Source organism: Lactuca virosa, chromosome 7 (genome assembly GCF_052849685.1).
Source record: "Lactuca virosa cultivar CGN04683 chromosome 7, Lactuca_virosa_CGN04683_v6, whole genome shotgun sequence".
Taxonomy (NCBI): Eukaryota; Viridiplantae; Streptophyta; class Magnoliopsida; order Asterales; family Asteraceae; genus Lactuca; species Lactuca virosa.
In genome coordinates, this window is record NC_136432.1 from 279,416,028 (window position 1) to 279,704,385 (window position 288,358).

A 288,358-nucleotide genomic window follows, 5' to 3' on the forward strand; every position below is an offset into this window, starting at 1 on the left:
AACAGTTCTGACTTCTATTGAAGTGAATGGTTGTACAAAATAGAAATTTCGGGTTGTCACATCATCCCCCCGTTAGAAGGAATTTCATCCCGAAATTAGAGTTTAAGCAAATATGTAGTTACAATTAACTAGGTAAAAAGACGAGGATATTTCAGTTTCATCTGATCCTCTCGTTCCCAAGTGAATTCAGGTCCTCGCTTGGCGTTCCAGCGAACCTTCACTATCAGGATACGGCTTTGTTTCGTTTGCTTGGCCTCTCGGTCCATGATCTCTACAGGTTCTTCCACGAAGTTGAGGCTCTCGTTTATCTCGATCTCGTCGAGTGGGATTACAAGAGTCTCATCGGACAGACACTTTTTCAAGTTCGAGACGTGGAAAGTAGAATGTACGTTACTGAGTTCGCGTGGTAAGTTATGTTTGTAAGCTACAGGGCCGATTCTAGCAAGAATCTCGAAAGGCCCTATTTATCTTGGATTTATCTTTCCACGATTTCCAAAGCGTATTAAGCCCTTCCAGGGTGAGACCTTCAATAGAACACGGTCGCCCACCTGGAATTCCAACGGTTTCCTTCGTTTATCAGCGTAGCTTTTCTATCGGTCTCTAGAGGCTTTCAATCATTCGCGAATTTGAACGATCTTCTCTGTCGTTTCCCGAATGATCTCCGGACCCGTGAGAGTGCTTTCAGGAACTCATCCTTTAGCTAACTGGGTATCACCCACCTCAGCCCAGCACAGAGGGGATCTGCACTTTCGGCCATAGAGGGCCTCGAATGGAGCAGCCTTTATGCTCGTGTGATAACTGTTGTTGTAGGAACATTCGACAAGGGGTAGATGAGTATTCCATGCTTTCCCAAAGTCGATCACACAGGCTCGCAACATATCTTCCAAGGTTTGGATCGTTCTCTCACTTTGTCCGTCGGTCTGTGGATGGTAGGCTGTACTCATGTCCAGCCTAGTTACTAGGGAACTTTGTAGCGATTGCTAGAACCTCGAAGTGAACCTACTATCTCTGTCCGAGATAATGGATATGGGAACACCGTGCAGTCGTACAAACTGCCGAATGTATGTTCTTGTAAGTTTCTCCATATTGTCTGTTTCTTTGATAGGCAGGAAGTGTGCGGACTTGGTCAATCTGTCGACGATGACCAATATGGTATCAAGTCCACCCGTTGTCTTGGGTAACTTGGTTATGAAGTCCATAGTGATCCGCTCCCACTTCAATTCCGGTATTTCCGGCTGTTGTAGAAGGCCGGAGGGTTTCTGGTATTCGACCTTGACCTTGGCGCAAGTAAGGCATTTACTCACGAAGGTAGCAATCTCTGCCTTCATGTTAGGCCACCAGTATAGCTTTTTAAGATCCAGATACATCTTATCTGAACCTGGGTGGACGGAATAACGAGTGTTGTGTGCCTCGTTCATGACCAAGTCTCTGAAACCATCGAGTTTCGGGGTCCAGATCCGATCCATGAGATAATAAGCTCCGCCACCCTTGAGCTCCAAGTTTTTATCCATCCCTCTCAGGGATTCACTCGCCACATTTTCAGGTTTCAAAGCATCGAGCTGAGCCTCCTTAATTTGTGCGGACAAGTGTGAATGGATAGTCATAGTCAATGATTTGACTCTACGACCAAAATATTCTTTCCGACTTAGGGCGTCAGCTACTACGTTGGCTTTACCCAGATGAAAACGAATTTCGCATTCGTAGTCACTGAGTAGCTCGACCCACCGTCGTTGTCTCATGTTGAGCTCCTTCTGGTCGAATATATGTTGTAGGCTTTTGTGGTTTGTAAAGATAGTGCTTTTTGTACCGTACAGGTAGTGTCTCCAGATCTTCAGAGCAAACACAACTGCTCCTAGTTCAAGATCGTGGGTAGTGTAGTTAACCTCATGTGTCTTCGTAGGTGATGACCTTACCTCGCTGCATCAGAACACATCCGAGCCCTTGATTAGACGCATCACAATAGACAACAAAGTCTTCTATCCCTTCGGGGAGGGATAGTATTGGTGCGGTGCACAAGGCTCGTTTGAGCGTTTGGAACGCTCTCTCCTGCTTCTCTTCCCAGTCAAAGGCCACGCCCTTCTGGGTCAGTGTTGTAAGAGGTTTCGTAATGCGGGAGAAGTTATGAATGAACCTGCGATAGTAGCCAGCGAGTCCTAGAAATTGGCGAATTTCTGTAGGCGTCTTCGGTGCTGACCAACTCTCAATGGCTTTAATTTTGGAAGGGTCCACGTGTATTCCCTCTTCGCTAACCACGTGCCCTAAGAATTCGACTCGTCGGATCGAAAATTCACATTTTGAGAACTTCGCATAGAGCTTCTCCGAACGCAGTGTTTCCAAGACGTGTTGTAGATGTTGACTATGCTCTTCCTTACTACGAGAGTAGATAACTATGTCATCGATGAAGACGATGACGAACTGATCCAAGTAAGGACCACACACCCTATTCATTAAATCCATGAATACTGTAGGTGCGTTTGTTAATCCGAACGGCATCACTACGAATTCGTAGTGCCCCTAACGAGTTCGGAAGACTGTCTTCGGAACATCCTCCCCTAGCACTCATAGTTGGTGATATCCGGATCTTAAGTCGATTTTTGAAAAGAAGTTCGCCCCTTGAAGTTGGTCAAATAAATCGTCAATACGAGGCAGAGGGTAACGATTTTTGACGGTCAGTTTGTTGAGCTCCCTGTAGTCGATGCATATACGAAACGATCTGTCTTTCTTCTTGACGAACAAGACTGGAGCTCCCCAGGGTGAGAAGCTTTGTCTTATAAAGCCCTTGCTGAGCAGTTCGTTAAGTTGACAGGATAGTTCTTGCATCTCTCCAGGTGCTAGACGATAGGGCGATTTGGCTACGGGGGTAGCCCCTGGAACTAAGTCGATTCTGAACTCGACTTGACGTTTCGGAGGTAATCCTGGGAGTTCTTCTGGGAAGATGTCGTGAAAGTCGCGTACTACTGGAATGTTCTGAATGTCTTTCGTTTCTTGGCTCACATCGACCACATGAGCAAGGAATGCGCGACATTCCTTTCGCAAGAATTTCTAAGCTTGAATGCTCGAGATGATACGAAGGTTCGTGCCGGGTTTGTCGCCATAAACTACTAGAGTTTCGCCAGACGGCAGATTAAGGCGAACTGCCTTTTCGTAACACATGATGTCGGCACGATGTAGACTCAACCAGTCCATGCCGATAATGACGTGGAAACTTTTAATTGAGACCGGCATGAGATCGATCGAAAATGAATGGCTATCTAGTGTTAGGGTACACCCTATGAATATACTGCTAGTGCTTTCTGTCTTTCCATTAGCCATTTCTACAGTGAACGGTTCTTTAAGTGCTCGTGATTTTTGCTTAAGTAAATGAGCAAATTTTTGGTTCACGAAGCTCCTCTCCGCTCCACTATCAAACATTATGCATGCATAAGAGTTATCGAGGAGAAACGTACCAGTGACCACTGTGGGGTCGGCAACCGCTTCCTCGTGGCCTATGGCCAGAACCCTTCCCACTCCACCGGCATTCCCTGCCTTCGGGCAGTTCCTCTTGTAGTGGCCCACCTCGCGACAACCGTAGCAAGCTTGGCCCACACCAGCGCTGGGGACTTGGGTGATTGGTTTTGTTGGAGCCTTGCAGAAGCGGGCAGTGTGCCCCTTCCTGCTGCAGTTAGAGCACTGCATTTCACGACAGGCTCCAATGTGGTGGAAGTTGCACTGGTTGCACTTAGGCAAACTTCCAGCGTACTGCTTTACCGGAGCAGCAGGAGTGGCAGGTGCTATCGCATTAGGAACTGCCACGATCTGCTGCTTTTTGGCAGCCTTCTTCTTCTTTTTGTCATCCCAGAACTTCCGCTTGGAATCAGCGGTTCTGGCGGGTTCTGAGATGGCCAGGGTTGTTGTTGCGGCCGGGGTATGAACCCCATGGTCTATAAGCCGCTGTGCCAATCGCTTGGCACTATCGAATGTAGTGGGGTTTGAAGCCAAAACATTTCGCTGGAATGGAGGCACCAGCCCCCATATGTACCTTTCAATCTTCTTCCCCTATGTATGAACCATGTTAGGATAGAGGGCCACCAGCTCACAGAACCTGGCGGTATAGGAGACTATGTTGGAGCCCTTCATGGTTACGCTCCACAGTTCCTGTTCCAGTTTTTAGATCTCGCCCCTCGGTCAGTATTCTTCTATCATCAGCTCCCTCAGAGCTTCACAGCCCATATCATTAGCCATTATGAGAGATAGTGACTTGACATGGCTATTCCACCATGTCAGGGCCTTTGTCTCGAAGGTGCATGCAGCAAATTTGACTTTGCTTCCCTCCGAGCATGAGCAGATCTCGAAGATCGACTCTGTCTTTTCGAACTATTGCGAGAGGGCAATGACTCCGCCAGTCCCTTTAAAGGACAGTGGCTTGCAACTGGTGAAGTCCTTCTAGGAGCACTCTCTCAAGCGCACAGGGATTTCACCATGAGTAGATTGAACAGGCGTTTCCATACCATTGGCATTGGTGGAATGATATTGAGCCATGGCTGTAGCCACAGCCGCAGCTACAGCAGCATTCAGAGCTGCCGTATCGATTTGAGGAGCAGGTGGTGTTGTAGTTATCGGAGGATTGCGTCTTGTTGATCGACGTGGAGGCATCTTTTAACTATAAGTTTAGAAAGATGAAGACATTGATAAGAATTTAATAGGAAAATTGATGAGAATGACTCATGGACTAACTACTAGTTGTATTGTGTGTTCTCTCTCTGTCTAGTATGTATGTATGTTCTCTCTGTATGGTATTGTATGTTCTCTCTCTGTCTAGCATATATGTTTTCTTGTAAAATATATAGTATGTACTAGCTGTATTGTAATGTATAGACTCATGTATGAACTGACTCATTGTATGTTCCATTGTTCTAGTAATAGTAATAGTAACTTCCTAAACTACGCCTATTGTAGCTTACTACTAATGTGATTTTTATGTATGAACATATCTGTATATCTTTGCTACCCAAAGGTATTGAATAGAAAGAAGGAACTTTTATATCTATATACATATACATTATATATAACTTGGATTCAAACGACCTTCGGATGAATAACCGATACCCTAAGTCCACAACCAAACGAGGAACAGGAGGTTAAGGTGAGTTATCAGTCCTAACTCCTTTCAATCCTACTTATATAACTATATCTATAAAGATATACATTTAACAGAATATAAGTTAAAAAGAGTTTAAGTAAAAGTATTTGACATGTAAAAGATTTTGGTATGTAAAAGAGTTTACAAAAAGTAATTGACATGTAAAAGAGTTTGATAAAAGTATTTGATATGTAAAAGAGTTTGTAAAACAGTTTGAAAAGTAAGAAATCCACTTGTTTGGTAGTTCTTAATCACATGTGATTGATATAAAAACTATAAAAGATCAACTTGTATCCCCCCCATAAAAGCATTTAAAATCATTTAAAAGATTGATTAAGTGGTATGAACTCACCTGTAGTGAGTGGTTTGGATGAACGGATAGTATAGGATGCTAGGTGTCAAGTGAAGACTTGAACACACACAAGGATCCTAGTTAACATATAATAACACATATATGTATCCAGGTAGTCATAAAACAACTAATTAACCAACTTAAGACATCCTAGGACATGTAAAACATTTGATTTAAATGTTATAAGTACTAAGGATTGCATCTAAGGGTTGTAGGACTTGGCTAATTAGTTTGGGGTCCAAGGGTAAACTCTTTTGGAGTTTACGGTTTTGGGACCAACTCTCATTGAGTTTACGGTCGTAAACCCATGAGTTTACGTCCGTAAACTCATGGTACTTTTACCATTTTGTGTTTTGAAGCTTTAAAGGTCATAAGAAGCATTCCTACTTCATGTTTAATCCTTAGGAAGTGATTAGGGCACCATTTCACCCCTTTGTGGAGTTTACGGTCCTTGGACCATTTCTCCTTGGGTTTACGGCCGTAAACCCAAATGGTTTATGGTCTTTTTGATGGTTAAGGTCCTAAGCACTTTAAGCATATGTTCTAGACTAGTATTCATGGCTTGGTAAGGGACTAGGGCACACTTTGGACCCTACTTTAGGGTTTACGGTCCAAGAACATCTTGGACCGTAAACACCTTTGATCTTGTGTTTCTTTGTGTTTCCTAGATGATTTAGAAGTGTAGTAAGCCTTATAACAAGCCAAGGTAAGAGTACTTACTATGTAGAAGCTTGAAAGGGTGTTAGAAGTCCAAGAACACTAGTGTGTGTTCTTGGTGTTCTTGGTGAAACTAAGAACACTTGAAGATCTACACAAACAGAATGATTTCACGGATGGAATCACGTAAGATCACTAGATTAAGTAAGATATTAACTTTTTAGGGCAAGAAACACTTACATAGTTGAAGATCAAGAAGAAAAGTCGGATGCTACTTGAGAGGATTTGAGCTTTGGATCTTGAAATGTGAAAAAGTGATAAAAATGGCTAAGTGCCATATTTATACCCTTGGGGTTTACGGACGTAAACACCTTGTTTAGGCCGTAAACTCCAAACTCTTGGAGTTTTGGGACATTATTGTTGCACAATAAACCCTAGGGCATCCTATCTCCTGTTATCTCCTGAAGTACTAGGCTTTAGAATACTCAAACCGACTCTACACAGCTCAAAAGTTAGCAAAAATAGATCTGACTTCTATTGAAGTGAATGGTTGTACAAAATAGAAATTTCGGGTTGTCACAGAATGGAAATTTCGGGTTGTCACATTACGGCCCATGGTCATTACCCCCATGAGTTTACGGCCGTAAACTCATGGTAATTTGTACCATTGTGTGATTTAAGGTCTTATACCCCTCAAGGAAGTGTTCTATGTTTGCCTCCAAGGCTTAGGAAAGGACTAGGGCTCAAAATGGCCCTTTATTGGAGTTTACGGTTCTTGGACCACTCCCTTGGAGTTTACGGTCGTAAAACCATGAGTTTACGACCGTAAACTCATGGTCACTCCTGCCATTTCGTGTTTTGGGGTCTTTAATGCATGCAAGGTTCTAGTCCAATATCCAAGCCCTAGAAGGTGTTGGTGGCACTTATGCAACACTTGATGGTGTTTACGGTTCAAGGAGATCCCTTGACCGTAAACCCATGTGTTATTGGGGGTTTTTGATGTTTTTCAATGGATTAAAAAGTAATCTAAGCACATAACTAGTTAAGAGGGGTGTACTTACTTATAGGAAGCTTGCAAGAGTGTTTAAGGTCCAAAAACACTAGTATGTGTTCTTGGTGTTCTTGGTGAAATGAAGAACACTTGAAGATCTATGAAAAAGACAAGATTTCATGGATGAAATCATGTATAACTACTAGATGAAGTGTTATAACAACAAATCAAGATAAGAAACACTTACATTTTTGGAAGATTTGGAAGAAGTTCTTATGATACTTGAGAGAGAATATTGATGTTCTTGAGCTTGGAAGTGAGAAATGAGCCAAAAATGACTAAGTGTCATATTTATACTCTTTAGAGTTTACGGCCTTAAACTCCATGTTTGGGGCCATAAACTCCAAACTCTTGGAGTTTTGAGACTTAAGTGATGCACGACAACCTCTAAAGTATACTTCCTATAATTACTTCTTGAAGTACTGGGCTTTAGAATACTCAAAATGACTCCAAACAGCTTACAATTTAGCAGAAACAAATCTGACTTCTAATGAGGTGAATAGTTGTACCAGATAGAAATTCCGAGTTGTCACATCTTATTATGGAAACATTTCCATATACCTATCTCCCGTTATGGAATCATTTCCATATTCCCATATGACCATCAATTCTGACCGAGAATAATCTCAATCCAAAACATGTCACTATGGTCCTTCCAAAACAGTATCATACACCCAACTATGCACAAGAAACGAATGTTCAGTAAACCTCTGTAACATCCGGATTTTCAGGGACATTGTTGTGTATGTTAATCTTGGGATTGAAGGAGAGACTCCACGAGTTGAGGGATCAACTCGTCGAGTCGAGTCGAGTTGCTCGCTTGGAGTTAATAAGTGGACTCGACGAGTCAGAGGAGGGACTCGCCGAGTAGGTGCTGGGCAGAGAAACCCTAATTGTTCGGATTTGTGACCTATTTAAAGGCCCTTATGGCCTTCATTTGCGGCCACACTTTCCCTTGAGAGACCCTAATCGATCCAGAGAGCATAGAGAGAAAGAGGGAACTAATTTTCTTCATCTTGGTGCATTCTAGCAAGGAAGAAGGAGAGGGTTCAAGCTAAGCTGACTTGAGGGTCTCAGATCTTCTGCTATTTCATTCAAGGCTGCTGTTTAAGGTATGAATCCATACCTATTTTTGTATGAATAGTAGATCTCATGAATTTAGGGTTTCTTTACCCTCTTTAAGTTGAGTTATGGAATATGTAAAGTCCCTTTGAGGCTTAGACATCAGATCTGCACCTTGAGAGGTCCAGAGAGTCCCAAGAAGCCAACTTTATGCAGTCACATAAGAATATTGAGCCTAAGACACCATTATGAGGGTTATTTTGTCAAATAGAGCTAGATGTGTGAGGCATGGACATAAAGATCGAACCTTTACGTGAATAATGAGCCTTGTGAGCATAGATCTGAAGTTTAGGAAAGTATCTTGCACTAAAGTGGTCTGAATGCAAAAGAGTCTGAATAGACTCGCTGAGTTGAGCTGCTGACTCGGCGAGTAGCCATGGTTTTGTCCCGATGAACTGAGTTAGGTGGTGACCCGACGAGTTAGGGGTTAGCTCGTCGAGTTGGAGCTTGCTGGGGTTGCCATAAACCGACTGGACTCGACGAGTCTCCCGAGTGCACTCGACGAGTCTGGTCAAAGCTAGAGTTGACTTTTGTTGACCTTAGGGTTTGGTCAATGTCACACCCCAAAACCGGAACGGCGGAAACGTTCTGGGTTGGAGGACGTCATGTACAGTATCATAACAATGCATAATAGTAAAGACAAGCAAAAACATTCATTGCATTAATATAATAATTTTAGTACAAGCGTGTTCTATATAGTTTGTAAGACACCAAAAGAATGATCAAAATCAAAGATGAGTCTTGTATGTGCTCCATCTTCTCAAAAGCTTCATCGGTACCTGTCTACTGATGACCTGAGAATACAAGTTATTTTGAAAGAGTTTATCAGCATAACGCTGGAGAATTCATAAGTATTTAGTGTCCTTGATTGTATGAAAATATATGTAACAACGTGGTGCAAATGTTAGTAACTGATTTCAAATGTTTGTAAATAGTTATACTCCCTAGAAAATCCTATATTTTCTAGTGAAATGTAGTCTTCTACCAAGACCCGACTGTTTGTATGTTTGTTCTTTTGTAAATGTAAGAGTTTTCCCCAGTGAAACTATCCTTATGAAAATATAGTTTAAGACCTCACTTATGCGAGATGATTTCAAAATAACTGTAATAGGGGAAAATAATGTTTTACCTCAGCAGTGGCACTGCTGGCTGAAAATGATAAAAATGCAGACTCCAGGTAGTATTAAATGTACAATACACCTCGGGGAGTCTGTTTGCCTTTAATTCTTAGATAGTTAATTAAAGGTTTGAATGTGAACTCGTATGTAACCATGCTGATCGACGACTGAATAACTGATGACCCTACGGTGTCATATGTAGTGAGGTAACATTCTTTCACCCCTTGGCCTTATCGGCTGGGACTGTAGCTGGCAGTCGGGATGTGGGAGTGTCTGTCCCGTATAGATCTATACACACAATGCCCGCTCTCCCTCCAGGAGACTCTGGTTACAAGGTGATACGACAATGCAGTGTCGTATCGAGAAGTAGTATGTCACATTCTATTTTATAGTATTCAAAAGTTTTGTATAGTAGGTCATAGTATAGTAATGTTTTCTCTGTACTAGTGTATAGTATATTCTCTTGTGTAGTGTATAGTATGTTCTCTTGTATAATGTATAGTATGTTCTCTTGTATAGTGTATAGTATGTTCTCTTGTATAGTGTATAGTATGTTCTCTTGTATAGTGTATAGTATGTTCTCTTGTATAGTGTATAGTATGTATTGTTTCTCAATGCAGTACTTATGTAGTGACTCGTAAATGTACTGACTCTTGTATGTATCGTTGTAGTAGTAATAGTGAGTAGTAATCCCTTGACTATACCTATTATAGTTAAATAGTAATGTTGTTTGTATGCCTTCGTTACACGAAGGTACTGAACTGAAGTGAAAACTTTTATCTCCAACACACACACACACACACACACACACACACACATATATATATATATATATATATATATATATATATATATATATATATATATATATAACTAAGAGTTCAACGACATTCGGACAAATAACAGGATACCCTAAGTCCACAACCAAACAAGGAACATGAAATAAGGTGAGTTATCAGTCCTAAGTCCTTCAAGTCTTACTTATATAAATATATTAGTGTAGATATGAGTTTGAAAATAATGTAAGTTTAAGAAGGTTTGAAAACAGTTTTAGCATCTAAAATAATTTGATAAAGGGTTTTGAAGTGCTTGAAATCCATAAGTTTGATAGTAATTTGAAAGGAATAGAAAATCCTTCTGTTTGTTCTAGACATTAATCAATGTGATTAAAGCAATATCTAGAATGTTTCCAACTTGTATCCCCCCATAAAAGCATTTAAAATCATTTCAAAGGTTGATTAAGGGGTATGAACTCACCTGAAATGAGTGATGCGAATATAAGATCGGAAAAAGGATGCTAAGTGTCAAGTGAAGACTTGAGCACACACGGATCCTATTTAGCATATAAAGACACATATATGCATGCAATTAGTTCTTATACAACTAATTAAGAAGGGTAACACTCTCATAGACTAGGAAACACTCTTATAGAAGTGTTACTATCATAAATGATTACATAAAATGACTGTATGGTTACCAAATGGGGCTTTTTGTCTAAGTCGTATGTTCCTAGGAGCTTTCGGTCCTAATGGTATTTTCGGTCCAAATGGTTCTCGGTCCAAATGGTTCTCGGTTTTTAGGGTTTTCGGTCCATGAGGTTAAGACCGAAAACTCATGATATTTGATGCATAAGGTGATTTTCAAGGGCTTTCAGGTATGTATAGGGGTTCTAAGTTTCATCCAAAGCCTTATGTGAGTTTAAGGTCTTAAAGGCACCTTTCTTTAGGGTTTTCGGTCAAGGGAGATGCACTTGACCGAAAACACCTATTATTCTTGAGAAATGGATGTTTTCAAGGCCCTAAATCAAGTATCCTGACTAGATAACAAGTATAGGAGATAGATACTTACAATATGGAAGCAAAGAAGGGTGTTTTCGGCCCAAAACACTGGTGTGTGTTCTTGGTGTTCTTGGTGAAATGAAGAACACTTGAAGATCTATGAAAAAGAGAAGATTTCATGGATGAAATCATGTATAACTACTAGATGAAGTGTTGTATCAACAAATCAAGAGAAGAAACACTTACATTTTTGGAAGATTTGGAAGAAGCTCTTATGATACTTAAGAGAGAATGTGGGTGTTCTTGATTTTGGAAGTAAGAAATGAGGAAGGAAGGAGTAAACTCATGCCTTAAGCATGAGTTCTCGGTCAAAGGGGGGTTTACGGCCCAAACCCCTCATGTTTGACCGTAAACACCTCATTAAGGTATTATTTGTTTTATTTGTTCCCCAATAATCCTAGAAAATACTTCCTTTCGTTTGTTCTCTCGAAGAATTAATATTAAAAACACCCAAACAGACTTTAAACTGACCTAAAAATTAGCAGAAATGAATTTGACTTTTAATTGAAGTGTTTGACTGTAGAGTTCGTATAAATGAAAATTTTGGGTTGTCACATCATCCCCCCGTTAGAGGGAATTTCGTCCCTAAATTAGAGCTCAAGCAACGAAGTTATTACAAATAACTAAGTAAAAAGATGAGGATATTTAAGTTTCATTTGATCCTCGCGCTCCCAAGTGAACTCCGGTCCTCGCTTGGCATTCCAGCGAACCTTCACGATTGGGATGCGGCTTTGTTTCATTCGCTTGACCTCTCGGTCCATGATCTCTACAGGTTCTTCCACGAAGTTGATGCTCTCGTTGATTTCGATCTCGTCTAGTGGGATTACAAGAGTCTCGTCGGATAGGCACTTTTTCAAGTTCGAGACGTGGAAGGTAGGATGTACGTTACTAAGCTCGCGGGGTAAGTTGAGTTTGTAAGCTACGGGGCCGATTCTAGAAAGAATCTCGAAAGGCCCTATGTATCTTGGATTTAGCTTTCCACGCTTTCCGAAGCGTATCAAGCCCTTCTAGGGTGAGACTTTCAAAAGGACTCGGTCTCCCACCTGGAATTCCAAAGGTTTCCTCCGTTTTTCTGCGTAGCTTTTCTGTCGGTCTCTAGAGGCTTTCAATCGTTCACGAATCTGAACGATCTACTTTGTCGTTTCCCGAATGATCTCCGGACCCTGGAGAGTGGTGTCAGGAACTCGTCCTTTAGATAACTGAGTGTCACCCACCTCAGCCCAACACAGAGGGGATCTGCACTTCCGGCCATAGAGGGCTTCAAATGTAGCAGCCTTGATGCTCGTGTGATAACTGTTGTTGTAGGAGAATTCAACAAGGGGTAAGTGAGTATCCCATGCCTTCCCAAAGTTGATCACACAGGCTCGCAACATATCCTCCAAGGTTTGGATAGTTCTCTCACTTTGTCCGTCGGTCTGTGGATGGTAGGCTGTACTTATGTCTAGCGTCGTTCCTAAGGAGCTTTGTAGTGACTGCCAGAACCTCGAAGTGAATCTACTATCTCTATCGGAGATAATAGATATAGGAATACCATGCAGTCGTACGATCTCCCTAATGTATGTTCTTGTGAGTTTCTCCATTTTATCTGTTTTCTTGATGGGAAGGAAGCATGCGGATTTGGTCAATCTGTCGACGATGACCCAAATGGTATCAAGTCCACCCGTTGTCTTTGGCAACTTGGTTATGAAGTCCACAGTGATCCGCTCCCACTTCCACTCAGGTATCTCCGGTTGCTGAAGTAGACCTGATGGTTTCTAGTATTCGACCTTAACCTTTGCGCAAGTAAGGCATTTACTCACGAAGGTGGCAATCTCTGCTTTCATGTTAGGCCACCAGTATAGCTTTTTAAGATCCAGATACATCTTATCTGAACCCGGGTGGACGGAATATCGAGTGTTGTGCGCTTCCTTCATGACCAATTCTCTGAAGCCACCGTGTCTCGGTGTCCAGATCCGGTCCATGAGATATAAGTCTCCGTCACCCTTGACTTCCAAGTTCTTAGCCATTCCACGTAGGGATTCTCCCGCCACATTTTCAGGTTTTAAGGCTTCGAACTGAGCCTCCTTAATTTGTGCGGATAGATGCGAATGGATAGTCATAGTTAATGACTTGACTCTTCGTCCGAAATATTCTTTTCGACTTAGGGCGTCTGCTACCGCGTTGGCTTTACCCGGATGATAACGAATTTCGCATTCGTAGTCGTTGAGTAGCTCGACCCACTATCGTTGTCTCATATTAAGCTCCTTCTGGTTTAATATTTGTTGTAGGCTTTTGTGGTCTGTAAAGATAGTGCTCTTCGTACCATACAGGTAGTGTCTCCAGATCTTCAGGGAAAACACAACCGCTCCTCATTCAAGATCGTGTGTGGTGTAGTTGACCTCGTGTGTCTTCAGTTGCCTTGAGGCGTAGGCGATGACCTTACCTCGTTGCATCAGAACACAGCCGAGCCCCTGGTTGGATGCATCGCAGTATACCACGAAGCCGTCTATCCCTTCGAGGAGGGATAGTATCGGTGCGGTGCATAAGGCTCGCTTCAGCGTTTGGAATTCCTTCTCTTGTTTCTCTTCCCAGTCAAAGGCCACGCCTTTCTAGGTCAATGTCGTAAGGGGTTTAGCAATTCGAGAGAAGTTCTGTATAAACCTGCGGTAGTACCCAGCGAGACCTAGAAATTGACGATTTTCCATAGGCGTCTTTGGTGCTGACCAGTTCTCAATAGCTTTAATTTTGGATGGATCCACGTGGATTCCTTCTTTGCTAACCACGTGTCCTTAGAATTCGACTCTTCGAATCCAAAATTCGCATTTAGAGAACTTCGCATAGAGCTTCTCTGATCGTAAGGTTCCTAGGACTTGTCGTAAATGATCGCTATGTTCTTCCTTACTTCGAGAGTAGATAACTATGTCATCGATGAAAACGATGACGAACTGATCCAAGTAAGGACGGCATACCCTATTCATCAAGTCCATGAATACTGCGGGCGCATTAGTCAATCCAAACGGCATCACTACGAACTCGTAGTGTCCGTAACAAGTTCGGAAGGCTGTCTTCGGAACATCCTCCTCCAGCATTCGTAACTGGTGATACCCGGACCTTAGATCAATCTTGGAAAAGTAACTCGCCCCTTGCAGCTGGTCGAATAAATTGTCTATGCGAGGAAGAGGGTAACGATTTTTGATCGTAAGTTTGTTGAGTTCCCTATAATCGATGCACATACGGAACAATCCGTCTTTCTTCATCACGAACAAGACTGGTGCTCCCCAGGGTGAGAAGCTTGGTCTTATAAATCCCTTGTTGAGCAGTTCGTTAAGTTGACCGGATAGTTCTTGCATCTCAGCAGGTGCTAGATGATAGGGCGATTTGGCTACGGGGGTAGCCCCTGGAACTAAGTCGATCCTGAATTCGACTTGACGTTGGGGAGGTAAACCCGGTAGCTCTTCCGGAAAGACGTCGGGGAAGTCGCGTATAACGGGGAGGTCTTTCAGGTCTTTTGTTTTCTGGCTCGTATCGACAACGTGCGCCAAGAATGTGCGATATTCCTTGTGCAAGTACTTCTGGGCTTGAATACTCTAGATGATACGAAGGCTCATACTGGGTTTGTCTCCGTAGATCAACAAGGTTTCGTTATTTGGTAGGTTTAGGCGGACTGCCTTCTCGAAGCACATAATATCGGTACGATGGAGACTCAACCAGTCCATGCCCACAATGACATCGAAACTCTTGATTGCTACTGGTATGAGGTCGATTGGAAATGAATGATTGTCTAGTGTGAGGGTACAACCTATGTAAATCTCGTTAGAACTCTCTGTCTTTCCGTTAGCCATTTCTACGACGAAGGTTTCTTTTAGTGCTTGCGGTGCTTGATTAAGTAAGTGTTTAAGTTTTTGGTTTACGAAGCTCCTCTCTGCCCCACTATCAAATAGGATACAAGCATAAGAGTTATCGAGAAGGAACGTACCCGTGAATACTGTGGGGTCTGCCACGGCTTCATTGTGGCCAATAGCAAGTAGTCTTCCTGCTCCTCCCGCATTCCTAACTTTCGGACAGTTTCTTTTGAAGTGCCCTGTCTCGCCGCACCCGTAGCAGGCCTGGCTCACTCCTGCACCGAGAACCTGGGTGATGGGTTTGGGTGGTGTTCTGCAAAACCGGGTGGTATGGCCCTTCCGACCGCAATTAGTGCAGTGCATTTCCCGGCAGGGGCCGTTATGATGGAAGGAGCACTTGGTGCACTTGGGTAGGCTCCCTGCATATGGTTTGGCTGGTACAGGGGCAGCAGGAGTAGTGGCAGCATGGACAGCCACCGTCTGTTGGTTCTTGGAAGAGGGTTGAGCTGATTTGCCCTTCTTTCGGTCCCAACGCTTCCTCTTGTTGTCAGCTGTTTTGGTTGGTGCGGGGGCAGTCATTGTAGTTGTTGTTGGAGTAGAAGGAACCTCGTGATCGTTGAGCCTTTGGGCCAATTCCTTGGCACTATCAAAGGTCGTAGGATGTGATGCTAGAACGTTCCCTCGATATGGGGGTACCAGACCCCAAATGTATCTTTCGATTTTCTTGCTTTCGGTGGGGACCATGTTGGGACATAGAGTCACCAGGTCGCAGAACCTGGCTGTATAAGCCACTATGTCGGAACCCTTCATTTTGAGGTTCCACAGTTCCTCCTCGAGCTTCTGAATTTCACCCCTCGGGCAGTACTCCCTTGTCATTAGGTCCTTCAGTGTATCCCAGCCCATGGCGTTAGCTGCTACCAGTGAGAGTGATTTGACATGGCCATTCCACCACGTCAGGGCCCTTTCGGTGAAGGTGCAAGCAGCGAACTTTATCTTACTTCCTTCAGGGCATGAGCACATCTCGAAGATTGCTTCTGTTCTCTCGATTCATTGGGACAGTGCAATGATCCCTCCAGTTCCGTTGAAGTACGTTGGTTTGCAGCTGACGAAATATTTATAGGTCACTCCCGTGTACGTGGGTGGATTTCACCATGGCTAGAGTTTGTGCCCGTTCCAGCTCCACTTGCACCACCGGAGTTTACTTGGGCCATGGCTGTGGTCACAGCTGCGGTCACCGCTGCTTGAAAAATCACCGCATCAAACTACGGAGGGGGTGATGGTGGTGGAGTTTGATTCACAGGCATGTTTCTGGTCGGACGCTTTCTAGGCGGCATCTTTTACTGAAAGTTTATAAAGATGATGATAATACTAAGAATCAATTGCAAGTATGATGAGAGTGTTTCATGGACTAAATCGCCATAGTCCAACTATTAGATAGAGGCATAACAATAGAGTAGGGAAACACAAGAGTAAGGACTTTCCAATAGATTAGATAACTGCCAATATTACTGGTATTAATGATGTAAAATGAGTTCGGGATAAGTGACCTAACAGTAGGTCTTACATCAAACCATAAGGGAAAATGCTGGCAGCTTAGGAGTCTAGTTAGAGTACTTTTAAAAGTTAGGGATATTTTACAGACAAGTGCTCCATAGAGCACAGAAAAGAAAAGGCTACTCCTTATCTCAAAAGTAAAAATGAGTCGACATCTTCTACCGGCGACGGGTATCCCTCGGGCGAACCCTCAGGTCTGCCAGATGGCGTACAACTTCTTGAAGATGTCGCTCATGCGCCCTCTGACGCACTCGGAGTTCCATGACTTCGGCTCGGGATGCAGCTAATTGACTCTGCAGAGCCTCATTGGTTCTCCTGGTCCTTTCCATAGCCTCTTCGAGTTGACGCATACGGACTGTGTTAATGCCAGAGTTGGCGTCAACTTCCATTACTCGGTCGATAGTTGCACGACCTTGCTCGTCATTCCGAGCAATCCTACGGACCATAATGGGTAGGATTCGGTCAGCTGATCCTCCCTCTCTTAGATTGTAAAATCTCTGGTCCCCATTGTAAGGTAAGGGCTGACCCTGCTCATCACTCCAACGTTTCGAGGTTGTTGCCCACAAGGGAGTGGGACCTTGAAATGCCAGACGGGGGTTGAGGTTTGGGACTTGACCTTCTTGGGGTAGGTTGTTGACCTCTGGTTTGAAGTGGGAGCCATCCGAAAAGCCTTCCGCGAGGTGATCATCCAAAGGGATTGGGTGATCATCTTCTGGCTCATCATCAAGCCATCCACCAATGCCTTGGTTGGGGTAATACGGATCGCCGGGGAGATGGAAGCCAGCCATGTTATATACGCGAGAGTGGTGAAAAGAATAGTTAATAGACGTACTAATTAAGGTCCTTTTTAGTTTGCACATAAGTAATTATAGTAACACAAAATACTCCTATAGTATTTTAGGTTTAAGTTTTGTTCTAACGTTCTTGTTGTAGTAGTGTTGGTAAGTTTTTAGACTTGTTGCAACACTACAATCATTCTTAGGCACATGCTAGTCACTCCTCGGAAAATATAGTTGATCAGGCTATATCCCCCTAGGTTTGACTATATGTCTCTAAGCCTAATTGCGTTGTTCAACAATCGTAATACTTTCGTTTTGATCTAGTATGATACTAAACTTGGTATGAATAGATGTATATATACTTAATTAAATATTTTATTATTTAAAAGTATAAATTCTTGGTCAGAGTATTTTAATCCCGTTGCGTTTATAGTTTGTATATCTTTTATGGGTTGATATACTTGATTCACTATAAACAGTGCTCTGATACCAATCTGTCACACCCCAAAACCGGAACGGCGGAAACGTTCTGGGGTGGAGGACGTCATGTACAGTATCATAACAATGCATAATAGTAAAGACAAGCAACAACATCCATTGCATTAATATAATAATTTTAATTCAAGCGTGTTCTGTATAGTTTGTAAGACACCAAAATAATGATCAAAATCAAAGATGAGTCTTGTATATGCTCCATCTTCTCAAAAGCTTCATCAGTACCTGTCTACTGATGACCTGAGAATACAAGTTATTTTGAAAGAGTTTATCAGCATAACGCTGGTGAGTTCATAAGTATTTAGTGTCCTTGCTTGTATGAAAATATGTGTAACAACGTGGTGCAAATGTTAGTAACTGATTTCAAATGTTTGTAAATAGTTATACTCCCTAGAAAATCCTATATTTTCTAGTGAAATGTAGTCTTCTACCAATACCCGACTGTTTGTATGTTTGTTCTTTTGTAAATGTAAGAGTTTTCCCCAGTGAAACTATCCTTATGAAAATATAGTTTAAGACCTCACTTATGCGAGATGATTTCAAAATAACTGTAATAGGGGAAAATAATGTTTTACCTCAGCAGTGGCACTGCTGGCTGAAAATGATAAAAATGCAGACTCCAGGTAGTATTAAATTTACAATACACCTCGGGGAGTCCGTTTGCCTTTAATTCTTAGATAGTTAATTAAATGTTTGAATGTGAACTCGTATGTAACCATGCTGATCGACGGCTGAATAACTGATGACCCTCCGGTGTCATATGTAGTGAGGTAACATTCTGTCACCCCTTGGCCTTATCGGCTGGGACTGTAGCTAGCAGTCGGGATGTGGGAGTGTCTGTCCCGTATAGATATATACACACAATGCCCGCTCTCCCTCCAGGAGACTCTGGTTACAAGGTGATACGACAATTCAGTGTCGTATCGAGAAGTAGTATGTCACATTCTGTTTTATAGTATTCAAAAGTTTTGTATAGTAGGTCATAGTATAGTAATGTTTTCTCTGTACTAGTGTATAGTATATCCTCTTGTGTAGTGTATAGTATGTTCTCTTGTATAGTGTATAGTATGTTCTCTTGTATAGTGTATAGTATGTTCTCTTGTATAGTGTATAGTATGTATTGTTTCTCAATGTAGTACTTATGTAGTGACTCGTAAATGTTCTGACTCTTGTATGTATCGTTGTAGTAGTAATAGTGAGTAGTAATCCCTTAACTATACCTATTATAGTTAAATAGTAATGTTGTTGGTATGCCTTCGTTACACAAAGGTACTGAACTGAAGTGAAAACTTTTATATCCAACACACACACATACACACACACACACATATATATATATATATATATATATATATATATATATATATATATATATATATATATATATATATATATGATATATAACTAAGAGTTCAACGATATTCGGACAAATAACAGGATACCCTAAGTCCACAACCAAACAAGGAACAGGAAATAAGGTGAGCAATCAGTCCTAAGTCCTTCAAGTATTACTTATATAAATATATTAGTGTAGATATGAGTTTGAAAATAATGTAAGTTTAAGAAGGTTTGAAAACAGTTTTAGAATCTAAAATAGTTTGATAAAGGGTTTTGAAGTGCTTGAAATCCATAAGTTTGATAGTAATTTGAAAGGAATAGAAAATCCTTCTGTTTGTTCTAGACATTAATCAATGTCATTAAAGCAATATCTAGAATGTTTCCAACTTGTATCCCCCCCATAAAAGCATTTAAAATCATTTCAAAGGTTGATTAAGGGGTATGAACTCACCTGAATTGAGTGATGCGAATGTAAGATCGGAAAAAGGATGCTAAGTGTCAAGTGAAGACTTAAGCACACACGAATCCTATTTAGCATATAAAGACACATATATGCATGCAATTAGTGCTTATATAACTAATTAAGAAGGGTAACACTCTCATAGACTTGAAAACACTCTTATGGAAGTGTTCCTAGGAGCTTTCGGTCCTAATGGTATTTTCGGTCCAAATGGTTCTCGGTCCAAATGGTTCTCGGTTTTTAGGGTTTTCATTCCATGAGGTTAAGACCGAAAACTCATGATATTTTGTGCATAAGGTGATTTTCAAGGGCTTTCAAGTATGTATAGGGGTTCTAAGTTTCATCCAAAGCCTTATGTGATTTTAAGGTCTTAAAGGCACCTTTCTTTAGGGTTTTCGGTCAAGGGAGATACACTTGACCGAAAACACCTATTGTTCTTGAGAAATGGATGTTTTCAAGGCCCTAAATCAAGTATCCTTACTAGATAACAAGTATAGGAGATAGATACTTACAATATGGAAGCAAAGAAGGGTGTTTTCGGCCCAAAACACTGGTGTGTGTTCTTGGTGTTCTTGGTGAAATGAAGAACACTTGAAGATCTATGAAAAAGAGAAGATTTCATGGATGAAATCATGTATAACTACTAGATGAAGTGTTGTATCAACAAATCAAGAGAAGAAACACTTACATTTTTGGAAGATTTGGAAGAAGCTCTTATGATACTTGAGAGAGAATGTGGGTGTTCTTGAGTTTGGAAGTAAGAAATGAGGAAGGAAGGAGTAAACTCATGCCTTAAGCATGAGTTCTCGGTCAAAGGGGGGTTTACGGCCCAAACCCCTCATGTTTGGCCGTAAACACCTCATTAAGGTGTTATTTGTTTAATTTGTTCCCCAATAATCCTAGAAAATACTTCCTTTCGTTTGTTCTCTCGAAGAATTAATATTAAAAACACCCAAACGGACTTTAAACCGAGCTAAAATTTAGCAGAAATGAATTTCACTTTTAATTGAAGTGGTTGACTGTAGAGTTCGTACAAATGAAAATTTCAGGTTGTCACAGTCAAGATGAGTGAAAGAGGACAGGAAGGGTAGAATGGTCTTTTACCCATCTGAGAGAGCATAGGAAGGGAATAGTCTAGTCTTTGAGATCCATTGTTAATTAGAGGTAAGTTCTGTATGTGATTAGGCGGAGGCTAGATCAGTATTTCGAGTTCGAGATCATCCGAGTTTACCCGAGGTAAGTTTTCTCACTATACGTTACCTAGAGTGGTATTTATATGTGACCGGAAGGTCTTATGTGCTTACTTGAGTTATACATCTTTTCTATGTGATATTATGCTATGAGTTATTTAGACCGGACCAGAAGGTCCAACGATATATGAGGCCGGAAGGCTCAACCAGACCGGACCAGAGGGTCGAACGTGCTATGGGACTAGAGAGTTCCGCTGAGACACAGTGACCAGAGGGTCGTACAGAGTATAGCCTCGAGTGGCGAATTGTTGTATGTGGTATTTTGGGGAACTCACTAAGCTTTGTGCTTACCGTGTTACGTGTTATGTGTTTCAGGTTTCTCAGGATCGCGGGACGACACCGACTTGATTGTACACACCAAAGAAAGATTTATGTTTTGAGGATCCTGGATTATTAATGGAGTTGTGTTATGTAATTTGAATAAACGAGATTTTTATACAATATGTTATGAAAAGTATGCAATTTTAAAATGAAAATTTTGTTTGAAAATTTACGTCGTTACAAGTTGGTATCAGAGCCTTGGTTTGAGGGATTCGGATGCACCTTCGGGTAAATCTGGACTCAAACTGAGGATTTGAGAAAAATTCTCAAATAAATGATTTTTCTAAAACGAGCAAGAGTTTCTGAGAGAAAACGAGGAGGAGCAGTGTGTACAATCAGCCAGAGCCCGAACGGTGATTTCCCAAAATACCCTATTTTTGTGTTATGATATATTTTATGATATTCTGCATGCTAGAGGATAGGCTAGGTATTTCATATTTTAGGACTAGAGTGGCCTGATTTGTGATGCCTTAGCCTAGGAATTGTTGTTATCTGTGATGTGCTTTCGAGCATGTGTTGAGTAAGGGTATCCAGCAGGAATATTTCAGAGATGGAGCTTCGAGTAGAGGAGTAATCTAGGAGAGATACCTAGATGAGCATTAGAGGAGCCTGCTGAGAGAGTAGTTAGATGCCTGTGTGGGGAGAGTTGCTTGAGTCGGTGACACCTGTGGAGGCGAGTAGAGAAAATAGAGTTGTAACCTAGAGTGGTTTTACGTGCTGGGAGAGATTATTCGATGCCCGAATGCTGCTTGCTTCGTGCTTTGTGGAACTCTCGATGATGGGAGTCAGCTACCAAGTGAATGTGACGATATTCAGGAGGTAGATGGTTGGCATCATAAGGAGTTCTTCAGCAGCTGATGGAGGAAAAGAGTGAGAACCTAGGAAGAGCCTCGGGAGTGACCATGGTCAGATGAGTGCGCTGACAGAGTAGAGCATTTCGCTTGAAAGCGATCACGCGCGACGGGATTGGTGATTGAAAAGGTTGAGTAGCTACTTAGGAACTCTGTGATGGTCCGTGTAGAAAGTATGGGTAGATGTGGCAGGTAGTATGTTTTGGATTAGTGTCTAAGCCCGTAACTATATTTGGTATGTACTTGACCCGGTTATGTATGGTCCTTTTGGGTTGTCTTCACCAAAGCAACTTGACAAGGTAATTTAAAGAAAGAGAGAGGATATTATGGTTTATTAATATATTATAAGAATAATATATTAAAGGAGAAATCATATTTATTTAATTAGTATTAGTCATAAATTAATTAGCAATTAATTTGGTGACTAAAAGAGATTAATTAAATAAAGGGGCATAAACTGTCAAATGTGTGATAGTTGAGTTTTGGGCTGGGAAACCTAATGGACTAAGGGGGAACGAAATTATGATGAAGGATCATCATATTTTCATCCAAGGCCTTGTTCCAGAAGTTTCCTTGGGCTGCTTGGTGACTAAGCTGTCCATTAGGGTTTAGACTGAAACCCTAGCAGCCTACAGTATAAATAGGACCCCTAGCCTTCAATTTTCGGCCACTTGCTTCCCAAGAGAAACCCTAGGCCGAAATTAAGCATCCTCCTTCCTCTCTTATAGTTACCTTCTTTCTTGTGGTGTTTGTAAGCCATTAGAGGAGTTACAATTGTGACTCTAAGCTCCAAGAAAGAAGATTCAAGCTTCCATTGAAGAGGTAAACATCTAGATCTGATGTTATATGTTAATTTCGAAATTATGTATGCTAGATTAGGGTTTGTAAATCTTGGATTCATTGCATGTACAATAGAGAAATCTAGATCCAAGCATTAGGGTTTGTATGAGCACATAGGATTGTTCTTATGTATAAAACCCTTCAGTGGTATCAGAGCCAGGTTGGTTTCTGTTGTATGGATGCTTTGTGTGTTTAACATGCTGAAAATCGTTTTTTTGGCTTCTGTTCGACTGGACTCGGCGAGTCAGCCCAACTCAGCCAGTCCATCAGTGACTCGGCGAGTCGGATCGTCAGACAAAGGCAATATCGGGATTTATTGTTGTTTTTGCTATGGAATAGTTACCTAATCTGTTTTTACTGATAAAATTCGAATTTTAATGATTTTGTGAGACTATCCTTGCCAAAAACGAAAGATATTTACCAATTGATTAGATAATAAATTCCTTATATGATTAAAATTGATTATTTGAATTAATTGGATAACTTATCTTGCAAGAAATTGAATTAGGTCAAATATAGATAATCACTAAATTAATTGTTTGATTTATGTTATTTGTTATTTGATCCCTTGTGTTTTTGAAAAGTTCAAAAACTTGCCCTCAAGTTTTGAAATTTAATTTTGAAAATAATTTTAATTTCAACCCTTAGAATTTTACAAGTTTAAAATTCAATCTTATACTTTATCTATTACAAGATTAATTATTATATATGTATAAGAATAAGCTAGTCTTATCGCTAGTAGGCCTCATACACGAAGCCGGTCTATAAGGTGGGTATAAGGTTACTGCCTATAAAATGGCGCTTAATGGGTGTACACTCACACCCACCGCTTGCTTGACTGATGGAGGGTCGTTAGCCGAACGGATAGGATAGGGCACTTAATTCCTCATTATAAGTATAATGAATATTGCAAAGTAACTACAATGTTTTTCAAATTCCCAATCTTAGTTACTTTAGGGTAAAATGTGAAAATTGATGCTATTTCATGGAATTACACTTTGTACCCTTGTCAAACGTTAGTGGAGCGTGAGTGGCTAACCGACACACTAATTTGGGATTGACATTGGTGGCGAAGGGTGGCTCGATGTTTATCATAGATCAATGGAGCGTGCGTGGCTAACCGGCACATTGATTAGGTGATAGAGACATTGAGTGCACCATGTTGATTCGCATGGTTATTCACAACTTGTTTGCGATCCTCGGCATCCCAGTCGCAAATTTGACGTGCATATCGAGATTTAAACATGCCATTGAAATGTTCAATGAATCTCAAAAGAAATCTAGGAATTTTCAAATACATTTAAAACTTAATCTCTTTTCGTTTTTCATGGTGAAAATTAGTGAATCGTCATTCACTTACCTTCAAATTATTTACTTTTAGATTACGACATCCCTTTTCTAAGATGTAAATAATGTTGTTGGATCCTAGCCCTAATTTCTCATTTGGGTGTTTAATTGGGGATTCAATTCTAATCAAACCTTGTTCCTTTCTATTTCAGATGTCTAACGCAAACGCAAACAACAACGCTTCTGGGTCATTCTCGCTGATGAACCTGTGTCAAAAGGTGACATTTGATGGGTCGAATTTCAACGAGTGGATGAGATACATTCGCATGATAACTCGCTACGAGGACAAAGAATATGTCCTCGATGAGAAACTAGAAAAGCTCAACCCAGAAGTTGCTACTCCTGAAGAGATGGTCGCCTTTGAGGCCCACGAGCGTGATGCTACGAAAGTTCATTGCATCATGCTGGCCACCATGAACTTCGAACTCCAAAAGTCCTATGAGGACATGTATCCATATGAGATGCACCAAGATTTGCTGGACAGGTACCACCAAAGCGCGAGGCAAGAGCGCTATGAGATCATTACCAACATGATCACCGCTAGGATGGGGAGTGGAGAATCCCTAACCGCTCATTTGCAAAGGATGCAAAGGTATGTTGATCGTCTTCTCAAACTTAATGTTAACTTTGATGAGGATTTGGCTATCGACATCATCCTCCACTCCTTGCCTTCCTGCTACAACCAGTTCAGAATGACCTACCACATGAACAAGGAAGAGGTCACCCTGAGTAAACTTCAAGGGCTCCTGAGGACTGCTGAGAGCAACCTCAAGGACAAATCTATTGCATCATCCTCTACTGTAGCTGCTTCTGTGTTGGCAATTGGCCAAGGAAAGGGTAAAAAGAGGAAGGCTCCTTCTAAGAGCCACCAAAAGGGTAAGACCCAAGATGGTTCCTCTTCTAGTGGGACCAAAGCAGGTTCTGTTGAGCCCTCTTCTGACCCCAAGGAAAAAAAGTGCTTCTACTGTCACCAGAAGGGCCACTGGAAACGAAGCTGCCCTAAATATCTGCAAGATATTAAGGATGGGAAGATAAAGACCACCTTTGCAGGTATGCATTCAATTAAATCTAACAACTCATCACTTGCTAATTCATGGGTCCTTGATACTGGATGTGGTTTCCACATTTGTTCTGATTTGCAGGGGCTAAGAAAAAGTAGGGAAGTGGAGCATGGGAGAATAAACTTGGTCATGGGAAACAAGAAGTCGTCACTAGTAACCAAGATCGGAGTTTATTCTTTAGTATTGAGTAATGGGTTAGGACTACATTTAAATAATTTTTGCTATTCGCCAGATATGGCAAGGAACATCATTTCTTTTCATGGATTATATAGACAAGGTTTCAGATATTCATTTGATAATAGCAATGGTTCTATTAATGTTTATTTGAATGGTGTTTTTTATTTCAATGCAATACCTTGTAATGGGATTTATGAATCTGTGTTGATTGTAGATAATTTAGGAAATGATGTCTTGAATATTGTGTTGGATATAGTGTCTAAGTCCATAACTATATTTGGTATGTACTTGACCCGACCCGGCATGGTCCATTTGGGTTGCACTTCACCCGAACAATTTGTGGATAATCGTTTGAGAATAGTATAAGTTATGATTTATTAATATATTATAAGTCCTAATACATTAATATAAAATCATATTATTTAATTAGTATTGATCTATAATTAATTTAGAATTAATTTAGAGATCAAAAGTATGACTAATTAAATATGGGCTCTTGTATTTATATAGTGTGGGCTAATGCTTATTTGGAATGGGCTAGGCTTGCATGGAAAGTCCATGGATACTCCATGGAGCTTTAACCCATGGATCTCATGGAAATGAAAAGACATGGGTATTAGGGTTTACGATGTAACCCTAATCCACCACACTATATAAAGGAGGCTTTGGTTCTTGAAATTGCACTAGTTGATGTGTGTAAACTAAGAGGGCCGATTTCAAGAAGTTTGTGACTATTCTCTCAAGTTTCCAAGTTTGTGGTGATTTGTAACTTCCATTTGAGGCATCCACATTATTGGTGCTAGGCTCTCAAACTCCAAGCAATCAACTACTACTACAAGGTAAGTAATTCTACTAGTTTTATTTGATTCAAGTACCCCATGCCATGCTAGTTAGAATAAGAACCTTGGAAAAATAATTATTTGCATGTATCTTAGTCAAACATAGATCCAATGTTTCTAGGGTTACATGTACACCATAGGAGTGTTAGAATGCTGGAAACCCATCAGTGGTATCAGAGTCTGGTTTGTTTATTTGATACATGATGCAAAAAAAAAAAAAAAAAAAAAAAACCTTGAAAATCGAAGTTTTGTTCAAAAGCTCGTATCAAAATTTCAAGTTTTGTATATGTTCTTACGATTCTTGAAATTTTTGATATGAACATTCATAAACATATGAGTTTAGAAGATCATAGAAATTATGTGCTAATAATTGATTAGATTAATTCTTGATCTTTATGTGTTTTAATGGAGTCCATAACTAGTTCTTAAGTTATGGATAACCAAAAGTCACATTTATAAATAACCATTAAAAGAACACATAGGTTACATAAAAATGAAGAGTCTTCATTTTTAATAACCATTAACTCATAAGTTATGAGAAATGAAAAGTCTTGAAAGTTTACAAAACTTGCCCTCAAGTTTTGGAACATGTAAAGTCATATTAAAAACTTTAGTTCCAACCCCTAGAATTTTAAAAGTTAAAATTCAACCCTTATACTTTATAATATTATAAGTGTAATAATATTTATATATGTATAAGATCAAGTTGTCTTACCGCTAGTACGCCTCATTCACGAAGCCGGTCTATAAGGAGGGTATAAGGTTGTTGCCTATAAAATGGCAACTTAATGGGTGTCTACTCTCACCCACCGCTTCCTTGATCGGTGGAGGGTCGTTAGCCGAACGGGTAGGATAAGGACTTATAAATTCTCATTAAAAGTATAATGATAATACTAAAGTAACTAAACTTTATTGAATTCCCAATCTTAGTTATTTTAGGAAAATGTGAATAAGGTGCTAATCCATGAAATTACACTTTACACTTTTTTTAAGTCGTTAGTGGAGCGTGTGTGGTTAACCGGCACACTAACTTGAACTTAACAAGGTAGGTAAAGGGTGACTTAATGTTTATCATAGTATCGATGGAGCGTGTGTGGTTAACCGGCACATCGATTGAGGGGTAATACATTAAGGGTACCAAGTAATTTGCATGGTTACTTCACACCTTGTTTTGTGATCCTCGGCATCCCAGTCACAAAACTTGAAGGGCACACTCGAGATTGAAACATGCCATTGAAGAAAGTTCAATGAATCTCAAAGAATCTAGGAGTTTCTAAACTAATTAAAACCTAATTAAATATTTCGTTTTTCATGGTGGAAATTGGTGAATCGTCATTCACCTACCTTCAAATATCTTATAGCTTGGATTACGGCATCCCTCTTCTAAGTTATAAAATATTGTGTTGGGTCCTAGCCTTAATATTACATTTGGGTGTTTTGTTAAGGACTATCTCTATATCTAATCTAATCTATTCCCTCTTCTTTTCAGATGTCTTCCAATAACAATGCTTCTGGCTCAAACCCTACTAGCTCCTTCTCTCTCATGAATCTTTGTGGGAGAGTCATCTTTGATGGGTCCAACATTACAGATTGGATCAGAAACATCAGGATGGTCACTCGGTATGAGAACAAAGAATATATTCTCGACAAGGAGCTAAAGGTACCCGAGCCAACTGCTACTCCTGAAGAGCTTGCTGAATATGAGGTACATGAAAGAGATGCTACAAAAGTGGTATGCATCATGATGGCCACCATGACAGCCGAGTCTCCAAAAGTCCTATGAGGACTATTATCCTTTTGAGATGCACCAGGACTTGATGGACCGCTACCATCAAAGTGCTCGTCAAGAGCGATATGAAATAATCTCCTCCATGATAACAACCCGAATGAAGGATGGTGAACCCATCACGGGCCACATGCAGAAAATGCAAAGGTATGTGGACCGTTTACTGAAGCTGAATGTGAACTTCCCTGAGGAGTTAGCAATAGACATCATTTTACACTCCTTGCCATCGTGTTATGATCAGTTCCGCATGACATATCACATGAACAAGGAAGAAGTCACCCTCATCAAACTTCAAGGACTCTTGAAGACCGGCGAAAGTGGTCTAAAGGGTAAGTCGGTTGTTACTACTCCTACTCCTACTCCAACTGCGGCCAATGTCTTGGCAATCGGGCATGGCAAAGGGAAGAAGAGAAAGAACCCTTCTAAGGGTACCAAGGGTAAGACCCTTGAAGGCTCCTCTTCAAGCAAAACCAAGAAAGGTTTTGTCACTCCTTCTGCTAACCCTAATGAGGCTGAATGCTTCTATTTCCATGAAAAGTCGCACTGGAAGCGAAACTGCCCAAAGTACCAGGAAGATTTGAAGGATGGGAAAGTAAAACCCAACCATGCAGGTATATACACTATATTGTCCAATAACTCACCTCATTCTAAGTCTTGGTTCCTTGATACAGGTTGTGGTATTCACATATGTTGTGATTTGCAGGGACTAAAAAGAAGTGAGAATGTGGAGCAGGGAAAGATAAACTTGATCATGGGAAACAGGAAAGCTTCACCTGTCACCAAGATAGGAGTTTATTCCATAGTGCTAAATAGTGGGTTTACATTAGATTTAAATAAATGTTATTATTCGCCATAAATGGCAAGAAATGTTATTTCCTTTCATGCATTGTATAAACAAGGTTTTACCTTTTATTTTGATAATAATAATGGTAGTATTGATGCTTTCTTTAATAATGTTCTTTATTTTAAAGCATTACCTTGTGATGGCGTGTATGAAACTGTATCTGTTGTAGATAATCTAGGAAATAATGTACTGTGTATTAACTCTTCCACTAGCTTAGATAAAGCATCCTTATGGCATTGTCGTCTTGGACATGTAAGCAAGAAACGCATAGGCCAACTCCAAAAGGATGGAGTCTTGGAGTCATTTGACCTAAAGTCAGATGATAGTTGTGAATCTTGTTTTCTTGGTAAAATAACAAAGTCACCTTTTACTGGCACTTGTGCTAGGGGTGAAGGTTTGTTGGACCTCATACACACGGATGTGTGTGGACCCTTCAGAACCGCCACAAGAGATGCTAATCGGTTCTATGTGTCTTTTACTGATGATTTTAGTAGATATGGATATGTCTACCTAATCAAGCATAAGTCAGAAACCTTTGAGAAATTCAAAGAGTTTAAGCAAGAAGTGGAGAATCACTTGGGCAGGAACATTAAGATGCTTCGATCTGATCGTGGTGGTGAGTATCTTAGTACTGATTTCCTTGACTATCTTAAGGAATGTGGGATTGTCTCACAATTGACACCTCCTAGGACAACACAGTTAAATGGTGTAGCTAAGAGGCGCAATCGGACCTTGTTGGACATGGTTCGTTCCATGATGAGTCGAGCTTCGCTACCAATCTCATTTTGGGGGTATGCCTTAGAGACTGCCGCCCATATCCTTAATCTAGTCCCTACAAAGAAGGTTGCCAAAACACCTCACGAGGTGTGGACTGGAAAAGTTCCCAATCTAGACCACATGAAGATTTGGGGTTGCGAGGCTTTCGTGAGACGCGAGACTCACGATAAGCTCGAAACCCAAAGCGAAAGGTGTATTTTCATCGGCTACCCACAGAAATCCTTTGGTTACATCTTCTACAGACCCAGTAATAATGTGGTCTTTATAGCAAGAAGAGGATTCTTTCGAGAGAGAGAATTCATGACCCAAGGAGACAGTGGGAGGCAAATTGACCTTGAGGAAATTCAAGAGTCAAGTGGTGAAGGAACCTCAAACCCTAGCCCTCAACCTGAGGAGGAAACTCCTGTTGAGCCAACTGAAGAATCTATACCTCTGAGGCGTTCCACCAGAGTTAGGAATGCACCTGAGAATTATTATGGTTTTCATATTACTGCAGAAGGTGAGACACTTATCAGTGATAACACACTAGTAAATCTGGATGAGCCTAACAGCTACACGGAAGCCATGGCAGGCCCTGAGGCTGCTAAATGGAAAGAGGCTATGGATAGCGAGATACAGTCCATGTATGACAATCAAGTTTGGAACTTGGTTGACAATGTACCTGATCGTAAGATAGTTGGGTGCAAATGGATCTTTAAGAAGAAGACCGACATGGATGGTAATGTACACACTTATAAGGCACGACTGGTTGCAAAGGGTTATTCTCAAACTCCGGGAGTTGATTATGATGAGACCTTTTCACCAGTGGCCAAGATTAAGTCTATTAGGGTTTTGTTAGCCATTGCTGCATTTCATGATTATGAAATATGGAAAATGGATGTCAAAACCACTTTCCTTAATGGAAAGTTGGCTGAAGATGTTTACATGGTTCAGCCAGAGGGTTTTGTCAGTACAGAGTACCCCAGTAGAGTGTGTAAGCTCGAGAAATCCATTTATGGATTAAAACAGGCACCTCGCAGATGGAATCTTTGCTTTGATGAGAAAGTCAAAGAATTTGGCTTTTCAAGGAGTGAAGATGAATCTTGTGTCTATATCAAGGCTAGTGGGAGTATAGTCAGCTTTTTGGTACTGTATGTGGATGACATACTACTCATAGGAAATGACATTCCAACCCTACAGGAAGTAAAGTCCTGGCTTGGGAAGTGTTTCGCTATGAAGGACCTTGGAGAAGCTGCCTATATCCTAGGGATAAGGATTTTGAGAAACAGGAGTAAAAGACTAATTGGACTTAGTCAAAGCACCTATGTGGACAAAGTGTTGAAAAGGTTCAACATGCATAACTCCAAGAAAGGAGAGTTACCCATCCAGAGTAACGCCAGATTGAGTAAGACACAAATCCCTAGTACTGAGGCTGAGATAGCAGAAATGAGTCGAATACCTTATGCTTCAGCTGTAGGATCGATCATGTATGCTATGACGTGTACTCGACCTGATGTAGCCTTTGCTTTGAGCATGGTTAGCAGGTATAAGGGGAACCCTGGCAAGGCACACTGGACTGCGGTAAAGAATATCCTCAAGTACCGACGAAGGACTAAGGACTGGGTCCTTACCCTCGGTGGCAGTGAGGACTTGAGAGTTGTTGGGTATAGTGATGCTAGCTTTCAGACTGACAGGGATAATTTCCCCTCTCAGTCGGGCTAGGTCTTTACTCTAAACGGAGGGGCAATTACTTGGAAAAGTTCCAAGCAGGAGACAGTGGCTGATTCCGCTTGTGAATCAGAGTATATAGCAGCAAGCGAGGCAGCAAAGGAGGCTATATGGCTAAAGAACTTCATCGGAGACCTTGGAGTTGTACCAGCTATAAAGGAGCCAATGGATATTTTTTGTGACAGCAATAGTGCGGTTGCCTTAGCCAAGGAACCAAGAGATCATGGGAGATCCAGACACATTGATATAAAATATCACTTTATCAAACATCGAATAGAAGAAGGAATCCTCGTGGCAAAGAGGGTATCATCAGATGAGAACCCAGCAGATCCCCTCACGAAGGGACTGACTCGGGCTAAGCATCTCCAGCATGCTCGGAGCATAGGGCTGAAGGATGATATTAGTTTTAGTAGTTAGATAATCTTGAAATTTGTAAAATGGAATTGACATTTGATGATAAATAAAAGCTGTTATTTATGAGTAAAGTGTTGCTATCTGTTGTCAATCGTTTACTATTATTTCTTTTTGCATGTTTTGACTTCCAGAATAATTATGTTATGGTTTATATCATATTATTCAAACTCTCCACAGTCGGTCATATGTTGGAAGTAGATATGAATCAAGACTGTCATGGGTTGGCTTGTAGAGGTTTAAGATGTTAGACAAAGCGGGGGTACAACACTCATGAGTGCTCATAAGTTCTGAGTATTGGATTCAACCCACGCTCACTTGTATCACTTCATGGAATTTATCTCGAGTGATCGTGAGACGGTAATATCATATAAGTCTTCAAACCTAGAGATATGATTTGTTGCCTATGAGTTGGTTATGCATTGATTGCACGAAAACGCATTGGTAACTCGATGTTATAAACCGTGCTTTTGTGTGTAATTCAACAAGTAGTAGAGCACACATATGAGTCAAAGTTTATCTATTCCTTCTAGGATTAGAATCGATATTTAGGCCCCTTGATGATTTTGTTTTGACCTATGTACCGGGCCCGGTCAGAACTAAATTGATGTGTTCAGTTAAGTTCTATGTCAAACAAATCGGAAATCGGGAAACAAATGTTGGACAATAAGCAAGACCATGTTCCATGTATTTGTCCGGCTGATATCTAGAACAGAGGATTATATGATCACTTATCTAAAATGGCGCTTCATAGTTCAACAGAGTTTAAAGAGCTACGATTGCTGATCGGTTCCTGAAGTCATACTTGCAACTATAGTTATTAGACTTATCCAAGTGGGAGACTATTGGATATAGTGTCTAAGTCCATAACTATATTTGGTATGTACTTGACCCGACCCGGCATGGTCCATTTGGGTTGCACTTCACCCGAACAATTTATGGATAATCGTTTGAGAATAGTATAAGTTTTGATTTATTAATATATTATAAGTCCTAATATATTAATATAAAATCATATTATTTAATTAGTATTGATCTATAATTAATTTAGAATTAATTTAGAGATCAAAAGTATGACTAATTAAATACGGGCTCTTGTATTTATATAGTGTGGGCTAATGCTTATTTGGAATGGGCTAGGCTTGCATGGAAAGTCCATGGAGCTTTAACCCATGGATCGCATGGAAATGAAAAGACATGGGTATTAGGGTTTACATTGATGTAACCCTAATCCACCACACTATATAAAGGAGGCTTTGGTTCTTGAAATTGCACTAGTTGATGTGTGTAAACTAAGAGGGCCGATTTCAAGAAGTTTGTGACTATTCTCTCAAGTTTCCAAGTTTGTGGTGATTTGTGACTTCCATTTGAGGCATCCACATTATTGGTGCTAGGCTCTCAAACTCCAAGCAATCAACTACTACTACAAGGTAAGTAATTCTACTAGTTTTATTTGATTCAAGTACCCCATGCCATGCTAGTTAGGATAAGAACCTTGGAAAAATAATTATTTGCATGTATCTTAGTCAAACATAGATCCAAGGTTTCTAGGGTTGCATGTACACCATAGGAGTGTTAGAATGCTGGAAACCCATCATATTGATTCGTCTAATAGTTTGGACAAAGCATGCTTGTGGCATTGTCGCCTTGGCCATGTTAACAAGAAACGCATAGCCCAACTCCAAAAGGATGGAGTCTTGGAGTCATTCGACCTTAGGGACGATGACGTGTGTGAATCTTGTTTACTTGGGAAGATGACCAAGTCACCCTTTACTGGTACATGTGAAAGGGGTGAGGGTGTATTGGATCTCATACATACTGATGTATGTGGACCCTTTAGATCCACCACAAGGTACGCTTGTCGCTTCTACATGACTTTTACAGATGATTATAGCAGATATGGATATATCTACTTGATCAAGCAAAAGTCAGAAACCTTTGAAAAGTTCAAAGAGTTTAAGAATGAAGTAGAGAATCAGTTGGGCAGGAAAATCAAGATGCTTCGATCTGATTGAGGGGGAGAGTACCTAAGTCTTGAGTTTCACCACTATGTAAAAGAATGCAGAATAGTTTCGCAATTGACGCCTCCTAGAACGCCACAATTGAATGGTGTGGCTGAGAGACGTTATCGAACCTTGTTGGACATGGTTCGTTCTATGATGAGTCGTGCTTCGTTATCAATCTCATTCTGGGGGTATGCCTTAGAGACTGCCGCCCATATCCTTAACTTAGTTCCCACCAAGAAGGTTGCCAAAACACCTCACGAGATGTGGACAGGGAAAGCTCCCTCGTTAGCACATATCAAGGTTTGGGGTTGTGAAGCTTTCGTAAGATGAGAAACTCACGACAAGTTAGAACCTCGTAGTGAGAAGTGTTATTTCATCGGCTATCCACAGAAGTCTTTTGGCTATCTCTTCTATAGACCAAGTGACAATGTTGTCTTTGTTGCTAGGAGAGGGGTGTTCAGACAGAGAGAACTCATAAGTCAAGGAGACAGTGGGAGTCAGATTGACCTTGAAGAGCTTCAAGAGTCAGGAGATGAAGGAGCCTCTGATACTGGCGTTCAACCTGAGGAGGAAACTCCTGTTGAACCAATTGACCAGTGCTTACCTCTTAGACGTTCAAGTAGAGTTACTGTTCCACCCCAGTTTTATGGTTTCCATATTACTACTGAAGGGGATACGTTTATTAGTGATAATACACTAATAAATCTGGATGAACCTAATAGCTACAAGGAAGCCATGGCAGGCTCGAAATCTGCTAAATGGAAAGAGGCAATGGATAGCGAGATTCAGTCCATGTATGACGACCAAGTTTGGAATTTGGTTGACAATGTACCAGGTCGTAAGACAGTCGGGTGCAAGTGGATCTTCAAGAAGAAGACGGACATGGATGGGAAAGTGCACACTTATAAAGCGCGATTGGTCGTGAAGGGCTTTACTCGAACTCCTAGAGTTGACTACGATGAGACCTTTTCGCCAGTTGCTAAGATAAAGTCTATTAGGGTAATGCTCGCAATAGTTGCGTTTCATGACTATGAAATACGGCAGATGGACGTTAAAACTGCTTTCCTTAATGGGAAGTTTGTCACACCCCAAAACCGGAACGGCGGAAACGTTCTGGGCTGTAGGACGTCATGTACAGTATCACAACAATGCATAATAGTAAAGACAAGCAGCAACATCCATTGCATTAATATAATAATTGTAATACAAGCGTGTTATGTATAGTTTGTAAGACACCAAAAGTATAATCAATATAAAAGATGAGTCTTGTATGTGCTCCATCTTCTCAAAAGCTTCATCTGTACCTGTCTATTGATGACCTGAGAATACAAGTTATTTTGAAAGATTTTATCAGCATAAAGCTGGTGAGTTCATAAGTATTTAGTGTCGTTGCTTGTATAACAATGTTTACAACAATGTAGTGTAATAACTGATTTCGATGTTTGTAAATAGTATACTCCCTAGAAAAATCCTATATTTTCCAGTAAAAAGTAGTCTTCTACCAAGACCCGATTATTTGTATATTTGTTCTTTCATAAATGTAAGGGTTTCCCCAGTGAAACTATCAGTATGAAAATATAGTTTTTGGCTTCACTCATATAAGGTGATTACAAAATAATTGTAATAGGGAAAATAAATGTTTTACCCTTAGCAGTGACACTGCTGGGTATAAAGTGATAATAATACGGACTCCTATGTACAGTACACCTCGGAGAGCCTAAAGTAATGAAAATGTAGACTCCAGGTGGTATTAAACGAACAATACGCGTCCAAAAGTCTAAAGTAATGAAAATGCAGACTCCAGGTGGTATTAAATGAACAATACGCCTCGAAAAGTCTAAAGTAATGAAGATGTAGACTCCAGGTGGTATTAAATAAACAATACGCCTCGAAAAGTCTAAAGTAATGAAAATGTAGACTCCATGTGGTATTAAATGAACAATACGCCTCGGAGAGTCTAATTTTCCTTTAAATCTTAAATGGGTTAATTAAAGGTATGAATGTGAACTCGTATGTAACCATGCTGATCGACGGCTGAATAACTGATGACCCTCCAGGTCATATATAGTGAGGTAACATTCTGTCACCCCTTGGCCTTTCAGCTGGGACTGTAGCTAGCAGTCAGGATGTGGGAGTGTCTGTCCCGTATAGATCTATACACACAATGCCCGCTCTCCCTCCAGGAGACTCTGGTTACACGGTGATACCACTCTGAAGTGTCGTATCGGGAAGTAGTATGTCACATTCTAATTATAGTATATTCTCTTGTATATTGTATACCATATTTTCTGGTATAATGTATAGAGTGTTCTCTTGTATAGTATATAGTATATTGACTCATAACTGAACTAACTCTGGTAAGTGTCATAGTAATAGTAGTAATGAGTAGTAATCCTTAACTATACCTATTATAGTTAAATAGTAATGTTATTTGCATGCCTTTGTTACACAAAGGTACTGAGCTGAAGTGAAAACTATAATATCCAACACACACACACACACACATATATATATATATATATATATATATATATATATATATATATGATATATAACTAAGAATTAAACAACAGTCGGACAAATAACAGAATACCCAAAGCCCACAACCAAACAAGGAACAGGAAATAAGGTGAGCTATCAGTCCTAAGCCCTTCAAGTCCTACTTATATAAATATATTGGTGTAGATATGGGTTTGAAAATAATGTAAGTTTAAAACAATTTGAAAACAGTTTTAGCATTTAAATATTTTAATAAAATGTTTGAAACACTTGAAAATCCATAAGTTTGATAGCAATTTGGAAGCAATATAAAATCTTTCTGTTTGTTCTAGTTATTAATCACATGTGATTAAAGCAATAAGTAGAAATGTTCAACTTGTATTCCCCCCCCCCCCATAAAAGCATTTAAAATCATTTCAAAGGTTAATTAAGAGGTATGAACTCACCTGCAGTGAGTGGTTTGGATGGAAGTGCCGGATAGGATGCTAAGTGTCAAGTGAGGACTTGAACACACACCCAGATCCTATGTAACATGTAGTGATACATAAATGTATCTAATTAGTCATTTAACCACTAATTAATCAAGTAAAGACGTTTTAATACATGGAAACACTTTGTTTCAAGTGCTAGGAGTACTCAAGGGTTGCATCTAAAGAGAGTATGGCCTCACATTGGAGTTTACTTCCCAATTGGCCGTAAACTCATGGTAAATTGTACCATTATGTGAATTAAGGTCTTATACCCCTCAAGGAAATGTTCTAGGTTTGATTTCAAGGCTTAGGAAGGGACTAGGGCTCAAAATGGACCTTCTTTGGAGTTTACGGTCCTTGGACCACTCCTTGGGAGTTTACGGTCGTAAACCCATGAGTTTACGGCCGTAAACTCATGGTCACTCCTACCATTTCGTGATTTGGGGTTTCTAGATCATGCATGCAAGGTTCTAGTCCAATATCCAAGCCTTAGAAGGTGTTAGGGGCACTTAAACACCACTTGATGGTGTTTACGGTTCAAGGAGATCCCTTGACCGTAAACCCAAGTGTTCTTGGGTGTTCTTGATGTTTTTCCATGGATTAACAAGTATACTAAGCAAGTAACTAGTTAGGAGGAGTGTACTTACTTATGGGAAGCTTGTAAGAGTGTTTAGGGCCCAAGAACACTAGTGTGTGTTCTTGGTGTTTTGGAGAACACTTGAAGATCTAAGTAAAATGAAGAATTCATGGATGAAATGATGTATAACAACTAGATGAAGGTTATAACAACAAATCAAGTGGAGAAAACTTACATTTTTGGAAGATTGGAAGGAGAGTGTTATGATACTTGAGAGAGAAGTTGGGAGTTCTTGAGTTTGAAGGTTGGAGAATGAAGGAATGAAGAGTAAACTCATGCTATATGCATGAGTTCATGGTCAGAGGGAGTTTACGGCCCAAACTCCTCTTGTTTGGCCGTAAACACCTAATTAAGGTGTTATTTTGTTTGTTTGTTACACAACACTCCTAAAAGATACTTCCTTTTATTTGCTCGTTTGACAAAATAAAAATAAAAACACCCAAACGGACTTTAAACCGGCCAAAAATGTACTGAAATGAATTTGACTTTTATTTGTAGTGCTTGACTGTAGAGTTTATACAAATGAAGATTTCGGGTTGTCACATCATTCCCCCGTTAGAGGGAATTTCGTCCAGAAATTAGAGTTCATGCAACTAAGTTATTACAAGATAATTAAGTAAAAAGAGAAGGATATTTATGTTTCATTTGATCCTCGCGCTCCCCAGTGAACTCCGGTCCTCGCTTGGCGTTCCAGCGAACCTTCACTATTGGGATACGGCTTTGTTTCGTTCGTTTGACCTCTCGGTCCATGATCTCTACGGGTTCTTCCACGAAGTTGAGGCTCTCGTTGATCTCGATCTCGTCGAGTGGGATTACAAGAGTCTCATCGGATAGGCACTTTTTCAAGTTCGAGACGTGGAAGGTAGGATGTACATTACTAAGTTCGCGGGGTAAGTTGAGTTTGTAAGCTACGGGGCCGATTCTAGCGAGAATCTCGAAAAGCCCTATGTATCTTGGATTTAGCTTTCCACGGTTTCCGAAGCGTATCAAGCCCTTCCATGGTGAGACTTTCAAAAGGACTCGGTCTCCCACCTGTAACTCCAAAGGTTTCCTTCGTTTGTCTACGTAACTTTTCTGTCGGTCTCTAGAGGCTTTCAATCGTTCACGAATCTGAAGGATCTTCTCTGTCGTTTCCCGAATGATTTCCGGACCAGTGAGAGTGCTGTCAGGAACTCGTCCTTTAGCTAACTGAGTGTCACCCACCACAACCCAGCACAGAGGAGATCTGCACTTCCGGTCGTAGAGGGCTTCAAATGGAGCAACCTTGATGCTCGTGTGATAACTGTTGTTGTAGGAGAATTCAACAAGGGGTAAGTGAGTATCCCATGCCTTCCCAAAGTCTATCACATAGGCTCACAACATATCTTCTAATGTTTGAATAGTCCTCTCACTTTGTCCGTCGGTCTGTGGATGGTAGGCTGTACTCATGTCCAGCTTCGTTCCTAGTGAGCCTTGTAATGACTGCCATAATCTCGAAGTGAATCTACTATCTCTATCGGAGATGATAGATATAGGAACACCATGCAGTCGTACTATCTCCCTAATGTATGCTCTTGTGAGCTTCTCCATTTTGTCAGTTTCTTTGATAGGCAAGAAGTGTGCAGACTTGGTCAATCTGTCTACGATGACCCATATGGTATCAAGTCCACCCGTTGTCTTAGGCAACTTGGTTATGAAGTCCATAGTGATCCGCTCCCACTTCCATTCAGGTATCTCCGGTTGCTGAAGTAAACCTGATGGCTTCTGGTATTCGACCTTAACCTTTACGCAAGTAAGGCATTTACTCACGAAGGTAGCAATTTCTGCTTTCATGTTAGGCATCCAGTATGACTTTTTGAGATCCAGATACATCTTATCTGAACCTGGGTGGACGGAATATCGAGTGTTGTGCGCTTCTTTCATGACTAAGTCTCTGAAGCCACCATTTCTCGGTGTCCAGATCCGGTCCATGAGATATAAGGCTCCGTCATCCTTGACTTCCAAGTTCTTATCCATTCCACGCAGGGATTCTCCCGCCACATTTTCAGGTTTTAAGGCTTCGAGCTGAGCCTCCTTAATTTGTGCGGATAGATGCGAATGGATAGTCATTGTTAATGACTTGACTCTTCGACCAGAATAGTCATTCCGACTTAGGGCGTCTGCTACTACGTTGGCTTTACCCGGATGATAACGAATTTCGCATTCGTAGTCATTGAGTAGTTCGACCCACCGTCGTTGTCTTATATTAAGCTCCTTCTGGTTGAATATATGTTGTAGGCTTTTGTGGTCTGTAAATATAGTACTCTTCGTACCATACAAGTAGTGTCTCCAGATCTTTAGGGCGAACACAACCGCTCCTAATTCGAGATCGTGCGTGGTGTAGTTGACCTCATGTGTCTTCAGCTGTCTTGAGGCATAGGCTATGACCTTTCCTCGTTGCATCAGAACACAACCGAGCCCTTGATTTGACGCATCGCAATAGACCACGAAGTCTTCTGTTCCTTCGGGGAGGGACAGTATCGGTGCGGTGCACAAGGCTCGTTTTAGCGTTTTAAACGCTTTCTCCTGCTTCTCTTCCCAGTCAAAGGCCACGCCTTTCTGGGTCAATGTCGTAAGGGGTTTCATGATCCGAGAGAAGTTTTGAATGAACCTGCCGTAGTAGCCAGCGAGGCCTAGAAATTGTCGGATTTCTGTAGGCTTCCTTGGTGCTGACCAGTTCTCAATAGCCTTAATTTTGGATGGGTCCACGTGGATTCCTTCCTTGCTAACCACGTGTCCTAAGAATTCAACTCTTCGGATCCAAAATTCGCATTTAGAGAACTTCACATAAAGCTTCTCTGATCATAAGTTTCCTAGGACTTGTCGTAAATGATCGCTATGTTCCTCCTTACTTCGAGAGTAGATAAGTATGTCATCGATGAAAATGATGACGAACTGATCCAAGTAAGGACGGCATACCCTATTCATTAAGTCCATGAATACTGCGGGCGCATTGGTCAATCCAAATGGCATCACTACGAACTCGTAGTGTCCGTAACGAGTTCGGAAGGCTGTCTTCGGAAAATCCTCCTCAAGCACTCGTAACTAGTGATACCCGGACCTCATATCGATCTTGGAAAAGTAGCTCGGCCCTTGCAGCTGGTCGAATAAATCGTCTATGCGAGGAAGAGGGAAACGATTTTTGACTGTAAGTTTGTTGAGTTCCTTGTAATCGATGCACATCCGGAACGATCCCTCTTTCTTCTTCACGAACAAGACTGGTGCTCCCCAGGGTGAGAAGCTTGGTCTTATGAAGCCCTTGCTGAGCAGTTCGCTAAGTTGACCGGACAGTTCTTGCATCTCAGCAGGTGCTAGACGATAGGGCGATTTGGCTACGGGGGTCGCTCCTGGAATTAAGTTGATTCGGAACTCGACTTGACGTTGCGGGGGTAATCCTGGGAGTTCTTCCGGAAAGACGTCTGGAAAATCGCGTACTACGGGGAGGTCTTTTAGGTCTTTTGATTTCTGACTCGTATCGACAACGTGCGCCAGGAATGCACGATATTCCTTACGCAAATACTTTTGGGCTTGAATACTTGAGATGATACGAAGGCTCGTACTGGGTTTGTCTCCGTAGATCGTCAAGGTTTCGTTATTTGGTAGGTTTAAACGGATGGCTTTGTCGAAACAAAGGATATCGGTACGATGGAGACTCAACCAGTCCATGCCCACGATGAGATCGAAGCTCTTGATTGCTACTGGTATGAGATCGATTGGAAATGAGTGGTTATCTAGCGTGAGGGTACAACCTATGTATATCTCGTTAGAACTCTCTGTCTTTCCATTAGTCATTTCTACGACGAAGGTTTCTTTTAGTGTTTGCGGTGATTGTTTAAGTAGGTGTTTAAATTTGTGGTTTACGAAGCTTCTTTCTGCCCCACTATCGAATAGGATACAAGCATAAGAGTTATCGAGAAGGAACGTACCCGTGACTACTGTGGAGTCTGTCACGGCTTCGTTGTGGCCAATAGCAAGTAGTCTTCCTGCTTCTCCCGTATTCCCAGCTTTCGGACAGTTTCTTTTGAAGTGCCCTACCTCGCCACATCCGTAGCAGGTCTGGCTCACTCCTGTACCTGGAACCTGATTGATGGGTTTGGGTTGAGTTCTGCAAAACCGGGCGGTATGGCCCTTCCGGTCACAGTTAGTGTAGTGCATTTCACGGCAGGGGTCGTTATGATGGAAGGAGCACTTGGTGCAATTGGGTAGGCTCCCTGCATATGTTTTGGCTGGTACAGGGGCAGCAGGAGTAGTGGCAGCATGGACAGCTACATTATGTTGGTTCTTGGAAGAGGATTGAGCTGATTTGCCCTTCCTTCGGTCCCCACGTTTCCTCTTGTTGTCAGATGTCTTGGTTGATGCGGGGGTAGTCGTTGTGGTTGTTGATGGAGTATAAGGAGTCTCGTGATCGATGAGCCTTTGGGCCAATTCCTTGGCACTATCAAAGGTCGCAGGGTGTGACGCTAGAACATTCCCTCGATATGGGGGTACCAGACCCCATATGTATCTTTCGATCTTCTTGCATTCCGTGGGAACCATGTTAGGACATAGAGCCACCAGGTCGCAAAACCTGGCTGTATAAGCCACTATGTCGGAACCCTGCATTTTGAGGTTCCACAGTTCCTCCTCGAGTTTCTGAATTTCGCCCCTTGGGCAGTACTCCCTTGTCATAAGGTCCTTTAGTGTGTCCCAGCCCATGGCGTTGGCTGTTACCAGTGAGAGTGATTTGACATGGCCATTCCACCACGTCAGGGCCCTTTGGGTGAAGGTGCAAGCAGTAAATTTTATCTTGCTTCCCTCAGGGCATGATCACATCTCGAAGATTGCTTCTGTTCTCTCGATCCATTGGGATAGTGCAAGAATCCCTCCGGTCCCATTGAAGTATGTAGGTTTGCAGCTGATGAAATCTTTATAGGTACACTCCCGTGCACGCGAATGGATTTCACCATGGCTGGAGTTGGTGCCAGTCCCCGTTCCACTAACACCACCTGAATTTACTTGTGCCATGGCGGCGGTCACAACTGCGGTCACAGCTGCCTGAAACATCACCAGATCGAACTGCGGAGGGGTTGGTGGTGGTGGAGTTTGATTTGCAGGCGTGTTTCTGGTCGGACGCTTGCGAGGCGGCATCTTTTTCTGAAAGTTTATAAAGATGATGATAATAGTAAGAATCGATTGTAAGTATGATGAGCGTGTTCCATGGACTAAATCGCCATAGTCCAAATATCAGATAGAGTCATAACAATAGAGTAGGGAAACATAAGAGTACAGACTTTCCCATAGAGTAGACAACTGCCAAAATTACTGGTATTAGTGATGTAAAATGAGTTTGGGAAAAATGACCTAACAGTAGGTCTTACATCAAAACCATAAGGAAAAATGTTGGCAGTTTAGAAGTCTAGTTAGAGTACTTTCAAAGTTAGGAATGTTTACAGACAAGTGCTCCATAGAGCCTAAAAAGAGAGGCTATTCCTTAACGAAAAGAGAAAGATGAGTCGACATCTTCTACCGGCGACGGGTATCCCTTGGGCGAACCCTCAGGTCTACCAGTTGGCGTACAACTTCCTGAAGATGTCGTTCATGCGCCCTCTGACGCACTCGTAGTTCCATGACCTCGGCTTGGGATGCAGCTAGCTGTTGCTGCAGAGCCTCATTGCTCCTCCTAGGTCTATCCATAGCCTCTTCGAGTTGGCGAATACGGACAGTGTTAAGGCCAGAGTTGGCGTCAATTTCCACTACTCGTTCGATGGCTGCATGACCTTGCTCGACGTTTCCTAGCAATCCTACGGACCATGATGGGCAGGACTCTGTCAGCTGAACCTCCCTCGCTTATATTGTAAAAGCTTCGGTCTCCGTTGAAAGGTAATGGCTGACCCTGCTCATCACTCCATCGATTCAAGGTTGTTGCCCACAAGGGAGTGGGACCTATGAATGCCGGACGGGGGTTGGGGTTTGGAGCTACTGGGGGTAGGTTGTTGACTTCTAGTTCGGAGTCGGAGCTATCTGAAAAGCCTTCTGCACGGTGATCATCCAGAGGGATTGGGTGATCATCTTCTGGCTCCTCATCAAGCCATCCACCAATGCCTTGGTTGGGATAGTGCGGATCGTCGGGGAGATGGAAGTCAGCCATGCTATCTACGCGAGAATAGGGGAAAGCATGGTTAATAGACGTACTAATCTAAGATAATTATAAGATGATCGTTATTAGTTGACCCAATACTTGCATAGTGCATACCAATTACATGCAACCAAAACAGGATAGACCTTCGAATAAGTGACCCTAACTCTAAATCCACAACCAAACAAGGAACAAGATATAAAGCAAAGATCACAGATTCTAAGTCTATAGCGTCTTAGTCACATGTGACCTTAGGGTATCCACTTAGTAACTATTGCCCTACTAGTAACGACCTTTTTAGTTCTCACATATGTAGTTTATAGTAACGCAGAATACTCCTATAGTATTCTGTTCTAATGTTCTTGTTGTAGTAGTGTTGGTAAGTTTTTAGACTTGTTGCAACACTAAAATCATTCTTAGGCACATGCTAGTCACTCCTCAGAAAATATAGTTGATCAGGCTATATCCCCTTAGGTTTGATTATATGTCTCTAAGCCTAATTGTGATGTCCAACAATCATAATACTTGTGTTCTGTTCTAGTATGATACTGACACTGGTATGGACAAATGTATATATATACTTAGTTAAATATTTTATTATTTAAAAGTATATATTCTTGGTCAGAGTGTTTTAATCCCGATGTGTTTATAGTTCGTATATCTTTTATGGGTTGATATACTTGATTCACTATAAACTGTGCTCTGATACCAATCTGTCACACCCCAAAACCGGAACGGCGGAAACGTTCTGGGGTAGAGGACGTCATGTACAGTATCATAACAATGCATAATAGTAAAGACAAGCAACAACATCCATTGCATTAATATAATAATTTTAATACAACCGTGTTCTGTAGAGTTTGTAAGACACCAAAATAATGATCAAAATCAAAGATGAGTCCTGTATATGCTCCATCTTCTCAAAAGCTTCATCGGTACCTGTCTACTGATGACCTGAGAATACAAGTTATTTTGAAAGAGTTTATCAGCATAACGCTGGTGAGTTCATAAGTATTTAGTGTCCTTGCTTGTATGAAAATATATGTAACAACGTGGTGCAAATGTTAGTAACTGATTTCAAATGTTTGTAAATAGTTATACTCCCTAGAAAATCCTATATTTTCTAGTGAAATGTACTCTTCTACCAATACCCGACTGTTTGTATGTTTGTTCTTTTGTAAATGTAAGAGTTTTCCCCAGTGAAACTATCCTTATGAAAATATAGTTTAAGACCTCACTTATGCGAGATGATTTCAAAATAACTGTAATAGGGGAAAATAATGTTTTACCTCAGCAGTGGCACTGCTGGCTGAAAATGATAAAAATGCAGACTCCAGGTAGTATTAAATGTACAATACACCTCGGGGAGTCCATTTGCCTTTAATTCTTAGATAGTTAATTAAAGGTTTGAATGTGAACTTGTATGTAACCATCCTGATCGACGGCTGAATAACTGATGACCCTCCCGTGTGATATGTAGTGAGGTAACATTCTGTCACCCCTTGGCCTTATCGGTTGGGACTGTAGCTAGCAGTCGGGATGTGGGAGTGTCTGTCCCGTATAGATCTATACACACAATGTCCGCTCTCCCTGCAGGAGACTCTGGTTACAAGGTGATACGAGAATTCAGTGTCGTATCGAGAAGTAGTATGTCACATTCTGTTTTATAGTATTCAAAAGTTTTGTATAGTAGGTCATAGTATAGTAATGTTTTCTCTGTACTAGTGTATAGTATATCCTCTTGTGTAGTGTATAGTATGTTCTCTTGTATAGTGTATAGTATGTTCTCTTGTATAGTGTATAGTATGTTCTCTTGTATAGTGTATAGTATGTTCTCTTGTATAGTGTATAGTATGTATTGTTTCTCAATGTAGTACTTATGTAGTGACTCGTAAATGTTCTGACTCTTGTATGTATCGTTGTAGTAGTAATAGTGAGTAGTAATCCCTTAACTATACCTATTATAGTTAAATAGTAATGTTGTTTGTATGCCTTCGTTAGACAAAGGTACTGAACTGAAGTGAAAACTTTTATATCCAACACACACACACACACACATATATATATATATATATATATATATATATATATATATATATATATATATATATATATATATGATATATAACTAAGAGTTCAATGACATTCGAACAAATAACAGGATACCCTAAGTCCACAACCAAACAAGGAACAAGAAATAAGGTGAGCTGTCAGTCCTAAGTCCTTCAAATCTTACTTATATAAATATATTAGTGTAGATATGAGTTTGAAAATAATGTAAGTTTAAGAAGGTTTGAAAACAGTTTTAGCATCTAAAATAGTTTGATAAAGGGTTTTGAAGTGCTTGAAATCCATAAGTTTGATAGTAATTTGAAAGTAATAGAAAATCCTTCTGTTTGTTCTAGACATTAATAAATGTGATTAAAGCAATATCTAGAATGTTTCCAACTTGTATCCCCCCTATAAAAGCATTTAAAATCATTTCAAAGGTTCATTAAGGGGTATGAACTCACCTGAAATGAGTGATGCGATTGTAAGATCGGAAAAACGATGCTAAGTGTCAAGTGAAGACTTGAGCACACACGGATCCTATTTAGCATATAAAGACACATATATGCATGCAATTAGTGCTTATACAACTAATTAAGAAGGGTAACACTCTCATAGACTAGAAAACACTCTTATGGAAGTGTTACTATCATAAATGATTACATAAAATGAGTGTATGGTTACCAAATGGGGCTTTTGGTCTAAGTCGTATGTTCCTAGGAGCTTTCGGTCCTAATGGTATTTTCGGTCCAAATGGTTCTCGGTCCAAATGGTTCTCGGTTTTTAGGGTTTTCGGTCCATGAGGTTAAGACCGAAAACTCATGATATTTTGTGCATAAGGTGATTTTCAATGGCTTTCAAGTATATATAGGGATTCTAAGTTTCATCCAAAGCCTTATGTGATTTTAAGGTCTTAAAGGCACCTTTCTTTAGGGTTTTCGGTCAAGGGAGATGCACTTGACCGAAAACACCTATTGTTCTTGAGAAATGGATGTTTTCAAGGCCCTAAATCAAGTATCCTTACTAGATAACAAGTATAGGAGATAGATACATATAATATGGAAGCAAAGAAGGGTGTTTTCAGCCCAAAACACTAGTATGTGTTCTTGGTGTTCTTGGTGAAATGAAGAACACTTGAAGATCTATGAAAAAGAGAAGATTTCATGGATGAAATCATGTATAACTACTAGATGAAGTGTTGTATCAACAAATCAAGAGAAGAAACACTTACATTTTTGGAAGATTTGGAAGAAGCTCTTATGATACTTGAGATAGAATGTGGGTGTTCTTGAGTTTGGAAGTAAGAAATGAGGAAGGAAGGAGTAAACTCATGCCTTAAGCATGAGTTCTCGGTCAAAGGGGGGTTTACGTCCCAAACCCCTCATGTTTGGCCGTAAACACCTCATTAAGGTGTTATTTGTTTAATTTGTTCCCCAATAATCCTAGAAAATACTTCCTTTCGTTTGTTCTCTCGAAGAATTAATATTAAAAACACCCAAACAGCCTTTAAACCGAGCTAAAATTTAGCAGAAATGAATTTCACTTTTAATTCAAGTGTTTGACTGTAGAGTTCGTACAAATGAAAATTTTGGGTTGTCACAGTTAAGCTGAGTGAAAGAGGACAGGAAGGGTAGAATGGTCTTTTACCCATCGGAGAGTCTAATTTGCCTTTAATTCTTAAATGGGTTAATTAAAGGTATGAATGTAAACTCGTATGTAACCATGCTAATCGATGGTTGAATAACTGATGACCCTCCAGGTCATATATAGTGAGGTAACATTATGTCACCCCTTGGCCTTTCGGCTGGGACTGTAGCTAGCAGTCGGGATGTAGGAGTGGCTGTCCCGTATAGATCTATACACACAATACCCGCTCTCCCTCCAGGAGACTAAGGTTACACGGTGATACCACTATGAAGTGTCGTATCGAGAAGTAGTATGTCACATTCTAATTGTAGTATATTCTCTTGTATATTGTATAGCATATTTTCTGGTATAATGTATAGAGTGTTCTCTTGTATAGTATACAGTGTATTGACTCATAACTGAACTGAATCTGGTAAGTGTCATAGTAATAGTAGTAATGAGTAGTAATCCTTAACTATACCTATTATAGTTAAATAGTAATGTTATTTGCATGCCTTTGTTACACAAAGGTACTGAGCTGAAGTGAAAACTATTATATCCAACACACACACACACATATACATATATATATACATATATATATATATATATATATATATATATATATATATATATATATATATATAACTAAGAATTAAACGACAGTCGGACAAATAACAGAATACCCTAAGTCCACAACCAAACAAGGAACAGGAAATAAGGTGAGCTATCAGTCCTAAGTCCTTCAAGTCCTACTTATATAAATATATTGGTGTAGATATGGGTTTGAAAATAATGTAAGTTTAAAAGAATTTGAAAACAGTTTTAGCATTTAAAGAGTTTAATAAAATGTTTGAAACACTTGAAAATCCATAAGTTTGATAGCAATTTGGAAGCAATAGAAAATCTTTTTGTTTGTTCTAGTTATTAATCACATGTGATTAAAGCAATAACTAGAAATGTTCAACTTGTATTCCCCCACCCATAAAAGCATTTAAAATCATTTCAAAGGTTAATTAAGGGGTATGAACTCACCTGTAGTGAGTGGTTTGGATGGAAGTGTCGGATAGGATGCTAAGTGTCAAGTGAGGACTTGAACACACACTCGGATCCTATGTAACATGTAGTGATACATAAATGTATCTAATTAGTCATATAACCACTAATTAATCAAGTAAAGACATCCTAATACATGGAAACACTTTGTTTCAAGTGCTAGGAGTACTCAAGGGTTGCATCTAAAGAGGGTATGGCCTCACATTGGAGTTTACTTCCCAATTGGTAACCCTATATGTGTTTACGGTTTTTGGTCATTTTCCGCCATGAGTTTACGGCCGTAAACTCATGGTAAATTGTACCATTGTGTGAATTAAGGTCTTATACCCCTCAAGGAAATGTTCTAGGTTTGATTTCAAGGCTTAGGAAGGGACTAGGGCTCAAAATGGACCTTCTTTGGAGTTTACGGTCCTTGGACCACTCCTTGGGAGTTTACGGTCGTAAACCCATGAGTTTATGGCCGTAAACTCATGGTCACTCCTACCATTTCGTGATTTGGGGTTTCTAGTTCATGCATGCAAGGTTCTAGTCCAATATCCAAGCCTTAGAAGGTGTTAGGGGCACTTAAACACCACTTGATGGTGTTTACGGTTCAAGGAGATCCCTTGACCGTAAACCCAAGTGTTCTTGGGTGTTCTTGATGTTTTTCCATGGATTAACAAGTATACTAAGCAAGTAACTAGTTAGGAGGAGTGTACTTACTTATGGGAAGCTTGTAAAAGTGTTTAGGGCCCAAGAACACTAGTGTGTGTTCTTGGTGTTCTTGGTGTTTTGGAGAACACTTGAAGATCTAAGTAAAATGAAGAATTCATGGATGAAATGATGTATAACAACTAGATGAAGGTTATAACAACAAATCAAGTGGAGAAAACTTACATTTTTGGAAGATTGGAAGGAGAGTGTTATGATACTTGAGAGAGAAGTTGGGAGTTCTTGAGTTTGAAGGTTGGAGAATGAAGGAATGAAGAGTAAACTCATGCTATATGCATGAGGTCATGGTCAAAGGGAGTTTACGGCCCAAACTCCTTTTGTTTGGCCGTAAACACCTAATTAAGGTGTTATTTTGTTTGTTTGTTACACAACACTCCTAAAAGATACTTCCTTTTATTTGCTCGTTTGGCAAAATAAAAATAAAAACACCCAAACGGACTTTAAACCGGCCAAAAATGTACTGAAATGAATTTGACTTTTATTTGTAGTGCTTGACTGTAGAGTTTATACAAATGAAGATTTCGGGTTGTCACAAAGTTGGCTGAGGATGTTTACATGAATCAGCCAGAGGGTTTTGTCGATGCGAAGCATCCCAATAGAGTGTGCAAGCTTGAGAAATCCATTTATGGATTAAAGCAGGCATCTCGCAGATGGAATCTTTGTTTTGACGAGAAGGTCAAAGAGTTTGGTTTTCTGTGAAGCGAAGATGAGTCATGTGTGTATGTCAACGCCAGTGGGAGTATAGTGAGCTTGCTCGTATTGTATGTCGATGACATACTACTCATAGGAAACGACATCCCAACCTTGCAGGAGGTCAAGTCTTGTCTTGGGAAGTGTTTCGCTATGAAGGACCTCGGAGAAGCTGCATATATTCTGGGAATAAGGATAGCGAGAAACAGAAGTAAGAGACTGATAGGACTCATTCAGGATACATACTTGGAAAAGGTACTAAAGCGTTTTAGTATGGAAAATTCCAAGAAAGGGGAGTTGCCAATTCAATGCAATAGCAAACTGAGTAAGACTCAGAGCCCGAGTACAGAGGCAGAGATAGCTGATATGAGCCGAGTACCTTACGCTTCTGCAGTTGGCTCGATTATGTACGTTATGACCTGTACTCGCCCTAATGTGGCTTTCTCTTTAATTGTTGTCAAGAATATTCTTAAGTACCTACGAAGGACCAAGGAATGGTTTCTAGTCCTCGGTGGGAGTGATGACTTAAGGGTGCAAGGGTTCGTTAGTTTTCAGACGGATCGGGATAATTACCGATCGCAGTCGGGCGGGGTCTTTACCCTGAACGGAGGAGCGGTGACTTGGAAAAGTTCCAAGCAAGAGACCATAGCTGATTCAACGTGCGAATCATAGTACATTGCGGCAAGCGAGGCGTCAAAGGAGGCTATATGGTTGAAGAACTTCATTGGAGACCTTGGAGTTGTGCCATCTATAAAGGAGCCCATGGAAATTTTCTGTGATAATGAAGGAGTGGTTGCCTTAACCAAGGAACCAAGGGATCATGGCAGATCCCGACATATCGACAGGAAATACCATTTTATTAGACATCGGGTAGAAGAGGGAGTCCTCGTTGTGAAGAGGGTATCATCGGAAGATAACCCAGCAGATCCCCTTACGAAGGGACTGAGTAGGGTCAAGCATTTGAAGCACGCAAGGAGCGTTGGGCTAAAGGACGATATTAGTTTAGATTAGATAGGAAGGAAACTTGTAATAGATAAGTTTGTATTCAACATTTGATGATTAAATAAAGGTGTGTTATTTATAAGAAAGTTACTATCTTGTGTTGATTATTTATCTATTGTTTCAATTTTCCATGTGTTGACTTCCTGGATAATAAGATTATTCGAACGGTCCACAATCGTTCATATGTTGGAAGTAGATATGAAAGAAGATTGTCATGAATTTGTTTGTAGATTGTCTAAAAGGTTTTAGACGTAGCAAAGGTTTGCTACAAAGTTTATGAGTGCTTATGAAATATGTTTTGAGCATTGGAATAAACCCGCACTTGCTAGTATCACTTCATGAAGTTATCACAAGTGATCGCAAGATGATAATATCATATAATCTTTAAACCTAGAGATATGGTTGTTGTTTGCTAGTTGATTATACATTGATAATGCGAAAATGCATCAGTAACTTGATGTTATAAAACGCATTATTGTGTGTGACTTAGCTAGTAAATGATAAAAGCATATAAGTCGAAGTTTTTCTGTACCTTTTATTCTAAGAGAATAAAAGTGATATCTTGGCCACTCGATGATTTAGTTTGACTTATGTGCCGGGCCCGGACAGGATGAAGTTGATGTGTTCAACTAAATTCTATGTTGAATAAATCAGAGATCGAGAAACAAAAATGTTGGACAACAAGTATTGTCAGCATGATATCTACAATAGAGGATTATACGATCCCTTATCTGAAGGACAGGATTTTGATCAGAGTTGACAGAAGCGTATAAGAGCTACGATTGCTAACCGGATTCTGAAGTCATATATGAGATATAGTTACTAGACTTATCCAAGCGGGAGACTGTTGGATTAGTGTCTAAGCCCGTAACTATATTTGGTATGTACTTGACCCGGTAATGCATGGTCCTTTTGGGTTGCCTTCACCAAAGCAACTTGACAAGGTAATTTAAAGAAAGAGAGAGGATATTATGGTTTATTAATATATTATAAGAACAATATATTAAAGGAGAAATCATATTTATTTAATTTGTATTAGTCATAAATTAATTAGGAATTAATTTGGTGACTAAAAGAGATTAATTAAATAAAGGGGCATAAACTGTCAAATGTGTGATAATTGATTTTTGGGCTGGGAAACCTAATGGACTAAGGGGGAATGAAATTATGATGAAGGATCATCATATTTTCGTCCAAGGCCTTGTTCCAGAAGGTTCCTTGGGCTGCTTGGTGACTAAGCTGTCCATTAGGGTTTAGACTGAAACCCTAGCAGCCTACAGTATAAATAAGACTCCTAGCCTTCAATTTTTGGCCACTTGCTTCCCAAGAGAAACCCTAGGCCGAAATTAAGCATCCTCCCTCCTCTCTCATAGTTTCCTTCTTGCTTGTGGTGTTTGTAAGCCATTAGAGGAGTTACAATTGTGACTCTAAGCTCCAAGAAAGAAGATTCAAGCTTCCATTGAAGAGGTAAACATCTAGATCTGATGTTATATGTTAATTTCGAAATTATGTGTGCTACATTAGGGTTTGTAAGTCTTGGAATCATTGCATGTACAATAGAGAAACCTAGATCCAAGCATTAGGGTTTGTATGAGCACATAGGATTGTTCTTATGTATAAAACCCTTCAGTATGGGCCCGTACTACTGAAAGCAGAGGACCCATACTCGATGCAGTGAGTATTCCGGAGGATCTAAGTAGCAGTTTGAGAGGTGATGTCATGGTTCGAGCACCATGCTTTGTAGCAGATCGAGAGGTGATGACATGGTTTGAGTACCAAGACTCGTCATGGTTAGTGCTTCCGGTGTGGTAGGTCAGACTGAGATTAGATGCGAAAGAGTATGGGGCTAGAGGGCCATGTTGAATAAGTTTTGATGGAGCATACCTGGTGAGGGAAATCGAGTTAGTTTCCGAGGGATTTTTGGTGAGATGCCATTTGGAGTCTCAAGACTCAGGGATGAGTAGAAGATGGTGATGTATGGAGGAGTACGGTCTGAATTGAGCAATCGGCTGATAGAGGAGATGTCACTTTCTGTGACCAGAGTTGTGCTATTTCCATATCCTGTGAGGAGCAGAAGATATATTGAGACTTTTGATTTCTGAGCTTGGGGTTAAACCATGTCGGGTAGCATTGATAGCGATCTTCCACCAGAGTATTTAGGCAGTATGTCTGCCGCGAGGTAATGATATGGCATGAGCAGGCTGTTAGTAGGGACTGAGATGGTCAAGGACAAGGATACACCCTATTTGAGTATAGTAGGGCATGCATTAGCTGCAGCGTCGGACAATCGAGAAGAGGATATGGGGCGGTGGCTCTTATTGTCTATGATGAGTATCGAGTGTGGTAATGAGGTCTCCGCTCTTATTACAACCCACGTGATGGAACGTTGGTTGAGGAGCCGAGGATGAGGAGTATGATAGTTCATTATTTTCAGATTAAGAGTCGGAGTTACTACTGGACAGTTGAGATGTCCGGTAATGGGATGGTATGAGATTCTGTATGATTAGAGGCAATCCTGATGAGAAGTTTCTGAGGATTTCATCTGAGATTCGGGGTATTTGGAGTTGCAGGGTCTCTATCGGGGAGACCACCGAGCATTGCGTAGTACGTTCCAAGAGTAAGTGTGATGTTCCTGGTGGAAATGGTCTGTGGAATAGATTATTGTTGCGCCAATTGGTGATGGTTCGAACCTTGAGTAAGGGAGAACCGGGTATTCTATCGAGAGGATCAGAGATTTGTTCAAGAGCGGTTAGGGAGCTGGATAGAGACATGCACTATGTAGTCATGCGACTAGGGTTATTGGTGGTCGAGGTGACTTGCAGAGGGAGTTAATGCATGTTGTACGCGTTCAAGAAAGGATGAGTATCTGCACGGCAGGTGGCCATTGGTCAGAGGCCTTGTGGTAGATAAGAATTTTTCGAGGTGGTTGGTTCGTAAGGATACTTCAGCAGTTGTATAATTTTGGTTCGATGAATGGATTATTCGATGCTCTTTGGAAAGGGTAAGAGATGATCGGGCAACCGGCTTCAGAGTCGGTATGAATATTCTTGCAGAGGTTTGAGCAACAGAGGAGGGAGTTTCGGATTGTCGAAAACGTGTTCTGAGTCATCGGCGATTTCTCTGTGTTTCAAGTTGAGGGTTGGGATTTTGGAAGTTATAAGATGTGTGAGAGGAAGATCAGTTGTGAGATTCTGATAGAGTGCATTGCGGTATCTGAGTATGATGTCGTGAGTAGGAGATCAGTGGTGGGGGCAAGACATCATGAGATTCTGTGATGGTGTGCCGAGGCATCCGGGTATGATGTCCTAAATTTCGGATTATTTCGAGTGTTGAGTTATGAGATGACGAGTGGTGTATCAAGTGTCTATGGTTCCAGTGGGGGCCCTTCAGCTAATTGACATCAAACGGGATTATCTGAGAATGTGAATTGCAGTGAGAAAAAGAGGTTTTGTCATGGTGGTGGTCGTCCGAAGAAGTGATGCTTAGCCTGGATGGGTGTGTGTACCAATCTATGCTGGGCCGCGTAGCATGACTGAGCGAACGCAGGGTGGCGTCGACTTGAGGATGAGATCGTGGGGTGGTAAGAGGAAGCACGGTAAGACTATAGGGAGCTGTAGCATCCACGAGTCAGTACGAGAGAGTGTGGTGATACGGCAGGAAGCCGCAGTATTCGCCAGTCAGCGAGAGAGTGTTGTGATACTGCAGGGAGCCGTAGTACTCACTAGTCAGAGAAAGGGTGTTGTGATACTACGGGGAGCCGTAGTACTCACTAGTCAGAGAGAGGGTGTTGTGATACTGCGGGGAGCCGTAGTCCTCACTAGTCAGTGAGAGGGAGTTGTGATACTGCAGGGAGTCGTAGTACTCGCTAGCAAGTGAGAGAGTGTCGTGGTGCTGCGGGGAGCCATTTTATTCGTTAGTCAGAGCATGACACAGGAATGTTCCTAGGCCTGAGTAGCCTTATTGGATAGAGTCTTGGGGGACCCGGTAGTCAGACCAGGAGAGAGACGGAGGTCTCCATAATGGTCGGGAATCAGTATATTCTAAGTTAGGTTGTGTAGACCGAAATCGGAAGGCATCGGAGAAGTGATGTACGCATGGGTTGCGGGTCATGGGTCGCGAGTTGATTTTTTTGTTGGGACGAGTGGTTCCAATTCTGTGTCGGACGAGACTCTCGAGTTGAGTTCGATTCTAGTGGTGTATTGAACAGGCAGAATGAGATTTCGGATTCAGAGATGAATTTCATTTTGAAGGGGGTATTGTTTCATCTGGTGTCTTAGACCTGAGTGGGTCAATTCGTTGGTATGAGAAAACCGTGAAATGCATGGGACTAATGAGTAGTAGGCGACAGAGGTCGAGGGTGAGACGAATTCCGTATTCGCTTGAGGTAAAGCGAACTTCGTGACTTGTGTGTTACACTGGGCTGAGATAGTTGTATTGAGAAGGAAGTCAGCGAGACGTTTTGGTACGTGCAACGGGTAACCTTTGGAGGTTCAACTACTGGGTCGGGAGATGACCTGGTGCTCAGTATTGAAAGGGATATTGAGAAGGGAGCTGAGGTTTATGTTTGTCAGATGTCGGAGGACGCTTGTGAACAAGCATGATCATTTATCGTGCCTGAGGACAGGGTGTTGAGGCTTCGTTGTTCAGAAGGGTTGTGATTGTAGTACAATAGATGGGTCCCTGGTGTGATGTGATCCTTTCATTCCTTGGTATATGATCTGGATTGTTTATCATGTCTGGGACAAGTGATCGGTAGCCAGTTTTGGGCATGGACTTGTTTTTATCGGTCCCCACTAGAGAATCAGAGGGGCAGTGAGTTATTGGCGTTTCTTATTCGAGGAGCGAATAACGTGGTGATATATTGAGAGGGAGGTATGGCTGTGTGGCAGGCTACTAGATTTTCTAGATTTTTGAGAGTCAGAAGGGGTAGCCTAGTGGAAGATGGGTCTGTCCTTTTCCAGGGAGGATTTCCTGTTAGTATTCAGGTTTCCAGAGAGGAAGATATTTGTGTGGTATGAGATCCTTTCGATGGTACCGTTCGGTTATTGGATTAGATCTGTTTGTTGTTGAGGAGCGATTTCGAGGGCGAAATCTAATTCAAGTGGGGGAGAATTGTAACATCTGGATTTTCAGGGACATTATTGTGTATGTTAATCTTGGGATTGAAGGAGAGACTCGACGAGTTGAGGGATCAACTCGCCGAGTCGAGTCGAGTTGCTCGCGTGGAGTTAATAAGTAGACTTGACGAGTCAGAGGAGGGACTCGCCGAGTAGGTGTTGGGCAGAGAAACACTAATTGTCCAGGTTTGTGACCTATTTAAAGGCCCTTATGGCCTTCATTTGCGGCCACACTTCCCTTTGAGAGACCCTAATCGATCCAGAGAGTATAGAGAGAAAGAGGGAGCTAATTTTCTTCATCATGGTGCATTCTTGCAAGGAAGAAGGAGAGGGTTCAAGCTAAGCTGACTTGAGGGGCTCAATCTTCTGCTATTTCATTCAAGGCTGTTGTTTAAGGTATGAATCCATACCTATTTCGTATGAATAGTAGATCTCATGAATTTAGGGTTTCTTTACCCTCTTTTAAGTTAAGTTATGGAATATGTAAAGTCCCTTTGAGGCTTAGACATCAGATATGGACCTTGAGAGGTCCAGAGAGTCCCAAGAACCCAACTTTATGCAGTCACATAAGAATATTGAGCCTAAGACACCATTATGAGGGTTATTTTGTCAAATAGAGATTGATGTGTGAGGCATGGACATAAAGATTGAACCTTTACGTGATTAATGAGCCTTGTGAGCATAGATCTGAAGTTTGGGAAAGTATCTTTCACTAAAATGGTCTGAATGCAAAAGAGTCTGAATAGACTCGCCGAGTAGAGCCGCTGGCTCGGCAAGTATCCAGGGTTTTGTCCCGATGAACTGAGTCAGGTGGTGACCCGACGAGTTAGGGGTTATCTCGTCGAGTTGGAGCTTGCTGGGGTGGCCATGAATTTACTAGACTCGACGAGTCTCCCGAGTGCACTAGACGAGTTTGGTCAAAGTTGGAGTTGAGTTTTGTTGACCGTAGGGTTTGGTCAAGATGAGTGAAAGAGGACAGGAAGGGTAGAATAGTCTTTTACCCATCTGAGAGAGCATAGGAAGGGAATAGTCTAGCCTTTGAGAGCCATTGTTAATTAGAGGTAATTTATGTATGTGATTAGGCGGAGGCTAGATCTGTGTTTCGAGTTCGAGATCATCCGAGTTTACCTGAGGTGAGTTTTCTCACTATACGTTACCTAGAGTGGTATTTATATGTGACCGGAAGGTCTTATGTGCTTACTTGAGTTATGCATCTTGTCTATGTGATATTATGCTATGAGTTATTTAGACCGGACCAGAAGGTCCAACGATATATGAGGCCGGAAGGCTCAACCAGACCGGACCACATGGGTCCAACTAGCTACGGGACTACAAAGTTCCGCTGAGACACAGTGACCAGAGGGTCGTACAAAGTATAGCCTCGAGTGGCGAATAGTTGTATGTGGTATTTTGGGGAACTCACTAAGCTTTGTGCTTACCGTGTTATGTGTTATGTGTTTCAGGTTTCTCAGGATCGCGGGACGGCACCGGCTTGATTGTACACACCAGAGAAAGAGTTATGTTTTGAGGATCCTAGATTATTAATGGAGTTGTGTTCGGTAATTTGAATAAACGAGATTTTTATACAATATGTTATGAAAAGTATGCGATTTTAAAATGAAAAATTTGTTTGAAAATTTATGTCGTTACAACCTCAAAATGTTCTTGACAGTTTCTTTAATAACTCTAGTCAGTTAAAATTCTAGTTCTTTTTTTCACAATGCTCAGACAACTTGTAAAATTAGAATAAGCGAATGTTATATCATATGTAATCGATCCTATATTAGAAGCATCTACGACTCAACTCATTATATCTTATAAAAGGATTTGATATATGTTCAATCTCTTACTATAATATTTAAATATAGAATATTCTATATTGAAACATGTCGATACATTATTCATATATGATTTTGACTAAGTTCTATTAAACTATACGATCTAATTCTTTAGATTCGTAACGAAGTATGAGTGACCTCTCCTTTAAGCCCACTATAGTGAAACAGTTCATAACTTTTGCAACTTGCAAACTAGAGACAATGTTCCTTATGAATAGTATTGTCATCATGTAATACCAGCATAACAATTGTGCTCCCACTAGCTTTGACGTGTACTCAGAAATCAAATGGACTTCTAGAAATAAATACCCTTTGACTTTCTCATGGAAGTGCAGATTCCAATTGGGCGATGCTTCATCAAGCCTTTAATTAGGCTTCTTAAAGCTTATTCACTTTATCTAGATAGTGTATGTGTTCAAACCTTTTCAAGACGTGATAAACATATCTCTTGAAATTTTAAACAATTCCTTGCCATTCCTTACAATTCAAAATATGATTTTGGGATGCTGTAATCATATTATGAATTTGAGAGTGTAGTTAATACAACCAATATTCGTACTAATTTTTATCAGATCCTTAAAGTCTACTAGCAAAAGTGTTTCCTCGTAACCATTTTTCTTGAATTAGAGTGAAACGTTTTTGCAAGCTACATTCAAAGGTGCATATGTCCCCATCCATGTAGAACTTTTATCTTCAACCTACAATCATAAGAAATGATTTAGGATAAACCAAAATCACATTTAGGTCTCTTTAACAGACTCAACTTCGCGATTCTTCATTTCTTGCTCTTTGGAAGCTCAAAGCTCACTAGTGCTTCCATTCCTGATAGCAGCTCACCCATATTGATTAGTGTACCTTCACTGATTAATGCACTTTGCTTTTGCAGTTAAACGAAAACATAGAGCTCTTAAGCATTGTCAACTTAACTACAAGTGCACAAAAATAAGAATGTGTCAATAAACATAACACGTTCTCAACCTCAGATTGCACACTAGTGATAACTAAAAGGATCATTGTCGGTTGACTCTTGAAACTATCAAGATCAATATAACTCCCACAGAATTCTTGACATATAAGTTTTTTTTCTCAAGAAACATTCCTTGACGAGATAAAACAAATATTCAAAAGTTTGTGTGGATTATTGACAAGATAACACTCTTCATAGGTGTAACGCCGTAAATTTTTAAACAATTTTTTCATTTTTAAAACCACATAAATCTCATTAACAAGTTTCACAAAATCCCCAAAATGTCAAATTATCAAAAACACATATTTATAATTGTTTGAATAAAATCCAGGATCCTCAAAAACATAACTCCATCTCGTGTGTACAATCAAGTCGGCGCCTTCCTACGATCCTAAAAGTACCTGAAACACATATCACATAACACGGTAATGTCACACCCCAAAAATGGAACGGCGAAAACGTTATGGGGCGGAGGACGTCATGTACGGTATCACAACAATGCATAATAGTAAACAAGCAACAACATCATCCATTGCATTAATAGAATAGTCTAATACAAGTGTGTTCTGTGTACAGTTATAAGACACCAAAAATAAATAATCAAAATAAAGACGAGTCTGGAAAGCTCCGTCTTCTCAAAACCTGGTCATCGGTACCTGTCTACCGGTGACCTGAGAATACAAGTTATTTTGAAAGAGTAGATCAACATTAAAGCTGGTGAGTTCATAAGTATTTTAGTGTCATTGTTTGTATGAAAGTGTTTGTAAATTTTGATTGTAAAAGTTTGTAAGAGTTTGATGTAACTGATGTATCTCCTAGAAAATCCTATATCTTCTACTTTAAATGCAGCCTTCTACCAACACTCGAATATTCTGAATGTAGTTTGTTTGTAAATGTATGTGTTTTTCCCAAATATGACTATCATTACCAAAATATAGTTTACATTTCTATTTATGTGAGAAGATCACAAAGTGAATGCAATGGGAAAATAATGATGTACCGTAGTATTATATATAGTAACTACTGTTGTACTAACTACCATAAACAATTTGTTAATTAAGGTAAAATGTGATATGATTGTAACCATACTTGAATGACTAGTAAAACACGACGATCAAAGACGTCGAAATGGTATGACATTCGTCACCCGTAGACCTGCAGGTCCCACTGTAGCTAGCAGCAAGGTGTAGGACGGTCAGTCCTGTATAGATCTATACACAAATTCACACTCTCCCTCCAGGAGACTCTAGTTACAAAACATGACACAACAGTAGATTGTCATGCCATGAAATAGTGGCTCACATTAATGTTATAGTATTCTAGTGTTTGTATAGTATGTTCTAGTGTATTGTATGCTCTCTCTGTTCTAGTGTATAGTATGTTCTCTTGTATAGTGTAGTGCATGTTCTCTTAGTTTCTCATCATAGTATGTTCTTTCTGTTTCTCATAATAGTAAGTTTGTAATGACTCATGAATGAACTGACTCTTGTATGTTTCATTGTACTAGAAATAGTGAGTAGTAAACCTCTAAATTATACCGATTATTGTTTACTAGTAATGTTGTTTGAATGACTGAGTATGTTTGTAAACCTTTGCTACCCAAAGGTGCTGAACTGATGTAAGAACTTTTATATCTATGATATATACATAATATATAACTAAGATTCAAACGACACTCGGACAAACAACCGGATACCCTAATTCCACAACTAAACAAGGAACATGAAATAAAGTGAGTTATCAGTCCTAAGCCCTTTCAACCTTACTTATATAACTATATCTATATAGACATGATTTTGACAATATATAAGTTTAAAAGTGTTTAATTAAGAGTTTAGCATAAAAAGGGTTTTAACCATTTGAATGTTTATTGATGACTTGATGTCAGTCTATAAAATGTTTTGAAATAGTTTGCTTGATAAAACAGTTTGAAGTATAAGAAAATTCACTTGTTTTATAGTTATTAATCACATGTGATTAATATAATAACTATAATAGTTCTACTTGTACCCCCCCCTAAAAGCATTTAAAATCATTTAAAAGATAAGTTAAGTAGTATGAACTCACCTGCACTGAGTGATACGAATGTAAGTTCGATATAGGATGTTAAGTGTGAAGTGAAGCCTTGAGCACAAACGGATCCTATTAAGCATATAATGACACATATATGTGTATAATTAGTGTATATACAAGTAACTATGCAAGGAAACCACCTTAACTTGGATTGAAGTGTTTAAATCACATATGATTGCCTTAAGGGGGTTTTACGGCCACACTATGGTGTGTACGGCCAAGATGTGTACGGCATATGGAGTGTACGGTCGTACACTCATGGTAGAACATGCAAAGAAGGTGTTTAAGGCCTTACTAGCATCCTTTAAGTGTTCATGATCCTATATTGGGACATAAGGGGAGTTTGAGGCCAAAACATGCATTTTAAACAAGGGTTTACGGCCGTACACCCATGAAGTTCATGCATTTTATGATGATTAAGGCTAGGAATCAAGTGTTTATCATGCTTAACTAGAAGAGGGAAGAGGTACTCACAGTTTTGAAGGTTCCTATGAAGTTCACGGCCCAAGAACTAGTAGGTGTTCTTGGTGTTCTTGGTGAAAGTGATGAATAATTGAAGATCTACCCAAAAAGATGAATTTCATGGATGAAATCAAAGGGTGATACTAGGTCAAGAAGGATAACAACTAATCAAATGGAAGAATGGCTTACATTTTTGAAGATCAAGGTGAAATGCTTGATGATAGTTGAGAGAGAATTGCCTTTTCTTGACTTGGAAGTGTAAGAAATGACTAGAAATGAAGGCATAACTCATATATGGGTATGAGTTCATGGCCATATTGGGTGTACATCCGTACACCCATGTGTACGGTCGTACACTCCTCTTGAAGGAGTGTTTGGGTTGAATGCAACACGATGAACTTAAGTAACTCAATCATAAACCTTAAACCTTGAATGTACTAGGCTTAGAACACTCAAACAGACTCTAAACAATGCTAAAAGATAGCGGAAATGAGTCTGACTTTGATTGAATTGAATGGTTGTACAAGATAGAAATTTTGGGTTGTCACATCATCCCCCTGTTAGAGAGAATTTCGTCCCGAAATTTGAGTTTAAGCAATTAAGCTATTACAAATAACAAAGCGAAAAGATGAGAATATTTCAGTTTCATTTGATCCTCGCGCTCCCAAGTGAATTCAGGTCCTCGCTTGGCATTCCAGCGAACCTTCACTATTGGGATACGGCTTTGCTTCGTTTGCTTGAACTCTCGGTCCATGATCTCTACTGGTTCTTCCACGAAGTTGAGGCTCTCGTTGATCTTGATCTCGTCGAGTGGGATTACAAGAGTCTCGTCGGACAGACACTTTTTCAAGTTGGAGACGTGGAAAGTGGAATGTACGTTACTAAGTTCACGAGGTAGTTTGAGTTTGTAAGCTACAGGGCCAATTCTAGCGATAATCTCGAAAGGCCCTACGTATCTTGGATTTAGCCTTTCACCCTTTCCAAAGCGTATCACGCCCTTCCAGGGTGAGACCTTCAATATATTATGGTCACCAACCTGGAATTCCAAAGGTTTCCTTCTCTTGTCTGCATATCTTTTCTGTCGGTCTCTAGAGGCTTTCAATCGTTCATGAATCTGAACGATCTTCTCTTCGTTTCCTGAATGATTTCCAGACCCATGAGAGTGTTGTCCAGAACGCGTCCTTTAGCTAACTGTGTGTCACCCACCTTAGCCCAGCACAGAGGGGATCTATACTTCCGACCATAGAGGGCTTCAAATGGAGCAGCCTTTATGCTCGTATGATAACTATTATTATAGGAGAACTCGACAAGGGGTAAATGAGTATCCCATGCCTTCCCAAAGTCTATCACACAGGCTCACAATATATATTCGAAAGTTTGAATAGTCCTCTCACTTTGTCCGTCGGTTTGCAGATGGTAGGCTGTACTCATGTCCAACCTAATTCCTAGGGAACTTTGTAGCGACTGCCAGAACCTTGAAGTGAGTCTACTATCTCTATCAGAGATAATGGATATGGGAACACCATGTAGTCGTACGATCTCCCTAATGTAGGTTCTAGTTAGTTTTTCCATCTTTTCAGTCTCTTTGATAGGCAGGAAGTGTGTGGACTTGGTTAACCTGTCTACGATCACCCAAATGGTATCGAGACCACCCGTTGTCTTGGGCGACTTGGTTATGAAATCCAGCGTGATCCGCTCCCACTTCCATTCAGGTATCTCCGGTTGTTGAAGTAAACCTGATGGTTTCAAGTATTCGACCTTAACCTTGGCGCAAGTAAGGCACTTGCTCACGAAGGTAGCAATCTCTGCTTTCATGTTAGGCCAACAGTATAACTTTTTAAGATCCAGATACATCTTATCTGAACCTGGGTGGACGGAATATCGAGTGTTGTGCGCTTCTGTCATGACCAAGTCTCTGAAACCACCGTGTCTCGGTGTCCAGATCCGATCCATGAGATATAAGGCTCCGCCACCCCTGACTTCCAAGTTCTTATCCATCCCTCTCAGGGATTTACCCACCACGTTTTCAAGTTTTAAGGCTTCTAGCTGAGCCTCCTTAATTTTTGTGGACATACGTGAATGGATAGTCATAGTCAACGATTTGACTCTACGACCAAAGTGTTCTTTCCGACTTAGGGCGTCAGCTACTACGTTGGCTTTACCCGGATGATAACGAATTTCGCATTCGTAGTCATTGAGTAGCTCGACCCACCGTCGTTGTCTCATATTGAGCTCCTTCTGGTCGAATATATGTTGAAGGCTCTTGTGGTCTGTAAAGATAGTGCTTTTTGTTCCATACAAGTAGTGTCTCCAGATCTTCAGAGCAAATATGACTGCTCCAAACTTAAGATCATGTATGGTGTAGTTGACTTCGTGTGTCTTTAGCTGTCTTGAGGCATAGGCGATGACCTTACCTCGTTGCATAAGAACACAGCCGAGTCCTTGGTTGGATGCATCGTAATAAACTACGAAGTCTTCTATCCCTTTTGGGAGGGATAGTATCGGTGCGCTGCATAAGGCTCGCTTTAGCGTTTGAAACGCTTTCTCTTGTTTCTCTTCCCAGTCAAAGGCCACTCCCTTCTGGGTCAATGTTGTAAGCGGTTTTGCGATCCTAGAGAAGTTCTGAATGAACCTACGATAGTAGCCAACGAGGCCTAGAAATTGACGAATTTATGTAGGCGTCCTCGGTGCTGATAAGTTCTCAATGGCCTTTATTTTGGAAGGGTCCACACGAATTCCCTCTTCACTGACAACGTGACCTAGGAATTCGACTCTTCGAATCCAAAATTCACATTTAGAGAACTTCGCGTAGAGCTTCTCTGACCATAGTGTTTCTAAGACCTGACGTAGATGCTTACTATGCTCTTCCTTACTACGAGAGTAGATAAGTATGTCATCAATGAATACGATGACGAACTGATCCAACTAAGGAAGGCCTACCCTATTCATTAAGTCCATGAATATTGCGGGCGCATTGGTCAATCCGAATGGCATCACTACAAACTCGTAGTGTCCATAATGAGTGCAGAAGGTTGTCTTCGGAACATCCTCCTCTAGCACTCGTAACTGGTGATACCCGGATCTCGGATCTATCTTTGAAAAGTAATTCGCCCTTGCAGTTGGTCGAACAAATTGTCTATGCGAGGCAGAGGGTAACGATTCTTGACGGTTAGTTTGCTCAGTTCTCTATAGTCAATGCACATACGGAACGATCTGTCCTTTTTCTTCATGAACAAGACCGGTGCTCCCCAGGGTAAGAAGCTTGGTCTAATAAAGCCCTTGCTGAGCAGTTCGTTAAGTTGACCGGATACCTCCTGCGTCTCAGCTGGTGCTAGACGATAAGGCGATTTGGCTACTGGGGTAGCCCCTAGAACTAAGTCGATTCTGAACTCGACTTGACGTTGTGGAGGTAATCCTGTTAGTTCTTCTGGAAAGATGTCGGGAAAGTCGCGTACTTCTTGGATGTTCTTTATGTCTTTCGTCTCTTGGCTCATATCGACAACGTGAGCAAGGATTGCATGACATTCCTTTTGCAAGTACTTATGCGCTTGTATGCTCGAGATGATACGAAGGTTCGTGTCGGGTTTGTCGCCATAGACAACTAGGGTTTCGCTTGACGGCAGATTAAGGCAAATGGCCTTTTCATAACACATGATGTCGGCACGATGAGGACTCAACCAATCCATGCCGATAATGATGCCGAAACTTTTAATTGAGACCGGCATGAGGTCGATTGGAAATCAATGGCTTATCTAGAGTTAGAGTACATCCAATGTATATACTGCTAGTGCTCTCTTTCTTTTCGTTAGCCATTTCTACAGTGAACAGTTCTTTAAGTGCACGAGATTGTTTTTTAAGTAAGTGAGCAAATTTCTGGTTCACGAAACTCCTCTCCGCTCCACTATCAAACAGTATGCATGCATATGAGTTATCGATGAGAAACTTACCAGTAACCACTGTAGGGTCGGCAACCGCTTCCTCGTGGCCTATAGCCAAAACTCTTCCCACTGCGCCAACATTCCCTGCCTTCGGGCAGTTTCTCTTATAGTGACCCACCTCGCCACATCTGTAGCAAGCCTGACGCACACCAACGTCGGGGACTTGGGTGATTGGCCTAGCCAGAGACTTGCAGAAATGGGCAGTGTGCCCTTTCTTGTTGCAGTTTGCGCACTACATTTCCCGGCAGGGTCCGTTGTGATGGAAGCTGCACTTGTTGCACTTGGGCAAGCGCCCAACATACTGCTTCATCGGCGCAGTAGTAGTAGGTGTTATCGCAGGATGAACGGCCACGACCTGCTGCTTTTTGGCAGAGTTCTTCACCGCGTTCTTCTTCTTGTTATCCCATAACTTCCGCTTGTTGTCAGCGGCCTTGGAGGGTTCTGGGATGGCCAAGGTTGTTGTTATAGTTGGGGTGCGGACTCCATGATCGATAAGCCGCTGTGCCAATCGCTTGGCACTATTGAAGGTAGTGGGGTTTGAAGCTAAGACATTCCCCTGAAATGGAGGCACCACCCCAGATATACCTCTCAACTTTCTTTCCCTCAGTAGGGACCATTCCCGGACATAGTGCCACCAGATCGCTGAACCTGGCAGTATAGGCCACTATGTCGGAGCCCTTCATGGTTAGGCTCCAGAGTTCCTGTTCAAGTTTCTGAACTTCGCCCCTTGGGCAGTACTCCTCTATCATGAGCTCCTTTAGAGCTTCCCAGCCCATAGCATTAGCCACTATTAGAGTTAGTGACTTGACATGGCTATTCCACCACATCAGGGCTCTGTCCGCGAAGGTGCAGGCAGCAAATTTAACTTTGCTTCCTTTCGGGAAGGAACAAATCTCAAAGATCGATTCCGTTTTCTCGACCCATTGCGAGAGCGCAATGATTCTGCCAGTCCCGTTGAAAGACCTGGGCTTGCAGTTGGTGAAGTCCTTATACGAGCACTCTCTCGAGCGCACTGGAACATCACCTTGAGTGGAATGCACTGTTGTCCCACTCTCGCTAGTTCCACTAGCACTAAATTGGGCTAAGGCTACCGAAACAGCTGTAGCCACTGCAACTTGGATAGCTGCTGGATTGTATTGTGGAGGAGGTGGTCGTTGAGTAGGAGTTATCGGATGATTGTGTCTCGGTGTTCGGCGTGGAGGCATATTTCAACTAAAAGTTTAAAAGGATGAAGATGATAGTAAGAATGAATTGTGAGTACAATGAGAGTGAACCATGGACTAACTCTCCATAGCCCAACAAAACAGATGATAGTATGATTGATATAGAGATCTAACAGTAGAAGCATAAAAGCACTTGGATATGGATTTCCCAAAAGATTTGATGTCTGTCAATAATATTGGCATTAATGATGTAATAAGTTCGGGAAAAATGACCTAGGAGTAGGTCTTACATCAAACCAAAATAAGAAAATTTTGACAGCATAGAGACCTAGGAACAGTACTAGAAAGACAGGAATATTTACAGGGAAAAGTGCTACATAGAGCATAGATAAGAAGGCTATTCCTTAAACCAAAAGAAAAGACGAGTAGAGCATCTTCTACCGGCGACGGGTACCCCTCGGGCGAACCCTCAAGTCAGCCAGCTGACGCTCCACATCAAGGAGGTGTCGTTCATAAACTCCTTGGCGTGCTCGGAGCTCTATGACTTCAGCCCAAGTTTCAGCCAATTATTGCTGCAGAGCCTTATTTTCTCTCATAGACCTCTCACGAGCATCTTCGAGACGACGAATGCGGACTGTATTAACTCCCACATTTGCATCAACCTCCATGATTCGGTTGATGGTTGTCCTACCCTTCTCTTCATTACGAGCAACCCAGCAGACCAGAATAGGCAGGACTCTGTCTGCTGAGCCTCCCTCGCTCAGGTTGTAGAAGCTTCTGGCTCCGTTGTATGGCATAGGTTGACCCTGTTCTGCATGTTCCCAAGTGTTCCTGACTGCATGTTCCCAAGTGTTCTGTACTAGGGGTAGGTCATTGACTTCTAGCTCGGAGTCAGAATCCTCTGGAATGTTCTCTGTGAAGTCATCATCCAAAGGGATTGGATGATTCTCTTCTGGCTCTTCATCGAGCCATCCACCATTACCTTGGTTGGGAAAGTACGGGTCACCAGGGAGATTGAATCCAGCCATGTTATCTACGCGAGAATAGGGGTAAAAGAAATAGTTAATAGACGTACTACTTAAGATAATTATAGGATGATCTTTATCAGTTACTTCAATACTTGTGTAGTGCATACTAGTTACATGTAATCAAAACAGGATAGACCTTCGAATAAGTGACCCTAACTTCAAATCCACAACCAAACAAGGAACAGGAAATAAAGCAAAGATCACAGATTTTAAGTCTATGACACCTTAGTCACATATAACCTTAGTGTATCCACTCAACAACTATTGACCTACTAGTAAAGACCTTTAGTTCTCAAATAAGTAATTATCGTAACACAAAATACAGCTATAGTATTTTAAGTTTATGTTCTGTTCTAAAGTTTTCATTGTAGTAGTGTTGGTAAGTTTTTAGACTTGTTGCAACACCACAACCATTCCTAGGCACATGCTAATCACTTCTCGAAAAGATATAGTTGATCAGGCTATATCACTCCCAGATCTGATTATATGTCCCCAAGCCTACTTGTGTTGTCCAACAACCGCAATACTTTTGTTATGTCCTAGTGACTCTGATTTTAGTATGAATGCAGTATGTATACTTTGGTTAAATATTTTATTATTTAAAAATATATTTGTATATCTTTTATGGGTTGATCAGGCTATATCACTATAAACAAAACTCTGATACCAATCACTATAAACAAAGATTTGATACCAATCTGTCACACCCTAAAACCGGAACGGCGGAAACGTTCTGGGGCGGAGGAAGTCATGTACAGTATCACAACAATGCATAATAGTAAACAAGCAACAACATCATCCATTGCATTAATAGAATAGTTTAATACAAGTGTGTTTTGTGAATAGTTATAAGACACCAAAAATGTATAATCAAAATAAAGACGAGTCTGGAAAGCTCTGTCTTCTTAAAACCTGGTCATCGGTACCTGTCTACTGGTGACCTGAGAATACAAGTTATTTTGAAAGAGTAGATCAACATTAAAGCTGGTGAGTTCATAAGTATTTTAGTGTCATTGTTTCTATGAAAGTGTTTGTAAATGTTTATTGTAAAAGTTTGTAAGAGTTTGATGTAATTGACGTATCTCTTAGAAAATCCTATATCTTCTACTTTAAATGCAGCCTTCTACCAAGACCCGAATGTTCTGAATGTAGTTTGTTTGTAAAAGTATGCGTTTTTCCCAAATATGACTATCGTTACCAAAATATAGTTTACATTTCCGTTTATGTGAGAAGATCACAAAGTGAATGCAATGGGAAAATAATGATGTACCGTAGTATTGTATATAGTAACTACCGTTGTACTAACTACCTTAAACCAATTGTTAATTAAGGTCAAATGTGATATGATTGTAACCATACTTGATTGACTAGTAAAACACGACGATCAAAGACGTCGAAATGGTATGACATTCGTCACCCGTAGACCTGCAGGTCCCAATGTAGCTAGCAACAAGGTGTAGGACGGTCAGTCCCGTATAGATCTATAGACAAATTCACGCTCTCCCTCCAGGAGACTCTAGTTATAAAACGTGACACGGCAGTAGATTGCCATGCCATGAAATTGTGGCTCACATTAATGTTATAGTATTCTAGTTTTTCTATAGTATGTTCTACTATATTGTATCTTCTCTCTGTTCTAATGTGTAGTATGTTTTCTTGTATAGTGTAGTGTATGTTCTCCTAGTTTCTTATCATAGTATGTTCTTTCTATTTCTCATAATACTAAGTTTGTAATGACACGTGAATGAACTGACTCTTGTATCTTTCATTGTACTAGATATAGTGAGTAGTAAACCTCTAAACTATACCTATTATAGTTTAATATTAATGTTGTTTGAATGACTGAGTATGTTTTTACACCTTTGCTACCCAAAGGTGCTGAACTGATGTAAGAACTTTTATATCTATACATATACACATATTATATAACTAAGATTCAAACCACACTCGGACAAACAACCGGATACCCTAAGTCCACAACCAAACAAGGAACAGGAAATAAAGTGAGTTATCAGTCCTAAGCCCTTTCAACCTTACTTATATAACTATATCTATATAGATATGATTTTGACAATATATAAGTTTAAAAGAGTTTAATTAAGAGTTTAGCATAAAATGGGTTTTAACCATTTGAATGGTTATTGATGACTTGATGTCAGTCTATAAAATGTTTTGAAATAGTTTGCTTGATAAAACAGCTTGAAGTATAAGAAAATCCACTTGTTTGATAATTATTAATCACATGTGATTGATATAATAACTATAATAGTTCTACTTGTATCCCCCCCCCCATAAAAGCATTTAAAATCATCTAAAAGATAAGTTAAGGGGGTATGAACTCACCTGCAGTGAGTGATACGAATGTAAGTTCGATATAGGATGCTAAGTGTCAAGTGAAGCCTCGAGCACAAACGGATCCTATTAAGCATATAATGACACATATGTGTGTATAATTAGTGTATATACAACTAACTATGCAAGGAAACCACCTTAGGGACTAGGAAACACTTGGATTGAAGTGTTTAAATCACATATGATTGCATTAAGGGGGTTTTACGGCCACACTATGTTGTCTACGGCCAAGATGTGTACGGCCAATGGAGTGTACGGTCGTACACTCATGGTAGAACATGCAAAGAAGGTGTTTAAGGCCTTACTAGCATCCTTTAAGTGTTCATGATCCTATATTGGGACATAAGGGGAGTTTGAGGCCAAAACATGCATTTTAAACAAGGGTTTACGGCCGTACACCCTTAAAGTTCATGAATTTTATGATGATTAAGGCTAGAAATCAAGTGTTTATCATGCTTAACTAGAAGAGGGAAGAGGTACTCACACTTTTGAAGGTTCCTATGAAGTTCATGGCCCAAGAACTAGTAGGTGTTCTTGGTGTTCTTGGTCAAAGTGATGAATACTTGAAGATCTACCCAAAAAGATGAATTTCATGGATGAAATCAAAGGGTGATACTAGGTCAAGAAGGATAACAACTAATCAAATGGAAGAATGGCTTACATTTTTGAAGATCAGGGTGAAATGCTTGGTGATAGTTGAGAGAGAATTGCCTTTTCTTGACTTGGAAGTGTAACAAGTGACTAGAAATGAAGGCACAACTCATATATGGGTATGAGTTCACGGCCATATTGGGTGTACGGCCGTACACTCCTCTTGAAGGAATGTTTGTCTTGAATGCAACATGGTGAACTTAAGTAACTCAATCATAAACCTTAAACCTTGAATGTACTAGGCTTAGAACACTCAAACAGACTCTAAACAATGCTAAAAGATAGCGGAAATGAGTCTGACTTTGATTGCATTGAATGGTTGTAAAAGATAGAAATTTCGGGTTGTCAGAGGTAAGCACAAAGCTTAGTGAGTTCCCCAAAATACCACACATAACTCATTAGCCTCTCATGGCTATATCTTAAATAAGACCCTCTGGTCGATGTGTCTCAGTGGAACCCTCCGGTCCTACAACTCGGGTGGACCCTCCGGTCCTAACTCAGTAAAGCTCAGCATAATACACATCATAAATCACAAAGACATAATGCAGGATATCACAATACTCAATATAACCACACAAGACCCTCCGGCCATAAAAAATTACCACTCAAGGTAAGTATAGTGAGAAGACTCACCTCGTAAGCAAGCAAATAAACCTCGTACACGAATCAACGATCTAGCATCCGCTTAACACATACGATGATTATCTCTAATTAACACTTAAATCCCCACTCTAAATAAACCAAGCTATTTTCTCTCTCTAATCTCTTGGGATGGGTAAAAGACCATTTTACCCCTCCATGGTCTCAATAATCCCTGTCTTGACCAAACCCTAAAGTCAACCGAAGTCAACACTCGAGTCAATAGTCCATGTTGACCCGATTCGTTGAGTGCATCTATGTGACTCGTCAAGTCCCCTCGTTCCTTCAGAAATGTCGCAAAAATCCAACTTAACTCGTCAAGTTGTCTCATAAACTCGTCGAGTTATTCATGTCCAGACTCGTCGGGGAGAACCCTAGCCGACTCGTTGAGTTGGCTCATCAACTCGGCGAGTCTCTTAAGTCTATTTTCTCATTCAGACGTTTTAAGGAAGAGTTACAACCCCAAACTCTAGATCTAGCGTCCCAAGGCTGAGATACCACGTAAAGCTGCAAGCTTTACGTCCATGCATGACACTTAGGGCTTGAAATGCCAAAATAAGTTCCATTTAGAGTCCTAAGCATAAATGATCTCCTCTAGCTTGATAAAGCTTGGACCTTTGGGCTTAAGAGACCTCACAAGGTCCAGATCTGAAGTCTTATTCTCTTGGCAAGCTTATAATACTCAAAGTCTCAAGGAAAGATGGAAAAAGCCCTAAAACTTCCTAAACACGAGATCTAATCAAAATAATGAGCAAGGTGGTGACTTTTACCTTTCAAACAGAAGCTAAGGATGGATAAACACTCGATCCAACAGTCTCTCCTCGTTCCAAGTGTTGATACTCTTCTCTTCTCTTCCAAAAGTGCACTAGAATGCTCAAAGTTAGCTCTTCCTTCTCTCTTAGATCAATCTAAACAATTCGGGTTTCACATAGGGGAGTAGGGTGACATGGGAGGCGGAAATAAGCTTAAGGTCCTTTAAATAGGACACAACCCCGGGAAATTAGGGTTTCCTCTCACAGCGCCAACTCGTCGAGTTGGTCCCTCCAACTCGTCGAGTCAGTCGTAAAACCCACACCGCCAAATCCCTTCTCTACTCGACGAGATGTGGCCTCCAACTCTTCGAATTGCTCGCTAAAAATCATGAAAATTATAAAAATATTATACCTGAGAGTTGGGATGTTACAATAGGATTGGACTCAGTTTATCTTTTGTATCTTGATCAAAGAAAACATCACAACTCTAATTATTAATGTGTTAGAGTAAAGAGAGAATTCTCAATCCACAAATTATGAGGTGTTATTAACCTTCTTAGTTTGAATTAAGTTTTGAAGATATGATTTAGATTTACTTGAGCATCGCTCTAAAAATTGATTATGAATGAAGTATGACTCATCTCTTGATTGAACCATTTCCAATAATGTTAGATGCCTCTTTTAGTCATACTATTGCACTAAGATGTTCTTTGAGGATCAATTGTGAAACAATTCACCAATCACTAAGATGATCATAAAACATTATACTAAAGTACCCTCCTTTCCTTTTATATTAGAGAATATTTTATCTTTCTGCTTAATTGATTCTTCAATTTGTTCTGCTATTCTTTGAATCTTTCCAAAGTATCAGAATTTTGTTTAATCTTATAAACACAATCACATTTACTGAAACATCAGCAAATCACGATAAAGAGAGTTATGGTCCCTTGTGTTGAATCTGCAGAGTCTACACCAACATTTACTAGATTCATCAATCCTTTACTTTGCTACACATAAACATGTAAACAATGATTCAATTATAATCTCTCCAATGAACAAGACTCTCATGCATCATCAAATTCAAATTACATGACTCGAAGTTTTTGTCCAATTGAAACTTAGTGATGAGATTTCCTTTCACTTTGTCAAATTTGACAATACCACAAGCACGATATTATAAGAATCACATCCATAATTAATATTATTATTATTAGAAACAAACTCATTAATGTCGTTGCAAGGAACTATAAAATATGATAAAAAAACTTCATTTTATTGATAAAAGAAAAAATATAACTGGTCCTTACAATACAAAAATGAAAACTATGTTTCTAGACATCTTTGAAGAGTAATAGCAAACTATTAAATCTATTCGAACTCCTTAGTAGTAGCTCAAAATTCTGACCATCGAACGATGCGAAAAAAAGTCCATTTATAATGATTAGATTTAGCTTGCTTTGCTCAAGCTGCCTTCTTTCTCTTAGATTCTGTAACACCATCAAAATGTAACACGTCATGTATTAAGATTCTGTGAATAGGAACTTATAAAACAATGGAGTTTGATAATGGATGGACCTGAAGTAGAGTCACAAAACTTGACTTTACTATCTCTAAGATCTTTCAGGTATTTTGGGCAACTTAATTTCTAATGTCCCTTCAATTTGAAATAAAAACAAATGGACTCATTGCGGTCAACACATGGCTACTATTAAAAGTGGTAAAATAAAGAATCCAAGTTTTTTTATTTTAATCCTCAATTATTAACCCAAAATTTAAATTAAGGCTACAATCCATATTTTTTATTCGAGCTTTGAAGAGGGACGTCGTAATGAAATTGCGGATCTATTTTAGGTAGGTAAGACTTTTACCAATTGCAATCTTATAAAACTCCTAGATCTTTAGAGATTGATTGAATCTTCTCAATGACATGTTTAATCTCGGATTATGCTCTCACTTTTGTGATTGGGATGTCGAGGATCACAAACGAGATGTGAATAACCATGCTAACCCGCTTGACAACCTCGAGGTAATTTATTATCTCACATTGATGGGTCGGTTACCCACACACATTCCATCAACAACAATAAATTTTGAGTTTTGCAATTATTTCAACTTTATAGTCTCATATTAGTGTGTCAGTTAACCACGCATGCTCCATTAGCAACTCATAAAGAATCGATGCGTGTTTTCATGGATTTGCATACTTTTTTACATTTTTCCTAAAGTAACTAGAGTGGAATTTAAAAAAAGTTCTAGCACTTTATTGATTATACTTTTAATCTGATTATGTCATATCGAACCCGTTCAGCTAACGACCCTCCACCATACAAGAGAGCGGTGGTTGAAAAAGACACTCATTCAACGATCATTTTATAGGTCGTTTCTTTATACCCTCTTTATAGCATGGCTTCGTGAATGAGGGTTACTAGTGATTTGACTGACTTTATCTTATACATATAGTAATTATCTTTTAATAAATATATATAAGATGTATTTTAAAACTTTTCAAAATACTAGGTTTAAATATTAATTATCTGAATTAAACATTTAATTTATTAATCAATTTAAACTTATCATGCATTTATATTTATCTTTTAATTAGCCTTATAATTAAATAAATTATTAGATCCATTAGGATAATATTAATTAATCGTATAATTAATCTTTATCTTGTCTAATATTATCTCCTAATATTTAGGATTTTTATTTCAATCATTTAAGACAAGCAAAATTAGATTTTGGCTGAAAATAAACAGATAATTACCGAATAGAACCACATAAATCAGATTAGGTAGAAAATCCTAAATTTCTAGATCTGAGCTCAGTTCACGTCGTGACAAATGCACTGACATGTCTTGAAAGCAGTTTTATGAAAAAAATTATTCGATTCACAAATTTGCTTTCAATGTTATACACACCAAGTATCTCTGATACCAGTGATGGGTTTATTAAGTTACAACAAAATGCACAATGCGGAAAATCATTTAACAATTAAGAAAGGGAACATGCAACCTAAAAGGATCTATATCTTACAATTTGAAGGCAACATACATTAAATAACAAAATCTAGCATAACCCTAGTTAATTCGAAAATCATACATGTGTTAGGGTTTACATATCTTAGAATTGTTATTGTAAACAATTCCTTGAATCCCTTCCTTTGTGCCTTTAGAAAGAAAACATCGAAAGTATGATGCCTCTAATGGCTCACACCCAAAACATTAGAAACCCTAGAATGAAGAGGAGAAAGAGGAGAGGGATAAAAATTCCCTTCCTAAGCTTGTAGGTAAAGGTATGAATGAAATTTGTTGGTCTTGGGGTCCTATTTATAGTTTAGGTAACTTGCAAGCAAATCCGTATTTGAATTAACTAAATAATAAATTTAATCTCAATTCAAATTCTTTCCTTATTTGCATCCATAAGGCTTTTAGAAACCCTAGGAATCAAGCCAAAACCATCCATACCATGGATGGTTCTAGAATTGATTCTTTTGTTTAACAATTGAACAATTACAATTCACCCATTGCACTTTTAGTTAATTCCAATTAATCCCAAATTAATTTTAAATTCATTTTGATTAACAATTAATTAATTCTTATTGATTTCTTATTAATTTATCAATTAATTAATCATTTATTTAACTATTGATCTCATGTTAATTTATTAATCACATAAAAAATTAACAGATCAAATATCTATTTCCAATTAATATATTAATCATATAATATATTAACTAATCATCTGTCTCTCTATTTTAATAACATTTCTAGTTATTTCAGGTTATGAGAGCAACTCAAAAAAGACTTTGCTTCTATTTACAAGTTTATTTCAATTTAGTTATGAGCTTAGACACCTTAATCCAACACATTTTACATTAAAAACCTTTGCCTTTCAAACAAAAGGGTTCAATGGTCATTCAACAGTAACTTGACATCCTTTAATGTATTTCAATTTTACCCTTTCAATCTCTAAAGTTATTTTCTTGCCCTTTAAGGGAATAAAGTTGATTTCGGCCTGTTTTTTTGGTCACTGCGACCTAATATACCAGGCTACATAAGCCATGTAAGAACTTAAAATTGATGTGGCTTCACTATCTATATGATTTGGCATTTTTTTGTAAAACAAGAATAATAAAACTTCGGGCACACCCATCTCCCCCCCCCCCCCCTTCTGTATTGGAAGTCAAGCTAGAATTGAAACTTGCACTCCATTTTTTCTTTCTCCTTTCTTTCATTTATGTTTCTTGTTTTTCCTTGTGGGTGATTGATTATGACTCCAAGCCTCGGGTTCATCTCACTTGTGGCGATATCATCGTACATAAACACAACAATATTTTCATCTTTCAAACCTCCTTTTTTAAGTATTTGATAAGCATGATAAACATCGGCCCGTGTTACAAAAATTCAGATCTTCAATAACACAAATCAAACAAAAAGTAAAAATTGCACCAGAAAATGGTAAACCCCCCTAGAAATAACTTATTTGCCTTAAGGGTATTTAGACGTATGTTTCAAAAGTGATCATCTGTTTAATTTAAGCTCCAGTTGCAATGATTTATTTTTACTATTTTGGTCCTAATTCTTAATCAATCTAATATATCATATAATTCCTTTTAGAATCCAATCAAACACTAAATAATTCAGAATAATAGAGAGCTAATGATCCTCAACTCGTAATCCACATAACTATGACACCATGTAATGCCCCGATTCTCAGGTATTAATATTATCGCTTTAATTTTCAAGTTTCAAGGTCTACTCGACGATTTGAATGCCCTGACTCGTCGAGTAGCAGTGGGTTTGCGGCCACGTGTTTAAGTGACCAACTTGTCGAGTCGGAAGAGTGACTCGATGAGTTGGAGCTGGAGGGTGAAACCCTAATTTCCGGGGTTTTGCACCCTATTTAAGGAATCATTATCCTCCCTTAGTCCCTTACAGCCTCTAGAGAGTCCAACAAACCCTATTTCGTGTGAGAGCTTCATTTGAGTGTGTTTTTGAGCTTTGGAGGGTCGAACTTGTGAAGGGAGCTTGAAGGTCAAGTAGCTAGCAGCAAGGGACTCGTGTGGATCTACAAAATCTATCTCAGCTAGCTTCATTTGAGGTATCAATTCATGATCTTGGCCTCATTCCTTTCTAGATCTCTTTGATGAAGTTTAGGGCTTTTTTGCTTGGTTATGAAGTTATTCTTGGGTATGAGCTCAGATCTGAAGTTGTAACTTCAGATCTGATCTCTCTTTGATTTGTAAGTCCATAAAGCTATCAGCTTTAGCAAGTATGAACCCCTTCTTAAGTGTAAAAACTCATTTCAAGTTTGGATTTGGCATTTTGGGGTAACTCACTAAGCTTTCGGGCTTACAGTTTCAGTTTATTGTTTCAGGTTCAGCGGATGGTCGCGGGTAGGCGAAGGCGTGACCGTACACTTCCTCGATTGATGATTTTGATTTCTGGGAACTCTGATGTATCAACTATTTTGAAAACATACATATTGTCGGGCAATTATGGGGTGCCCGACCTACCCATGTCAAGCCATTATGGGGTGCTGACCAACCCATGTCAAGCCATTCTGGGGTGATGACCTACCCATGTCAGGCTATTCTGGGGTGCCGACCTACCCTCCGGTCTATCTCAACCGAACACGGGGACTATTTCACCCCCTACCACTAGCATATAATATCATATCATAATCATGTTGTCAGATATATCTGGGGTGTCTGACCTACCCATTGGTCCTAGCAACCGAATCGGGGACTAGTCCCCTCCTACTGATACTATCTCACATAACATAGCATACTAGCATACACACATGTCAAGCAATAGCAAACCAGATAATTATCACAAAGACAATCATCTCAACTAAACATCTACTAGTGGGCTGGCCTTGGTGCCTTAGACCCACTTCTACTGGAAGGTAACTCACCTCGATGTCGTGTAGTGTCTGAATTTTCCTCGGCGTGCAAATCGACTCTCCTCGACTCCTCAATCCCTACACAACAACCCTTCTAAGTTATCAATATACAACCCTAATTAAGGTCAACTCAATTTAGACAAAGTCAACATTGGTCAAAGTCGACCTCCACTTGACCTGACTCGCCGAGATGACCTACAAACTCGTCGAGTCCATACTCCTCTAACCCAAACCAATCCCCGACTCCACTCGTCGAGTCTAGCAAGAACTCGACAGGTTCTCCTTCAATCATACCATCGGGACCATCTTCATCCGACTCGCTGAGTTCATCCTTGAACTCGTCGAGTTCATCTCCCTCATAAGAATGCGTCCAGTCTATGACTCGCCGAGTTGTAAGAACAACTCGTCGAGTCCATCTTCAAAGATTTGGAGATTGCCTTGGACTCGCCGAGTTTGCTCAAACACTCGTCGAGTCCCATGATTCATAGGTCCCTTATGCGCCTAAACAACTGAGGGACCTTCCACACTATCATCTGGTCCATCGACAGAAAGGATTTGGTGGTCATTGCACCCCGAATCGCCAAGTCCTAAGAACGACTCGCCGAGTCCATCCTTGACCATTACTATACAGTCGATTAAAATGGCTCTTAACACGTCAAGACCATAGATCGGGCCTCCTAATGTTCATTTTACACGTAAAGCCTCAAGCTTGATGCACATGCATGGGACCTTTGGCTCAAAAATCCATAAACGATGGTCTACAAGATGCATGGGGTTTTTATGGCAACAAGGTGGGCACCTTTATGCCATAAAGACCCCCAATAACCCCAGATCTGAAGCACAAACTGACTTCCAATACTCAATCTTGAATACAACCTCTCTAGGGCTTAGAAAGTTGTAGAAAAAGGTCCAAAATCAAGATCTAGACAAAGAATAGACAAGGTTTTCAGCTTTATTCCTCCAATAAGCTGGAAATATACTCAAAACTCTGGATCTTCTTGTTTCCCCTTGATCTTACAAGCCTCCTTCTCTTCTTCAAGCTTCAATCACACAAAGTAACACCACAAGGCTCAAGAACACACTAAAAACGGCTAGGGTTTCGAGTTAGGGCTTGCTCTGGATGATGGGGGCTGAGTTGAGGGTTTCACTCAAACAGCGCCTACTCGCCACAAGGCTCAAGAACACCCTCAATTTAGGGTTTCACTCAAACAGCGCCTACTCGCCGAGTCGGTCTCCCGACTCGTCGAGTAGACTACTTAAACTTCCTGCGGGTCACGACTCTACTCGACGAGTTGGGCCTCCAACTCGTCGAGTCCTAGAGAAAAACATAAGAAATACATGAATTAAAGGCATACTAGGAATTGGGTGTTACAAATCTCCCCCACTTATCTTAGACTTTGTCCTCGAAGTCTGCTGCTCGGTCCTTAAAAAGCTCGGGGTAATGCTCCCTCATCTCGTCCTCCGGCTCCTAGGTCCATTCCGACCCCTTGTGGTGCTGCCACTGCACCTTAACCAGCTCCACTCTCTTGTTTCTCAGATCCCTCGACTTCCTGTCAAGGATTGCCACTGGCCGCTCAATGTAATTCAGGTTGTCATCCACGTGAATATCCTCTAATGGCACTACTGCCGAATTGTCCACCAGACACTTCCGCAACTGGGAGACGTGAAAAGTGCTATGAATCTGACTGAGTTCAGCTGGCAGATCCAGCCTATATGCTACCTTGCCCACCCGCACTACAACCCTGAAGGGTCCAATATATATGGGGCCCATCTTGCCCCGCTTCCTGAGTCGAATGACGCCCTTCAAAGGCGACACTTTCAGGAGCACCATATCCCCGACCTGGAACTCCAGGTCCAATCGACGCTTGTCGGCATAACTTTTCTGCCGACTCTGAGCAGTCTGAAGCCTGCTTCGAACCTGCTGGATTCTCTCCGTCGTCTTTAATACCACCTCGGTACTCCCCATGACCCTTTGACCAACCTCACCCCAGCATATCGGGGTCCTGCACTTCCTCCCGTACAACATCTCAAAAGGAGGACGGTCGATGCTCGCATGATAGCTATTATTATAAGAGAACTCCGCCAACAGAAGGTAAGTATCCCAACACACGCTCGCAGCATATCTTCCAGAGTCTGGATGGTCCGCTCGCTCTGACCATCCGTCTGCGGGTGAAAGGCGGTGCTAGACGAGTACCCAGCTCGTCGTGAAACTTCTTCCAAAACCTGGACGAGTACCCAAATTGAATCTACCCCTCGCGCGGTCCTGAGAAGCTTCGTGATAAAATCCATAGTAATATCCTCCCATTTCCACAACGGGATATCCAACGGTTGGACCTTATCGTGAGGTCTTTGAAGCTCAGCCTTGACCTTCCTGCAGGTCACGCACCTCTCCACGAACCAAGCTACACCCCTCTTCATACAGGGCCACCAATAATCAAGATGAAGATCCCTGTACATCTTCGTCGCCCCGGGATGGATAGAGAACCTGGATTTGTGTGCCTCCTCCATCAATACCTGGCGCACGCCTGCATCATACGGTACCCACACCCTATGGTGAAGAGTGAACAATCCCCGACTATCATAGTCGAAGGAGGAAACCTGATCCACAATTCGCTCGCTCTTCCGATGTTCCTCCTTCATGGCCTCCTGCTGGGCCTCCCGAATCTGCTCCAACAGCGGAGTCACAACTGTCATCCTCATACAGATGTCCCTGATCGGCGCTGCTTTGCGGCTAAGCGCATTGGCCACGACATTGGCCTTCCCCGGGTGGTAGAGAATCTCACAATCATAATCCTTCACCACATCAAGCCACCGACGCTGCCTCATATTAAGATTTGGCTGGTCCATGAGATACCTCAGGCTCTTGTGGTCCGTGTAAATAGTACAACGGACCCCATAGAGGTAATGACGCCAAATCTTGAGGGTGAAAACAATGGCCCCCAGCTCCAAATGATGCATCGGATAGTTCGCCTCATGAGGCTTCAGCTGCCTTGAAGCGTAAGCGATAACATGCCCTCTCTGCATCAATACCGCGCCCAAACCTGAGATGGTTGCATCGCAATATACTACAAAATCCTCCATGCCCTCCGGCAGGGCTAAGATTGGTGCCTCGCACAATCTCTGTCTCAACGTCTCGAACGCGGCCTGCTGCTCAGGCCCCCCGTGAAAAACCACGGCTTTCCTCGTCAACCGGGTCAGGGGCACGGCTATCTTGGAGAAATCCTGAATGAATCTCCGATAGTAGCCCGCCAGTCCTAGAAAGCTCCGAATCTCAGATGGAGACCTCAGAACCTCCCATCTCATCACGGCCTCCATATTGGCCGGGTCAACCAAAATCCCGTTCTGGTTGACAAGGTGCCCAAGAAATTGCACCTCGCGCAACCAGAACTCATACTTGGAGAACTTAGCATACAAGCTCTCCCTCCTCAATGTATCCAGAACCTCCCGCAAGTGCTCCTCATGTTTTTCTCGTGTCTTGGAGTAAACCAAGATGTCGTCAATGAAAACTATCACAGACCGATCCAGCATCGATCTGCACACGTGGTTCATAAGATCCATGAACGCGGCAGGAGCATTGGTGAGCCCGAAAGGCATCACCACGAACTGATAGTGACCATAACGCGTCCGAAAAGCAGTCTTTTGCACATCCTCCTCTCTGACCCTCATCTGATGATAACCTGAATGCAAATAAATCATGGAGAACCAAGATGCTCCTTGTAGCTGATCAATGAGATCATCAATCCTCAGGAGTGGGTAACGGTTCTTCACTGTTACCTTATTCAGCTCCCGATAATCTATACACATCCGATGCGACCCGTCCTTCTTCTTCACAAATAAAATCGGGGATCCCTAGGGTGAACTGCTCGGTCTAATGAATCCCTTGTCTAACAGCTCCTGCAGCTGTGTAGACAATTCCTGCATCTCAGGAGGAGCCAACCGATACGGTGCCTTGGCTATCGGAGCCGCACCAGGGACTAGGTCAATCCTGAACTCTACCTGTCTCTCCGGAGGTATCCCCGGCAACTCCTCGGGGAATACATCCACGAACTCTCGTACTACTGGCACATCGCCCACTGTCGCCTTACCCGCCTCCTGGGTATCCATAACATAGGCGACATATCCTGCGCAACCCTGCTGAAGGTAGTGCCTAGCCCTCGCTGCTGAACATAAGGTTGGTCCTCGTTGTGGCCTCTCGCCTTGAATCACCAATTCCCCCCCCCCCCGACTTCGGGTTCTGATCCACACAAACTGTTGTGCGCAGTCGATCACCACCCCATTGGGGATTAGCCAATCCATACCTATAATAACCTTGTTCCCCCACAAAGGTATGGGAACCAAGTCTACCAGGTAACGGTCCTCGAACAATCTCAAAACACAATCCCTGAAAACCTCTGATGCTCGCAATGACCGGTCGTCCGTAATCTCGACCTCCAGAGGCAAATCCAACATGCCTGAGGACTCAGGAAACTTCTTGCTAAGTACAAGAGAGACAAATGATCGGGTAGCACCCGAATCACACAACACCTGAACTGGGATACCGTTCACATGGAATGATCCTAAACAAAGCATACATATCACATATCAAAATCACAGCGACATAACATAAAAGATTAGAGAGAATAAATCATACCAGTCACCACATCGGGTGCGGCACGTGCCTCCTCGGCTGTCAACTAAAACGCTCGGCTCCGCACCACTGGAGCCTCTTCCTTAACCTTCCGGCCATCCACAACTCGTGTTGTCGCTGGAGTCGGCGCCACCTTTGGCGCTGCTGCTGATACTGCTGACAATCTAGGGCAGTTGGCCTTGTTATGGCCCCTCTGATTGCAATGGAAGCAAATCAGGTCTGATGTCTGAACTATGGGGGCGGGGGCAGTACAATCCCTGCCAAAGTGCCTCGTCTTGCCGCACTTGTAGCAGCCTGACGATCCTTCTCTACAAGCTCCCTCATGCGGCCTGCCGCATTTCCTGCAGTGGCTCTGGCCCGGCTGGCCCTTCGACCTAACGTCGGATCCCTTGGGTTTCTTCCCCGAAACCTATGTAACCTGCTCAGTCTCTGCCTTCCTCTTCCTGAGGTGCTCCAAATCAATCTCCCTCTCCCGCGCCCTGGCAACCATGGACTCCAGGGTCGGGCAAGCTGAATAGCTGACATGCTCCCAGATATCAGCCCTCAACATATCATGGTAGCGGGTCTTCCGCATCTCTTCGTCCCCCGCATACTGAGGTACCAACAAGGCCCTCTCCCTGAACTTGGCGGTGATATCCGCCACTGACTCCGTAGTCTATCTCATATCCAGAAACTCCCTGGCCAGCTGCTGAAGCTCCACAGTTGGCGCAAACTCAGCCCTGAACCTGGTCACAAAATCTGACCAAGTCATAGCCTCGATGGCTGGGGCTCCCAACAAGTCACCCATTGACTCCCACCAATCCCTAGCTCTATCCCTCAAACACCCCGCAGCAAAGCGGACCTTTGACCCCTCCGGGCAGAAGCTCGTCAACCGCGCAGACTCGATGTCCGCGATCCATCTCCTGGCTGCAATGGGGTCCTTCGCCCTATGAAAGTCTGGCGCACCACTCCCTAGAAAGTCCTTGAAGGACAGTGTGCGCGTACCCGACTGGCAGGACGCCAAGTCACTCATGAATGCTCGGAGGCGATCCTCCATCAGCTCAACAATCCCTTCCTTGATCGACCCGCAAATAACCGGGATCGCCTCAAGGATACCTCTCGTGATCTCAGACGCGATGAACTCGCGTAACCCGTCATCGACCTGCTCGGACCCTACACCTGAGCCTGATCCTGATCCTGATCCAGATCCTGAACCTCCTGCTCCATGTCGTGTGACCACCATACTGAAAATAAACACGTAAACGTCAAGATCATACATACTCCCGAGAGGTCTCACACACTCTCCCAATTTCCTGGTTCCATCTCGACCCTCCTTCACTCGAGTACGAATCCTCTTCTTTCAGTAGTACGAGCCCATACTACCTTCCACATCTATTCATACTTTCCTCAAGGATTGCCTCAACTTCACCAAGTCCCCTTATCAATATCCCTTTCCAACTGATCTCATCCTAGGCTTTCCTAGGGCACCCTCTGACCTACTCTCCGCCATCAGCTGCACTAGGGGTCCCTACCACCTTTCCCTAACTAGCTTGCGAATACTGTTACATATTCGCTTACTAGTTAGTTAAAGTTAGCCAGAACCCCTATAGCACAAAGCAAACAACATTCGTGCATAGAGTAACCGAATAAAGCATAACCTAATCAGGCTATCTCACTGCTAACTACAGCTCTAACATACGGCTCGATGAGCTCCTATAGAAGGCATACAAGGCATCCTTCCTAGATCCTTAGCCCTATTCTAGCATGCATTTCTCATAAACACATAACATGCATACAAGGCATCCTCCTAGATCCTTAACCCTAATCTAGCATGCAGTTCTCATAGTCATATCATATAACATAACAAGTATGGGTATCTTGGGGAAAACTTACTTGAGCTCGGCCGGTCGCACGCATCACACACCTCGTTCTTTCTCAGAACTCTTTAATTTAGATTTTAGAAAAACTATTTCCTTGTAAAAATATTTCAAGCCCTCGGTTTGAGTTTAGACACCCTCGAGGGTGTGTCTGAATCCCTCAAACCAAGGCTCTGATACCAACTTGTAACATCCCAATTTTCGAGGCCAAAAACTTCATTTTAAATAAATACTTCACAACATAGTTTACCAAAACATTACCAAAGTCATGTCATTTTATAAAAACTATAACGACGTGTTAGAAAACCATCTCAACATAAGTAATATAAATAAGAGTACAATCCCAGAAACTCAATGCGGAAAAGATATGTGTGTGTGTGATGCGCTGCTACACCGCCGGCTCCTTCCCCTTAGACGGAGAGGTACCTGAAACCAAAATTGAAACTGTAAGCACAAATCTTAGTGAGTTCCCCCATCATACCACATACCAAAACCACATACGTATTTCCGGGAAATTTTGGGGTGTCCGTCCTACCCATGTCAAGCCATTCTGGGGTGCTGAGCAACCCATGTCAAGCCATTCTGGGGTGCTGACCTACCCATGTCAAGCTATTATGGGGTGTCGACCTACCCTCCGGTCTATCTCAACCGAACACGGGGACTATTTCACCCCCTACCGCTAGAATAGAATATCATATCATAATCATGTTGTCAGACATATCTGGGGTGTCCGACCTACCCATTGGTCCTAGCGACCGAATCAGGGACTAGTCCCCTCCTACTGATACTATCTCACATAACATAGCATACTAGCATACACACATGTCAAGCAATAGCAAACCAGATAATTATCACAAAGACAATCATCTCAACTAAACATCTACTAGTGGGCCGGCCTTGGTGCCTTAGACCCACTTCTACTGGAAGGTAACTCACCTCGATGTCGTGTAGTGTCTGAATTGTCCTTGGTGTGAAAATCGACTCTCCTCGACTCCTCAAACCCTACACGAAAACCCTTCTAAGTTATCAATATGCAACCCTAATCAAGGTCAACTCAATTCAGACAAAGTCAACATTGGTCAAAGTCGACCTCCAGTTGACCTGACTCGCCGAGTTGGCCTACGAACTCGTCGAGTCCATACTCCTCTAACCCAAACTAATCCCCGACTCCACTCGTCAAATCTAGCAAGAACTCGACGGGTTCTCCTTCAATCATACCATCAGGACCATCTTCATTCGACTCGCCGAGTTCATCTCCCTCATAAGAATGCGTCCAGTCTATGACTCGCCGAGTTGTAAGAACAACTCGTCGAGTCCATCTTCAAATATTGGGAGATTGCTTTGGACACGCCGAGTTTGCTCAAACACTCGTCGAGTCCCATGATTCACAGGTCCCTTATGAGCCTAAACAACTGAGGGACCTTCCACACTATCATTTTGGTCTTAACACATCAAGACCATAGATCGGGCCTCCTAATGTCCATTTTACACGTAAAGCCTCAAGCTTGGTGCACAAGCATGGGACCTTTGGCTCAAAAAGCCATAAAAGATGGTCTACAAGATGCATGGGCTTTTTATTGCGACAAGGTGGGCACCTTTATGCCATAAAGTCCCCCAATAACCCCAGATCTGAAGCACAAACTGACTTCCAATACTCAATCCCGAATACAACCTCTCTAGGTCTTAGAAAGTTGTAGGAAAAGGTCCAAAATCAAGATCTAGACAAAGAATTGACAAGGTTTACAGCTTTATACCTCCAATAAGCTGGAAATATTCTCAAAACTCTGGATCTTCTTGTTTCCCCTTGATCTCACAAGCCTCCTTCTCTTCTTCAAGCTTCAATCACACAAAGTAACACCATAAGGCTCAAGAACACACTAAAAACGGCTAAGGTTTCGAGTTACGGTTTGCTCTGGACGATGGGGGCTGAGTTGAGGGGTTATAATGTGTTTAAATAGGGTGCAAACCCTCAATTTAGGGTTTCACTCAAACAACGCCTACTCGCCGAGTCGGTCTCCTGACTCGTCGAGTAGACTACTTAAACTTCCCACGGATCACGACTCTACTCGACGAGTTGGGTCTCCAACTTGTCGAGTCCCAGAGAAAAACATAAGAAATACATGAATTAAAGGCATACCAGGAATTGGGTGTTACAGTTGGTATCAGAGCCTTGGATTGAGTGAATTGGAGGAACACTCGTGTGAATCCAGTCTCAAACTAAGGAAAATGTTTTCAAAATGATTTTAAATAGTTTTTAAAATAAGAAAAGAGGATGCGAAGTGTACGATCAGCCGGAGCCAGTAAGTAGACCCCAAAATACAATGCAGTTATTTGACTATGTCATATGTTAGAACAGAACGCTAGTACTAGGCTAGGGATCCTCAGGAATTGAATGATAGAATTTCCTGACTACATGATACCTGCTAGCCTAGGGTTTTCCTTATACGAGATTAACATCATTACTGTAGTTGCTTGTGTATGTATCACGGCTGTACATAACTAAGATCTTATAGCCTGAGAATGTTTGATTTGGCCTAATGTTCTGTTCTTATTGATAAGGGGCTTAGGGTAGGATCAGATATTCGAAAGTCTATAGGGTCCAGCGTTATGTATGGCTAGCATACATTAGTGTTGCAGGGTTGGTGGAAGTTTCATGGATGGGTGGGTTGTGTGAGGCCTGGAGGCCAGTTATGAGATATTTTAGCATTCCTCTAGGAGTGAGGATTGAGCGCTCGCTATAATTATATATATTGTTAGGGTGTTGTGATGATACTTGAGACAAATATGGGTAGGTGTGGAAGATAGTATGGGCCCGTACTACTGAAAGCACAGGACCCATACGCGTAGCAACGAAGTTACAACCCCTGGAGATTAGTTCGAAGTTGGTCCCATGATTATGGTATGGATCATTCGAGATGTTTTGAGATCGGATCCGGATCAGGATCGAGAGCTGGCAGCCAGGATAGGCCAGTATTGTCAGAGGATCTTGTGAGGGGGATCATCCGGGAGTAGGTGATCGAGATTGTTCGGGGACGGATTCCGGAGATGATTGGGTCTTTTAAGACCGTCAAGGTTGAATATTTTTTTAGGCGCTATGCATCCTTGCGGAAACGGCTGCTGCAGCAGCTTCAACAGCTGTAACGACGGCAAGGGGAGGAGCTGGTCGAGCTTCCTAGTTCTGGGAAATATTCTGATGAGCAGAGGGCTACAGTTATTTGGGATCAGGAAGATGATCTGTACTCGTTATATTTCCGCGGGTTGAGCGGGAGAGGCTAGCACGTGAGTTTCTAGATTTGAGGCTCGGGGGTTTGCTTGAGCCCGGAATATGGGTCGCAGGAACTCTGGAAAGGAGTGATGATTATGTTCAGCTGGGGATTTGCCGCTGCAAGTGGAATGGTTAATTGATGGATTGGATTGTCGTTTTGTAGGGCAAGGATTGTGCCCTCTCAGTTTTTTCGAGCTCTAAGGAGTGAGCAAGCTTGTGACCCCAGGATCAGGTTGTATTCCAGATCGGGGACAGTGGGTTGCAGGAATAGGCAACATTATTTCAGTGCCGGTGAGCGCAGGTGGGTCGAAGTCGCATAAGTATTTGTGAGGTTCGGTTTTCCTGGATCTTTTGTATCGGATGGTAAGGATGGATTGTGCGACCTATTACACTTTTGGGATTGTAGACTATGTCTTGGGAGTAGTTGTAGCCCAGTTTAGGGCAAAGGTTGTTTTAGCTGCTGCAGTTCAGCTGTGGACGTTTGAGTTGGTAAGTGAGTCAGGGTGCGAACCCTGAATGGAATGATCTATAGAGCCCGAGAGCAGGAGACTTGTTTGGAGCACCTTTGGAAAAGGGGCATTATGTGGGAAGTCTGCAGATAGGGTCCAACAGAAGGTTTATTTAGCATTGTCAGGACTCACTGGTCTTAGCAACCGTTCATGATTGACGGAAGAAAGTGCCAAGGGAAGTGCTTCGTTGCTGAGGTATTAGTTGGAGCATATATCTTTTGGTCTTCAGGACATGATTGTGGGGTCATTCAAGCATTAGTGGTTGTCGGTTTCACTGGGATTCAGGAAGTATTCATCTGGTTCTTAGAAGTGTGTGATCAATTGGGACTAACTAGTAATGGAGCACTAGTGGGAAAGAGTTGGTTGTCATCGGATCGATCATTGGGAAGTGAGAAGATTGGGAATCCTCCAATGTTCATGTATTATGAAGGCTTAGTCGAATCTAAGTGGGGGAGTGTTACCCTGAGATGCGGAAGTGGGAGAGGTTTTGAAACAGGGATAAGTTTCACAACCCGAAAGGGAGAATGGAGGCCCTAGTGGCTGCTTGGTTTGAGGGTTGTGTTGATTGGGGGTTCGGCAAAACTCCCCAGCATAAGAACACGTCTTCTGGGTGCTTGATAGCAGAAGTTGGGGAACCATGTTGGAGTTCTAGTTAGGAATCGAGTTCAGTTCGAGTATTCGGTCGAGGGTGTACTCGACTCTGAGGGTTTTTGTATTGATAGATTGAGGGTTTTGTTAGCTACCAGGGCTCAGTAGTGCATTCAACATGGGTGCGCAGGATATTCAGCGTATGTGGCAGACCATGGATTTCCAAGAGGGTGGACGGTCGACATGAGGCCTAGGGTTAGGCCGGAGTTTGATTCCACGAAATGGATCAGGAGTTCGGAACCCCAAGTGGGTGAGAACAGTTTGCATGGGAAGGATCACCAGGAAGGGTGGTCCAGGAAAATACTCAACAGTTTAGAACGGTCCAGACAGGTTGAAGGCCAAGAGGGGCGTTCCAGACATGCTGAAGGTTCTGAGAGTGGTCCAAATAGACTGAAGGTCTGGTGAGGCGGTCCATTTATACTGAAGACTTTGTATGTATTTGTAGATCTATGTGCGGGTATTGAGTATGTTGCTATGCTATAGCAACCAGCAGGTCTCTCCCCAGGTATTGAGCATGTTGTTGGAGTAGGCTGAGGACTCCGGTGTATTTTTTTGGGTTTGATCGGAAGTTTTTATTAGAGATCGGATAGAGTACAGAGGATCTTGGTGATCTCATTAGTTCGGAGTGCCTCAAAGGATTAATCTTCTTGGATCGGGTAATACTCCAGTTGGGGACTGGGAAGTAGATCCGATTGGGTATTCGTCAGCCTTGGGAAGGCTTGGGGTTAGAATATCCTGTCATTCAGGTTCTGGGAACTGGGTTAGATTTTTCTCATGATCGTCTATGGCATTTGGATAAGGTTGAGGCGGTCCTGCTCTATGCAGTAGGCCAAAATACCCGGTGCGGGCCGACTGTAAGTCGTTGGCACAGAGGCTCAAAGGGAGCGGTTGGGTTGAGGATGTAGGCCAACAAACCCTTAGAATTTCAGCTTGATAGTTGAATTGATTAGACATGATTGGTATTCCAACCAGAAGCGGTGATATGGGTCAGATATGAGTGTCGTACTGGTGAGCCAGTAGTGGTAGGTATGTTGATGATGGTTTGAGTTATTGTGATGTGTCTTGGGTTGATTTCATCTATGAAAGAGTCATAGCGTGTCTGAAGTGAGGAGGAGATGGGTCGCTGGAGACCAGGTTGGATGTGAGGCTGACGTGGGTCATGTAGCGTTCATTATGTTGGCAGGAGTTGGTGGCAGGGTGTGGAAGCAAGTCCAGCCAGTCGGTTTCTTTTCGGGAGACGTGTGGGACTGCTGTTTGGGTGTGTCTTTTGGTTCAGTATATGGTGAGGTGTCCGTTGTTCGGGTAGTGGGCAGACAAGTTGGGACCAAGGAGGTTTCGACTTCGCTTGAGAAGCATCATATGGTAGCAGGAAGAGTTGAAGTGGGTTTATGACTTGGGATTCATGTGTAGTAGTAGTTTTTGTATCGTTATGTTCTTCGTTGATGAGATGAGCATCGATTAGACCCTTCGAGCGGCGGAGGAAAGTGAATATCTGCAGGGCGGGAGTGTTGGGCAACTGAAGTGACGATAGTAGTGTCGATCGGTCATCGGGAGCATTCCTGCCATGAGTTGAGGGCCGGAGAGGGCATACCAGACTCATGTTGTGGGCTCGGAGGCAATCCAGACCTATGCTGAGGACCACACAAGGGTATTCCAGTCATAGGGTGTGGGCATAGAGATTGTGTTGGTTATTTCTGTTGTAGGAGCGCATTCGGATTGGGTGAATTGTTGAAGATTCGGGGGAGTTGCACTCGGTGGTGATGAATCTGAGGATGGTGGATGAGACGCAAGGATAGATCCTTGGATCTCAAGTTATGAGTAGACCCGAATTATGTTCATAGAGGTATTCCAATCTAGGGTATTCCATCCTGAGGATGACCGGACCCTATGATTGATTGGACCTGATATGTTTGGTATTCCAGCCCGAGGCTGATTGGGCCAGGCATGTGTGTTCGTGTGTTAGTGGATCGATTTGGTATGATATTTTTGGGACAAATATCTTGTCAGCACAAAAAGGGGTTCACTTCAGGAAGGGGGAAGGTTAGGTTTCCAGTACTTTGGATCATCAGGATTTTGTCAAGTTGGCTAAGTGGCATGTAAGATAAACCTTATGAAAAGGTTCGATTGGGATTCACATCACCTTTCACGTTTTGCAGTTGCGAAAGTGCGTCATGGATCAGGAGGCGGTAGTATCATTGGATGCCATTCAGGTCGGTAAGCGCCTGGATTATGTTGAGGGGCCTGTGGCCATTCTGAAGAGAATGGTGAAGGTTCTGCGGAACAAGGAGGTAACTTTGGTAAAGGTACAGTGGGGAGCCCCAAAGAGGTTCCGAGTGGACTTGGGAGCCGGAAGCTGAGATGCGGGAGCACTATCCGGAGTTGTTCACCGCAGCGGACTTCGAGGACGATGTCTAGTTCAAGTGGGGGAGAATTGTAACGCCCCGATTCTCAGGTATTAATATTCTGGCTTTAATTTTCAAGTTTCAAGGTCTACTCGACGAGTTGGATGCCATGACTCATCGAGTAGCAGCGGGTTTGGGGCCACATGTTTAAGTGACCAACTCGCCGAGTCGGAAGAGTGACTTGACGAGTTGGAGTTGGAGGGTGAAACCCTAATTTCTGGGGTTTTGCACCCTATTTAAGGAATCATTAGCCTCCCTTAGTCCCTTACAGCCTCTAGAGAGTCCAGCAAACCATATTTTGTGTGAGAGCTTCATTTGAGTGTGTTTTTGAGATTTGGAGGGTGGAACTTGTGAAGGGAGCTTGAAGGTCCAATAGCTAGCAGCAAGGGACTCGTGTGGATCTACAAAATCTATCTCAGCTAGCTTCATTTGAGGTATCAATTCATGATCTTGGCCTCATTCCTCTCTAGATCTCTTTGGATGAAGTTTAGGGCTTTTTGGCTTGGTTATGAAGCTATTCTTGGGTATGAGCTCAGATCTGAAGTTGTAACTTCAGATTTGAACTCTCTTTGATTTGTAAGTCCATAAAGCTATCAGCTTTGGCAAGTATGAACCCTCCTTAAGTGTAAAACCCCATTTCAAGTTTGGATTTGGCATTATGAATCATTAGAGCCTTGCATGCACGTAAAGTTTGCAACTTTACATGATAAGCATGCCTTGGGAAGCTGGATCTGCAGTATGGAGCCTTAGCATGCCTTAAAAAGCATTTGTATGGATAAAGGACGGATGTCACACCCCCGAACCAGACGGCGGAAACGTCCGAGGGCTCGTGTGACTTAAATTGAAATATCATCACAATGAATATACATGAAACATAACATAAACATCCCCATGCATTAATACATTACAACCGTCATTGTTCACATCCAGTACATTGTTTACATTACATAATCCATAGCATAAATTGTTTGAGAGTCACAAAACATAACATCCTAACACACTTGGCAATTTTTCTTCAGCTTATCTGTTACCTGAGAATACAAGTTATTTTGAAAACGGTCAACATATATAATGTTGGTGAGTTCATAAGCATGTTTGACATAAAATGGTTTGTATTGTTTGTAAAACCCAGAAAATCCAATATTTTATGTAACAAAAGTTGTTTACAAAAACAAAGATGTGATGAACCCATAAGTATATATGTTTGTGATTTCAAAACATGTAAGAGTGAATGACTTTCATAATTGTTCATTTTATTGTAGTTGTTGTATGTAGAAGTGAATAATGTCGTTCCCCGGAAAACCCGATGTTTTCCAATTTAAATAGTATGGCAGTTTTGTATTATTGTATAAACCACTTTGCATCGTCACCGTGTATGAATATGATTTCCCATGAATGATGATATGGTAATGGATCTCTATGTGAGTCGTTATAACCATGCATAATAATGAGTATTTCGCCTGCCTTGGCATTCTTGCGAATATCGGTATTGAATTAAGATTTTGTCACCCTAGACTGACCGAGTCTAACTGTAGCGAACAACTCAAGTGTGGGGGAGTCACCCCCGTATAGATCTATACACAAACTCTCGCCCTCCCTCCAGGAGACTCTGGTTATAACTACAGGCTACGGCCGACATTTATTGGTGTCAACCGATAATTCTCACTAAATCCCTATTATTACCCCATGAATTTGAATAACATTGATTACAACCTCTTTGATGTTTACATGAATATGAATAAAACCTAACAAACACGAATGAGGACAACTATGGCCCACTACTCATGTATGTTATTACAGACTGTCGAGTATGCGACGGACACGTTGGCCCGTTAAGCATATAATTGATTTGGACCATACTAGCAATGCTAATGGGCCATTAAGGCCCAATACCATCTAAAGCCATTGAGGGTCCATTAGGCATGTAATTGGGCCACCGGAAGCCCAATAAACATATATTATTTATGTTGGGCCCAATAGTCATGTTAATGAGTCACGAAGGCCCAATAAGCATGATTAGAAATATTAAAGCCCAACCGATATAATGTTTACTTGTTTTGTATAGTATTAATGTCGTAAGGTTTGTTTCCCACAAATTGTTTAATCGAAAAGTCACCACATTCGCCAAATTGTTTTATAATGATATTTAGATTTATATAAAAAAAATATATACATTTTTCAATTTAAATCCATAAGTTATTAAAATTATGTATTTTTGACCCAATTATTTTAATATTGACATAATTAACCCAGAAATAATTGGTTGACCAATTCAGCCCCTTTTCTAGTAAAAATGACAAATTTTTACCCCTTTTATGAAAAATTATATTTTAGGTCCTTAGATTATGTTTCTTGACATTTTCGGCCCAAATGCTCATTTAAATCATGATTTCAGCCCAAAATAAAGTTTTGGACAGTTTCAGCCCTTTAATTAAAAAGATTTACACTTGTAGTCCAAATTTTCGCAATTTTTACAATTTTAGCCCAAAATCCAAGAACTTTGCATTTTTCGTCATATTTGGTAAGAAAGACATTTTCAGCCCCTGAAATTTGTTTATTTGTGTTTTTAACTCATATTTTGATAAACTTGCAAATTCAGTCCCTTAAGTTTCATATTTTTCGCAAATTGGGCCTAAAAGCCGAAAAGCCCAAACTTTAGCCCATTAGGCTAAAATTTACACTTTTAGTCCTTTAAAAACCGTGATTTTTATAATAACTCATATTTTAAGTGATTTGACCCTTTTGACCCTTATAAAAACCGTAAATGACATCATTTCCTCCATCTTTTGCTTATTTGTCAAAAATGGTTAATAAATAGAATTTGTGTTTTCTTTTACTTAGTTTGGATTTGTATAATACTTTTGCCTTGATAGTAATATGTATAAGATATCTTAGGTCACATATCTCCTTAACAAGGTTAAGAATCTCAAATAGATCAAGTTTCTAACACATATTCATCAAATAAATTCAAGAAATCACACATATCATACAAAAACACATGGATCTACACATTTTACTTGTATTCTCCCCCATAAATCATGTAAAAACCAAAAACAAGGGATATGAACTCACCTTGCTTAGTTGTTCTCGGTTTGAAGAAGAATTGGAAGAGGTTGAGGTGATTCTCGGCCCTAGCAAGCTTCTTGAGAGGTCTTTGGGCTTAGATGGGTTCTAAGAGGCATGATCATGAATTTGCATGAGTTAAGATGAGATTTTTGATGAAGTATAAAAGTTAAGCCATGGATTCAAGTGAATACTTACCAAGAATGATGATATTACTCGAAAAACTCCTTGAAGACACACACCAATGTTCGAAAATTTGGAGAAAAGGGAAGAGTTCTTGAGAGTTTTCTTGTAGGAGTTTGATAAAAAATGAAAATGGTGGGTGTGTGTGGTGCTCTCGGCCGTAGATAAGGAGAGAGGGAAGAGAGAAAGGAGTGAAATGACCATTATGGATATATGTTGGATTATGCATGGAAATATGAAGGGTAATAAGGAGGTGGCAATCTTAAAAGTCAACTCTTCCTATTTCTCTTTTTTTTATATGTAGTTGGGCCGAGAGGGAGAAAGGAAGAGAAAGAATTTTGGGCCTTTAGTGCTTGAGTCCAATAATATGAAGCCCATTTTGAGGGTTTTCGGCCCATTGGACCCTTAGGTTAGTTTACGGCCCAAATTGCATAAAAGAATGAGTTTTATGGCCCATTAGGGCTTATTGGATTTGTTATGGCCCAACAAGGCCCATTAAGGTAAACTAATCCATTTTAGGCCCATTATTGCCCAAAAAGTTAAGTTTCATGACAGTGAGTTGAATTAGAGCCCAATTACGAGTTCTAAGCCCAAACTAGTCAAATTGGAGACTTATTGGTCCATTAGGCCCAATAAGAAAATCTTAGTCCTTATTGGACTTAAACCGGGATTTTTAGGGTTTCCAATCTTTTGTTGACTATTTGAAGTGTTGTATAGAGTGTTTGATGGAATTTTGTTGTTATTGAATAAACATCATGTTTTCAAGTCATGGTTACAATTACTGATAATGCTTACATAAGGATATAATTTCCTAGCCAAATTTGCTAGTTGTGACAACCGAAAGGACTCAGCGAGTGGTATGGTCGACTAGGCGAGTCTGATGAAGATTGTCGTATACTCGGCGAGTCAGTAGAGTGACTCAGCGAGTCTGATGAAGATTGCCTTGGACTCGGCAAGTGGCATGGTGACTCGGCGAGTTGGCAAGTTATGCAAGGAACTCGGCGAGTACCTGAGGGTACTCGACGAGTTGAGGTCAACATGGACTGTTGACCTTGATAGTTGACTTTGACTTTGACCAAGGGTTGACCGTTTTGACTTTTGAGGATAATTGGTAAGCAGGTATTTATGAAGTGGATCATTGATGGTTATAGGTGTTGGAGTTTGGGGCAGTGTTTCGGGAGCATGATTTCGTGGTTCAGTCCGGCATTACAAGGTGAGTTATCCTCACTGTACTCAAGGGTCTAAGGCACCAAGGCCGACCCTTTGTTTTGTTATTGGGATTATTACAGTTGTGATATGTTAGTTCGGTATCCTGGTAGATAGGATGGTTATATGCTAGTATGATCTATTAATTCGGTATCCTGGTAGATAGGATGGTTATATGCTAGTATGATCTGTTAGATCGGTATCCTGGTAGATCGGATGTGGTTATGCTTAGTGACCTATAGTTGGTCTGACTGTCTATATGCTAGTTGTTATGCCAGTTAGGTAGATCTGTAGGGCTACCTGTAGTATTATGTGATTATCTACATGTGCATTAGTTGTGTTATATGTCGACATATTATGTGGGATGGGTTGAGGTGAAACTGCATCGTGCGGTAACCAAAAAACCCGGGAGCATTCTAGATATGAGCTGAGGGAGACTCGTACTGTGGGCTCGATGGCAATCCAAATGTGAGCTGTGGGCCCGGAAGGCAATCCGGACTCACACTGTGGGCCTAGGGGTAATCCAGTATGTAATGCTGTGGACCCAGTACATGTTGTTAGTTGTATATGTGTTATGTGAAGTGTATCGGTATGTTGGCATTCCAACCTGATGGTTGAGGGCCTGGGGTATTCCATCCCGATGGATGATTGGACCCATAGTATGTTGTTTATTATCGTATTTGTATTATTGTGTGTATGGGTATTTTGGGGTAACTCACTAAGCTTTCGAGCTTATAGTTTCAGTTTATTGTTTCAGGTTCAGCGGATGGCCGCGGGTAGGCGAAGGCGTGACCGTACACTTCCTCGATTGATGCTTTTGATTTCTGGGAACTCTGATGTGTAAACTATTTTGAAAACAAATTGTAATAATTGAATGGTTTCAAATGATTTAAAAAGTTTTAAATTGGCTCGAGTTTTATGGGTGTTAAACACCAAGAAAGAACACAAATTGTTAGATATAAAGCTTGATTTGGATCGTAACATAAGATGAATTCAGTAACCTCACTTGTTCAACTTGTAGAGGAATTAGAGATGTAGAACAATCTCACTACGGGAAGAATCGATGATTGCATGGAGTTTCATCATACGCATCAAGCTCGTTGTCGTAGTGGTTCCTCTACTATGGACCGTGGCCGGAAAAGTGGAAGACGAGCGAGCCTCCTGGCTGACATCCTTCGATTAGCCAATAGAGTGCAATCCTCATGTTATGTATTGTTGGGATCCTGCTAGACTCTTTCTCTTCTTCTACAATTTTATAGTAGGTGTATATGAGGAAAAAATTAGCCTACTGCCATCCTAAGCATAAATTAGGGTTCATACCAATGAGCATAAGAATCGACGATTCAGGAAACTGAAATGTCTTAATAAGAAGGTGGAATAATTGAAGGTGGAAGAAGGTGGTGGTGGTGGAGGAGGGTACAAGTACAAAAATTGATGTGTGAGATATGGATGAGGATTTTCTTGAGAGAGAGAGAGAGAGAGAGGTGGCAAAGGGGTAACCGGGTTACCCTTTCCTTTTGTCAAAAATGACCAAATCGACCAGACAAAAAACAGTTTGTTCCCTTAAAAGGCACAAAAAAACTTTAGGAACTGAAAAGGTAAAATCGAAATATATAATAGGGCTGTTGTGTCATTTTCCCGAGTTAAAACCATTCAAATGTTAAGTAACGTTAACTAGTCATTTAATTTTATTCAAATGTTTCATTAAACTGTGTTCCCATAAATTATTTCAACCCAATGAACACCAATTCCTCGGTGATCAATCCAAATCCACAAACTAAATTTTAGTTTGGTTTAGTTAGGTTTCAAACCAAATGTAAATAACAAAATATAAAAACAAACCAGATAATTAATAATTTTTGTATGGACTACCCAAAGCTAGAAACTAAAAACCAATAACAAAAACCAAGAACCCAAAACCAAAAAAGTTCTAACTCAAAACTAAAATTCCAATTTGAAATTTAGTTTGGTTTTGGTTTGTTTTGTTAATCGGTTATATCCCCAACACAAAAATTGAACACACTTGGTTGGATGTGTCATGATATATCAAATTTAAGATTAATTATTTAGAATGGGTGACGGATATAGGGCGTGTTCGGCAAAACTAGCTGGTAGCGGGTAGCGGATAGCGTTTGATTTTGGAGTTTTTTGTTGAAAGCTATTTTATGTAGTTTTTGATTTTAGAGCGTTTTGTTTAGGCTAAAAGCTAAACGCTCCCGTCGCCGAACGAGATTTTTTCTTTTTTACTAGCGTTTTCTTAAAAGCTAGAAGGCAGAAGCTCCCAAAAGCTGCGTGTCGAACACGCCTATATATATATATATATATATATATATATATATATATATATATATATATATATATATATATATATATATATATAACGAAAGAAAGAAAGCATATATTGTATTGCATCTACTCTATGTTATTCGTTAAAAAAGATTGGTCTACTAATCCTTTTACAATAAAGATCATGTTTTCCTTTTTGGGAGGGGATTGAATTGGATGCCTTCAATCTTTATGCTACTAGATTTTCAAAATTGTGCACAGTGGTTTTATTCAAAAAATCTCCTTTATATGAACCAAACGACCTGTAACCATAACAACATATATCAGAATCTTGAAATGATAGTAAACCTGGAACCTGTCACACACACACACACACACAAAAAAAAAAAAAACACTTTTCTGATTGTTGGATACAAGATCAAGACCTCTAGATTATCTTTTTAATGAAGTCCCAAAATCCTTTGGGACTCATGATTGCCATCACTAATCAAAAAACAATTACTATAATAGGTCCCATTTCGAGTTCTTGTAACCGAAGTGCACACAAAAGGCAAAGTCGTTGCAAATGGATCTAACACAGACGGGACTAGATAATGATTGTGTTTTGATCATAGGGGCCAGCCCATAGGAATGGAATCAGTAGCATTCGACGATAATGGAAGTGGATCCGAGAATCTTGGTTACGAAAAATCAAACATTGCTCAAAACTTGCCCTTTGAACACCAAGTAGAGCTAGTTTTATGTCACGTACAAGCATGAACGGATCTAGAAGGGGTTTAGTAGACCAATTTTTTTGTAGTTTTATAACGTAAAAATAATAAATCATAAATATTTGTAATGATAAAACATATTCGAATTATGTGTTTGGATTCACACTCTGTACAAACCCTGTGTAACCAAACCTCACCATCATTTGCTGCACTATTCAACATGCATGGCCCCATTTCCAGCACATAATCAACAATCTGTATTCTGTGCAGTAAACATAGGTTGGTGCATATATATATATGGGGGTTGGTTGACCCCATATATTTGTGTATATATAGGTGTGTCCGTTAGTGTGTGTTATACTGTAGGAAATGGTGACACCCCACCAGAGAGAAAGGGACGTTAAAGAGAGGAAGGATACAAGGCTGAAAGTGAAATCCTATTGGGAGGTTATAATTGGTGTCATGATTTGCATAGTTTAGTTGATCCATAACCAAATCTTTCTTTTGGTTTTTGGGATTTGAATTGAGAGATATATATGACTGTTCAAATGTTCATAGGTTGATTGTTAGAGGTGAAAAAGAAAAGCAAGATAAGATAATTGAGTAATACACGTATACATCAAAATGGATTCAAGTAAAGGATATCATCATAATATAGAAAAAATCGGGTCAAGTGGTTTGATTTGACGCGGTGTTTTGTATTTTAATATTTAATATTTAATGTACTATATAATATATAGTTTTTTATGTGTCTAATAAAGAAAACGTATTCCGAGTTGGATTCTGACTACTGTTGTTACTAGAAATCCAATATGGTGGTGGTCTGGCCTCCAATTCATGCAGAAAAGACCCCACTAACCTATATACATACAAATTATTTTTGGCCTCATATTATGCAAATGCCAATCCAATCTTTGACTTACACCCCAAAGATCCACGAAAAGAAGAGCTCGTGAAACAAGTCAGGTTTGGTGTAATTGATAAAAACAGGTAATTCGGATTAAAATGATAAAATTTTCACTTAACTCTCCACTAAGAATGTACTACTACCAGCCCTAAATATATGAAACCGTAAACCGGTAGTTCTTGAACAAGAACATAAACCAACTAGTTTTATATTTGTCAAATCGTTGGATTGACCGATATAAAAACTATAGATCCATTTTACTTTATTTTATTCCATCCTTATTTCATTCCTTTCCATTAAAACATTATATTATGACAAAGCTAGGGAACTATAGTTATATTATTCATATATATATATATATATGTTTTTGTTACAATATATGTATTGGGGGTGGAGGACGAAATAGTCAAAATAAAATTTTCATTAAATTATATGTTAAAAACACAGACTAATGTGTTTTCCCACATCCAAAGTTATCACTATTGTACATTATAAGAAATTTAACAAAAGTTATTAAAGGAAACTAAAATATCAATCTTATTAATTAATCGATCAAGAGGCAATTGTAATACTCGCCAATGATGGGTTGGCCGATAATAAAATTATCATTTAGTGTTTACTTATATAAACATATAGAGTTATGCATCTTCTTAAATTATCATTATTTATTTAATTATTTGCATCTCGACACTACTATTTAGAAGCAATTTTTACAGGCCGAAAAAAACCACTTTAATAACATCATACTTTAAATGTCAAACAATGAGTTATGTATACTTTATATCTTCATAATATTTGCAGGCACTTTATGCCATCCACATGAATGCAATGTTATTAATTTTTCAATTGTCCCACATCAGTTTTGCAATTAACACTCAAACGAGTGTAATACCAATTCCCTTTCAAAGTGGACCCTATTAACACATCAACAACTAATTTATAAATTTTAAAATATATCTATAATAATAATAACTAACATATATATATATATATATATATATATATATATATATATATATGTGTGTGTGTGTGTGTGTGTAAGTTCAAATATGAATGTAGTATATGTATATTGTTGAAGAATTCTAATATGAATAATAACGTTTGATTAATCATATATTCATTACAATATAATTATTCTATTATAAATTTATGTATGTGTATTTTTGTAGTAATTCTAATTTTAGTTTTAACCTGTAACTATTTATTCATTGCTGAATAATGACATAAAAATAGTGTTTTTACGTTTTCACACTATTTACAGTTTTTATTTGGACTACCCAATATATATATATATATATATATATATATATATATATATATATATATATATAATGTTTTGAAAACTAGTTTTTTAGTTGGAAAGCCTGGTTTTTTAGTTGAACCGGTCTGGTGACCGGTTCCCGTTTCAATTGGTTAGACCACCGATTCAACCGGTTCTACCTCTGATTCAATCAAGAAAAAAATCATATATCTGATGTGGTGTGTGTCGACTTTCGAGTTGTGTAAACTTTGAAAATGTTCGATTTTCTTTATAAATATGTTGTGCTTTTAACGGGCTAAGTAAAATACAACTATACAAGTCTAATAAATCAATTTAAACAGTTTTTTAAGAAATCGTCCGGTTCGATCCGGTCTAAAAAATAACATAAAATTAGTTATTATTGAACAGCTTTTATCTCCAATTCATAGTCCAACCGATTTTTAAAACATTGAATATATATATATATATATATATATATATATATATATATATATATATATATATATATATATATATATACACGTTTTTAATGTTATATGTAATGGTTCTATTATAAAAAATTATTAAAGCTATAGATTGAAAGTCTTTCATAGTATGCAAGATGAAGTCTATGTGGCGTTTAATTGAGCCTTATATGGCATTGCAAATTTGCTTTGCAATAGACATGTGGATGGTCTTAGTGTCAATAAAATTAAGAAAGGATAATATATATGATTCATGAAAAATACATGGAATAATTTAATTTAATTAACAATTTAAATTTAAAGCAAAAAGTCTGATTGTCGTTTGCATTTTGGACGGATGGATCATAATATTTAATTATTTATAAAATTTAGGTCCCGTTTGATACACATCTTTCCAGGTCCAAACAGATCTTTCTGGCTGAATGGACCGGAAAGACTGTTTGATTTGGACAAAAGAAGGGGTCTTTCCCGGTAAGATATGTCTTTCACAGAAAGTCCCATAATCATATCTTTTTGGCTGAATGGGCTGGAAAGACAATTATACACCAAACCCCGCCTCTTTCTTTCTTTATTGGATTATTAATTTTTTTAAATAACTTTTTTTAAATTTATTTTTTATTGAATTATTACTTTTTTTCATCATTCAGCACAGTCAATCAGATGTACAATCAAACAGCATGGTTTCTTTCCCAGCCAGAAAACTTTCCCAGACAGCACTTTACCAGACAACACTTTCGCAGACAGAAACTATCAAACGGGACCTTAGTTATTTGCAAGGGGCTTTTGTGTCAATAAAATTAACAAAAAGGATAATATATGTGACTAACTAAAAAGGATATTTGTTGTTGGAAATCATCTCGGATTGTTTGTATCTACGTTGTTTTTCCATTTTTGGATGTTACAGCCCAAGTGAGAATTTTTATAATTCGACCATACATGAAAACCTTATATGCAAAAAATAATAATGTCTTTTCACGTACTTCGGTTCTTTCCATTACAAGATTGTATGCTAAAAAATCTACTCAATTATAGTATTGTATTTTTCATTTTTTTTCTTAAACAGCAATGAAAATGTCTTTGGTTCTGTAAAGACTTTAAAATCAAACAACAATTTAAATTCTTCGAATAAGAATAGAATATGACAAGATGATTCCGAGAGCCAAAGCTTCATTAATTCATGGCAAGTCGAGAAGCTAGAAGGTGTAAAATCATCTAACATAAAGGATACAATTCTCCAAACCTCACTTCCACCAAATAAGATCAGGTCGATAGATAAGTATTTAAATTACAAAAATGCCCTTGTCTGCATATGCTAATTGGGACTAAGATTATTTCCCTTTTTACCTCTCCTTCCATAAGAAACAAATTAATGAAAATACATTACTATTATTTCCATTTATCTCTTCAATAAAATGAAATATTTGAACCGGAAACTAATCATGGATATGTCCTAATTTACAAATATATGCAGTTATCCATCATTTCAAGGCTAAAGAATGAGTATTTTGTTGAGTTGATCTGTATTGCTTGGAATGGAACAACTAAATCATGATATATCGGTATGCAACCATGGGTTATTTGGATGATGTACTACTTGATAGATTTCTGCTCTGCCTCTTTCAGTCCCACTAACTGTCATTTCAAAATGACAAAATATAATAATATAAGTAGAAAGAATGTAACAAACACTTTCTTACCGGTGCATAAAACTTGTGCATTTCAATACATATATAGAAGATTAAGTAAAAAAGAAAGAATCATATATGGTTGTGCAGATTAAGTTCTTAATTCAATGAGCTCATTAATCCCAATACAGAAAACCCATACCGTGATGTTAATTGCAGCTCGTTAATCAAGACACCAGAAAGTCAGATCAGGTGAAAAACATTCCATCAATTTTGGATTTTAGATTCTGAAAGAAACTGTAGTTCTTAAATGTGTTGTATATTGCAGCAAAGAAAATACAAATAGAAATATCAATATAAGAAAATGTAAAAAAGTCAAAGAGGGTTGATTAATAGATTGCTTATGTGTCAAGGTCTGAAGGAGTATGGTTGAAGCTGATGGATGATTTGTGTAATGTGCTAAAACTTGACCATGCAACTGTTTTTTTGTCAAGAAGATTTATAGAACCTAAACTAATAAGTACCGCATCACTTGTCATTTGAATTGGGCGGTTAATTAATCAAGATCATCATAAACAACTTTTCTATTTGCCAAATCAGTACAATGAGGGTAGTCCCTATTATCTATTTGGCTGATACATATTTTATTGTACTATGTGAAAAATATTTTCTTTTTTCCACCCACGCATTAGGTTAATTAGTTTTAACAATGTAACATCCGGATTCCCAGGTATGTCATTTTAAGTATTTATTTTTCAGGATCATTGACCTACTCGATGAGTTAGCGCTATAACTCGCCGAGTAGAGTCGGAGTGGCTACGTGGGTTTAATGATCTACTCGACGAGTCCGGATGTAAACTCGTCGAGTAGGCGCTGTGAGTTGAAACCCTAAATCCCTGGGTTTGGGGCCTATATAAGGATAAGTATAGCCTCATTTGCGGCTCTCCATCTGTTTCCTTTCACTGAGAGAAACCCTAATTGCCCCCTTGAGCTTTAGAGAGGGTTTTGAGCCATTGTTTGAGATCTTTGGTGCATTTTGGTAGGGAGAAAGAGGATTCCAAGCAAGGGTTGTGAAGAAGTTGCTAGATCTGCTGCTTAGACATCTAGGAGCTTCCATTCAAGGTATAAAATTCGTACCTTTCTCTCTTGTATGGATAGATCTCATGGTTTTAGAGTTAGGGCTCCATTTCCATCTTATTTTGGGGACATTGAAGGTTTTGAGCACCTTCATGGAAATAGACATCAGATCTGGACCTTGTGAGGTCCCTAGAGTCGAAAGTCCCCTGCTTTATTCAGCCATGATAGCCCTTTGAATGAGAGACTTCTTCTCAAGCTTGTTCTTGTCATTTTTAGCCCTTAGTGCTATGCATGAACGTAAAGCTCGAGGCTTTACGTGATATTCAGGCCTTGAGAGCTTAGATCTAGGGTGTGAGAGAGTTTTCTGCCTGGAAATCACCTGAATACAAGTTGAGACCGAACGGACTTGCCGAGTGGATGAGCCGACTCGACGAGCCGGTTAGGGTTTTGTCCCGATGAACTGAGTCAGATGGTGAGCCGTCGAGTTAGGGGTTAGCTCGTCGAGTTGGAGCTTGACGGGGTTGCCGTGAATCGACTGGACTCGACGAGTCTCCCGAGTGCACTCGACGAGTCTGGTCAAGGTTGGACCGTTGACTGGAGTTGACTTGTGTTGACTTTAAGATTTGATCAAAATGGGTGAAAGAGGTCAGGGAAGGGTAGAATGGTCTTCTACCCACCTTTCAGAGATAAGAGTAGAATATTAATTAGAAATATTATTGTCATAGGCGGAGGCTAGACCGAGGATTTCGGGCACGAGACTTTTACTAGCTATCTTATGAGGTGAGTCTTCTCACTATACTTTACCTAGAGTGGTAATTATGTGTGACCAGAGGGTCTTATCTGCTTGCTTGAGTTACGCATGATTGTGTGATATGTATTGTATGCTATATTGTTTGTTGCTTAGACCGGACCGAAGGGTCCAACGAACTATGAGGCCAGAGGGTTCTCAATCAGACCGGAGTGGGGGGTCCAAAGAGCTAGACCGGACCAGGGGGTCCAACGAGCTACGAGACTGGAGGGTCCCGCTGAAACACATAGACCAGAGGGTCTTACTGAGTATAGCCTCGAGTGTCGAATTTTTGTATGTTGTATTTTGGGGAACTCACTAAGTATTCGTGCTTACCGTGTTATGTGTTATGTGTTTCAGGTACTTCCGAGGATCGCGGGAAGGCATCGGCGTGATTGTACACACACTCTTGATATGGAACTATGATTGTGGATCCTGGATTGAATAATTGTATTGAAAACTTGTCGGTTGTTTTTTTGAGAATTAATGATGAGACATATGTTTTATGAGTTTAAAATTGAATTTTTTTTTTTGAAAAATCAGGTCGTTACAAACAATGGAGCAATATTTAAGAAAAATCAAATCAAACAAAAAGTAAACATTAAGTTATATATAAAATAAGTGCGAATTCTGACGTTGATATGTATTTTCTAGTTGGTCAAAATAAGTACCAATCCCTATAAGACACATACCATTTTGATTTAATCTGCAACGATCTCCTTGTGTTAACCGAGCTGTTAACATTACCACTCTTCAGAACACTACAATGTAATCATAATCATTAACCGTTCTCGATCAAAACCAGTAAACCAAAAAGTGGATTATTTTTTAAAGATATTTTTTGATAATTCTACAAACTTAATAAATCAATACTACATGTTTGTGCCTTCCCTCTATTATAACCATTTCCTAATAACAAGATAATTAGTTTGTGTTCTTTCTTTAGTGATATAACAAATAAATCTCAATCCAAATGTTTTGAGTCAAATGTTAGAATTTACCTGTGGAGTTGTAGCTATCTTTCACTTCCCATTGTCCATCATTTTCATAGGGACCAGCCAAATCCAAATATATAGCCTTACATAACACTTTATGCTCGATTTCTATTATATTTTATGTTGGAAGCAATAAAAAATCAATCTGCAAAAGATGTAGAAAAAGAACATGAATAAAAAAACATTTCAAAATTTAATATATTTTAAACTTAAAAGCACATTACTCACCAGAAATTTATCAATCACAATTCCCATTTTTGATAATAATATGTGATATGCTCGAATTTTGAATATGATTCGGGGGGGGGGGGGGGGGGGGGGGAAGAATATTACCAAAATGGAGAAGACTACGATTCATGGTGGGGGACAAAGAAGAAGACAATGGTTTGCAAAAATTGGTCATTTTTTAACCTAACCTAATAATTTGAAAACAAAATGCCTAGTGATGTAAGGATTTTTTTTTTGTTATTGTTTACACATACATGAAATATGCATTAAATTCCAGCACATAGTATCAAGATAACACATACATCATAGCATTTATAAAGAGTAATGTAACATCCCGTATATTAAATAAATAAATGGGTAAGGGTTAATATGATTAGAAACCCTAAAATCTTCCCTAATAAATAAAAACTTTTTGTCACATGTCCTTTTCTCCTTCATTTGGACACATGACATTTTCTAGAATTTTTGAATTTTCTATTTTCCACTTGTCATTTTATTGTATTTTTCATTTCATTAAATTAAAATTCCACATTTAATATGTAAGGTATTTATTAGAAAGGGTTTATATATGTAATGTATTCAATACATTAAAGCCTCATTAATTTTAATATTCAAAATTTTTATCATTTTTCTTATAAATTCAAACTTTTCAAATTGTTAAAATTTCATATTAATTTTTTTTTTTAAAATAAACCCATGTAATACATGGGTCTCACACCTAGTCACTAATAATTTAGCGAGGTGTTGGTTTCGAGGAGTTAACCATAATAATTTTAGAAGTCAGGGGCTGCTGGGTAAATTATTGGGACCCAATCGGAATAGATTGTGGGAAGCAAGGGCTAAATGGTTAATTCTGGATTTATTTTGTAAAGATTTATGAGGGCAAGGGCTATTAGGTAAGTTTTGGACTTAGGATGAAAAGATTTGTGGAGGAGGGGCCGAAATTGGAAAAATAGAAAACAAGTTTAGTGGGACACGGGTTATGGACTCAGTGGTTTTCTCCCGTGTAAAGATGCTCCAGCAACCCTAACCCTAGAGACAGACTTCAGCCGCCATGTGAGACGTCCTAGCCGCCACCCTCCCTATTACGTTCGTCATTCCGATTAGATCAGCCGCTGCCGCCGCTAATCCGCCACAGGGAGGCCATCGTGACTGCTGGACGTGATCGTGGCCGTCGTGACTGTTGGACGCTAATCGTCGGAGCTGTGAGGCGCGATAGGGGCCGTCGTTCGTCGGTAAGGACTCAGCCCCGGTTCTCTGTTGCGATTGCTCCCTTCCCCTCAGCTTATTCTGTCATTGAGTTGTCGTCGCCATCTCTACTTGAGCAGCAGCCGCAACAGACCTTATTCTCCTCTGACTGCCTTATCCCGCCATGAGGGTGGTCGTGTGTAGGTACGTCTTTTCAACGTTGGATCGTGATCTGAGTATGCTACGTTGTATTTGTGGTGCTATGTGCGAGTTGTTGGACCAAAAAATCCACCACCACCACCTCAAGGTGGTGGCTGCCACCCAATTCTGTTTTTCTGCCGCCACCTGCCACGGTGGGAGGTGGCTGTGTGTGTGTGTATATTATGTGTGATGTGGTATATGCAAATTTTGGGCAGGAACAACCACCACCACCATTGGAAATGGTGGCTGCCGCCGTGAGCCGCCGCCGACCACCACTACCCGAGGTGGTAGTGGGTGGTGCCCGGCCTAGTGGAACCCTAATTGGACCAATTGCTTAATATTGGACTGGGCTGGCTCGTGACTGGACTTGAAACCCTAGTTAGGGTTTAGAAAACCCTAATTTTGGATTTGTTGGTTTGGGCCTATTGGGACCTGCGTTTAGACCAGTGGACTGAAGTTATGACTCATGCCGATTCTATTGTATGATGGCTTAGTGGAAAAATGGACTTAATGAGTTAAGTCCTTAACGGGTTAACTGAGAACGCCTAACCCTAATCATCATTTTATATGAAAACCATAATGTTGCTTGGGCCTTGTGTTGAGCCTTTCTTTTGGGTTTTGGTGATTGGGCTACTGATGGGCCATCCAAGAACAATCATGTGGACTAGAATATTTAGATGGGCTCTAGGGTAAGGCCCATATGAGGGTTTGGGCCCAATATGGAAAATTGGGCCATAATTGGACCTTTAGTGCACCTTTGTGGGCCCATTTGGTATTGGGCCTTGGTGAGCCCAATGGACTTGAGTTATTTATGGGCCGGGTTGGTGGACCATATTTAGACCTAATATGTGAAGGTTTGGTCTTAAATACTAATGGGGTTAATTATGGGTTTGGCTCAATATTAGAGGCCGGAGTACAGCAACAACATTTATAGGATCTGTTCGACATCCGAGGTGAGTCTTCTCACTATACTTACCCATGTGGTAATTTATGTGTGACCGGAGGGTCTTATTCGTGTTATAGATCGGAGGGTCTTAAGTACATTATTGACCGGAGGGTCTTAGTATATTGTAGACCGGAGGGTCTTAGCACTTTGTAGACCGGAGGGTCTTAGTACATTATTGATCGGAGGGTCTTAATTGTTTATAATGTGATATGTGTTATTGTGCATACTATCTCTGTGACTTATGCTGTTATAGTACTCTGTGTATATGCTGATCTTATGTGTTTATGCTGAGACTTGTGATATCATGTATTCTGTCTTATGAATTATGTTGTATATTATCATGTGCATTGTTGAGATAGGACCAGAGGGTCCACCCGTGTTGTGGGACCGAAGGGTTCCACTGTGAGACATCGACCAGAGGGTCTTATGTGAGATATAGCCATGAGAGGCTAATAAGTAATGTGTGGTATTCTGGGGAACTCACTAAGCTTCGTGCTTACCGTGTTATGTGTTATGTGTTTTAGGTACTTCTCAGGATTACGGGAATGCGCCAGCTCGATTGTACACACGAGATGGCGTTATGTTTCTGAGGATCCTGGATTCTATTCAAATAACAATGAACATGTGTTTTTGATAATTTGACATTTGGGGATTTTGTGATATATGTTGACGAGATTCATGTGATTTTAAAAATGAAAAATTTGTGTGAAAATTTACGGTGTTACAAGTAAAAGAGGAATGACTGAATTCAATCAATCAAAAGTAAGAAAAACTTACAGTGTTGCCAAAACCCCATGTATTCGCATTGTATATGCCAAGCTAGTTAATGTTGTATTGAAGCTTAATCACGATAAGAAGGAGGCGCGAAATCGATCTTGATCATGTCAATTTCAAAAATGGTTGCATAGGTGAAATCAAATCAAATAAAAAAAATCCTAAATATGGGTACATATAGAGATACAAGAGAAGCGTTTGAAATTAGAATTCATAATGTTGATGAAATTTTTTCGGCACCCCATATAAGTAGCCTCATCTTTCGGTCATTGTGATTGATTCATAGACCTAACACATAAAAATTGAAGTAAATCTAGTTGTGTCTTTTGTTGCCCTTTATGGTTCAATAAAAATCTACATATTAGGAACAAATAGGTAAGTACGGTTCCGCCGAAGGGTTAAGTATCTGATTCAAAATGGTTATATTATTGGGACCCAATCGGAATAGATTGTGGGAAGCAAGGGCTAAATGGTTAATTCTGGATTTATTTTGTAAAGATTTATGAGGGCAAGGGCTATTAGGTAAGTTTTGGACTTAGGATGAAAAGATTTGTGGAGGAGGGGCCGAAATTGGAAAAATGGAAAACAAGTTTAGTGGGACACGGGTTATGGACTCAATGGTTTTCTCCCGTGTAAAGATGCTCCAGCAACCCTAACCCTAGTGACGGACTTCAGCCGCCATGTGAGACGTCGTAGCCGCCACCCTCCCTATTCCGTTCGTCATTCCGATTAGACCAGCCGCTGCCGCCGCTAATCCGCCACCGGTACACCATCGTGACGGCTGGACGTGATCGTGGCCGTCGTGACTGTTGGACGCTAATCGCCGGAGCTGTGAGGCGCGATAGGGGCCGTCGTTCGTCGGTAAGGACACAGCCCCGGTTCTCTGTTGCGATTGATCCCTTCCCTTCCGCTTATTTTGTCATTGAGTTGCCGTCGCCATCTCTACTCGAGCAGCAGCCGCAACAAACCTTCTTCTCCTCCGACTGCCTTATCCCGCCATGAGCGTGGTCGTGTGTATGTACGTATTTTCAACGTTGGATCGTGATCTGAGTATGCTACGTTGTGTTTGTGGTGCTATGTGCGAGTTGTTGGACCAGAAAATCCACCACCACCACCTCAAGGTGGTGGCTGCGACTTAATTCAATTTTTCTGCCGCCACCTGCTACTGTGGGAGGTGGCTGTGTGTGTGTGTATATTATGTGTGATGTGGTATATGCAAATTTTGGGCACGAACAACCACCACCACCATTGGAAATGGTGGCTGCCGCTGCCTGCCGCCGTGAGCCGCCGCCGACCACCACTACCCGAGGTGGCAGTGGGTGGTGCCCGACCTAGTGGAACCCTAATTGGACCAATTGCTTAATATTGGACTGGGCTGGCTCGTGACTGGACTTGAAACCCTAATTAGGGTTTAGAAAACCCTAATTTTAGATTTGTTGGTTTGGGCCTATTGGGACCCGCGTTTAGACCAGTGGAATGAAGTTATAACTCATGCCAATTCTATTGTATGATGGCTTAGTGGAAAAATGGACTTAATGAGTTAAGTCCTTAACGGGTTAAGTGAGAACGCCTAACCCTAATCGTCATTTTATATGAAAACCATAATGTTGCTTGGGCCTTGTGTTGAGCCTTTCTTTTGGGTTTTGGTGATTGGGCTACTGATGGGCCATCCAAGAACAATCATGTGGACTAGAATATTTAGATGGGCTCTAGGGTAAGGCCCATATGAGGGTTTGGGCCCAATATGGAAAATTGGGCCATAATTGGACCTTTAGTGCACCTTTGTAGGCCCATTTGGTATTGGGCCTTGGTGGGCCCAATGGCCTTGAGTTATTTATGGGCCGGGTTGGTGGACCATATTTAGACCTAATATGTGAAGGTTTGGTCTTAAATCCTAATGGGGTTAATTATGGGTTGGGTTCAGTATTAGAGGTCGGAGTACAGCAACAACATTTATAGGATCTGTTCGACATCCGAGGTGAGTCTTCTCACTATACTTACCCATGTGGTAATTTATGTGTGACCGGAGGGTCTTATTCGTGTTATAGACTGGAGGGTCTTAAGTAAATTATTGACCGGAGGGTCTTAGTATATTGTAGACCGGAGGGTCTTAGCACTTTGTAGACCGGAGGGTCTTAGTACATTATTGATCGGGGGGTCTTAATTGTTTATAATGTGATATGTGTTATTGTGCATACTGTCTCTGTGACTTATGTTGTTATAGTACTCTGTGTATATGCTGATCTTATGTGTTTTTGCTGAGACTTGTGATATCATGTATTTTGTCTTATGAATTATGCTGTATATTATAATGTGCATTGTTGAGATAGGACCAGAGGGTCCACCCGTGTTGTGGGACCGGAGGGTTCCACTGTGACACATCGACCAAAGGGTCTTATATGAGATATAACCATGAGAGGCTAACAAGTAATGTGTGGTATTCTGGGGAACTCACTAAGCTTCGTGCTTACCGTGTTATGTGTTATGTGTTATGTGTTTCAGGTACTTCTCAGGATCACGGGAAGGCGCCAGCTCGATTGTACACACGAGATGGAGTTATGTTTATGAGGATCCTGGATTTTATTCAAATAACTATGAACATGTGTTTTTGATAATTTGACATTTGGGGATTTTGTGATATATGTTGACGAGATTCATGTGATTTTAAAAATGAAAATTTTGTTTGAAAATTTACGGTGTTACAAGTAAAAGAGGAATGACTGAATTCAATCAATCAAAAGTAAGAAAAACTTAGAGTGTTGCCAAAACCCCATGTATTCGCATTGTATATGCCAAGCTAGTTAATGTTGTATTGAAGCTTAATTACGACAAGAAGGAGGCGCGAAATCGATCTTGATCATGTCAATTTCAAAAATGGTTGCATAGGTGAAATCAAATCAAATAAAAAATCCTAAATATGGGTACATATAGAGATACAAGAGAAGCGTTTGAAATTAGAATTCATAATGTTGATGAAATTTTTTCGGCACCCCATATAAGTAGCCTCATCTTTAGGTCATTGTGATTGATTCATGGACCTAACACATAAAAATTGAAGTAAATCCAGTTGTATCTTTTGTTGCCCTTTATGGTTCAGTAAAAATCTACAAATTAGGAACAAATAGGTAAGTACGGTTCCGCCGAAGGGTTAAGTATCCGATTCAAATACATAAATTTGAGAGAGATAAAGGAGAAACAGAGAAAAAGTAGAGTGATATAGGTGGTTTACCTCTTTTCAGAGAATTAACATCTGAGAAACTGTGGGAAGAGGGATCTATCTTTCGCAAATCATCACAATAATAGAAGGAATTTAAGCGGTGAGGATTTAATGCATTCTCGATCCAAAGGTGGAGCTTTCTCAAGTCGTTATTCACTCACCGCTGTTAGTAATAATAACAGTTGCATTTTTGTAACATCCATAAAAATCATGCCAAATTTAAACTTTCTAAAAACATTTCAAAACCAATGATTATTACAAAACTTATTTTCAAAATAGTATAATGTCAGAGTATCCCAGAATCAAATCATAAAATCATGAAATATGAGGAGTTGTACGATCACGTCTTCGCCTTTCCACGATCATCAGAAGTACCTAAAACAATAATCGATAAATGTAAGTTCGAAGGCTTAGTGAGTTACCCCCAAAATACCAATACCATATAGATATAATCATATCATATAAACAAATACAACATGCATAATAAGCCATCAGTCTGACTCGACCGCCTCGCATGCCATCAGTCTATCTAGACCGCCCTCCAAGCCTTCAGCACGTCTGGACCGCCTCTCAGGGCCTAAATCCTATCCGGACTGCTCGCCGGGCCTTCGGCCTGACTATATTCCCTCCCGGGTCTATAGTCTATCCGGTCCGCCTGGGTATCTTGGCCTACAACACAAAGCAGGACCTGCCTTAACCTAATCCCTCAATCCAACTAACATGTGCACATAAATACCATACGCTAGCTAGCATGTACAGATAGTCATACAGATCTAACAGATCACTAACATGGCAACCATACTATAATCAGGATACAGATCTAACCGATTACTAACATAACAACCATCCTATAACCAGGATACCGATCTAACAGATCACTAACATAGCATAATCCTATAAACCAGGATACCGACTTACCAGGTCACTAAGAATATCACCATCCTAACTACCAAGATGTAAATCGATAAGCATATCATGCAATAAACCCGGATACAAATCCGATAAGGGTCGACATTGGTGCCTTAGACCCTGTTGATATAGTGAGGAGAACTCACCTCACGTGTAGCTCGAAGTGATAAAGTCAAACTCCACCAAAATGCAGGTCCAAGTCCAACACCTACGTCCACCGATGACCCACTTCCATAAATTCCCAAATTACCAAAATACCCCCAGAAGTCAAACTGGTCAAGCCTTGGTCATAGTCAAAGTCAACGATCAAAGCCAATAGTCCAGGTTGACCCAACTCGTCGAGTGCAGCTAGCAACTCATCGAGTTCCTTGAGAACTCAGAAAGTCATAAAACCCTAACCGACTCGCCGAGTTTCCAACCAACTCGTCGATTCCATGTGTGTCCAGAAGTCGGGGAAAACCCTAACTGACTCATCGAGTCCTCTTACTGACTCGTCGAGTTCATGCATAATCAAATACAGACAAACTTCATCCGACTTGCCGAGTCGGCTAAGTGACTCGTTGAGTTCATGCAGTCCATTACTTATACAGATGTTTTTAAGCCACCCAAAGCTTCATATTGCAGATCCAACCTCCTACGGCATAGTCTCCATGTAAAGTTGCAAACTTTACGTACATGCATGGTCCTAAATGTCAAAACTAGACTACGGGAAAGGTTAACTCAAAGGGAAAGGCCCAAGCTATAGGGACCAAGGGGAGTCCAGATATGAAGTTACAACTTCAGATCTTGCCCCAATACTCGAAATGACTCCCAAATGTGCTAAAGATAACCCTAAACCCAAATATGAAGAGATTTAGCTAAAGATAAGCCAAGGTAACGACTTGTTACCTTCAAAATGATGCCAAGATGAAGTAGAGTAAGATCCACAAGCTCCTTTTTGCTCCAAGCTTCTTATGCTTCACAACTTCTTCACACAAAGCACCAAAATCACTCTTTAAACCTCACAATCACTTAAGAACAAGGTTAATAGCGATTAGGGCTTCTCTTAGCCGTCAAGGGGGTGGTAAAGGACTGGAGGAAGGGACTTAAGGTCCTTTAAATAGTGTGCAAACCCTAAAATTTAGGGTTTCATCTCCCAGCTCCTACTCGTCGAGTCCGGGTCCTCCAACTCGTCGAGTAGATCCAATAATCCACGCGGGCTAACTCGCCTCTACACGATGTGTTGGGAGCAAACAACTCATTGAGTAGGTCCATAAATATGTATATAATGCTTTAAAACTTGTACATGGGACTCAGGGTGTTACAATTCTCCCCCACTTGAACTAGACCTCGTCCTCGAAGTCTTGTTCGGCGAACAATCCTGGATAGTGCTCCCGCATCTCTGCCTCCGGTTCCAACGTCCACTCGGATCCGCTCCTGTGCTCCCACTATACTTTACCAAAGGTATTTCCTTGTTCCGTAGAACTTTCACCTTCCTCTCAAGAACAGCCACCGGCCTCTCCACGTAATTCAGGCACTCATCGACCTGAATATCATCTAATGACACTACTGCCTCCTCGTCCAGAATGCACTTCTGCAACTGTAAAACATGGAAAGTGTTGTGGATCTGACTAAGATCCTCAGGGAGATCTAATCTATAGGCCACCTTGCCAACTCTAGTAGCGATCCTGAATGGTCCGATATATCGGGGACCCAATTTCCCCCTCTTCCTGAAGCAGATCACTCCCTTCCACGGTAAGACCTTCAGGAGTACCATGTCACCCACCTGGAACTCCAGCTCAGATCGGCGTCTGTCAGCATAACTCTTCTGCCGACTCTGAGCAGTCTGTAGCCGCTGTCCGTTCTGCTGGATCCTCTCGTAGTCTGCAAAACTACCTATGTCTGTCCCATCACCCTATGACCGATCTCACCCAACAGACTGGGGTGCGACATCTCCGTCCATACAACAAGACATATGGTGGGGCACCAATACTGGAATGAAAGTTGTTGTTGTAGGAGAAATCTGCAAGAGGTAGGTAGGAGTCCCAGCTCCCACCGAAGTCAATGACACAGGCTCTTAGCATATCCTCGAGTGTTTGTATGGTCTGCTCACTCTGGCCGTCTGTCTCTGGATGATAGGTTGTACTGAAGTGCAGGCGCGTGCCCAGTTCCTCGTGGAACTTCTACCAGAAATGGGAGGTGAACCGAACATCGCGGTCTGAGATAATAGAGACCGGCACCCCATGGCGAGCAACGATCTCGCAGATATACAAGTCGGCCAGCTTCTCGGCCGATGAACTCTCCCGTATCGCCAAAAAGTGGGCGCTCTTGGTCAATCGATCCACGATGACCCAAATAATGTCGAAACCCTTCACCGTCCTCGGCAGCTTGGTAATAAAATCCATCATGATTTGTTCCCACTTGCACATGGGAACCTCTAGAGGCTGTAGCTTTCCATGCGGCCTCTGATGCTCGGCCTTGACCATCCTGCAGGTCAGGCACCTTTCCACATATCAAGCGATTTCTCGCTTCATGCATGGCCACCAGTAACTCAATCACAAATCCCTGTAAATCTTGGTGGCCCCCGGGTGAATAGAGAAGCGAGATTTATGAGCCTCCTCCAAAATAGTCTATCTGACCCAACCAGACATCGGAACCCAAACCCGACGGCAACTGGGTCAATAATCCCCGGCTATCCTGCAAAAACCGGGTGTTCTCACCCCTAATCCTCTCAAGTTTCCTGTTCTCCTGAAGCATACCCTCTGCCTGAGCTTCCCTGATCAAGATCACAAGTAGAGAATCCACCCATATCCTCATATATGCCACTGGGGTAGAAGATCTACCTGACTTGCGGCTCAGAGCGTCCGCAACCACGTTCGCTTTACCTGGGTGGTAAAGGATATCATAGTCGTAGTCCTTGACTACATCCAGCCACATGCGCTGTCTCATGTTCAGGTTTGGCTGATCCATGATGTGTCTTAGGCTCTTGTGGTCTGTGTACATGGTACAACAGACCCCATAGAGGTAATGTCTCCAAATCTTGAGAGCGAATACCACCGCTCCCAGCTCCAGATCATGAGTAGGGTATCTCTTCTCGTGCGGCTTCAGCTGCCGTGATGCGTAGGCTATCACCCGTCCTCTCTGGATGAAGACCGCTCCCAGTCCCATGATGGATGCATCACAGAACACCACAAAATCCCCAACTCCCTTTAGGAAAGTCAAGACTAGAGCCTCGCATAGTCGCTGTCGGAGGGTCTCAAACGTGTTCTGCTGCTCGGGGCCCCACCAGAAATCTACCCCCTTCCCCGTCAGACGAGTGAGGTGTACTACAATTAGAGAAATCCTGTATGAATCTCCGGTAGTACCCTACCAATCCTAAAAAGCTCCTGATATTCGAGGGAGACTTCAGAACCTCCAACTGCATAACCGCCTCAATTTTGGCCGGATCGACCAGAATCCCCTCCTGGTTAACGAGGTGTCCAAGGAACTGAACCTCTCGTAACCAAAACTCGCACTTCGAGAACTTGGCATACATCCGCTCTCGCCTCAAAACTCCTAATAGCTCCCGAAGATGCTCCTCATGCTGCTCTCGGGTCTTGGAGTACACCAAGATATCGTCTATGAACACGATGACCGAGCGATCGAGCATCGGTCTGCAGACCCGATTCATTAGGTCCATAAATACTGCTGCCACGTTGGTGAGCCCAAACAGCATCACCACGAACTCGTAGTGTCCATAACGAGTCCGGAACACGGTCTTCTCCACGTCCTCCTCTGTAACCATAGCCTAATGTTACCCAGACCTCAGGTCTATCTTGGAGAACTAAGATGCTCCCTGCAACTGATCGAAAAGATCAACTATCCTCAGGAGTGGATTACGGTTTTTCACCATCAATTTTTTCAACTCCCGGTAATCAATGCACATCCGGTGCGAACCATCCTTCTTTCTGACGAAGAGAATCGATGCTCCCCATCGAGAACTGCTCGGACGAATGAACTGCTTGCCCAACAGTTCCTGTAATTATGACGACAGCTCCTGCATATCTGGTCGTGCCAACCGGTATGGCGCCTTGGCGATAGGGGCCGCACCTGGCACTCGGTTGATCCTAAACTGGACCTGCCTCTACGGAGGCACTCCAGGTAACTCCTTCGGAAACACTTCAGCAAACTCTCTGACCACTGGAACCTTCGATACTGAACCCTGATCCCTGACCCGAGTATCTACCACATACGCTAGATAACCCGCACATACGTGTTGAATGTACTGCCGAGCCCTGGCAGCCGAACAAAACCTTGATCCCAATCTGGTGCCCTCTCCGTAAACAATCAGTTCTCCCCCACTTGGGGTTCGAACCACCACCCGCTGACCCTCGCAGTCAATCATGGCACCAAAGCGACTGAGCCAACCCATACCCACGATCACACACACATCCCCCATGGGAATAAAAATCAAGTCGATCAGAAAAGATACCCCAAAGATCTCTAACACGCAACCCGATAGACTGAAGAAGCGGACACTCCGTGTTCGTTGGCGATAGAGACTCGCGACGGACACTCTAGCTCTCCGACTAGCAACCCGAACTTCCTACTGAATGTCTGAGAAACAAATGACTGACTCGCCCCCGAGTCAAATAATACCAAGGCAGGTAAGGAGTTCACTAAAAATGTACCTAATCACAGGCACAACATATAAGCATAAAACATATATAATCAGTAAAATAAGGGATAGAAACATACCAGCAACCACGTCTGACGCTGCCCTGGCCTCCTCTGCTGTAAGCTGGAAGGTGTGTCCCTGAGCCCTCGGGGGCGCTGCTCGACCCAGAATCCTGCCAGTAATCCTCAGTGTAGCCGGTGCTAGAGCATGCGCCGGCCTGGCTGCGAGCTGTGGATAGTTGGTCTTCACGTGACCAACCTGATGACAGTGGTAGCAGATCCTCATATCCTGAACCGGGGCTGTCTGGCGACAATCTCTCGCAAAATGCCTATCCTTTCCGCATTTGCGCACCCACTACCAGATTTACAAACCCCCGAGTGACCCTTCCCGCACTTGCCACAAGTGCGGCCCTGCTGTCCCCCTGACCTGGAATCAGCGGTCTTAGACCGCTTTGGCACCGGCTGTGACTATGTCGGGGCGTGCCGCTGCTCCCTCAACTGCAACTCAATATCCAACTCATGCGGCCTAGCGGCCTTCTGTAACTCTAGAAGCGTATCACAACGCTGAGTCGCCACAAACTGTCGAATGTCCGTATTGAGCATGCTCAGATAACGTGACATCTGAGCCTGCTCCGAAGCAAACTCTGGGCAGAACATTGCCCTCTTTGTCAACATACGGGTGATCTCCGTCACCGTCTCACCGTCTTGTCTCAAATCTAGAAACTCCTAAGCTAGCAGCTCCCGCTCAACCTGTGGAATGTAGCGAGCGCGGAACATATCCCAGAACTGCTCCCAAGTAACTACGGCTCTCTGATCATCAGAATACAATCCAGTCATCAATCTCCACCAGTCCTTTGCCCTAGACCTCTGCAGGTTCAGGGCACATCTGACCTTCTGGTCAGTAGGACATGAACACGTGAAGAAACACCCCTCCACGTCAGATAGCTACCTCATGGCTTTGATGGGTTCCTTAGTCCCATCAAAAGTAGGTGCTTCGTGTTGTCGAAGTCCCGATACTGAAAAGCCTGACTGGCTCCTACCCCTGCCACCGTTACAGCAGCTGTGGCTGCTGCGGTAGCCGCCTCAGTGAGGGCTGCATAGCAATCATCGCAATACTCCACCATGGCAGTCTTGATAGACCCAAACATCTCCGGTAACTGAGCCCGGAACATCGCAGCCACCTCATCATGCAGGATCTCCTAGATCCTGGCGTCCATCTCGCCTGGCCCCATCTGGCCGATATTCTCGGGCACTGTGGGTGCCTCTTGTCCGCCGTCTCCTGATCCTGACCCGGATCCAGTCACAAATCGTCGAGTAACCACCATGCTGAAAAATATACCAGGAAGATATCAGATATTCCATATAACAATCCGGGAACCAACCCCCAACAAAACCCTAGGGGTTGTGACTTCCTTGCTACGCGTATGGGTCCTGTGCTTTCAGTAGTACAGGCCTATACTACCTTACACACCTACCCATATTTGTCTCAAGTATCATCACAACGCCTTAAAACTATACGTAAGCATGGCATGCACTCAATCCTCACTCCTAGAGGAAGGCTAAATATCTCATAACTGGCAGACTCATCCCAAACAACCCATCTATGAAACTTCCACCAACCCTGCAGCACTCGTGTATGCTAACCATACATAACGTTGGACCCTATAGACTTTCGAATACCTGATCCTACCCTAAGCCCTTCATCAAACAAGAACAGGAAATAAGGCCAAAACAAGCATTCTCAGGCTATAAGATCTTAATTATGTACGACCGTGATGCATACACTAAGCAACTACAGTAATGATGTCAATTTCATATATGGAAAAGCCCTAGGCTATCAGGCATAATATAATCAGGCAATTCTATCATGCAATTCCTGAAGATCCCTAGCCTAGTAATAGCATGTTGTTCTAACATATATCATAAATCAAATAATCCGTAAGGTATTTTGGGGTCTATCCGCGAGCTCCGACTGATAGTACACTTGCATCCTCCTTTATTATTTTGAAAACATTTTAAGAAAAACATTTTAAAATCTTATCCTCAGTTTCATACTGGAGACACGCAAGTGTTTCCTCCAATTCACTCAAACCAAGGCTCTGATACCAACTTGTAACATCCATAAAAATCATGCCAAATTTAAACTTTTTTAAAACATTTCAAAACCAATGATTATTACAAAACTTGTTTTCAAAATAGTATAATGTCAGAGTATCCCAGAATCAAATCATAAAATCATCTAATATGAGGACTTGTACGATCACGCCTTCGCCTTCCCACGATCATCAAAAGTACCAGAAACAATAATCGATAGATGTAAGCTCGAAGGCATAGTGAGTTACCCCCAAAATACCAACGCCATACAAATAAAATCATATCATATAAACAAATACAGCATGCATAATGAGCCATCAGTCTGACTGGACCGCCTCGTAGGCCATCAGTCTAACTGGACCGCCCTCCGAGCCATCGGCATGTCTGGACCACCTCTCAGGGCCTTCAACCTATCCGGACCGCTCGCCGGGCCTTCGGCCTAACTATATGCCCTCCCGGGTCTACAGTCTATCTGATCCGCCTTGGGTATCTTTGCCTACAGCACAAAGCAGGACCTGCCTCAACCCAATCCCCCAATCCAACTAACATGTGCACATAAGTAGCCTACGCTAGCTAGCATGTACAAATAATCATACAGATCTAACCGATCACTAACATGGCAACCATCCTATAACTAGGATACAGATCTAACCGATCACTAACATAGAAACCATCCTATAAGCAGGATACCGATCTAACAGATCACTAACATAGCATAATCCTATAAACCAGGATACCGACCTACCAGGTCACTAAGCATATCACCATCCTAACTACCAGGATGTAAATCGATAAGCATATAATGCAATAAACCCGGATACAAAACCGATAAGCGCCGGCATTGGTGCCTTAGACCCTGTTGATATAGTGAGGAGAACTCACCTCACGAGTAGCTCGAAGTGATAAAGTCAAACTCCACCAAATATAGCTCCAAGTCCAACACCTACATCCACCGATGATCCACTTCCATAAATTCCCAAATTAACAAAATACCCCCAGAAGTCAGACTCGTCAGGCCTTGGTCATAGTCAAAGTCAACGTTTAAGTCAACAGTCCAGGTTGACCCAACTCGTCGAGTGCAGCTAGCAACTCGTCGAGTTCCTTGAGAACTCAGAAAGTCATAAAACCCTAACCGACTCACCGAGTTTCCAACCAACTCGTCGAGTCCATGCGTGTCCAGAAGTCGGGGAAAACCCTAATTGACTCATCGAGTCCTCTTACTGACTCATCGAGTTCATGCAGAATCAAATACGAGCAACCTTCATCTGACTCGCCGAGTCGGCTAAGCGACTCGTCGAGTTCATGCAGTCCATTACTTATACAAATGTTTTTAAGCCATCCCAAAGCTCCATATTGCAAATCCAACCTCTTAGGGCATGGTTTCCACGTAAAGTTGCAAACTTTACGTACATGCTTGGTCCTAAATGCCAAAACTAGACTAAGGGAAAGGTTAACTCAAAGGGAAAGGCCCAAGCTTGCCAAATATCATAACTTTATAGCTATAGCGACCAAGGGGAGTCTAGATCTGAAGTTAGAACTTCAGATCTTGCTCCAATACTCGAAATGACTCCCAAATGTGCTAAAGATAGCCCTAAACCCAAATATGAAGAGATTTAGCTAAAGATAAGCCAAGGTAAGGACTTATTACCTTCAAAATGATGCCAAGATGAAGTAGAGTAAGATCCACAAGCTCCTTTTTGCTCCAAGCTTCTTATACTTCACACCTTCTTCACACAAAACACCGAAATCACTCTTTAAACCTCACAATCACTCAAGAACAAGGTTAATAGCGATTAGGGTTTCTCTTAGCCGTCAAGGGGTGGTAAAGGACTAGAGGATGGGACTGAAGGTCCTTTAAATAGGGTGCAAACCCTAAAAAGTAGGGTTTCATCTCCTAGCTCCTACTCGTCGAGTCCGGGTCCTCCGACTCGTCGAGTATATCCAATAATCCACGCGGGCAACCCCGCCTATACACGACGAGTTGGGGGCAACCAACTCGTCGAGTAGGTCCATAAATATGTATATAATGCTTTAAAACTTGTACTTGGGAGTCGGGGTGTTACAGTTTTTTCCTTAGATTTTGGATTTGGTTGTGACACTAGGTAGCCACTATTAAACTTTTTTATTATTTATAGCATTATAAACCATAATAGTAACTAAAATAAATTGACAAACAGGTTAAATTTACCTTGTGGTGTGATAGCTTGCTTTTGGAATAAAACATTTTGACATTTTACTTTATTATTAATTAAAAAAAAGAAAAAAAATAGTTATATTATGTATTGGATGTTGGAGGATATTTGAGTAAGGTGATTGTTAAACCGTTGTTGCACACGATTTAAGAAAAAAAATTATCACTGCAGGTTGCACTAATGGATAGCACAGTGCAGCAGGGTCGAATTGCTCAGGGACACAGTCTAATGGTCAATGTCTCTTTGCGTAAGGCATATACTAGTTATTTAACAGAAAATAATTAAAGGGGTTTTTGATTTAAAACTAAAACTAAAAAGTGAAGTGAAATTAATTAAATGAAATCAGAAATAAAAATGAATTCAGTTCTGTTGCGATTATCTTAAACATGCAATCAGCTTAGATCTGGTAATTCAAAATGTTTCCTATCTAAGATGGTACTAAGAAAAACTAACAAGCTCTAGTATAATCTCTTTTACCTAGTCAAATTAACCAAAACAAGATCTTCTGTTAACCCTAACTTTTTACTATCTAATTAAACAAGCTCTTAATTAAGATCATTAAACTTGCATTAAGATCGGTGTAAAATTCCTAGCAATACCCAATATTTCTCACAAGCTCGAAAGCGTAAAGTTATGAAATTTCAGTTTATATCATAGTTAATCCTTAACACAGAACCAATCTAATACTTGTTACTTATTACCTACTGATAAAAATAATTACGAATTCTATTAACTGATTAACTAGAATGATTAAACCCTATCTAGGTGATCAGAATAATAAGAATTAAAAATAAAAAATTCATTAAGTTCAAAACTGAAACAAGTAGATAGAAGCACACAATGAAAACCAAATCTGATAACTGATCACATGAAAAGTATTAGACTTTTACAGAACTGAAAACTAGGGTTTAGCCGAACATGACTAAATCTAATAAAAAATAGTAAAAAAAACATCATACTAATAAATCTTAACAAACTAACTGAGAGACACGATCCACAGTCTTCTGGTCTTTATAAATCGCTAAAATCGGAGGGAAATTGCCTCAGAAATAGTCTTTTTCGTTGTCTATAGCTTCAGGAATCGTCCAACCTTTTATCTGACCAGAGAGGCATCCTATATATACAAGCTAGAGTCTTCAGGATCAATAAACCCAAAATTTTGATCGAATTTGTGGGTTTATTGATCCCGAAGACTCTTTTTGGGGCATACGATCAAATTTTCAAGTTTTGATCGAATTTTGCATTATTTAATTTGCAGGACTTTCTGAACTGCGAAGTGTTTATTTGATGAATGTCAAGGAAGATTTTGATCAAATTTTTGCATTTTCTGATTTTTTTTTCACAAACACAAAAGTCGTCCGAAATTTTATCTAGTTTCTGGAACATTTTGAATCTCGTCAATCGGAGTTATGAGTCATGAGATATGGTCAAAATATTTACATGGGGTCAAGGTTTCCAGCAACATCCTTTACGTTTTAGAATGTAGCAATCTATATTCGTAAGATCAATTCGATCAAATTTTTCTTGACCAAAACAGCTTTCAAGCATTTATTAGAATCCTTCATAAGCTCCAAGCTTCATTTAACTAAAATGCTCCATCAAAGGCATCCAAAGTTGCTCCCACAGTACTACTCCACTCGAATTATTTGAAAATGACATAAAAACGCTAGCAGTACGGGAATTTTAATGAATGACATGAGTTGAACATTATTTAAAATAATGACATGAAAATGTGTAAAATATAATGCTAAATGCTAATAAAAACTACCCTAAAAGATTCATAAAATGAAATTTATCAAATCTCCCTAAGCTTGAACTGTACTTGCCCTCAAGTAAAAAGATTAAACATTATAACAAATGGAAAGATGTAGATGACCTTAAATGAATTTAGAATAAAAACTAAAATAAACAAAAGGAAACTAAAAACATGAACTAAAAACACTTTACTCTTTTTTTCACTTGATCAGACTTAACACCGAGGGAGGCTCCAATGGAATCACTACCTAGACGATCATCACAATACTTTCCATCTTTCACAGATTCCCAAAGTCAAGAAGAAGCTTGACGGTGTAAACTAATAAAAAAAATTTAACTTCTATTTAAACTTTATACCTTAATTAGCATTGCAAGTGAAAATAACACATTTTAGAATTTTATGTCCTCAAGACTAGACAATTAAGAACCAGGCTCGACACATCCTTAAGAACCTGTCACATCAAATTAGCTTTCGTTGAAGCAGTGGGCCACACTCGTATGGTCCCATCTTTTATGCTTTCAATTTTCTAAGAGCAACAAATATCATATCACACAGTTCTTCATTCATGTCGGATTTGACTTTGATATGGCTTCTGGATTGATTGAATTTGATTCTTTGTATTTGTATCTTTTTCCTTCGACTTTGAGTTCTCCAATCGTTTTTTTGAATTTCTTGACATTTCTTCCATTAAGTGCTTGAACTTTGACTTGGCTATCGGATATGACAGTTAGTACCCTTCTTTTTTTTTTTTACTGTGTGGATCTTATATAAGGGCTCTCTATTACCGCGAAGGTAACATGTGTCAACAAATAGGTCTATATTTTTGTGGATCCAGACTTCTCAAGCAAGGTTGTTTTTAATCATTCAAAAGCAAATAATTTTGAACTATTATTACTGCCCATAAAGTGTTTTGGTACACCATTTTTTTTACCGTCGACGTCTCAGATCATGGTGTTTTGTGACTCCTTATTATAAGAACTATTATTGAACTTACCACTATCGATCTGATCGCTTCTGACTTTCGTTTTCCATTTATACAGATCGCTTCTGACTTTCGTTTTCCATTTATACAGAGCTATCGAATGCAAGAATGTCATCATATCATGCAAAGTTTTTTTTCTTCAGAATTTTTTTGATTTTTTTAAGCAGAAAATAAACACTAAAATAACTAGAAATAAAATCTTTTTGAGCTTTTTTATGAATGCAGAAAAATAAAAATATAAACAGAAAATATTTTTTTGACTTTTTCAAAAATCTTATATGCAAATGGAATGTAGAAAATAAAAATACAAAAAGGAAAGTTGATTGACTTCAGACTTATATCAGTGTCACACCCCGCTAAAGCGGAAACACGAGGCGCAACAATACAAAGGGTCTCATAGCAAAAGTTAAAAGACAACACCAACCATAGTATTAAAACAAGCATTACAATTTACAATGAATTTGAACAACTTTTTAAAAGAAATTTACAATGTATTTAAAAGACAACACATGCGAATGATCCTACAAGTGATGTGTCTCTATGTGCCTCTTACTAGATGATCCTTGAAAAAGCATGTAAAACGAGCGTCAACTATAGAAATAGTTGGTGAGTTCACAGGATTACAAACGTATTGGTTTCATGAATCGTAATCAAAGTTTTGATAGAAGTTTCCATAAATGAAAGTACATTGCTAAAATGAGTAAATAAGTTTGCATAAACAAAGTTCGTTGTCATCATGAGAAATAAAGTACGTTGCCAAAATGAGATGCAAAGTTCATATTCTCATGGGAAATAAAGTTCGATGCTATCATGAGAAACAAAGTCCATTGTTACCATGGTAAACAAGTTTCGTTGCTAAAATAAGTATAAAAGGTTTGTTGCTAAAATGAGTATACAAGTTTCGTTGCTAAAATGAGTATCCAAGTTTCGTTGCTAAAATGAATATACAAGTTTCGTTGCTAAAATGCGATGTAAGATTCATATGTGCATCAAGTTTCCATTCATAAGATCACAACCCAAGCCTAATGACCGAATCATGCCCTATTGGCTACTATATGTATCGCAAACATAGTGTATAAAATATGGTAAAATGCTCTCAAGCGAATCGTGCGAGTGAGGAGTTGCCTACCTCCTAATAGCCCTATCTATAATGACCGTGGGCTCAAAAGAGTTAATGAGTTGTGTCAAATGTTTCCAGGGACATAACCGCGATACATGTCTCATGAATTATAGTAACATGCACATACATGCAAAATATAGCAACCAAGTTTGACGAGTCAAAATAAATGCAACGAACATAAATAGTTTAGGACAAGATTTTCCACCCCAAAAATTTAAAAACCTAAAATACGGGGAGGCATGAATACTCATGATGCTTCGAGATAATGCAAATGGTGCCATGAACTATGCTCCACTAGTACCAATATCGATTCCTACAACGATGTTACAGACTAATGAGTCTCTACTCGAAATCTAATACTGTATACTTACTATACAATAGAATTATGGTAATATTGTGTCAAAATTTTAATATTGTTAAGTTACAAACATTTTTCTGTGAAATTTAGATTTCTATGAATCAATTTATTGTATAACAAATTCAAGTGGAAATTCTCATTATTGAAATGTTAAAATTTAACATTTTAGGAGGTGTTCCAATGATTAAATATTCGAAAACTAAATCAATTTAGTTCCAAAATTTCCTAAACTTTGTATTTCAATTTACAATGAAGTCAAACACCTTAAGATAAATTTTCTTGAATTTTTGATTTATGTAACTATTTTTCACCGTTTTAATTTCTTGAATAACCACAAAATCATGGAAAAATAGTAAATAATCATAAAAAATTATTAGACTTTTTGTGTAACTGTTTCACATCCCTAAAATGGGAAAATTATTAAATGTTACTTTTGATTATCAAAACCTGGTTTTTGTCATTTAATTGTGTTTTACATCAAGAAATTCTAATTAAATAGCAAATAGTGTGACAACCCGAAATTTCTATCTTGTACAGTCAACCAATTCAACCAAAGTCAGGCTTGTTTCTGCTATCTTTTAAGCACTGTTTAGAGTCTATCTGAGTATTCTAAGCCTAGTATATTCAGGAATCGGGTGTTAGGAAGTATCTGCTTGAATCCATTTCACCTAAATCAAGCTTAAACCCCATTATGAGGTGTTTACGGCCAAACTTTATGAGTTTGGGCCGTAAACTCATCCATGGCCATGAACTCATGCCTTAAGCATGAGTTTACATCATTTTTCATCATTTCCTTCATTTCAAGTCAAAGAAACTCCCATTCTCTCTCAACTATCATCAAGATCTTCATCTTAATCTTCCAAAAATGTAAGAATTTCCTCCTTTGATTTGTTATTACAACACTTTATCTAGTACAACCCTTTGATTTCATCCATGAAATCATTCCATTTTGATAGATCTTCAAGTGTTCTTCATTTCACCAAGAACACCAAGAACACACACTAGTGTTCTTGGGCCGTAATCACACTTACAAGCTCCTATATTGTAAGTATCTACCTCCTATACTTGTTAGTTAGTTAGGATGTTGAATCAAGGACTTGAAAACAAGTTTTCCTCAAGAACATAAGGTGTTTACGGCCAAGGCAATCTCCTTGGGCTGTAAACCCTATTTAAGGGGCCAAAGTGAGCCCTAATCCCTTCCAAAGCCTTGGAACCAAGTCTAGAATACTTCCAAGTAAAGTGTAGGACCTTAAACATCAAAATGACCAAGAACAAATGGTGTTTACGGCCAAGGCAATCACCTTGGGCCGTAAACACTAGTTAGTAGTGCATATGTGCTTCCATTCCTTCGTAAGGCTTAGTCTTGATCATAGAACACTTCATTGTGACTTATAAGACCTCACACAACAACTTGGTACAAAATACCATGAGTTTACGGCCGTAAACTCATGGGGAAATTACCATGGGCCGTAAACTCATGTGATATACCCATATTGGCCATAAACTCCAAAGAGAGGCCATACTCCCCTTAGATGCAACCCTTTGGTACTCCTAGCACTTGAATCAAGTGTTTTCCATGTCCTAGGGTGTCTTTACTTGCTTAATTAGTTGTTAATTTACTTATTAGATACATATATGTGTCATTATATGTTAAATAGGATCCGTGTGTGTGCTCAAGTCTTCACTTGACACTTAGCATCCTATACCATCCGTTCATCCAAACCACTCGCTACAAGTGAGTTCATACCCCTTAATCAACCTTTTAAATGATTTTAAATGCTTTTATGGGGGGGGGGGGAATACAAGTTGAAACATTATAGTTATTATATCAATCACATGTGATTAATAAGTACCAAACAAGTGGATTTCTTATTTTTCAAACTGTGTTATCAAACAAACTATTTCAAATCGTTATACAAACTCTTTTACATGCTAAATAATTTTATTAAACTCTTTTAAACTTATACTTTGTCAAATGCGTATCTATATAGATATAGTTATATAAGTAGGATTGAAAGGACTTGGCACTGATAGCTCACCTTACCTCCTGTTCCTTGTTTGGTTGTGGAGTTAGGGTATCGGTTGTTTATCCGAAGGTCGTCTGAATCTTAGTTATATATTATGTATATGTATATAGATATAAAAGTTCCTTCATTCAGTTCAATACCTTTGGGTAGCAAAGGTATACAATCATGTTCATTCATACAAACAACATTACTAGTAAGCTATAATAGGTATAGTTTAGGAAGTTACTAATACTATTACTAGAACAATGAAACATACAAAGAGTCAGTTCATACATGAGTCAATACATACTATTATGAGAAACAAAGAGAACATACTATTATGAGAAACAAGAGAACATACTATTATGAGAAACTAAGAGAACATACATACATACATACTAGACAGAGAGAACATACAATACAACTAGTACATACTATATATTATACAAGAGAACATACTATTATGAGAAACTAAGAGAACATACATACATACTAGACAGAGAGAACATACAATACAGCTAGTACATACATTACATATACACGTATACAATAACATAAATGTGAACCATCGTTCGGGGCATGACATCACCTGTCATGGCTCGATTTGTAGCCAGAATTCTCCTGGAGGGAGAGCGTGAATTTGCGTATAGATCTATACTGTATTGACTATCCTACACCTTGCTGTTAGCTACAGTGGGACTTGCAAGTCTACAGGTGCCAAATGTCATTTCTTCCGACGTCTTTCATCGTCGTGTTATTAGTCGATAGTATGGTGCAACCATTTCACATTTAACCTTAATTAACGGCCGGATTAAGGTAGAAAGTACAGAAGTAGTTACTATAATACAACACTAAAGTACTTTATTATTTCCCCATTGCATTCACATTGTAATCTTTTCACATAAAAGGTAATGTAAAACTGTATTTTTGGATAATGATAGTCACACTTGGGAAAATATACACTCTTACAAGAAACAAACATACATTTCATTTGATGCCTTGGTAGAAGGCTACGTTTAGTAGAAAATATAGGAATTTCTAGGAGATACAAACAATTACAAACATTTACAAACATTTACAAACATTTACAAACATTTACAAACATTCACAAACATTTACAAACTTATACATCAAGTACTTACAAACACTTTCATACAAACATTGACACTAGAATGCTTATGAACTCACCAGCTTTAAAGCTGATAAACTCTTTCAAAATAACTTGTATTCTCAGGTCATCAGTAGACAGGTACCGATGCCAGGTTTTGAGAAGATGGAGCTCGTTCAAGACCCATCTCTTATTTTTGATTTACATTTTTGGTGTCTTATAAACTTCACAGAACACACTTGTAAGAAATTATATTATTAATGCAATGGATGATGTTGTTGTTTGTTTACTACTCTACTTGTTGTGATACTGTACATGACGTCCTCCACCTCTGAACGTTTCCGCTGTTCCGATTTTGGGGTGTGACAGATTGGTATCAGAGCATAGTTTATAGTGAATCGAGTATATCAACCCATAAAAGATATACAAACTATAAACACAGCGGGATTAAAAATACTCTGACCAAGAGTTTATACTTTTAAATAATAAAATATTTAACTAAGTATACATACCTGCATTCATGCTAAAATCAGTGTCACTAGGACAGAACAAAAGTATTACGATTGTTGAACAACACAATTAGACTTAGAGACATATAGTCAACCCTGGGAATGATATAGCCTGATCAACTATATTTTCCGAGGAGTGACTAGCATGTGCCTAAGAGTGGTTGTGAGGTTGCAACAAGTCTAAAAACTTACCAACACTACTATAATGAAAACATTAGAACAGAACATAAACTTAAAATACTATAGGAGTATTTTGTGTTACTATACATTACTTATGTGCGAACTAAAAGGGTCTTTATCAGTAGGTCAATAGTTGCTAAGTGGATACGTTAAGGTTATATGTAACTAGGATGTCATAGACTTAGAATCTGTAATCTTTGCTTTACTCCATGTTCCTTGTTTGGTTGTGGGTGTTGAGTTAGGGTCACTTATTCGAAGGTCTATCCTGTTTTGATTACATATAACTGGTATGCACTAAACAGGTATTGAAGTAACTGATAAAGATCATCTTATAATTATCTAATTAGTACGTCTATTTAGTTATTTCTTATACCCCTTTTCTCGCATAGATAACATGGTTGGATTCCATCCCCACGGCAACCCGTACTTCCCTAATCAAGGTAATGGAGGAGGGTTTGAAGCAGAGCCAAAAGATGATCACCCCATCCCTATGGATGAGCACCAGGCTGAAGGCTTTTCTGATGGTTCAGACTCTGAGTCTGAGATCAATAACCTACCCCCGGTGGCTCCTGTCCCAAATCCTAACCCTCGTCCGGCTTTTCAAGGCCCGACGCCTCCTTGGGTGGAAAGCTTGGAAACATGGAGCCAAGAGCAGAATGAGCCCACGCCATTCAATGGTGACCAAATCTTTTATGACCTGAGTGAAGGAGGCTCAGCAGACAGAGTCTTGCCAATCCTAGTCCGCAGAGTTGCCCAAAACGAAATTCAAGGCAGGACAGATCTCCATCGAATCACGGAAGTTGACGCCAATGCGAGAATGCATAACATCCGCACCATTCATCTGGAAGATGCTCGTGATAGATCTAGGGGAGACCACGAGGCCCTGCAGCAAGAGCTAGCTGAAACTCGGGCTGAAGTCATAGAGCTCCGAGTACGTCAAAGGGTATACGAAAGGCACCTGCTCGATGTGGAGCGTCAGCTGGCTGAGCTAAGGGCTCACCCGAGGGATAACCGTCACCAGTAGGAGATATTCTACCTTTCTTTCCTTGGTTTAAAGAATAGTCTCCCTATATATGCTCCAAGTAGCACTTTGTTGGATTAATGTCTAAGTCCATAACTATAATTGGTAAGACTTGACCCGACCGGGCATGGTCCATTTGGGTTGCATGGCATCATGCATTTGGATAGACTATAATGAGAGAAATAACACTTAAGGTTGGTTAATATATTATAAGTTCTAATATATTAATAAGGTTATTTAATTAGTATTGATCAAGAATTAATTTGGAATTAATTAAGGGATCAAAAGGAGACTAATTAAATATATGGGTTGATTGTGTAAATCATTCATTCTTATATATGTGGGCTTGTGATCCAAGATTCCTTATGTTGGACTAAGTCCATGGGGTGACCCATGGATACTCCATGGAGGTTAAAATCCATGGAGCATAAGGAATGCGTAAAGTTATGAGTTACATGGTGTAACCCTAATAGCCACCATATAAAAGAATCCCATGGCTCAAGAAATCGTGCACTAATGTGTGAGTGTGAGGGCTAGACGATTTCAAGGAGTGTTCAAGTTTCTCTCAAGTTATTCCAAGTGTATTTGGTGTTGTGTGAACCATTTGAGGTGTCACACTTGGGGCACTAGGCACTCAAGCTTCATGAAGACATTCTACATCAAAGAGGTATGTATTCTATCTTGTTATATTTATTATTTTGTATGCTAGATTAGGATAATACCTTGGATGTTCATAATTGTATGTATAATAGAGAAAACATAGATCTAAGGTATTTAGGGTTGCATGTACACTTAGGAGTGTTAGAATGCTCATAACCTAACAATGGTATCAGAGCCTAGGCTTGTTTTCTTGTTATACTTGCAAAAGTAGCTGAAAAATCGAGTTGGATGCATATATTCGATTGTTTTGGCTGGAATTGGACTAGAAACATTACCCTAAGATGTTTTTGGACTTATAAACTTGTTTTTGATGTGGTAATGTTCATGCTAATCCAATTTCTAAGATAATTGTCATAATTTCAAGATTTGCATTAGTTTGTATGTTCATGCTAATTTCTTGAAGATTGATGATTTGAATTATCTTGTTCTTATGAGGTTCTTAGATTAATAGAAAAGTTGTGTGAAATAGTTGTTTTCAATCCATTTTAATCTAAGAGTTGATTCCAAAGTGTGTTTTTGTAACTTGTCCTCAAGTTATATGAAAAGTCACATTTAAGAATCATAAAACTCATAAAAGTTGGCAAAGGTTACAAAATGAAGAGTCTAGTTCTAATTAAATGGTTTTATGACTCGATAACTTGTCCTCAAGTTATGGAGGTTCAAGATTCTCTTCATTAAATTAAAAAAAAAAGTGTAACCTTAATTAGTTCCATAAGTTACAATAAAAAAAAGTTATTTTTTTTATTAATTAGTTTAAAGTCTTCCATAACTTGTCCTCAAGTTATGGAACTTGAAGAGTTTTTTTTTAATTAAAACTACTTTAAACTCATAAGTTATGGAATTAATTAGTTTGGAATAGTTTCAAAACTTGCCCTCAAGTTTTGGAATTTGAAAAGTTTTCACTTATGAATACTTTAATTCCAAGTTAGCCCTTAGAATTTTAAAAGTTAAAATTCAACCCTTATACTTTATAATATTATAAGTTAATAATATTTATATATATGTATAAGAGTAAAGTCAGTCTTACCGTTAGTAGGCCTCATTCACGAAGCCGGTCTATAAGGGGGGTATAAGGTTACTGCCTATAAAATGGCAGTTTAATGGGTGTCCACTCTCACCCATCGCTTCCTTGACTGGTGGAGGGTCGTTAGCCGAACGGATAGGACAAGGACTATAATTCTCCTTTCATTAAAAGTATTAATGATAAATACTAAGTAACTAAACTCTTATTAATACCCAATATTAGTTACTTAGGAAAATGTGACATGAAATTACACTTTGCACTTTGCTTAAGTCGTTAGTGGAGCGTGTGTGGTTAACCGACACACTAACCTGGACTTAACAAGGTAGGCAAAGGGTAACTTAATATTTATCATAGTATCGGTGGAGCGTGTGTGGTTAACCGGCACACTGATTAAGGGGTAAATATTAAGGGTACCAAGTATATTTGCATGGTTATTCACACCTTGTTTTGTGATCCTCGGCATCCCAGTCACAAAACCTGAAGGGCACACTCGAGATTGAAACATGCCTTTGAACAGTTCAATGAATCTCAAAGATCTAGGACTTTCAAATCCAATTAAAACCTAATAAATTATTTCGTTTTTCATGGTGGAAATTGGTGAATCGTCATTCACCTACCTTCAAATATTTTATAGCTTGGATTACGACATCCCTCTTCTAAGTTATAAAATAGTTTGTTGGGTCCTAGCCTTAATATTTCATATTGGGTGTCATATTAAGGACTTTAAATCAACTATCTTGAATATCTCCCAAAAAGATGTCTGGTCTAGACATTTATGATCTTCCCAAATCTCTTGAAAAAAGCTTTCCTAAATGAAGATGATGTCCCATGGATATCATACTTCTTTCACCTCCTCCAATTATTCTCCCTAACCCACAAGTTCCTAAAAAATTTAAGGTCACTCAAGCCCTATTGGCAAGGCAAGGTCTAGGTGTGATCACATCTTGGAGATGTAGTCACATATTGACAAGCCAGGAGAGTTAGGTGTCAAAGTCTTGAGAAAGTTGGTGGCTCAACTACTTTCTAAGTCACATAGTGAGTTCTTTTGGGAATCCTATGAAACAGACTAAGACAAGACCCTTAATGATCTTATCTATTTGCTAAGATCAACTTCCTAAAACGCTATGGACATTGACAATGATGACATTGGATATCCAGTAAAGCTCTCTCTTCCCAATGGAAAGGGATCGGCCATAGTCAACTCGGTTGACCCAATGGTAAAGAGAGAGGCGAAGTCTGAGATAGTCCCATTATCAAGGGTCCATAGGTAACTATTGCCAAAGGAAGGGGCATTGGTTACGAAGCTGCCAAATTTACCTAAGGATGTTAAAGTCAATAAGTTTGGCTCTACTTCAGGTAAAGTCCATTGTCTAACTCTATTAAGTACATGCTGATTCTGATCGCGAAGATGGATTTCAATCGCATGGTTCGGTGATCAGAATTTTGGGCTATTACTTAAGAGTTATGATATTTATATTGCTTAGGAATAGATAACAACAAGGTTTTCATATGGATTGTAAGGATAAGTTTTTCCGCAAAGTTTTAAAATAAAAGAAAAAGGTTTTGATTTTATTTATTTTAAGTATCCTTACAATGGCATTTGTGAAAAGTTGTTGCTTATAAGATTCCATTGATAGCAATATTGGAAAAATGGATTTGATTCTTTCGGTTGTGGTAGTGTCTAATATTACCAAATAAGGAAAGATTCTCATCACCCAAGGTTCAATTGGACCGAAACTTGGAATCATGCAAGTTGTATAGTATGATGAATGAGAACTTTCAGCTTGGAAAATTAAGACTAATTCCTTATGTGAATAAGGAAAGGACTAAGGGATCGAGTACACATTCTTGTGCACTGGTCAAGTCCACCACAAAAGATCAAGAAGACTATTCGTCATGATTTACTTAAGTTCAGTAAATATGGCCATGAACTCATGCCTTAAGCATGAGTTTACATCATTTTTCATCATTTCCTTCATTTCAAGTCAAAGAAACTCCCATTCTCTCTCAACTATCATCAAGATCTTCATCTTAATCTTCCAAAAATGTAAGAATTTCCTCCTTTGATTTGTTATTACAACACTTTATCTAGTACAACCCTTTGATTTCATCCATGAAATCATTCCATTTTGATAGATCTTCAAGTGTTCTTCATTTCACCAAGAACACCAAGAACACACACTAGTGTTCTTGGGCCGTAATCACACTTACAAGCTCCTAGATTGTAAGTATCTACCTCCTATACTTGTTAGTTAGTTAGGATGTTGAATCAAGGACTTGAAAACAAGTTTTCCTCAAGAACATAAGGTGTTTACGGCCAAGGCAATCTCCTTGGGCTGTAAACCCTATTTAAGGGGCCAAAGTGAGCCCTAATCCCTTCCAAAGCCTTGGAACCAAGTCTAGAATACTTCCAAGTAAAGTGTAGGACCTTAAACATCAAAATGACCAAGAACAAATGGTGTTTACGGCCAAGGCAATCACCTTGGGCCGTAAACACTAGTTAGTAGTGCATATGTGCTTCCATTCCTTCGTAAGGCTTAGTCTTGATCATAGAACACTTCATTGTGACTTATAAGACCTCACACAACAACTTGGTACAAAATACCATGAGTTTACGGCCGTAAACTCATGGGGAAATTACCATGGGCCGTAAACTCATGTGATATACCCATATTGGCCATAAACTCCAAAGAGAGGCCATACTCCCCTTAGATGCAACCCTTTGGTACTCCTAGCACTTGAATCAAGTGTTTTCCATGTCCTAGGGTGTCTTTACTTGCTTAATTAGTTGTTAATTTACTTATTAGATACATATATGTGTCATTATATGTTAAATAGGATCCGTGTGTGTGCTCAAGTCTTCACTTGACACTTAGCATCCTATACCATCCGTTCATCCAAACCACTCGCTACAAGTGAGTTCATACCCCTTAATCAACCTTTTAAATGATTTTAAATGCTTTTATGGGGGGGGGGGAATACAAGTTGAAACATTATAGTTATTATATCAATCACATGTGATTAATAAGTACCAAACAAGTGGATTTCTTATTTTTCAAACTGTGTTATCAAACAAACTATTTCAAATCGTTATACAAACTCTTTTACATGCTAAATAATTTTATTAAACTCTTTTAAACTTATACTTTGTCAAATGCGTATCTATATAGATATAGTTATATAAGTAGGATTGAAAGGACTTGGCACTGATAGCTCACCTTACCTCCTGTTCCTTGTTTGGTTGTGGAGTTAGGGTATCGGTTGTTTATCCGAAGGTCGTCTGAATCTTAGTTATATATTATGTATATGTATATAGATATAAAAGTTCCTTCATTCAGTTCAATACCTTTGGGTAGCAAAGGTATACAATCATGTTCATTCATACAAACAACATTACTAGTAAGCTATAATAGGTATAGTTTAGGAAGTTACTAATACTATTACTAGAACAATGAAACATACAAAGAGTCAGTTCATACATGAGTCAATACATACTATTATGAGAAACAAAGAGAACATACTATTATGAGAAACAAGAGAACATACTATTATGAGAAACTAAGAGAACATACATACATACATACTAGACAGAGAGAACATACAATACAACTAGTACATACTATATATTATACAAGAGAACATACTATTATGAGAAACTAAGAGAACATACATACATACTAGACAGAGAGAACATACAATACAGCTAGTACATACATTACATATACACGTATACAATAACATAAATGTGAACCATCGTTCGGGGCATGACATCACCTGTCATGGCTCGATTTGTAGCCAGAATTCTCCTGGAGGGAGAGCGTGAATTTGCGTATAGATCTATACTGTATTGACTATCCTACACCTTGCTGTTAGCTACAGTGGGACTTGCAAGTCTACAGGTGCCAAATGTCATTTCTTCCGACGTCTTTCATCGTCGTGTTATTAGTCGATAGTATGGTGCAACCATTTCACATTTAACCTTAATTAACGGCCGGATTAAGGTAGAAAGTACAGAAGTAGTTACTATAATACAACACTAAAGTACTTTATTATTTCCCCATTGCATTCACATTGTAATCTTTTCACATAAAAGGTAATGTAAAACTGTATTTTTGGATAATGATAGTCACACTTGGGAAAATATACACTCTTACAAGAAACAAACATACATTTCATTTGATGCCTTGGTAGAAGGCTACGTTTAGTAGAAAATATAGGAATTTCTAGGAGATACAAACAATTACAAACATTTACAAACATTTACAAACATTTACAAACATTTACAAACATTCACAAACATTTACAAACTTATACATCAAGTACTTACAAACACTTTCATACAAACATTGACACTAGAATGCTTATGAACTCACCAGCTTTAAAGCTGATAAACTCTTTCAAAATAACTTGTATTCTCAGGTCATCAGTAGACAGGTACCGATGCCAGGTTTTGAGAAGATGGAGCTCGTTCAAGACCCATCTCTTATTTTTGATTTACATTTTTGGTGTCTTATAAACTTCACAGAACACACTTGTAAGAAATTATATTATTAATGCAATGGATGATGTTGTTGTTTGTTTACTACTCTACTTGTTGTGATACTGTACATGACGTCCTCCACCTCTGAACGTTTCCGCTGTTCCGATTTTGGGGTGTGACAGATTGGTATCAGAGCATAGTTTATAGTGAATCGAGTATATCAACCCATAAAAGATATACAAACTATAAACACAGCGGGATTAAAAATACTCTGACCAAGAGTTTATACTTTTAAATAATAAAATATTTAACTAAGTATACATACCTGCATTCATGCTAAAATCAGTGTCACTAGGACAGAACAAAAGTATTACGATTGTTGAACAACACAATTAGACTTAGAGACATATAGTCAACCCTGGGAATGATATAGCCTGATCAACTATATTTTCCGAGGAGTGACTAGCATGTGCCTAAGAGTGGTTGTGAGGTTGCAACAAGTCTAAAAACTTACCAACACTACTATAATGAAAACATTAGAACAGAACATAAACTTAAAATACTATAGGAGTATTTTGTGTTACTATACATTACTTATGTGCGAACTAAAAGGGTTTTTATCAGTAGGTCAATAGTTGCTAAGTGGATACGTTAAGGTTATATGTAACTAGGATGTCATAGACTTAGAATCTGTAATCTTTGCTTTACTCCATGTTCCTTGTTTGGTTGTGGGTGTTGAGTTAGGGTCACTTATTCGAAGGTCTATCCTGTTTTGATTACATATAACTGGTATGCACTAAACAGGTATTGAAGTAACTGATAAAGATCATCTTATAATTATCTAATTAGTACGTCTATTTAGTTATTTCTTATACCCCTTTTCTCGCATAGATAACATGGTTGGATTCCATCCCCACGGCAACCCGTACTTCCCTAACCAAGGTAATGGAGGAGGGTTTGAAGCAGAGCCAAAAGATGATCACCCCATCCCTATGGATGAGCACCAGGCTGAAGGCTTTTCTGATGGTTCAGACTCTGAGTCTGAGATCAATAACCTACCCCCGGTGGCTCCTGTCCCAAATCCTAACCCTCGTCCGGCTTTTCAAGGCCCGACGCCTCCTTGGGTGGAAAGCTTGGAAACATGGAGCCAAGAGCAGAATGAGCCCACGCCATTCAATGGTGACCAAATCTTTTATGACCTGAGTGAAGGAGGCTCAGCAGACAGAGTCTTGCCAATCCTAGTCCGCAGAGTTGCCCAAAACGAAATTCAAGGCAGGACAGATCTCCATCGAATCACGGAAGTTGACGCCAATGCGAGAATGCATAACATCCGCACCATTCATCTGGAAGATGCTCGTGATAGATCTAGGGGAGACCACGAGGCCCTGCAGCAAGAGCTAGCTGAAACTCGGGCTGAAGTCATAGAGCTCCGAGTACGTCAAAGGGTATACGAAAGGCACCTGCTCGATGTGGAGCGTCAGCTGGCTGAGCTAAGGGCTCACCCGAGGGATAACCGTCACCAGTAGGAGATATTCTACCTTTCTTTCCTTGGTTTAAAGAATAGTCTCCCTATATATGCTCCAAGTAGCACTTTGTTGGATTAATGTCTAAGTCCATAACTATAATTGGTAAGACTTGACCCGACCGGGCATGGTCCATTTGGGTTGCATGGCATCATGCATTTGGATAGACTATAATGAGAGAAATAACACTTAAGGTTGGTTAATATATTATAAGTTCTAATATATTAATAAGGTTATTTAATTAGTATTGATCAAGAATTAATTTGGAATTAATTAAGGGATCAAAAGGAGACTAATTAAATATATGGGTTGATTGTGTAAATCATTCATTCTTATATATGTGGGCTTGTGATCCAAGATTCCTTATGTTGGACTAAGTCCATGGGGTGACCCATGGATACTCCATGGAGGTTAAAATCCATGGAGCATAAGGAATGCGTAAAGTTATGAGTTACATGGTGTAACCCTAATAGCCACCATATAAAAGAATCCCATGGCTCAAGAAATCGTGCACTAATGTGTGAGTGTGAGGGCTAGACGATTTCAAGGAGTGTTCAAGTTTCTCTCAAGTTATTCCAAGTGTATTTGGTGTTGTGTGAACCATTTGAGGTGTCACACTTGGGGCACTAGGCACTCAAGCTTCATGAAGACATTCTACATCAAAGAGGTATGTATTCTATCTTGTTATATTTATTATTTTGTATGCTAGATTAGGATAATACCTTGGATGTTCATAATTGTATGTATAATAGAGAAAACATAGATCTAAGGTATTTAGGGTTGCATGTACACTTAGGAGTGTTAGAATGCTCATAACCTAACAATGGTATCAGAGCCTAGGCTTGTTTTCTTGTTATACTTGCAAAAGTAGCTGAAAAATCGAGTTGGATGCATATATTCGATTGTTTTGGCTGGAATTGGACTAGAAACATTACCCTAAGATGTTTTTGGACTTATAAACTTGTTTTTGATGTGGTAATGTTCATGCTAATCCAATTTCTAAGATAATTGTCATAATTTCAAGATTTGCATTAGTTTGTATGTTCATGCTAATTTCTTGAAGATTGATGATTTGAATTATCTTGTTCTTATGAGGTTCTTAGATTAATAGAAAAGTTGTGTGAAATAGTTGTTTTCAATCCATTTTAATCTAAGAGTTGATTCCAAAGTGTGTTTTTGTAACTTGTCCTCAAGTTATATGAAAAGTCACATTTAAGAATCATAAAACTCATAAAAGTTGGCAAAGGTTACAAAATGAAGAGTCTAGTTCTAATTAAATGGTTTTATGACTCGATAACTTGTCCTCAAGTTATGGAGGTTCAAGATTCTCTTCATTAAATTAAAAAAAAAGTGTAACCTTAATTAGTTCCATAAGTTACAATAAAAAAAAGTTATTTTTTTTATTAATTAGTTTAAAGTCTTCCATAACTTGTCCTCAAGTTATGGAACTTGAAGAGTTTTTTTTTAATTAAAACTACTTTAAACTCATAAGTTATGGAATTAATTAGTTTGGAATAGTTTCAAAACTTGCCCTCAAGTTTTGGAATTTGAAAAGTTTTCACTTATGAATACTTTAATTCCAAGTTAGCCCTTAGAATTTTAAAAGTTAAAATTCAACCCTTATACTTTATAATATTATAAGTTAATAATATTTATATATATGTATAAGAGTAAAGTCAGTCTTACCGTTAGTAGGCCTCATTCACGAAGCCGGTCTATAAGGGGGGTATAAGGTTACTGCCTATAAAATGGCAGTTTAATGGGTGTCCACTCTCACCCATCGCTTCCTTGACTGGTGGAGGGTCGTTAGCCGAACGGGTAGGACAAGGACTATAATTCTCCTTTCATTAAAAGTATTAATGATAAATACTAAGTAACTAAACTCTTATTAATACCCAATATTAGTTACTTAGGAAAATGTGAATTTGGTGCTAACCCATGAAATTACACTTTGCACTTTGCTTAAGTCGTTAGTGGAGCGTGTGTGGTTAACCGACACACTAACCTGGACTTAACAAGGTAGGCAAAGGGTAACTTAATATTTATCATAGTATCGGTGGAGCGTGTGTGGTTAACCGGCACACTGATTAAGGGGTAAATATTAAGGGTACCAAGTATATTTGCATGGTTATTCACACCTTGTTTTGTGATCCTCGGCATCCCAGTCACAAAACCTGAAGGGCACACTCGAGATTGAAACATGCCTTTGAACAGTTCAATGAATCTCAAAGATCTAGGACTTTCAAATCCAATTAAAACCTAATAAATTATTTCGTTTTTCATGGTGGAAATTGGTGAATCGTCATTCACCTACCTTCAAATATTTTATAGCTTGGATTACGACATCCCTCTTCTAAGTTATAAAATAGTTTGTTGGGTCCTAGCCTTAATATTTCATATTGGGTGTCATATTAAGGACTTTAAATCAACTATCTTGAATATCTCCCAAAAAGATGTCTGGTCTAGACATTTATGATCTTCCCAAATCTCTTGAAAAAAGCTTTCCTAAATGAAGATGATGTCCCATGGATATCATACTTCTTTCACCTCCTCCAATTATTCTCCGTAACCCACAAGTTCCTAAAAAATTTAAGGTCACTCAAGCCCTATTGGCAAGGCAAGGTCTAGGTGTGATCACATCTTGGAGATGTAGTCACATATTGACAAGCCAGGAGAGTTAGGTGTCAAAGTCTTGAGAAAGTTGGTGGCTCAACTACTTTCTAAGTCACATAGTGAGTTCTTTTGGGAATCCTATGAAACAGACTAAGACAAGACCCTTAATGATCTTATCTATTTGCTAAGATCAACTTCCTAAAACGCTATGGACATTGACAATGATGACATTGGATATCCAGTAAAGCTCTCTCTTCCCAATGGAAAGGGATCGGCCATAGTCAACTCGGTTGACCCAATGGTAAAGAGAGAGGCGAAGTCTGAGATAGTCCCATTATCAAGGGTCCATAGGTAACTATTGCCAAAGGAAGGGGCATTGGTTACGAAGCTGCCAAATTTACCTAAGGATGTTAAAGTCAATAAGTTTGGCTCTACTTCAGGTAAAGTCCATTGTCTAACTCTATTAAGTACATGCTGATTCTGATCGCGAAGATGGATTTCAATCGCATGGTTCGGTGATCAGAATTTTGGGCTATTACTTAAGAGTTATGATATTTATATTGCTTAGGAATAGATAACAACAAGGTTTTCATATGGATTGTAAGGATAAGTTTTTCCGCAAAGTTTTAAAATAAAAGAAAAAGGTTTTGATTTTATTTATTTTAAGTATCCTTACAATGGCATTTGTGAAAAGTTGTTGCTTATAAGATTCCATTGATAGCAATATTGGAAAAATGGATTTGATTCTTTCGGTTGTGGTAGTGTCTAATATTACCAAATAAGGAAAGATTCTCATCACCCAAGGTTCAATTGGACCGAAACTTGGAATCATGCAAGTTGTATAGTATGATGAATGAGAACTTTCAGCTTGGAAAATTAAGACTAATTCCTTATGTGAATAAGGAAAGGACTAAGGGATCGAGTACACATTCTTGTGCACTGGTCAAGTCCACCACAAAAGATCAAGAAGACTATTCGTCATGATTTACTTAAGTTCAGTAAATATGGTTATACTTATAAGTTTAAGTATAAGTCTGTAGCATTGGAGAAGTTTCAATGTGAGACAGAACGAATAAGAAGAATCAAAGTATGGCAGAAAGATAAAAGTTTCTCAAATCTGAAAAGATGGGAGAGTACTTTAGTATCATGTTTATGATAATCTTAATGATTAAGATACCATATCACAATTGGTCCTCTAAAGTCATCTCTTATGACTAAGAAGAGGAGTCATGAATTGTTTAAATGGTTAAATCAAAAAGATGAGTCATACTTCGTTCCAAAACAATTCTTACAGTCATACTCCAAGATTGTAACTTGAGTGACATATCTTAAAGAGGGTTTGTTAACACTAGTCAAATGTAAGAGTAAAAGGTTATCTACTCTTGTACATTTGAAATTGGTAAGTTGTGATGTTTTGGATAAAACAGAGACCAACTTAGGCCAATTGTGTAAAGTGTTACTCTTGATAAAGAATCTGCACTATCTCTTGAATATTTGACAAGGGAGTCTTATATGTCAAAAGGACAGTGGGAGTCTTAAAGCTCTTGAAAGTTTCAAGACTTAATCAAGAATAAAACCTAAAGTCCTTCACTAGCACACGACTTGAGGTTTATAACCTTTCGTGTTGAAATTTTTGTGCCTATTCAAGTTGGCTTTGCATAGGAGTTCTGAGAGTTCTCAATTGGTTGCACAACTACTTGGAAGCAATGGCAGGCACCTGAGCTGCCAAATGGCAAGAATTTAAGATTGCACAAGTTTAATCAATATGAGTTTGGATTTGTCACTAACCTTGTCTTGTGATTATGGTTTTGACAAATTCACATGGATAAGAACACATACACTATTAAATCTAAGTGTCATAAGGTTTCTCTCCGATTCATGAAAATGATGGTGAGGAAACACTTTCACTAAGTAGATTTTAGCTAGATAGCAATTGTGATATTTGCATTCTTAAAGTCGTTAGTGGAGCGTGTGTGGTTTACCGGCACACTAACATGGACTTGTGAGAAGTGGCAAAGGTCTAAACAATTGAGACTATGATTATGGCATCCCTTTTCATAGTTCTAAAATTGTTTAGACACACATGTGAGCTATCTAAGAGAGGTGTATGATTTTGATAAAGTTTTATCAAAACAATCTAGTATCAGAAATCTGAACTTTGGTAAGAAAGTCAGCTGATTTCTGAGTACATGTCAAAGCTAGTGGGAGCATAAGTGTTATGCTAATAATCATCATGTTAGTGGGAGCATGATAATTATGACAAAGGTTTCAAGTTAGCAATGTTAATTATAGAAAACAAAAGTTTCAATTCGTGAGGTTGCAGGGGTTGAAAAAGTTGTTTTGCTATAATTAAGGGAGAGGAAATTATACTTCATTTCAATTCTAAAAGCTTAGATTGAGATTTTAATCGTATTTAATCAAGGATATATATATATATATATATATGAATTTCATGTTGGAATGGCTCAACATAAGGAAATTCTATATATGGGTCCATTATTTGCGTTCTAAAATTCGATTATGATTACGACATCCCTTTTCATAATCTGATTTTTGAGAACTTGGCAAATTGAAATGGAAATATTATAGCAAAAGACTGGTTTAGTCTTTATGTGAGACATCATGAATCGTGTCCCATATGCTTCGGATATAGGATCGATTACATGTGCTATATTCATCCTTTCTAAAATTTTCCAAATGCCTGGGGCATTATGAAGGGAAAAGGTCTAGAATTGGATATGACTAAAATGATTAAGCAATTGTCGAGGACAATCTAAGGTTTACCAAAGATTGGTTGCTCAAGGACAGTTGGAAGTATAATGTTAATTGTCGAAGGACCATATTGACATAATCTGTAAGGAGGCAACTCTTGTTCAGAAGTGATAGTCAAAATGGAATATGGAAATGTTTCAAAGTTAGAAATTATTCAATCTGTGTAAGATTAGGAAACTTAATGAAAGAAGGATGTTTCCAAGGAGCTGATCTCCTTTGGAATGCTCTGTAATGATTGTTGTCAAGTCTTTCTGACTTTGTGCATAATCATTAAGAGGATCAATGCATATAAGTTTAGAATCTAACAGATTTCAGTAAATGGCATGAATTTGGAATTCTTGCATTTGTAGTAAGGATTTGGGACTGTGAAAAGAGGATCATTGGAGTGATGTTCAATTGATCTATTTTACAAAGTAAAGATCATAGAAAAACATAGTATGCATACTTGGTGTATGGCATGACTAGTGTTTAGAAAACATAGTGTACATGCTTGGAGCATGGGACAACTATTATTTTAAATTCAAGTATAAAGTTGATAAAACCGAAACAATGAATAATGAGTAATCAGTATGGTGATAAATAAAAGTGTTTATTTATATTCATAGGGTTTGATACCATATTTGATTCATTTATTGTTGTGTTTCACTTTGCATGTTTTGACTTCCAGAATAACTAAGTCGCTCTTCCTGAATGATTAAGTTATTCAAACCATCCACAGTCGGTCATATGTTGGAAGTAGATATGAATCAAGACTGTCATGGGTTGGTTTGTAGAGGTCCAAGTTAGTGGACAAAGTGGTGCTACAACACTCATGAGTGCTCATAAGTTCTGAGTATTGGATTCAACCCACGCTCATTTGAATCACTTCATGGATTTTATCACGAGTGATCATGAGACGATAATATCTTATATTCTTCAAACCTAGAGATATGAGTTGTTACTATGAGTTGGTTATACATTGATTGCATGAAAACGCATTGGTAACTCGATGTTATAAAACGTGCCTTTGTGTATGATTCAACAAGTAGTAGAACAACCCATATGAGTCGAAGTTTATCCATTCTTTTTACCTTCGGGATAAAAGCGATATCTGTGGGCCCCTCGATGATTTAAAGATGATACATGTGAGTGCTTGGCCAAGCTAGGACTGATTTGATTTGTTCAATCAGTCAGTCATCATGAATCGGAAATCGGGAAACAACAAATGGACAGAGAGAATGATTGATAATCCATGTCTCAGTCCATATGATATCTAGAATGGAGGAATATATGATCCCTTATCTAATGGACAAGTCATCGACAAAGGTCATAGTTCATCGATAAGGTCAGAGTTCGATAGAAGCTTTTGAGAGCTACGATTGCTGATCGGTTCCTGAAGTCATACGCAATAATAGTTTTAGACTTATCCAAGTGGGAGACTGTTGGATTAATGTCTAAGTCCATAACTATAATTGGTAAGAATTGACCCGACCCGGCATGGTCCATTTGGGTTGCATGGCATCATGCATTTGGATAGACTATAATGAGAGAAATAACACTTAAGGTTGGTTAATGTATTATAAGTTCTAATATATTAATAAGGTTATTTAACTAGTATTGATCAAGAATTAATTTGGAATTAATTAAGTGATCAAAAGGAGACTAATTAAATATATGGGTTGATTGTGTAAATCATTCATTCTTATATATGTGGGCTTGTGATCCAAGATTCCTTATGTTGGACTAAGTCCATGGGGTGACCCATGGATACTCCATGGAGGTTAAAATCCATGGAGCATAAGGAATGGGTAAAGTTATGAGTTACATGGTGTGACCCTAATAGCCACCATATAAAAGAATCCCATGGCTCAAGAAATCGTGCACTAATGTGTGAGTGTGAGGGCTAGACGATTTCAAGGAGTGTTCAAGTTTCTCTCAAGTTATTCCAAGTGTATTTGGTGTTGTGTGAACCATTTGAGGTGTCACACTTGGGGCACTAGGCACTCAAGCTTCATGAAGACATTCTACATCAAAGAGGTATGTATTCTATCTTGTTATATTTATTATTTTGTATGCTAGATTAGGATAATACCTTGGATGTTCATAATTGTATGTATAATAGAGAAAACATAGATCCAATGTATTTAGGGTTGCATGTACACTTAGGAGTGTTAGAATGCTCATAACCTAACACACTTTTCTAGGTAACCATCCCTGTATTGTAAGCACTTTCTAAGATTAGGCCTTTATGCTGTCAAGACTTTTCTACTTTGGATATGATGTAAGACCTACATCAAGGTCATTTTTGTCCAAACTTATTACACCTTAAATATCAATGATATTGACAGTCGGCTAATTTCTGTGCCAATCCTTGTTCAAATACTTTCATTCTACTATCGTTAGAATTCTATCTAAACCTCACTTTCGTCAAATTATTGAGCTGTGGTAAATTAGCTCAAGGATCACCTCCAATTCTTGTCGAAGGTTGGATCATGTTATCCACCGACCAATGATAGCCTAGTTCAAAATATAAATCGCCTAATGACCATTCTACGAACTTACTTCAACTCTTTACCAGTACTGCATCATAGGGATGTAGGTCAAACCATCGAGAATAGTATAACAAAACGAAAACTTTATCTTTACATGAATGAGTAGAATACATCTAGGACCGACCATAATCACTCACAAAACTCCTTTTCTTGTCATATAACAGAATCATGTCATCATCTCGAAATAGTCAGCCGAACGACAAAACCCCGATCCTTCATATAAATGCTGCCACCTTCCAAGCAGCGGTAACAGCTGCCGTTGCAGCTGTCCTTGCACACTTCAACACTGGTAACACAATCAAGGCTGTAAAAGGTGTTGACAGTTCAAGATGTTGTAACCATCCGGGAAATCAACAAGTGATAACTGTTACAAACACCCAAAGCCATAAATCTGAGTGTAAGAAACGAAGGCTTCAAGCCCAAAAGGAGCGCGAGCGATCTCGAAAACTTGCCACACAACAGCAACAAGTGGCGACCCCTGCCACTTCAACACCGTTCAAACCGTATGAGGGAACACTCCCGAAGTGTAAAAGGTGTACTTTTCATCATAACGGAGTTTGCCGTGATTCGCAATGCATGAATTGCAATTGAATGGGGCACACTACTCGTGCCTGTAGGGCGCCGACACGAACCCACTAGCATCGGGGTCAGCCCGGCTTGCTATGGTTGTGGTGAAACCGGACACTATAAAAGGAATTGTCCAAAAGAGAAGAACAACGCAAGCGCTCGCGTCCACATAACTCCGACCCGACACTTCACTTCCACCACTGATGCTAGTACAAGCCAAATCTGCCATTTATGCGGTGAGATAGGAAATCTTAAGAAGGATTGTCCAATAACAAAGAACTCTGGCGCAGACGGGAAAATACTAAGGATCACTGCTGAAGGAGAGACTACTCCGGACACACGTTGAAATTCTAGGGCGTTTTGTTATAATAGACTTATAAACTGTTAAAAACTAGTGCAACTCGAGTCATATCTTTTGCGAGATCCCGTCAGTCAAGGGACTCTCGTGCTGCGTGTACTTGCTTTTGTAGTATACCTTGCTCGCAACAACAATCTTGTAAGATAAAACTAAAATACTGAAACTCTGTCGAATTGCACCATTATGTTTTGTAACACCTTTATGATCTAATCTAACGCCTTTTATTCCGAGTAGTCCGACATTATCATGTAACATGAGTCAATTCGATCCTCACAATTCAGTCTCGTGCGAAAATTCTTTTCTCTGTAATCGCCTGTCTAGCTAAGCAATCATTCCAGAACTACAAGATACTCATGCGAAGGGTATCTTATGTCTCATATCCTTCCCAAAGAAACCTCCCCGAAATACCACTCGTACAGTACGTCAAGTTCCATCCGAAGACCCATACGGACGAAGACTGTTTGAGAATACAGTGACCGTACTGCTATATGAATAAACTTAGGAGCCAATCAAATGCCTTTCTCGCCGATCGAGACAAGAGATTTAGATAGGAAAAAAGTACCTATCCTTTTCCTTACTTTATGAGTAATCATAATTTCTTTTGGATCTTTCCAACATCTTTCCAAAAGAACTCCCAGGATTACCTCCACAACGTCAAGTCGAGTTCAGAATCGACTTAGTTCCATGGGCTACCCCAGTAGCCAAATCGCCCTATCGTCTAGCACCTGCAGAGATGCAAGAACTATCCGGTCAACTTAACGAACTGCTCAGCAAGGGCTTTATAAGACCAAGCTTCTCACCATAGAGAGCACCGGTCTTGTTCGTCAAGGAGAAAGACGGATTGTTTAGTATGTGCATCAACTACAGGGAACTCAACGAGCTTACCGATAAGAATCGTTACCCACTGCCTCGCATAGACGATTTGTTCGACCAACTGCAAGGGGCGGATTACTTTTCAAAGATAGATCTGAGATCCGGGTATCACCAATTTCGAGTGCCAGGGGAGGATGTTCCAAAAACAACCTTCCAAACTCGGTAAGGACACTACGAGGTAGTAATGATGCCATTTGGATTGATCAATGCGCCTGCAGTATTCATGGACCTAAGGAATAGGGTATGCCGTCCTTACTTAGGATCAGTTCGTCATTATTTTCATAGATAACATACTTATCTACTCTCGTAGAAAGGAAGAGCATAGTAAGCATCTACGTCAAATCTAGAAAGCATTATGATCAGAGAAGCTCTACGCAAAGTTCTCTTATTGCGAGTTTTGGATTCGAAGGGTTAAATTCCTGGGTCACATTGTTAGTGAAGAGGGAATTCATGTAGACACTTCCAAAATCCAGGCCATTGGGAACTGTCAGATCCGAAGACACCCACAGAAATTCGTAAATTTCTAGGTCTCACAGGCTACTATCGTAGGTTCTTTCAAAACTTCTCGCGATTCGCGAAGCCTCATATGACTTCGACCCAGAAGGGCGTGGCTCTCGACTTGGAAGGAGAGCAAGAGGAAGCATTCCAAACGCGGAAACGAACCTTGTGCACCGCCCCGATACTATCCCTCCCAGAAGGAATAGAAGACTTTGTAGTCTATTACGATGCATCCAAATCCAGGGCTCGGTTGCATTTGGATGCGACGAGGTAAGGTCATTGCCTATACCTTTCGTCAACTTAATACACTCGAAGCCAACTATACAACGCGCGATCTGGAGTTAGATACAGTGGTAATTGCTCCAAAGGTCCAGAGATCATTCAGGAAACGACCGATAACATCATTCAGATTCGTGAACGATTGAAAGCCTCTAGAGACCGACAGAAAATCTACACAGACAAAAGAAGGAAACCTTTGGAATTCCAGGAAGGAGACCTAGTCCTTTTTAAAGTCTCACTCTGGAAGGGCTTGATACGCTTTGGGAAAGCGTGGAAAGCTAAATACAAGATACGTAGGGCCTTTCGAGATTCTCGTAAGAATCGGCCCTGTAGCTTACAAACTCAACTTACCTCACAAATTCAGTAACGTACATTCTACTTTCCACGTCTCAAACTTGAAAAAGTGCTTATCCGACGACACTCTTGTAATCCCACTCGACGAGACCGAGATCAACAAGAGCCTCAACTTCGTGGAAGAACCTGTAGAGATCATGCGCCGAGAGGTCAAGTAAACGAAACAAGCCGTATCCCGATAGTGAAGGTTCGCTGGAACGCCAAGCGAGGACCGGAATTCACTTGGGAGCACGAGGATCAGTTGGAACTGAAATATCCTCATCTTTTACTTAGTTATTTATAACTACTTAATTGCTTAAACTCTAATTTCGGGACGAAATTCTCTCTAACGGGGGGATGATGTGACAACCCGAAATTTCTATCTTGTACAGTCAATCAATTCAACCAAAGTCAGACTTGTTTCTGCTATCTTTTAAGCACTGTTTAGAGTCTATTTGAGTATTCTAAGCCTAGTATATTCAGGAATCGGGTGTTAGGAAGTATCTGCTTGAATCCATGTCACCTAAATCAAGCTTAAACCCCATTATGAGGTGTTTACGGCCAAACTTTATGAGTTTGGGCCATAAAATCATCCATGGTCGTGAACTCATGCCTTAAGCATGCGTTTACATCATTTTTCATCATTTCCTTCATTTCAAGTCAAAGAAAATCCCATTCTCTCTCAACTATCATCAAGATCTTCATCTTAATCTTCCAAAAATGTAAGAATTTCTTCCTTTGATTTGTTATTACAACACTTTATCTAGTACAACCCTTTGATTTCATCCATGAAATCATTCCATTTTGATAGATCTTCAAGTGTTCTTCATTTCACCAAGAACACCAAGAACACACACTAGTGTTCTTGGGCTGTAATCACACTTACAAGCTCCTATATTGTAAGTATCTACCTCCTATACTTGTTAGTTAGTTAGGATGTTGAATCAAGGACTTGAAAATAAGTTTTCCTCAAGAATATAAGGTGTTTACGGCCAAGGCAATCTCCTTGGGCCGTAAACCCTATTTAAGGGGACAAAGTGAGCCCTAATCCCTTCCAAAGCCTTGGAACCAAGTCTAGAATACTTCCAAGTAAAGTGTAGGACCTTAAACATCAAAAGGACCAAGAACAAATGGTGTTTATGGCCAAGGCAATCACCTTGGGCCGTAAACACTAGTTAGTAGTGCATATGTGCTTCCATTCCTTCCTAAGGCTTAGTCTTGATCATAGAACACTTCATTGTGACTTATAAGACCTCACACAACAACTTGGTACAAAATACCATGAGTTTACGGCCGTAAACTCATGGGGAAATTACCATGGGCCGTAAACTCATGTGGTATACCCATATTGGCCATAAACTCGAAAGAGAGGCCATACTCCCCTTAGATGCAACCCTTTGGTACTCCTAGCACTTGAATCAAGTGTTTTCCATGTCCTAGGGTGTCTTTACTTTCTTAATTAGTTGTTAATTGACTAATTAGATACATATAGGTGTCATTATATGTTAAATAGGATCCGTGTGTGTGCTCAAGTCTTCACTTGACACTTAGCATCCTATACCATCCGTTCGTCCAAACCACTCACTACAGGTGAGTTCATACCCCTTAATCAACCTTTTAAATGATTTTAAATGCTTTTATGGGGGGGGGGGGGAATACAAGTTGAAACATTATAGTTATTATATCAATAACATATGATTAATAACTACCAAACAAGTGGATTTCGTACTTTTCAAACTGTGTTATCAAACAAACCATTTCAAATCGTTTTACAAAATTATAACATCTGGGAATTTGGATATATCTATTTAACCCTTCTTTTTCTTCAAGTTGTCAAGATTAGCCCTTAAATGAAAGTTATGGCAAATAAGTACGCTGGGCGTACTAAAGAGTACATTGCGCGTACTCATGCGCTTAAGTTGGACGCATAATATTCACGGTACGCTAGGCGTACCTTGAACTACGCTGGGCGTAGTGGGCCCAGACTCAAACCCTAAATGAGACTTGTGCACTATATAAGGAATGATATGGCCTTATCCTCAGCCACCATTTCACAGAGAGAAACCCTAAGAGAGCATTATCTTCGTTCTAAAGCTTGTGTGTGAGTGTTTTGAGCTAGAAAGTGCCTTTGTGTGTTAGTGAAGAAGAAGGGGAGGTGCTTGTGGAGGCTAGGGTTTAGAGTTCAAGCTTGGATCTGAGTTCTTCAGAGGAAGGAGCTTCACTTGGAGGTAAAAAGCTCAGAACTTTCCTCTTTATTTTGGTTTTGTGTTTCATGGTCCATTTTCTAGGGTTTTGTCCCAAGATGGAGACTTTTTGGTGTAAATGGTCTCCCTAAGCCTTGATCTGACCCATTTCAGTTTAGGATGTGTTGTGGATATATAAAAATCCAAACTTGGTCGTGGTTATGGGGTCATGCTTGAGTTTTGGTCTTAATGAGAAAAGGGGATAAAAGGTTGGAGTGAGTTATAACCTTTTCAGCCATGCAAAGGCCTAAAGGTTTCGACTTTATGGTTTAGGAGACTGAGGAATGTCGAGATCTGAGATATGAACTGTTCTTAATCTATTCAGACCAAAAATATAGAAAGGATGAGTCTGGGACTTACGCTGGGCGTAAGTCTCAGAACGCGCCGCGTAGGGGGTCGAGTCCCTGATTCTGGTTAGCCGGTGTACCCCCCGCGTACACGAGTTGGTACGCCCCACGTACTACTTGCTGTTGACTTTCGTTTTCTTTTAGGGTTTTAGTCAACATGTGGACTTTGGAGTCAGAGAGGGGTAAAATGGTCTTTTACCCTTCTGTGGGATAATAGGAAGGGTTTAATCTAGCCTTTGAGAGTCATTATTTATTTGAGGATATTGTTTATGTGATTAGGCGGGGGCTAGATCCGTATATTCGTGAGCGAGATTATCCGAGTTACCCGAGGTGAGTCTTCTCACTATCCATTACCTAGAGTGGTATGTATGTGTAGACCGGAGGGTCTTGTGTGCTATGTGTATGTATGAGATTATGTGCATTGTGATATATGTGTGCTATGTGTTGTATAGACCGGATGCACCTTCGGCCGTATCTGAACTCAAACTGAGGGTTTGAGGAAGTTTTTCACAAAATAAACAATTTTCCTAAGGAAGTAAAAGAATTTGAGAAAAGATGAAGAAAGCAGTGTGTATGATCAGCCAGCGCCCGAACGGTGATTTCCCAAAATACCCTTACATTATGTGTTATGAGATATGTTATGATATGTTATGCATGCTAGAGTAGGCTAGGTATTCATATTAGGACTAGAGTGGCCTGATTTGTGATACCTTAGCCTAAGAAGATTTCTGCTGCTATGAGATGCTTGAGAGTGAGTAGGTAGCAGTGAGGAGCTGATGAGAGGTCTACCGAAGGGTAGCCTATGCTAGCGAGAAGTAGAGTACTTGTGATCTGGGATCCAAGGAGGAGGACTTGGGGTGAATACTGATGCGGTGTGGACGGTAGTATAGGGCCCGTACTAATGAAGACACCGGATCAGTGCGCAGTCCAAGTAAGAATCCTTAGGGTACTAAGGAAGAAGTAGGGTTGGGTGATCGAGTGCGAGTATCCTTGATCGAGTCTCTGGTATCTTTGTGTTGTGTTTCAAAGACATCATGGTGGGTACACGTCACACACCAAAGAGCAACGGAGTTAGCGATGACGAGATTTGCAGGATGATTCGTGATGAGGTGGCCGCAACCATACGTGAGGTCATACACGAGATGCTTGAGTCTATCGAGACCACGTTGATTGAGACGTTCGATGAGCGATACGCTGCTGTCTCGGAAGCTGTTGCTGCTGCTGCAGCCACCGAAGCTGTCGCAACTGCTAAGCCACGAGGGGGTGACTCGTTGCTGTACTGGGAGCTCAGCAACACGAAGTCACCAGGGTTTGATGGGTCAGGATCCGATAGCCGCAAGAGGCGATATCATGGTACGAGTACCATGATAAGTAGCGGATTGAGGAGTGACGTCATGGTTCGAGTACCATGAGTTGTAGCAGGTCGAGAGGTGATGTCATGGTTCGAGTGCCATGATGTGAGGTGGATTGAGAAGAGGGAACATGGTTCGAGTACCATGATTCATAGAAGATTAAGAGGAGATAACATGGTTCAGGTACCATGATCCATAGCAGATCGAGAGGTGGCCACACGGTTTGAGTATCCTGACATGTGACGGTTAGTGTTTCTGGTTATTCCGTGGGGATTGTCTAGACTGAGATCAGAGGTGAATGAGTATGGGGCCAGAAGGCCATGATGAACAATTTTTAGTGGAGCATCCCTTGAAAAGGGAAATCGAGTGAGCTCCGAGGGATTGTGGGTGATATGCCAGTTGGAGTCGCAATACTCAGGGATGAATAGGGATGGTGCGTTATGGGAGAATACGTTATAGGCTAGGCAACCGGCCGATTGAGGAGAGGTCACTTTCTGTGAAGCGAGTGGTGTCATTTCCGTTTCCTGTGGAAGGCATAAGAGGTGTTGATATTTCGGTCTCTGAGTTTTTGAGTGAGCCCTGTGGGATTGCAATGATGGTGATCTTCAATCAGAGTAAAGGGCAACAAGTTTCCGTGAGGTAAAAACATAGTGTGATCAGGTCATCAGTGGGGATTGAGATGGTCAAGGACCTGGATATACCCTATTTGAGTATGGTAAGGCATGTGTTAGCTGCAGTGTCGGACGATCGAGAAGGGTATATCTGGGCGGTGACTCTTATTGTCTTTGACGGGTATCGAGAGTGGAAATGTGGGTACTGCTCTTGTGATAAGTGACGTGATGGAGCATTGGTTGAGGAGTCGAGGACGAGGAGAATGATGGTTCATTATTTCCAGACTAAGATTCAGGGTTAGTACTGGACAGGTGGGAGGTCCGATGATGGAATGGTGTGAGATTCTGAATGACTAAGAGGCAGTCATGATTGGAAGTTCTGAGGATTTCATATGAGATTCAGGGTTTTTGGAGTTGCTTGGTCTCTGTCAGGGGGATCATCGAGCGTTGCGTAGCACCTTCCAAGAGTAGGTGCGCTGTTACTGGTGGAAACAGCCTGGGAGATAGATTGTTGGTGCGCTAATTTGTGCAAACCCTGAGTGGGGGAGGACCGGGTATTTTGTTGAGAGGATCAGATATCTGTTTGAGATCGGTTGGAGATTTGGATATCGAGACCTGCGGTGCAGAGTCATGTGATCAGGGTTATCGGTGATTGAAGCGAGGTACAGAGCGAGATAATGCATGCGGCATACGTTTGGTAAAGGATGAATGTCTCCACGACAAGTGGCCATCGATCGGAGACCTTGTGATGGATTGGAAATTCTTCAAGGTGGTTGGCTCGTAGGGTTAGTTCGGCGGTGGAAGAATTCTGATTCAATGTTTGGGCTGTTATGCAGTATGGGAAGGGAAGAAGTTGATTGGGCAACCAACTTCAGGGTTGTTATTAGTATTCTTGCATGAGTTTTGAGTAATAGAGAAGAAAGTTTCGGATTGTCATCTTCATGTTCTGAGTCGTTGGCAATTTCTCCGTGTTTTAATTTGGGAGATGGAGTATTCCGGGGTTACAAGTGGCATGAGAGAAAGACCGGTTGCAAGGTTCCGAGGAAGCAATGCGGTATCTGAGTATGATGCCATGAGTATGAGATTAGTGGTAGAGTCAAGACACTACGAGGCGTTGTAATGGTATTCCGGGGGTATCCGAGTTTAACGTCCTAAATCTCGGATTAATTTGAGTTTGAGTTTGAGATGACGAGTGGTGTATCAAGTGTCTATGGTTCCGGTGGGGGCCCTTCAGCTAATTGACATCAAATGGACTTATTTGAGAATGTGAATTGCAGCGAGAAAAAGAGGTCTTCTCACGACGGTGGTCGTCCGAAGCAGTGATGCTTAGCCTGGATGGATGTGTGTGTGTACCTATCTATGCTGGGCCGCAGAGCATGAGTTAAGGATCGCAGTGTGGTGTCAACCTGAGGATGATATTGTGAAGTGGTAAGAGGAAGTGCGGTAAGACTGCGGGGAGCTGCAGTTTCAATGGGTCAGTGCAGAGAGGTTGTGGTGATGCTACGGGGAGCCATAGTACTCACTATTTAGTGAGAGGTTGTGGTGATGCTACATGGAGCCATAGTACTCACTATCTAGTGAGAGGTTGTGGTGATGCTACGGGGAGCCGTAGTACTCACTATTCAGTGAGAGGTTGTGGTGATGTTACGGGGAGCCGTAGTACTCACTATCCAGTGAGAGGTTGTGGTGATGCTACGGGGAGCCGTAGTACTCACTATTCAGTGAGGGGTGTGGTGATGCTACGGGGAGCCGTAGTACTCACTATACAGTGAGAGGTTGTGTTGATGCTACGGGGATCCGTAGTACTCACTATTCAGTGAGGGGTGTGGTGATGCTACGGGGAGCCGTAGTACTCACTATTCAGTGAGAGGTCGTTGTGATACTGCGGGGAGCCGTAGAACCCATTAGTCAGTGAGAGAATGTTGTGATGAAGTGCTCTCTGATCAGAGCTTGACGCAGAAGAGTTATAGGCTTGGGTAGCCCTAATATTTAAGTTGTGAAAGCCTGGGGTCAAACCAGGAGCGAGACTGGGGTCTCCATATTTGTCGGGAGTCGTTATATTCTGAATTGAGTAGTGGTTGTCACAACCGAAGGGAAGTGGATAAGTGAGGAATGCATGGGTTGCGTGTCACGAGTCATGAGTTGAGTGGTTCATTGGGACGAGTGGTTCCAACTCTGTGCCGAACCAGACTCTCGAGTTGAGTTCGATTCTAGTGGTGTATTGAGTAGGCAAAATGAGATTCCGAATTCAGAAATGAATTTCCTTAGGAAGGGGGTATTGGTTCCATCTGGTGCCTTAGACCTGAGTGGGTCAATTCGTTGGTACGAGAAAACCGCGAAACGCATGGAACTAATAAGTAGTAGACGGCAGAGATCGAGAGTAAGTCGAATTCCGTATTTGCTTGCGGTAAAGCAAACTTTGCGACTTGTGTGTCGCACTGGGCCGAGATAGTTGTATTGATAAGGAAGTCAGTGAGACGTTTTGGTACATGCAATGGGTAACCTTTGGAGGTTCAGTTGCTGGGTCGGGAAATGACCTAGTGCTCAGTCTTGAAAGGGATATTGAGAAGGGAGCTGAGGTTTCTGTTTGTCAGATGTCGGAGGACGCTTCTGAACAAGCATGGTCATAGTTCGTGTCTGAGGACAGGGTGTTGAGGGTTCGTTGTTCAGAAGGGTTGTGATTGCAGTACAGTGGATGAGTCCCTGGTGTGAAGTGATCCTCCCATTCCTTAGTATATGATCTGGATTGTTTATAATGTCTGGGACGAGTGATCGGTAGCCAGTTTTGGGCATAGACTTGTTTTATCGGTCCCCACTGGAGAATCAGAGGGGCAGTGAGCTATCGTGGTTTGTTATTCGAGGAGCGAATAGCGTGGTGACATCTGGAGAAGGCGGTCTGGCAGAGATACAGGCCACTAGAGTTTCCAGATTCTGGAGCGTCAGAAGGTTTATCGTAGCAGCAGAAGGGTCTATCCTTTTCTGGATGGGAGCTCCTGTTCGGATTTAGGTGTCCGGGGAGGGAGATAGTTGTGTGGTATGAGATCCTCTCGGTGGTGTTTTTCGGTTATTGGATTCGATCTATGTGGTTTGAGGAGCGATTTCGAGGACGAAATCTAATTCAAGTGGGGGAGAATTGTAACATCCGGGAATTTGGATATATCTATTTAACCCTTCTTCTTCTTCAAGTTGTCAAGATTAGCCCTTAGATGAAAGTTATGGCAAATGAGTACGCTGGGCGTACTAAAGAGTACGCTGCGCGTACTCATGCGCTTAAGTTGGACGCATAATATTCACGGTACGCTGGGCGTACCTTGAACTACGTTGGGCGTAGTGGGCCCATACTCAAATCCTAAATGAGACTTGTGCACTATATAAGGAATGCTATGGCCTTATCCTCACCCACCATTTCACAGAGAGAAACCCTAAGAGAGCATTATCTTCGTTCTAAAGCTTGTGTGTGAGTGTTTTTAGCTAGAAAGTGCCTTTGTGTGTTAGTGAAGAAGAAGGGGATGTGCTTGTGGAGGCTAGGGTTTGGAGTTCAAGCTTGGATCTGAGTTCTTCAGAGGAAGGAGCTTCACTTGGAGGTAAAAAGCTCATAACTTTCCTCTATATTTTGGTTTTGTGTTTCATGGTCCATTTTCTAGGGTTTTGTCCCAAGATGGAGACTTTTTGGTGTAAATGGTCTCCCTAATCCTTGATCTGACCCATTTCAGTTTAGGATGTGTTGTGGATCTATAAAAATCCAAACTAGGTCATGGTTATGGGGTCATGCTTGAGTTTTGGTCTTAATGAGAAAAGGGGATAAAAGGTTGGAGTGAGTTATAACCTTTTCAGCCATGCAAAGGCCTAAAGGTCTCGACTTTATGGTTTAGGAGACTGAGGAATGTCGAGATCTGAGATATGAACTGTTGTCTTAATCTATTCAGACCAAAAATATAGAAAGGATGAGTCTGGGACTTACGATGGGCGTAAGTCTCAAAACGCGTCGTGTAGGGGTCGAGTCCCCGATTCTGGTTAGCCGGTGTACGCCCCGCGTACACGAGTTGGTACGCTCCGCGTACTGCTTGCTGTTGACTTTCGTTGACTTTTAGGGTTTTGGTCAACATGTAGACTTTTGAGTCAGAGAGGGGTAAAATGGTCTTTTACCCTTCTGTGGGATAATAGGAAGGGTTTAATCTAGCCTTTGAGAGCCATTATTTATTTGAGGATATTGTTTATGTGATTAGGAGGGGGCTAGATCCGTATATTCGTGAGCGAGATTATCCGAGTTACCCGAGGTGAGTCTTCTCACTATACAATCCTTAGAGTGGTATCTATATGTAGACCGGAGGGTCTTGTGTGCTATGTGTATGTATGAGATTATGTGCATTGTGATATATGTATGCTATGTGTTGTATAGACCGGACCGGAGGGTCCAACGATATAGACCGGACCGAAGGGTCCAACGATACAGACCGGACCGAAGGGTCCATCGAGCTATGACCGGACCAGAGGGTCCAACGAGCTACGCGACTGGAGGGTTCCGCTGAGACACATCGACCGGAGGGTCGTACTGTAGCCTCGAGTGGCGTATGTGTTGTATGTGGTATTTTGGGGAACTCACTAAGCATTTATGCTTACCGTGTTATGTGATATGTGTTTCAGGTACTAGCGAGGATCGCAGGAAGGCGCCGGCATGATCTGTACACACTGATGAAGATTTATGTACTTGAGATTTTGGGATTGTTTATGAGAGAATATGTGATACAATGGATTTTGTTAAGAATGAAATTATGTTTTAAAAATGAAAAATTGTTTGAAAATTTACGTTGTTACAAAACTCTTTTACATGCTAAATACTTTTATTAAACTCTTCTAAACTTATACTTTGTCAAATGCGTATCTATATAGATATAGTTATATAAGTAGGATTGAAAGGACTTAGGACTGATATCTCACCTTACCTCCTGTTCCTTGTTTGGTTGTGGACTTAGGGTATCGGTTGTTTGTCCGAAGGTCGTTTGAATCTTAGTTATATATTATGGATATGTATATAGATATAAAAGTTCCTTCATTCAGTTCAATACCTTTGGGTAGCAAAGGTATACAATCATGTTCATTTATACAAACAACATTACTAGTAAACTATAATAGGTATAGTTTAGGAAGTTACTAATACTATTACTAGAACAATGAAACATACAAAGAGTCAGTTCATACATGCGTCAATACATACTATTATGAGAAACAAAGAGAACATACTATTATGAGAAACAAGAGAACATACTATTATGAGAAACAAAGAGAACATACTATTATGAGAAACTAAGAGAACATACATACATACATACTAGACAGAGAGAACATACAATACAGCTAGTACATACTATACATTATACAAGAGAACATACTATTATGAGAAACTAAGAGAACATACATACATACTAGACAGAGAGAACATACAATACAGCTAGTACATACATTACATATACAAGTATACAATAACATAAATGTGAACCATCGTTCGGGGCATGAAATCACCTGTCATGGCTCGATTTGTAGCCAGAATTCTCCTGGAGGGAGAGCGTGAATTTGCGTATAGATCTATACGGGATTGACTATCCTACACCTTGCTGTTAGCTACAGTTGGACTTGCAAGTCTATGGGTGCCAAATGTCATTTCTTCCGACGTCTTTCATCGTCGTGTTATTAGTCTATAGTATGGTGCAACCATTTCACATTTAACCTTAATTAACGTCCGGATTAAGGTAGAAAGTACAGAAGTAGTTACTATAATACAACACTACAATACTTTATTATTTCCCCATTGCATTCAAATTGTGATCTTTTCACATAAAAGGTAATGTAAAACTATATTTTTGGATAATGATAGTCACACTTGGGAAAATATACACTCTTACAAGAAACAAACATACATTTCATTTTATGCCTTGGTAGAAGGCTACGTTTAGTAGAAAATATAGGATTTTCTAGGAGATACAAACATTTACAAACATTTACAAACATTCACAAACATTTACAAACTTATACATCAAGTACTTACAAACACTTTCATACAAACATTGACACTAAAATGCTTATGAACTCACCAGCTTTAAAGCTGATAAACTCTTTCAAAATAACTTGTATTCTCAGGTCATAAGTGGACAGGTACCGATGCCAGGTTTTGAGAAGATGGAGCTCGTTCAAGACCCATCTCTTATTTTGATTTACATTTTTGGTGTCTTATAAACTTCACAGAACACACTTGTATGAAATTAAATTATTGATGCAATGGATCATGTTGTTGCTTGTTTACTACTATACTTGTTGTGATACTGTACATTACGTCCTCCACCCCTGAACGTTTCTGCCGTTCCGGTTTTTGGGTGTGACAAATAGTAATTAAAAATCACACAAATTTTTATTTGTGTTACAATTGTAGTAAAAGGTTTTCTGAAAATGTTTCATGAATTTTAGATATGTATAGCCATTTTTCCTATATTTAATTCTCTAAATCGATACAAATTCATGAAAAATAGCAATCAGTTAAGAAAATTCCCCAAACTTTGTGCACCACTATTATGCAACATATATAATCTGGGAAAAATATAAAAATTGATTTTCAAATAGTTTAATCTAATTTTTCTGATTTTTATTTATTTATTCTATCAAAATAAAGATAAATAGAAAACAGTTTCAAAAATTTCCCAAACTTTTTGAACTAGTGTTATTGGATACATAAAAGCTGGGAAAAATATAAAAGGTGATTGTCATATATAGGAGTCTGATTGTATTGGATTTATGTGTATTTAATATTAGGAAAATAGAAAAATATAACATATAGGAGAGAAAACTCATCCCACTTTTTATGTGGCATCCTAAGATAGTATGAGATGTCCTGGTAAATTTTTATGAATTTTGGATGAGTAAAACTATTTCTCCTGATTTTAGTCCATTATATACACAATAATCTTGGCAAAATAGATATACATTATGAAAAATTCCAAAATACTTTTCTGAGTATTCCACATGGTTTAGGAGCTGCGATAGATCATAAATTATCATTTCAAATACCCTAACATGGCTTTATGATTTATTGGAACTAAACAAACAGAAAATTAAAAATCATACCAAACGGTAACAAAAATCGTTGAAACTTAATGAGAATCCTTTATTAACTTTACGAGTCATACACGAATTTATCCAGGATTTATAGACCTCAGAAAGTATTCTATATGATTTATGGCCTTGTTTCTTTGTAACAATTACAATAAATCAAAGAAATGAAAATAATTCTTAAAATTTTTCAAATCATCTTATTTTCTTACTGGGATTCTGAGAAAATTTTGTTTTGAACATAAAAGGAGATTTAGATTTTTTTATGAATAAAATCCTTTACATGCACTATTAACAGTGTACTTTGATCATCAAGCCTTTAAGCTTGATGATCATCACATGCATGTTGGTTTGAAGATCATTCTTGAGCTTGAAATGTTCAAAAGTCATTTTTGAAAGAAAAATTAGGGTGCATGTGGTGATTTTCCACCAAAATTTGTAGAAAAATGTCTTTCCTTGATTTTAACTTAGGTTTAGGTCATGGGACTTCACCATTTGCAACATGCATGTTGTTTTTGGGTGAAATCCTACCACCGTCATCATCAAAACCATGAGTAGGTATAGGTGTTCATGATTTTACAATAGAATGGAATAGAAGAAGGAGAAAATGCAAGAAAATCTTAATGAAATGAAAGAAAAGTGAAGACAGAATGGAAGATTTCATGATTATCTTAGATGAACACCTTTAGATGATAAAGATTTTGTGTAAAACGGTTGTTTTTGGCTGTTAAAATTCATGAGTTAGAGGGAGAGAGGAGAGAAAATGGAGTGGTGGTGATGAAGAGTGTGAGAGAGAATGAAATGAGATTAAGTGTGGGAGAAGAGAAGAATTAATTGAAATTTTGGGGAATTGGTTTTCTTGGGGGAGGGGAGACAAAAATTGAAGAGGAGAGACGAGATTTTCTCTTCTTTTCATTAATTTAAATCGTTTCTTTTAAATTTTATAAACTTTTTCCAAATTTTTATAAAATTTGCATTTTAAATAGAATTTGGTTCATTACTCTTGGATTTTTGACTTGTGGAATAAGGTTAAATATCAATGACAAAAATTTTATTTTCCATTGATTATATTTTCCTGAATTTAATTATTTTAAATTGATATTATAAGGTTCATAAAAATTTTTATGGAGTTTTAGGTGGTAAAGTTTATAAATTTGGGTTTTAGGGATTTTTAGGTTTTGGGATTTAGTAAATCTTTGAATATCAAAATAAATTGAATCCTTGAGACTTCAAATTATTTTTGGATTTCCTAACTCTTATTCAAGTTAGAAATAATGTTTGTAATTTATTTTTATCGGTTTATTGGCATTTCTATGTAGTGGTTTCAAGATTCAAGTGAAATTGAGGAATCAAGTATACTAGTCCTAGTTTCAACTTTGACTTAAGTTCTTATGAGACTCTGACCCAATTTCTACTTCTAGGTCAAGTGCATGATGTGGCTACATGAATGTACAAAGATGATCGAGTCAATGAATGACTCGAATTTGGATAGTTGTTGTTAAAGTAGTTTAGAATTCACATATCAATGTGAAATCTATGTATAGTATCCTTCGATTCTACTTGTTTCCAAGTTTCTAGTAGGTTATAGCTTTAGCTTCTGAATACCAAGTCTAGCATGTCTGGTGCCTATAAGTGCAACTAAGTTTAGTCTAGTTTAGGACCGACTCGAATTTTGACGGTTGTCACAATCAGATAAGTAGTTTTTCATACTTTTAAATCGCTTTCATTTTCTGATCTTGTTTCCAGAAATCTTCTCATTTTTCTGATTTTTCGTTTGTAGCTTCGTATCAGAAATCACTTTTTCCTCATCCTCCCCAAGCTTAGCTTTTTCTGTCACCTTCTTCAGCGGAAATCACATTTTCTTTCACCTCCCCAACCTTATTCTGTTTCAGGTTCTTTGATGCATTACCAGATAAATTTATGTCTAAAAATAAATCTTGTAGGGAAACATCATAAATCTCATATAGAGAGTACCAGATTATCACTAATATCATCATCATTAATAATAAAGTTTACCAACTCCCCATAAAATTCCCTAGAGAGAGTACCAGAAAAATATCAATTTTCGTTTTAGCAGTTTTCAGAAAAGGTATTCCCAAAATGATTGAGTTTTTATTTGATACGTCTGAATCGCCCATGTCCAAAATATAAAAATCAACAGGAAAAATAAGCTCACCCACTTGGACGAGAACATCTTCCAATACACCTTTCGGGTGTACTGTCAAGTGATTTGCCAACTGAATGAGTGTCCCAGTCTTTTGTATAGATCCTAATTTTAATTTTTCAAGAACTGATAGTGGGAGGACATTGAATGAAGAACCTTAATCAAGCATGTCATTTGAAAAAGTAAGGTATCTCAATTTACAAGGAATCGAGAAAATTCCTGGATACTTGCACTTTAGGGGCAAATTTTTTTGTAAAATGGCAGAAATATTCTCGCCAACTTTTATGGTTTCGTTAATTTTCAGTTTTTTCGTTGAAATGCATAAATCTTTCAGAAACTTGGTATATCGAGGGGCATCTTTCTCCATATTTTCAAGATCATCATTTGTTGGTCGATTCATGGCTGCCTGACCTGCACCTAGTCGTGCTTGAGTACCATCTGCTTGAACAGGAGTGAGAACAGGGACATGGGGTCCTTCTTCCACAGACCTCCATACATCTATACCGATCCTCTTAAGATACCTTTCCATTCTTTGAGACCAATGGTGGTAGTAATTTGCGACAAGTATCGAAGCTCGATTCGAACCTCCAACACTGTTGGAAACATTTAATGATAAAGCTTGTTCCATATTTCCTTGTTTTTTTTAATTAATGAGCTTCAGTGGTATATAAGGCTTTCTAAAACCAAATTTTTGTTTAGAAAGCAACCACTTTGGCTCTGATACCAATTGTTGAGAGAAAAAGTTGAACAAACGTTAGTACAAGATAATGTTGCGGAATAATAAGTTAATCTCAAAGGATCTTGTTAGCTAAACAATAATAAGTTAGAAAGGTTAGATTGCGAAAATATAAAGGAAATAAATAGCAATAAGTTATATCAAGTAAACACCAAGTTGATTCATAACAAGGATTGCATGCAAACACAAGTTAGTAAATGTGATCAACTTAAAGTGAAGAGGGACTCGAATTATCAGTTAAGATAGAATAGAGATGAAAGATCTTTGTATTTCGATAATAGTTCTGGAAGTGGGTAGGTGTTTCATGAAGATGGAGTCTCTATTTATAGAGTCTCGAAAAGTTACATTGTGAAATAACAAATTACTAAACTACTGACTTCAGTGACCATGAAAGGTTCACTGGACAAAACAAAGTAAACACGCTAAGTCAATAAAGTAACATATAAGTATCCATGCAATCGTTCATCTCTATGGTAGTTCTCCAGGTCTGTGGTTCATAAAAGATAAGCTTAATCTTCGGTAGTCTTTTTATTCTACGGTATCACCAACAATCCAGGTTTGCGGTTCCTTAGCTAAAGAGGGTCACTTTTTGTTTCAAAAATGTGACTAAGCCAGCCATGCATGGTGGCAAAAAGAAAAAGGCAGCCAAACGAAAAACATCTCCTTCCAAAGTTCCTTCTAAAAAGAGATCCAAAGTCAGTGGTTCCTCTCGAAAGGAATCACATACTGACATTCCGACTGACAATGGTCATCCGATTACCCCACCTAGCCACTCTTCTGAAGTACCCTTCAGAGTTTCAATACCACTTGCACACATTCATAGGGAGTCTCCACATGATCCACCCTAATCTTCCCAAAAAGATGATGTCGGTGTTGAACAAAGTTCCTTGCCCCTGCAACAAACCCACGTGTCATCTCAAAAATCCCATTTTCTTCAACACAAGAACGATCTGGGGCCCTTCGCTTGGATCCTAAGCTCTCAGAAGCTGGGGTTGTCCCTTCGACTTCTAGAGCCCCAACTAGCTAGATACCTAGTTCAGGTAAAGTACGACTACGTTTTACTGATGAAGATTGGATTGATTTTGTTAACAGGGATCACACTAGACATCCTGAGCTGACTTGGGCTCAAGTTGAATCAACTCTCATTTCCATGAGAAAACGTGCAATTCAGAGCAACCTCCCATTCGTTGCTCCCACAGACGAAGAAATAGATGAAGAATTTGCAACATGAGAAGCTCAACAAATCATAATCATCTCGGATGATCCTCCCAAGTCTCCTCGTACTATTGTCTTCTAACCTCACTTGGACGAAGAACACTCAATGCAGTTTATGTTTGATGATGACAACACTTCCTTTGGCGCTCCTCCACTCTTTTCCTCATTCAAGTCTCTGCAAAAGCCTTATTCATCAAGGCGTGTTTATGATTTCGGACCGACGTCATCTTCCTCGGAACATGTTGATGAAGAAAAACAAATCGATGACCAAGTCCAAGCAACTCTAGGAGGTGAAACTGAAACAAATCCTCCTCGAGGAAATCAAATAGAAAATAATCCCACTCCTTCCGAACCTCAAGTCAACAAAGATGGCGATGATCAGATGAAGACATTGTTGATCCATTTTCCCTTTTGGATCTCCGAGACAACATAGCTACAGCTACCTCCAAGGTTGACTCACTCAACAAATATGTGACGTAGTTACACTCCAAGCTTGATGAAAAGGTTTCCAACCTCGACTTCAAGCTCGATGTCATCCTCCAATCTCTTTCAAAGATTCAACAGACTAGGCCCTCCAAATCTGAATGAGCAGATCAACTTGACCAGCTCATCTCATTATGATTCAAGCACACCTTGGAAGAAGTCGAACAAAAGTATAATGATAGATTGGATCACCACATCTCAACCACCACCATTATGTTGAAAATTCACGACGACATGATCAAAGCGACAAACGAGCTGATTCAGCAAACACATGTCCGTCATGAGAAGCAGATCCAGAGGTTAGATAAAGAAATCAAGAAGAAGTACGAACTCAATCTCATCATGCAACAGGTCCTCATAAGGTTACTCCGAGCTTGGTGTAACATCGTTGACATTTTGTAAAAAATGTTCAACGAAATCCTTTCCATCTTAGGTACCTTGTTTGACGACCTGAAAGTCCAAGCCCCCACTGTTGAAGCCTACGATGCTCTCTCCAAGCAAATCAATATGAGCTTCCAGAGAGTATTTGAAAGGTTGTCTGAAGTCCAAGCTACATCTTGACATGCCTCGGATGCAGGTGTAACATCCTAAAATCGAGACCCAAAATTTTTTGTTTTAAACTATATTACTTGTAAAAACAGTTAACGGAAAACAACATTGACATCCTTTCAAACATAAAGTCACAAATCCCAAGTCTCAAAATCATATGAACAAATAGTATAATATAAGAGTACAATCCCAGGTTTCATAAATGCAGAATATCATGAGTGAATGTGTGATGCGCTGCTACCCCACCGACTCTTTCCCCTTAGATGAAGAGGTACCTGAAACCAAAACTAAAAACCGCAAGGATAAATCTTAGTGAGTTCCCCCATCATACCCATACCAAATAATGCAAAATCTTCGGTATCATTCAACCGGTAACTCTCGGGCATAGCCAGGAGCTGGACTCCTCCTCGATATCTTTCAACCGGTAACCGGGAACTAACCTCCCCTTCGGTATCTTTCAACCTGTAACTGGGAGCTACCCTCCCCTTCGATATCTTTCAACCGGTAACCGGGGACTATTTCACCCCTACTACTGCTAATACATATCAAGCGCGATAAACATATCATGCACAATAATCATATCAGGCATAATAAACATAACTCATATCAACACTAGATAATTATCACAAAGACAATCATCTATCCAACACTCTTACTTGTGGGTCAGAGTTGTGGCCGTAGACCCACTTCTACTAGGAGAAAACTCACCTCACAGTCGTGTAGTGTGTGCACTGATCTCGGTATGAAAACTAACTCTCCTCGAATCCTCAATCCCTACACAACAAATTTTCTAACTTATCAATTCATACTTGTAATCCTTACAACGGTCAACTCAAGTCCGAGACAAGGTCAAGGTCAACACCTTGGTCAATGGTCAATCATCTGGTCAAAGTCAACATCTGGTTGACTCGACTCGCTGAGTTGGTCCGCCAACTCGCCGAGTCCCCATGTTCACCTACTGCCATAATCCTCTCCTTACTCGTCGAGTCTAGCAAGAACTCGACGAGTTCGCCTTCAACAACACATCTAACTATCTTCAACCGACTCGCCAAGTTCGTCCTTGAACTCATCGTGTTCATCTTCATCCCTATGAAGATGTTCAGTCTACGACTCGCCAGTTCTCCTTGAACTCGTCGAGTTCATCTTCATGTGGTTGGGACATTGTCTTGAAATCGCCAAGTCTGTTCATCCACTCACCGAGTCCTATGATTTCCAGGTCCAAAACAAATCCCAAGTAGGCTGAGTGTTCCTTCCACTAAACCAAAACCATTTCCAGAAGGCGTTTGGGAGAAAAAGCATCGCGACTCGTCGAGTCACCCAAGTGCGGGTTTTAGTGCATAAAAACCATAGATCTGACTTCCTAGGGTCCATTTCATACGTAAATCTACGAACTTAATGTCCATGCATGGGGTTTTTGGCTCAAAAATCCATAAAAAGAAGTCTACAAGATCCATGGAGTGCTTATGGCAACAAAGTTGGCAACACCAAACACACATAAAAAATCCGATTATGTCTTCACCGTGCTCATAAAAAGGGTAGAAAGAGCCCCAAATCAAAATCTAAGAGATAGATGGTCAAGGTTCCAGCTTTTTACCTTGAATGAGTTGAGAATGGAGTAAAACCTCTGGATATTCTTGCTTCTACTTGAACTCCCAAGCTTCCTTCCTCCTTTCCAACTTCAAAACACATAAAAAGGCTCAAGATCACTCAAACAAGGTTAGGGATTCAATCTAGGTCTTCTCTGAGTTGGGAGGGGTGATGGAGGCTGGTCTGGGACGAGATAAAGTGTTTAAATATGGTGCAAACCCTAAATATTAGTGTTTTGTCCAGACAGCTCCTACTCGTCGAGTTGGTCCCCTGACTCGTCGAGTAGATCACTAAAACCCCCCGAATAAAGACGAGTCTATTCGCTGAGTTGGGCCTCCAACTCGCCGAGTCGCAGAGTAGAACACCAAAATACTTGAAATTAATTACGTACCAGGAACCGGGTGTTACAAATCTCCCCACTGATTTTAGACTTCATCCTCGAAGTCTGCTGCTGAGTCCTGAAAAAGCTCGGGGTAGTGTTCCCTTATCTCGTCCTCTGACTCCCAAGTCCATTCCGATCCCTTGCGGTGCTGCCATTGCACCTTCACCAGTTCAACCCTCTTGTTCCTCAGATCCTCCGACTTCCTGTCGAGGATAGCTACTGGTCGCTCGATGTAATTCAGGCTGTTATCAACCTGAATGTCCTCAAAAGGCACCACTGCTGAATCGTCTACTAGGCACTTCCGCAGCTGGGAGACGTGAAAAGTGCTATGAATCTGACTGAGTTCGGCTGGCAGGTCCAGCCTATACGCTACCTTGCCCACCCGGGTGACGACCCTGAAAGGTCCAATGTACCTGGGGCCCAACTTGCCCCGCTTCCTGATCTGAATGACGCCTTTCGAAGGCGACACCTTCAGGAGCACCATATCCCCGACCTGGAACCCCATGGCCAAACGATGCCTGTCGGCATAACTTTTCTGCCGACTTTGAGCAGTCTGAAGCCTGCTCCTCACCTGTTGGATCCTCTCCGTAGTCTTGAGTACCACTTCGATACTCCCCATGACCCTCTGTCCAACCTCACCCCAGCATATCGGGGTCCTGCACTTCCTCCCGTACAACATCTCGAATGGAGGACGGTCAATACTCGCATGATAGTTGTTATTATAGGAAAACTCAGCCAAAGGAAGGTAAGCATCCCAACTACCTCCGAATTCTAAAACACACGCCCGCAGCATATCCTCCAGAGTCTGGGTGGTCTGCTCACTCTGACCATCCATCTGCGGGTGAAAAGCGGTGCTAAAGTGTAGACGAGTACCCAGCTCGTCATGAAACTTCTTCCAGAACCTGGAAGTGAACCGCACATCCCTGTCGGAAATGACCGAAACTGGCACCCCATGCAGAGCCACTACCTCTCTGATATAGACGTCGGCCAACTTTTCGGACGAAATGCTCTCCTGAATTGGAATGAAATGGGCGCTCTTGGTCAACCGATCCACGATGACCCAAATCGAATCCACTCCCCGTGCGGTCCTGTGAAGGTTTGTGATGAAATCCATAGTGATATCTTCCCATTTCCACAGCAGAATATCCAACGACTGGGTCTTGCCGTGAGGCCTCTGGTGCTCGGCCTTGACCTTCCTGCAGGTCAGGCATCTCTCAACGAACCAAGCTACATCCCTCTTCATGTAGGGCCACCAATAATCAAGACGAAGATCCCTATACATATTCGTCGCCCCGTGATGGATAGAAAACCTAGATTTGTGCGCCTCCTCCATCAATACATGGCGCACACCTCCGTGATATGGGACCCACACTCTACGGTGTAGAGTCAACAATCCACGGCTGTCATAATCGAAGGAGGAAACCTGGCCCACAATACCCTCACTCTTACGATGTTCCTCCTTCATAGCCTCCTGCTGGGCCTCTCGAATCCGCTCCAACAGCGGAGTCACCACGGTCATCCTCATGCAAATGTCTCTGATCGGCGCTGCCTTGCGGCTAAGCGCACCGGCCACGACATTGGCCTTCCCCGGGTGGTAAAGGATCTCACAATCGTAATCTTTCACCACATCCAGCCACCGACGCAGCCTCATGTTCAGATTCGGCTGATCCATCAGGTACCTCAAACTCTTATGGTACGTGTAAATAGTACAGTGGACCCCATATAGGTAATGATGCCAAATCTTGAGGGCGAAAACAACTGCCTCCAACTCCAAGTCATGTGTCGGATAGTTCGCCTCATGAGGCTTCATCTGCCTCGAAGCGTAGGCGATAACATGCCCCCTCTGCTTCTATACCTCGCCCAAACCCGAGATGGACACATCACAATACACAACAAAATCCTCTACGCCCTATGGCAGGGCTAAGATTGGTGCCTCATACAACCTCTGTCTCAATATGTCGAATGCGGCCTGCTGCTCAGGCCCCCAGCGAAAGACCACGACTTTCCTTGTCAACCGGGTCAAGGGCACGCCTATCCTGAAGAAGTCCTGAATGAATCTCCGATAATAACCTGTCAGTCCCAGGAAGCTCCGAATCTCAGATGGAGACCTCGGGACCTCCCACCTCATCACAGCCTCCACTTTGCCGGGTCAACTAAAATCCCGTTCTGGTTGACAAGGTGCCCTAGAAACTGCACCTCGCGCAACCAGAACTCACACTTAGAGAACTTGGCATACAACCTCTCCCTCCTCAGGGTATCCAACACCTCCCGCACGTGCCCCTGATGCTGCTCCCGAGTCTTGGAATAGACCAAGATGTTATGAATGAAAACTATCACAGATCGATCTAACATCGGTCTGCACACACGGTTCATGAGATCCATGAACACGGGTGGAGCATTGGTGAGCCTGAAAGGCATCACCACAAACTCATAGTGACCATATCATTTCCGAAAGGCAGTCTTATGCACATCCTCCTCTCTGACCCTCATTTGGTGATATCCTGCACGCAAATCAATCTTGGAGAACCAAGATGCTCCCTGAAGCTGGTCGAAGAGATCAACAATCCTCGGGAGTGGGTAACGGTTCTTCACCATTACCTTATTCAGCTCCCGGTAATCTATACACATCCGATGCGACCCGTCCTTCTTCTTCAAAAATAGAATCGAGGCTCCCCAAGGCGAACTGCTCGATCTGATGAATCCCTTGTCTAACAGCTCCTGCAGCATTTGTAGACAACTCCTGCATATCAGGAGGATCCAACCGATACGGTGCCTTGGCTATTGGAGCCGCACCAGGGACCAGGTCGATCCTGAACTCCACCTGCCTCTCCGGAGGTATCCCAGACAGCTCCTCTGGAAATACATCTGCATACTCTCGTACCACTGTCACATCAGTCACCGTGGCCTGACCCGCCTCCTGGGTACCCATAGCATAGGCGACATACCCTGCGCAACCCTACTGGAGGTAGCGCCTAGCCCTCGCTGCTGAACACAAAGCCGGTCGTCGCTGTGGCCTCTCGCCCTGAATCACCATCTCTCCCCCACCTGGGGTCCTGATCCGAACCAACTACTGCGCACAGTCGATCACTGCCCCATTGGGGCTCAACCAATCCATCCCTATAATAACCTTGTTCCCCCGCAACGGTATGAGAACCAAATCTACCAAGTAGCGCTCCTCATACAACCTCAAAACACAATCTCTGAAAACCTCTGACGCTCGCACTGACCGGTCGTCCACAATCTCGACCTCTAGAGGGCAATCTAACATGCCCGAAGACTCAGGAAACCTCTTGCTAAGCGCAAGAGAGACAAATGATCGGGTAGCACCCGAATCAAACAACACCTGAACCGGGATACGGTTCACATGGAACGATCCTAAACAAAACATATAGCATAATATATTAATATCACAAGCGGCATATAATAAAAGTTTAGAGAGAAGAAACCATACCCGTCACCACATCGGGCGCGGCGCGTGCCTCCTTGGATGTCAACTGGAAAGCTCGGCTCCTCACCACTGGAGCCTCTGACTTGACCTTCCGGCCATCTGTAACCCATGTAGTCGCTAGAGTTGGCGCCACCACTGGTGCTACTGCTGCTGCTGTTGCTGTCAACCTGGGGCAGTTGGCCTTTTTATGGTCCCTCTGATTGCAATGAAAGCAAATCAGGTCTGACATCTGAACAGTAGGGGCAGGAGCAGTACAATCCCTGCCAAAATGCCCGGTCTTGCCGCACTTATAGCAGCCTGATCGCGACACAATGCGGCAAACTCCCTCGTGTGACCTACCGCATTTCCCACAGCAGTCCCGGCCCTGTTTGCCCTTCGACCTAGCGTCGAATCCCTTGGGTTTCTTCCCTGAAACCCCAACAACCTCTCCTGTCTCCGCTTTCCTCTTCCTAAGATGCTCTAAATCAATCTCCCTCTCCCTCACCCTGTCAATCATGGAATCCAGTGTCGGGCAAGCAGAATAGCTGACATGCTCCCGAATGTCAGCCCTCAACATATCATGATAGCAGGTCTTCCTCATCTCCTCATCCCCTGCATAATGAGGTACCAACAAGGCCCTCTCCCGGAACTTGGTGGTGATCTCTGCCACAGTCTCAGTAGTCTGCCTCATATCAAGAAACTCCCTGGCCAGCTGTTGTAGTTCCACAGCTGGCGCAAACTCAACCCTGAACCTGGTCATAAAATCTGACCAATTCATAGCCTCAATGGATGGGGCCCCCAGTGAATCACCCACTAACTCCCACCAATCTCTGGCTCGATCCCTCAAACAACCCGCAGAAAACCGGACCTTCGACCCTCTGAGCAGAAGCTCGTCAACTATGCAGACTCGATGTCTGCAATCCATCTCCTGGACACAATGGGGTCCTTCATCCCGTGAAAGTATGGCGCACCACTCCCCCTGAAGTCCTTGAAGGACAGTGTGCGCGAACCCGACTGGCTGGGCGCCAAATCACTCCTAAATGTCCGGAGGTGATCCTCCATCAGCTCAATAATCCCCTCTTTGATCGACCCGAAAATGACTGGGGTCACCTCTACCTCTCGTGATCTCCGATGCGATGAACTCGCGTAGCCCGTCATCAACCTGCTCGGATCCAGTACCCGAGCCTGGTCCTGATCCTGATCCGGATCCTAAACCTCCTGCTCCATGTCGCGTAATCGCCATACTGAAAAAAAATACATAAACATCAGGGTCATACATACTCTCGAGAGATCTCACACACTCTCCAAGTTTCCTGGTACTATCTCAGCCCTCCTTGATTCGAGTACGGATCCTCTACTTCCAATCGTACGGGCCCATACTACCTTCCACATCTATCCGTACTTTCCTCAAGGATTGCTTCGACTTCACCAAGTCCCTTGTACTAATACTGCTTTCCAAGCTTATCTCATCCTAGGCTTGTCCTAGGGCACTCTCCGACCTACTCTCTGCCCTCAGCTGCACAAGGAGTCCCTACCGTCTTTCCCTAACTAGCTTGCGGATACTATTACACATCCGCTCACTTGTTAGTTAAAGCTAGCTGGAACCCATATCAGCACAAAGCAAGCAACATTCGTGTATTGAGTAACCATTACCAAGCATAACCTAACCAGGCTACCATACTGCTGACTTACCAGCCCTTGTCACTTTACAAGGCGATAGAAAGATTCACTCCTTGTCACTTTACAAGCTCTATGGAGAGCTGCAAGCTCAAGAATCCACCGTACTCAAAGACTGTGCTGACTTCGGAGGACCACTTGCTCTCATAGCACAAGCTCCACCGCAGTCACCTTACCCTTCCTCGTATGACACTCTACCGCAGTCATACGAAGCGGATTCTAAATATGATGATGAAGAAGATTTTCAGAAGGCTATTGCTCTGGTTATCCAACAGTTCAACCGTCTACCACCTCCTTCCTTCCGCAAGAATCAGCAGTTCAACAAACCTCCATTCAACCGTAACTTCGGTTCTCAGAATAACCAATCTCGATTTCCCAAAAGTTCTCATCCACCACCGCAATCTCAGAATATTCAACCAAAGGAGGTACCGCAGTCTCCTCAAATCACTGACTCCGGTACTCCTTCAGAAGACAAGACTGATGTTGTAATTTGTCACAAATGCAACAAAGACAATCACTTTGCATGAGATTGTAAGGCCAATGTAGTAAAAGACAGAGCATTCTACCTTAGAATGGCTCACGAGTTGGAAGACAAAGAAAAAGCTGAGAAGGCAAGGGCATACGTGGCCCATGTCAAAAGAGACCATCAAGTCTGGTCATCCGGAGACGAAGATGAGGCCATCAGCAGTGTCAAAGGAAAAGGGAAAATCTGCATGCTGGCCACTGCGGATGATGATGGGTCTACAATGTTGAACAAGAACTACTTCTACATGGCAAAGGATGGAACACTAAGCATCGTCGAATAGGTAAAACTCATGATCCAAACTCTAAACTATAGCATGCATGACTGTCAGCCTTACATAGATGATCTTAATGACACTTGTGTTGCCGTCCTTACAGACTATAATAAAGCCTTAGATGAGAAGAACATTGCGTCCCAAGAGATGTTCCACGTGAGAGGACGACTGGATAACAAAAGACTTAAGATGGCTATGTTAGAGAATGACCTAGAGTTAGAAAAGGATGCAAGAATGTTAAGTGAAACCCAATTAGAGATAGCTTTGAACCAGAGAGATTTAGCTCAGAGAGAAATTGTACGCTTAAATCTCTTAATTGAAAATTTGTTTAATGAAAGTGAAGCTATTGAAAATTTGGTAAACAATGGAACCGTGGACAATACATACAATTGGGGTTGGTCAAATGGATATCCTACCTCAATGGATTCCTCACCCCGGTTCAATAAAGACAGACTGTATGTCCCTCCAGACCGAGAATTTCATTTCCCTGTCAATGACAAGACTTTTCCCGAAAATATTAAAACTCACTTCGGTAGACTGCACAATTTAAGCAATAATTGTGTCATTGAGGAAATTGTGCCGGAGGTTTCGGGTCACACATGTGATCAAATTCCTATCTGTGGCACCATCTATCCAAATTCTCAAACTTCATCCGTAGTTGATGAAGAGATTGTTGTTGAGAGCCCCGAAGTCTCAAAAGACTTTCCATCTCTGTCCTCAGACCGCAGTGTCTCTTACTGTAGTCAAATGTCCCACAAATGTCCCACCGAAGTCCCATCTAAGACTTACTCAGCGGTAGTCAAGTCATCCCTACCGCAGTCATCAGTTCAAGGAACTGTAACTCTTCAGCCAATATTTCATGAACTACCTATAGAAAATTTTGAAGTAGGTCAATGTTCCCAAATTCCTGAATCCTCAAGTTCTGATGACTCAAGTCCGCGTTTTCAAAATCATTCTAAGAATTCCAGGAAACCGCAGTTGAACAACAATGACTGCGGTTCACCAAAATCTTTGGCAAAAAAGGCTTTTAAAGAAGAAATCAGATCTCGTGGTACTAATAGACAAACTTTTTCAAAAAACAAGAGGCAAGTCAGATTTCCTAAATCCAAAAGTCCTAAAAAATTTGTTTTCTCTCACTACATTTCAAAAAACTCTTCTTTCAAGAAAACAAACAAAAAGGAAAGTTCAGTTTCAAAAGTCATTCGTACTCCTTCTGACACAACCCAAAAGGGTGTTCAGTCTTTTCGAAACTATGGAAGGGTATCTTACCAAAAACACTCGTGTCGGGAATTACCCATCTCGGACCGGTAACAGATCCAAAACATCCTTAAAACCGCTGACCAATCACATTGTTAGATCAAAAGACAAAATCTCCTTTTGTAAATGTCAGTGTAGTTGTCAAAAGGTTTTATATCATGTCAAATCGAGTCAGAGTCAGAAACCTCGTATTTTTTCAAAAAATCACAACACTCCAAAACTACTCAAACACCCAGGACTAGGCTCAAAAGTTGACAAGAGACCTGTCCCTGTAACCTCGGACCATGCATCACTCAGAAACACATCAATTGTCCCAGGCTCCAAACTTGTTTGGATGCCTAAACTAACCGTGTAATTCTCAGGATTTGTGCAAGGAGGAACAAGAAGAAAAGTGGTTAATTGACAGTGCCTGCTCCTTGCACATGACCGGAAGGTTAGAGTACCTTCGGGATTTCAGGTCTATATGCAATGGTCGAAATGTCACGTTGGTAACAATGCAAACGGTGTCATCCGAGGTTACGGTGTTCTCACTACGGGGAACTTTTCCATTCAGAAGGTTGCTTATGTAGAAAGCCTTAAACACAATCTCATCAGTGTTGGCCAACTATGTAAAGCAGGACATCGTGTTGAATTTGATGATCAGTTTTGCTACATAATGACGAGTGATAGAAACACTTGCCTGATCAAATCTCGATCCGAAGGTACCATGTACCCTTTGGATGTTTCTCTAATCATTGGTAAACCGCAATTGTGTTTCTTGTCCAAAGCTGTATCCGAAGTCAGCTGGCTATGGCACCGTAAGCTAGCTCATCTCAACTTCCGGTACATCAACAACTTAGTCACTGGAGAACTAGTCCGCGGTCTCCCTATTCTCAAATTTAGCAACGATACTCTCTGTCCGGCTTGTGAATGTGGTAAGCAGTCTAAAGCAAGTCACCCTCTGATAATGGACTCTTCTATTTATGAACCACTGGAGCTATTGCACATTCATCTCTGCGGTCCATCAACCGTAGCCAGCCTCCACCACAAGAAGTATATATTGGTTATTGTTGATGACTATACACGCTTCACATGGGTCTTCTTCCTCAGACTCAAATCAGAGACACCGCAGATCTTCATCAACTTCATCAAAGAGATCGAACTTTAGATCAAGCTTCCAGTTAGACGCATCCGCAGTGATAATGGAACCGAGTTCACTAATCATCTTCTTAACAGTTTCTTGGTGTCCAAAGGCATTTCTCACAACTTCTCAGCACCCTACACACCGCAACAAAATGGTGTAGTAGAAAGAAGGAACCGCACACTGGTAGAAGCAGCCAGATCCATGCTCAACTTCGCCCAACTTCGTCTCTACTACTGGGCTGAAGCAGTAGCAACCGCATGCTTTGTCCAAAACCGAAGTATCGTGTGCAAACGCCTCAATAAAACACCATATGAGGGCCTTAACAACCGCAAGCCCAACGTTCGCTTCTTTCATATTTTTGGGTGTAGATGTTTCGTGATCAACAACAGAGATCAGCTCAACAAGTTTGCACCGAAGTCCGACGAAGGCATATTCCTTGGTTACTCCACTAACAAGGTTGCTTATCGAGTGCTCATCAGGCGTAGAAGGCTGATCATTGAAAGCTTCGATGTAAAATTTGATGATTGTCACATCCGCGAAGCCCCTCCATCCACTGAAACTACCGCAATCATGGAAAGTGACATTCCTGCCTCTTCAGGTCCCTTGAATCTAGTTGAAGTCAACTATGAGGATCTTTTCGATCCTGTTAAAACGACGAAACTATCCGAAGTTCTTGTGTCACCCGCAGCTCAACAACAACATGCTGATGTTTCTGGACCATCTCTATCTGAAGTAGCCTCTCTCAATACTTCCACCTCTCCGGTTGAGGGGGAAAGATCTACTCCGGATCTAGCCGCAACCGTCGAGGTTCCAGTACTTGATGTTGTTCAAATTCCTGTCCGCAGAGAAGCATTACCATCAAACGTATCTTCAGATTCGGATGATGAACTCATAGAAAATATCGACACTAGAACTGATCCAAGGATTGTCACTCTCCCATCCGCAGTCCATGGGGAACCTTCTCAGGTTCCAGAGGAACTCCCATCTGCAACCCAGGGGGAACCTCTCCCAACTGCTCAAGAAAATTCCGTTCCAATAGATCAAGATGACTCAGCAGGATGTTCTCAAGTCCAGGGGGAACTGTCATCTCCAACCGCAGATTCCTCTGACATTCAAGATATTCCCTCTACCGCAGCTGCTGATCATCTGCTGCCACGTCTTCATGTATGGACGAAAGACCACCCACCGGGTCAAATCGTTGGTTACCCATCCGCAGGCATCCAGACTCGATCTTCCAAGGACCTATCTGATCACTGCCACTATACAGCATTTATGTCCTCGGTAGAACCCAGAACGATCAAAGAAGCATTGCTTGAACCTGACTGGATAGCCGCAATGCAAGAAGAGCTTGAAGAATTTCAAAGAAATAAAGTTTGGCAGCTCGTTCCGAAGCCACGTGGTCACTCCATTGTTGGCACTAGATGGGTGTTCAAAAATAAGTTGGATGAATCAGGTGCTGTAGTCAGAAACAAGGCAAGGCTAGTTGCAAAGGGGTATAGTCAACTTGAAGGCATTGACTACGATGAAACGTATGCTCCGGTAGCACGCATGGAAGCTATCCGGATCTTTCTAGCATACGCAGCCCACAAAAACGTCAAGGTACACCAAATGGACGTTAAGAGTGCCTTTCTCAATGGGGAACTAAAAGAAGAGGTTTATCTTCAGCAACCTCTAGGCTTTGAAAATGTTGAATTCCCAGACCACTGCTACAAGCTTGAAAAGGCAGTCTACGGTCTGAAGCAAGCCCCAAGAGCATGGTATGAGACTCTTTCTGAATTCCTTGTCTAATCCAGGTACAAGAGAGGAGTGATTGATCCCACACTATTCAGAAAAGCAAATGGCGACCACCTCATGATGGTACAGATATATGTGGATGATATCATCTTCGGTTCGACTGATCAAGGCATGGTGGATGAATTTGCTAAGCTCATGACCAACAAGTTCAAAATGAGCATGAATAGAGAGATTAATTTCTTTCTAGGTCTTCAAGTGAAACAAGTACCACAAGGCATATTCATTCATCAAGAAAAATACACCACTGAACTATTGAAGAAATATTCTATGGACAACTGTTCATCTGCTAAGGTCCCCATGGCCTTCGGTTATAAGATCTCTGCTGATCCCTCAGGCGAATCTATGGATCACAAGACTTATAGAGGCATCATCGGCTCTTTGATGTACCTCACTACAAGGAGGCCAGACATTGTCTTTGCAACTGGTGTATGTGCAAGGTATCAGGCTGACCCAGAAGTCTCACATATGACCGCAGCCAAACAGATATTACGGTACCTGAAAGGAAGCAAATCTCTTGGTCTATGGTACCCCGCAGGCAATGACTTCAGCCTGCAAGCTTTCACAGATGCGGATCATGCCGGATGCAAGCTCAATCGAAAAGGCACTTCAGGAGGATGTCAATTCTTGGGTGAAAGATTAGTCAGCTGGTCCTCAAGAAAACAAAGTTGTGTCTCTCTATCAACTGCAGAAGCCGAGTATGTGGCCGCAGCCAGCTGTTGCTCTCAAGTCCTTTGGATGAAAACTCAACTAATGGACTACGGGTATAGAATGTTGCGGATACCAATCTATTGTGACTCTGAAAGTGCTATTGCTATTTCTCACAATCCAATTCAGCACTCCAAGACTAAGCACATTGAACTACGGTATCATTTCATCAAAGACCACATCTTAAAAGGTAATATTGAACTCATCTTTGTCCCTTCTCATGAAGAGATTGCTGATGTGTTCACAAAAGCGCTCGATTCAACAAAGCTTAACATCTTCCTGCAAATGTTAGGAATGATGAATCCAGACCCGCAATTCTTTTTGAATTGTTAGCTACCGCAGACCATCCTTGGTCTCCGTTGCGGTTCTAACTGAGAATTACATGTGATAGATGGTTTTGGTACCGTTGTCTAGGTGCCGCAACCATATATCATACGTATCTCTCATGGGTCTTTATGGTCTGTTATTACTAATCTTTGTACAAGTGTTTTCCTCTCAGTTTCTCACTGCAGTCTTTCCTTGTTCATCCGCAATGACGTTTCTCAACCGCAATGAAAGTTCCATCCGCGATGACGTTTCCATCTGCAATGAATTTTCCATCCGCGATCATCGTGATAATTTCTCAACTGTTTTATCAACTCTTGAATCTTTGTGTGCTATTTAATGATCCTTCATTAAGTTAAACATTAAAGACAAAAAAAAATTCTCTTTAGAAACTGTCACATTCTCTTTCTGAATAATCCTTGTATCAGACCTATTTTAGGGATGATGACAAAAAGAACGTTTTTCAATAAACTCATCCTTAATTTGTCCTTTCCTCTCCCCAATACGTCCCATCCGTTACAACTTCCTCTCCCATCACCCCCACGATCACCTGACGTATTGACATGCGTCTGACTTTACATTAAATGCAAAACCCCTTTTGGAAATCTCCTAAAATCTCTTCAAACCCGTTTTAATTATGTGTGGCTGAGATTTAATCCAAAATTCATAGATTCCCCCCAAAACCCCAATCGACGTTTTACCCTATCCTTACCATTTACCTAGGGTTAAACACTTTTTCACCCCCCTTTATAAACCCATCTTCTTCCCCAACAATACTTTACGTTTTCTGAATATCGATTCTTACCCCAAATTCCTCAAAACCTTCAAAACTTTCAAGAACTCTGTTTTCTTCTCTCAAATCTTCAACAATGGTGAAATCAGGTGCATCAAAGAAGCAATCCAAGGCTTCAGGTTCTGTAAATCCAACAGGTTCCGACTCTCCAACAATCGCTTCAAGTAATTTCAGAGCAATATTTGAAGATCATCCTTCATATAATACTCCCATCAAGCTTATGATCAAGTTTCTCAGGAACCACCTTCTGTTTGGTCCATTCGATGCGTTTACAGACGTTGTTCCAGTTTCTACTCTATTCAAATGTGCGTTCTCTGCATATCGCCCAATGGAAAACCCCCAAGAAGTTCACCTCAATCTCATGAACGATTCTTTGGTCATCTTGTCCAAAGAAAAGTTCCTAAATGCCATTAATCTTCTAGTTCACCCTTCCATCAAGATTTTCTCACCTTCAATGGCAGACGTTACATCCGCACTCTACCAGATGGGGTATCAGAAACCAATTCGAGGGATTGGTGAGTTCAAAAAAAATCAGCTGCCTGCGGTATGGCAGTTTGTGTGTCATTTTGTCATCCGCTGCCTATCCGACAGAACCGGAGGCATCGACAACATGGGACTGAAGCTACTGGAATTGGTATGGAGCATCTACACAGGCCACGACGTAAACTATGGATAAATCCTTTGGGACGACTTCCTCCAATACATTCGCAAAGAGCACCCAAGGGAGAACCCAACCGAGCTCACATTTGCACGGTTCTGGTCACTTTGCATCTCAGACTTACATGCGGATGCTGGAATAGACATGGGTAGTGACATCAACTTTTTCGTCACTAAGGATCTTAAAAGGTACAACCCTTCTTCTGATCAAACGATATTTGGACCGATCTGCAGACTCCCTACTCATATCCTTTCTTCTCTTGGTCTTGAGACTGCTGATGTCTCAGACCACATTGAGGCTACGGAGGGTATTGCCCCATACCCTCCTACCCCGCCTCTTCCATCCGCAGCAATTATCCCTGAGGGTACCGCAGTCCCCTCTTCCACTACACTATCCAATCTTTCTCAAAGAAGAAAGCAGTTGGCAACCAAGAAACAAAGAACACCCAAGAAGGATGCTCCTAAACGAACCGCACCCACCAAGAAACGCAAAACAAAACCTGCCCCAACCATATCTAGCAGTGATTCAGATGAGGATAGGCATCTGATTTCTATCCTCAAGAAAAGGAAAACAACTGATACCACTATCCATATGCTTGACCGGACCGATGCTGAAGCCTCTCAACAGGCTCCAGTAGTCCTTGGGGTGCCCGTACACCCATTCAACACCACCATCATTTTCCAGTCAGACTCAGAAAGTGAGTCTGATTCTCAACTACGTGGAGACTCCCCCCCCAGTGCACTCCCAAGAGGACGACACTGGTTCACGCCCTAAGGTCTCCAGGGCTTCCCGACTGCATTTCTTTTCACCAGAGGAGTTGCGCTCCATCCTTCTTTCTGTCACCCAAACACTACAAACACCTTCCCACCCGCATGACACTTCTTTCGCCCATGCCAGAACTGAGCAGAGGCCACACTTGACCACGGGTCAAGGACACCGACGAAGCTCAGGAAATCCTACTCTGCTTTCATCTTTTGCAGGTGGTTTAGGCACGGTGAGCACAAATGTGCAAGGATCCGTGGACCCGAAGGACACTTCGGTGCGCTTTGAAGGATTTGACGGTGATGCATCCAATGACTCTTGGTTATAGTACAATCCGGTAACTGAGTCAGACAAGAAGAAGTATGCTGTGTTCCAAAGGGCTTTCCAAGCCCGCAAGGAACAACAAATCAAGCAGCAACAACAGAAAGAACAGGAGATCCAGTCCGTGGCTAGATATTGGGCAAATGCCATCAGCAATGCCAGTACCGTAGCCATCATTCAAAAAGTTCAGAACTGGATGGATCAGATGGCTGAAACAATTTCAAAAGCTCAAGCTTCAGGTGCTGCCGCAGGTACCTCCAAAGTTCCTCCTACTCCAACTCCCATTCCATCTCCCACTCCTACAGTCAATCCATCACAAGACGAAGAACCTGCAATCAAACTCAGTTCAGCTCCCACCTTCGGTTTTGATGATGAAGACATCCAAGAAGTAAACAAGCCAAGCCCTTCTGATGATGACCTCATGATGTTTGAAGAAGAGGATTCCAGCGGTTCTCAACATTCGACTTCCAAGCCTTAAGAGAAGAAGAAAAAGAAGTAGAATGTTGTCACCCGGAAGGAGTTCATGAGCCTTCAAGCCAAAATCGATTAGATCTTGGCTGCGGTCCAGCCTACTCAACCGCAACCTGAAGACACTCCAGGACCGCAGTCACTGATTGAAAGAATAGAGCGTCTGGAAACAAGGGAACGCATGGCTGCTGAACGAATCTCTCTCAAAGTAGAGATGGGGATCCGGTCCCTTGACAATAACCGCAAGGCTGACCACAAGGACTTCTTGACAAAACGGATCTTCAAGCGGCCATCGCGGATCAAGCTTCTCAGTATCAGAAATTGATAGATGAGACTCATACTGCTTATGAGTCCACTATCTCTGTTCTTCAAGCAACAATCAATAGACTACATAAATCTCTTTCCTCCAACTTCCATGGCCCTGAGATCCTCCAGCTCACCAAAGAATTCCACAAATTACTCTTCAGCTCCTCCACTCCAAACAACCAACAATTGGCAGAAGCTCTCAAAGCTTAGTTCCAAGACGTCTTCAACAAGGTGGATGGACTTAAGCAATGGCTTGAGGAAGCACCGGGGTTGCATCCCTCAAGAGGGGGAAGTGATGAAGAACAAGAAGTCCATCACTCTGATACTTCTATTCATCAGAGTCCCCCAATCATCACTGAAAAAATTCCCACACCACCGCAACCATCTCAACATACTCCATCTCCTCACACTTCACCTCCAAAAGATACTCCCAAAAAGCCAGAGACTCCTCCGCACTTCAAGAACTTGGCTGAAAACATGTCTTCTCCAAGCACCACAGACTCCCCTGCCACCGCTCAAAGGAAGCATGATTGGAAAGCAGCCAAGCTGGCAGAGTTAATTTGGAGAGAATGCGGGTTTTACACCATGATGGATGAGTCCTTGATCCATTCTTGGATCAATCCGCACCGCAGGATCCTAGACGTAGATTACAGACCGCACCTCACTTATGATGAACCCCCTGCTGATGGATACTGGGATATACCAATTTCTCCAAATACCAAGTACTTCACTGTATTTGAGCAGGTTGACTAAAGCCTTCCAGATCACAAGAGACTGCCAATGGAGTTTGAGGGACTTAGTCTTTTTCACGCTAAACATGCCTCCTCCATTGAAAACATATGGTCTAACGACAGACCATCCGCAGTCAAGAACTACAAAGTCAGGAAATTTATGAAGGCTGACTACATCCAGTATACCCTCACCAGAAGGGAGCATGACTACATCCGTACCCAGGCAGACTTTCCTTGTATGAATCCGGAAGAAATATTCCTTATTGCCAGGGTGTTCCAAAACAAGTCAGAAAAGCACCCTAAAATGCAGATAGCGCTTGAAAAAGCCAACTCTTTTCTGAGGGATACGGTCTGTGACTTTGCCAAGATAGATGCGGATATCTACCCCACCATCCTCAAGAAGTTTGATCTCCCACCTTTTGAACCTGTGCCAATGCCTACCGAAGGCTTCCAAGAAAGATCTCTAGGCGCAACAAACTACCCTGAACTTGGAGTCATATTCAAAAGGAAGACTGACAACGTCAAATATTTCATTCCTATGACTGCCATGCACCGCCTGACCAAGAAACAACTTGACATCTGCCGGACCGCAATTGAAAGATCGAAGCATACTACCGCAGAAGTCAAGTTCGAGATCACAAGAAGAATCACATGGTTGGAAAACGTCAGGAAGTTCTGGTGGATTTTGATCAAGTTCCTCAAACTTGATAGCTGAACCGGAGTTAAAGAGGTCACTTAGGGGGAAATTGTTGAATCATAAAAGTGACCCTCTTGAACTCAGCTACCGCAACCATCTTTCTACCGCAACGGTTCAGCACCCGGAGTCAATCTTGTTCATCAGCAACCGCATCAGCAACCGAACTCAGCTACCGCAGTCAACTTAGCTAGATTACTTTATTTGTCTTTTATGTAATACACTCTATTATCCAGTATGCCTTGCACGGCTGCTTATAGAGTTGTAATCTAGTGTAGTTTCTAAGTCTCTATAAATAGAGACTTACTCTCTTTGTATTCGATACTGGAGAACCGATAACTTATGAATTCTATCTGAATACACATTCTGAAGTTATCTCTCTATCTTTCTTCACTCATCTCTTTTTACTTAAATCTTATCATAATTCTGCTGATCATAATCCCTCTTCGGAGCAAGTCTTTAAGACTTAATCACTAAGCTTGATCTTCCTTATTAACTTGGAGTGAATGCATTCCTTGTTATGAATCAACTTAAGTGTCTTCTTGATATAACAATTGCTGTCATTTCCATTCCTTTACATTTCCACAACTAACTCTCTAACTATCTGACTATATTATTATTGAGCTTTTAGATCCTTTGAGATTAACTATTCCGCATTATACTTGTTCTAACTTTTGTTCAAGTGTGTCTCCAAGTTTTTCTCTCAACACTATAACTTTCGCATACGAGCTCTGTTTTTTGAAGTTCTTTATATCCACGCGTAGGTAGTGACATCATTTACAACTTTCATTTAGACTCCGTCGGCCAATTTTGATTTATTTTTAAAGTTATATTTTAACAGGCTTGGACAGTTAAAGTCCTTTAAAAATTGATAACTTTGTCATCCGACGTCCGTTTTTGTTTGTATTTATATTGTTGAGCTCCTATTAACGAGATCTTTGATTCTCGTTTAGGTTGTGTCGACTAAAAATCGATCGATCTAAAATTCGATTTTCGGGCTGCATACTGATATTTCAAATCATAGAAAAATCATAACTTCCTCTAACGAAGTCAGATTTGGACGTTCTCTATATGAACGCTCTCGGTTTAACGTGTACTATGACTTTCTTTTAGGTGCTAAGGCTAAAAATTATTTTATCACAAACTCACTTTTTATGATACACAACGTCGTGTTGGTTTTGTCCTAAAATTTCGACGGGTCATAACTTCTTCATTATAAGTCGGATTTCAGCGTTCCTTATATCCCCGAAATCCTTGTTAAGACTACTTCAACTTTCTCTAAAGATATTGGGTCAAATCTTCATTCTATGTTTTACGCCTATTTTTATTATTATTTATTATATCGTTATAAGCACGTATATGGCAAATAAATCACATAAATCACATAATACTCAAATAATTCATCTTCATTACTTCAAAACAGGTTACAATTGTTAACCCTAAATATTACATCATCATATTAATGCTTAGCCAGAAACACGGGCATTACATTATGAGGTGGTACTTTGGGGGAACTCACTAAGCGTTGGCTTACAGTTTTAGGTAATGATTTGAGGTACTTCGGATGATCGTGGGAAGGCGAATGTGTGACCGTACACATCCTCTTGTTTATGGCTTATGATTTTGAGAGACTCTGATACTTGAAAAATATTTTGAAAACCATGATTTGTAAACAATTTAGGATTTTGGTCTTATTTTAAAAGTTTAAATTTCTTGTGATTTTTATGGATGCTACAAGTACTCCCTCCGTCCCATATACATATATATATATATATATATATATATATATATATATATATATATATATATATATATATATATATATATATATATATATATATATATATATATATATATATATATATATATATATATATATTTGTTATATGTGGACGATAATTTTGGGAAGGAGGGAGTATTTACATAAATGACCATATACTATAAAAAATGTAAAAAATACATATAAACTAACACTCCCCCTCGGTTTAAGCAAGGCATTCAGAGATACTTAAATTGTTCCAAAAATATAAAATTAATTATGTGGGAAGTTTATTTTAAATATACCAACAAACCGGTGAGCAGATATAACATGAAAAACACACACATGCCGTATGGCGATGCGTTATCTAACAAAATGTAAATTTATTTCCACATGTTTTGTTATGTGGTGCCGATTTGGGTTAGTAGCTAAGTACATGACAATAATTTTGTCACACAAGACAACCACATCTTGCGATGAAGGACATGATAGTTTGAGAAGGAGATTTTTTTGCCAAGCAACTTAAACAACTACATTTTCTACCACTTTATACCCAACTTCAGTACTGGACCGATAGACAACATGTTGACCTTTGGACGATCAATACAAAAGATTGTCACCAAGATAGATTCAAAACCTAGAACTACACTGACTAGTATCAGGACAACCAACCTAATCAGTATTAGAGTAAGAAACCTGTAACGACGTAATTTTTCAAACCAATTTTTCATTTTTAAAACGCATAAAACTCATATATTATATTTCATAAAAATCAAAAGTGTCTCAAAGTCAACATAAATCCACAACAAAAGTCAAATCCCAGAATCCTCAACATAATCTCGAACAGATGTGTACAATCACGCCGGTGCCTTCCCACGATCCTCGGAAGTACCTGAAACACATAACACATAACACGGTAAGCATAAAGCTTAGTGAGTTCCCCAACATACCACGCACAAATAATTAGCCACTCGAGGCTATAGCTCTGGAAGAACCTCTTGTCAATGTGGCTTAATGGGACCCTTGATGGGTTTTGAGCATTTCTAACACTCCTAAGTGTACATGCAACCCTAGTAAACCTTGGATCTATGTTTGTCTAAAATACATGCAAAATACTTTTTCCAAGGTTCATAAACCTATCTAGCATGCATGGGGAACTTTAATCAGAAAAGATAGCTAGAATTACATACCTTGTAGTTGTTATGATTCCTTGAAAACCTTGAGAGCCTAGCACCCCAAGTGTGATGCCTCAAATGCTTCACACAACACCAAATGCTTTGGAATGACTTTAGAGAATATAAAACACTTGTAAAATTGGCTTGCCCTCACTTGTTCTTAGTGTAGCCGATTTTGGTGAATAACATAGTCTTTATATAGTGTGTCACATCTAGGGTTACACCATGTAAACCCTAATGTGACATGACTCTTCATTTCCATGACCCATGGGTTTGTAACTCCCATGGAGCCTCCATGGAGCATCCAATGGGTTTAACCCAACTTGATAATCCATGGAGCCTTTTAGCCCATTATACAAGTTATGGATGATTTACATAATCAACCCATATATTTAATTAGTCTCCTTTTGATCACTTAATTAATCCTAGATTAATTCTTGATCAATACTAATTAAATAATACTATTAATATATTAGAACTTATAATATATTAATAAACCACAAGTGTTATTTCTCTCATTTAGTCTATCCAAATGCATGATACCATGCAACCCAAATGGACCATGCCCGGTCGGGTCAAGTACATACCAGAGATAGTTATTGACTTAGACACCTTATCCAACAGTCTCCCACTTGGATAAGTCTAATAACAATAACTGCAAGTATGACTTCAGGAACCGATCAGCAATCGTAGCTCTTTTCAAGGTTTCTCGGAACAGAGAAGATGATGGTACGCCATTTCAGATAAGTGATCATATAATCCTCTGTTCTAAATATCAGTCGGACAAATACATGGAACAATGTCTTACTTTTGTCCAGCAGTTTATTTCCCGATTTCCGATTTGTTTGACATAGAACTTAATTGAACACATCAATTTAGTTCTGACCGGGCCCGGTACATGGGTCAAAACACAATCATCGAGGGGCCCAGATATCGGTTCTAATCCAAGAAGGAACAGATAAACTTCGACTCATATGCTTGTTCTACTACTTGTTAAATTACAAACAAACGCACGTTTTATAACATCGAGTTACCAATGCATTTTCGCACGATCAATGCATAACCAACTCATAGACAAAAAGTCATATCTCTAGGTTTGAAGACTTATATGATATTACCATCTCGCGATCACTCGAGATAAATTCCATGAAGTGATACCAGCGAGCGTGGGTTGAATCCAATACTCAGAACTTATGAGCACTCATGAGTGTTGAGGCAATGTCCAACATCTTAGACCTCTACAACCAACTCATAACAGTCTTAATTCATATCTACTTCCAACATATGACCGACTGTGGATAATTTGAATAATATGTAAACACAACATAAATATTCTTGAAGTCAAAACATGCAAAACAAATAATAGTAAACGATTGACAAAAGATAGCAACACTTTACTCATAAATAAACACAACTTTTATTCATCATCAAATGTCAATTACACTTTACAAATTTCAAAATTATCTAACTACTAAAACTAATATCATCCTTCAGCCCTATGCTCCTTGCATGTTGGAGATGCTTAACCCTACCCAATCCCTTCGTGAGGGGATCTGTCGGGTTCTCATCCGATGATATCCTCTTTTCCACGAGGAGTCCTTCTTCTATACGATGTCTGATGAAATGGTATTTTCTGTCAATGTGTCTGGATCTCCCGTGATCCCTTGGTTCCTTTGCTAAGGCAACAACACTTTCACTATCATAGAAAATCTCTATGGGCTCCTTTATAGCTGGTACAACTCCAAGGACTCCAATGAAGTTCTTTAGCCATATAGCCTCCTTTGCTGCCTCGCTTGTCGCTATATACTCTGATTCGCAAGTTGAATCAGCCACTGTCTCCTGCTTGGAACTTTTCCAAGAAATTGCTCCTCCGTTTAAGGTAAAGACCCAGCCCGACTGAGAGCGGAAATTATCCCTATCAGTGTGGAAACTAGCATCACTATACCCTACAACTCTCAAGTCATCACTCCCACCGAGGGTAAGGACCCAGTCCTTAGTCCTCTGCAGGTACTTGAGTATATTCTTTACCGCGGTCCAGTGAGCCTTACCAGGGTTCCCCTGATACCTGCTAACCATGCTCAAAGCAAAGGCTACATCAGGACGAGTACAGGTCATAGCATACATGATCGAGCCTACTGCAGAAGCATAAGGTACTCGACTCATTTCTGTTATCTCAACCTCGGTACTCGGGCTCTGAGTCTTACTCAGTCTTGCGTTACTCTGGATGGGTAACTCTCCTTTCTTGGAATCTTGCATGCTGAACCTCTTCAGCACCTTCTCCAAGTATGTACTCTAACTAAGCCCAATTAGTCTTTTACTCCGGTCTCTCAGAATCCTTATCCCTAGAATATAGGCAGCTTCTCCAAGGTCCTTCTTAGAAAAACACTTCCCAAGCCAGGACTTCACTTCCTGCAAGGTTGGGATGTCATTTCCTATGAGTAGTATCATCCACATACAGTACCAAAAAGCTAACTATACTCCCACTAGCCTTGACATATACACAAGATTCATCTTCACTCCTCGAAAAGCCAAACTTTTTGATTTTCTCATCGAAACAAAGATTCCATCTGCGAGGTGCTTGCTTTAATCCATAAATGGATTTCTCAAGCTTACACACTTTATTAGGGTACTCTGTGCTGACAAAACCCTCTGGTTGATTCATGTAAACATCCTCAGCCAACTTTCCATTGAGGAAAGCGGTTTTGACATCCATTTTCCATATTTCATAGTCATGAAATGCAACAATGGCTAACAATACTATAATAGACTTAATCTTGGCTACTGGTGAAAAGGTCTCATCATAATCAACTCCTGGAGTTTGAGAAAATCCCTTTGCCACCAGTTGTGCCTTATAAGTGTGTACATTACCATCCATGTCGGTCTTCTTCTTGAAGATCCATTTGCACCCAACTGTCTTACGACCTGATACATTGTCAACCAAATCCCAGGCCTGATTGTCATACATGGACTGTATCTCGCTGTCCATTGCCTCTTTCCATTTAGCAGACTCGGGGCCTGCCATGGCTTCCGCATAGCTGTTAGGTTCATCTAGACTTACCAGTGTCTCATCACTGATAAGTGTCTCACCTTCTGCAGTAATATGGAAACCATAGTAGTGCTCAGGTGCATTCCTAACCCTTGTGGAACGCCTCATAGGTACAGACTCGTCAATTGGATTAATAGGAGTTTCCTCCTCAGCTTGACTGCTAGGGTTTGAGGTTCCTTCACCACTTGACTCTTGAATTTCTTCAATGTCAATTTGCCTCCCACTGTTTCCTTGGATTATGAACTCTCTCTCTCAAAAGACACCCCTCCTTGCTACAAAGACCACATTCTCACTGGGTCTGTAGAAGATGTAACCAAAGGATTTCTGTGGGTAGCCGATGAAAATACACCTCACTTCGAGGTTCGAGCTTTTCGTGAGTCTCGCGTCTGACGAAAGCCTCGCAACCCCAAATCTTGATGTGGGCTAGACTAGGAACTTTTCCAGTCCACATCTCGTGAGGTGTTTTGGCAACCTTCTTTGTAGGGACCAGATTAAGGATATGGGTGGCAGTCTCTAAGGCATACCCCCAGAATGAGATTGGTAGCGAAGCTCGACTCATCATGGAACGAACCATGTCCAACAAGGTTCGATTATGCCTCTCAGCTACACCATTCAACTGTGGTGTCCTGGGAGGTGTCAATTGTGAGACAACCCCACATTCCCTCAGATAGTCGAGGAACTCAGTACTAAGATACTCACCACCGCGATCGGATCGAAGCATCTTAATGTTCCTGCCCAATTGATTCTCGACTTCCTGTTTAAACTCTTTAAACCTTTCGAAAGTCTCTGACTTATGCTTGATTAATTAGACATATCCATATCTACTATATCCATATCTACTATAATCATCTGTAAAAGTCACATAATAACGATTAGCATCTCTTGTGGCAGTTTTGAAGGGTCCACACACATCCGTGTGCACTAGATCCAACAAACCTTCACCCCTAGCACACAAACCTGTGAAGGGTGACTTTGTCATTTTTCCAAGTAAGCATGATTCATAACTATCATCTGACTTTAGGTCAAATGATTCCAAAACTCCATCCTTTTGGAGTTGGCCTATGCGTTTCTTGCTTACATATCCAAGACGACAATGCCATAATGATGCTTTATCCAAGTTATTATCATTAGTAGAATCAATACACAATACATTATTTCCTAAATTATCTACAACAAACATAGCTTCATACACACCATCACAAGGTAATGCTTTAAAATAAAACACATTATTAAAGAAAGCATTTATTCCACCAATTTCATTATCAAAGGAAAAGGTAAACCCTTGTTTGTACAAAGCATGAAAGGAAATAACATTTCTTGTCATTTCAGGCGAATAACAACATTTATTCAAATCCAAAGTAAACCCACTACTTAGCAACAAAGTATAAACTCCAATCTTGGTGACAGGTGAAACTTTCCTATTCCCCATGATCAAGTTTATCTTTCCATGATCCACATTCTCACTTCTTCTTAGTCCCTGCAAATCAGAACAAATATGAATACCGCAACCGGTATCAAGGACCCAAGAGTTAGAATAGGGTGAGTTATTAGATAAGATAGTGTAAATACCTGCATGGTTGGGTTTCACTTTCCCATCCTTTAAATCTTGTTGGTACTTTGGGCAGTTCCGCTTCCAGTGCGCCTTTTCGTGGCAATAGAAGCATTCAGACTCTTTGGGATCAGAAGAAGGTGTGACGAAACCTTTCTTGGTTCTGCTTAAAGAGGAGCCATCAACGGTCTTACCCTTGGTACCCTTTGAAGGGTTCTTCCTCTTCTTCCCTCTACCTTTCCCGATTGCCAAGACAGGTGCTGAGTTTGGAGTAGTAGTAGGAGTGGTAACAACCGACTTACCTTTAAGACCTGATTCTATGGTCTTCAGGAGTCCTTGAAGTTTGTTGAGGGTGACTTATTCCTTGTTCATGTGGTATGTCATGCGGAATTAATCATAACACGATGGTAAGGAGTGCAAAATGATATCTATTGCTAGCTCCTCTGGGAAGTTCACATTCAACTTCATCAAACGGTCCACAAACCTTTGCATTATCTGCATGTGGCCCATGATGGGTTCACCATCTTTCATTCGGGTTGTTATCATGGAGGAGATGATTTCATATCGCTCTTGACGAGCACTCTGATGGTAGCGGTCCATCAAATCCTGGTGCATCTCAAAAGGATAGTAGTCCTCATAGGACTTTTGGAGCTTGACTGTCATAGTGGTCATCATGATGCATGCCACTTTGGTAGCATCTCTTTCATGTGCCTCATATTCAGCAAACTCCTCAGGAGTAGCAGTTGGCTCGGGTACCTTAAGCTCCTTGTCGAGAATATATTCTTTGTTCTCGTATCGAGTGACCATCCTGATGTTTCTGATCCAATCAGTAAAGTTGGATCCATCAAAGATGACTCTCCCACAAAGGTTCATGAGAGAGAAGGAGCCAGTAGGGTTTGAGCCAGAAGTAGCATTGTTGGAAGACATCTGAAAAGAAGAAAAGACAAGTTTAGTTTAGATGTAAGGATAGTCCTTAATAAAACACCCAAATGTAATATTAAGGCTAGGATCCAATCACAATATATTATAACTTAGAAGAGGGATGTCGTAATCTAAGCTATAACATATTTGAAAGGTAGGTGAATGACGATTCACCAATTTCCACCATGAAAAACGAAATATATAAATTATTTGGTTTTATTTGGTTTTTAGAAACTCCTAGATTCTTTTGAGATTCATTGAACTTTTCAATGGCATGTTTCAATCTCGAGTGTGCCCTTCATGTTTTGTGACTGGGATACCGAGGATCACAAAACAAGGTGTGAAGTAACCATGCAAATTACTTGGTACCCTTAATGTTTTCCACTTAATCGATGTGCCGGTTAACCACACGCGCTTCACCGACCTATGAAAAACGTTAAGTCACCCTTTGCCTACCTTGTTAAGTCCAAGTTAGTGTGCCGGTTAACCACACACGCTCCACTAACGACTTAATCAAAGTGCAAAGTGTAATTTCATGGGTTAGCACCTTATTCACATTTTCCTAAAGTAACTAAGATTGGGAATTTGTAAAACATTTAGTTACTTTATAATAATCATTATACTTTTAATGACAATTTTAAGTCATTGTCCTACCCGTTCGGCTAACGACCCTCCACCAGTCAAGGAAGCGGTGGGTGAGAGTGCACACCCATTAAGCTGCCATTTTATAGGCAACAACCTTATACCCCCCTTATAGACCGGCTTCGTGAATGAGGCCTACTAACGGTAAAACGACTTGATCTTATACATATATATATATATATATTAGTAAACTTATAATATTATATAGTATAAGGGTTGAATTTTAACTTTTAAAATTCTAAAGGTTGGAACTAAAGTTTACTAGATGACTTTACAAGTTCCAAAACTTGAGGGCAAGTTTTGTAATTTTACAAAACCTTTTCAATTCATAACTTATGAGTTATTAAAATGAAGACTCTTCGTTTTTGTAACTTGTGTGTTCTTTTAATGGAATTAAACAAAGAGACTTTTGGTTATCCATAACTTGATGACAAGTTATGGACTCCATTAAAACACATAAAGATCATGAATTAAACATTAAGCAAGTAATTCCTATGATCTATCAAAAACTCATAAGAACATGAATATTCCTATCAAAATTTCAAGAACATATGAACACATATAGACATGAAATTTTGATATTAACCTTTGAAATTGGATTAGCATAATCATTACCACATAAAAAACAGGTTTTAAGGTTCAAAAAACAGTTTAGGGTAATGATCCTCATCCAATACCAAGCAAAACCTCGAAATTCTGCATACATGAGCGTTACCACGTCGTGGTAAAGACTGTCACGTCGTGGTACGCAATCAGATGCAAAAAATGCAAAATTTCAACTTTGGAAAAAAACATGTAGCATCAAGTATCAAGCAAACAAGCCTAGGCTCTGATACCACTGATGGGTTTTGAGCATTTCTAACACTCCTAAGTGTATATGCAACCCTAGTAAACCTTGGATCTATGTTTGTCTAAAATACATGCAAAATACTTTTTCCAAGGTTCATAAACCTATCTAGCATGCATGGGGAACTTTAATCAGAAAAGATAGCTAGAATTACATACCTTGTAGTTGTTATGATTCCTTGAAAACCTTGAGAGCCTAGCACCCCAAGTGTGATGCCTCAAATGCTTCACACAACACCAAATGCTTTGGAATGACTTTAGAGAATATAAAACACTTGTAAAATTGGCTTGCCCTCACTTGTTCTTAGTGTAGCCGATTTTGGTGAATAACATAGTCTTTATATAGTGTGTCACATCTAGGGTTAAACCATGTAAACCCTAATGTGACATGACTCTTCATTTCCATAACCCATTGGTTTGTAACTCCCATGGAGCCTCCATGGAGCATCCAATGGGTTTAACCCAACTTGATAATCCATGGAGCCTTTTAGCCCACTATACAAGTTATGGATGATTTACATAATCAACCCATATATTTAATTAGTCTCCTTTTGATCACTTAATTAATCCTAGATTAATTCTTGATCAATACTAATTAAATAATACTATTAATATATTAGAACTTATAATATATTAATAAACCACAAGTGTTATTTCTCTCATTTAGTCTATCCAAATGCATGATGCCATGCAACCCAAATGGACCATGTCGGGTCGGGTCAAGTACATACCAGAGATAGTTATTGACTTAGACACCTTATCCAACAACCCTCCAGTCCCACAGCTCGTTGGACCCTCTGGTCCGGTCTAAGTGACAACCCTCCCGCCTCATAGTTCATTGGACCCTCCGGTCCAGTCTAAGTATCACATAATATAGTACACAGTTCATATCACACATAACATGCATAACTCAAGTAAACACATAAGACCCTCTAGTCACACATAATTACCACACTAGGTAAAGTATAGTAAGAAGACTCAGCTCGTAAGCTAGCTAGTAAAATCTCGTGCTCGGAATCCTCGACCTAGCCTCTGCCTATCACATGGATAATATCTCTAATTAATACTCTCCTCACACTCGACTACACCATTCATTGATCTCTCTTTCACTCTTAGTCCTAGAAATGGGTAAAAGACCATTTTACCCTTCCCTGACCTCCATTACTCATTTTAACCAAACCTTAAAGTCAACAGAAGTCAAACTCTAGTCAACAGTACGAAATTGACCAGACTCGCCGGGTGCACTCGCGCGACTCGTCGAGTCTCGTCGATTCTCGACCATCTCATGAAGGTCCAGCTCGTCGAGTTAACCCCTAACTCGTCGAGCTCTCGCATGATCCAGCTAATCGGGACAACCCTAATCTACTCACCAAGTCGGCTCATCAACTCGGCGAGTCCATTCAGACTCAACTTGCATTCAGACAATTTTAGGGCAGGATACTTTCCCAAACTCCAGATCCACACTCTCAGGGCTCATTTATCACGTAAAGCCATAGACTTTACATCCATGCATGGCATTTTGGGCATAAAATGCCAAGAACATGATCTAAATGGGTTTTTCACTCATAAATTTCCCCCGAGGATGAATAAAGCAGGAACCTTTAGATGCTAAGGACCTCCTAAGGTCCAGATCTGGAGTTCAAGCCTCCTCATGAACCCCAAATCCTCAAAGTCCCAAAATATAAAGGAAAGAAGCCCTAAACTTCAAAATGAGAGATCTACTCAAACAAGAGAGAAAGGTTCGAACTTGATACCTCTAGCAGAAGCCCTTGGATGAATATTGACAGATCTAACAACCTTCTTTTGCTCCTTGCTTGAAAACCTTCTCCTTTCCTTGCAAAGATACACCAAATGCTCAAGGTTAGCTCTCTCTCTCTCTCTCTCTCTCTCTCTCTCTTTCTCTCTCTCTCTCTCTCTCTATATATATATATATATATATATATATATATATATATATATATATATATATATATATATATATATATATATATATATATATATATATATATATATATATATATATAAGCTCAAAGATCGTTTAGGGTCTCTCTGGGGAAAGTGGCCTCAAAGAGAGGCTATAAGTGCCTTTAAATAGGCCACAAGCCCGAGAAATTAGGGTTTCCTTCAGCAGCGCTGACTCGGCGAGTTGCCTCACAGACTCGTCGAGTCCATTCATTAATCCACGTCACCAGACGCGGCTCTACTCGACGAGTTGAGGCACCAACTCGTGGAGTCACTCCACAAATCTCAAATTAAATGATAAAATAATATACCTGGGAATCCGGATGTTACACCAAACGATAGACATGGGACAGTTAAATGTAAAAAGCATGAGTTACAGTACCCTAGAGATATCTTAGAATACGCTTTATAGCATGAATCGACGATCATGCATGTACATATATATTTGTTGAACAACATATGAAATACTAGGATAAGTGAATGTTAGATATCAGAGAGCCCCAACAATACTACGATAAAGGTTTGGGTCAGATACAAAATTACCAAGAACATGAGGCTTTGGTTTGGTGTTCGTAGGCGTGCTACATGGATTGTAGGAAGACATGTCAGCTCGAGAAAGAATCTCCTTGACAAATGCAATTTGAGACAGAAACAAACCCAGTTAGATCGAGTAACAACAATGTTGAGAAAGAAGGATAAGGCGACAAGATCCATCATTTCAAACTTAGACCATACACGTGAATTAACACACGTTTTGAGAGACGGAGCCGAGGTGGTGAGAATAATATCATCAACATAGAGGATGGGATATATAGTCACAATGTCGTGATGAGAAGTGAAAAGAGAAGTATTGGAGTGATTGTTGTGAAATCCGAGAGAAGAGATGTAGACGATGAAGTGCTGATACAAAGCACAAGATGCTTGTTTTAGACTGTAGAGGGCTTTAGAAGCCAGCATACATAATCTAGATGCTAAGAGTAAACATATCTAAGAGCTTGTTTCATATAAACCTCCTTTGTTCGATCACTATGAAGAAATGCATTTTTAACATCAAGTTAATGTATGGGTCAATGATGAGAGATAACAGTACTCAAGACAGTATACAAGACAAAGGCTCCGTTTGATAAACATAATTTCAGGTCTAAACAAATCTTTTTGGCGAAATGGATCGAAAAGATTGTTTGATTTGCACCAAAAAATTGGTCTTTCCCGATATGATATGTCTTTCCCAGAAAGCCCCAAAACCATAACTTTCTGGCTGAATGGATCGGAAAGACAATTGTGCCCCTAACGTCGCCTCTTTCTTTCTTGAATTATTATTTCTTTAAAATATTTTTTATTTCTTTCTTAATGGATTATTACTTTTTTACTGGATTATTATATATTAATAAATATTATTTTTAATATATAATATTTATGTATTACTAAATATGATTTTATTGGATTATTAATTTCTTTTAAATAACTCTTCTTTTTAATTTCCTTTTTATGGATTAGTTTTTATTGGATTATTATATATTAATATTATTTATAATATATAATATTTATTGATTAATAAATATTACTTTATTGTATTATTAATTTCTTTTTGTTATTTTTTAACTCATTTTTACTATATTAGTTCCTTTTCTACAACTCCACCACAATCCTAATTTATTTTTATAAATCTCATTCATCCCACCAATATCAGACATAAACCGGATCAAGAATCACATGTTGGGTTATAAAAAAACACTAAAATGGCTAGAAAGAATAACAACGTAACATCAACTTGAAAAACAATAAACTAAAAACAACCGAATTGTCATTCTATTTGGATTTTAGTTGATTTATTGTTAATTACTTTTTATGACAATTTGTATTTGCATTTTTAAATGATTATTGTGTAATTTTGATTTTGTACGATAATTTGTATGTTTTTATAATTATTGAGCAACTTCATCCATCACGGTATAGAACAACAGGGTAATATGATCATTTTTTATCATTTAGCATAGTCATTCAGATGTACAATCAAACATCATGGTGTCTTTCCCAATCAGAAAACTTTTCCAGACATCATTTCTCAACGAGTATTTTCTCAGACAATAACTATCAAACGAGACCTAAAAGTGTTATCAAAATCCAGCCCATGATTTTTGAGAGAATCCTTGAGCAACCAGACGACCCTTATATAGATCTAACTTGCCATGACTACCGAATTTTTAACGATAAAGCCACGCAAAACCAACAATGTTGGCATTGGGAGGGAGAACAAGATGATAAAAAAGCATTAGTATACAATTCAAAAAGTTAAGCACTAATTATAATCGTTAACGGTTCAAGTCAAAATTTTATAAAGTCGAGACTGATTTGGTATATTTTCTGCACTTAATCATATTATATTTTAACGGAAACTAAAATTTACTAGATTTCAACTCGTATACATTCGTATATAACTCAAAACTAGGCGAATACCCCTCACGTTGTGTAGAATACAACAATATATGTGAAATCATTATAAATATATGTTTTTTAAATATATCAATGAGATTGTTGTTAGTTCTAATATAATAAATCCTATAATAAGTTGGTATAAATATTGTTTGTTTTAAAATTCTATAATCCTAATTGTCTCAAAGGCCTCTAACTACGCGTTACTAATGAATAAAATCAAATATAATATATGGTTTAATGATATCTATAGTTGTTGTTACGATTAATTAAATTTAAAATATTTATTTGCTTAAGATTTTAATTTCTATCATTGTATTATTTAAAACATCAAACATTGTTTTTTGTTTTTAAAGGTAAGAGTATAATTTTTGTATATAATGTTACTTTCAACTATTGTTGTTGTAAGTATTTGGAAACACTTAATTATTTTAATTTGGTTTCAGAAATTTAACTTTTTAAAATTTTATTTGATGAACATTGTTAGTTTCTTTGATATTATTTAAAACAACAAACATTTTTTTTTTGTTTTTAAAGATACCATTATAGTTTTTATATAATATTTAATTTTAAACATTCTTATTGTAAGTTGTTTTTAAGCTACTTATTTGAAAATTCTTAATGATTATAAAAAAATAGTTTCATTGTTTTTTTTTGTTAATTTATGATTACAATTAAGGTTTAACACTATAATTTATAACTTCTAACTATTTATAAAATAGTTTCTCGATTTTTTTCAAGTTTAACTGAAACTTTAATTGAAGTTAGTCATTTAACATTATATTGAAATTAATAATTTAACTATTTTTCACAAAATCATAAATTACACAAAAGTTGTGATTTTAAAATGTCAATTGTTCACATACGACAACATATCTAAACTATTAAGATAACTATAATATGTTAAAAAGTTGAAGTAATAATTTTATAAATAGAAGTAAAATATGATATTTTAATATTGTAGTTTAGTTACTTTATGATTAAATTTTAGCTTTTACATTACTTTAACATTATTAACCAATTTATGGTAATTATTAGAAAGAAATTGAAAAATCATGAAGGTTTAAATATATCATGTGAATGTATATTTTATAAGTATATTATGTGAATATTCGCACGTTGTGTAGAATATTATAATATAATTAATATATGTTCTTAAAAATAGTTATGTCTGTATCATTGACTTTGAAATAATATTTTTGATATTGTAATTACTTTTCATATAGAATAAGATAGATACATATTTAAACTTACTCATCTCAAGAGTGTTTATTCTTGGATAGTATAAAATTGTTTTAACTTTTGATTTTTTGTATTATTTACATTTATGATAATTAATCAATTTGTATATCTATCTTTTAGAATTGTATTATATTAATGATATTTATCCAAACATGCTTTTGTTCTCTAACAATATTAGTTTCATCTATTATTTTTTCCTCGGAAAATACATCAATAAATACTTTCTTTCATTAACCTACACAAATTAAAATTACAATTTATATATAATATCAGTTAACTTTGAGAAAATACTTAATTGCACGTTTACATAGATATAAATGTGAATAATGGAGTTATTTTACCTAGAGAATATTACATCACCGAATATACTTTATGTCGGCATGATCGTCATGCGGGTAAGTCAGATTTCAGGTTGTCGGTTTGATGTTTGTCACTTAGCTGGATCGTATTACTTTCGTTAATCCGTTTTTTGGTTATTCGGGTTTAATTTGAACAAATTTGTTTTCGTTACTCGAATAACACACTAAATCCAAATTGTTTCATTCGTCTTCTCTTACACACATAATCTCATCAACTTGTTTAATATCATATTGGTTATTATATTTTGATAGCCATTAACTTGGTCAAGTTTTACACTTGCATACATCAAGTCATGTGAATATATCATATATCATATATTAATATATAGATATACTATAGAGAGTGAAACGTATATAAATACTTATTTGGGTAAAAATATTAAATCACCCATGTCATGTGTTTTAATGAATTAACTAAAAATAATATTATAACTTTTTCTAATTAAAAGTAATTATATAAATAATCATCACATTTTAAACCTATAATGTATTTATTCAGGTGAAAAAAAATTAAGCCACCGAGTTTAATAAAAAATGCTCTGAAAATCAGCAATCTTGTCATTTTACTCAAATTGGAAGAATTAATAATTAGAAAGCTAAGTATTATTTGAAAGTAATAAAAAAATTAAAAATTAAAAAAAAATCTTGTATGTACAAGAATATATGGTTGACATGTATTATCACCCTAGATTTTGGTTTCACTTGAAATGTGAGAAACAGCCCATAAAAACATACAAATAAAATACAAAAACTTAATCAAAAGTGAGAAAAATATTAATTATAACAATAAAAAGACTATATGTATTAAATCAATAACAAGTTTTGTTACAAAAGAATCCAAAAAATTTAGCGGCAATAAATTCATTGGTATTCTCTAGGAGGAAATGAAATTACGCATACACATAGGTAAAGATATTATGAGGAATCCTTTAGAGTGCAATGGCCATGAAATACCATTAAATATATATATAAGTTAAAAAATGAACATGATTTAATCAATTTGTTTCATAAAATAACATTAAGTATATATATATATATCTATATATATATATATATATATATATATATATATATATATATATATATATATATATATTACAAAACTTTTGAATGGTTGTCATTAATTATGTGGAAAATGAAAAGTTTTGTAGGTTTTAAATGCATGTGGTACAAGAGAAAATGTCTCTTTTATAAGTATACTAGACGAATACCCGCACGTTGCGTAGAATACAAAAATATATTTGAAATAATTAAAAATATATGTTTTTTAAATATATCAATGACGTTGTTGTTAGATTTTATATAATAAATCATATAATAAGTTGGTATAAACATTGTTTTTTTTGAATTATATGATAATGTAGACATCTTTTAAAATTCTATAATCCAAATTGTCTCTATGACTTCTACCTGCGGAGTACTCATCAATAAAATTAAATATAATATATGGTTTAATGATATTTATAGTTGTTGTTATGATTAATTAATTTTAAAATTTTTATTTGCTTAAGATTATAATTTCTTTCATTTTAATTATTTAAAACATCAAACATTGTTTTTGTTTTTAAATGTAACAATATTAATTTTGTATATAATGTTAATTTTAACTATTATTGATGTATATTTTTTAAAATAACGTATTTGGAAACTCTTAATTATTTTAATTTGGTTTCAGAAATTTAAAGTTTTTAAAATTTATTTGATGAATATTGTTAGTTTCTTTGATTGTCAGTATTTAAAACAACAAACATAATTTTTTTTAAAGATAACATTATAATTTTTTATATAATATTACTTTTAACTATTATTATTGTAAGTTATTTTTAAGATATTTATTTGAAAATTCTTAATGATTATAAAAAATATTTTCATGTTTTTCTGTTAATTTTGGATTACAATTTAGATTTAACATTATAATTTATAACTTTTAACTATTTATAAAATAGTCTCTTGATTTGTTTTTTAAGTTCAACTGAAATTTTAATTTAAATTAATTGTTTAACATTATATTGAAATTAATAATTTAACTATTTTGAAAAAAATCATAAACTATACAAAAGTTGTGACTTTAAAATGGTAATTATTCACAACATATTTAAACTAATAAGTTAACTATAATATGTTAAATAGTTAAAGACATAATTTTATAAATAGAAGTAAAATATGATATTTTAATATTCTAGTTTAGTTAACTTATGATTAGAATTTAGTTTTTTCATTAGTTTAACATTATTAACCAGCTTATAATAATTATTAGAAAGAAATTGAAAAGTCATGAAGGTTTCAAATGCATGTGATGCAAGTAAAATTGTCTCTTTTATAAGTATATTAGGCGAATATCCACGCGTTGCGCAAAATACTACAATATATTTGAAATCTTTACAAATATATGGTTTCTAAATATATCAATGACGTTGTTGTTAGCTCTTAGATGATAAATTTTATAATAAGTTGGTATAAAAAAATTTTGTTTTAATTTGTATGATAATATAAACATCTTTTAAAATTCTATAATTTCAATTATCTCAATGGCCTCTACCTACAGGTTACTCATGAATAAAATTAAATATAATATATGGTTTAATGATATTTATAATAGTTTTGATTAATTAACTTTAAAAAGTTTATTAGCTTAAGATTTTAATTTCTATCACTGTAATTATTTAAAAACATCAAACATTGTTTTTGGTTTTAAAGGTAAGAATATGATTCTTGTATATAAATTTACTTTTAAATATAGTTGATGTAAGTTATTTAAAATAACGTATTCAAAAACTCTTAATTATTTTAATTTGGTTTCAGAAATTTAAATTTTTTAAAATTTATTTGATAAATATTGTTAGTTTCTTTGTTTGTAACTATTTAAAACAACAAACATTGTTTTTGTTTATATAGATAACATTGTAAATTTTTATATAATATTACTTTTAACTATTCTTATTGTAAATTATTTTTAAGCTACTTATTTGAAAATTCTTAATGATTATAAAAGATAACTTCATGGTATTTTTAGTTAATTTAGGATTACAATTTACGTTTAACACTATAATTTATAACTTTTAGCTATTTATATAAAAAAAAGTCTCACGATTTTTTGATTTAAGTTAACCGTTTAACATTATATTGAAATTAATAATTAACTATTTTGTATAAAATCATAAATTGTACAAAAGTTGTGATTTTAAAATAATAATTGTTCACATACAACAACATATCTAAAATAATAAGTTAAATATAATATGTTAAAATGTTAAAGTCATAATTTTATAAACAGAAGTAAAATATGATTTTTTTAATATTGTAATTTAGTTGATTTATGATTATAATTTAGTTTTTGCATTAATTTAACATTTGTAACATCCCAAAATTCAAGGCCAAAAAATTCATTGTTACATAAGTTATTACAAAACCATAAGTAATAAAACATCCATAATAACATCTCATGTCAAAACCAAAGTGTCAATAGTCAAAGTGCTCCAAATTGGTCTCGCATTCTCGGACTTAAAAGTCATATCCTCCAGGGTCTGAAACTCTGTCACGCTCACTAGCTCACTTGCCAATGGCTAAGCTGCAATAGCTGGGACATATCCTGCCCCCAAACCGGGTCACAAACTCCTCCGTGAAGCTTCTCAGATTCTCCAAGACTCTCACCGATTCGAGTATGGATCCTGTGCTTTCAGTAGTACGGTCCTAATACTATCTTCCACACATATCCATACTTTCCTCAGCAATCCTCCTGAATCCCCCAAGTCACTTCCTCAAACTAATACATCCAAGTCTCACTAAACCTCACTGCTAACCCACTGAAACATATCCTAGGCTTTCCTAGGTTCCCGAACCCACCCAATCCTAACCTACTGAAAGATTCCCAGTAATGTCAACTAGCTACCTTATTAATAAAGCCACATGCAACAAAGACTAGATAATCCTTCGAGTAAAAGACTCATCCCTATAACGGTTAGAATCAAACGAGAGTTGCACAATAGGGTCAAGTCCATCACTCTGAGATTATCCAGCCTGTGTTCCATGTGACTTAGCATATTCACTTAGTAGCTAACTCACATCACTAAGATTCCCACAAAGCACAAAGCAAGCAACATTCAGACAACGGAAAATCTAACCAACATACTCCAATCAAACCATTATATCCTCTAATCAGGAATCTGTATATGCAATTCAAAGCCTCATACAAACATGCATAACCTAAACATGCTATCCTATCACTGACTGATCAGTACTAGCATACAAGTATACAAGCACATACAATAGGCATATAAGGCATCCTTCCTAGATCCTTAGCCCTAATCTAGAATGCAGTTCTCCTAATCATCTCATAACATAATAACATATCATAACATGTATGGGTATATTGGGGAACACATACTTGAGCTCGGTTGATTGCACGCATCACACACCTTGTTCTTTTTCAAAGTTCTTTTCTCGTTTCAAATTTTTTTCAAACTTCTTTTATAAAATGATTTTAGTTTTGAAAAATTTTCATACGAAGTCCTTAGTTTGAGTTCAGACACACCCGAGAGTGTGCTCGAATACCTCAAGCCAAGGCTCTGATACCAACTTGTAACATCCCAAAATTCAAGGCCAAAAATTTCATTTTTAAATAAGTTATTATAAAACCATAAGTAATAAAACATCCATAATAACACCTCATGTTAAAACCAAAGTGTCAATAGTCAAACATGTTATCATGAAATAATATCAGAGTGTAATCCCAAAGATCTCATGTGCGAAAAACATAGTGTGATGCGCTGCGATTGAGTCGGCTCCTTTCCGTTGAAAACGAAGTACGTGAAACCAAAACTGAAAACCGTAAGTACGAAGCTTAGTGAGTTCCCCCATCATACCACATACCATATAACAAACATACTACCAGGAAATTCTGGGGTGCCCGACCTACCCTGCCAGGCAATTCTGGGGTGCCCGACCTACCCATGTCAAGCAATTTTGGGGTGCTTGACCTACCCTTCCAGACAATTCTGGGGTGCCTGACCTGCCCTCCGGTTTATCTCAACCGGCTACGGGGATTATTTTACCCCCTACCACTACCACATAATAACATAGTATAAACATACTGTCAGGCATATCTGGGGTGCCTGACCTACCCTTCGGTCCTTATGATCGTAGCATGGGGACTATTCCCCTCCTACTACCTACTATCACATAATATCATATCATGCTAGCACATAAACATATCAGGTAGTAACAAACCTAGATGACTATCACAAAGACAATCATATATCAAACAACTCTACTAGTGGGCCGACATTGGTGCCTTAGACCCACTTCTATGGGAAGGTAAGTCACCTCGTATTGTTGAAGTCCACTGCAAGAAGTCCTTAACTGTTGTCCTGGCAACTCCTCAAGCTATCAATACCACAATATCACCCGATTAGCAATTGGGTTCTAAACCATGATCCATAATCCATACTTGGGGTAAAATGACCATTTTACCCCTAGCCTACAAGATACATAACTAAGGCCCAAGCCCAAAGCCAATCAAGCCCAAAACTACAAAATCCATAAAGGCCCATTAATGGCCCAATTTTCCAAATTGGGCCCAAACCTTTACATGGACCTCACCCTAAGCCCAATAACTTATTTCCAATCCAAACATACGTCCTTAGCTGGTCTAATAATCTACAAACCAAATAATAGCCCAAACCCGAAATGGCCCATAAGGCCCATTAACACCCAAATCATCTTGGACATATCCCAAGAATGCCCAATCTCCAAAAAGGCCTGTAATACTAAATGGGCTACCCTAACCAACTCCTGGTCCATAGTCCAATGCCCAAAAAGGTCAACAAAACAAAGTGAGTCAACCAGGCCGAGTACGCCCTACATACTCAGATGTACACCCATCGTACACCACTTTGGGCCAGTACGTGCAGCATACCAGACGTACACCCGACATACTCCTCTGAAGTCCAAACCTCTCCAAATAAGCACTTAATCACTTCAGCCCTTGCTCCAACTCTCCAGTCGGACTTCTATAGGTGACTTTTCAAGTAAAGTTGGCAACTTTACTAACATGCATGGCTTAATGGGACTCTAGATCTCAAAAGAGCTTAATGGATGGTCTTAACTCATGCTTGGACTCAAACACATCACAAAGCTTGAACCTTTATGAGAGAGGGGACATTTGAATGTCTAGATCTACAAGTTTGATTCCCCAAAACGACCCTAGCTCACCAAGACCAGCACAAGGCTAAAAATGGCCAAAAACCAACCTAAAAGAGGATCTATGAAATGGAAGGTCAAGATCAGAGATTTTTACCTCCAATGGGTTGCAAAATATGAGAACTTTCTGGATCTACAAGTTCCCTTCCATGATCAATACTTGAACACCACCTTTCTCTTCTTGTACACACACTAACAAGTCTTCTTTTAAGCTCCAAGCTCCATCCAAGGCAATCTAGGGTTTCATGGACGTGAAAAAGGGTGGTGGCTGACTTGAAATTACCTTAGGAAGGATATAATATGGTTTATATAGGGCACAAGTCGAGAATTAGGGTTTTTTCTGAAGGGAGTACGCCCCGTATACCCCTTTGTACGTCCGGCGTACTCAAAACCACCCGCGATTCTTCACTTTCATACGTTGGGCGTACCCCAACTTACGCTGGGTGTACCCAGCTGAACACATGCACACATCCTTGCATGCATGGAGTTGATCTGTCAAGTATTTCCATCATAGGCTAATTCTGCCAAAACCTTCAAAGTGTCATAACTCACTCCTCCTATGTAGGTTCCCATTTTATCGATTGGATCTGTGCGGAAGATATTACCAAGAAGATAATCGTGTATGAACATGATGGACATTATATGTGAGTAAAACTGTAGTAGATAAATAAAGAGATACAAAATATTACAATAACACTCATGGATGGGAGAGATAAACCTCCCTTGGTGGGAGAGATCCCACCACACTCTCTCTAATCTACAAAGTCTACATAGTGAACACTTATAATAAAATGACCATCACCTCCACTTTATATACTAGTGGAGGGAATATGCTTTTCATACAAGGGAATATTCTAACCTAATAAACACTCAACATTGTAGAGCATTTTCATGCTCCAACAATCTCCCCCTAAATGCTCGGAAATGGTGAGGGTAAAGCAGTGATAAAAGGCAGAACATCCGACAGGCAGGTCCGGTGGGTCTGGTGCTGAAGTGTCTCGGAAAAGCTGAAGCTGTCGTGATCTCGGAATCTGGCAATGGAATCTCTAGAATCAAAGATGAAACAGAGAAACCCCAATCTCTGAATAAAAGTATGAAATCCCAATCTTCGAATGTGATCAGTCCCCAACAATTAATCATGTTCACAGTCTCCCCTTCCACTGTAGAACCGAAGAGCACAATCTTGAATCACACAACGTCTTCAATATTCCGAAATCGAATGGTAATGCACAAAATAATCTCTGAAGAATAACCTGCTGAAAATGTGAAGCATCCAAAAAATAAAGTCCGAATGATAAATAATGTGAATCCGAGGACATGGTCTAGCAATGCCAAAAATTTGATCGTGAGATCAAAAATAAGTGCCACGCCGCATCCCTAAAGTAATCATCGTCTTCAAAATATCGCAAATCCAAACTCGAGCAATCATAATATCTAAACCGGATGCAAACACGAATGAGACATCCCAAAGTGTAGAGTCTGAAGATAAATAATCGTAATCCGAAGAACATCAAGTAATGCCAAAAATTCGATCTGTGAAAACCAAAAATCAGTGCCACATCACACTACTAAATGAATCTTCGTCTTCAAATGTCTCTAACGTCAAAACTCCAATAATAAACCAAAATGGATGCTCATGATTCTCCCCCTATTTTTGATCGACCATGCAATAAAGATCAAAAATATTTATAAAAAAGGGAAAGAAAATACGTCGGATATGATGGAGCATCGCACGCTACCCCTTGATGTGAGCATCTACCCATAAAAGCGAGGATATTATTTTTCGGTCATGGGTAGACTTGGTGATGTATTGCCGAACTGAACAAACACTGTAGAATATATATGATAAACCCGCTACTGAAAAAATCATAATGTTGAACCAAAGTAATGTTGAAAACCGAAATGCAAACCCGAACTCCCAAATAATGGTCTGAAACCATATATAAATAGTCCGAATGGAGTAAAAATGCGAACCTCAGAAATGATCAATCTCTGAAGCACATAAATATGAGGATGCAAATACGAGTTGCTCGGTAGAGGTGAGACACAAATAATAATCTCTGAACCAACTGTGTCTTCACTCATAATCAGCAAGAAGAATGAAACCTTGAACCATGAGGCTAAAATTGGTGTTAAAAAAAATAATTGGTTTTAATAAAAAAAATGGTTTTAAGAAAAATAATTCGTATAAAATAAAAATAATTGGTATAAGAAAATAATGAGTGTTAAATAAAATTAATTGGTTTTAAAAAAATGGTTTTAGTAAAAAAAAAACTTGAAAAGAAGTTGGTTAAAAAATGAAATAAAATAAAATGAGTGGGTGAGATTCGGAAGTTAAAAAAGTAAGAAGTGGGTAAGGTGGATCTACAATGAAAGTGGATTCAAATAGGAAAATGGGTTAGGAGTGGAAATTCTAGAGTGAAAAAATAGGGTCAGAAATAAAAAAAGGGGTAAAGGTCCGCAATGGGTATTAAAAGCAAAGGTCTGAATATATATTTTTTTTATTGATTCCGGAAATTTTGAGTCCGGAATGGAACAGTGAGGCCGAATTTTTTTTTTTTTGAGTTCGGAATATATTTTTTTTAAATTTCGGAATGGGTAAAGCTTGGGTTCCAAAGTGGGTTTCAAAAAAAAGGTCCGAAATTTTTATTAGTCCGGAGTGGCTTTTTGAGTCTGGAACTAAAAAGCAAGTGGATGGGTCATCTTGAAATAGGTGGTGTGGTAATATGGAGAGTCACAGACAGGTAGGCATCTAGTAATTACGTCGGATATGATGGAGCATCGCACGCTACCCCTTGATGTGAGCATCTACCCATAAAAGCGAGGATATTATTTTTCGGTCATGGGTAGACTTGGTGATGTATTGCCGAACTGAACAAACACTGTAGAATATATATGATAAACCCGCTACTGAAAAAATCATAATGTTGAACCAAAGTAATGTTGAAAACCGAAATGCAAACCCGAACTCCCAAATAATGGTCTGAAACCATATATAAATAGTCCGAATGGAGTAAAAATGCGAACCTCAGAAATGATCAATCTCTGAAGCACATAAATATGAGGATGCAAATACGAGTTGCTCGGTAGAGGTGAGACACAAATAATAATCTCTGAACCAACTGTGTCTTCACTCATAATCAGCAAGAAGAATGAAACCTTGAACCATGAGGCTAAAATTGGTGTTAAAAAAAATAATTGGTTTTAATAAAAAAAAATGGTTTTAAGAAAAATAATTCGTATAAAATAAAAATAATTGGTATAAGAAAATAATGAGTGTTAAATAAAATTAATTGGTTTTAAAAAAATGGTTTTAGTAAAAAAAACTTGAAAAGAAGTTGGTTAAAAAATGAAATAAAATAAAATGAGTGGGTGAGATTCGGAAGTTAAAAAAGTAAGAAGTGGGTAAGGTGGATCTACAATGAAAGTGGATTCAAATAGGAAAATGGGTTAGGAGTGGAAATTCTAGAGTGAAAAAATAGGGTCAGAAATAAAAAAAGGGGTAAAGGTCCGCAATGGGTATTAAAAGCAAAGGTCTGAATATATATTTTTTTTATTGATTCCGGAAATTTTGAGTCCGGAATGGAACAGTGAGGCCGAATTTTTTTTTTTTGAGTTCGGAATATATTTTTTTTAAATTTCGGAATGGGTAAAGCTTGGGTTCCAAAGTGGGTTTCAAAAAAAAGGTCCGAAATTTTTATTAGTCCGGAGTGGCTTTTTGAGTCTGGAACTAAAAAGCAAGTGGATGGGTCATCTTGAAATAGGTGGTGTGGTCATATGGAGAGTCACAGACAGGTAGGCATCTAGTAATTAAGATGCACATGCGACAAAAACAAATATGAGAGTTGACATAAAGCTGACAGGTCAATAAGTGAATGGAAAATGGCTGAAACGTCTAGCAGTGAGCTATAACAGGCAGAAGTAGGATAACTATGGTCAACCAATGAGACAAAAGATTTCTAGCACCCGATTGATGTTGGACCTTGTAGTATGAAGGCTTGTCGACTGCAATACTCTCAAGCACGTGGGACCAGGAGTTGCTGATGTGGCACAAGCTGGTTGGAGCGTGTCTCTCAACTGCCAACGGTGAGAGTAGAATCCAAGGAAGCACATATGATCATTTAATGGAGGTGGTTCCGGCTTTAATAGCTGTTAACAAGTGATGTAACCATAGTCCCATAAAAGTTGATGCGTGTGGAAGAATGTGATGGGATCGATCTGACGATTTGACATAGATAGATTTGAAGATCCTTTGCACATGCACGTTAGGAGGCAGGTTCATGGACATGGGACCGGGCTGATGAGATGGCTAGAGATGAGTGGACCGGCACATGCTGTTCGTGATGAAAGCTCATTGGAGCGTGAGGATCACGTGCTGAACCACGAAAGTGGTACTCCTTTTGCATGGCAGCCTTCAATAATTCATGATGGAAATTCTTGTTTGACTTTAGATTATCCCCAGTTATGCACATAAATCAAAACAAACTTGAATGGGTATCTTGTCCGGTCAATACCATACACTCGACATTTCCCATATATTCTTCTCAAAATCAATTTCATCTCTGGAAAGTATCTTCATAGCTCTTTTTTATTTCGGAAAATCTTATCCACAACTCCAGTTTATCTCAGAAAATACATGCATAAAAGCATTGTATCTCAGCTCAAATGACTTGAACATTCCGAATTAAATATCCAAACATCTCTAAAATATCAAATACTCCAAACGTATGACCAATTGTTGAATCTCTTACCCCAAAATCATATTTTCGTCTTTTTCTAAACACCTTTTTGCATTAGATAAAAAGATCAAACACCAACTTTTTAACATGAGACTTAACCTTCTTCAGCAAACATATTTTCTTGTCATAAACTCAAATTCAACAGCAGCAAAAATCTATTGAACAGTAGCAGAAATTTTTTTATTTTTCTAACAACATCACCAATAAAACAGTAAATAACTCACAGAAGATTTTTCAGTTGCGAAGGGTGAGACAATCTTCATAATGTAACATCCCAAAACTCGAGGCCAAAAATTTCACTTTTGATTAGATGATTTATAAAATGGTTCATCAAAACGTTGCAAAAATCATGTCAATACATAAAACTATAATGTCATGTCTCAAAACCAAATCATATGAAATAACAAAATATCAGAGTACAATCCCAGAAAACTCCAAGCGGAAATCATATGTGTGCGTGTGTGATGCTCTTCTACACCGCCGGCTCTTTCCCCTTGGATGAAGAGGTACCTGAAACCAAAACTGAAACTGTAAGCATGAAGCTTAGTGAGTGCCCCCCATCATACCACATACCATACAATCACATAGCATACATACATACGAGTTCTTCCTTGAACTCGGCGGGTTCATCTCCCTCATAAGAATATGTCCGGTCTACGACTCACCGAGTTGCATGAACAACTCGTCGAGTCCATCTTCAAAGTTTGGGAGATTGCCTTGGACTCGCCGAGCCCGCTCATGCACTCGTCGAGTCTCATGATTCCAGGTCCCTTTTCGCGTCTAAACATCTACGGGACTTTCCTCCCTAACAACTGGTCCATCCACAGAAAGGATTTGGTGGTCAATACACCGCGACTCGCCGAGTTCCAAGAACAACTCGGCGAGTCCATCCTGGTCCAACACTATACAGTCGATTTAGATGAGCCTTAACACCTCAAAACCATAGATCTGGCCCCCTAATGTCCATTTCATACGTAAAGCTCCAAACTTGGTGCACATGCATGGGGGCTTTGGCTCAAAAAGCCATAAAAGGTGCTCTACAAGATGCATGCGGCTCTCATTGCCATAAAGTTGGCACCTTTATGCCATGAGACGCTTCCAATGACTCAGATATGAAGTCAAGACCTCATATGACACTCCGCAAATCCGAATATGGCTTGGAAAGTCCTAAATGTGCCCAAAACCCAAGTCTAAAGATGAATAAACACATAGAAGACCAAGACATGGGCATTTTACCTTGATTGTGCTGAAAATGGAACTAGATCTCTGAATCTCTAAGCCCCAACTCAAACTCTCAAGCTTCTTTCTTCTTCTTCAAGCTTCACAAACCACCAAATGTGCCAAAATGGCCTTAGAACACACAAAAACGACTAGGGTTTCGATACACAGCTTTCTGGGAGTGATAAGGGTGATGAAGGCTGAGAAAAGGTGTTTAAATAGGGTGCAAACCCTCCGATTTAGGGTTTCACTCAACCACCACCTACTCGCCGAGTCAGTCCCCCGACTCGTCGAGTAGGTCACTTAAACTATCCGCGGGTCACGACTCTACTCGACGCGTTGGGCCTCCAACTCGTCGAGTCCCAGAGAAGAACACAAAATACTTGAATAATAGGCATACCAGGAATCAGGTGTTACAAATCTCCCCCACTTATCTTAGACTTCGTCCTCGAAGTCTGCTGCTCGATCCTGAAAAAGCTCGGGGTAATGCTCCCTCATCTCGTCCTCCGGCTCCCAAGTCCATTCCGAGCCCTTGCGGTGCTGCCACTGCACCTTTACCAGCTCTACCCTCTTGTTCCTCAGTTCTGGCCCCCTAATGTCCATTTCTGTTGACTCCGAGCAGTCTGAAGCCTGCTTCGAACCTGCTGGATCATCTCCGTAGTCTTGAGTACCACTTCGGTACTCCCCATGACTCTCTTCCCAACCTCTCCCCAGCATATCGGGGTCTTGCACTTCCTCCCATACAACATCTCGAAAGGAGGACGGTCGATACTCGCATGATAGCTATTGTTATAGGAGAACTCAGCCAACGGAAGGTATGTATCCCAACTACCTCCGAAGTCTAAAACACACGCCCGTAGGATATCCTACAGAGTCTGGATAGTCTGCTCGCTCTGACCATCTGTCTGCGGGTGAAAGGTGGTGCTAAAATGCAGTCGAGTGCCCAGCTCATCATGAAACTTCTTCCAAAACCTGGAAGTGAACCGCACATCCCTATCTGAAATCACTGAAGCTGGCACCCCGTGCCGCGCCATTACCTCCCGGATATAGATGTCGGCCAACTTTTCGGCTGAAATACTCTCCTGAATCGGAATAAAATGGGCGCTCTTGGTCAATCGATCAACGATGACCCAAATCGAATCCACTCCTCATGCTGTCTTGGGAAGCTTCGTAATGAAGTCCATAGTAATATCCTCCCACTTCCACATCGGGATATCCAACGACTGGACCTTTCCGTGAGGTCTCTGGTGCCCAGCCTTGACCTTCCTGCAGGTCAGGCACCTTTCCACAAACCAAGCTATGTCCCTCTTCATACAGGGCCACCAATAATCAAGACGAAGATCCCTGTACATCTTCGTCTCCCCGGGATGGATAGAGAACCTGGATTTGTGCGCCTCAGCCATCAATACCATACGCATACCCCCATGATAAGGGACCCACACCCTACGGTGAAGAGTCAACAATCCTTGACTATCATAGTCGAAGGAGGAAACCTGGCCCATAATTCGCTAGCTCTTCCGATGTTCCTCCTTCATGGCCTCCTGCTGGGCCTCCCGAATCTGCTCCAATAGCGGAGTCACAACTCTCATTCTCAGACAAATGTCCCTGTTCGGTGCTGCCTTCCGGCTAAGCGCATTGACCACGACATTGGCCTTCCCCGGGTGGTAAAGGATCTCGCAATCATAATCCTTCACCAGATCAAGCCACCGACACTGCCTCATATTCAAATTTGGCTGGTCCATGAGATACCTCAGGCTCTTGTGGTCCGTGTAAATGGTATAACGAACCCCATAGAGGTATTGGCGCCAAATCTTGAGGGCGAAAAGAACAGCCCCCAGCTCCAAATCATGCGTCAGACAATTCGCCTCGTGAGGCTTCAGCTGCCTCGAAACGTAAGCTATAACATGTCCCATTTGCATCAATATCGCGCCCCAACCCGAGATGGACACATCGCAATATACCACAAAGTCCTCGATGCCCTCTGGCACGGATAAGATTGGCGCCTCGTACAATCTCTGTCTCAACGTCTCAAATGCGGCCTGCTGCTCAGGCCTCCAGCGAAAGACCACGACTTTCGTTGTCAACCGGGTCAGGGGCACGACTATCTTAGAGAAGTCCTAAATGAATCTCCGATAGTAGCCTGCCAGCCCCAGGAAGCTCCGAATCTCGGATGGAGACTTCGGAACCTCCCATCTCATCATGGCCTCCACCTTGGCCGGATCAACCGAAATCCCGTCCTGGTTGACAAGGTGCCCAAGAAACTGCACCTCGCGCAACCAGAACTCACACTTGGAGAACTTAGCATACAAGCTCTCCCTCCTCAAAGTATCCAACACCTCTCGCAAGTGCTCCTCATGCTGCTCTCGCCTCTTGGAGTAAACCAAGATGTCATCGATGAAAACTATCACAGACCGATCCAATATCGGTCTGCACACGCGGTTCATGAGATCCATGAACGCGGCAGGAGCATTGGTAAGACCGAAAGGCATCACCACGAACTCATATTGGCCATAACGCGTCCGAAAAGCAGTCTTCTGCACATCCTCCTCTCTGACCCTCATCTGATGATACCCTGAACGCAAATCGATCTTGGAGAACCAAGATGCTCCCTGTAGTTGGTCAAAGAGGTCATCGATCCTCGGAAGTGGGTAACGATTCTTCACCATTACCTTATTTAGCTCCCGATAGTCTATACACATCCGATGTGACCCGTCCTTCTTCTTCACAAACAGAATCGGGGCTCCCCAGTGTGAACTGCTCGGTCTAATGAATCCCTTGTCTAGCAACTCCTGCAGCTGTGTAGACAACTCCTGCATCTCAGGAGGAGCCAACCGATACGGTGCCTTGGCTATCGGAGCCGCACCAGGGACTAGGTCGATCCTGAACTCTACCTGCCTCTCTGGAGGTATCCCAGGCAACTCCTCGGGGAATACATCCACAAACTCTCATACCACGGGCACATCGCCCACCGTCGCCTTACCCGCCTCCCGGGTATCCATAACATAGGCGACAAATCCTACGCAACCCTGCTGAAGGTAACGCCTAGATCTCGCTGCTGAATATAAAGTTGGTCCTCGTTGTAGCCTCTCGCCCTGAACCACCAGCTCTCCCCCACTTGGGGTCCTGATCCGCACCAACTGCTGCACACAGTCAATCACTGCCCCATTGGGGCTTAGCCAATCCATACCAATAATAACCTTGTTCCCCCACAAAGGTATGGGAACCAGATCTACCAGATAACGCTCCTCGAACAGCCTCAAAACACAATCTCGGTAGACCTATGATGCTCGTACTGACAGTCGTCCGCAATCTCGACCTCTAGAGGGCAATCCAACATGCCCGAAGACCCATGAAACTTCTTGCTAAGCGCAAGAGAGACAAACGATCGGGTAGCACCCGAATCAAATAATACCTAAACTAGGATACCGTTCACATGGAACGATCCTAAACAGAGCACATACATAGCATATCAAAATCACAGCGACATAAAACAATAGCATAAGAAAGAAGTCGTACCCGTCACCACATCGGGTGCAACGCGTGCCTCCTCGGCTGTCAACTGAAATTATCGACTCTGCACCACTGGAGCCTCTACCTTGGCCTTCCGGCCGTCCGTAACCCACACTGTTACTGGAGTCGGCGCCGCCGCTGGCGCTGCTATCAATCTAGGGCAGTTGGCTTTCTTACGGCCCCTCTGATTGCAATGGAAGCAACACAGGTATGTCATCTGTACTGTGGGGGTGGGGGCAGTACAATCCCTGCCAAAGTGCCCCGTCTTGCCGCACTTGTAGTAGCCGGTCGATCCCTCTCTACAAGCTCCCTCATGCGGCCTGCCGCATTTACTGCAGCGGCTCTGGCATGGCTGGCCCTTCGACCTAACGTCGGATCCCTTGGGTTTCTTCCCCAAAACCCCTGTCACCTGCTCAGTCTCTGCTTTCCTCTTCCTGACGGGCTCCAAATCGAGCTCCCTCTCCCGCGCCCTGGAAATCATGGACTCCAGGGTCGGGCAGGCTGAATAGGTGACATGCTCCCGAATATCAGCCCTCAACATATCATGGTAGCGGGTCTTCCGAATCTCCTCATCCCCCGCATACTGGGGTACCAACAGGGCCCTCTCCCGGAACTTGGCGGTGATCTCCACCACTGACTCAGTCGACTGCCTCATGTCCAAAAACTCCCTGGCCAGCTGCTGAAGCTCCACAGCCGACACAAGCTCAGCCCTGAATCTGGTCACGAAATCTGACCACGTCATAGCCTCCACGGCTGGGGCTCCCAACGAGTCACCGACTGACTCCCACCAGTCTCTAGCTCTATCCCTCAAATATCCCGCAGCAAAGCGGACCTTCGACCCTTCCGGGAAGAAGCTCGTCAACTGCGCAGACTCAATGTCTGCGATCCATCTCCTGGCAGCAATGGGGTCCTTCACCCCGTGGAAATCCGGCGCACCACTCCCTCTGAAGTCCTTGAAGGACATGTGCGCGTACCCGCTTAGCCAGACGCCAAATCACTCCTGAATGATCAGAGGCGATCCTCCATCAACTCGATAATCCCCTCCTTGATCGACCATAAAATGACTGGGGTCGAGTCAAGGATGCCTCTCGTGATTTCAGACACGATGAACTCGCGTAGCCCATCATCAACCTGATGGGTTTAAGGTACAACAAATAAACTAGAAACAATTCCTAAGTTCACATGCAACCTACTTTGGATCTATGTTTTAACTATTGAACATACAACTTTGAATTGCAAAACAAGAACCCTAGAGGAGAGAGGCTAATTTCGAAATTAACAAACTAGGGTTTAGGGTTTACATACCTTTCAATTGTTATAGCAAACAATTGATAATCCCTTGATCTTGATCTTGATCTTCTTGGAAGTTTTAGCACCACAAGTGTAATGCCTCTAATGGAATCACACCCAAACTAGCAAGAAGGAAAGTAGAAGAGAGAGAGGAGAGGGAGTATGCAAAATCTCGGCCTTAGGGTTTCTTCAAAAGAAAGAGTGACCAAAAACATGAACCAGGAGGCTCCTTATATAGCTGAGGGATTTAGGGTTTAAGGGAAACCCTAGTTATCCTTTGCTTAGGGCCTAAGCAAACCCAAGGGCCTTATCCAAGCCCCTATGGACGAAATTATTAGGGTTTCCCCTAAAGATTTCGTCCACCCTCTTCCAAGGGGTTTCTAGAGCCTTCCACTCAACTATTAGATAATTGCAAACTAGTCCCTGCACCTTATAATTAATTCTTTTAACCCCAAAATCAATTCTGATTAATTTCTGGCTAACAATTAATTAAACATAATGATTTCTAATTAATATATTAATCCATTAACATATTAATAAATCATTTATATATATATATATATATATATATATATATATATATATATATATATATATATATATATATATATATATATTAATTTATTAATCTTATAAATTAATATCTCTCCTTTCATAATTTCCTTGTCCAGTTGCTAGGTTGAGGGCAACCCAAAAGGACTGTGCTGCTATCAATTCAAGTACATACCAATTATAGTTATGGGCTTAGACACCTAATCCAACAGTCTCCCACTTGGATAAGTCTGTAACTATAATTGCTAGTATGCCTTCTAAATTTGACCAGCAAATTGTAGCTTCCAAAAAGCTGCTGCCGAACTCTGACCCAGTCAGTTATGTGTCCTAAGATAAGTGATCATATAACCCTTCGTTCTGCTTGATATCCCCAGACAAAAGACATGGAATGTAATCAATCTGTTTGTCCAGAATCTATGTTTCCCGATTCCTGATTTGTGATGATGTAGGACTTCTAATCGAACACATCAATTTAGTCCTGGCTGGGCCCAGCACATAAGTCAACACCAAATCATCGAGGGGCCCACATATATCGCTTTTCCTGTTAGGGCAAAAGGAACGAATAAACGTTGACTCATATGCTTGTATCTTTTACTCATCAAATTATGCATGACAATACGTTTTATAACACCAAGTTACTGATGCGTTTTCGTATCACCAATGCACAACCGACTTGTAAATTACAACTCATATATCTTCGTTTCAAGATTATAAGATATTATCGTCTCAGTATTACTCGTGATGAATTCCATGAAGTAATACTCTGAGCGAGGGTTTATCCAATACTCAAATTTCAATTTCTGAGTACTCATGAACATTGCAGCAATTCTATTGCCATGTCTATCCTTAGACAATCTGCAATCCAATTCATGACAGTCTTAATTCACTACTTACTTCCAAGAGTACGAGCGACTGTGGAGTTTGAATAATCTCATTATTCAGGAAGTAAAACATGCAAAAATGAAACACAATAATAAACAATCGACAAAAGGTAGTAGCCAAACTTATAAATAATACTTTATTATTTAATCACCAGAAGTCAATTACATTTACTTTGTTACAAGTTTCAAAAACTAATCTAACTACTAAAACTAATATCATCTTTCAGTCCTATGCTCCGAGCATGCTGAATATGCTTAGCCCTACTCAGACCCTTTGTGAGAGGATCTGCTGGGTTATCTTCAGATGACACCCTCTTTACTATAAGATGGCCTTCTTCTACTCTATGTCTGGTGAAATGGTACTTTCTGTCGATATGTCTGGTCTTACCATGATCTCTTGGTTCCTTTGTCAAGGCAACCGCTCCTTCATTATCGCAGAACAGTTCCATAGGCTCCTGGATGGTTGGAACAACTCCGAGATCCCCGATGAAGTTCCTCAACCAAGCTGCTTCTTTCGACGCTTCACTTGCTGCTATGTACTCTGATTCACAAGTAGAATCAGCCACCGTATTTTGCTTGGAACTCTTCCAAGTAACTGCTCCTCCATTCAGTAAAAACACCCAGCCTGACTGAGAACGGAAGTTATCTCTATCCGTCTGAAAGCTGGCATCACTGTAACCATCTACTCTCAAAGTATCACTGCCACCAAGCACAAGGACCCAGTCCTTTGTCCTTCGCAAATACTTGAGTATATTCTTAACTGCTACCCAATGAGCTCTACCTGGGTTTCCCTGATAGCGACTGACCATGCTCAAAGCAAATGCCACATCAGGGCGAGTACATGTCATAGCGTACATGATCGATCCGACAGCGGAAGCATAAGGTACACGACTCATGTCATCTATTTCAACATCTGTACTCGGGCATTGAGTCTTACTCAATTTGGTATTGCTCTGGATAGGTAGCTCTCCCTTCTTGGAGTTTTCCATACTAAACCTCTTTAGTACCTTATCCAAGTATGTGCTCTGACTAAGTCCAATTAGTCTCTTCTTTCTATCTCTCAATATTCTAATCCCAAGAATATAGGCAGCTTCTCCAAGGTCTTTCATGGCAAAACACTTTCCAAGCCAAGACTTAACTTCTTTCAAGGTTGGAACATCGTTACCAATGAGTAATATGTCATCGACATATAACACCAGAAAAGTTACTATACTCCCACTAGCCTTGATATACACACAAAACTCATCTTCACTTCTAGAGAAACCAAACTCTTTGACTTTCTCATGGAAGCAAAGATTCCAACTGCGAGATGCTTGTTTCAATCCATAAATGGATTTCTCAAGCTTGCACACTCTATTGGGGAACTTTGCATCAACAAAACCCTCTGGCTGACTCATGTAAACATCTTCAGCCAACTTCCCATTAAGGAAAGCAGTTTTGACATCCATCTGCCAGATTTCATAATCATGGAAGGCAGCTATGGCGAGCAATATCCTAATAGATTTAATCTTAGCTACTGGTGAGAAGGTGTCATCATAGTCAACCCCTGGGGTTTGAGTGAAACCTTTTGCAACCAGTCGAGCTTTGAATGTGTGCACATTCCCATCCATGTCTGTCTTCTTCTTGAAGATCCATTTGCACCCAACTGTCTTGTGACCTGGTGCACTATCAACCAAATTCCAAACTTGGTTGTCATACATGGACTTAATCTCGCTGTCCATTGCCTCTTTCCACTTGGAAGCCTCTGGGCCTGCCATTGCTTCCTTATAACTGACTGGTTCATCTAAGTTTACCAGTGTTCTGTCACTTATGAATGTGTCACCATCTGAAGTAATATGAAAACCATACAACTCAGGTGGCACACTCACCCTAGTGGATCTTCTAAGAGGTAATGAGTTATCAATTGGTTCAACAGGAACTGTTTCCTCTGGTTGAATGCTAGTGTCATCTAAGGTTCCTTCATTGGCTGACTCTTGAATTTCTTCAAGGTCAATAGTGCTCCCACTGTCCTCTTTGAATATGAGCTCTCTTTCAAGAAAGACTCCTCTTCGTGCTACAAAGACCACGTTCTCACTAGGCCTGTAGAACAAATATCCAAAAGACTGCTTTGGGTAACCAATGAAAACACATTTCTCACTTCTAGCTGCTAGCTTGTCGTGAGTCTCTCGTCTTACGAAAGCTTCACAACCCCAGACTTTAATATGTGCTAACGAGGGAACTTTCCCTGTCCACATTTCGTGAGGTGTTTTGGCAACCTTCTTTGTAGGGACAAGATTGAGGATGTGGGCGGCTGTCTCTAACGCATACCCCCAGAAGTGAATAGGAAGCGAAGCCCGACTCATCATAGAACGAACCATGTCTAACAAGGTTCGATTGCGCCTATCAGCTACACCATTTAACTGTGGTGTCCTAGGAGGAGTCAATTGTGAGACTATCCCACATTCTTTCAGATAGTCGTTGAACTCGATACTAAGATACTCCCCGCCTCTATCGGATCTAAGTATCTTTATCTTTCTGCCCAATTGATTTTCGACTTCATGCTTAAACTATTTGAACTTTTCAAAAGTTTCTGACTTATGCATATCTGCTATAATCGTCAGTGAAAGTCACATAGAATCGATTAGCTTCTCTTGTAGTTGATCTGAAGGGCCCACACACATCTGTGTGTATGAGATCCAACAGACCTTCACCTCTTTCACAAGACCCTGTGAATGGTGATTTTGTCATCTTTCCCAAAAGACAAGATTCACACATATCATCTGACTTTAGGTCAAATGATTCCAACACTCCATCCTTTTGGAGTTGGGCTATGCGTTTCTTGTTAATGTGTCCAAGACGACAATGCCACAAGCATGCCTTGTCTACACTATTAGACAAGTCAATATTAAGTACACTATTTCCTAGGCTATCAACACAAGTCACTGTTTCATACACACCATTACAAGGCAAAGCTTCAAACATAAAAACACCATTCTTATAAACAGAAATTGAACCATTCAAATCATTAAAAGAATATGTAAAACCTTGTCTGAACAATGCATGAAATGAAATAATGTTTCTCGTCATCTCAGACGAATAGCAACAATTTATTAAATCTAATCTAACATCATTACTAAGCAGAAGCTGATAAACTCCGATCTTGGTTACTAGTGAAGACTTTCTGTTTCCCATGATCAGGTTTATCCTTCCTCGCTCTATCTCCTCACTTTCCTTTAGACCCTGCAAATCAGAACAGATATGAAAACCACATCCTGTATCAAGGACCCATGAACGAGAAGATAATGAGTTATTAGCAGAAATAGTGTAAATACCTGCCGAAGATGGCTTCACTTTGCCATCCTTGATATCTTGCAGATATTGTGGGCAAGATCTCTTCCAATGCCCCTTTTGGTTGCAGTAAAAGCAAACTGCCTCTTTTGGATCAGAAACATGGGGAGTGGAACCATTGGGCTTAGCCTTTGGGCCATTACTAGATGACCCAGCTTGAGCCTTGCTCTTCCAGTTTTGCTTGGGAGGACCTTTCCTCTTTTTCCCCTTTCCCTGTCCAATAGCCAAAACAGGGGCACTCGTAGGTGTGGAGGGTATACTTTTACCCTTCATCCTTGCCTCAGCTGTCTGCAGCAAGTTGTGCAATTGGGCCAAGGTCTGCTCAGTATTGTTCAAATGGTAAGTTAGAATAAACTGACCATAACATTCAGGAAGTGAGTTCAAGACCATGTCAATGGCCAATTCCTCATCAAAGTGAATATTGAGCTTGACCAAACGCTCTATGTAGCGTTGCATTCTTTGCACATGTGACACTACCGACTCCCCATCCTTCATCTTGCAAGCCATGAGTGACTTGACTACTTCGAACTTTTCTTGACGAGCTCGCTTATGGTACTTTTCCATAAGGTCCTTGTTCATCTCGAAAGGCCAGTAGTCCTCATAGTACCTCTGCAGTTCTGGGGACATAGTTGCCACCATGATGCATGCCACTTTGGTAGCATCATCGTAATGTTTCTTGTAGGAAGCAAGATCTTCAGGAGTAGCTTCATTCTCATCAAGCTCTTTGAGCTCCTTTTCAAGAACATATTCTTTGTTCTCGAAACGAAGAGCCATCTTGATGTTGCGCATCCAATCGTTATAGTTTGAGCCATCCATAACGACTTTGGAGCAGATATTGAGCAAAGAGAAGTTCTGGTTGGAGGAGGATGAAGCAGAAGTGTTTCCAGGAGTAGACATCTGAAAAGAAAGAAAGTTTTAGTTAGATTTCAAGATACCTTAATAGAATAACCCAAAGATATAATATCAAGGTTAGGATCCAACTATGAAGATTCACAACTTAGAAATGGGATGCCGAGATCCAAGTGCAAATTTCATAAAGGTAGGTGAATGACGATTCACCAATTCCACCATTAGACGAAACAAACGAAGTGAAATTCTTAATTCTTTTGAGATACATTGAAACTATTCAATGGCATGTTTTAATCTCAGATTATGCTCTTCTATTTGTGACTGGGATGCCGAGGATCACAAACAAGATGTGAATAACCATGCAAATGTGCTTGGTAACCTTATTGTCTTTATCATTAACTATTGATGTGCTGGTAAACCACATACGCTCCATCAAAATGACAATTATGAGATACCCATTACTACTCTTTATTAGTGCCTTTTAGTGTGCTGGTTAACCACACACGCTCCACTAATGACCAATAAAGCATAATGTGCAATTTCATGGATTAGCATACTTTTCACATTTTTCCTAAAGTAACTAGAGTTGGGATTTTGAAAATAATGTTCTAGTACTTTCTTTAATATCATTATACTTTTAATGAGAAGTAGTTGTCCTATCAAATCCGTTCTGCTAACGACCCTCCACTAATCAAGGAAGCGGTGGGTGAGAGTGGACACCCATTCAACTACCATTTTATAGGCAGTTTCCTTATACCCCCCTTATAGATTAGCTTCGTGAATGAGGCATACTAGCGATTTGACTAACCATGTTCTTATACATATATAATATTAAACTTTTAATTATAATATATATATAAGGTGTGTTTTAAAACATTTTAAAACTTCAAGGGTTTATAAATTTCGAAATTTAAGCTATTAAATTTAAATTTAAATAAACCAATTAACTAGATTTAATATTTATCTTTTAATTAACTATTAATCAAATTATCAAATCTTGTAAGGATTATCTAATTAAATTAATCCATTAATTTAATCCTAATCCTTATCCCTCTAAATTTCGAAAATTAGGGTAAGGATAATTATCCAATTAATCTAATTAAGTAACAATTATCCAAAACAAGAAACCCTAGTTATCCTCTAGCATATTTCGAAATTTACAAGGGAGGAGGCTAGGGTTTTCAAAACCCTAACCCTAATTTCGATTAGGGTTCTTTGGAGGCTAGGGTTTTCGAAAAAACCCTTTGATCCAAAACCCTAGAAATCGAAAATTTGGCCTTTAGGGTTTAATAGCTATAAACCCTAATTTGCAATTCAACAATTGTAGCAATTCAATTTAAAACAATAATGGCTCTGATACCACTGATGGGTTTAAGGTACAACAAATAAACTAGAAACAATTCCTAAGTTCACATGCAACCTACTTTGGATCTATGTTTTAACTATTGAACATACAGCTTTGAATTGCAAAACAAGAACCCTAGAGGAGAGAGGCTAATTTCGAAATTAACAAACTAGGGTTTAGGGTTTACATACCTTTCAATTGTTATAGCAAACAATTGATAATCCCTTGATCTTGATCTTGATCTTCTTGGAAGTTTTAGCACCACAAGTGTAATGCCTCTAATGGAATCACACCCAAACTAGCAAGAAGGAAAGTAGAAGAGAGAGAGGAGAGGGAGTATGCAAAATCTCGGCCTTAGGGTTTCTTCAAAAGAAAGAGTGACCAAAAACATGAACCAGGAGGCTCCTTATATAGCTGAGGGATTTAGGGTTTAAGGGAAACCCTAGTTATCCTTTGCTTAGGGCCTAAGCAAACCCAAGGGCCTTATCCAAGCCCCTATGGACGAAATTATTAGGGTTTCCCCTAAAGATTTCGTCCACCCTCTTCCAAGGGGTTTCTAGAGCCTTCCACTCAACTATTAGATAATTGCAAACTAGTCCCTGCACCTTATAATTAATTCTTTTAACCCCAAAATCAATTCTGATTAATTTCTGGCTAACAATTAATTAAACATAATGATTTCTAATTAATATATTAATCCATTAACATATTAATAAATCATTTATATATATATATATATATATATATATATATATATATATATATTAATTTATTAATCTTATAAATTAATATCTCTCCTTTCATAATTTCCTTGTCCAGTTGCTAGGTTGAGGGCAACCCAAAAGGACTGTGCTGCTATCAATTCAAGTACATACCAGTTATAGTTATGGGCTTAGACACCTAATCCAACACAACCTATGCGGATCCTGCACCCGAGCCCGATCCTGATCCTGACCCAGATCCTGGTCCTCCTGCTCCATGTCGTGTGACCACCATACTGAAAATAAACTCATAAATGTCATGATCATACTTACTCTCGAGAGGTCTCACACACTCTCCAAGTTCCCTGGTTCCATCTCGGCCCTCCCTGACTCGAGTAAGAATCCTCTGCTTCTAGTAGTACGGACCCATACTACCTTCCACATATATCCGTACTTTCCTCAAGGATTGCCTCAACTTCACCAAGTCCCTTTACCAATAGCCTTTTCCACTAATCTCATCCTAGGCTCTCCAAGGGCACCCTCCAACCTACTCTCCGCCATCAGCTGCACTAGGAGTCCCTACTTCCCTTCCCTAACTAGCTTGCGAATACTGTTACATATCCGCTCACTAGTTAGTTAAAGTTAGCCAGGACCCCTTTTAGCACAAAGCAAGCAGCATTCATGCATTGAGTAACCACATCAGGCATAACCTAATCAGGCTATCCTACCGCTGGCTAAACAGTCCTAACATACAGCTCATACAACATGCATTCAAGGCATCCTCCTAGATCCTTAGCCCTACTCTAGCATGCAGTTCTCAGAATCATATATCAGGCATACAAGGCATCCTCCTAGATCCTTAGCCCTAATATAGCATGCAGTTCTAAGAATCATAAATCATACACATAACATAACAAGTATGGGTATCTTGGGGAAAACTTACTTCAGCTCGGCCGGTCGCACGCATCACACACCTTGTACTTTCTCAAAATTCTTTAACTCAAAATCTTAGAAACCATTTTCTTTGTGAAAAATCTTTTAGTCCCTCGGTTTGAGTCCACACACCCCCGCGGGTGTGTCCGAATCCCTCAAACCAGGGCTCTGATACCAACTTGTAACATCCCAAAATTCGAGGCCAAAAATTTCACTTTTGATTAGATGATTTATAAAATGGTTCATCAAAAGGTTGCCAAAATCATGTCAATACATAAAACTATAATGTCATGTCTCAAAACCAAATCATCTGAAATAACAAAAATCAGAGTACAATCCCGGAAAACTCTAAGCGGAAATCATATGTCTGCGTGTGTGATGCGCTGCTACACCGCCAGCTCTTTCCCCTTGGACGAAGAGGTACCTGAAACCAAAACTGAAACTGTAAGCACGAAGCTTAGTGAGTTCCCCCATCATACCACATACCATATAATCACATAGCATACATACTACCGGGCCATTCTGGGGCGCCCGTCCTACCCCTGTCAAGCCATTCTGGGGTGCTGACCTACCCATGTCAAGCCATTCTGGGGTGCTGACCTACCCATGTCAAGCCATTCTGGGGTGCTGACCTACCCGCGTCAAGCTATTCTGGGGTGCTGACCTACCCTCCGGTCTATCTCAACCGAACACGGGGACTATTTCACCCCTACTACTAACACATAACATCATAACATAATCATGCTGTCAGACAGATCTGGGGTGTCCGACCTACCCATTGGTCCTAACGACCGAATCGGGGACTAGTCCCCTTCTACTGATACTATCTCATATAACAAGGAAACTAGCAAACTAGCATACTCACATATCTAGTAGTCTAGAATACTCACATATCCAACAATAATAGACTAGACAATTATCACAAAGATAACCATCCCAACTAACAATTACTAGTGGGCCGGCCTTGGTGCCGTAGACCCACTCTTACTGGAAGGTAACTCACCTTGATGTCGTGTAGTGTCTGAACTGTCCTTGGCGTGAAAGTCGGCTCTCCTCGACTCCTCAATCCCTACACGACAGCCTTTAACTCATTAAACATAACATACAACCCTAACAAGGGTCAATACCAAAACCAAGCAAAGTCAACATTGGTCAAAGTCAACACCCAGTTGACCTGACTCGCCGAGTTGGTTTACCAACTCGTCGAGTCCATACTCCACTAACCCGATCCAACCCGACTCCACTTGTCGAGTCTAGCAAGAACTCGACGGATTCTCCTTCATTCAAACCATTGGGACCATCTTCATCCGACTCGCCGAGTTCTTCCTTGAACTCGGCGGGTTCATCTCCCTCATAAGAATATGTCCGGTCTACGACTCGCCGAGTTGTATGAACAACTCGTCGAGTCCATCTTCAAAGTTTGGGAGATTGCCTTGGACTCGCCGAGCCTGCTCATGCACTCGTGGAGTCTCATGATTCCCAGGTCCCTTTTCACGTCTAAACATCTATAGGACTTTCCTCCCTAACAACTGGTCCATCCATAGAAAGGATTTGGTGGTCAATACACCACGACTCGCCGAGTTCCAAGAACAACTCGACGAGTCCATCCTTGACCAACAATATACAGACGATTTAGATGAGCCTTAACACCTCAAAACCATAGATCTGGCCCCCTAATGTCCATTTCATATGTAAAGCACCAAACTTGGTGCATATGCATGGGGGCTTTGGCTCCAAAAGCCATAAAAGGTGCTCTACAAGATGCATGGGGCTCTCAGTGCCATAAAGTTGGCACCTTTATGCCATGAGATCCTTCCAATGACTCAGATCTGAAGTCAAGACCTCATATGACACTCCAGAAATCCGAATATGGCATGAAAAGCCCTAAATGTGCCCAAAACCCAAGTCTAAAGATGAATAAACACATAGAAGACCAAGACAGGGGCATTTTACCTTGATTGTGCTGAAAATGGAACTAGATCTCTGAATCTATAAGCCCCAACTCAAACTCTCAAGCTTCTTTCTTCTTCTTTAAGCTTCACAAACCACCAAATGTGCCAAAATGGCCTTAGAACACACAAAAACGGCTAGGGTTTCGATACACAGCTTTCTGGGAGTGATAAGGGTGATGGAGGCTGAGATAATGTGTTTAAATAGGGTGCAAACCCTCAGATTTAGGGTTTCACTCAACCAACACCTACTCGCCAAGTCAGTCCTCCGACTCGTCGAGTAGGTTACTTAAACTGTCCGCGGGTCACAACTCTACTCGACGAGTTTGGCCTCAAACTCGTCGAGTCCCAGAGAAGATCACAAAATACTTGAATAATAGGCATACCAGGAATCAGGTGTTACACATAAATGACGAAAATCTTCAAGATAATAAACCAATCGGGATCGTTCCCTTGAAATAATCGTGAGATCTCCAAGGTCTCGCTGTGATACCACTTGTAGGTTCCCATTTTATCGATTGGATCGGTGCGGAAGATATTACCAAGAAGATAATCGTGTATGAATATGATGAACATTATATGTGAGTAAAATTGTAGTAGATAAATAGAGAGATATAAAATATTACAATAACACTCATGGTTGAGAGAGATAACTCTCCCTTGGTGGGAGAGATCCCACCACACTCTCTCTAATCTATAAAGTCTACATAGTGAACACTTATAATAAAATGACCATCACCTCCACTTTATTTACTAGTGGAGGGAATATGCTTTTCATACAAGGGAATATTATAACCTAATAAACACTCAACATTGTAGAGCATTTTCATGCTCCAACATCCTAAGTCCGTTTCCATCGAAAAGGTGGCGAGATGCCCTACGCTCCTATCATCACACCCGATCCTTAAAACCTACCAAATAAAGCATAAAATGCATAACAGGTCGAGATATCAATTTACAGTCATATCCTTGGCTCCCGAAGACACAATCGAATATGTGGGTCACTTGAATCATAGCAACTACATTCGGAATGGGCTAAATCGTCCCTTTCCCAAAGCTCTAATCCCCATGACAACTAATGATTGAGCTACAACCCCAATTAATAAAGCAAATATGAAACTAGGTGTTACAAGTCTCCTCCACTTAAATTAGATTTCGTCCTCGAAATCGTTCCTTATTGACACCCATCTCTAAACAACCATCTGAGGAATACAACTGGAACCCCCATACCGAAACTTCCATCTTGGAGATATCGCTCGATCCTTCAACCCTTACAAGCTACTTTTACCTTCTGAGACCTAAACCCTATCATAACCTGGCTTCCCGACAGCTCGCCCGTGCTGAAACAACCAGAAACAACTCTACGTCAATCCCTCAACTGCTAGCCAAATGATCACAACCCTTCCAAGTCTGTTCTTTTATTGGCCTATCCTGATCTACTAAAACCATACTTAGAGTAATTCTTCAAACTCGGTGAAGAATGACTCCTCGATCTCTCAAGTAAAACCAATCCGACTTTCCCTGGAGTCTTAACCCTAAGGTCTCAGTGGTCCGGCTCCCTGTCAGACCTCTCAGACCAAACTATCACCCATCACGCTGCTGCTGAAAAGGGAGCAAGTCACTATCCATAAATGGCTACAGAACACTAACACCTGACAGAAGGATCATATAATCCTTCGAGTAGAAGATTCGTCGCTGCAACGGTTAGACTCATACGAGAGCTGCGCAACAGAGTCAAATCAACTACTCTAAGATTATTTAATCCCACGACAAGTGGCTTATCGCTTCTCAATCGATCAGTTACTCCGCCCGTTCATGAAATCCTAAAAACACCAATACTGCCTGATACATTGGAACTGTCCGAAACGCTAATCTGCTTGAAACACTGAACTGCCTGAAACACTTAACTGCCTGAAATACTGAATACCTCCCGGCTGCCTTCCAAACCCCACCGAGACCTTCCTGGTCTCAATTCGTCTGTCAAACATCTGAAATACCGGGTCCCTACCTGGTCACTGAGCCAGAGGCTCCCATACAGTCGCCATTCACGACTTCTGAATGATATCCTCATTTGACAGTAGTTGCCATCCGTTATCTTGCCACTATGGCTCTAACAACCTCGCGATCCAACCGATCGAATCCATACGTCGAATCCTGACGTCACCAACTCCAAGACTGAAAGTGATTGCTACATGACTAAAAGTAGCCTTATATCACAACCTGACCTCATGCGATCCATTGCTTCCTTGTTCCCATAACCGCCATGGTGTTCCCACGGTCTTATCACTGGCTCAACCAGATCTAACCCATCTAGGTAATTTTGTAATCCAATCCGTAGATTTCCATATCCTCATCTCTGCACCCGAACTGGTGGGTACTACTGTTCCTTACGCAATATAACAACACACTCACGCTATCTACCAGCGTACTGAATGCTATGGCTACACTCGCAGTCTTATAACACTCTAGCACTATCTGCCAACCCTTGTGAATGCTACGGCTATACCCGTAGACTTACGACACTTCCCACACTACCTGACCGCTAGTGAATGCTACGGCTACACCCGTAGTCTTACACCACTTCCCACACTACCTGATCGCTAGTGAATGCTACGGCTACACCCACAGTCTTACAACACTTTCCATACTATCTAATCGCTAGTGAATGCTACGGCTACACCCGCAGTCTTACAACACTTTCCATACCAGTCGAACACGCACTCGACCTAACACACAACTGAACTTGAGTCCTAACTAGAGCTCTAACCTGGTTCCCAAAACCTGCTATCTGATGCTAAGGAAAAGCATGAACCAAATGTTGGAACGTTTTCTGAACTCCCAACTCACCCAATCCTCAATCAAGACGACCACTCAACCGTCTTCCGTCCTGACGCGGATGCGAAAATCATCCTAGTTTCACACCTATTTCTGCTACTGGATACCTGATTAATTCTCTCCCACTTAGATTCAACTAAGTCTTCACGGCACGTGAGAATTGAAGGATTCCCGATCCTTCTCGCTTCCTAATATCCCACTGATGACAACCTGTGCTTACCAATGCCAGCGATTAATCACCAGTTAAACCCTGAGATCGCCCATCCTCGGAAATCTTGATGAGTACTCTGTTGGCTTAGGTGTCTAAGTTCATAACTATTTCTGGTATGTACTTGACCCGGTTGGCATGGTCCATTTGGGTTGCATGGCATCATGACACTTGGATAGACAAAATAAGAAAAGAACACTTATGGTTTATTAATATATTATAAGTTGTAATATATTAATAATGTTATTTAATTAGTATTGGCCAAGAATTAATTTAGAATTAATTTTGAGATCAAAAAGAGACTAATTAAATATATGGGGTTGATTGTGTAAATCATCCATTCTTATATAGTGGGCTAATGATCCATGGTTTATTGAATTGGGCTAAAACCCATAGGGTCCTCCATGGATAGTCCATGGAGGTTAAAACCCATGGATCATGGAGTAAATGAAAAGCCATTTCAATTAGGGTTTACATGGTGTAACCCTACTTGTGACACACTATATACAGACTCCATAGGCTACCAAAATCGGCACTAAGTGAAGAACTAGAGGGTTAGCTGATTTTCAGTGTGTATGTACTTCTCTCAAAGTTATTCCAAGAGTTGTGGTGTTGTGTGAAACACTTGAGGCATCACATTTGGGGTGCTAGGCTCACAAAGTTCTTAAGGAATCCAAGCAACAAGAAAGGTATGTTCTACTACTAGCTTTTATGGTTCAAGTTCCCCATGTCATGCTAGTTAGGTTAAGAACCTTGGAAAAATCAAATATGCATGTATCTTAGTAAAACATAGATCCAAGGTTTCTAAGGTTGCATGTACACCTTAGGAGTGTTAGAATGCTCAAAACCCTTCATACTCTTGAAATCTGGTCCAGTCTGACCCCTCAATCCACCTCCCATGCTGACAACTGGAGGCCTTGATCTTCACTCTGGCTGACGAATCCTCGTTCCCACTTCCAATCTCGCAGCACTACTGAACTCTAACCGAACACAACCCATGCGAGAAATGCAATTCTTTTGAAAATCCAATGACCGAACACCCATGCATCCATCACTAGCAACTAATTCCACTATCTTCATGTTACCAGTCCTGTCCTAGCAACGGTAGTGCCTCAAACCCCAAAGTTCTTCCATAGACAACTTTCGAACATACCCTAACAAGGATAGAACCACTGAACTCTAACTTCACTGGAGAACTATCGCTCTAGTCCTGACGTAATATCCTTAAAATAGTACTCCTGAACGGATCTCGATAATGACATAGGACGATAGCGGTATACGAGGAACCAAATCTGCAGGATACATCCATCTATACGTTCATCAAGGATTTTTCGGCATACATGATGGCATATATGATCCGCGATAACCCAGACAATAGCAGAAACCAACCCGAGATCCGACTTATCCAAAATCACTCACAATTTCAAAGTGATACGTATTCCCAACATCCACCTAATAGTAGTAGAAGATGACATACCAGCAACATCTGAAGGAATCCTGATCACCTCCTCCTGAGATACCTCGACCATCTTGAAGACATGGTGCAAAACTCCCTTCTTATCTTAATGACAATACTAGCTATAAGATCCTCCTTCCTAATGGATTCTAAAGATCCACTGACCCTGGGGTTTTAGATGAACCCCTGAATGCCCCGCGACACATCTTTACTTTGAACCGAGAGAACACTAAACACCCTGAACCAACAAAAGGAAGAAATCTTACACTAACCATTAGTAGTTCACGGTATTGGCAGATGACGATATTTGATGATCTAACCCAACAGGAGCAAAAAAATTAACCAGGGATACACTTACTCATCCTGCTACAGTATCCCAAACCATAACACAATTCCCACAACAATGTACAAGTAAACTAAAAGAAGGCTAGGTTAGATACCTGCAACATCGCCTGCTGGAGTTCTGACTTCTGCTGTCTGACGCTGCAGCGCCTGACTCCTACTGCTAACATGACCAACCCCGCTACACTTGTAGCAGCCTAAACCCCTGGAACGTCAAACTCCCTTGTGCACTTTCCCGTACGTGCTGCACTGACTCCGGCCCTGCTGGCCTTTCACCCGATGATCAGAAGTCATGGGTCTCTTCCCGGGACCCTCTACTATACGCACCTGACATGAAATTCTCTTATCAAAGTGCTCCAAATCGGTCTCGCATTCTCGAACTTAAAAGTCACATCCTCCAGGGTCTGACACCCTGTCACGCTCACTAGCTCACTTGCCAATGGCTAAGCTGCAATAGCTTGGACATATCCTGCCCCCAAACTGGGTCACAAACTCCTCCCTGAAGCTTCTCAGATTCTCCAAGACTCTCACCGATTAGAGTATGGATCATGTGCTTTTAGTAGTACGGGCCCAATACTACCTTCCACACCTATCCATACTTTCCTCAGCAATCCTCCCGAATCCTCCAAGTCACTTCCTCAAACTAATACATCCAAGTCTCACTAAACCTCACTGCTAACCCACTGAAACATATCCTAGGCTTTCCTAGGTTCCCGAACCCACGCAATCCTCAGCTACTGAAAGATTCCCAGTAATATCAACTAGCTACCTTATTAATATAGCCACATGCAATAAAGATCAGATAATCCTTCGAGTAAAAGGCTCATCCCTAGAACGGTTAGAATCAAACGAAAGTTGCGTAATAGGGTCAAGTCCAACAGTCTGAGATTAACCGGCCTGTGTTCCATGTGACTTAGCATATTCACTTAGTAGCTAACTCACATCAATAAGAGTCCCACAAAGCACAAAGCAAGCAACATTCAGACAATAGAAAATCTAACCAACATACTCCAATCAAAACATTATATCCTCTAATAAGGAATCTCTACATTCAATTCAAAGGCTCATACAATCAGGCATAATCCAAACAGGCTATCCTATCACTGACTGATCAGTACTAGCATGCAAGTATACAAGCACATACAATAGGCATATATGGAATCCTTCCTAGATCCTTAGCCCTAATCTAGCATGCAGTTCTCATAATCATCTCATAACATAATAACATATCATAACATGTATGGGTATCTTGGGGAAAACTTACTTGTGCTCAGTTGATTGCACGCATCACACACCTTGTTCTTTTTCAAAGTTCTTTTCTCTTTTCAAATTATTTTCAAACTTCTTTTATAAAATGATTTTACTTTTGAAATTTTTTCATACGAAGTCCTTAGTTTGAGTTCAGACACACCCGAGAGTGTGCCCGAATACCTCAGGCCAAGGCTCTGATACCAATTTGTAACATCCCAAAATTCAAGGCCAAAAATTTCATTTTTAAATAAGTTATTATAAAACCATAAGTAATAAAACATCCATAATAACATCCCATGTTAAAACCAAAGTGTCAATAGTCAAACATGTTATCATGAAATAATATCAGAGTGTAATCCCAAAGATCTCATGTGCGGAAAACATAGTGTGATGTGCTGCGATCGAGTCGGCTCCTTTCCGTTGAAAACAAAGTACCTGAAACCAAAACTGAAAACCATAAGCACGAAGCTTAGTGAGTTCCCCCATCATACCACATACCATATAACAAACATACTGCCAGGAAATTCTGGGGTGCCCGACCTACCCTGCCAGGCAATTATAGGGTGCCTGACCTACCCATGTCAAGCAATTCTGGGGTGCTTAACCTACCCTGCCAGGCAATTCTGGGGTGCCTGACTTGCCCTCCGGTTTATCTCAACTGGCTACGGGGACTATTTCACCCCCAACCACTACCACATAATAACATAACATAAACATATTGTCAGACATATCTAGGGTGCCTGACCTATCCTTCGGTCCTTACGACCGTAGCATGGGGACTATTCCCCTCTTACTACCTACTATCACATAACATAATATCATGCTAGCACATAAACATATCAGGTAGTAACAATAAGTACGACATTGTTCCATGTATTTGTCCGGCTGATATCTTGAGAGCAGAGGATTATATGATCACTTATCTTAAATGGCACGTCATCTTAGTTCCACGAGACTTTGAAAGAACTACGATTGCTGATGGGTTCCTGAAGTCATACTTGTAGTTATAGTTATTAGACTTATCCAAGTGGGAGACTGTTGGATTAGGTCTCTAAGGTCATAACTATTTCTGCTATGTACTTGACCCGGTTGGCATGGTCCATTTGGGTTGCATGGCATCATCACACTTGGATAGACAAAATGAGAAAAGAACACTTATGGTTTATTAATATATTATAAGTTCTAATATATTAATAATGTTATTTAATTAGTATTGATCAAGAATTAATTTTGTGATAAAAAAGGACTAATTAAATATATGGGGTTGATTGTGTAAATCATCCATTCTTATATAGTGGGCTAATGATCAATGGTTTATTGAATTGGGCTAAAACCCATAGGGTCCTCCATGGATAGTCCATGGAGGTTAAAACCCATGGATCATGGAGTAAATGAAAATCCATTTCAATTAGGGTTTACATGGTGTAACCCTACTTGTGACACACTATATACAGACTCCATAGGCTACCAAAATCGGCACTAAGTGAAGAACTAGAGGGTTAGCCGATTTTGAGTGTGTGTGTATTTCTCTCAAAGTTATTCCAAGAGTTGTGGTGTTGTGTGAAACACTTGAGGCATCACATTTGGGGTGCTAGGCTCACAAAGTTCTTAAGGAATCCAAGCTACAAGAAATGTATGTTCTTCTACTAGCTTTTATGGTTCAAGTTCCCCATGTCATGCTAGTTAGGTTAAGAACCTTGGAAAAATCAAATATGCATGTATCTTAGTAAAACATAGATCCAAGGTTTCTAAGGTTGCATGTACACCTTAGGAGTGTTAGAATTCTCAAAACCCTTTAGTGGTATCAGAGCCAAGGCTTGTTTTCTTGATACTTTATGCAAAATGTTGAAGAAACTCAAAATTTCTGCAATCTGCTGAGTGAACTCGCCGAGTCCATGTGGGGACTCGACGAGTCCATGCATATATGCATCCTACTCGTCAAGTAGGTTCGTGCACTCGACGAGTAGGAGGCCCAGTGTATCGCCCGCAGATTCGGGCTAGTCAATTTAGAGACAATAAGTGTCGAAAATGACATTTTGATAGAAGATTATTTAGAAGGAATAGTCTTAATAAAAGTTGTAGCATATGTTTCAAGGATTCCGTACATATAAAGAACGCCGAAATTCGAGTTATAACGAAGAAGTTATGGCTCGTCGAAGTTTTGCGACGGAACCGGCACGACACTGCACGACGTAAATAGTGAATTTACCATAGAGTGCTTTTTAGCCTTAGTGATATAAAAAAAAGTTTTAGTATACGTTAAACCGAGAGCGTGCATAAAAAGAACGCCCAAATCTGACTTCGTATGAGGAAGTTATGATTTTTCTAAGATTTGGCCTAGCAGTGCACAACCCGGAATTTGACTTTTAGATCGAGCGGTTTTTGGCCAACACAACCTAAATGAGAGTTGAAGATCTCATTATTATTAGCGCAATGATAAAAAGACAGACGAAAACGGAGCCCATATGTAGAAGCTATGAATTTTACGCGGTCATTTAACAATATAATCTCCTCCTACTGTTAAATTTAAGATCGGTCGAGAATTAGCCAACAGAGTCAAGAGGAAAGTTGTAACTCTTGTTTTTACCTATGCGTGGATATAAAAAATGTCGAAAACAAAGCTCGTATGCAAAAGTTACGGGGTTTAGAAGTCGGCAGGGTGCTGCTGCAAAAGGGGTGACGTGGCACAATCTTGGCCATTGCTTTTCCCCAAGGCTTGCCACTAGATGGTGACATGTGGCACCAATTTCAGCCATATTTCACTCTATAAATACAACCCCTTCCACCCTCATTTCTTCACACCTCCACCCTTCTCTCTCTACTCTCTCTCTAAACCTCCCAAAACTCCCCTAGCGCTAGAAGAAAGCCCTGGAGCGCTCGACGGCTCCGAGACGAAGAGCTTTCGGCTTGGAAGTTCTGCCCCTGCAGAGCCCAGCTTCTAGCCAAACCCCCTCGTAGGTAAGATACACCTACCCTATTTTAAATATAGCTTTTATTTAAATATAGTATTGTTATTAGGAACTTATAATAGATATTTGGGCTATTATTATGAGTTATATAAGTGTCGTTATAATATCTTTTTAACCACTCGCGGTACGGGGAATCTGGTTTAAAGGGCGCATAAGGTTGTTGGATTTCAGAAGTGCTATATGCGAAAATAGTGGGTGAAGAGTATTGTTTAACGCTTATATAATACTAATAATAGCTAGACTATTAATTAGTCTCGGTGAATATTAGTCTAAACTCTAGTGATAATGATACTAGGTTTCGTCGAAAGAAAATAAATTAATAGAAGCGAAGTGTTGTCTGAGTTCGGAATCACCACCTTAACAAGTGAGTGCATAGTTACTTTCATCTTACACATAGATATGAAGTATTTTATATAAACTATGTGCTATGTGTGCATATTATCAGTATACTTGCTATCTATGCTGGATGAACGACTTTATACAAGTTTAAATGATTTAAACTGTAGATGTATTTTATATCTACGAATATATTGGGTAAAACATGGGTAGATGAATGATGAGAGATGAAAGATGATATGAGTGAACATTGTCAGCTATAGACTTAGTGCCTAATAAATAACATCGGCAGCTATGGATTTAGTGCCTATTGGATAAACGTTGGTAGCTGTGGACTTAGTATCTGTTAGATAAACGTTGGTAGCTATGGACTTAGTACCTATTAGATAAACACTGGACTTAGTACCTATTAGGGTAGACCCTTAAGAATAAAGAAGATATTGGGGATGGGTAATTGGGATAATTGTTTGATGATGAAACATAATAAATATATTATTGTGGGTTGAAAACCCTATGTACTCACCAGGTTTCCCAAGCTGACCCACTCAGTTCATTTGTATCACAGGTGTCGATATGAAGTTACACTACACTGAGATATTAAGGAGATATAAATCACTAGTGATAATGAATGTAAGTTCTATTTATGCTTATGTTCTTGTATTGACAATGACATCCCAATATTTTAAAATGAATATAATACATTTCTTCGGAAATGCTTTGATAACGTATTTATCATGTTTTTCTGGGAACAAATTCCGCAACATTTTTAATAAAAGAGATACTCTGATTTTTATAAAGCATAAACAAAATCAGTCTTTTCTGGCCTTGAAAATGGGGATGTGACACCCCGAGTGCAGTTTTTTCGAGTTTTGCTGTTGGAAATGGACTAGAATCATTACCCTAAACTGTTTTGGACTTATAAAACCTGTTTTTGATGTGGGAATGATTATACTAATCCATTTACAATGGTTATTATCAAAATTTCAAGTTTTATATGTGTTTATATGATTCTTGAAATTATTGATATGAATGTTCCTACACTTATGAGTTTGGTAGATCATAGGAATTATTTGCAAAATTGTTTGTTAGTTTAATTCTTGATCTAAATGTTTTTAATGGAATCCATAATTTGTCCTCAAGGAATGGATTACCAAAAGTCTTTCTTTTAAAGTCCATTAAAGAACACATAAGTTACATAAAATGAAGAGTCTTTATTTTAATAAACCATTAACTCATAAGTTATGAAGTTGAAAAGTTTTGAATAGTTACAAAACTTGCCCTCAAGTTTTGGAACATGTAAAGTCACTTTAGAAAACTTTAGTTCCGACCCCTAGAATTTTAAAAGTTAAAATTCAACCCTTATACTTTATAATATTATAAGTTAATAATATATATATATATATATATATATATATATATATATATATATATATATATATATATATATATATATGTATAAGAACAAGTCGTTTTACCGTTAGTAGGCCTCATTCACGAAGCCGGTCTATAAGGGGGTATAAGGTTGTTGCCTATAAAATGGCAGTTTAATGGGTTTCCACTCTCACTCACTGCTTCCTTGACTGGTGGAGGGTCGTTAATCGAACGGGTAGGGCAATGACTTTAATTCTCATTAAAAGTATAATGATTATTATAAAGTAACTAAATGTTTTATAAATTCCCAATCTTAGTTACTTTAGGAAAATGTGAATATGGTGCTAACCCATGAAATTACACTTTGCACCTTGCTTAAGTCGTTAGTGGAGCGCGTGTGGTTAACCGGCACACTAACTTGGATTTAAAAAGGTTGGCAAAGGGTGGCTTAAGTTTTATCATAGATCGGTGGAGTGCGTGTGGTTAACCGGCACATCGATTAGGTGATAAACATTAAGGGTACCAAGTAATTTGCATGGTTATTCACACCTTGTTTTGTGATCCTCGGCATCCCAGTCACAAAACTTGAAGGGCACAATTGAGATTGAAACATGCCATTGAAAAGTTCAATGAATCTCAAAAGAATGTAGGAGTTTCAAAAACCATTAAAACCTAATAATTCATTTCGTTTTTCAAGGTGGAAATTGGTGAATCGTCATTCACCTACCTTCAAATATTTTATAGCTTGGATTACGGCATCCCTCTTCTAAGTTATAAAATATTGTGTTGGGTCCTAGCCTTAATATTTCATTTGGGTGATAAACATTAAGGGTACCAAGTAATTTGCATGGTTATTCACACCTTGTTTTGTGATCCTCGGCATCCCAGTCACAAAACTTGAAGGGCACAATTGAGATTGAAACATGGCATTGAAAAGTTCAATGAATCTCAAAAGAATGTAGGAGTTTCAAAAACCATTAAAACCTAATAATTCATTTCGTTTTTCAAGGTGGAAATTGGTGAATCGTCATTCACCTACCTTCAAATATTTTATAGCTTGGATTACGGCATCCCTCTTCTAAGTTATAAAATATTGTGTTGGATCCTAGCCTTAATATTTCATTTGGGTGTCTTATTAAGGACTATCATTATATCTAATCTAAACTTGTCTTTCTTCCTTTTCAGATGTCTTCCAACAATGCTGCTTCTGGATCAAAACCTACCAGCTCCTTCTCTCTCATGAACCTTTGTGGGAGAGTCATCTTTGACGGGACTAATTTCAATGATTGGATTAGGAACATAAGGATGGTCACTCGCTATGTGGACAAGGAATATGTCCTCGACAAGGAGCTGAAGGATCTTGATGAGTATACTTCTACTCCCGAGGAGATCGCTGACTTTAGGGCACATGAGAGAGATACTACCAAAGTGGCATGTATCATGTTGGCCATGATGGCAGCCGAGCTCCAAAAGTCCTATGAGGAATTTTATCCTTTTGAGATGCACCAGGATTTGATGGACAGATACAATCAGAGTGCTCGTCAAGAGAGATATGAAATAATCTCCTCCATGATAACAACCGGAATGAAGGATGGTGAACCCAACATGGGCCACATGCAGAAAATGCAAAGGTTCGTGGACCGTCTGCTGAAGTTGAATGTGAACTTCCCCAAGGAGTCGGCTATTGATATCATACTGCACTCCTTACCTTCTTGTTATGATCAATTACGAATGACCTATCACATGAAAAAGGAGGAGGTCACACTCAGCAAACTTCAAGGACTTTTGAAGACCGTTGAAAGTGGTCTTAAAAGTAAATCAGTTGTTACCACTCCTACTCCTACCGCCGCCCCTGTTCTGGCTATCAGGCAAGGTAGATGGAAGAAGAGGAAGAGACCTTCGAAGGGTACCAAGGGAAAGTCCCTTGATGGCTCCTCTTCAAGTAGAACCAAAGGTGGTTCTGTCACTCCTTCTGCCAATCCTAAAGAGGTTGAATGCTTCTATTGCCAGGAAAAGGCATACTGGAAGCGAAACTGCCCAAAGTACTTGCTAGATGTTACGAATGGGAAAGTAAAACCCAACCATGCAGGTATTTACACAATATTGTCTAATAACTCACCATATTCTAATTCTTGGGTCCTTGATATAGGTTGTGGTATTCACATATGTTCTGATTTGCAGGGACTAAGAAGAAGTGAGAATGTGGAGCATGGGAAGATAAACTTAATCATGGGGAATAAGAAAGCTTCACCTGTCACTAAGATTGGAGTTTATTCTTTGTTGCTAAGTAGTGGGTTAACATTAGATTTGAATAAATGTTGTTACTTGTCTGAAATGGCGAGAAATATTATTTCCTTTCATGGTTTGTACAAACAAGGATTTACTTTTTCATTTGATAGTGAATGTGGTGGTATGAATGCTTTCTATAATAATGTTCTTTATTTTAAAGCATTACCTTGTGATGGTGTATATGAAACTGTGTCGGTTGTAGATAACCTAGGAAATAATGTGTTTTGTATCGATTCTTCCACTAGATTGGATAAAGCATCATTATGGCATTGTCGTCTTGGACATGTGAGCAAGAAATGCATAGGCCAACTCCAAAAGGATGGAGTCTTGGAGTCATTTGACCTAAAGTCGGATGATAGTTGTGAATCTTGTTTACTTGGAAAAATGACAAATTCACCCTTCACTGGTACATGTGCTAGGGGTGAAGGTTTGTTGGATCTTGTACACAAAGATGTGTGTGGACCCTTCGGAACCGCCACAAGGGATGCTAACCGCTTCTCTGAAAACCCCTCTCCTAGCAACAAATACAACATTGTCACTTGGTCTATAGAAGAGATAGCCAAAAGACTTCTGTGGATAGCCGATGAAATAACACTTCTCACTACGAGGTTCTAGCTTGTCGTGAGTCTCTCGTCTTATGAAAGCTTCACAACCCCAAACCTTGATATGTGCTAACGAGGGAGGTTTCCCTGTCCACATCTCGTGAGGTGTTTTGGCAACCTTCTTTATGGGAACTAAGTTAAAGATATGGGCGGCAGTCTCTAAGGCATATCCCCAGAATGAGATTGATAACGAAGCACGACTCATCATAGAACGAACCATGTCCAACAAGGTTCGATTACGTCTGTCAGCCACACCATTCAATTGTGGCGTTCTTGGAGGCGTCAATTGCGAAACTATTCTGCATTCTTTTAAATAGTCGTGAAACTCAAGACTTAGGTACTCTCCTCCTCGATCAGATCGAAGCATCTTGATTTTCCTGCCCAACTGATTCTCTACTTCATTCTTAAACTCTTTGAAATTTTCAAAGGTTTCTGACTTTTGCTTGATCAAGTAGATATATCCATATCTGCTATAATCATCTGTAAAAGTCACGTAGAAGCGACAAGCGTCCCTTGTGGTGGATCTAAAGGGTCCACACACATCAGTATGTATGAGATCCAAAACACACTCACCCCTTTCACATGTGCCAGTAAAGGGTGACTTGGTCATCTTCCCAAGTAAACAAGATTCACACACGTCATCGTCCCTAAGGTCGAATGAGTCCAAGACTCCAGCCTTTTGGAGTTGGGCTATGCGTTACTTGTTAACGTGGCCAAGGCGAAAATGCCACAAGCATGCTTTGTCCAAACTATTGGACGAATCAATATTCAAGACATCATTTCCTAAATTATCTACAATCAACACAGATTCATAAATCCCATTACAAGGTAATGCATTGAAATAAAAAACACCATTCAAATAAACATTAATAGAACCATTGCTATTATCAAATGAATATCTGAAACCTTTTCTATATAATCCATGAAAAGAAATGATGTTCCTTGCCATATCTGGTGAATAGCAACAATTATCTAAATCTAGTCCTAACCCATTACTCAACACTAAATAATAAACTCCGATCTTGGTTACTGGTGACGACTTCTTGTTTCCCATGACCAAGTTTATTCTCCCATGCTCCACTTCCCTACTTTTTCTTAGCCCCTGCAAATTAGAACAAATGTGCAAACCACATCCAGTATCAAGGAACCATGAAGTAGCAAGTGATGAGTTATAAGATTTAAATAAATACATACCTGCAAAGGTGGGCTTTATCTTCCCATCCTTAATATCTTGCAGATATTTAGGGCAGCTTCGTTTCCAGTGGCCCTTCTGGTGGCAGTAGAAGCACTCTGCTTCCTTGGGGCCAGAAGAGGGCTTAACAGAACCTGATTTGGTCCCAGTAAAAGAGGAACCATCTTGGGTCTTACCCTTTTGGTGGCTCTTAGAAGGAGCCTTCCTATTTTTACCCTTTCCTTGGCCAATTGCCAACACAGGAGCAGCTATAGTAGAGGATGATGCAATAGATTTGTCCTTGAGGTTGCTCTCAGCAGTCCTCAGGAGCCCTTGAAGTTTACTCAGGGTGACCTCTTCCTTGTTCATGTGGTAGGTCATTCTGAACTGGTTGTAGCAGGAAGGCAAGGAGTGGAGGATGATGTCGATAGCCAAATCCTCATCAAACTTAACATTAAGTTTGAAAAGACGATCAACATACCTTTGCATTCTTTGCAAATGAGCGGTTAGGGATTATCCACTCCCCATCCTAGCGGTGATCATGTTGGTAATGATCTCATAGTGCTCTTGCCTCGCGCTTTGGTGGTACCTGTCCAACAAATCTTGGTGCATCTCATATGGATACATGTCCTCATAGGACTTTTGGAGTTCGAGGTTCATGGTGGCCAGCATGATGCAATGAACTTTCGTAGCATCACGCTCGTGGGCCTCAAAGGCGGCCATCTCTTCAGGAGTAGCAACTTCTGGGTTGATCTTTTCTAGTTTCTCATCGAGGACACATTCTTTGTCCTCGTAGCGAGTTATCATGCGAATGTATCTCATCCACTCGTTGAAATTCGACCCATCAAATGTCGCCTTTTGACACAGGTTCATCAGCGAGAATGACCCAGAAGCGTTGTTGTTTGCGTTTGCGTTAGACATCTGAAATAGAAAGGAACAAAGTTTGATTTAGAAATGAATCCCCAATTAAACATCCAAATGAGAAATTAGGGCTAGGATCCAACAACATTATTTACAACTTAGAAAAGGGATGCCGTAATCTAAAAGCAAATAATTTGAAGGTAAGTGAATGACGATTCACTAGTTTTCACCATGAAAAACGAAAAGAGATTAAGTTTTAAATGTATTTGAAAATTCCTAGATTTCTTTTGAGATTCATGGAACATTTCAATGGCATGTTTAAATCTCGATATGCACTTCAAATTTGCGATTGGGATGCCGAGGATCGCAAACAAGTTGTGAATAACCATACGAATCAACATGGTGCACTCAATGTCTCTATCACCTAATCAATGTGCTGGTTAGCCACACACACTCCATTGATCTATGATAAACATCAAGCCACCCTTCGCCACAAATGTCAATCCCAAATTAGTGTGCCGGTTAGCCACGCACGCTCCACTAACGTTTTACAAGGGTACAAAGTGTAAAAGCGATATTTGGGCCCCTCGATGTTTTTGTTTTGAGCTATGTACCAGGCCCAGTCAGAACTAAATTGATGTGTTCGATTAAGTTCTATGTCAAACAAATCAGTAATCAGGAAACAAACTGTTGGACAATAAGTACGACATTGTTCCATGTATTTGTCCGACTGATATCTTGAGAGCAGAGGATTATATGATCACTTATCTTAAATGACACGTCATCTTAGTTCCGCGAGACTTTGAAAGAACTACGATTGCTGATCGGTTCCTGAAGTCATACTTGCAGTTATAATGATTAGACTTATCCAAGTGGGAGACTGTTGGATTAGGTGTCTAAGTTCATAACTATTTTTGGTATGTACTTGACCCGGTTGGTATGGTCCATTTGGGTTGCATGGCATCATGACACTTGTATAGAAAAAATGAGAAAAGAACACTTATGGTTTATTAATATATTATAAGATGTAATATATTAATAATGTTATTTAATTAGTATTGATCAAGAACTAATTTGGAATTAATTTTGTGATAAAAAAGAGACTAATTAAATATATGGGGTTGATTTTGTATATCATCGATTCTTATATAGTGGGCTAATGATCCATGGGTTATTGAATTGGGCTAAAACCCATAGGGTGCTCCATGGATAGTCCATGGAGGTTAAAACCCATGGATCATGGAGGAAATGAAAAGCCATGTCAATTAGGGTTTACATGGTGTACTCCTACTTGTGACACACTATATAAAGACTCCATGGGCTACCAAAATCGGCACTAAGTGAAGAACTAGAGGGCTAGCCGATTTTGAGTGTGTGTGTACTTCTCTCAAAGTTGTTCCAAGAGTTGTGGTGTTGTGTGAAACACTTGAGGCATCACATTTGGGGTGCTAGGCTCACAAAGTTCACTCCGGCCCTGCTGGTCTTTCACCCGATGATCAGAATTCATGGGTCTCTTCCCGGGACCCTCTACTATACACACCTGAAACGACCTTCTCTTATCAAAGTGCTCCAAATCGGTCTCGCATTCTCGCACTTAAAAGTCATATCCTCCAGGGTCTGACACCCTGTCACGCTCACTAGCTCACTTGCCAATGGCTAAGCTGCAATAGTTGAGACATATCCTGCCCCCAAACCGGGTCACAAACTCCTCCCTGAAGCTTTTCAGATTCTCCAATACTCTCACCGATTCGAGTATGGATCCTATGCTTTCAATAGTACGGGCCTAATACTACCTTCCACACCTATCCATACTTTCCTCGGCAATCCTCCCGAATCCTCCAAGTCACTTCCTCAAACTAATACATCCAAGTCTCAGTAAACCTCACTGCTAACCCACTGAAACATATCCTAGGCTTTCCTAGGTTCCCGAACCCACCCAGTCCTCAGCTACTGAAAGATTCCCAGTAATGTCAACTAGCTACCTTATTAATATAGCCACATGCAACAAAGATCAGGTAATCCTTCGAGTAAAAGACTCATCCCTAGAACGGTTAGAATCAAACTAGAGGTGCGCAATAGGGTCAAGTCCATCACTCTGAGATTATCCGGCCTGTGTTCCATTTGACTTAGCATATTCACTTAGTAGCTAACTCACATCACTAAGAGTCCCACAAAGCACAAAGCAAGCAACATTCAGACAATGGAAAATCTAACCAACATACTCCAATCAAAACATTATATCCTCTAATAAGGAATATCTACATGCAATTCAAAGGCTCATACAATCAGGCATAATCCAAACAGGCTATCCTATCACTGACTGATCAGTACTAGCATGCAAGTATACAAGCACATACAATAGGCATACAATGCATCTGTCCTAGATCCTTAGCCCTAATCTAGCATGCAGTTCTCATAATCATCTCATAACATAATAACATATCATAACATGTATAGGTATCTTGGGGAAAACTTACTTGAGCTCGGTTGATTGCACGCATCACACACCTTGTTCTTTTTCAAAGTTCTTTTCTCTTTTCAAATTATTTTCAAACTTCTTTTATAAAATGATTTTACTTTTGAAAATTTTTCATATGAAGTCCTTAGTTTGAGTTCAGACACACCCGAGAGTGTTCCCGAATCCCTCAAGCCAAGGCTCTGATACCAACTTGTAACATCCCAAAATTCAAGGCCAAAAATTTCATTTTTAAATAAGCTATTATAAAACCATAAGTAATAAAACATCCATAATAACATCGCATGTCAAAACCAAAGTGTCAATAGTCAAACATGTTATCATGAAATAATATCATAGTGTAATCCCAAAGATCTCATGTGCGGAAAACATAGCGTGATGGGCTGCGATCGATCTGGCTCCTTTCTGTTGAAAACGAAGTACCTGAAACCAAAACTGAAAACCGTAAGCACTAAGCTTAGTGAGTTGCCCCATCATACCACATAACATATAACAAACATACTGCCAGGAAATTCTGGGATACCCGACCTACCTTGCCAGGCAATTATGGGGTGCCTGACCTACCCATGTCAAGCAATTCTGGGGTGCTTGACGTACCCTGCCATGCAATTCTTGGGTGCCTGACTTGCCCTCCGGTTTATCTCAACCGGCTACGGGGATTATTTCACCCCTACCACTACCACATAATAACATAACATAAACATACTGTCAGGCATATATAGGGTGCCTGACCTACCCTTCGGTCCTTACGGTCGTAGCATGGGGACTATTCCCCTCCTACTACCTACTATCACATAACATAATATCATGCTAGCACATAAACATATCAGGTAGCAACAAACCTAGATGATTATCACAAAGACAATCATCTATCAAACAACTCTACTAGTGGGCCGGCATTGGTACCTTAGAGCCACTTCTACGGGAAGGTAACTCACCCCGCACTGCTGAAGTCCACTACAAGAAGCCCTTAATTGTTGTCCTGACAACTCCTCAAGCTATCAATACCACAATATCACCCAATTAACAGTTGGGTTCTAAACCATGATCCATAATCCATACCTGGGGTAAAATGACAATTTTATCCCTGGCCCACAAGATACATATCTAAGGCCCTAGCCCAAAGCCAATCAAGCCCAAAACTCCAAAATCCATAAAGGCCCACTATTGGCCCAATTTTCCAAATTGGGCCCAAACCTTTACATGGACCTCACCCTAAGCCCAATAACATATTTCCAATCCAAACATACATCCTTAGCTGGTCCAACAATCCACAAGCCAAATAATAGCCCAAACCCGAAATGGCCCACAAGGCCCATTAAGGCCGAAATCTATCTTGGACCTATCCCAAGAAGGCCCAATCTTCAAAAAGGCCTGAAATACTAAATGGGCTACCCTAACCAACTCCTGGTCCATGGTCCAAGGACCAAAAAGGTCAACAAAACAAAGTGAGTCAACCAGGCCGAGTATGCCATGCGTACTCAGATGGTACGCCCAGCGTACACCACTTTGGGCCAGTATGCGCAGCGTGCCAGACATACGCCCGTCGTACTCCTCTAAAGTCCAACCCTCTCCAAATAAGCACTTAATCACTTCAGCCCTTGCTCCAACTCTCCAGTCTGACTTCTATAGGTGACTTTTCAAGTAAAGTTGGCAACTTTACTAACATGCACTGCTTAATGGGACTCTAGAGCTCAAAAGAGCTTAATGGATGGTCTTAACTCATGCTTGGACTCAAACACTTCACAAAGCTTGCACCTTTATGAGAGAGGGGACCTTAGAATGTCTAGATCTACAAGTTTGAGTCCCCAAAATGACCTTAGCTCACCAAGACCAAGCAAAAGGCTAAAAATGGCCAAAAACAACCCAAAAGAGGATCTATGAAATGGAAGGTCAAGATCAGAGCCTTTTACCTCAAATGGGTTGCAAAATATGAGAACTTTCTGGATCTACAAGCTCCCTTCCATGATCAATACTTGAACACCACCTTCCTCTTCTTGTACACACACTAACAAGTCTTCTTTTAAGCACCAAGCTCCATCCAAGGCAATCTAGGGTTTCATGGACGTGAAAAAGGGCGGTGGCTGACTTGAAATGACCTAAGGAAGGATATAATATGGCTTATATAAAGCACAAGTCGAGAAATTAGGGGTTTTGTGTGAAGGGAGTACGCCCCGCGTACCCCTTTGTACGCCCGACGTACTCAAAACAACCCGCGATCCTTCACTTTCATACGTTGGGCGTACCCAGCTGAACACATGCACACATCCTTGCATGCATGGGGCTGATCTGTCAAGTATTTCCATCAGGGGCTAATTTTCCAAAACCTTCAAAGTGTTATAACTCACTCCTCCTAAGTCTGTTTCCAACGAACCTTATATCCACGAAAAGGTGGCGAGAAGCCCTATGCTCCTAGCATCACACCTGAGCCTTAAAACCTTCCGAATAAAGCCTAAAATGCATAACAAACCGAGATATCAATTTACAGTCATATCCTTGGCTCCCAAAGACACAATCGAATATGTGGGTCACTTGAATCATAGCAACTACATCCAAAATAGGCTAAATCCTCCCTTTCCCAAAGCTCTAATCCACATGACAACTAATGATTGAGCCGCAGCCCCAATTAATAAGGCAAATATGAAACCGGGTGTTACAACATTATTAACAAATTAATAATAATTATTAGAAAGAAATTGAAAAGTCATGGAGTTTCAAATGTATGTGGTGCAAGTAAAAATGCATCTTTTATAGGTATATAGGCGAATGCCCGCGCGTTGCGCAGAAAGACCTATATAGTAGAAATCTTCACAAATATATGTTTTTCTAAATATAACAATAACATTGTTGTTAAATTTGATATAATAATTTGTATACTAAATTCATATACTATATTGACTATTTTGAATTATATGATAATATATACATTTATTATAACTGCATAATCTCAATCGTTTGAATGACTTTTACTTACGAGTTATTCATGAATAAAATTAAATATAATATATGGTTGAATGTTATTTAGAGTTGTTGTTATTGTTAATTAATTTTTTAAAATTTGTTTGTTTAACTTTTTAATTCCTATCATTATAATTATTTAAAATATCAAACATTGTTTTTTGATTTTAAAGGTAACAATATAATCATTTATATAGAGTTCTTTTTAACTATTGTTATTATAAGTTATTTTAAGCTACTTATTTGAAAACTTTTAACGATTATAAAAATATCTTTATGAAAAATTTTAGTTAAATTGAGATTACAATTTATTTTTTGCATTTAACACTACAATTTATCACTTTTATCTATTCACAAAATAAATTTTGGGTTTTTTATGTGGAACTGGAATTTATATTTATGTTGACACTGCAATGTTATATTTAAATTAACAATTTAAGTATTTTATCCAAACTGTTCAAAAGTTATAGTTTTAAACTGATAATGGTTTACATACAATAACATATTAAATTTAATAAATTAAGTGTAATATGTTAAAAGTTAAAGTCATAACTTTATAAGTAGAAGTAAATATATTATTTTAATATTGAAACTTAGTTTATTTATGGTTACAATTTAGGTTTGATATTTATTTAACCTTATTAACCAAATTATAATCATTAGTAGAAAGACATTACAATTTATCACTTTTAATTATTTAAAAATATTTTTTGGGTTGTTTAAGTTAAACTAAAATTTATATTTAAATTGACCATGTAATATGATATTTAAATTAATAATTTAAGTATTTTATACCAATTGTTCAAAATTTATAGCTTTAAAATGATAATGGTTTACATCCAACAATATATTAAATTTAATAAATTAAGTATAATATGTTAAAAGTTAAAAAACATAACTTTATATGTAGAAGTAAAGATATTTTTAATATTGAAATTTAGTTTATATATGATTACACTTTAGGTTTGATATTTATTTAACCTTATTAACCAACTTATAATCATTATTAGAAAGAAATTGAAAAGTCATCGGAGTTTCAAATGAATGTGGTGAAAGGAAAAATGCATGCGAGTTTCAAATGAATGTGGTGAAAGGAAAAATGCTTCCTTTATAGTATAGTATGATATGATATGATGATATAGATATAGATAGATATGATAATTTATATTTATAAATAATGCAATATGATTATTATGTTAAAGTACATAGGAGCAAAATCAATTGTTCCTTCATACCATGCTCTAAATTGACCATCCATAGTTCCATTCGTACCTACAACATTTCAGTTATATAAAGTGTATGACGTGTGATGAATTACTTTGAAGGTGAAAAGACGTGGGGGTTTAAAATGCATGACGTGTTTGGAAATTTGCCGGGGGGGGGGGGGGGTTTAATTACATGAGATGATTGGAAAAATGTCTCCTTTATAAGTATACTAGGAGAATATCCGCGCGTTGCACAGAATACAACAATATATTTGAAATCCTTACAAATATATATTTTTTAAATATATCAACGACGTTGTTGTTATATATATCCTATAATAAGATGGTATAAAAATTGTCTGTTTGAATTATATGATAATGTACACATCCTTTAAAATTGTATAATCTCAATTGTCTCAATGGCCTCTACCTTTGGATGAATAAAATCAAATGTAACACATGGTTAATGATATTTATAGTTTTTTTTATGGTTAATTAATTTTATAAAGTTTATTTGCTTAAGATTTTAATTTATATCATTGTAATTATTTAAATTATCAAACATTGTTTTTGTTTTTAAAGGTAATAATATAATTTATATATATATTATGTTAGTTTTATGTCACACCCCCAAACCGAGACGACGGAAACGTTCGGGGGCGGAGGGCATCATGTACAATATCATAACAATTGAATAAGAGTAATCAAAACAACAATAACCATTGTATTAATAATATAGTGTTTACATTGCATAGTTTGAATGATTCCAAATGTATATAGTAAAAACTAAGACTAGAAGCTATAATGCTCCGTCTTCTTGAAAACCTGCGTGTGTACCTGCCTACTGGTTTCCTGAGAATACAAGTAATTTTGAAAGTGTATCAACATTTAAGTTGGTGAGTTCATAAGTATTTTGTTTTAGAAAATAAGTTCTTTGTTCCTTGAAAATGTTTGTATGTTCCTCCAGAAAATCCTATATTTTCTTAGTAATATGGAATGTAGTCGTAGTCCCTTTGGACCAAAATGTATAAATGTTATCGTATTCTTAAGTAGTAATATTACGTAGATTTTCAATTTATATAAACACCGTTTGGATGCATGATTTCCGAAATGAAAGTTGTTATGTGCTTGAAAATAGTGCAATGTAGTTTTATGTTGATACATCCCTTATGTATGCATGCTCTCGGGTAAAAGTTACTCCAGATATGTAAGTTTCTGTGTCATAAAATAGTGTACTCCTAGAAAGACCTATAACTTCCTTCTATAATCCCCCAGTGTATAAAGTTATATAAAAATTGAGATCGAATAACCGTCAAATATAATGGGTCTGCCCTAAGCCCATAACCAAACAAGGAACAGGATCTAAGGCAGACCCTGCCATTTCCAAGTCGATCGTGTCTAAATTTTATATAAACCTACCGTATACACGTAGCAATTATGGATGGAATCTAACCATTCTAGACGAAATGTAGTCTTAACTACCCTAAGACCGATAAGAGTGAGTGTTTGTTGTTGGAAATAGTATACTGTAGTAGTGCATAATTAGAACTTCTTTCTTTGTAGATGTAATGTATGTTCAAGAAAAATCCAATATTTTCCTTATAAAACGAGTTGTAGTCTTAAACCTCAAAGACTGAATTGTACAAGTATCTTCCATACTTATGATAGTAAGTGCAATGTTAAATAAATAAAACCCTTATGAATGTAGGAATTCCCGTAAATTATATGTGTCGTTGTTTCCCTATGTGAGTTATTATAACCGTGCAGTTGACATAGTAAGCCTGTACGATGTTTTTCGGGCGTCGGAATGTTTTGACATTTGTCACCCTTGACCTGCCGGTGTAGCTGTTGTAAGCAGCTTAGGCGCGGGATTGTCAGTCCCAGTATAGATCTATACACAAGTATCATGCTCTCCCTACAAGAGATTATGGTTATAATACAGGACTTTAAACAGTACTCTAAGAGTACATTGAAGTAGTGTCTCACAAATTTTATTCAACGAGTTTACGTGTAGAGTGAGTGAAACCTTCCTTAGTATGTTCGTAGTGTTAATGTACCATAAACTATACCTAATATAGTTTATCATAGGTGTACCTTGCTTAGTAAGTTTGTAGTGATAATGTACTATAAACTATACCTAATATAGTTTATCATAGGTGTACCTTCCTTAGTAAGTTCGTAGTGATAATGTACTATAAACTATAGCTAATATAGTTTATCATAGGTGTACCTTCCTTAGTAAGTTCGTAGTGATAATGTAATATAAACTATACCTAATATAGTTTATCATAGGTGTACCTTCCTTAGTAAGTTCGTAGTGATAATGTACTATAAACTACACCTAATGTAGTTTATCATATGTGTTTGTGATGATGAAGGACCCTTATGTAAATGCCTATTTCAATTGCATGGAAGTAGTCTAACATGAAATACAATCAACACTTTAGCTATGTATTGCTATACACTTTGCTCAACATGTTACAAAGTGTTAATGAACTTATAAACTATTTAACTAGACTTAACTTTTCTGTCACTGTTTTTAGAAAATTTATAGAAAAATCACTGTAAGTCGAAAACTGAATCCGTAAACTCTGAGAGTTTAGAAAATGTGTCTAGTTTGTTTGTAAGTTTATTATAAATTTTAGAGGTCTCTAACAAGTGTGAAAATGTCCATATTCACGAACTGGTCCGAAATCAATTCTGAAATGATAGGCAGTTTTGTAAAAATCGCCATAAATTGTAGAAAAATCGTATGAACACGTGCAAGTATACAATAGATAGGTATAAACCTGAAATAAATGCATACTGAACAGTTTTTAAAAAAATTTAGTTTAAGATGGTCAAAACAGTTCGTGAATAGACCATAACTTTTCTGTTGAAAGCTATTTTTATAGTTTAGAAGTTGTTTTGGGTGTTGTAACTTGTATTCCCCCCCTAAAACTTGAAGAAAACATGAAAAATGTAGGGGTATGAACTCACCTTCTGTGATTTCTTGAAGAATGGAAGGTTGAAGATGAAGAGTTTCAAGTCAAGTATACTTGAAAGATGCTTGAAGATTTGAAGATCCTAAGAACAAACATGTGAATATTTGTGTAAATGATCACGATTTGTATAAAGATTGTGAAGAAGTTTAGAGAATACACTTACAAATCCAAAGGAGGAAAGTTCAAGAGCTTTTCGGAGAAGTCATGACTGAGAAAGAGAGAAAGAGAGGGAGAGAGAGAGAGAGAGAGAGAGAGAGAGAGAGAGAGAAGCATACTTTTGGTGATCACAAATGAAATCTTGGAGAAGTGAAACAAATCTCTTAGATTTGTCCAGAAAGGTTGATTGGATGGAAAGAGTGTTGAAGAAGCTAAATGAAATGACTAGCTAGATGTGAATAGTGACATAAAGTTGTCATAGAGTTGATATGAGAGTGGTTGGTTTCATAACTTTATGAGAAAAGTCAAAGAGGTACTTTATGTACTCTTGATATTATCCTAAGCAAAATATGATTTATATTAAATAAATCTTCAAGATGTGGGTAAAATATGAGTTTGGAGGGTTTAAAATATCAGAATTATGAATTTGGGGAAAATCCCACGTTAAAAACGTCAAAAACACGCTTAAAATGCGAAAGTTGTCAAAAACCGGACATGAGAAGCGAGAGGGTTCGTTGCTGAGAGGGTTCGCTGCTAAGAGGGTTCGCAACGAGAAGGTTCGCAGCTGAGAGGCTTCACATCTGAGAGGCTTCGCATCAGGAGGTTTCGCATAAGGAGGTTTCGCATCCTGAGAGGGTTAGGGTTCACATTAGGAGGTTCGCATCCAAAGTGTTGTTTTTCATATTATCTTCCCGTTTCGAGTGATTTTCAACTAACTGGAGAGTCGAGATGGCACGAATGTTTATGAAAAAGTTGAGAGAGATTTTGAGAGAGATTTGGTAGAGATTTGGGAGAGAGATATAGAGTGAGAGAGATTAAGAGAGACTTTGCCGGTGGCCTTTATTAGTGTTTGGCCCCCTTAGTGCAAGGTTCGTAGACCCCAATATGACTCATTATGAGTTTTTTTATGCCCCCGAAGTGTACGTAGTAGTGCTTTATAGAGTCGTTACATCACCCATCCGGTTTAGGGTTTAGGTAGTCTGAACATTTGATACTTCCAAGTGATTCTTTGTATTAGAATAGAAAGTTGTACACCAGTAACCATAGAGTAAGTCCTACCATACAAGTACTAGTTGAGTTGACCGGTTTGACTCGTTGACTTAGTTTGACTTTGACTTGACCAGAAATTGACGGTTGTCACATCATCCCCCGTTAGAAGGAATTTCGTCTCGAAATTAACATTTTCAGTGGGACTTCAAGGGTTGGGGAAAGGATGTGGGTATTTTTGTTTCATCTGATCTTCTCGACCTCATGTGAATTCAGATCCTTGCTTGGCATTCCAGCAGATCTTCACTATTGTGTCTACTTGTTTTGATCGGCAAAGAGTGTGTGGGTTTGGGTTTACTTGTATATGTTCATCCGGATGGTAGGATGTCCACTTGTAGACCTAGGAAGCTTCGTATTGGTGTTCATAGTAGGACTCCTACCTGATTCTTCTATCATTGCCTCGCGTATACAAGTCAGATATAGTTAAGATTGATAAGACGGTCGGATGGGTAACTCTGCCTTAAGTCTACAACCAGAAAAGGAACAGGAAGTAAGGCGGAAATATACATCCTAAGTCCGTAGAATCTTAATTATATACCACTCTCATGATACACTTAGTGGTGATTGGTTAACTGTATTTGTCCTTAGCCTCTGTGCTTGAACTTGACCTGCTGCCCAAGTGGTATTCCCGAAAGGTCTGCTGGGAAAACTTCAGGAAGGTTTCTGTAAGTCCCAAATCTGCTTGTGTATCAATCAGATCTGTTTGATGGTGCGGAATCCCGATCAAACGAATGATGCCAGATCAAAAATAAAAGAGGGAGAGGAAGAATAATATGAATCTATGATGTATTCAAGATTGGAATGATGAACAATACACAAGATTCACACACGCTTGCACCTTCTCTCCTCTCTCTCTCTCTAGAACACCTTAGAATACACACACTTAAGCTCCTCTAGCCGTACACTCCTCACCCACCTAACATCTATATATATGACACAACCGTAAACACCACCTGGGCCGTGAACAGAAATGCAAACACATATTACATTACAGAAAAATACGTTTTCCTAGAAAAGTAAAGTATAAACCATAATTTAGACCCACAATCTCCCCCTTGGTTTATAGCTTTCTTTTCTAATTGAGCCAACAAGCTACCCCTAAAAATATAGCTGGCTTTTCTTGTCAATCTTCATTTGGAGCTTGGCTTCAGCGTTAATCTTTGATATATTCACGACTTCAAGATAAATATATGAATCTTCAATAAATGACTTCATCTCGAGCAGTTGGGCTTTTCTTCAGAATTTGACATTGAACGCACATTGAGTGCGGAGGCTTCTTGTACTAATTCTTGAAAGATAGCGCATTCAGCTTGAGAATCTTCAGAGTGTAACGACCCAAAAATCATGACCAAAAAAATCGTTTTTAATTTAATAATAAAACCACAAGTGTCAACCATTCATTCAAAACATATCACATCAGAGTATCATGTCTAAAACATTATTTTATTTTATCAGAGTAAACATCCCAGGCTAAAACTCCTTTGGTATGTGTGCCATGCGATCACCCCGAGCTCTTCCCTCCACTATCGGAATTACCTGAAATGAAAACTAAAAACCGTAAGCACGAAGCTTAGTGAGTTCCCCAACCTACCACATACAACCACATACTGGGCCCCCGCCCGCTGCATTGAGACTTGCCCGACGTCGGACTAACTCAGGCATCGGGCCCCGCCTGGCATCGAGCCCCGCTCGGTATACAAATCTGTTTCTCATAGGCCCCGACTGTCTCTGGGCCTCGCCCGCTAAACACATACAAACATATAACATAACACACAACAAGTAGCTATCACACTCTACTATACTCCTGATCTAAGGCGTCGCCTAACTAGGGCCTCGCCCCTGTCCTGCTACTAACGTGTCATGGAACCCCGTCCACACTCCTGCTGATAGTGAGATACGGGCCCCCGCCCACACTCACCTCTCTCCTATCTCGGGCCTCGCCCCTGCTCTGCTACTAAGGAGATACGGAACCTCATCCATACTCTACTAATTGGTGAGATACGGGACCTCGCCCATACACACATCCCTACCAGGCACATACAAGTATCACACAGACAACAAGTATAAACTATCATGTAAACATTCCTCGAGCGCCCGCCCGGCATCGGACCTTGATCCGGAATCACATTCTAGCATACAGTGCCTAGGGCTAACCCCGGGTCTTCCTACTCATAAACTACATAGGCCGGCATTGTGGCCGTAGACCCATTTACACAGTGAGGAAACTCACCTTGCTCTGCTGAAACCTTGCTGATATCCCTCTAGCTGCTATCTGCCAAATCTCGAACTGCTTCTCCTTCGGCTCCCCGAGCTACCAACACCAAATATCACTTAGTCCATTACATTAATCCATCTTAGGGTAAAATGACCATTCTATCCCTAGTCCAACTTGGTCCATATCTAATGCCCAAAACTAAGGCCCAATACTAAGTAAGCTTCCCAAGCCCACTAGTAGCCCACTAATGGCCCAATTTGCTACATTGGGCCCAATCCCTTAATGGGCCTTACCCTAAGCCCAAAATATATTCCCTGGCCCATATCATCTGACTTCTGCTGGCCCACTAAGGCCCAAGGTCCAAAACATGGCCCAAGCCGAGGCCCAGTAACTCGAAGCCCAAACTGCGAGAGTACGCGGGGCGTACACTCACGTACGCTAAGCGTACTAGGCAAATGGTGCTTACGCTGGGCGTACCTGAATGTACGCTTGGCGTACTACCCCTGTTAAGACATTTTATCATTAAGTGCTTAATACTCCACTCCAGAGGCTACCAACTCAGATCCAGGTCCTTTTCCATGTCTTAATCCATAAAGTCACTAACTTGGTGACTTGCAACCCACCAAAGAAGCCCAAACTCAAAAGGTGACAACATACTTCCATAAAAAGGGCTAAATATCATGCATGAACTCAATAGGACCATAAAGATTGAAACTTTACTACTTATGGGACACTTTTAGCTCTGAGGGTGGCAACCCCAAGCTCAAAAACGAAGTTGCACCAAAAAGGTCCATTCTTGGGACCAAAATAACCCCAAAACCACACTACACTAGATCTAAGCATTCCTAAGTAAGGTCATGAACTTTATACCTCCAAAGAGTTTCAAATGATGATGCTATTCTAGATCTATAAGCTCCAACTTCCCAAGTCCTTCTTTGAAAACTTCTTCTTTCCTCTTCCAAGCTTAAAACCACCAAGATGAGCTTCCCAAGGTCAAGATTTCACAAAATGAAGGGTTGAGGCGTTCTAGGGTTTCTCTGAGGTTGGGGAGGCTGATAAGGAGGTTAGGGTTTGAGCCATTATGTTCTTTATATAGTGGCTCACCCTAAAATTAGGGTTTAAGGACTCCGGGCGTATGTCTTCAACACCCGCGATCACTTTGCCCTGTTACGTTGGGCGTACCCCAGCCTTACGCTTCTAGCAACACACTCCGACCCAAAACTTCTCGAATAAAACTCCGAACCCTTGAAAGACCAAAACGCCCCTAGCCTTGGCCTCTGAAAATCCATAAATGAATACTTTCACAACAGGGGTTACACAGAGAGAATGAATCTTCTGGATCACTTCAGTAGGTACAAAGATAGCAGCAAATTGATTGAGGAGGCTTGAATGCAATATTTCACATAATCTTCAAGTGCAGCTTCACCTTGCTTCTGGGATGGTTGAAAAATTGAATGTTGAAAGAATAATCTTCATTTCTTGCTCCTTCGAATGATAATTCTTCGATGATCACAGATGAAGCCTTGGCTCAGAAAATCTCGATACAGCCTCCATAAGTCTCATCTACATCTGAATTCACTTTTCAAGACAAAACAAAAGTAAAAGAAAACTTAGCACAAAATATTTTTGGATTTTTCATATTTTCTAAAAAAAATAAAACAGAAACAAAAATATTTTTGGATTTTTTGAAATTTATGAAAAAAAATAAATAAAACGGAAATAACACTATTTATGAATTTTTGATTTTAAGATTTTTGTTTGGTTTTTAAAATTTTAATTTTAATTCTCCCCCTTAAATTTGTGCTTAGGGAAAACTATGTACAAATTTAACAAAAACAAAAACAGAAGCTAAATTTAAGACTATTTTGGGATTAAAGTTGTCAGGCAATCCAATATCGTTTATCTGCACACACCTGCATGTTTAGATCTGGTCAATCACCAGTATTGTGATCCACTTAAACACAAAGGCTGTTGACAAATTGGACATGTTATCAGTGACAAGACAGTGTGATCTATATTCTTAAATGGACATTTAGCTGATGACGACCAAGGATATTGTTGTCCACTTAAATTAAGCAGCAAGATCTACTGACAACCTATTAAATGGTTCAATTTTAGATGTACTAGAACGTGTTTCCCACTTCCCGATATACCCCGGTAATCATGAATTTCCAAAGAACTCCTTACTTTAGGTTAGTAGACAATCATCTAGAAGTAAGTCAGATATAGACACGCATAGGTTGTATCCCAGGTCGGATGTCGTCCAATCACACAGAGGGAACAACATATGACTAACATAGATAGGGGGTTAGAGAGATAGTAGGGTGCATATGTTGTGTCCCAGGTCGGATCTTCAGATCACGTAGAAGGGACAACATATGGCTAACATATAAGAAGAATTGTGATGAGCTGAAAACTCTTTAGATCGATTAGATCTTTGACAGGTAAATCAATGAGACAAACAAACTCTTGAATACACAATGAATCAAACATATGTCGAATGATTAAAGTATGGTCACACATCAGAAGAGCTCGATTAAGAACTTCTACTGTAGAGGTGTGCTAGGGTTTACAGTACAATTAATATGATAATAATAAAAGCGTTAATGACAACGATGCATGCATGCACCTTATATACTAAACCCTAGAAAGATTAACACAGTTGGACAGGCCCAAACCCGTGACAAAACTGGACTATACAACAAAGCCCAATGACGCAACACTTAAAGCCTCAACAATCTCCCCCTTTGCGTCAATTGAGGCGAGAGATCAAATTGGTTGAGCAACAGTGGTCTTCTTCACGGTCTTGAATATCTTCGGTACGATGGCGAGAAGAGTATGACGGAAAACTGGGTACCACCGAAGCATATCCGTGAAGTGCTTCTTATCTGCTGCTTCGTTCTGTTTACACCTGTGGATAATGTCTAGAATATGCTTCAGGAAAGCCGTCGAGAACAAGTGTTTGTCATCAAGGTAGGACACAAACTTATGAGCTTCTGCTTGTGTAAACATAACAGCACGATACTTAGAATCAATCTTAGGCATCTTCATCTTGGAAGCATCGCATGATGTCCGAATGGGTTTGACTATTGGCATTTTCCTCAAAACAGAAGCAATTTCATGATCCATCTTAGCAACCTCATGAATGTGGGAAGCTAGCATTCTCTTGATATGATCAATAATGGGCTCGTACTGCTGTGGATTGAAAAGCAGAATGTTTTTCAGAAGGATCCAATCATGGGGATTCAGGTTCGGTAGATCAGCTAATGAGAACACATGAACCAAATCAGCTGTGCCTCGGGTCACCCTGAAATTCACATTGATGAACGCCCCTGCCGAAGTAGGGTTCAATACTTTGACGGATGTAATCTTCTGAGCACTCCACGTCAGGTACTATGGTTGAGAATATTTAAGATAAAAATCAATAAGACCCCGATCAGCCTTCGGGTCTGGCGAAGGAATATTCACTATCGCATCAAAACAGTGAAACACAAATGCCTTTCGGGTGATAGCCATATCAAATTGTGAATCCTTGGTATTATCACAATCAAAATAAGTAACTGGTTCCAGCCAATGAGTGTTGGGAAACTCAATCGCTTCTTTGATCAGCTTTTCCGGAGTCCATAAAGGAAATAGAGCTTTCCTGCATTCCAACGTATCATGAGCCTCTTTTCCCTTTTCTCTCTTTCTTCTTCATCCCTTGCCACTTTGAGAGTTTCATCAAGCTCTTTATCTCACTTCTTTCTTTTCAATAATTTTTCCTCAGTTTCTTCTTCCTCATCACTTTGACCAATTAGACCCTTTTTTTTGTCCAACACACTAGAACCCGAAGCTTCATTACCCTTTGGTTTAGTGGTGACTTTCGGTTGATTTGCTGTGTTGCCAGCAGACTTGTTTGTAGGAGGTTGAATGGGAGGATCTTGAGTAACATCTCCCCCTTGTTGCGGAGTAGCATTTGGCTCTGTAACACCACCTATCCGACTTAACATCTCCAGAGCTGGAAGAAGTTTATCCGATAGATGACGTCGAACAAAAATAGTGAGAACCGCATCATGTGCCTCTAAAAGATTCGAAAGAAAAGAGTGCACATCGTTCACACAACTTTTGAGGATTGTGCGTTCGGCCTAGAGGGATTCAATTTCCTTATTCGCTTGAGAAAGCTTCAAGGAAAGAGTGGCAACTTGGGTTTGTGATAGAGCGAGATCTTCCCTCACCTTGTTATCCAAGGCAAGATCAGTTTTTAATTTGTTGAGACTTGTATTAACAGAAGAAAGAAGAACAGTTCTGTCAGCTTGTAGACTTTGGCGAATCACTGCAAAATTTTCCCGCTCAGCCTTAAGAGATGTGGAAAGAGAGGCAATGGGTTCATTTGCTTTGTTGGTATTGCCGTCTGCAGTGTTTTGAAAAGATTCCATGAAAAGCTTTGAATCGGAAATGAGAGATTTGACCTCACTAATAGCATTGTTGCAAGAGATAGTGGATGCATCCACAGCTTGAGTTGCTTTGTCAATGGATTGATCATGCTGTTTGATCAAAGTTTCAATTAGAGCCTTCGTGGCAGCATCAGAATATGCTGAAGTGGAGGGAGTAGCAGAAGAAGCAAGGAATTGATCAAGCTTGGCATTGAGATCCTTTAAGTGACGCTGGGTGATTGGAGCATCATCATCTTCTTCACTTTGAACTCGATAAGAACTATAGTAGAATGACTCGAAGTCCATGTCAGCTCCACCGAGAGTAGGGCCAGATTCGGTTGAGGGTGATGGTGAAGGATGTGGATTGGTAAGAACAGTGTCGGTTCCTGAGGTAAGTGCCCCCGTATCAGATACGTTGACACGAACCAAAGGTTCGGTTGTGGTAGTGGTTGTTGAAGTTGCTTGAGTAATGATAAGTGGTGGAATAGGAGCAGTTGAAGTTGTTGCTGTAGTGGAAGTAGGTTGAGAAGTAACCGGTGGTGGAAGAGGAGCAATTGATATAGGCACTGAAGTAGGAGATGGAGAAGGTGGAGGATTTGGAACAGAGTCGTCTAAACGAACCTCAGGAGTTGGAGAACGAGGAGGCGTGTTTCCTCTTGGTGAACCTGCAGTTCGATTGTCTTCGCCTTCGACTAATTGCTCTTGCTCATGATCAGAAGGAACATATTCAGAATCAGTGGAAGAGGCAGCCTTTGGTTTCTTGGCCATCTTCTTAATCTTTCGCTTTTTGTGGGCAGGAGAAGATTCTTTTTCTGGTTTTCCCTTTTTAGGCGTGGCCACTTGGGATGATTGACCTTCGGCTTCCTTCTTCTTCTGTTCTGGTTTCTTTCCCCTCTTTTCCGGTTTGTCAACAACCTCCTAGGCACTTTGCATTTCTGGAGTGAGTTGTCTTGGCCCTGAAGGTGTCAGTTTTCTGTAATCAGCCATAACATTGCTTTCGCTTGAGACACACATGGACATTGATTCAGGAATTGAACCGATGAACATGAACTTCGTGGGGTCAGAGACTATGATTTTTGTGGTGTGGAAAGTGGCAATTGAAGACAGCAACGCGTCCGCTATGATGGGAATCTGAAAATGCTCAATGGCTCTGCGAGTAACCAGCGTCCAGAAGCGTCCACACGAAATTTTTAGAGTGTTTGGACAACGAATTGATGCTCTGCACCAGTTGAGACCAAATAAGCGAGCCATAATCCAGATTGATTTCGTGATAGAGACCATAAAGAATGGTCATGAAGCCTTTTCTGGCACCATCAGGCCCAACAACCCTTTCGGATAATCCCTTGAAGATGAGGGTGAAAAGACCATTCCATTGAGGTGGTAAGCAAGATTTCTTGAACTTTGTCACCGTGGTAAGGACATCAGTGTACCCCATGTCATAGAACATAGTGAATAGCTGGGTAGTGGTAATGAAATCAGGAGAGATGACAGAGGCGTCTGAAGGAAGCTTTAGAATAGAACAGAAGCGAGCTTTTGAGACAGTGGTCTTGTGATTGAAGATGTCAAAGAAGATTCGTTCCTTGCTTTTATCGTAAGAAGCAGATGAATAGACCTGTGATAGCAGTGACATGGGAACAGATTCAACCTGCGTAAGAGTAATCACCAGCGGGGAATACTTGAGACATTCGACCACATGAAGCATGTATGAATCATAGACGAAGGGATTCAGTTCGATGATAATATTCTGATTGGGTTTGATTGTCAGAAGAGATGAGGTAGCGGTTTGTTCTTGAACGGATGATGATTCTGCCATTGTTGTAGAAAGGAAGAAGACGAACTGTTGAAAATCGCCTCTTGTATTCGTGAGAGAGTTTGGAGGTGGTAAGGAGGTACAGGAAGTGTAAGAAACCCTTTTATAGCGTTTCCATGAGAGAGAAAGAATCTGTTGTGATGATGATACGATCCCCTGAAATGGCGCCTGAAAAAGCGCGATTTGACAGCTTGGTTTCCCCAGATATACGTCACCAGGCGTGGGTTTAGGAACCGTTTCAAATTCACACGCCTTTCCATCCTTATCTCCTTTTCAATTTCTAAACCGTTTCGAATTCATGATGACTCACCCTTTTCCTTTTAAATGAATCGACTCCACCATAAAGAACCGAAGCTATATGTATGAGAATAGCTTATTAGCAACCGAACAAGAGTTTGGAAAAATCGTAAAGATTGTTGTGCAAGATAGTGTGAAAGATAAAGAAATAAAGCAAATTATATGTGGGATATAAGTGATGTCAAATAAGACATGAAGCAGTGGATCCCGGGCACGAATCTCTTCCTTCAAAGTCAAGAGAGATTTCAAAGTGCTTGTGTGGTTCCCCGTTAAAATACGATCAAATACTTGTTAAGAAGCATTGGAAGGCATCCTTTTATTATAAGGCTATTAATGGTGGTTGAGATTCAATCCATGCTTTAGTTCTTGACATAAGACCGAAAGTGGACGAAGTACTTGTGAGACCGATGTAGCCTATTAAACAAGTAGGTTTGTTCATTTTTCACCGACTTGTTGATAAAGTTTTCAGAAACCCAAAAAAAAAATTAAACTGGATCCTATGGGAAGAAAAGCCTTGGTGATAGACATTTTCATAAGGACCTCTCAAAAAGAAAAAGGGATTTCAGGGGACATTCCACAAAAGTGGTTTCGTTAATTCATGGGTGAAAGCTAGAACGTTTGATTGTTCACCGTCAATTCATATAGGGTACTGAATTTTGGGTTTCACTTAGTTCGTGGTGAAACGAAACTAAGATCATTAATACAGACATTGTGTAACCATAAACCTCAGTGGTAGACGCTGAGAGTCTCAAGGGTTACGATTATAAAACAAAAATAGATGGAGAAAATTGTTGAGATGGTTAGAGAACCGAAGGTACCTCTACTGTAATAGAGTGACCAAGCAGAAAACTCTTAACTCAATGTGAGAAGAGTAAGGTAGCTCACGACTAGAGTAAATTTGGCAGCCCAATTGGGAAGACATGATTTGTGTATATCAAGTCATTAAGGCTTTGCTCAGAGTATTTGGAGGCTTTGGTCAACATGCAGCATCATGCTTCTAGGGACACTTAGCTAGTATGGAGATCGAGAGTTATACCTGTCCCGGCTCCATCACAAGAAGTAGCCCATAAACCTGTATTAGAACAAGACTTTGACAATCAAAATTCTTTTTGAACCTTTTGATATCTTGAAAGGCACTAAAACAAAAAAGAAATAAATAAAAAAAATAGAAAAGAAAATATTTTTGAATTTTATATTGATTTTTCTGAAAAAGAATTAAAAACAGAAATAAAAATATTTTTGTATTTTGTGAAACGAAGAATATACAATAAATTACTGGAAAAGGTAGTGTACAAAAGATACAACCGAAACTTCACCATGAGATATGAGGCGAAATGGACCGAGCGTTCGGTTTATTTCGGTTCCCGAAAAATCCGGACCCGAAATAGACCGAGCGTTCGCTCTATTTCGCTTTCCAACTTTTAATGAGGCAAAAGGGATTTCGGTACTGACTCAGCTTCCATCATTCCTAAGCCTTGTAAAATTTTGTTAAAGCTTGCCTCAGGTAAGGCTTTCGTAAAGATGGCAGCTAGTTGATCTGTGGTTCGAACAAAATGGATTTCGACATTACCATCTTCCACGTGATCCTTGATGAAATGATACCTCAGTGCTATATGTTTCGTTTTTGAGTGTTGAACTAGATTGTGACATATCCTTATTACGCTTTCAGAGTCACAATACAAAGGGATTTTCTTCATGTTCAGGCCATAGTCTCTAAGTTGACTTTGTATCCATATGACTTGTGAGGTACAAGACGTTGCGGCTATGTATTCGGCTTCGGCTGTGGAAAGAGACACACATGTTTGCTTCTTCGATTGACAGCTAACGAGTTTGCCATCAAGAAACTGACACCCGCCAGTTGTGCTCTTTCGGTCCAGTCCACATCCACCTACATCGGCATTAGAGAATACTTGTACGAAGAATCCTGATTTCGTCGGGTACCATAAACCGAGAGATGAGGTTCGCTTCAGATATCGAAAAATATTCTTCACAACCATCATGTGGGGTTCGCGTGGATTAGCTTGAAACCTGGCACAATAACAGACATAAAACATTATGTCTGGTCAACTAGCTGTTAGATACATTAAAGATCCTATCATTTGGTGATAGAGGGTCATGTCAGCAGCCGGTTTTTCCAGAGAAGGTGTTAACTTCGTGCCAAACGTCATAGGAACCTTCACTTTTGACTCTCCCATCATTCCAAACTTGGCTAGTAAGGTCTTCGTGTAAGCCTCTTGATTAATAAAAATGCCTTCGGGTCCCTGTCTAATATTCAATCCAAGGAAAAAGTTAATTGGACCCATTGAACTCATCTCAAACTTAGTCTCCATCAACTTCCTAAATTTAGTTGTTAAGCCTGGATTCGTGGAACCGAAGATGATATCATCGACATAAATTTGGACGATCATAAGGTGGTCACCTTCTTTCTTACGAAAGAAGGTTGGGTCAACCGAACCTTGTTTAAACTTAGACATTTTTAGAAATCGAGTAAGTGTTTCATACCATGCTCTAGGAGCTTGCTTCAGACCATAAACCGCCTTGTCCAGAATGTAGCAGTGATCTGGATACTTTTCGTTCATGAAACCAGGTGGTTGCTCTACGTACACCGTCTCTTCTAATTCTCCATTTAAGAATGCACACTTGACATCCAGTTGGTATACTTCAAAGTTCTTATGAGCAGCATAGGCCAGAAAGATTCGTACCGATTCTAATCTTGCTACCGAAGCGAAGGTCTCTTCGTAGTCTATTCCTTCTTCCTGACAATATCCATTCACAACCAGCCTCGCTTTGTTACGAATCACATTCCCTTCTTTGTCCATCTTGTTTCTGAAAACCCACTTCAATCCAACCACATATGCATCCTTTAGTGTAGGAATCAGTCTCCAAACTTTGTTTCTCTCAAATTCATTGAGTTTGTCTTGCATTGCCTGTACCCAATCAGAGTGATCGAGTGAAGTTTTAACAGTCTTTGGTTCAACTTTGGAGACAAACGAATTAAACATGCAAAATTCCACTTGAGAGAATAATGCAGTTTGCTTCGCTTTCAGTTGAGAACGTGTGAGAGCACTTTCCGATGATTCACCAATGATTTGGGTTTTTGGATGATATTTTGTCCATTTGGTGAGGGGAGGGTAATTTGGATCATAGGAGGGATCTAGTTCAGCATTTACTTCTTCTTCGAATTTTGACTGTGTATCATCATCATCATCATTTTTATTTACATTCTCCCCCTCGAATTATGAAACAGTTTCGGCTTCGGGCTCAGAATTCTCCCCCTTGACTGGACGTTCATTGGGTATGGTGATTGTGTTGGATAAGGTGTCTAAGTCCATAACAATATTTGAGATGCACTTGACCCGACCCGGCATGGTCCATTTGGGTTGCACTTCACCCGAACAATTTGTATGGATAATCTTTTGAGAATAATATGTTTATTATTTGTTAATATATTATAAGTTATAATATATTAATATGAAATCATATTATTTAATTAGTATTGATCATAAATTAATTTAGAATTAATTTGGTGATCAACATGGTGACTAATTAAATATGGGCTCTTGTATTTTATATAGTGTGGGCTAATACTCATTTGGAATGGCTAGGCTTGCATGGGAGTCCATGGATAGTCCCTGGAGCTTTTAACCCATGGATCCTTGGAAAGGAAGAGTCATGGGTATTAGGGTTTACATGGATGTAACCCTACTCCTCCACACCATATAAAGGAGTCCTTGGCACTTGATTTGGCACTAGTTGTATGTGTACAAGAGTGGTGACCATTTCAAGAGAGTGCATTATTCTCTCAAGAGTTTTCCAAAGTTTGTGGTGATTTGTGATTTCCATTTGAGGCATCCACACTATTGGTGCTAGGCTCTCAAACTCCAAGGAATCAACCACTACTAAAAGGTGTGTCATTCTACTAGTACTTTTATGATTCAAGCTCCCCATGCCATGCTAGTTAGGATGTAAACCTTGGAAATTCTTTTTTGCATGTATTTTAGAGAAAACATAGATCCAAGGTTTATAGGGTTGCATGTACACCATAGGAGTGTTAGAATGCTCAAAACCCATCAGTGGTATCAGAGCCTAGGCTTGTTTTCTTGAATACTTAATGCAAACTGTTGAAAAAATCGAAAAACTTGTTGTCTGGACAGTGGACTCGCCGAGTCCATGGGGGGACTCAACGATTCCATGCATATCTTCATCCTGCTCGTCGAGTAGGTTCATGCACTCGCCGAGTAGGAGACCTAGAGTGCAGTTTTTCGAGTTTTTAAGCTGGAATTGGACTAGAATCATTACACTAAACTGTTTTGTACTTATAAAACCTGTTTTTGATATTGTAATGATTATGCTAATCCAATTTTAAAGGCTATTATCAAAATTTTAAGTTTTGTATGTGTTCATATGATTCTTAAAATTGTTGATGTGGATGTTCATGAACTTATGAGTTTTGTTAGATCATAGGAATTATTTGCAAATTGTTTGTTAGTTAATTCTTGATCTTGATGTGTTTTAATGGAATCCATAATTTGTCCTCAAGTTATGGATTACCAAAAGTTTTTTCTTTAAAGTCCATTAAAAACCATAGGTTACACAAGTTGAAGAGTTTTTTCATCATAAATAGTTTTATGGACTCAATAACTTGTCCTCAAGTTATAGGTGTCCAAGAGTCTCTTCAATAAAAGTTTTTAAAACCTTAATTAAACTCATAAGTTATGAAAATCCAAAATTTTTTGAATTGTTCAAAACTTTCACTCAAGTTTTGGAATTTGTAAAGTCTCGCACACACTTTAGTTCCAACCCTTAGAGTTTTAAAAGTTAAAATTCAACCCTTATACTTTATAGTATTATAAGTTAATAATATATATATGTATAAGAGCAAGTCAGTCTAACCGTTAGTAGGCCTCATTCACGAAGCCGATCTATAAGGGGGGTATAAGGTTGTTGCTTATAAAATGGCAGCTTAATGGGTGTCCACTCTCACCCACCGCTTCCTTGACCGGTGGAGGGTCGTTAGCCGAACAGGTAGGACAAAGACTATAATTCTCATTAAAAGTATAATGATGAATACAAAGTAACTAAACCTTTTATAAATCCTAATCTTAGTTACTTTATGAAAATGTGAATCTGGTGCTAACCCGTGAAATTTACACTTTGTACCTTACCAAGTCGTTGGTGGAGCGGGTGTGGTTAACCGGCATACTAACTTGGACTGGTAAAGATGGCAGAGGGTGACTTAATGTTTATAATAGATCGGTGGAGCGCGTGTGGTTAACTGGCACATTGATTAGGTGATAATATTAAGGGTACCAAGTGAATTTGCATGGTTATTCACACCTTGGTTTGTGATCCTCGGCATCCCAGTCACAAAATCTGAAGGGCACAATCGAGATTGAAACATGCCATTGAAAAGTTCAGTGAATCTCAAAAGATCTAGGAGTTTCAAACCAATTAAAACCTAATTTTATTTCGTTTTTCATGGTGGAAATTGGTGAATCGTCATTCACCTACCTTCAAATATTCTATAGCTTGGATTACGGCATCCCTCTTCCAAGTTATAAAATATTGTGTTGGGTCCTAGCCTTAATGTTTCATATTGGGTGTTAGATTAAGTATTTTAAATCAACTAACTTGAATCTCTCCCATTGTGGATGTCTGGTTCAGACAAGTATGATCTTCCCAAATCTCTTGGAACAAGCTTTCCTCTTGAAGATGATGTCCCACAACATCATGCTTCACTTCCTCCACCTCCTCCAATTATTCTCCCCGACCCACAAGCTCGAAGACTTGAAAAGTTCAAACTCACTCAAGTCCTATTGGATAGTAAACACAAGGATGGAAAGCCAGTGTGTGCACATATCTTGGAGATGAAGGCACATATTGACGGGCTAAGGATGATGGGTGTCGGGTTCCCAAGGAAGTTGGCTATTGATTGGGTTCTTCAGTCACTTCCTGAGTCATATAGTGAGTTTGTTAAAGACTACTATGTGACAGATCTCGACATGACCCTAATAGATCTTACCTATTTGCTAATTGCTGCTGAATCAGCAATGATTTGGTGCAATGGTCAAGCAACTCTGATTGGAAGGTCTTCCTCCCAAGCTGACATGGACATCCCAGAGATGATTCCTTCTCCTAAAGGGAAGGAATTGGCCATGGTCAAAAGTGATGATCATAAGAGAAAGGCCATTTCTGAGACTGCTCTATGTGCTGGCTCAGATGAGCCTGTGTATTTCTATTGCCAAGGAAAGGGACATTAGAATCGAAGCTGCCCTGACTACCTGAGATCTTTAGTCAGAATGTATGGTTCTGCTTCAGGTAAGTCAACTATCTAACTCTGTTAAGTTCCTAATTGTTGATCCTTAATACATAATGTGACTGGTTTTCATTTTAATGTTTTGCAGGATCAAGCAAAGGGAAGGAAGCTTAAAAGAAGAGTATGTTGAATTTGATCACGAAGATGGATTTCAATCGCATGGTTCGAAGATCGGATTCTTGAGCTACTACTTAGGAGTTATGATAGATGGCTAGGAAATATGTAATAGCATAGTTTCCATTTAAAGTTGCATTGTAAGGAAAAAGTTTTTTCCGCATTTTATAAATAAATAAAATTTTTTGTTTTACTTTATTTTATATCTCCTTGTAATGGCATTTATGGAAAGTTAATGTTTGTATGTTTCTAGCAATAATGAATTTGATTCTTTCATCTGTGGTAGTGTCTAAATTTACCAAATAAGGAAAGATTCTCATCACCCAAGTTTCAATTGGACCGAAACTTGGAATCATGCAGGTTGTATTGCATGATGAATGAGAATTTTTTATTTTTTGGAAAGTTAAGACTAATTCCCTGACCACATGTATATGTGAGTCAGGTGAAAGACTAAAGGATCAGGTACACTAGGTGTGTGCAGGTCAAAGTCCACCAAAAGATCGATAAGACTATTCGTCATGATTTACTAAATTTTAGTAAATATGGTTATACTAAATAGTTTATGTAACATCCGGATTTCCGGGTATCATAAATTGAGTATTTATTTTTGAATCAAGGAGAGGGACTCGACGAGTTGACGCCTAGACTCGTCGAGTAGGATCGCGTCTCCTGACTAGGATTAATGAATGGACTCGACGAGTCGGTGAGTCGACTCGACGAGTCCGCGCTGTGGATAGAAACCCTAAATCTTTGGTCCTGTGCCCAATTTAAGGGTCCTTATGGCCTTCATTTGCGGCCACTCATACCCTGGAGAAACCCTAGCGAGCCAGAGAGCTTGGAGAGAGAGAGAGAGGGCTAATTTCACCACCATAGTGCATTCTTGCAAGGAAGGAAGGAAGATTCAAGCTAGGCTGCTTAGAGGGGGCTCAGAACTTCTTCTATTTCATCAAGGGCTTCTGTTTGAGGTATGAATCCATGCCTATTTTCGTGTATATAGTAGATTTATGGAATCTAGGGTTTCTTTACGCTTTCTTTAGTTGGATTATGAAGCATGTGAAGTCCCATTGAGGAATAGACTTTAGATCTGGACCTTGCGAGATCCAGAGTGTCCCAACAACCAAGATTTATGATGTTACATGAGAGTATTGAGCCTAGGACTTAATTTTTAGAGCTATTTCTTCAAATAGAGCTATATGTGCGATGCATGAGCGTAAACTCCAGACCTTTACGTGACTTTTGGGTGTTAGAAGGTCAGATCTATAGGTTAGAGAAACAGATCTAACCTCAGAAGGTCGTTTGAGCATTCTCATGGAAGAAACTCGCCGAGTCCCTGAGCGGACTCGACGAGTCGGATCGTGTTGCACCACGATTCGTGATCAATGGTAACCCATCGAGAGAAAGGTTAACTCAACGAGTCGAGTGAGGCCTTAGGAGGATTCAGAGGACATGCATGGAATCACCGAGTCACCCGAGTGCACTCGACGAGTCTGGTCAAAGTTGGACCGTTGACTGGGGTTGACTTTTAGGGTTTGGTCAACATTTGGACATTGGACCATTGGAGGGGTAAAATGGTATTTTCCCCTTCTGAGAGAATATAGGGATGGACTAGTCTAGCCTTTGAGAGCCGTACTAATTAGAGATACTTACTTTATGTGATTAGGCGGAGGGTAGATCAGATATTCGAGTTCGAGACTTTCCGAGATTTACCCAAGGTGAGTCTTCTCACTATACATTACCCAGAGTGGTATCTATGTGCAGACCAGAGGGTCTTATGTGTATGCGTATGTTTGAGATTTATGTGCATTATGTTATATGTATGATATGTGTTGTATATACCGGACCAGAGGGTCCAACGACTCATGAGGCCAGAGGGTCCTCGATCAGACCGGACCGGAGGGTCCAACGATTTAGACCGGACCGGAGGGTCCAATGAGCTAGACCGGACCGGAAGGTCCAACGAGCTACGGGACTGGAGGGTCCCGCTGAGACACATTGACCGGAGGGTCATACCGAGTTATAGCCTCGGGTGGCTTATGTGTTGTATGTGGTATTTTGGAGAACTCACTAAGCATTTATGCTTACTGTGTTATGTGATTGTGTTTCAGGTACCAGCGAGGATCGCGGGAAGGCGCCGACATGATTTGTACACACTGGCAGAGGATTATGTGTTGAGATTCTGGGATGTGTTTTATTGTGATGACATTTGATGCATGAGATTTTGAGAATATTATACGAGTTTTATTATGTTTGAAAAATGAAAAATTGTGTTAAAATTTACGTCGTTACAAGTTGGTATCAGAGCCTTGGTTTGAGGGATTCAGATGCACCTTCGGGCGTATCTGAACTCAAACTGAGGATTTGAGAAAAAATTTCATAAAAGAAACAATTTTTCTAAAAAGAGAAAAATATTTTTTAGAAAGGCAGAACGGAGCAGTGTGTACGATCAGCCAGTGCCCGAACGGTGATTTCCCAAAATACCCTTACATTATGTGTTATAAGATATTATGTGATATGCTATGCATGGTAGAGTGGGCTAGGTATTCATAGTTAGGACTAGAGTGGGCCTGATTTGTGATGCCTTAGCCTAGGAGTTACTGCTACTAGGAGTTACTACAAGAGTGAGTAGGCAGCAGAGAGGAGCTTACGAGAGGTCTATTGGAAAGTGGCTTGTGTGTGATGGGATGTAGAGTACTTGTGAACTGGAATCGTAGGAGGAGGACTTGGGGTGAATATTAATCTGGTATGGAAGGTAGTATAGGGCCCGTACTACTGGAAACACCGGATCAGTGAGCAGTCCAAGTAAGAATCCTTTGGATACTACGAAAAAAGTAGGATTGGGTGATCGAGTACAAGTATACTCGAACTAGTCTCTGATTTATTTTATGTTGTGTTTCAGAGACATCATGGTAGGTACGCGCCACACTCCAGAGAGCAGCGGTATTAGCGATGATGAGATTCGTAGGTTGATTCACGAGGAGGTGGTCGCAGCCATACGAGCTGAGATTCATGAGATGTTTGGGTCTATCAAGATCACTTTGATTGAGATGTTTGACGAGCGGTATGCTTCTCTTACCGAGGCTGTTGTTGCTGCAGCCACTGCAGTCGTCGCCGCTGCCAGGCCATAGGGGGGTGACTCGTTGTTGTACCTAGAGTTCAGCAACACGAAGCCACCACAGTTTGATGGGACTCAGGATCCGATAGCCGGGATCAGGTGGATCTCTGACATTGAGGGATGCTTCTACACCTGTTCTTGTATGGAGCATCTGAGAGTATGGTTCGCGCTGAACCAGCTTCGTTTGGGAGCAAAGGACTGGTGGAAGTTTGTTACGACAGACTTCATTCCTGCAGAGATAACAGTGGTGACCTGGGAGAGGTTCACCACCATGTTCCGAGATGAGTATGTTCCCCCGGTGGAGAGGGAACGGTTGGCGCAGGAGTTCTTGCCCCTCAAGCAGGGGACGGAGTCCGTGGCTGTGATTACACGGATGTTTCATGAGAGGGCGTTGTTTTGCCCTGAGCACGTGTCTACCTAGCAGGCACGTATGAGCCAAGCAGGGACATTCGTGAGTTCGTGGCGAACTCGACATACCGGACATTTGCCGAGCTCCAGGAGAATACCCGGAAGAGGGAGATTGAGCTAGAGACTCAGGCTAGGGAGGAGGCCGAGTCTCAGAGGAGGGATAGGCGGCCGGTACAGTCTCAGCAGGCAGCCAAGCGGGTAAAGCCCGCTGATTCGAGATCTGGAGGTCCGAAGGGCCGCACTTGCGGGAAGTGCGGCAAGAGCCATGATGGGACGTGCAGAGCGGGTGTGTGCTACAAGTGTGGGAAGGAGGGGCATATCGCGAGGGATTGCCCCAACGGATTTTCGGTTTGCTTTCACTGCAACCAGACAGGCCATCGGAAGGCCGAGTGCCCACAGCTACTTCAGGGATCAGCACATGGATCTGCACCTGCTGCTAGAGTTACCGAGGTCCGGCCAGCAAAGGCCGAGGCACCGAAGGTTCGCGGGAGAGCCTTTCAGTTGACAGCGCAGGAGGTCCGCGTAGCGCCCGATGTCGTGGCTGGTATGTATTCTTTTATTCACTTATACTGAGTTTGAGAGATTGTGCTTATTTTGTGGTATGCATAGGTACTTTTCTTGTGAGTTCTGTACCTGCTTTGGTGTTATTTGACTCGGGAGCGAGCCGATCTTTCGTCTCATTAGCGTTTAGCCAGTACATCAGGTGTTAAGTCGACCTCTAGGAGTTTCTATAGCTGACGAGTGAGCGGTTTATGCTACTGATATGATTCGAGGATGTGTACTCGAGATTTTCGGTGTTGAGTTCCCGATAGATCTGGTACTGATTGCGATGGGGGATGTCTGTGTCATCGTGGGCATGGACTAGTTGAGCCGATTTGGAGCTTTTATAGACTGTGACCGACAGTTGGTGACCATACGAGACCCTAGTGGGGGAGTACTTACGGTGTATGGCGAGGGTACCCGTTCTGGGTCAACATTTTGTTCGACTGCCAGAGTGAGACAAAGTCTACAGCAGGGCTGTAGAGGGTTTGTAGCCTATGTGATGGATACACGAGTCGCCGTAGAGAGGCCGAGTTCTGTCGGTGAGGTACCGATAGTGCGAGAGTTTCCGGATGTTTTCCCCGAGGAGTTGTCGGGTGTGCCTCCCGAGAGGCAGGTGGAGTTCCGCATCGATTTGGTTCCGGGGGCAGCGCCTATTGCCAAGGCACCCTATCGCCTTGCGCCGCCGGAGATGCAGGAGTTATCCTCGCAGCTTCAGGAGCTGTTGGGGAAGGGATTCATCCGACCGAGTAGCTTGCCGTGGGGAGCGCCGATCCTTTTTGTAAAGAAAAAAGGATGGTTCACACCGGATGTGCATTGATTACCGGGAGTTGAACAAGTTAACGGTCAAGAACCGTTATCCATTGTCGAGGATCGACGATCTGTTCGATCAGTTGCAGGGTGCGTCTTGGTTTTCCAAGATAGATTTGAGGTCTGGATATCACCAGATGAGCATGCGTGCCGAGGATATCCAGAAGATGGCGTTCAGGACTCGTTATGGGCATTACGAGTTCGTGGTGATGCCTTTTGGGCTCACCAATGCACCAGCGGCGTTCAGGCTGATGTTGGATCGATCGGTGATTGTGTGCATCGACGACATTCGAGTGTATTCGAGGACCAGAGAGCAGCATGAGGAGCACCTGAGGGAGATCCTCGGAGTATTGAGATCGGAGAGGCTTTATGCCAAATTCTCCAAGTATGATTTCTGGTTACGAGAGGTCCAGTTCTTAGGACATCTCGTTAATCAGAATGGGATATTGCTCGATCCGGCCAAGATTGAGGATGTGATGAGTTGGGAGGTGTCGAGATCCCCCACCGAGATCAGGAGTTTTCTGGGGTTGGCCGGCTACTATCAGAGATTTATCCGGGATTTCTCCAAGATTGCCGTTCCCCTCACCAGATTGACCTGGAAGGGAGTTGCTTTTTCCTGGGGTCCAGAGAACCAGACCTCGTTTGAGACCCTTCGCCAGAGACTATGCGAAGCCCCGGTGTTAGCCCTTCCGGAGGGAATAGAGGATTTTGTGGTGTATTGTGATACGTCTATATCGGGGTTGGGTGTGATGCTCATGCAGAGGGGACACATGATAGCATACGCATCGAGGCAGCTGAAACCTCATGAGACGAGGTATCCCGCCCATGATTTGGAGTTGGGGGCAGTAGTGTTCGCCCTCAAGATATGGCGCCATTATCTGTATGGGGTTCGATGTACTGTATACACGGACCGCAAGAGTTTGAAGTATCTGATGGATCAGCCCAACCTGAACATGTGTCAGAGGAGATGGTTGGATGTGGTAAAGGATTATGACTGTGAGATCCTGTACCACCCGGGCAAGGCTAACGTGGTAGCCGATGCTCTGAGCCGCAGGGCGGAGAGCGCCCCGATTCGAGATATATGCATGAGGATGACGGTGATAACTCCGGTATTAGATACCATCCGAGAGGCCCAGGCAGAGGCTGTGAGACCAGAGAACCTTAAGAGAGAGCGGGTGGTTGGGCAGGTATCCGAGTTTGTGACGGATAGCCGAGGGCTGAGGACCTTTCGAGGTCGGATATGGGTATCTTATACGGGAGGGGAACGTAGCACTCTGACGGAGGAGGCGCATAGATTGAGATTCTCGATCCATCTCGGGGCCACTAAGATGTATTTGGACCTGAAGAGAGACTACTGGTGGCCCTGTATGAAAAGGGATGTTGCATGGGTAGTTGAGAGGTGCTTGACCTTTCGTCGAGTTAAGGCCGAACACCAGCGGCCGCATGGCAAGTTGCAGCCACTAGAGGTTCCCCAGTGGAAGTGGGAACAGATTTCTATGGATTTTATCACCAAATTGCCGAGGACCGTGAGGGGTGTTGATGCAATTTGGGTGATTGTGGGCCGGATGACGAAGAGAGCTCACTTCCTTGCTATCAGTGAGAGCTCTTCTGCAGAGAGGCTAGCAGAAATATATGTGAGAGAGGTGGTGCCGCGGCATGGAGTCCCGATCTCGATTGTGTCAGACCGAGATGTACGTTTTACTTCCAGGTTCTGGAAGAAGTTTCATGAGGAGTTGGGTATGATATTGCACTTCAGTACTGCCTACCACCCACAGACGGATGGCCAGAGTGAGCAAACGATACAGACACTCGAGGACATGCTTCGAGCATGTGTTATGGACTTCGGTGGAAGTTGGGACACATACCTACCTTTGGCTGAGTTTTCTTACAACAACAGCCATCATTCGAGTATTGGTATGCCTCCCTTTGAGCTTCTTTATGGGAGGAGGTGCCAAACTCCCATCTGATGGGGAGAGGTAGGGCAGCGAGTGATGGGTAGCACTGAGATAGTGCTTAAGACGACTGAGCAGATACATCAAGTCAGATAGAGGTTACTGACAGCCGAGAGCCGTCAGAAGAGTTATGCGGATAGGCGGCGATCCGAGCTCGACTTCCAGGTTGGAGATTTCGTACTCCTGAAGGTATCTCCTTGGAAAGGAGTGATCCGATTCAGGAAGAGGGGCAAACTGGGGCCTCGATATATTGGTCCGTTCAGGGTGACCGTGAGGGTGGGTAAGGTAGCATACCGTATGGAGCTACCCGAGGAGTTGAGTCGGATCCATGATACCTTCCATGTATCCCAGTTGAGGAAGTGTATAGCCGATGAGACGGCGGTTGTGCCGCTAGAGGATATTCAGGTGGACGCGAGTTTGAATTACATTGAGAGGCCGATCGTGATCTTGGATCGGAAGTTCAAGGTTCTGAGGAACAAGGAGGTGCCCCTGGTTCAAGTCCAGTGGCAACATCGGAGAGGGTCCGAGCTGACTTGGGAGCCAGAGATGGAGATGCGGGAGCATCATCCAAAGTTGTTTGCAGAGCGAGACTTCGAGGGCGATGTCTGATTCTAGTGGGGGGGAATTGTAACATCCGGATTTCCAGGTATCATAAATTAAGTATTTATTTTTGAATCAAGGAGAGGGACTCGACGAGTTGACGCCTAGACTCATCGAGTAGGATCGCGTCTGCTGACTAGGATTAATGAATGGACTCGACGAGTCGGTGAGTCGACTCGACGAGTCCGCGATGTGGATAGAAACCCTAAATCTTTGGTCATGTGCCCTATTTAAGGGTCCTTATGGCCTTCATTTGCGGCCACTCATACCTTGGAGAAACCCTAGCGAGCCAGAGAGCTTGGAGAGAGAGAGAGAGAGAGAGAGGGCTAATTTCACCACCATAGTGCATTCTTGCAAGGAAGGAAGGAAGATTCAAGCTAGGCTGCTTAGAGGGGGCTCAGAACTTCTTCTATTTCATCAAGGGCTTCTGTTTGAGGTATGAATCCATGCCTATTTTCGTGTATATAGTAGATTTATGGAATCTAGGGTTTCTTTACGCTTTCTTTAGTTGGATTATGGAGCATGTGAAGTCCCATTGAGGAATAGACATTAGATCTGGACCTTGCGAGGTCCAGAGTGTCCCAACAACCAAGATTTATGATGTTACATGAGAGTATTGAGCCTAGGACTTAATTTTTAGAGCTATTTCTTCAAATAGAGCTATATGTGCGATGCATGAACGAAAAGTCCAGACTTTTACGTGACTTTTGGGTGTTAGAAGGTCAGATCTATAGGTTAGAGAAACAGATCTGACCTCAGAAGGTCGTTTGAGCATTCTCATGGAAGAAACTCGCCGAGTCCATGAGCAGACTCGACGAGTCGGATCGTGTTGCACCACGGTTCGTGATCAGTGGTAACCCATTGAGAGAAAGGTTAACTCGACGAGTCGAGTGAGGCCCTAGGAGGATTCAGAGGACACGCATGGACTCGCCGAGTCACCCGAGTGCACTCGACGAGTCTGGTCAAAGTTGGACTGTTGACTGGGGTTGAATTTTATGGTTTGGTCAAAATTTGGACATTGGACCATTGGAGGGGTAAAATGGTCTTTTCCCCTTCTGAGAGAATATAGGGAGGGACTAGTCTAGCCTTTGAGAGCCGTATTAATTAGAGATAATTACTTTATGTGATTAGGCGGAGGCTAGATCAGATATTCGAGTTCGAGACTTTCCGAGATTTACCTGAGGTGAGTCTTCTCATTATACATTACCTAGAGTGGTATCTATGTGCAGACCGGAGGGTCTTATGTGTATGTGTATGTTTGAGATTTATGTGCATTATGTTATATGTATGATATGTGTTATATAGACCGGAGCAGAGGGTCCAACGACTCATGAGGCCAGAGGGTCCTCAATCAGACCGGACTGGAGGGTCCAACGATTTAGACCGGTCCGGAGGGTCCAACGAGCTAGACCGGACCGGAAGGTCCAACGAGCTACGGGATTGGAGGGTCCCGCTGAGACACATTGACCGGAGGGTCATACCGAGTTATAGCCTCGAGTGGCTTATGTGCTGTATGTGGTATTTTGGGGAACTCACTAAGCATTTATGCTTACCGTGTTATGTGATATGTGTTTCAGTACCAGCGAGGATCGCGGGAAGGCGCCGGCATGATTTGTAAACACTGGCAGAGGATTATGTGTTGAGATTCTGGGATATGTTTTATTGTGATGACATTTTATGCATGAGATTTTGAGAATATTATATGAGTTTTATTATATTTGAAAAATGAAAAATTGTGTTAAAATTTACGTCGTTACAATTTAAGTATAATTCTAAAACATTGGAAAAGTTTCGATGTATGACAGAACGAATGGGAAGAATCAAATTTGGCAGAAAGATAAAAGTTTCTCAAATCTGAAAAGATGGGAGAGTGCTTTAGTATCATGTTTTATGATCATCTTATTGATTGTGAGACCATATCACAATTCATCCTCTAGGGACATCTTATTGCATTCTTATGGCTAAGAAGAGGAGTCATGAATTATTGAAGTGGTTAAAATTGAGAAGATGAGTCATACTTCGTTCCAAAACAAGTCTTAGAGTCATACTCCAAGATGGTAACTTGAGTGACACATCTTAAAGAAGGTTTATAACACTTGTCAAATGTAAGAGTAAAATGTTTTCTACTCTTGTACATTTGAAATTGGTAAGTTGTGATGTTTTGGATAAAACAAAGACCAACTGAGACCAATTGTGTGAAGTGTTTATCTTGATAAGAATCCGCACTGACTCTTGAATATTTGTTTGGTTGTCAAGGAATGGTTCGTGACAAAGAGAAACTTATATGTCAAGAGGACAGTGGGAGTCTTAAAGGTCTTGAAAGTTTCAAGAGCTAATCAAGGATAAAAGCTATAGTTTATCGCTAGCAGACGACTTGAGATTTGTAACCTATCGTGTTGACATAATTCTTGTTTTTGTGCCTATTCCGGTAAAGTTGAGTATGTATATGAGTTCTGTGAGTTCTCAATTGTGTGCATAACAACTTGGAAGAAATGGTGGACCATTGCGCTACCAAGAGGCAAGAAATCAAGATTGAACAAGTTCAATCCATATGGTTTTGAGTTTGTCTCTAACCTTGTCTTGTAATTATGGTTGTGACAGATTCTTATGGATGGGAATCTAAGTGTCATAAGGTTTCTTTCCGATTCATGAAAATGATGGTGAGGAAACACTTTCACTAAGTAGATTTTAAGTAGATAGCATTTGTGATATTTGCATGCTCAAAGTCATTAGTGGAGCGTGTGTGGTTAACCGGCACACTAACATGGACTTGTGAGAAATGGAAAAAGGTCTAAACATTATGATTACGGCATCCCTCTTCATAATTGTTTAGACACACATGTGAGCTATCTAAGGAAAGATGTATGAGTCTGAGAAGCTTAGATAAAGTTTTGTCGAAGCATCTCCTATCAGAAGTCTGAACTTTGGTGATGAAAGTCAATAAAGTATTGATTTCTAGAAGTCGATTTCTGAGTATATGTCAAAGCTAGTGGGAGCATAATTGTTATGCTAAATAATTATTATGCTAGTGGGAGCATAATGATAAGTATTGTTAATTATAGAAAACAAAAGTTTCTCTTGAAAAAAGGTTGTTTTGCTATAATTAAGGGAGAGGAGATTATACTTCATTTCAATCCTAAAAGTTTAGATTGAGATTTTAATCATCTTTACTCAAGAATATATATATATATATATATATATATATATATATATATATATATATATATATATATATATATATATATATATATATATATATGAATTTGATGTTGGAATGGTTCAACATGAGGGAATCATATATATATATATATATATATATATATATATATATATATATATATATATATATATATATATATATATATATATATATATATATATATATTGCGTTCTCAAATTTTGATTATGAGTACGACATCCCTCTTCATAGTTGATTTTTGAAAACATGTCAAATTGAATATTGTAGCAAAAGACTGATCTAGTATCATGTCTTTATGTGAGACATCATGAATCGTGTCCTATATGCTTCGGGTATAGTATCGATCACATGTGCTACAATATATATCCGTTCTAAATTTTCAAAAATGCCTAGAGCATTAAGAGGAAAAATGGAATAGAACCGGATATGACTGAAATGATTACGCAATTGTGATGAAGTGTGGAATTAAGAATGAATCAAATCAGAGTTATACGAATATAGATTGAACATACGATGTAAATATGATCTGGTTTCAGCTCTATTATGCTTTCAACTGTTACAGAGAGTATGTAGACAAGTTCATACAAAGAATCTTATCTAACTCTAAGTAATGTCCCTATTTATAGGAAACATGAAAGCACACAAAAAATTACAAGGACTAAAACAGTACGCTTCGTTACAAAAATGCCTTGTAAAATAAACTTATGACTTCGACATATTACAACAGGTCTTCGACCCTTACATTCTCCCCCTTTGAAATAATGTCGACCATCTTCAGTTCAAAAGAATCTGTATAACATACAGCATCACCCTTCGGATTTCAGAGTACCAAGAAATAATCTTCTTCAACTCTTTCTTGTCCCCTTCGTTATTATTCTTACAGCTATTCATACGAACAATGAAGTTTGTATAATGGGACGTTGTGTATCTCTCCACTTCTCAAGCTTGGAATAAGAATCTCTTGGCTTTTCCATTTTTGTCCTTCCCTACGAAGACCATGCCGAAAGGCTTCAAGCATATTTCCCCATCAGCATACTTCTTTAACTCAGGTTGAGTCTTCGTTGGTTCCATGGGTACTTTCACTTCTAACCCCTTCGCAGTTGCTAACTCCACATCCGTTAGGGCCAAACACTCATAGCAGTTATCTATGAATATTTTAATGTGAGTAAGACCAAGACGAAACACTTCTGGATCTGTCTCTCGAAGATACGAAGCATCTTTGTCTTTCAAAAGTAATGCAATGTATAAGATCATACAAGTTCATTAATGGAAAATCAGCTATCGAGAAATTGCATTCCTGACCATTCGCCCTTGCAACGTAAAATCGAAGGTTCTGCATCATGTCTTCGAAAAGACCATCCTTCTTAATACTGATCACCTTCTTTATCTTCACTAGTGACCATATTTCCTCTGGAAGTTTCCCTAGCACAGCATGAAACTTGAGCTTCATGTATGTGTAATCATCATCATTATCAAATTTCTCAGCAATCTTGTACTGAGCCATGATGAACATCATTTCATTTATTGGGAAATCCAGTTATCTCATATCAGTATTAACAACTGCATAGCTTTGCTTCGACTTCTTCTCAAAAGCATACATATGATTATATGCAACTTTTGCTTCAATTGTTTTGTAGTTATAATTCTTCGCAGGATCACCCTTGTTCATTCCAGGTGGCTCATTTGCACGAAGACTTAAAATGCTTTGAACTACTCTCAATTTCTCTAACTCAGCTTCAGTTTCAGGTTTCTTTTCCTCTCTCAACTTTTCGACCATAATTGTTTTTCCTTTGTCTTTGATCAAGGAACTATCAACAACTTCCTTGGGATTCGAACTACTACCACCTTCCCCAATCACAATTCCTTTAGAAATTGGTCCTGAAATTGGCTTCGTAGAAATTGTCATTGTTGTAACAACTGTCGAAGTAATAGGCCCAACAGTTGAGATAATTAGATTTGATACTGGAATTGTTGTTTGAAAAATCTTCCCAACAGTTTTCACAGCTTCATGTGAAACCTCACCCACTTTCGCATTACCAACCTTCTTTTCTCCCCCTTGCACCCATGTGACAACAGGTGGGGCATATGTTGGTAGAAGACTCGAAAACTTGGATAACGGAGCCAACTGTTAGTGCAACACATCCTCGAACTGAGAAAACTTTTGAGACAAGAATTCTGGAGTTATGATCGAAGATGGAACAGGTGTGGTAGACAAGTCTTTCAACTCCTTCAACAAAGAGGTAAGATCCACAAAGCTTCGACTGTTATCCGTAGAAAGTTGAGTTACTTGAGGACTCAAGCTTTAATACATCTTGACATATTTTGTGACAGCCTCACAAATAATATCCACTTTTTGATTGAGAGATGCATAGTCTTGTTGAGCACTAGCAATCTCTTTGATCATATCTTCACGAAGTTCTTGAAGCTTTAGGTTGACATCTTCGCGTACTTGCTTCACATCTTTAATAAACAAGACATGTCTTTCTTTAGCCACCTTTCGTAAATCTTGAACTTCACTCACAAAATTCGAAGATTGAGACTTCACTCGCAATTCGTTACACTTATCACTTTTATCCACCTTCTCCAAGATTTTAGATTCAGAATCTTGAAGCATTCCAGACACTTTACTAACCATCCGGGCTTCGAATGCTTTAAGCATAACATCCAGTTCCAAACTTGAAAGAGATTGACTTCCCCCCATATCAGCTTGAGATTGAATAATTGAATTCATCTTCTTATTCAAAATCTTAAATTGCTTCATCGTTATTAACATGTTATCGGGGAAAGTTTCTTCTTCTTCGTCAAATTCCATCTCTTCAAATGTTCCCCCAAAACCCCCTTCGTCAACATCAGTATCCTCAGTAGTTTGAAGTGGATCGGTGTTTTGCGATGAGAACAAAGTAGTGATGGGTTGGGTAAGAATGGTTTCAAAGGTGGGTGAATTGGTAGTGTTCGAGATAGGTACAATGAACGGTGGTAAAGAAACAAAAGTAGCAGAAGATGCAGGAATACCTTGAGTAGAAACAACAAGTTCTTTATTCGAATTTCCTTCACCCATATTGACATTTACATCCGTATCAGATACGTGTGTATTGATGTCTGAAGTTCGAACCTCCTCAAGAACTGATTCGGTTAACGAAACTACGGATGGTGTGACCTTAGTCTTCTCAGGAATAGATGTTGATTGGAGAATAGTAGCTTCAGGTGTTTCAGGAGCTTTCTCCCCTTCGGATGATTGTACTTGAAGAACCATATTTCTTTTCTTCATCTTCTTCTTTGAAATATGTGTAGCAACATCTTCAGCTCTTCGTTTCTTGGAAGAAGGAGAAACATGAGCTGGAACCTCACGAATGAGAATGCCTTGGTGATTCATATATGTTTTACGAACCATAGAAGAAGACTTAAACGAACCATCTGAAAGCTTTCGTGATCGACGAGACTTTTTCTTAACTCTTCGAAAAATGCCTGATTTTAATGAGATTGTTTCTTTTTCTTGAGTATCAACAACAGGCTCGACCGGCTCAACCACAACAGACGAAACTTGTGCATCTGGCTTCGTCTGTTTCAGTGGTGATTTCTTTTTCTTAGGCTCCTGTACAGGTTTCTCAGGAGTAATTGTTGCATCCTTCTTTGTTTTGCGAGACTTCTTCGAAGGACCAGCTGTTTCTTTTGGCAACAACTTTCCAGACCCATCATCAGGATTGATGGTTTCTATGTACTCCATAAGAACCAAGTTCGTTGGATCAACACGCTGTAACCTCCTTCGGAAATTGATACTCGATGAATTCAGCAGTCTCCTCATCAGTAGGCACCGCAATTCCCTCTTTGGCATAAAAATATCGAAGGATTAAACTCCAATACCTTACACACGAAATCCCTTGAACAACATTCGTGTTTTCTACACTTTTCTGAAATTCCTTCCACATCTGTGTAGAATAATCCACAATGATATCATAGTACAAACCAGCTACCATCGCATACACCTCTATTTGACCTTTGTCCAAACCAACACTGCGACCAGTCAAGCAGCGTAGAAAGATTCCGAAGAGAAAATTCCAAACAGTTGGAAGTCCATACTTCTTGAAATCACTGATCTTGGTGAGTGGGGGTTGATAACCCATCTCATTAAACATGTGGATGATTTGTGTAGAAGAAAGATCAGTATAGATTGGAGAATTAGGGATATCAAGAATCTAACAAAAAATCTTCTTGGACAATCGGATCTTTTTGTCATTCACCAGTTGAAAAGTGATGATATCCATTGCTTTGTTGTACGTAGCAGTGGATCATGCTTGTGAAAGCCATGAAAGTGGAACTGCAAAAGAATTGAACATGGCAGTGGAAAGAACAGAACTCTTCAACGCGACCACCAACATCTTCAATTCGTCTGGATAAAGAGAAACATCATCTTCAACTTGATAGTTCGTGCCTTGAATCTTCATTATTGGTTGGGAAGTAACATCTTCAGTGTTTTGGGATTGAACAACAACATCAACAGAATTGGCCATGATTAGGGTTTGTTGAAGCTTTGAAGAACAATTGGAAATTTTCAGAGAAATTAGGAATTTTTCGTTTGGAAGCGTAAACTGATAACACGCTTTGATTCCCCTTTTTATATGTAACCCTAGTGTTTGAATTTGAAGCGGGACTGGCATTAAATGAGATCCGACGTGGCACCTTGAATCTCGCACCATTCTGCCGATAAAGTAGCAATGCGTCAAAAAGTAGCTGTCACATCACCTAGAAACCCGGACTGAATACAGAACGTCTTTTCAAACAGGCTGATCGTTTATCTCAATTAAATTGTAACCGTCACCAATCTTTGGATGAAGGTAAGGCTCTTTCACTTTTGGGATAAAAAGTGAAGTCATGTGCCAGATGTTTGAAATCATCAGCCTGAGTTGGTATTACTCAGAACCTCAAGGAAAAGAAAAGATAAGAAGCAAATTTACAAAAAAATTGGATCTGTGATGTCTAAAAAATTCGACACAAAAGTAGATATACCCCAGGCAAAGGTTACTTCGTTAATTATCAAGAGAGATAATCAACTGCATGAGTATGTTCCTGTGAATTTCAATCGAATACTTATAGAGAAGTATCGAAGGGCTTTTTTTATAAGGCTTCATGGGCAGTTTACTATTTCGTTACATATCAACCTAAACATAAGGTGAGGAATTGTAACCGAAATTACTTGTTTGACCGTTGTAGTCAGTGACAAGTATGCTTTGAATTATTTTGAAAGTAACTTCGAAAGCAAATGAAACTCACACGGAAATCATATTCATGAAAGAATGGATACTGAATCCTATTGGGTAACAAACATCGTGGGCTTCGATAGTTTGATCAAGATTACTCATAAGAAATGAATGTGATTTGGAGTTTCCAAAAGTGGTACTGAAACAAATGTTTCGTCAAAACTGGAACAAAGTTCCCCGTCAATTCCTTACGCAGATAGAATGTTGGGTTTCACTTTCATCACGGTCTCATGATGTCAGATCATTAACACAGAATTTTGACATGTCTAAATCTTGATTGGTTGAATCAAAGATCTCTTGGACATATGTCTTCGTGTGTGAAAGTGTAAGAAATTTGGTGATGAAAAAGATTGGTTCACGAAAACACTTGTGCCTCTGTTACGATTGGACCAAACAGACAACTCCTAACTCATTTGAGAAGAGTAAGGTAGCTCATTTGACTAATGTGAATATAAGCCTGACTTGGGAAGAAATTTTCATAATAAAAATTTCATTAAGGCTTTCGTAAACACACATTGAGTCTATGGAGGCTTGGGTCGACATGTTGCAGCATGCTTCTAGGGACAGTCTAACTAGTACAAAGTTGTCGAAATTGTACCTTCCCAGAGAAACATAAGCATGACCCTTGTATAACCTTCATGAAATCTGTACATACAAAAGATAAAGAACAAAATAACAAAAATCTTTTTGATGTTTTTTATTTTTCTTAAAAGAAAGAATTAACAAACAAAGAAAATCTTTTTGGATTTTGTGATTTTTTGAAAATAAAATGACAAAACAGAAATAAAATCTTTTTGTTGTTTTTGATTTTTCGAAAATAAAATGACAAAACAAAAAAAATCTTTTTGTAGTTTTTTGGTTTTTCGAAAATAGAATGACAAAACAAAGATAAAATCTTTTTGTAGTTTTTGATTTTTCGAAAATAAAACTAAGATACAAAAGAAATTTGGAAATCTAACGCAAAGTGTCACACCAAACCAAAATGCTCAATGTAACGAAGTCGAAGCTTGTCGAAGCGTTGACTATGAACAGTAACCTCTGAATGGTTAATACTATCAGCCTCTGAATGAATCATGATGACCTCTGAATCGACATATTTATATAACACTTCGATGTTATACAATCGAAATCATTCCTGGAACTGAACTTGCTTCGATCATTCCCAATCCTGTCAAAATTTGAATAAATGATTTTTCATCCAAAGCTTTTGTAAAAATATCAACAAGCTGATCCGTTGTTTTTACAAAATCGACTTCTATATTGCCATCTTCCTCTTGATCTTTGATAAAGTGAAAACGAAGAGCTATATGTTTTGTTTTCGAATGTTGTACTGGATTATGACAAATGCGTATAACACTTTGTGAATCACAATACAATGGAATCTTTTTCATATTAACGGCATAATATCTCAATTGACTCTGGATCCAAATAATTTGTAAAGTACAAGAAGCAACTGCAACATATTCAGCTTCAACAGTAGAAATCGAAACACACTGTTGAATCATAAAAGTAACCCTCTTGAACTTGGTCTACCGCAGCCTTCAAAGATCCGCAGTCAACTCTGTTCAGCAACCCCATCCGAAGTCATCATCATTCACAGTTCACTATCTAGCTTTCTTAGTTTAGCTCTTTATCTACTTTTGTTATAATACTCTCTATGGTCCAGTATGCCTTGCATGGCTACGCATAGATAGTTGAACCGATGTAATATTTGAGTCTCTATATATAGAGCTCAATCTTTCTTATTCTATATACATCTCTCTGATTACGCATCTTGAATCTCATATCTTGTGTTATCGCTCTCATCTCTTTCTTACTCTCAAAGTTCACTTGAATATAACTGAACATTATCTCTCTTCGGAGCAAGTCATTCGTGACTTAATCACTAAGTTTGATCTCACTTACTAACTTGGTCTGAATGCATTCCTTGTCAAGAATCAACTTATGTATATACTTGATATAACACCTGCTGTCATTTATATTTCTTTACATTTCCACAACTAACTCTCTAATTATCTAACTCATTAACTTATTATTATTGTTGAGCTTTTAGATCCTTTGAGATAAACTATTCCGCAACTATACTTGTTCTAACGTTTGTTCAAGTGTGTCTCAAGTTTTTCTCTCAACAATTGGTATCAGAGCGATAGTGGTTGCTTTTTGAAGCAAAACTCTGATTTTCAAAAGGCCTTCTATACCACTGAAGCTCATTTCTTAAAAACAAAAAAACTTTTCAAAAAAACAAGGAAATATGGCACAAGCGTTATCTCTCAGTGTTTCCAAAAGTGTTGGTGGTTCTAATCGAGCCCCAATATTGGTGGCAAATAAATATCATCACTAGTCTTAGAGAATGGAAAGATACTTAAGGAGACTTGTTAGAGATGTATGGCGGTCCGTAGAAGAAGGACCACATGTCCCTGTTCTTACACCAGTTCAAACTGACGGCGCCACATCCAAACTAGGAGGAGGTCAACCAGTCATGAACCGTCTCACTAAAGATGATCTCGATAAAATGGAAAATGATGTTGTTGCTTTTTATGAAATCTCTTATGGAGTTGCTCCTGACAACTTTGACATTATCATAAACTGCAAATCAGCAAAAGATATTTGGGAAGTTCTCAAGAATTTGTATGAGGGCTCAGAACAAGCTCAAGATAAGAAGCTCACAACTGCACTCAATGAGTTCAACAATTTCAAAGCTCATACTGGCGAAAGTTTGGAAGACTCCTTCAAAAGGTTCAACCTGATAGTCACTAAGTTATCTAATGTTGGCACCATCCGCAGTAACCATGAAACAAACCTTCAGTTTCTCAATGGTTTGGGAAGACATTGGACTACTGCTAAGATGATAGTTCAAGGGGATAGAAAGATTCATTCTTTGTATCTCTACAAGCTCTACGGGGAACTGCAAGCACAATAATCCACCGTACTCAAAGACTGTGCTGACTTCGGAGGTCCACTTGCTCTCGTAGCACAATCTCCTCACTCCCAATCATACTCCACCGCATATGACACACCTCCGCAGTAATACAAAGCTGACTCAGAGTATGATGAAGAAGAAGAATTTCAGAAGGCTATTTCTTTTGTTAGCCAACAGTTCAACCGGCTACCACCTCCTTCCTTTCATAAGAATCAACAGTTCAACAAACCTCTATTCAACTGTAACTTCACCCCACAGAATAACCATTCTAGATATCCCAAACGTTCTCACCTACCACCACAATCTCAAAATACTCAACCCAAGGAGGCACCGCAGTCCATCCAAACCACTGACTCCGGTACTCCCT